The 241293-nt window shown below is 49.8% G+C and overlaps 2 protein-coding genes across 5 annotated transcripts; one reads left to right on the plus strand and one right to left on the minus strand.

Annotated features, from left to right (window-relative positions):
• Positions 1–42514: 42514 nt before the first annotated feature.
• Positions 42515–172561, plus strand: GLS (glutaminase). 3 transcript variants are annotated; one of them, XM_038749414.1, is made up of 18 exons: positions 42515–42800; positions 77513–77609; positions 79978–80099; positions 97233–97362; positions 99131–99210; positions 100230–100393; positions 110326–110384; positions 119805–119837; positions 120754–120812; positions 126154–126220; positions 127325–127375; positions 133652–133828; positions 135247–135378; positions 140062–140154; positions 168670–168731; positions 169801–169877; positions 171315–171378; positions 171588–172561. In XM_038749414.1, exons 1-18 carry the CDS (start codon positions 42532–42534, stop codon positions 171748–171750), a joined length of 1899 nt encoding a protein of 632 aa, XP_038605342.1. In that variant the 5' UTR covers positions 42515–42531; the 3' UTR covers positions 171751–172561. The 3 variants fall into 3 exon arrangements, with proteins under 3 accessions (XP_038605342.1, XP_038605344.1, XP_038605343.1); XM_038749416.1 differs by lacking the exons at positions 168670–168731; positions 169801–169877; positions 171315–171378; positions 171588–172561 and adding an exon at positions 144200–144444; XM_038749415.1 differs by lacking the exons at positions 168670–168731; positions 169801–169877; positions 171315–171378; positions 171588–172561 and adding an exon at positions 141241–141425.
• A 2825-nt stretch (positions 172562–175386) lies between these two features.
• On the minus strand, positions 175387–231041 carry STAT1 (signal transducer and activator of transcription 1). 2 transcript variants are annotated; one of them, XM_038749002.1, is made up of 24 exons: positions 230959–231041; positions 220148–220276; positions 216678–216822; positions 215606–215704; positions 214672–214761; positions 213723–213801; positions 212247–212338; positions 212000–212151; positions 208470–208628; positions 208089–208181; positions 206845–206904; positions 203572–203601; positions 203399–203492; positions 198061–198102; positions 195871–195954; positions 192839–192937; positions 192610–192745; positions 191349–191401; positions 188518–188612; positions 186989–187128; positions 182951–183136; positions 180140–180215; positions 177606–177681; positions 175387–175720 (listed from the first exon to the last, which is right to left on the minus strand). In XM_038749002.1, the coding sequence occupies exons 2-24, from the start codon at positions 220273–220275 to the stop codon at positions 175697–175699; spliced, it is 2232 nt and encodes a 743-aa protein (XP_038604930.1). In that variant the 5' UTR covers position 220276; positions 230959–231041; the 3' UTR covers positions 175387–175696. The 2 variants fall into 2 exon arrangements, with proteins under 2 accessions (XP_038604930.1, XP_038604929.1); XM_038749001.1 differs by having other exon boundaries at positions 177579–177681; positions 220148–220275; positions 230959–231037.
• Positions 231042–241293: the final 10252 nt, after the last annotated feature.

Here is a 241293-nt window from a genome sequence, read left to right on the forward strand (position 1 = left end):
GTTTATTGCTGTACTTTCTCAAGCCTTAGTATAGTGCTCTGCGCACAGTAAATGCTCAATAAATGCTATTGAATGAATGAATGAGCTGAGAAATTGGATGGGGTCAAAAGATCGGAGGTCTCTTTGGGGGAATAGTACAATTTAGGGGGAGAAAGTGTATGGCAGAGGAGGCAAGTGAGGAGGTTGTGGTCAGATAAGTGCTTAGTACAGTGCTCTGCACACAGTAAGCGCTCAGTAAATATGATAGAATGAAAGGACAGAGGGATTTCAGAGTTGGTGAGGGTAGAGATTGTGCAGTGGCTAGAGGTGATGAGATTGAGTGTGTGTCCAAGTTGGTGAGTGGGTGAGGTGGGGTGGAGCAGGAGGTCAGTGGAGTTGAGGGGTGATTGAAAGCGGTCTGCAGAGGGTCATCAGGAACATCTATGTGGATATTGAAGTCCCCGAGGATCAAGGTAGGTGTGAAGAAAGAGAGAAGGAACGTGAGAAAGGAATCAAAATGGTTAAAGAAGTTGGAGGTGGGACTTGGGCGGTGGTAGGTGACAGTTACTAGAATCTGGAGGGGGTGGGAGAGGCGGATAATATGGGCTTTAAAGGAAGGGAAAGAAAGGGATGGGGGAGGTGGAATGGTGCGAAAGTGACATTGGGGAGCGAGATGGAAACCAACACCTCCTCCTTTCCCAGTGAGTCTGGGGGAGTGGGAGAAGATGAGGCCCCCCTCTGCAGAGAGCAGCAGGGGAGATTGTGTCATCTGGGGAGAGCCAGGTTTCAGTAATGGCAAGGAGGAGGAAGAGTGACTAAGATAGGAACAGGTCAAGGATGAAGGGATGCTTCCCCTCCGATGGAGCGATGGAGCGGGAGTTCTAAAGGCCACACTTGGCTGAAGCTGGCGGCGGGAGGTAGTCGGGGAGGGGACAGTGTGAAAGCGTGGGGAGGGTTTGGATGGGAGTGAGTTGACTGGGGCCGGCAGGGAGGGGGGGAAGATGTCGAGGACATGCACAGGAGGACAAGGATGGGGCAGGGAGGACATATAATAATAATAATAATAATAATCGATAGCATTTATTAAGCGCTTACTATGTGCAAACCACTGTTCTAAGCGCTGGGGAGGTTACAAGGGGATCAGGTTGTCCCACGGGGGGCTCACAGTCTTAATCCCCATTTTACAGATGAGGTAACTGAGGCCCAGAGAAGTGAAGTAACTTGCCCAAAGTCACACAGCTGACAGTTGGCGGAGCCGGAATTTGAACCCATGACCTCTGACTCCAAAGCCTGGGCTGTTTTCCACTGAGCCATGCTGCTTCTCCATATGGGGGTGGCGCAAGGGATGGGGAGAAGTTGGGTGGTATTCTCCATCTCCCCCCTTTCCATCTTTTCCCTTCTCCTCTCCCCCTTCTCCATCCCCTCCCTATCCGTCTTCTCCCTTTTCCATCTCACCCCTTCTCCATGTCTCCCTTTCTCCGTCTCCTTCTCGCTCTCCAGCTCTTCATCTCTCTATCTCCTCTCCCAGACTCCCATCAGCGCACATTTCTGGTAATAATGAAAGCTCGTTTGGGATGTAATTACTTGTTTCACCTGCCTCTTGCATGTTTAATCATTACTGTATTGATCCAGCTCTTCCAGAAAAGAGTCAGGAGAATAATAATAATAATGATGGCATTTATTAAGTGCTTACTATGTGCAAAGCACTGTTCTAAGCAGTGGGGAGGTTACAAGGTGATCAGGTTGTCCCACTGGGGGCTCACAGTCTTCATCCTCCTTTTACAGATGAGGGAACTGAGGCCCAGAGAAGTTAAGTGACTTGCCCAAAGTCACACAGCTGACAATTGGCAGAGCCGGGATTTGAACCCATGACCTCTGACTTCAGAGCCCGGGCTCTTTCCACTGAGCCACGCTGCTCTCTTAGGAGAAGTAGCAGGGCCTAGAGGAAAGAGCCTAGGCTCGGGAATCAGAGGACCTGGGATCTAATCCCGACTCTACCACCTGTCTGCTGTGTGACCTGGGGCAAGTCACTTCATTTCCTGTGCCTCAGTTTCCTCATCTGTAAATTGGGGATTAAATACTTGTTCTCTTTCCTTCTTAGGCTGGGAGCTCCATGTGGGTCTGGTCTGATTGTATTGTGTCTACCCCAATGCTTAGTACAATGCTTTTTTTCCTCATTTTTTTAATGGTATTTCTTAAGTGCTCACTCTGCACCAATCACTGTACTAAGCACTGGGATAGATACAACACAATCAGACCAGACCCACATGAAGCTCAGCATCTGAGGGAAAGAAAACAAAGTATTTAATCCCCAATTTACAGATGAAGAAACTGAGGCACAGAAAAGATACAGGCTAATCAGGTTGGACACACAGGAGGTTCATAGTCTTAATACCATTATTGTTAATAATAATAACAATAATAATAATGAACAATAATAGTATTAAGACTGTGATTATTATTATTAGGATTTATTAATTACTATTAGTGGTTTTATCAGGAAACCCACACCACTGGTCTGTGGTGTGACATCAAACAACTTAACTTCTTGGTGCCTCAGTTTCCTTATCTATAAAATGGGGATAAAATGCCTATTCGCTTGCCCTCTTAGACTGTGAAACAGGGACAGGGTCCAATTTGCACATCACATAGTAAGTACTTCATCATCAATCGTATTTATTGAGCACTTACTATGTGCAGAGCACTGTACTAAGCGCTTGGGAAGTACTTAATACACAGTCATTTAATCCAGGACCTGTCAGTGGCCACTGGGACCACAACCCGGGGCCGACTCAGGGCCACAGAGCCCTGACCAGGAGGCATTTGCCTTGGTAGCCCCTGTGGCCTTCAAGGCCTTCATTCATTCATTCATTCATTCATATTTATTGTGTGCTTATTATGTGCAGAGCACTGTACTAAGTGCTTGGAAAGTACAATTCAGCAATAAAGAGAGACAATTCCTGCCCACACCGGGCTTACAGTCTAGAAGGGGGAAGACGGACATCAAAACAAATAAACAGGCATTAATATAAATAAATAGAATTATAGATATAGACATAAGTTATATATCAGAGTTAGCCTAGGAAGGCCTCTTGGAGGAGGTGAGCCTTCAGTAGGGCTTTGAAGTGGGGAGGAGTGATTGTTTGGCTGATTTGAGGAGGGAGGTATTCCAGGCCAGGGGTAGGAGGGGGGCCAGGGGTCCACGGCAAGACAGGCAAGATGGAGTGAAAAGGTTAGCAGCACCAGAGGAGCGGAGCGTGTGGACTGGGATGTAGAAAAAGAGAAGGGGCTTTGGAGTCAGAAGTCATGGGTTCAAATCCCGGCTCCGCCAATTGCCATCTGTGTGACTTTGGGCAAGTCACTTGACTTCTCTGGGCCTCAGTGACCTCATCTGTAAAATGGGGATGAAGACTGTGAGCCCCCCGTGGGACAACCTGACCACCTTGTAACCTCCCCAGCGCTTAGAACAGTTGTTTGCACATAGTAAGCACTTAATAAATGCTATCATTATTATTATAGGTAAGGAGGGGCAAGGTGATGGAGAGCTCTGAAGCCAATAGTGAGGAGTTTTTGCCCCCTGATGTCAGGCAGCTGTTTCCAGGCAACCTGCTGGGCCTGTCCACCAGCCACTGGAAAGCAAGGGGTGAATCTGGCCCAAGGGGATACTTCAGACAGAACCCTTCCCCACTGGTGGCTTCCAGAGGCAGAAACAGGATTGGAACCCAGGTCCCCAGGTCCCAGAGTCACGCTCTGACCACTGGACCTCCACAGGGTGACTCTATTGTACCTTAATCCTACAGACAATGACTCTCCCCCTCTTCAAAGCCTTTCTGAAGGCGCATCACCTCCAAGAGGCCTTCCCAGACTAAGCCCCACTTTTCCTCATCTCCACTCCCTTCTGCATTGCCCTGGCTTGCTCCCTTGGCTCTTCCCATCTCCCAGCCCCACAGCACTTATGTCTATATCTGTAATTTTATTTGATGATGACGATGATGATGATGACGATGGTATTTGTAAAGCGCTTACTATGTGCAAAGCACTGGGGAGGTTACAAGGTGATCAGGTTGTCCCACAGGGGGCTCACAGTGTTCAACCTCATTTTACAGAGGAGGGAACTGAGGCCCAGAGAAGTGAAGTGACTTGCCCAGAGTCACATAGCTGACGAGTGGCGGAGCTGGGATTTGGACCCATGACCTCTGACTCCAAAGCCCGGGCTCTTTCCACTGAACTACGCTGTTTCTCCTGTATAAATAATATATAAATATTTATTTGTATTGATTCCTGTCTCTCTCTTCCCTGCGCCCCAGACTGTGAGCTCGTTGTGGGCAGGGGTTGTCACTGTTTATTGTTGTATTGTTCTTTACCAAGGGCTTAGTACACTGATCTGCACACAGTAAGTGCTTAATAAATATGATTGAATGAATGAATGACCCTCTTCAGGGCAGCTCTATTGTATATTACATATACACGGCCTAGTGGTTAAAACCCGGGTCCTGGGAGTCAGAAGGTCATGGGTTCTAATCTGACTCTGCCACTAGTCTGTTGTGTGACCTTGGACCAGTCACTTAATAATAATAATAATAATGGCATTTATTAAGCACTTACTATGTGCAAAGCACTGTTCTAAGTGCTGGGGAGGTAACCAGGTGATCAGGTTGTCCCACTGGGGGGTTCACAGTCTTAATCCCCATTTTACAGATGAGGTAACTGAGGCCCAAAGCCACACAGCTGACAATTGGCAGAACCGGGATTTGAACCCATGACCTCTGACTCCAAAGCCCGTGCTCTTTCCACTGAGCCACACTTCACTTCTCTGGGCCTCAGTTCCCTCATCTGTAAAATGGGGATTGAGACTGTGATCCCCATGTGGACAGGGACTGTGTTTAACTTGATTTGCTTGCATCTACCCGAGTGCTTAGTACAGTGCCTGGCACATAGTAAGCACTGACCAAATACTATTATTATTATTGTTATTATTATTATTGTTCGGACCTACTGCGGGGTGGCTGTATTGTACATTATATGGGGAACCCACTGAAGGGCTGCCGTGGCTCAGTGGAAAAAGCCCGGGCTTTGGAGTCAGAGGTCGTGGGTTCGAATCCCGGCTCCACCACAAGTCTGCTGTGTGACCTTGGGCAAGTCACTTAACTTCTCTGAGCCTCAGTTACCTCATCTGTAAAAATGGGGATTAAGACTGTGAGCCCGACGTGGGACAACTTGATCACATTGTATCCCCCCCAGCGCTTAGAACAGTGCTTTGCATGTAGTAAGCGCTTAACAAATGCCATTATTATTATTATATTACATATGGACCCTCTGCAGGGCATCTGCACTGTATATTACATATGGACCCTCTACAGAGCAGCTGTATTGTACATTACATACGGACTCGCTTCAGGGTTCTTCCTTTGCACCCCACATGAGGCTAGCGGTGCCCTTTGAGTGGACTTAAATTTCAGTGGGAAAAGCTCAGGCTTTTGTTCATCAGCTTGCAATAACGGAGTGAAAAACACAGTAGGAACTCTGGAGAACAAACCCCTAGGCTAAGAAAAACTCTGGTAAGAGGGAGGGAATAGCGGGGTTGTTTTTTGAGAAGGCCCCTGCCTCCGTTACTACCCGACTGCCATTCAGGGCCACGTCCCGTCAGGAAATCCAAGCCGGCGTTTTCCTGGCGCTTCCTCCCACGGCCCACTGCGGCCCCTTCTGCTCCCTAAGAGCCCCTTCCTGAGTTCCTCCTCTGCCCCCTCCCAGATCGACTCCACGGTGTCCGTGCTGTGTGGCTGTGCCGCAGCAGGCCACGGGATCATCATCATCATCATCAATCGTATTTATTGAGCGCTTACTGTGTGCAGAGCACTGTACTAAGCGCTTGGGAAGTACAAATTGGCAACATATAGAGCCAGTCCCTGCCCAACAGTGGGCTCACAGTCTAAAAGGGGGAGACAGAGAACAAAACCAAACATACTAACAAAATAAAATAAATAGAATAGATAGGTACAAGTAAAATAAATAAATAAATAGAGTAATAAATATGTACAAACATATATACAGGTGCTGTGGGGAAGGGAAGGAGGTAAGATGGGGGGGATGGAGAGGGGGACGAGGGGGAGAGGAGGGAAGGGGATCAGTCTGGGAAGGCCTCCTGGAGGAGGTGAGCTCTCAGTAGGGCCTTGAAGGGAGGAAGAGAGCCAGCTTGGCGGATGGGCAGAGGGAGGATCAAACACACGGGCCAGCTGGGATCTGGAAGGAGACACCCAAGCCAGTGGGCAAACCAGCCTGGCAGCCAGAAATCCGGACAGGGTTTGCTCCCCGGCTTTCCAGGCTTCCCAGGGCTCCGAGTGCAAAGAGGCAGGGGCAAAGACGGAGACGGGTCCAGTATGGGGTGAACCCATTATACAGCAAAGTCGGGGATAAAGAGCCAGGGGTGTTGGGTGGTCCGTGCTGGGTCACTGGGGAGAGTCAGGAATGGAGAGGGGTGTGGGATAGTCCTTTCTAATAATAATAATAATAATAACGGCATTTATTAAGTGCTTACCATGTGCAAAGCACTGTTCTAAGCGCTGGGGGGGCTCACAGTCATAACCCCCATTTTACAGATGAGGGAACTGAGGCGCAGAGAAGTGAAGTGACTTGCCCAAAGTCACCCAGCTGACAAGTGGCAGAGCCGGAATTTGAACCCGTGACCTCTGACTCCAAAGCCCGGGCTCTTTCCACTGAGCCCCGCTGCTTCCCTGTGTGCCAAGCGCTTACCGTGTGCCGAACACTGTTCTAAGAGCTTGGGAAAAGACAAGACAGTGATAAACGGTGACATTCTCTGCCCGCGAAGAGCTTGCAGTCTGATCAATTCACACTATTGAACACAACCTGAGAGTCCAAGGGTATGGGTGGCTGAGTGGAAAAGAGCATGGGCTTTGGAGTCAGAGGTCAGGGGTTCAAATCCCGCCTCTGCCAATTGTCAGCTGTGTGACTTTGGGCAAAGTCACTTCACTTCTCTGGGCCTCAGTTCCCTCATCTGGAAAAGGGAGATGAAGACTGTGACCGCCCCCGTGGGACAACCTGATCGCCTTGTAACCTCTCCAGCGCTTAGAACAGTGCTTTGCACATAGTGAGCGCTTAATAGATGCCATCATTATTATTATTATGGCTCACTGGGGGAGAGTTAGGGATGCGGGATGGTCTGTGTTGTACGTGTGAGCACTTGGTTCCTCTAAGCATCCCAGATCTCATGTGGGATACAGAGTCCCGAGCTGCGGGGACTAGGCCGGTGCCGGGACCTCGGCTCTTGGACAAAATCTGGACTGACTGCGGGACAGGTAATTCAGGAAGAAGTGTGGCTTAGTGGATAGAGCACGGGCCTGAGAATCAGAAGGACCTGGGTTCTAATCCCAGCTCCCCCACTTGTCTGCTGGTTGACTTCAGGCAAGTCACTTCGCTTCTCTGGGCCTCCATTTCCTCATCTGTAAAATGGGGATTAAGACTGTGAGCCCCATGTGGGACAGGGACTGTGTCCAATCCTATTTGCTTGTATCTACCCCAGAGCTTAAGACAACCTGATCACCTTGTAACCTCCCCAGCGCTTAGAACAGTGTTTTGCACATAGTAAGCGCTTAATAAATGCCATCATTGTTGTTATTGATGCCTGGCACATAATAAGCTTTTAACAAATGCTCGGCACATAGTAAGTGCTTAACAAATACCACTATTATTATTAACAAATAGCACCACTGTTATTATTATTATATATTATGATTCTATTATATTATTATGAGAAGCAGCATGGCTCAGTGGAAAGAGCACAGGCTTGGGAGCCAGAGGTCATGGGTTCTAATCCCGGCTCCACCACTTCATTCATTCATTCATTCATTCAATTGTATTTATTGAGCGCTTACTGTGTGCAGAGCACTGTACTAAGCGCTTGGGAAGTACAAGTTGGCAACATATAGAGACGGTCCCTACCCACCAGCGGGCTCACAGTCTAGAAGGGGGAGACAGACAACAAAACAAAACATATTAACAAAATAAAATAAATGGAATAAATATGTACAAGTAAAATAAATAAATAAATAGAGTAATAAATACATACAAACATATATACATATATGCAGGTGCTGTGGGGAGGGGAAGGAGGTAAGGTGGGGGATGGGAAGGGGGAGGGGGAGAGGAAGGAGGGGACTCAGTCTGGGAAGGCCTCCTGGAGGAGGTGAGCTCTCAGTAGGGCTTTGAAGGGAGAAAGAGAGCTAGTTTGGCGGATGTTCGGAAGGAGGGCATTCCAGGCCAGGGGGAGGACGTGGGCCGGGGGTCGACAGCAGGACGGGCGAGAACGAGGTACGGTGAGGAGGTGAGCAGCAGCAGAGGAGCGGAGGGTGCGGGCTGGGCTGGAGAAGGACAGAAGGGAGGTGAGGTAGGAGGGGGCGAGGGGATGGACGGCCTTGAAGCCCAGGGTGAGGAGGTTTTGCCTGATGCATAGGTTGACTGGTAGCCACTGGAGATTTTTGAGGAGGGGAAAAACATGCCCAGAGCGTTTCTGCACAAAGATTATCTGGGCAGCGGCGTGAAGTATGGATTGAAGTGGGGAGAGACAGGAGGATGGGAGATCAGAGAGGAGGCTGATGCAGTAATCCAGTCGGGATAGGATGAGAGCTTGAACCAGCAGGGTAGCGGTTTGGATGGAGAGGAAAGGGCGGATCTTGGCAATGTTCTGGAGGTGAGACCGGCAGGTTTTGGTGACGGCTTGGATGTGAGGGGTGAACGAGAGAGCGGAGTCGAGGATGACACCAAGGTTGCGGGCTTGTGAGACGGGAAGGATGGTAGTGCCGTCAACAGTGATGGGAAAGTCAGGGAGTGGGCAGGGTTTGGGAGGGAAGATAAGGAGTTCGGTTTTGGACATGTTGAGTTTTAGGTGGCAGGCAGACATCCAGATGGAGATGTCCTGAAGGCAGGAGGAGATGCGAGCCTGGAGGGAGGGAGAGAGAGCAGGGGCAAGAAATGTAGATTTGGGTGTCATCAGTGTAGAGATGATAGTTGAAGCCGTGGGATCGAATGAGGTCACCAAGGGAGTGAGTGTAGATAGAGAACAGAAGGGGACCAAGAACTGACCCTTGAGGAACCCCTACAGTAAGGGGATGGGAGGGGGAGGAGGAACCTGCAAAAGAGACTGAGAATGAACGGCCGAGAATGAGCCACTTGTCAGCTGTGTGACTTTGGGCAAGTCACTTAACTTCTCTGGGCCTCAGTGACCTCATCTGTAAAATGGGGATTAAGACTGTGAGCCCCACATGGGTCAACCTCATCACCTTGTATCCCCCCCCAAGCGCTTAGAACAGCGCTTCGCACATAGTAAGCGCTTAACAAATGCTATTATCATTATATATTAATAATAATAGCATATATCATTATATAATAATAATAATAATAATAATAATAATAATAATAATAATAATAATAATAATAATAATAATGGAGCATGGTGACACCTGCTGACAGAATGCTGGAATTGCCTTTCTTTGTCAGAGGGTTAGCCTGGCCTGGAAGTCGGCCAGCCAGTAAATTCCTTTTACTGAGTGCTTACTTTGCGCAGAGCACTGTAGTAAGCGCTCAGTACAACAGAAGAGTACAACAGAATAATATAAAAGACACACTCTCTGCCCACAATGAGCTCCAGGCCAGAGGTGGAGTGCATCGGTGCGCCAGTGCCCAATGATGGGGGTCAGGAATTAATCAGGGAAGGCTTCCTGGAGGAGGCGGGCTGTCAGGAGGGCTTTGAAAGTGAGGAGACAAAGCAATAATCCTGGTATTATTTCTATGAATGTCTGTCTCCGCCTCTAGACTGTAAGCTGTTGCGGGCAGGGAGCGAATCTACCAATTCTGTTATATTTTACTCTCCCAAGCACTTAGTACAGTGCTCTGCACTCAGTAAGCACCCAATAAATACAACTGACTGATGGGTACCTCACTCTCCGTTCCTGGAACACTTTTGACTTCAGAGGGGTCGGCCTCCCTGCTGCCCCTTCTCCCTTTGGGGCCCCTCCTCCAGGCTACATTCATTCATTCATTCATTCAATCGTATTTATTGAGCGCTTACTGTGTGCAGAGCACTGTACTAAGCGCTTGGGAAGTCCAAATTGGCAACATATAGAGACGGTCCCTACCCAACAACGGGCTCACAGTCTAGAAGGTTTGACCAGCTCCGTGGCCTCTGCTGTGGATTCATTCATTCATTCATTAAATCGTATTTATTGAGCTCTTACTTCATTCTTTCATTCATTTAATCATATTTATTGAGCGCTTACTGTGTGCAGAGCACTGTACTAAGCGCTTGGGAAGTACAAGTCGGCAACATATAGAGACGGTTCCTACCTAACAATGGGCTCACAGTCTAGAACATGAGCTCCTCACACTTAAATCCCAAGTGCTTGATACAATCCTCTGTCCTTAGCAGGCATTCACCCAGTGCTACTAACAGGCTGACTTTGTCTCTCCCAAGCGCTTAGTACAGTGCTCTGCTCTCAGCAGATGCTCAATTAATTCTACTGACAGGCTGATTGTCTCCTCCAAGTACTTAGTACAATACCCTGCTCTCACTGGGCACTCAGCGGTATTGAGAGGCTGACTTTGTCTCTCCCAAGCGCTTAGTACAGTGCTCTGCTCTCAGAAGGTGCTCAATTAATTCTACTGACAGGCTGATTGTCTCCTCCAAACACTCAGTACAATACCCTGCACTCACCGGGCACTCAGCAGTATTGACAGGCTGATTCTTGTCTCTCTCAAGCGTTTAGTTCAGTGCCTTACACACGGGCACTCAGTAAATAGCACTGACTGATGGCTTAAATCAAAACCCTTCCATGATGATCACCTACCTGAGACCTAGGCCCAAAGCATGTCATCGTGCAACTAATTGAGCGGACGATTTACACTGTAAGCTTGGATTTTTTATGGTATTTTTTTAAGCAGTTACAATGTGTAAAGCACTGTTAATAATAATAATAATGTTGGTATTTGTTAAGCGCTTACTATGTGCCAAGCACTGTTCTAAGCCCTGGCGTAGAAACAAGGTAATCGGGTTGTCCCACGTGGGGCTCACAGACTTAATCCCCATTTTACAGGTGAGGCAACTGAGGCATAGAGAATAATAATAATAATGATGGTATTTGTTAAGCGCTTACTACGTGCAAAGCACTGTTCTAAGCGCTGGGGAGGTTACAAGGTGATCAGGTTGTCCCACGGGGGGCTCACAGTCTTAATCCCCATTTTACAGATGAGGGAACTGAGGCACAGAGAAGTCAAGTGACTTGTCCAAAGTCACACAGCTGATAAGTGGTGGAGCCGGGATTAGAACCCACAACATCCGACTCCCAAGCCCGGGCTCTTTCCACTAAGCCATGCTGCAGATACAAGTTAATCAGGCAGGATACAGGTCCTGTCCCACATGGGGCTCCCAGTCTAAGGTATTGAATCCCGGTTGGGCAGTTGAGGAAACTGAGGCACAGAAAATTGAAGCGACTTGCCTAAGATTACACAAGAGACAAGTGGCAGAGCTGGGATTAGAACCCAGGTCCTACGTCTCCCAGGCCCCGTCTCTATAATAATAATAATAGCATTTATTAAGCGCTTACTATGTGCAAAGCACTGTTCTAAGCACTGGGGAGGTTACAAGGTGATCACGTTGTCCCACGGGGGGCTCAAAGTCTTAAGCCCCATTTTACAGATGAGGTAACAGGCACAGAGAAGTGAAGCGACTTGCCCAAAGTCACACAGCTGACAAGCGGTGGAGCCGAGATCTGAACCCACGACCTCTGACTCCAAAGCCCGGGCTCTTTCCACTGAGCCACGCTGCTAGTCCACGCTGCTTCCCGTTGTGGGCAGCGAACAAGTCTCCCAATTCTGTAGTCTTGTACTCTCCCAAGCGCTTAGTACAGCGCTCTCCACCCAGGAAGTGCTCAAAAAATTTGATTGATTTTTTTTGATGGCATTTATTCAGCGCTTACCATGTGCAAAGCACTGTTCGAAGCCCTGGGGAATTTACAAGGTGATCAGGTTGTCCCGCGGGGCGGCTCACAGTCTTCATCCCCATTTTCCAGATGAGGGAACCGAGGCCCAGAGAAGTGAAGTAACTAGCCCAAAGTCACACAGCTGACAATTGGCAGAGGCGGGATTTGAACCCGTGACCTCTGACTCCAAAGCCCGGGCTCTTTCCACTGAGCCACGCTGCTTCTCTTTCATTGATTGACTCTTGCGACAGTCTTTCCATTTTCTTTGCTACACTCAGTCATGTTGTACCCTCCTCTCCGGCTCTTTCAGATGTCAGTATATAAACAGTTTCTGAGCCTCTTCACCTCAGGGAAAATCTCTCCCCTAAAAGGTTTCTTTGTCAGGCAGTCATTAAAGAAGATTTCTCATCTAAATGATGATCCCCGATATAGCGGCAACCTCTTACCTGGTTTTCAGTGTCTGCCACCAAGTCGGATACGGAGTCTATTTATAATTTCACCTCTGCAGGATGAAAATATTTTCAGGGAGTCTTTACACCGTTAATTACCCCCCACCTCACGTTTCCTGAAAACGAGATTGCTTCGGGAAGCGGAGCGGGATGGAGTTTTGTGAAATATGACAAGAGGATGGATCCCAGACAGAAAACAGGCAGAGGAATGTGAGTCAGGGGGAGTTTCCAGATTCACGGAATACAATCAATCAACGCCCCCCCCCCATCTTACCTCCTTCCCTTCCCCACAGCACCTGTATATATGTATATATATGTTTGTACATATTTTTTACTCTATTTATTTATTTTATTTGTACATATCTATTCTATTTATTTTATTTTGTTAGTATGTTTGGTTTTGTTCTCTGTCTCCCCCTTTTAGACTGTGAGCCCACTCTGTCTCCCCCTTTTAGACTGTGAGCCCACTGTTGGGTAGGGACTGTCTCTATATGTTGCCAATTTGTACTTCCCAAGCGCTTAGTACAGTGCTCTGCACATAGTAAGCCCTCATTAAATACGATTGATGATGATGATGATGATGGTGATTTATTGAGCGCTTACTGTGTGCAGAGCAGACAGTACATGCGCCCTGTACAGAGCGCTTGTCTCCCCCTTTTAGACTGTGAGCCCACTGTTGGTTAGGGACTGTCTCTATATGTTGCCAATTTGTACTTCCCAAGCACTTAGTACAGTGCTCTGCACATAGTAAGCGCTCAATAAATACAATTGATGATGATGATGATGGACTAGGAGCTTAGAGGAACCAGGTGCCGGTTGCCCCCCACAACCCCGGCGCCCACCTTCATGGCGAAGGAAGGATCATCCCACCCCCCGACTCTCCTCTCTCCATCCTTGACTCTCCCCCATTGATCCAGCACTGACCATCCCACACTCCTCACTCTCCCCTCTCCAATCAATCAATCGTATTTATTGAGCGCTCACTGTGTGCAGAGCACTGGACTAAGCGCTTGGGAAGTCCAAGTTGGCAACATATAGAGACAGTCCCTACCCAACAGTGGGCTCACAGTCTAAAAGTGGGAGACAGAGAACAAAACCAAGCATACTAACAAAATAAAATAAATAGAATAGATATGTATAAGTAAAATAAATAAATAAATAGAGTAATAAATCTGTACAAACATATATACATATATACAGGTGCCGTGGGGAAGGGAAGGAGGTAAGATGAGGGGGATGGAGAGGGGGATGAGGGGGAGAGGAAGGAAGGGGCTCAGTCTGGGAAGGCCTCCTCATCCTATCCATCCACTAAACTGGCAGAGAAGCAGCGTGGTTCATCATCATCATCATCATCAATCGTATTTATTGAGCGCTTACTATGTGCAGAGCACTGTACTAAGCGCTTGGGAAGTACAAATTGGCAACATATAGAGACAGTTCCTACTCAACAGTGGGCTCACAATCTAAAAGGGGGAGACAGAGAACAAAACCAAACATACTAACAAAATAAAATAAATAGGATAGAGATGTACAAGTAAAATAAATAAATAAATAAATAGAGTAATAAATATGCACAACCATATATACATCTATACAGGTGCTGTGGGGAAGGGAAGGAGGTAAGATGGGGGGGATGGAGAGGGGGGCGAGGGGGAGAGGAAGGAAGGGGCTCAGTCTGGGAAGGCCTCCTGGAGGAGGTGCGCTCTCAGCAGGGCCTTGAAGGGAGGAAGAGAGCTAGCTTGGCGGATGGGCAGAGGGAGGGCATTCCAGGCCCGGGGGAAGACGTGGGCCGGGGGTCGATGGCGGGACAGGCGAGAACAGGTTCAGTGGAAAGAGCGCGGGCTTTGGAGTCAGAGGTCATGGGTTCAAATCCCGGCTCTGCCACTTGTCAGCTGGGTGACTCTGGGCAAGTCACTTGACTTCTCTGTGCCTCAGTTCCCTCATCTGGAAAATGGGGATTAAGACTGTGAGCCCCATGTGGGACAACCTGATCACCTTGTATCCCCCCTGCGCTTAGAACAGTGCTTTGCACATAGTAAGTGCTTAATAAATGTTATTATTATTATTATTATTAAACACGGCTTAGTGGCAAGGCTTGGGAGTCAGAGGTCGTGGATTCTAATCCTGGCTCTGCTACTTGTTAGCTGTGTGAATTTGGGCAAGCCGTTTCGTTACCTCTTCTTTAAAATGGGGATTAAAACTGTGAGCCCCACATGGGACAACCTGATTACCTTGTAATCATGAGAAGCAGCATGGCTCGGTGGAAAGGGCATGGGCTTCGGAGTCAATCAATCAATCAATCATATTTATTGAGTGCTTCCTGTGTGCAGAGCACTGTACTAAGCGCTTGGGAAGTACAAGTTGGCAAGTCAGAGGTCTTGGGTTCAAATCCGGCCTCTGCCACTTGTCAGCTGTGTGACTTTGGGCAAGTTACTTCTCTGTGCCTCAGTGACCTCTTCTGTAAAATGGGGATTAAGACTGTGAGCCCCACGTGAGACAACCTGATCACCTTGTATCCTCCCCAGCGCTTAGAACAGTGCTTTGCACATAGTAAGCGCTTAACAAATGCCATTATTATTATTATTACTGCAGTAAACAAGGCGGGATAGGATAAGTGCTTGGACTAATGTGGTAGCTGTTTAAAATAGAGAGGAAAGGGAGGAGTTTATTCATTCATTCATTCAATCATATTTATTGAGCGCTTACTGTGTGCAGAGCACTGTACTAAGCACTTGGGAAGTACAAGCCGGCAACATATAGAGACGGTCCCTACCCAACAGTGGGCTCAGTCTAGAAGAGTTTAGCGATGTGAAGGTTGAACGGACAGGATTTAGTTACAGATTAAACGTGTGTTGAATGAGAGAGAGATGTTGAGGATCATCATCATCATCAATCGTATATATTGAGCGCTTACTATGTGCAGAGCACTGTACTAAGCGCTTGGGAAGTACAAATTGGCAACATATAGGGACAGTCCCTACCCAACAGTGGGCTCACAGTCTAAAAGGGGGACACAGAGAACAAAACCAAACATACTAACAAAATAAAATAAATAGGATAGATATGTACAAGTAAAATAAATAAATAAATAAATAGAGTAATAAATATGTACAACCATATATACATATATACAGGTGAGGGTCCTATGGGCCTTGTGGGGTGGGATCGGAGGCCAACAAGACCTTGTTCACCCTCCGCCCACCCCTTCCTGGTTCTGAAAACTCCAGCCAAATCTATCTCTCCAGACTTCAGAGCCCCCCTCCACCCTGGCCACTTTGTGTAGAATAATAATAATAATAATAATAATAATAATAGCATTTATTAAGTGCGTACTATGTGCAAACCACTGTTCTAAGCGCTGGGGTAGATACAAGGTAATCAGGTTGTCCCACGTGGGGCTCACCGTCTTAATCCCCATTTTACAGATGAGGGAACTGAGGCCAAGAGAAGTGGAGTGACTTGCCCAAAGTCACACAGATGACAAGTGGTAGAGCCAGGATTTGAACCCATGACCTCTGACTCCAAAGCCCGGGCTCTTTCCACTGAGCCTGGCTGCGAAGCAGTATGGCCTAGTGGATAGAACCCAGGCCTGAGAGTCAGAAGGATCTGGGTTCTAATTCTGACTAAGCCACCTGTCTGCTGGGAGATCTTGGGCAAGTCACTTCACTTCTCGCTTAGCACAGTGCCTGGCACATAGTAAGCGCTTAACAAATACCATAATTATTATTCTCTGGACCTTGGTTCCCTCATCTGCAAAATGATGATTCAATATTTGCTCTCCTACTTAGTGAGCCCCATGTAGGACTTGATTATGAGAAGCAGCGTGGCTCAGTGAAAAGAGCGCGGGCTTTGGAGTCAGAGGTCATGGGTTCGAATTCCGACTCCACCACATGACGGCTGTGTGACCTTGGGCAAGTCACTTAACTTCTCTGAGCCTCAGTTACCTCATCTGTAAAATGGGGATTGATTGTGAGCTCCACGTGGGGCAACTTGATCACCTTGTATCCCCCACCAGCGCTTAGAACAGTGCTCTGCACATAGTAATCAATCAGTCATATTTATTGAGCGCTTACTGTGTGCAGAGCACTGTACTAAGTGCTTGGGAAGTACAAGTTGGCAACATATAGAGACAGTCCCTACCCAGCAGTGGGCTCACAGTCTAAAAGGGGGAGACAGAGAACAAAACCAAACATACTAACAAAATAAAATAAATAGAATAGATATGTACAAGTAAAATAAATAGAGTAATAAATATGTACAAACATATATCCATATATACAGGTGCTGTGGGGAAGGGAAGGAGGTAAGATGGGGGGATGGAGGGGGGACGAGGGGGAGAGGAAGGAAGGGGCTCAGTCTGGGAAGGCCTTAACAAATGCCATCATTATTATTATTATCGTGAATTGATCCCTATTACTCTATTTATTTATTTATTTTACTTGTACCTATCTATTCTATTTATTTTATTTTGTTAGTATGTTTGGTTTTGTTGTCTGTCTCCCCCTTCTAGACTGTGAGCCCACTGTTGGGTAGGGACCGTCTCTATATGTTGCCAGCTTGTACTTCCCAAGCGCTTAGTACAGTGCTCTGCACACAGTAAACGCTCAATAAATACGATTGATTGATTGATTGATCCCAGCACTTAGTACAGTGCTTAACAAATATTATTATTATTATGTCCTCTGACTCCCAAGCCCCAGTTCTTTCGACTAGTCCACCTTTCTTCCCTAAAGTGGGAGAAGGATGTGAAATCTTCATCCCTCTCCATAAGAGAAGCAGCGTGGCTCAGTGGAAAAGAGCCCGGGCTTTGGAGTCAGAGGTCAGGGGTTCGAATCCCGCCTCTGCCACATGTCTGCTGTGTGGCCTTGGGCAAGTCACTTCCCTTCTCTGAGCCTCAGTTCCCTCATCTGTAAAATGGGGATTAAGACTGTGAGCCCCATGTGGGACAACTTGATCACCTTGTATCCACCCCCAGCGCTTAGAACAGTGCTCTGCACATAGCAAGTGCTTAACAAATGCCATCATCATCATCATCAATTGATCCCAGCACTTAGTACAGTGCTTAACACGTAGTAAGTGCTTAACAAATATTATTATTAGAGAAGCAGCGTGGCTCAGTGGGAAGAGCACGGGCTTGGGAGTCACAGGTCATGGGTTCAAATCCCGGCTCCACCACTTGTCAGCTGTGTGACTTTGGGCAAGTCACTTAACTTCTCTGTGCCTCAGTTGCCTCATCTGTAAAATGGGGATTAAGATTGTGAGCCCCACATGGGACAACCTGATCACCTTGTATCCTCCCCAGCGCTTAGAACAGTGCTTTGCACATAGTAAGCGCTTAACAAATACCAAAATTATTATTATTATTATTATTATTATGTCCTCTGACTCCCAAGCCCTAGTTCTTCCAACTAGTCCACGTTTCTTCCCTAAAGTGGGAGAAGGATGTGAAATCTTCATCCCTCTCCATCCCAACCGGATCTCCCGATCTGGCCGGCCCCTCCCAGGCTGGGAAACGGCTGTGGGAATGATGGTCCAGGAGAGCGGCTGCCATGGCAACTGAGGAAACCCCCGCTGATTGGTTCGACACTAGCCTTGGGATATGAAGGATGGGGAGAAGCTGGCCCTCCCTCCTGCCTCCAGGAACTGCCTCGGGAAGCAGTTTGGGAAGGGGGCTTCCCCTTGGGAGTCTCCACGGGGGCTTCTCATCAACCAGGATTTGACACTTCTCCCCTCCCACTCCCCCACCAAAGACAGCCCTTGACCGGGATGACGTTAACAGTTGCGTGACCTTCTGGCATCTTCCAGGAATAATAATCAGTCAAACAATCAATCAATCAGTGGTATTTATTAAGTGCTTGCTAGGTGCAGAGCACTGTACTAAGCGCTTGGGAGCGGACAATGCAACAGAATTAGCAGACCTGTTTGCTGCCCATAACCAGCTGAAAGTCTAGACGGGGAGAAAGACCTTATTATAAATAAATAATTTATAATACATAAAACCCATCTCCAGTAGTAAATAGTCCCCTAATCCCACACAGACACCCTCCAAAGGGGGAGAACCAGAATTTCCTCAGAGATCCGACTTTACGGCTCAATCAATCAGAATCAATCAGCTCAAACAGTTAGTCCAAGCACTTAGTACAGTGCTCTGTAAACGCTCAATAAACATGGTTGAATAAATGAATGAATGAATGAAAGGGCCTGGGTTCATTCATTCAATCGTATTCCCTTCAAGGCCCTACTGAGAGCTCACCTCCTCCAGGAGGCCTTCCCAGACCTTCCCAGACTGAGCCCCTCCTTCCTCTCCCCTTCCTCCCCCTCCCCATCCCCCCGCCTTACCTCCTTCCCCTCCCCACAGCACCTGTATATATGTATATGTGTTTGTATATATTTATTACTCTATTTTATTTGTACATATTTATTTTATTTTGGTAATATGTTTTGTTTTGTTCTCTGTCTCCCCCTTCTAGACTGTGAGCCCACTGTTGGGTAGGGACCGTCTCTCTATGTTGCCAACTTGTATTTCCCAAGCGCTTAGTACAGTGCTCTGCACACAGTAAGCGCTCAATAAATACGATTGAATGAATGAATGAATTTATTGAGCGCTTACTGTGTGCAGAGCACTGTGCTGAGCGCTTGGAAAGTACAATTCGGCAGCACATAGAGACAATCCCTATCCAGCAACAGGCTCACAGTCTAGAAGGGGATAACAATGGTATTTGTTAAGCGCTTACTATGTGCCAAGCACTGTTCTAAGCGCTGGGGTAGATACAAGGTAATCAGATTGTCCCACGTGGGGCTCACAGCCTTAATCCCCATTTTACAGATGAGGTGACTGAGGCACAGAGAAGTTAAGCCACTTGCCCTAAGTCACAAAGCTGACAAGGAGCAGAGCTGGGATTAGAACCCACAACCTCTGACTCCCAAACCCGTGTTCTTTCCGCTAAGCCACATTCCAATCACGATTCCACCACTTGTCTGCTGTGTGACCCTGGGCAAGTCACTTCACTTCTCACTTCACTTCTCTCCATTACCTCAACTGTAAAGTGGAGATTAAGACTATGACTCCCATGTGGGACATGGATTGTGTCCAACCTGACTCTCAGTGGAAAGAGCCCGGTCTTTGGAGTCAGAGGTCATGGGTTCAAATCCCGGTTCCGCCAATTGTCAGCTGTGTGACTTTGGGCAAGTCACTTCACTTCTCCTGGCCTCAATTCCCTCATCTGTAAAAAAATGGGGATGAAGACTGTGAGCCCCACGGGGGACAACCTGATCACCTTGTAACCTCCTCAGCACTTAGAGCAGTGCTTTGCACATAGTAAGTGCTTAATAAATGCCACTATCATTATTATTATTCTCTGTGCCTCAGTTCCCTCATCTGTAAAATGGGGATTCAAACTGTGATCCCCCGGGGGACAACCTGATCATCTTATAACCTTCCCAGCGCTTAGAACAGTGCTTTGCACATAGTAAGTGCTTAATAAATGCCATTATCATTATTATTATTCTCTGTGCCTCAGTTCCCTCATCTGTAAAATGGGGATTCAAACTGTGATCCCCCGGGGGACAACCTGATCACCTTATAACCTCCCCAGCGCTTAGAACAGTGCTTTGCACATAGTAAGCGCTTAATAAATGCCATTATCATTATTATTATTCTCTGTGCCTCAGTTCCCTCATCTGTAAAATGGGGATTCAAACTGTGATTCCCCCGGGGGACAACCTGATCACCTTATAACCTCCCCAGAGCTTAGAACAGTGCTTTGCACATAGTAAGCACTTTATAAATACCATCATTATTATTATCTACCCCAGCGCTTAGTGCAGTGCCTGGCACTTGCACTTCCCAAGCGCTTAGTACAGTGCTCTGCACACAGTAAGCGCTCAATACAATTGAATGAATGCGTTGACTACGCGCTTGATGTTTGTACAGATTTATCACTCTATTTATTTTACTTGTACTTTATTTATTTTACTTAGAGAAGCAGCATGGCTCAGTGGAAAAGAGCATAGGCTTTGGAGTCAGAGGTAGTGGGTTCAAATCCCGGCTCCACCAATTGTCAGCTGTGTGACTTCTCTATATGTTGCCAACCTGTACTTCCCAAGCGCTTAGTACAGTGCTCTGCCCACAGTAAGCGCTCAATAAATACGATTGAATGAATGAATGGCCGTTGTAGTTGGTGCATAACAAATACCATTTTTAAAAATCCATCAGTCCAGATAACAGATCACTGTGAAGAATGTGGAATGTCTGTGTGCTAATAATAATAATAATAATAATAATTGTGGTATTTGTTAAGCACTTGGTATGCGACAGGTATTGTACTAAACTGAGGCCCAGAGAAGTGAGATGACTTGCCCAAGGTCACACAGCAGTGGAGCAGAGATAAGAATCCAGGTCCTTGTAACTCCCAAGCCTGGGCTCTACCCACATGTTGCATTTTTTTTGATAGCATTTAATAAGCGCTCACTATGTGCAAAGCACTGTTCTGAGCGCTGGAGAGGTTACATGGTGATCAGGTTGTCCCACGTGGGGCTCACAGTCTCAATCCCCATTTTCCAGATGAGGAAACTGAGGCCCAGCGAAGTGAAGTGACTTGCCCAAAGTCACCCAGCTGACAATTGGCGGAGCCGGGATTTGAACCCATGACTTCTGACTCCAAAGCCCGGGCTCTTTCCACTGAGCCACGCTGCTTCTCCATAAGCAGCGTTTCTTATGGATTTCTTATGCATTTCTTATTTCTTATGCATTTCTTTGCCAACTTTATATATGTTGCCAACTTGAGAACAAGAGGACAAAACCGAACACATTAACAAAATAAAATAAATCGACTAGATATGTACAAGTAAAATAAATAGAGTAATAAAGCTGTACAAACATATATACAGGTGCTGTGGGGAATCAATCAATCAATTGTATTTATTGAGTGCTAACTGTGTGCAGAGCACTGTACTAAGCGCTTGATAATAAGGATGGCATTTGTTAAGCGCTTACTATGGGCAAAGCACTTTTCTAAGCGCTGGGGTCGGGGGGGGGGGTATACAAGGTGATCAATTTGTCCCATGTGGGGCTCACAGTCTTAATCTCCATTTTCCAGATAATAATAATAATAATAATAATGGCATTTATTAAGCGCTTACTATGTGCAAAGCACTGTTCTCAGCGCTGGGGAGGTTACAAGGTGATCAGGTTGTCCCACGGGGGGCTCACAGTCTTCATCCCCATTTTCCAGATGAGGTAACTGAGGCCCAGAGAAGTGAAGTCCCCTCCTCCCCCCTCCACCCCCACACCTTACCTCCTTCCCTTCCCACAGCACCTGTATATATGTATATATGTTTGTACGTATTTATTACTCTATTTATTTATTTATTTTACTTGTACATATCTATTCTATTTATTTTATTTTCTTAATATGTTTTGTTTTGTTCTCTGTCTCCCTCTTCTAGACTGTGAGCCAACTGTTGGGCAGGGACCGTCTCTATATGTTGCCGACTTGTACTTCCCAAGCGCTTAGTCCAGTGCTCTGCACACAGTAAGTGCTCAATAAATACGACTGATTGATTGATTGATTGAAGTGACTTGCCCAAGGTCACACAGCAGACATAATAATGATAATAATAATAATAGCTTTAGACTGAGCCCAGTCTTTTAGACTGTGAGCCCACCGTTGGGTAGGGACCGCCTCTATATGTTGCCAACTTGTACTTCCCAAGCGCTTAGTCCAGTGCTCTGCACACAGTAAGCGCTCAATAAATATGACTGATTGATTGATTGATTGAAGTGACTTGCCCAAGGTCACACAGCAGACATAATAATGATAATAATAATAATAGTTTTAGACTGTGAGCCCACTGTTGGGCAGGGACCGTCTTTATATGTTGCCAACTTGTACTTCCCAAGTGCTTAGTACAGTGCTCCGCACACAGTAAGCGCTCAATAAATACGGTTGATTGATTGATTGATTGAAGTGACTTGCCCAGGGTCACACAGCAGACATAATAATGATAATAATAATAATAGTTTTAGACTGTGAGCCCACTCTTTTAGACTGTGAGCCCACTGTTGGGTAGGGACTGCCTCTATATGCTGCCAACTTGTACTTCCCAAGTGCTTAGTCCAGTGCTCTGCACACAGGAAGCGCTCAATAAGTACGACTGATTGATTGATTGATTGAAGTGACTTGCCCAAGGTCACACAGCAGACATAATAATGATAATAATAATAATAATTTTAGACTGTGAGCCCACTCTTTTAGACTGTGAGCCCACTGTTGGGTAGGGACTGCCTCTATATGTTGCCAACCTGTATTTCCCAAGTGCTTAGTCCAGTGCTCTGCACACAGTAAGCGCTCAATAAATACGATTGATGATGATGATAATAATGATAGCATTTATTAAGCACTTACTATGTGCAATGCACTGTTCTAAGCGCTGGATGTGGCGGAGCCAGGATTCGAACCCCTGACCCCGGACTCCAAAGCCCGGGCTCTTTCCACTGAGTCACGCTGCTTCTCTACCGTGTGCAGAGCACTGTACTGGGTGCTTACTATGTGCAGAGCACTGTACTAGATGCCTACTATGTGCAGATTGCTGTACTGGGCGTCTATGGTGTGCCAAGCACTCTACAGGGGCCCCACTAGGTGTGAAGCACAGCGCTGGCCTAGTGGAATCAGAATCAATCAATCAATCAATCGTATTTATTGAGCGCTTACTGTGTGCAGAGCACTGTACTAAGCGCTTGGGAAGTATAAGTCGGCAACACATAGAGACAGTCCCTGTGACGGAAGGTCACGGGTTCTCATCCTGGCTCCGCCACTTCACTCAATCGTATTTATTGAGCGCTTACTACGCGCAGAGCGCCGTACTAAGCGCTTTGTCCTGTCTTCTCTGTGACCTTGGGCAAGTCGCTTCACTTCTCTGTACCCCAGTTTCCTCATCTGTAAAATGGGGATGAAGACTGTGAGCCCCATGCAGGACAGGGACTTTATATGCCAGCGCTTAGAACGGTGCTTTGCACATAGTAAGCGCTTAATAAATGCCATCATTATTATTATTATTATTATTATTATTATTATTATTATTATTATTATTATTATTATTATCCAGCACGATATGCTTGTGTCCACCTCAGCGCTTAGTACAGTTCCCAGCACATAGCAAGTGCTTAAAAAATGTCACAATTATTATTATCATCACTAATGGTAATAGTACGTTTAGAAGTAGCCACATCTTCTAGACTGTGAGCCCGCTGTTGGGTAGGGACCGTCCCTATATGTTGCCAACTTGGACTTCCCAAGCGCTTAGTACAGTGCTCTGCGCACAGTAAGCGCTCAATAAATATGATTGAACGAATGAATGAATGAATTACTGTGTTCAGAGCACTGTACTGGGCTCCTACTACGTGCCAGGCACTGAACTGGGCCCTTACTGTGTGCAGAACACTGTACTGAGCGCCTACTTTGTTCAGAACACTATACAGGGTGCCTACTGAATCAGGATGGCTTAGTGGAAAGAGCCCGGGCTTGGGAGTCAGAGGTCTTGGGTTCAAATCCCAGCTTCGCCACTTGTCTGCTGTGTGACCTTGGGCAAGCCGCTTAACTTCTCTGTACCTCAGTGACCTCATCTGTAAAATGGGGATTAAGACTGTGAGCCCCACATGGGACGACCTGATCACCTTGTATCTACCCCAGTGATTAGAACAGTGCTTGGCACATAGTAAGCGCCTAACAAATACCATAGTAATAATAATGATAAAAATGATGGCATTTGTTAAGCGCTTACTATGTGCCAAGCACTGTTCTAAGCACTGGGGGGGATACAAGGTGATCAGATTGTCCCACGTGGGGCTCACATCCCCATTTTCCAGATGAGGTAACTGAGGCCCAGAGAAGTTAAGTGACTGGCCCAAAGTCACACAGCGGACAATCCTCCACATGTCTGCTGTGTGACCTTGGGCAAGTCACTTAACTTCTCTGGGCCTCAGTTCCCTCATTTGGAAAATGGGTATGAAGACTGTGAGCCCCACGTGGGACAACTTGATCACCTTGTATCACCCCAGTGCTTAGAACAGTGCTTTGCACATAGTAAGCACTTAACAAATGCCATTATTATTATTATTATTATTATTATTATTATTATTATTAATTGGCGGAGCAGGGATTTGAACCCATGACCTCTGACTCCCAAGCCCGGGCTCTTTCCATTGAGCCACGCTGTTTCTCTAGTAGTAGTTATTATCTATTATTATTATTATTATCTAGTAGTTATTATTATTACTGCATGCAGTAATATCAGCAGCGTGGCTCGGTGGAAAGAGCCCGGGCTTTGGAGTCAGAGGTCGTGGGTTCAAATCCTGGCTCCACCGCTTGTCAAGCTGTGTAACTTTGGGCAAGTCACTTCACTTCTCTGGGCCTCAGTTCCCTCATCTGGAAAATGGGGATGAAGACTGTGAGCCCCCCGTGGGACAACCTGGTCACCTCATATCTACCCCAGCGCTTAGAACAGTGCTTTGCACATAGTAAGCGCTTAACAAATACCAACATTATTATTATTATTATTATGCAGAGCGCTGCACTGGGTTTTGAGGAAACGTAGGACTGGAGTGAACTCCACGGTCACTCCATATTCACTGAGCGCTTAGTGGGTGCAGAGCACTGTACTAAATGCTCGAGAGCGTCCAATAGAACAATAAAACTTTTAGACCGTGAGCCCACTGTTGGGTAGGGACTGTCTCTATATGTTGCCAACTTGTACTTCTCAAGCAATCAATCAATCGTATTTATTGAGCGCTTACTGTGTGCAGAGCACTGTACTAAGCGCTTGGGAAGTACAAATTGGCAACCTATAGAGACGGCCCCTGCCCAACAGTGGGCTCACAGTCTAAAAAGCACTTAGTACAGTGCTCTGCACACAGTAAGCGCTCAATAAATACGATTGATTGATTAAAACGGACACATTCCCTGCCCCCAGTGAGCTTGCGGTCTAGACGGGGTGGTCTACAGGGGCAAGGGGATGGGAAGCATGGAGGATTGGGGGTGGCGGGAGGTACAGCCCGAAGCCCACCCTCACCTTTGAGACCCCGAACCTCTGACACGGGGGTTTGTGACATCTATTCTATTTATTTTATTTTGTTAATATGTTTGGTTTTGTTGTCTGTCTCCCCCTTCTAGACTGTGAAGGTGGAAAGAGCCCAGGCTTTGGAGTCAGAGGCTGTGGGTTCAAATCCCGGCTCCACCGCTTGTCAAGCTGTGTGACTTTGGGCAAGTCACTTCACTTCTCTGGGCCTCAGTTCCCTCATCTGGAAAATGGGGATGAAGACTGTGAGCCCCCCGTGGGACAACCTGATCACCTCATATCTACCCCAGCGCTTAGAACAGTGCTTTGCACATAGTAAGCACTTAACAAATACCAACATTATTATTATTATTATTATGCAGAGCGGTTGGGTAGGGACCGTCTCTATAGGTTGCCAACTTGGACTTCCCAAGCGCTTAGAGAAGCAGCGTGGCTCAGTGGAAAGAGCCCGGGCTTTGGAGTCAGAGGTCATGGGTTCAAATCCCTGCTCCGCCAATTGTCAGCTGTGTGACTTTGGGCAAGTCACTTCATCATCATCATCATCATCATCAATCGTATTTATTGAGCACTTACTATGTGCAGAGCACTGTACTAAGCGCTTGGGAAGTACAAATTGGCAACATATAGAGACAGTCCCTACCCAACAGTGGGCTCACGGTCTAAAAGGGGGAGACAGGGAACAAAACCAAACATACTAACAAAATAAAATAAATAGGATAGATATGCACAAGTAAAATAAATAAATAGATAAATAAATAGAGTAATAAATATGTACAAACATATATACATCTATACAGGTGCTGTGGGGAAGGGAAGGAGGTAAGATGGGGGGATGGAGGGGGGAAGAGGGGGAAAGGAAGGAAGGGGCTCAGTGTGGGAAGGCCTCCTGGAGGAGGTGAGCTCTCAGCAGGGCCTTGAAGGGAGGAAGAGAGCTAGCTTGGCGGATGGGCAGAGGGACTGGGGGCATTCCAGGCCCTCTCTGGGCCTCAGTTCCCTCATCTGGAAAATGGGGATGAAGACTGTGAGCCCCCCGTGGGACAACCTGATCACCTTGTAACCTCTCCAGTGCGTAGAACAGTGCTTTGCACATAGTAAGTGCTTAATAAATGCCATTATTATTATTATTATTAGTATAGTGCTCTGCACACAATGAGCGCTCAATAAATACAATTGATTGATTGATTGATTTTGTGTGTTCTTCTGTTCACCTGTGCATTCCGCATTGCACAATAAACCTGCTTAAAGATAAGCGGGCGGACCCTTCGCCATCCCAACTATAAATACTGTCTGGGCGGAGGTCATTCGGTCAGTCAATCGTATTTTTTGAGCGCTTACGGTGTGCAGAGCGCTGTACTTTGCGCTTGGGAGAGGAAACGTCACCGCTTATTTATTTATTTTTTTAATGGCATTTATTAAGCGCTTACTATGTGCAGAGCACTGTTCTAAGCTCTGGGGAGGATACAAGTCGATCAGGTTGTCCCACGAGGCGCTCACAGTTTTAATCCCCATTTAACAGAGGAGTCAACTGAGGTGCGGAGAAGTGACTTGCCCAGAGTCACACAGCTGACAGGGATTTGAACCCATGACCTCTGACTCCAAAGCCCGGGCTCTTTCCACTGAGCCACGCTGCTGTTCTGCTTATTGTTGCATTGTACTTTCCCAAGCGCTTAGTATAGTGCTTAGTACAGAGCTCTGCACACAGTAAATGCTCAATAAATACGATTGATTGATTGATTGATTGATTGCTTTGCACACAGTAAGTACTCACAGGCTTAGTCCCATTTTACACATGAGGTCACTGAGGCACATTCATTCATTCATTCATTCAATCATATTTATTGAGCGCTTACTGTGCGCAGAACACTGTACTAAGCGCTTGGGAAGTACAAGTTGGCAACATATAGAGATGGTCCCTACCCAACAGTGGGCTCACAGTCTAGAAGGGGGAGACAGACAACAAAACAAAACATATTAACAAAATAAAATTTTGTTGTATATGTATATATGTATATCATCTGTATATATGTATATATGTTTGTACATATTTATTACTCTATTTATTTATTTTACTTGTACATATCTATTCTATTTATTTTATTTTGTTAATATGTTTGGTTTTGTTCTCTGTCTCCCCCTTCTAGACTGTGAGCCCACTGTTGGGTACTGTTGCCAACTTGTACTTCCCAAGCGCTTAGTCCAGTGCTCTGCACACAGTAAGCGCTCAATAAATACGATTGATTGATTGATTGCTACTCTAGACACGATAGTCTAGATATGGTTGTAGTTCATTCAATCGTACTTATTGAGCGCTTACTGTGTGCAGAGCATTGCAGTGGAGAGAACCCAAGCTTGGGAGTCAGAAGGTCATGGGTTCTAATCCCGTCTCCCCCACTTGTCTGCTGTATGGCCTTGGGCAGGTCATTTCATTTCTCTGGGCCTCAGTTCCCTCATCTGTAAAATGGGGATTAAGACTGTGAGCCCTATGTGGGACAGGGACTGTGTCCAACCTGTTTGGCTGTGTCCACCCCAGCACTTAGTACAGTGCCTGGCATATAGTAAGCGATTAACAAATACCATGATCATTATTCTTACTGATTGATTGATTGATCGAGAGCCACGAGAAGCAGCGTGGCTCAGTGGAAGGAGCCCGGGCTTTGGAGTCAGAGGTCATGGGTTCAAATCCTGGCTCCACCACTTATCAGCTGTGTGACTTTGGGCAAGTCACTTCGCTTCTCTGGGCCTCATCTGGAAAATGGGGGTGAAGACTGTGAGCCCCCTGTGGAACTTGTAACCTGTAAGACCTGAAGTGAAGTGATCAGGTTACAGGTGATCACCTTGTAACCTCCCCAGCGCTTAAAACAGTGCTTTGCACATAGTAAGCGCTTAATAATAATAATAGCAATAATAATAATGATGGCATTTATTAAGCACTTACTATGTACAAAGCACTGTTCTAAGTGCTGGGGAATTTACAAGGTGATCAGGTTGTCCCACGTGGGGCTCACAGTCTTAATCCCCATTTTCCAGAGGAGGTAACTGAGGCCCAGAGAAGTGAAGTGACTTGCCCAAAGTCACACAGCTGACAAGTGGCGGAGCTGGGATTTGAACCCATGACCTCTGACTTCAAAACCCGGGCTCTTTCCGCTGAGCCACGCTGCTTCCCTTTAATTATCAAATGATGGCTTGATAAATGCCATCATTATTATTATTATTATTATAAACAGCTGTGTGACTTGGGGCAAGTCACTTCACTTCTCTGGGCCTCAGTTACCTCCTCTGGAAAATGGGGATTAAGACTGTGAGCCTCATGTGGGACACTGTGATTACCTTGTATCTACCCAGCGCTTAGAACAGTGCTTGGCACATAGTAGGTGCTTAACAAATACCAAAATTATTATTATTATTATTAATGAGAAGCATTGTGGCTCAGTGGAAAAAGCCCGGGCTTTGGAGTCAGAGGTCATGGGTTCAAATCCCAGCTCTGCCAATTGTCAGCTGTGTGACTTTGGGCAAGTCCCTTCACTTCTCTGGGCCTCAGTTCCCTCATCTGGAAAATGGGGATTAAGACTGTGAGCCCCCCGTGGGACAACCTGATTACCTTGTAACCCCCAACCCCGGGGCTTAGAACAGTGCTTTGCACATAGTAAGCGCTTAACAAATGCCATTATATATATATATGTATATATACATATATATATACACACACATATATATATACACACACATATATATACACACATATATATATACATATATACATATATATATATATATAATTATTAGCTGGTTGGTGGTGAGGGGCGGGTGCCGGTGCATTCCTCCGGACGGTAGATGGCGCTGTGGGTCCCCCTCCCCGGCCTGCTCCGCCCCGTCTTGCCCGCCAGGGGGCACCCGCGACCCCAGACCGTCTCGCCTTGTCTTCCGCTCCCTTCGGCCGCCCCCTAGCGTTTGCATCGGCACCCTGCATTCAGTCATCCAATTCCTCATTCATTCATTCATTCATTCAATCGTATTTATTGAGCGCTTACTGTGTGCAGAGCACTATACTAAGCGCTTGGGAAGTCCAAGTTGGCAACACAAAGAGACGGTCCCTACCCAACAACGGGCTCACAGTCTAGCAGCGTGGCTCAGTGGACAGAGCCCGGGCTTTGGAGTCACAGGTCGTGGGTTCAAATCCCAGCTCCTCCACTTGTCAGCTGTGTGACTTTGGGCAAGTCACTTCACTTCTCTGGGCCTCAGTTCCCTCATCTGTAAAATGGGGATGAAGACTGTGAGCCCCTCGTGGGACAACCTGATTACCTTGTTTCTACCCCATCGCTTAGAACAGTGCTTTGCACATAGTAAACACTTAACAAATACCAACATTATTATTATTATTATAATGATGAAGTCCAGAATGATGAATTCATCCAATTAATCATTCATTCATTCATTCAATTGTATTTATTGAGCACTTACTGTGTGCAGAGCACTGGACTAAGCACTTGGGAAGTCCAAGTTGGCAACACATAGAGACGGTCCCTGCCCACCAATAGGCTTTCAGTCTAGAAGTCTAGAATGATGAAGTCTAGAATGATGAATTCATCCAATTAGTCATTCATTTATCTCATTCATTCATTCATTCGTATTTATTGAGTGCTTACTGTGTGCAGAGCACTATACTAAGTGCTTGGGAAGTCCAAATTGGCAACACATAGAGACGGTCCCTGCCCAACAATGGGCTCACAGTGTGGAAGTCTAGAATGATGAAGTCCAGAATGATGAATTCCTCCAATTCCTCATTCATTCATTCATTCGTATTTATTGAGCGCTTACTGTGTGCAGAGCACTGTACTAAGCGCTTGGGAAGTCCAAGTTGGCAACACATAGAGACGATCCCTACCCAACAACGGGCTCACAGTCTAGAATTCTAGAATGATGAATTCATCCAATTCATCATTCATTCATTCATATTTATTGAGCGCTTACTGTGTGCAGAGCACTGTACTGAGCGCTTGGGAAGTCCAAGTTGGCAACACATAGAGACGGTCCCTACCCAACAACGGGCTCACAGTCTAGAAGGGGGAAACAGACAACAGAACAAAACATGTGGACAGGTGTCAAGTCATCAGAACAAATAGAATTTAAGCTAAACTCATTCATTCATTCAATCGTATTTATTGAGCGCTTACTGTGTGCAGAGCACTGTACTAAGCGCTTGGAAAGTCCAAGTTGGCAACATATAGACACGGTCCCTACCCAACAGCGGGCTCACAGTCTAGAAGGGGGAGGCCGTCTAGAATGCACATCATTAACAAAATAAATAGAATAGTAAATATGTACAAGTAATAAATGGAGTGATAAATCTGTACAAACATATATACAGGTGCTGTGGGGAGGGAAAGGAGGTAGGGCCGGGGGGATGGGGAGGAGGAGAGGAAAAAGTGGGCTCAGTTTGGGAAGGCCTCTTGGAGGAGGTGAGCAGGCGGGGATACTTACCACTATATATTTTTACATTTTATAGCACATCCATACATATCTATGAATTATATATTATAAATTATTTATTCATATTAATGGCTGTCTCTCCCTCTAGACTGAAAGGTCATTGAGGTCAGGGAACATTTCTGCTAACTCTGTTGAGTGAACCCTCCCAAGCTCTTAACACAGCGTTTGGCACATAGTAAGTGCTCAATAAATACCCTTGATCCTCATCCAATTCATTCATAATAATAATAATAATTCATCCAATCCATTCATAATAATAATAATAATAAGGTATTTGTTAAGCGTTTACTATGTGCCAAGCACTGGTCTAAGCGCTGGGGAGGGGCATACAAGGTAATCAAGGTCGTCCAACGTGGGGCTCACAGTCTTAATCCCCATAATAATCATAATAATAATCATGATAATCATAATAATAATAATAATAATGACATTTATTAAGCACTTACTATGTGCCAAGCACTGTTCTAAGCGCTGGGGAGGTTCCAAGGTGATCATCCCCCCGCCTTACCGCCTTCCCCTCCCCACAGCACCTGTATATATGTATATATGGTTGTACATATTTATTACTCTGTTTATTTATTTATTTATTTATTTTACTTGTACATTTCTATCCTACTTATTTTATTTTGTTGGTATGTTTGGTTCTGTTCTCTGTCTCCCCCTTTTAGACTGTGAGCCCACTATCGGGTAGGGACTGTCTCTATGTGATGCCAATTTGTACTTCCCAAGCGCTTAGTACAGTGCTCTGCACATAGTAAGCGCTCAATAAATACGATTGATTGATTGATTGATTGATTGATCAGGTTGTCCCACGGGGGGCTCACAGTCTTAATCCCCATTTTACAGATGAGGGAACTGAGGGCCAGAGAAGTGAAGTGACTTGCCCAAAGTCACACAGCTGACAAGTGGCGGAGCCGGGATTAGAACCCATGACCTCTGGACTCCCAAGCCGAGGCTCTTGCCACTAAGCCATGCATTCATCCGATTCATCTAATAGAAAGAGCCCTGGCTTAGGAGTCAGAGGTTGTGGGTTCTAATAATAATAAAAATAATGGCATTTATTAAGCACTTACTATGTGTAAAGCACTGTTCTAAGCGCTGGGATTCCAGCTCCGCCACTTGTCAGCTGTGTGACTTTGGGCAAGCCACTTCACTTCTCTGGGCCAAGAAGCAGCGTGGCTCAGTGGAAAGAGCACGGGCTTTGGAGTCAGAGGTCATGGGTTCTATGACCTTGGGCAAGTCGCTTAATAATAATAATGATGGCATTTATTAAGCGCTTACTATGTGCAAAGCACTGTTCTAAGCGCAGGGGAGGTTACAAGGTGATCACGTTGTCCCACGGGGGACTCAGTCTTAATCCCCATTTTACAGAAGAGATAACTGAGGCCCAGAGAAGTTAAGTGACTTGCCCAAAGTCACACAGCTGACAAGTGGCGGAGCCGGGACTTGAACCCATGACCTCTGACTCCAAAGCCCGGGCTTTTTCCACTGAGCCACACTTAACTTCTCCGAGCCTCAGTTACCTCATCTGTAAAATGGGGATGAAGACTGTGAGCCCCCTGTGGGACAACCTGATCACCTTGTATCCCCCCCAGCGCTTAGAACACTGCTTTGCACATAGTAAGCGCTTAACAAATGCCATCATTATTATTATTATTATTATCCCGCTCATCTTACCTCCTTCCCTTCCCCACAGCACCTGTGGATATGTATATATGTTTGTACATATTTATTACTCTATTTATTTGTTTATTTATTTTACTTGTACCTATCTATTCTATTTCATTTTGTTAGTATGTTTGGTTTTGTTCTCTGTCTCCCCCTTTTAGACTGTGAGCCCACTGTTGGGTAGGGACTGTATCTAGATGTTGCCAACTTGGACTTCCCAAGTGCTTAGTACACTGCTCTGCACACAGTAAGCGCTCAATAAATAAATACGATTGATTGATTGATTGATTGGATGACCTGATGACCTTGTATCCCCTCCAGCACTTAGAAAAGCGCTTCCCAGGCCTTCCCAAACTGAGCCCCCTCCTTCCTCTCCCCTTCTTCCCCCTCCCCATCCCCGCCACCTTACCTCCTTCCCCTCCCCACAGCACCTGTATATATCTATATATGTCTGTAAGGATTTATTACTCTATTTATTTATTTATTTCACTTGTCCATATTTATTCTATTTATTTTATTTCATTAATACGTTTTGTTTCGTCATCTGTCTCCCCCTTCTAGACTGTGAGCCCGCTGTTGGGTAGGGACCGGCTCTCTATGTTGCCGACTTGGACTTCCCAAGCGCTTAGTCCAGTGCTCTGCACCCAGTAAGCGCTCAATAAACACGATTGAATGAATGAATTGAATGCTTCGCACATTATTATTTTTATCCAATTGTATTTACTGAGCATGTACTGTGTGCAGGGCACTGGACTAAGCGCTTGGAAAGTACAATTCAGCAACAGATAGAGACAATCCCTACCCAACAATGGGCTCTCGGTCTGGAAGTTTATTTGGCCTTCTCATAGCCCCGCAGCGCTTAGCAATCAACCGGGGGTATTTAATGGAAGTAACGTGGCTTCGTGGCAAGACCCTGGGCTTGGGAGTCAGAGGACGTGGGTTCTAATCCTGCTCTGCCACCTGTCTGCTGTGTGACCTTGGGCCAGTCGCTTCACTTCTCTGGGCCTCAGTTCCCTCATTTGTAAAGTGGGGATGAAGACTGGGAGCCCCATGCGGGACAGGGACTGCGTCCAACCCGATTGGCTTGTATCCACCCCAGAGCTTAGTACAGTGCCTGGCACATAGTAAGCGATTAATGAAGACCATTATTATTATCATTAGTATTATTATTATTATTCCCCCGGGCCTGGAATGCCCTCCCTCTGCCCATCCGCCAAGCTAGCTCTCTTCCTCCCTTCAAGGCCCTGCTGAGAGCTCACCTCCTCCAGGAGGCCTTCCCACACTGAGCCCCTTCCTTCCTCTCCCCTTCGTCCTCCTCTCCATCCCCCCATCTTACCTCCTTCCCTTCCCCACAGCACCTGTATATATGTATATATGTTTGTACATATTTATTACTCTATTTATTTATTTATTTATTCTACTTGTACATATCTATTCTATTTATTTTATTTTGTTAGTATGTTTGGTTTTGTTCTCTGTCTCCCCCTTTTAGACTGTGAGCAATCAGTCTTCATCTCCATTTTTCAGATGAGGTAACTGAGGCCCAGAGAAGTTAAGTAACTTGCCCAAGGTCACACAGCAGACAAGTGGTAGAGCCGGGATTAGAACCCGGTTCTAAACAATGAGCCCACTGTTGGGTAGGGACTGTCTCTATATGTTGCCAGTTTGTACTTCCCAAGCGCTTAGTACAGTGCTCTGCACATAGTAAGCGCTCAATAAATACGATTGATGATGATGATGATGATTCTCTGTACCTCAGTTACCTCAGCTGTAAAATGGGGATTAAGACTGGGAGCCCCACGTGGGGCAACCTCATTACCTTTTATCTACCCCAGCGCTTAGAACAGTGCGTGGCACATAGTAAGCGCTTAACTGAGCCCCCTCCTTCCTCTCCCCCTCCTCCCCCTTCCCATCAATCAATCAATCAATCGTATTAATCGTATTAATACGATTCATATGTATTAATCGTAATCGTATTAATCGTAATCCCATCCCCCCGGCCTTACCTCCTTCCCCTCCCCACAGCACCTGTATATATGTTTGTACGTATTTATTACTCTATTTATTTATTTCTTTTATTTGTACATATTTATTCTATTTATTTTATTTTGTTACTATGTTTTGTCTTGTTGTCTGTCTCCCCCTGCTAGACTGTGAGCCCACTGTTGGGTAGGGACCGTCTCTAGATGTTGCCAACTTGGACTTCCCAAGCGCTTAGTACAGTGCTCTGCACACAGTAAGCGCTCAATAAATGCGATTGAATGAATGAATGAACTATAATAATAATATTGAGCGCTTTCTATGTGCAAAACACTGTATTACGTGCTTAGGTCCAGACCTGTAATTGTTTTTTTTTATATTAATGTCTGTCTCTCCTAGACAGCGAGCAGAGAACATGTCTACTGACTCATTCATCCAGTCATTAAATCAGTGGTATTTATTGAGCGCTTACTGTGTGTACTAAGTGCTTAGAAGACTACAATAAAACAATAAACAGACACGCTCCCTATTCACAGTGAGCTTGCATTCTGGAGGATGAGGTAATTGCCCTCTCACAAGCGCTTAGTACAGTGCTCTGCGCACAGTAAGCATTCAATAAATACGATTGACAGCCTGATTGTCGAGAAGCAGCGTAATAATAATAACGGTATTTGTTAAGCACTTCCTATGTGCCAAGCACTGTTCTAAGCGCTGGGGTAGTTACGAGATAATCAGGTTGTCCCATGGGGGGCTCACAGTCTTAATCCCCATTTTACAGGTGAGGGAACTGAGGCACGGAGAAGTGAAGTGACTTTCCCAAGGTCACGCAGCAGACAAGTGGAGGAGCCGGGATTAGAACCCACGTCCATCATGGCCTAGTGGAGGCGGCAGAACCTGGGTTCTAATCCCGGCTCTACCACTTGTCTGCTGTGTGACCTTGGGCAAGTTACTTAACTTCTCTGGGCCTCAGTTACCTCATCTGAAAAATGGAGATGAAGACTGAGAGCCCTACGCGAAACAGGGACTGTGGACTGTGTCCAAACTGAGTAGCTTGTACCTACCCCAGCGTTTAGTACAATGCCTGGCACGTAGTAAGCTCTTCTTAGTAAATACCACTTAAAAAAGGGGGGGAAGGGGAGGGAGCCCTCGTGTCCTGGTGAAGGGAGGGAGGCTAGGAGTGGAGTGTCAGTCAGTCAGTCACAGTAATAATAATAATAATAATAGCATTTATTAAGCGCTTACTATGTGCAAAGCACTGTTCTAAGCACTGAGGAGGTTACAAGGTGATCAGGATGTCCCACAGTCTTAATCCCCATTTTACAGATGAGGTAACTGAGGCACAGAGAAGTGACGTGACTTGCCCAAAGCCACACAGCTGGCACTCGGCCGAGGTGGGGTTTGAACCCATGACCTGTGACTCCAAAGCCCATGCTCTTTCCACTGAGCCACACTGCTTCTCTCCTTGTAATTGTTGAGCACTTGCTGGCTGAAGAGCACTGTACTAAGCGCTTGGGGGAGTACAATATAACAACAAACAGACACATTCCCTTCCCGCAAGACCCCACCTCTATCCTGTTCCTTGAAAACTCTGACATTTCCTGAACGGAGAGCTAAATGAAGTCCATTTAATCCAAATTTAATACACTTAAAATGCTCTCCAATTTTATTTTCAAGCCGAGGGTGTGGGTTCGTGGGTGGAGCGGGGCGAGCCGTCCTAGCCGAAAGGCTGCACGGGCAACATTTCAACGCTTTGCCGGAAACCGCGTGGGGTCTGGCCCTCGGAAATGAAAGGACAAAAATGTGCTTGTGTTTTGTTTCCCTTTATTTCCCTCCCCCTGCCTGGATTAAATCACATAGTTGGAGGGATTTTACTCAATCTTTCCAAAACATTTCCCAGCTGGCTGCAGGCCACGCGATGGAAAGTTTCTGCCTAGGGATGGGCCCGGAGAGGGGAGGTGGAGAGAGGAGAGGTGAGGACAGAGAGAAGAGGGGAGGAAAGAGGGAGACGAGAGGAAGGGGAGAGGGAGAGGAGAGAAAAGGAGAGGGGAGGAGAGAGAGAGGGAGAGGAGAGAGAAAGAAAGGAGGGAAGAGACGAGAGGAGAGGGAGAGGAGAGAAGAGAGTGAGGGAGGGGAGAGGAGAGAAAGAGAGGAGGGGAGAGGAGAGAGAGCGAGAGGGAGAGGAAGAGGGAGAGGAGAGAAGAGAGTGAGGGAGGGGAGAGGAAAGGAGAGAGAGGTAGAGGAGAGAAAGAAAGGAGGGGAGAGGAGAGAGACAGGGAGAGGAGAGGAGAAGGAGAGGAGAGAGAGGAAGAAGAGAGAAAGAAAAGAGGGGAGAGGAGAGAAAGAAAGGAGGGGAGAGGAGAGAGAGGGAGAGGAGAGGAGAGAGAAAAGGAGAGGCGAGAGAGAGGAAGGAGAGGAGAGAAAGAAAGGAGGGGAGAGGAGAGAAAGAAAGGAGGGGAGAGGAGAGAAAGAAAGGAGGGGAGAGGAGAGAGAGGGAGAGGAGAGAGAAAAGGAGAGGCGAGAGAGAGGAAGGAGAGGAGAGAAAGAAAGGAGGGGAGAGGAGAGGGGGAGGAAGAAGAGGAAGGAGAGGGAAAGGTGAGGAGAGGAGAGAGGGAGAAGAGGAAGGAGAGGGAAAGGTGAGTGAGGAGGGAGAGAGAAAGGTGAGGAGAGGAGAGAGGGAGAGGAAAGAGAGAGGAGAGGGAGAGGAGAGAAGAGAGTGAGGGAGGGGAGAGGAAAGGAGAGGGGTAGAGGAGAGAAAGAAAGGAGGGGAGAGGAGAGAGAGAGGGAGAGGAGAGGAGAGGGAGAGGAGAGAAAGAAGGAGGGGAGAGGAGAGAGGGAGAGGAGAGAAAGGAGGGGAGAGGAGAGAAAGGAGGGGAGAGGAGAGAGGAGGGGAGAGGAGAGAGAGGGACAGGAGAGAAAGGAGGGGAGAGGAGAGGAGAGAGAAAAGGAGAGGAGAGAAAGAAAGGAGGAGAGAGAGGGAGAGGAGAGGAGAGGGAGAGGAGAGAGAAAAGGAGAGGAGAGAGAGAGGAAGGAGAGGAGAGAAAGAAAGGAGGGGAGAGGAGAGGGAGAGGAAGAAGAGGAAGGAGAGGAGAGAAAGAAAGGAGGGGAGAGGAGAGGGAGAGGAAGAAGAGGAAGGAGAGGGAAAGGTGAGGAGAGAGGGAGAGGAAAGAGAGGAGAGGGAGAGGAGAGAAGAGAGTGAGGGAGGGGAGAGGAAAGGAGAGAGAGGTAGAGGAGAGAAAGAAAGGAGGGGAGAGGAGAAGGAGAGGAGAGGGAGAGGAGAGGAGAGGAGAGAAAGAAAGGAGGGGAGAGGAGAGAGAGGGAGAGGAGAGAAGAGGGAGAGGAGAGGAGAGAGAAAAGGAGAGAAGAGAGGGAGGAGAGAAAGAAAGGAGGGGAGAGGAGAGGGAGAAGAAGAAGAGGAGGGAGAGGGAAAGGTGAGGAGAGGAGGTAGAGGGAAAGGTGAGGAGAGGAGAGAGGGAGAGGAAAGAGAGGGGAATGAGAGGGAAAGGGAGAGGAGAGGAACTGCATTGTACTTTCCAAGCGCTTATCACAGTGCTCTGCACACGGTAAGCACTCAAAAAATACGATTGAATTGAATAAATGAAAGAGAGGAGAGGAGAGGAGAGGGAAAGGAGAGGCCCTTCATGTTCCCTGCGGCCCTTCCTCCCTTTACGGGGCATGAGGCTCCCTCCCCTCCCCCTGTGACCCCCAGCAAAGTCACAGGCTGGGCCTGAAAGCCGGAGATTTCACCGGTTTGAGGACCCCCGTCCCCCCACCCAACGCCCAGCCAAGGCCTCCTGTCCCCCACTGCTGACCAGGACCTCAGGAAGGCGAGACCTTTCCCCTCCCCTCCGTGACCCCTCACAGTCATCCGTCCCCCCAGCATCCCCTCCCAAACACCTCCTCCCTCTTCCCCCCGCCCCACCCAGGCCTGCCCCCTCTCCTCCCCCTTGCCCCGACTCGCTCCCTTTGCTCAACCCCTGCTCCCCACCCCACAGCACCTGTGTATAGATGTACAGATCTATAATTCTATTTATTTATATTAAGCAGAGTGGCTCTGTGGAAAGAGCACAGGCTTTGGAGTCAGAGGTCATGGGTTCAAATCCCAGCCCCGTCAGCTGTGTGACTTTGGGCAAGTCACTTAAGTTCTCTTTGCCTCAGTTACCTCATCTGTAAAATGGGGATTAAGACTGTGAGCCCCCCGTGGGACAACCTGATCACCCTGTAACCTCCCCAGCGCTTAGAACAGTGCTTTGCACAGAGTAAGTGCTTAATAAATGCCATTATTATTATTATTAATGCCTGCTTACTGGTTTTGATATGTATCTATCTATAATTCTATTTATATTGATGCCTGTTTACTTGTTTTGATGTCTGTCTCCCCCCTTCTAGACTGTAAGCCCGGTGCGGGCAGGGATTGTCTCTCTGTTGCTGAACTGTACTATAAAAGAGCTTAGTACGGTGCTCTGCACACAGTAAGTGCTCAGTAATCAACGTGTACTTCCCAAGCGCTTAGTACAGTGCTCTGCACACAGTAAGCGCTCAATAAATACGATTGATGAAATACCATTGAATGAATGAATAGTCCCATGGTGATCCAAGCACTTAATCCTATCCCACCTTGACTTCTGCATCAGCCTCCTCGCTGACCTCCCTGCCTCCCGTCTCTCCCCCCATCCAGTCCCTACTTCACTTTGCTGTCCAGATCATTTTTCTACAAAACTACTCAGTCCATGGCTCCCCACTCCTCCAGAACCCACAGTGGTTGGCCATCCACCTCCACAGAAAATAGAAACGCCTTGACGTCGGCTTTGAATCGCTCAACCAGCTCTCTCCCTCCGAATAACCTCCCTAATTTACAACAACCCAACTTCCACCCTCCGCTCCTCTAACACCAACGTACTCGCTGTCCCTCCAGCTCATCTTTCCTGCCAATGACCCCTTGCCCAAGTTCTGCTTCGGGCCTGGAACTCCCTTCCCCCTTCCTATCTAACAGATCTCCACTCCCCCCACCTCAAAGCCTTATAAAAATCACACCTCCTCCAAGAGGCCTTCCCTGACTAAGCCCTCAGGTCCCCTATATTCCCTTCCTTCTGCAACACCTATGTGCCCCTTCAGCACTTGATAGTCACTCCAGCCTCAGTCCCACCAAATTTATGTTCAGAACATTAGCCTTTTCCCCTATCCCAGCTCTGCCACTTGTCAGCTGTTGACTTTGGGCAAGTCATTTAACTTCTCTGTGCCTCAGTTCCCTCATCTGTAAAATGGGGATTAAGGTTGTGAGCCCCACGTGGGACAACCTGATCACCTTGTATCCTCCCCAGCCCTTGGAACAGTGCTTTGCACAATAGTAAGTGCTTAATAAATACCAAAATTATTATTAATTATTATTATTATTATTCATTCATTCAATCGCATTTATTGAGCACTTACTATGTGCAGAATGCTGCCGCTAACCTCCTCTCTGTGCCTCGTTCTCGCCCGTCCCGCCGTCGACCCCTGGCCCACGTCCTCCCCCTGGCCTGGAATGCCCTCCCTCCACATATCCCTCAAGCTTGCTCTCTTCCTCCCTTCAAAGCCCCACTGAGAGCTCACCTCCTCCAGGAGGCCTTCCCACACTGAGCCCCTATTTCCTCTCCTCCCCCCCCCCCCCATCCCCCTGGCCCTACCTCCTTCCCCTCCCCACAGCACCTGTATACATGTTTGTACAGATTTATTACTCTATTTTACTTGTATATATTTACTATTCTATTTATTTTGTTAATGATGTGCATCTAGCTTTACTTCTGTTTATTCTGATGACTTGACACTTGTCCACATGTTTTGTTGTCCGTCTCCCCCTTCTAGACTGTGAGCCCACTGTTGAGTAGGGACCGTCTCTATATGTTGCCAACTTGTACTTCTCAAACACTTAGTACAGTGCTCTGCACACAGTAAGCACTCAATAAATATGAATGAATGAATGAATGAATGTACTAAGCGCTTGGAAAGTACTATTCAGCAATAAAGAGAAACAGTCCCTACCCATACGGGGCTTACAGTCTAGGATGGCAGGGGGGACAGACATCCCTCATCCCTCTCCCTCAACCCTGTCCCTCATCCCCTTCCCTCATCCTTGCCCCTCAAATCCTTCCCTTATCCCTGTCCATCATCATCAATCATCCCTGTCCGTCATCATCCATCATCCCTGTCCCTCATCATCCATCAATTCCTGTCAAACCCTTCCCTTATCCCTGTCCCTGATCATCCATCATCCCTGTCCCTCATCATCGATCATCCCTGTCGTCAAACCCTTCCCTTATCCCTGTCCCTCATTATCCACCATCCCTGTCCCTCATCCCTAATCCCCTCCTCCACCATCCCCTTCCCTCATCCCCTTCCCTTACTCCTGTCCCTAATCCCCCCTCCATCATCCCCCTCCCTCACCCACTTCCGTCACGCCCATCCCTCATCCCCCTCCTTTATCCCTGTCCCTAATCCCCCCTCCACCATCCCCTTCCCTCATCCCTGTCCCTCAAACCCCTCCCTCATCCACTCCCTTTATCCCTGTCCCTCATCCCCCTCAATCATCCCCGTCCCTCATCCCCCTCCCTTATCCCCGTCCCTCACCCCCCTCCACCATCCCCTTCCCTCACCCCGTCCCTCAAACCCTTCCCTCATCCACTTCCCTCATCTCCGTCCCTCATCCCCCTCAATCAATCAATCAATCAATCGTATTTATCGAGCGCTTACTGCGTGCAGAGCGCTGGACTAAGCGCTTGGGAAGTCCAAGTCGGCAACACATAGAGGCAGTCCCTGCCCAACAGCGGGCTCACAGTCTAGAAGACTCCCTTATCCCCGTCCCTAACCCCCCCCCCATCCCCTTCCCTCAAACCCTTCCCTCATCCACTTCCTTGATCTCCGTCCCTCATCCACTTCCGTGGCCCCCGTCCCTCCTCCCCCCTCCACCATCCCCTTCCCTCACCCCCGTCCCTCATCCACTTCCGTCGCCCCCGTCCCTCCTCCCCCCTCCACCATCCCCTTCCCTCACCCCCGTCCCTCATCCACTTCCGTCGCCCCCGTCCCTCCTCCCCCCTCCACCATCCCCTTCCCTCACCCTTGTCCCTCAAACCCTTCCCTCATCCACTCCCTTTATCTCCGTCCCTCACCCCCCTCCACCATCCCCTTCCCTCACACCCTTCCCTCATCCACTCCCTTTATCCCCGTCCCTCACCCCCCTCCACCATCCCCTTCCCTCACCCTTGTCCCTCAAACCCTTCCCTCATCCACTCCCTTTATCCCCGTCCCTCATCCCCCTCAGTCATCAATGTCTCTCATCCCCCTCCCTTATCCCCGTCCCTCATCCCCCCTCCGCCATCCCCTTCCCTCACCCCTGTCCTTCAAACCCTTCCCTCATCCACTTCCTTTATCTCCGTCCCTCATCCACTTCCGTGGCCCCCGTCCCTCACGCCCCCTCCACCATCCCCTTGCCTCACCCCCGTCCCTCATCCCCTTCCCTCACACCCTTCCCTCATCCCCCTCCTCAATCACCCCCGGCCCGCCTTTATCCCCGCCCTCCATCCCCCCAACTCCGCCGCCCTCCCTCCCGTTATGGCGTCCCCCCGCCCCCGGCCCCGCGCGCTTATATAGCCCCGCGCCTCGCGCAGGGTGGGCGCGCCCCCGCCCGCCTGACTGACAGGCTGAGTCTGACAGGGCGGGGCAAGGGCGGCGGCGGCGGCGGCGGCCGGGAGAGTCTGACGGACGGGCGGCGGGGGCCAATCAGAGCGGGCTCGGGGCGGGCGGCGGGCCAATGGGAGGGGGGCGGCCCGGGCGGGCCAATGGGAGGAGGGCGGGTCCCGCCCCCTCCGCCCTCCTCCTCCCGGTGGCCCCCGGGCGGCGCTCTCAGTCCCGCTCCGGCTGCGCCCGAGTCGGCCATGTGGCTGCGGAGCTGCGCGGGGCTGCGGGAGGCGGCGCGGCTGGTCCTGCCCCTGGCCGCCGCCGCCTCCACCGGGGGGCCCTCCGGGGTTGCCCCGCCGCGCCGGTTGCTGTCGGGCTCGCCCTCCGAGATCCTGCAGGAGCTGGGCCGGGCCGCCGCCGCCGCCCAGCACAGCGCCCCGCACAGCGCTCAGCACAGCGCCCCGCCCCCGGACGGGCCCGCGGACGCCCCAGCCCCCGACGGGAAGGACCCGCCGGCACCGGACAGGTGAATAAATACGCGCTCAATAAATACTAATGAATGAACGAATGAATAAATACGCTTGGATGGATGAATGAATGAATAATTCCCCCCCCCCCCCCTTCAAGCCTGTGAGCCCGCTGTTGGGTAGGGACCGTCTCTAGATGTTGCCAATTTGTACTTCCTAAGCGCTTAGTACAGTGCTCTGCACATAGTAAGCGCTCAGTAAATACGATTGATTGATATTGATTCACAAGCGCTTAGGACGGTGCTCCGCACACAGCAAGCGTTCAATAAATACGATTGGATCAATGAATATCTCCCCCTCCTAGACTGTGAGCCCGCTGTTGGGTAGGGACCGTCTCCAGATGTTGCCAATTTGTACTTCCCAAGCGCTTAGTACAGTGCTCCGCACATAGTAAGCGCTCAATAAATACGATTGGTTGATTCCCAAGCGTTTAGGACAGTGCCCCGCACACAGCAAGCGTTCAGTAAATACGATTGAATAAATGAATGTCTCCCCCTCCTAGACTGTGAGCCCGCTGTTGGGTAGGGACTGTCTCTAGATGTTGCCGACTTGGGCTTCCCAAGCGCTTAGTACAGTGCTCCGCACACCGTAGGCGCTCAATAAATAGGATTGACCGGACGCCGGGCCCCCGTCCTCCCCTGCGCCATGTGACTAGGCCCGCCCGGCCGCCGCGCATCCCCACGTTCATAGAATTCATGTATGCATCCCGAGCGCTTAGTACAGTGCCCTGCACGCAGTGAGCGCTCAATAAGTACGATTGGATGGACGAATGAACGAATAACTTTGTTTTCCCCCTTCTAGGCTGTGAGCCCGTTGAGGGTTAGGGACCAACACCAATCTCTAGATGTTGCCAGTTTGGACTTCCCTATCGCTTAGTACAGTGCTCTGCATACAGTAAGCGCTCAATAAATACGATTGATGATTGATTGACCGTCTCTAGATGTTGCCGACTTGGACTTCCCAAGCGCTTAGTACAGTGCGCTGCACACTGTAAGCGCTCAATAAATACGATTGATTGATTGACCGTCTCTAGATGTTGCCGACTAGTACTTCCCAAGCACTTAGTACAGTGCTCTGCACACAGTAAGCGCTCACTAAATACGATTGATTGGTTGATTGACCGTCTCTAGATGTTGCCGACTTGGACTTCCCAAGCGCTTAGTACAGTGCTCTGCACACAGTAAGCGCTCAATAAATACGATTGATTGATTGACCGTCTCTAGGTGTTGCCAACTTGGACTTCCCAAGCGCTTAGTACAATGCCCTGCACACAGTAAGCGCTCAGTAAATACGATTGATGGACCGTCTCTAAATGTTGCCGACTTGGACTTCCCAAGCGCTTAGTACAGTGCTCTGCACATAGTACGTGCTCAATAAATACGATTGAATGAATACGATTGGGTGGATGAATGAATGAATGAATAACTTTCTCCCCCTTCTAGACTGTGAGCCCGTTATTGGGTAGGGACCGTCTCTAGATGTTGCCGACTTGGACTTCCCAAGTGCTTAGTACAGTGCTCTGCACACAGTAAGCGCTCAATAAATATGATTGGATGCATGAATAACCTTATCCCTCTTCTAGACTGTTCTCCCCATTCTAGACCGTGAGCCCGATGTTGGGTAGGGACCGTCTCTAGATGTTGCCGACTTGGACTTCCCAAGCGCTTAGTAAAGTAATAATAATAATAATAATAACAATGATGGCATTTATTAAGCACTTACTATGTGCAAAGCACTGTTCTAAGCGCTGGGGAGGTTACAAGGTGATCAGGTTGTCCCACAGGGGGCTCACAGTCTTCATCCCTATTGTACAGATGAGGGAACCGAGGCACAGAGAAGTGAAGTGACTTGCCCAAAGTCACACAGCTGACAAGTGGCAGAGCCGGGATTCGAACCCATGACCTCCGACTCCAAAGCCCGGGATCTTTCCACTGAGCCACGCTGCTTCTCTGTGCTCTGCACACAGTAAGCGCCCAATAAATGCGATTGGATGAACGAATGAATGAATAACTTTCTCCCCTTTCTAGACTGTTCTCCCCCTTCTAGACTGTGAGCCCATTGTTGGGTAGGGACCATCTCTAGATGATGCCAACTTGGACTCCCTAAGCGCTTAGTCCAATGCTCTGCACACAGTAAGCGCTCAATAAATGCGATTGAATGAATGAGGATGCCCCGGATAATTCATTCAATCTTATTTATTGAGCGCTTACTGTGTGCAGAGCACTGGACTAAGCGGATGCCCGGGCCTCAACCCCACCTGCCCCCTGATGGCACCGGCCCACGCCTCCCCCCGGGCTGATGCCCCACATTCATTCATTCATTCATTCAATCGTATTTATTGAGCACTTACTGTGTGCAGAACACTGGACTAAGCGCTTGGGAAGTACAAGTTGGCAATATATTCATTCATTCATTCAATCGTTTTTACTGAGCGCTTACTGTGTGCAGAGCACTGGACTAAGCGCTTGGGAAGTACAAGTTGGCAACATCAAGAGACGGTCCCTACCCAACAGTGGGCTCACAGTCTAGAAGGGGGAGACAGAGAACAAAACAAAACATATGAACAAAATAAATAGAATAAATATGGACAGTATGCCTCATGCGCCTTCCACATGGCCCCAAGGGTGAGATCTTCCGGGGGGTGCAAAGACCCCAACACCACCATCCCCCTCCCCCCCTCCCCCTCCCCCTCCCCCTCTTCCTCTTCCTCCTCTTCCTCCTCTCACCCCTCTTCCCCCCTCTTCCCCCCTCTTCCCCCCTCTTCCCCCTCTTCCCCCTCTTCCCCCTCTTCCCCCTCTTCCCCCTCTTCCTCTTCCTTCCTTTCTTGGCCCCTCCAGGCCTCCTCTTTTTCCCACCTTTCCTCCCTTTCCCCACCATCCCTTAGTTCCTCTTTCTCTTCCTCCCTCCCCTTCCTTTCTCTCCTCCGTCCCTCCTCGTCCTTGTCCTCCTCCCGGACCTCCTCCCGGTCCTCGTCCTTGTCCTCCTCGCGCTCCTCCTCCTCCCAATCCACATCATCTTCCTCCTCGCACTCCTCCTCCTCCCAATCCTCATCGTCTTCCTCCTCGCGCTCCTCCTCCCGATCTTCTTCCTCCTTCTCCCAATTCTCATCTTCTAGAAGAATCCCCCTTCTAGGCTGTGAGCCCGTTGTTGGGTAGGGACCGTCTCTAAATGTTGCCAACTTGTACTTCCCAAGCGCTTAGTCCAGTGCCCTGCACACAGTAAGCGCTCAATAAATACGATTGAATTACTGAATGAATCTTCTTCCTCCTTCTCCCGATCCTCTTCCTCCTTCTCCCAATCCTCATCCTCCTTCTCCTCCTCTCAGCCTTCTGCCTCCTCCTCCTTCTCCTCGTGGTCCTCGCCCTCGTGGTGGTGGAGGTGGTGGTCTTCCTGCCCCCCTTCCAGTGGTGATGTTGTCCGGGGAAACCACCTTTTTCCCTCCCTTCCCTCTTCCCTTCCTCCTTCCCTGGGATCTGGGGGTCCAGGGGTCCCAGAGCCAGGAATACAGGGCTGGGGGCAGAGCAGCCGGGGACTGAGCCCAAAATCCGCGTGGCCTCCCATCAGTCTGGTGGCTGCAAGTGGGGTCTGCTCTAACTAACGCAGACCCGTTCAATGGGGACCCCAAAAGACCGGATTGGCTGGGCCCGGGTCTGGCCATAATAATCATTCATTCATTAAGTCGTATTTATTGAGCGCTTACTGTGTGCAGAGCACTGTACTAAGCGCTTGGGAAGCACAAGTCGGCAACATATAGAGCCGGTCCCTCCCCAACAACAGGCTCACAGTCTAGAAGGGGGAGACGGACAACCACAAGCTTACAGTCTGGAGGAGGAAAGAAATTGGTTGATGAAAGAAATACGGATCCATCTTAATGTACCTCCTCTTTCATTCATTCATTCAATCGTATTTATTGAGCGCTCACTGTGTGCAGAGCACTGTATGAAGTGCTTGGGAGAGTACAGTATAACAGTAAACTGACACATTCCCTGCACACCATTCATTCAGTCCTATTTGTTGATCGCTTACTGTGTGCAAAGCACTGTACTAAGCGCTTGGGAAGTACAAGTAATCATAATAATGATGGTATTTGTTAAGCGCTTACCATGTGCAAAGCACTGTTCTAAGCGCTGGGGAGGTTACAAGGTGATCAGCTTGTCCCACGGGGGGGCTCACAGTTTTTAACCCCCGTTTTCCAGATGAGGTAACTGAGGCCCAGAGAAGTGAAGTGACTTGCCCAAAGTCACACAGCTGACAGTTTTTTGAACGCACGACCTCTGACTCCTAAGGTCGTGCTCTTTCCACTGAGCCACACTGCTTCTCATGGCCATGCCCCCCCCCCAGGGTGGGTGGGGAGTGGGGGGGGGTGTCAGCCCCGGCCTGCGGCTGTGGCCCCCAGGAAGCGCACCCCGCTGCGCCCGCCCACCTTTCGGTCCCCTCGGACCTCAAGTAGCCAGACGCTGGTCGTCTAGCCAGTAGCCCCTCTACGGTGAGACCCCCTCCCCCCAGCCTGCCACCTTCATCATCATCAATCGTATTTATTGAGCGCTTACTATGTGCAGAGCACTGTACTAAGCGCTTGGGAAGTACAAATTGGCAACATCTAGAGACAGTCCCTACCCAACAGTGGGCTCCCAGTCTAAAAGGGGGAGACAGAGAACAAAACCAAACATACTAACAAAATAAAATAAATAGAATAGCTATGTACAAGTAAAATAAATAGAGTAATAAATATGTACAAACATATATACATATATCCAGGTGCTGTGGGGAAGGGAAGGAGGTAAGATGGGGGGGATGGAGAGGGGGAGAGGAAGGAAGGGGCTGCCAAGGTCAGGGCCCCCCTCCCGCTCCCCGTCACGGAGGGGGTGACCGACCACCGCTGCCCTGACCGTTTCGGGCTCCCAAAACTTCAAGGCCGAGGCCGACGTCCCAAGCCCCGGCTTCCGCGCGGAGGAGACCCTCCGAACGGGGGACGGAGGGTGGGCACCTTCCCCTCCTGCATGGGCCCGTGTGGACAGGTCATCTCAGCCCTTCTCCCCACTCGTGGGCCCCTAGGGACTCTCACAAACCAGAAACGGGGGGAGCGTGTGAGTGTGGAAGGGGGGCAGGGGACGCGTGATCACGCGCCCAGAATTACAACAAAACCCATCCCCTGTGTCTTCGGAGAAGGCCGATCCTTCCCCCTGCCTGCCGCATCGAGACTCAAATAGCCACTGCGCCCTGCAGTTTTACACTGTACGCTTTCTTTTTGAGCAGCCGAGTCAGGTGAGAACAGCTGAAATCATTAATGTGCGTCCCACCAGTTTAAATTTAGAAAAGCAGATTAAAGCGTTCTGTGTTCAATCCTGCTCATTCCCCTTTTTTCCCCCCCTGGGTTGGGGGTGGGTGGGGGATTGGTTAAGTTTTAACCAGCAAAACATTCTGGTTCGGAGCCCTGGTCTGGGCTGGTCTGGTCTTGGGCACAGGGTAAGGCTCTCCTTTGTGCGGGTAGCGGCGGCCTCGAAAGCAGCATGGCCTTGTGGAGAGAACACAGGCCTGAGAGTCGGAGGACCTGAGTTCGAATCCCACCTCCGCCACTCATCCGCTGGGTGACCTTGAGCCAGTCAGTTCACATCTCTGTCCCTCAGTTTACTCACCGGTAAAAGGGGGATGACCACTGCGAACCTCGAGAAGCAGCGTGGCTCAGTGGAAAGAGTCAGAGGTCATGGATTCGAATCCCTGCTCCACCACATCAATCAGTCTGTCATATTTATTGAGCGCTTACTGTGTGCAGAGCACTGTACTAAGCACTTGGGAAGTACAAGTTGGCAACATCTAGAGACGGTCCCTACCCAACAGTGGGCTCACATTCTAGAAGGGGGAGACAGAGAACAAAGCAAAGCATATTAACAAAATAAAATAAATAGAATAGATAGGTACAAGTAAAATAAATAAATAGAGTAATAAATCTGTACAAACATATATACATATATACAGGTGCTGTGGGGAAGGCAAGGAGGCAAGACTGGGGGGATGGAGAGGGGAAGAAGGGGGAGAGCACCACATGTCTGCTGTGTGACCTTGGGCAAGTCACTTCATCATCAGCATCATCAATCGTATTTATTGAGCGCTTACTGTGTGCAGAGCACTGTACTAAGCGCTTGGGAAGTACAAGTTGGCAACATATAGAGACAGTCCCTACCCAACAGTAGGCTCACAGTCTAAAAGGGGGAGACAGAGAACAAAACCAAACATATTAACAAAATAAAATAACTTCACAGTCTGAAAGGGGGAGACAGAGAACAAAACCAAACATACTAACAAAATAAGAAAACTTCACTTTTCTGAGCCTCAGTTGCCTCATCTGGAAAATGGGGATTACGACTGTGAGCCCCATGTGGGACAACCTGATCACCATGTACCATGTATCTCCCCCTCGTCCCGCTCTCCATCCCCCCATCTTACCTCCTTCCCTTCCCCACAGCACCTGTATATATGTTTGTACATATTTATTACTCTATTTTACTTGTACATATCTATTCTATTTATTTTATTTTGTTAGTATGTTTGGTTTTGTTCTCTGTCTCCCCCTTTTAGACTGTGAGCCCACTGTTGGGTAGGGACTGTCTCTGTATGTTGCCAATTTGTACTTCCCAAGCGCTTAGTACAGTGCTCTGCACATAGTAAGCGCTCAATAAATACGATTGATGATGATGATGTATCACCCCCAGCGCTTAGAACAGTGAAGCGCTTAACAAATGCCAACATTATTATTATTATTATAGGGGACATGGACTGTTTCCAATCTGATTACCTTCCATCTTCCCCAGTGCTTAGAACAGAGCTGGACACAGAGCTTAACAAATACAATAATAATAATAATAATAATAATAATAATAATAATTATTATTATTATTATTGTCAGGCTTAGACTTGAAGTTCTGGGACCTTGAGGTGGTCAGCGTAGGGGTCACCGTCTCCGCGGAAGGAGGGCACCTGCCCTTGGCCACCCAAGGTTACAGGCGGAGGGGATTTTCCTTAGACGTGGTATTAGTTAATATGGGTTTACCGGCTTCCAGCCGCCCTGAGTCCTAGATACGGGATCTTGGAATTGGTCGCCGTCTAAGGCGGGAGGGAGGCCAGGCATCTCATTCCCCATGGAACAGCCCGGGCCTGGGAGGGAGAGAAGCAGCATGGCATAGTGGCTAGAGCACAGGCCTGGCACTCAGAAGGTCCTGGGTTCTAATTCTGGCTCCACCGCTTGTCTGCTGTGTGACTTTGGGCATACCACTTTACTTCTCTGGGCCTCAGTTCCCTCATCGGTTAAATGGGGATGAAGACTGAGCTCCATGTAATAATAATAATAATGATGGTATTAAGCACTTACTATGTGCAAAGCACTGTTCTAAGCGCTGGGGGGATACAAGGTGATCAGGTTGTCCCACGGGGGGCTCACAGTCTCAATCCCCATTTTACAGATGAGGGAACTGAGGCACAGAGAAGTTAAGTGACTTGCCCAAAGTCATACAGCTGACAATTGGCAGAGCAGGGATTTGAACCCATGACCTCTGACTCCAAAGCCCGTACTCTTTCTACTGAGCCACGCTGCTTCTCATATAATAATGATGGAATTTGTTAAGCGCTTACTAGGCACCAAGCACTGTTCTAAGCACTGTGGGAGGTACAAGGTCATGAGGTTGTCCCACGTGGGGCTCACACTCTTCATCCCCATTTTTCAGATGAGGTAACTGAGGCACAGAGAAGTGAAGTAACTTGCCCAAAATCACACAGCTAAGTGGCAGAGCCAGGATTAGAACCCATGACCTCTGGTTCCCAAGCCTGGGCTCTTGCCACTAAGCCACACTGCTTCTCATGCTTCTCATGTAGGTTATGGACTGTGTCCAACCTGATTAGCATATATGTACCGCAGTGCTTAATACAGGGCTCTGCGTAAGCAAGTGCTCAGTAAATGCCAGTGATTGATTCAAGGCCCTACTGAGAGCTCACCTCCTCCAGGAGGCCTTCCCAGACTGAGCCCCCTCCTTCCTCTCCCCCTCGTCCCCCTCTCCATCCCCCCATCTTACCTTCTTCCCTTCCCCACAGCACCTGTATATGTGTATATATGTTTGTACATATTTATTACTCCATTTTACTTGTACATATCTATTCTATTTATTTTATTTTGTTAATATTTTTGGTTTTGTTCTCTGTCTCCCCCTTCTAGACTGTGAGCCCACTGTTGGGTAGGGACCATCTCTATATGTTGCCAACTTGTACTTCCCAAGCGCTTAGTACAGTGCTGTGCACACAGTAAGCGCTCAATAAATAACGATTGATTGATGAACAAATACCATAAAAAAAAAACCAGAGGCCCAGAGAGGTTGTGATTTTTTTTTTTTTCTCAGCCCCGCCCAGCAGGCCAGAGGCTGAACTGATGCTAGGCCCCAGCCCTTCCGACTCCCAGCCTGGGGCTCTTCCCTCGGTCTCAGATCATCATCAATCGTATTTATTGAGCGCTTACGGTGTGCAGAGCACTGTACTAAGCGCTTGGGAAGTACAAGTTGGCAACACATAGAGACAGTCCCTACCCAACAGCGGGCTCACAGTCTAAAAGATGCCAGGCGCGGTAGAGAAACCACTAGTCTACATCTCTTGGAGCTTGGGTCAGTCTACAGCCCATTGATACGGTCTGTCAAGTGTGGATGCTTCCACGCTTGCGCTGCTGTGGTCTTCCCGGGGGTCACCTGAAACCGCCGGGCACTTGCCTCGTGATCCTCCTCTCCACCCCATAGGGCCCATCTCCGTTTTGTCGCGTCATAGCCAGCCGGGGGATCATCATCAGTCGTATTTATTGAGCGCTTGCTATGTGCAGAGCATTGTACTAAGCGCTTGGGAAGTACAAGTTGGCAACATATAGAGACAGTCCCTACCCAACAGTGGGCTCACAGTCTAAAAGGGGGAGACAAGCGCTCTGTACAGGGCGCATGTACTGTCTGCTCTGCACACAGTAAGCGCTCAATAAATCATCATCATCATCATCAATCGTATTTATTGAGCGCTTACTATGTGCAGAGCACTGTACTAAGCGCTTGGTAAGTACAAACTGGCAACATATAGAGACAGTCCCTACCCAACAGTGGGCTCACAGTCTAAAAGGGGGAGACAGAGAACAAAACCAAACATACTAACAAAATAAAATAATGTACCCGGATGTACCCGGCGGGTCTGTGTTCAGCTATTTATGTTGGTGCCCTTTGGGAATAGGTTTATGGCCATCTTCCCCGTAGAATGGAAGCTCCTCGTGGGCAGGGAACGTGTCAATTCTTCTTTAATCTGTTCTTCTTAGGCATCTAGCAAAGTGCCCAGCACCCCGCAGCTGTACAGTCAATACTGCCGTTCCTACTGAATACTAATAAATACTATTGAATGAATGAATGAATGAATGTCTCCCCCTTCTAGACGGTGAGCCCGTTGTTGGGTAGGGACCGTCTCTAGATGTTGCTAATTTGTACTTCCCAAGCGCTTAGTACAGTGCTCTGTGCACAGCAAGCGCTCAATAAATATGATTGAAAGAATGAATGTCTCCCCCTACTAGATGGTGAGCCCGTTGTTGGGTAGGGACTGTCTCTAGATGTTGCTAATTTGTACTTCCCAAGCGTTTAGTACAGTGCTCTGTACACAGCAAGCACTCAATAAATATGATTGAATGAATGAATGTCTCCCCCACTAGGCGGTGAGCCCGTTGTTGGGTAGGGACCGTCTCTAGATGTTGCTAATTTGTACTTCCCAAGCACTTAGTACAGTGCTCTGTACACAGCAAGCGCTCAATAAATATGATTGAAAGAATGTCTCCCCCTACTAGACGGTGAGCCCGTTGTTGGGTTGGGACCGTCTCTAGATGTTGCCAACTTGTACTTCCCAAGCGCTTAGTACAGTGCTCTGTACACAGCAAGCGCTCAATAAATATGATTGAAAGAATGAATGTCTCCCCCTACTAGACGGTGAGCCCGTTGTTGGGTAGGGACCGTTTCTATCTGTTGCCGACTTGGACTTCCCAAGCGCTTAGTACAGTGCTCTGCACACAGTAAGCGCTCAATAAATATGATTGAATGAATGAATGTCTCCCCCACTAGACGGTGAGCCCGTTGTTGGGTAGGGACCGTCTCTGTATGTTGCCAACTTGTACTTCCCAAGCGCTTAGTACAGTGCTCCGCACACAGTAAGCGCTCAATAAATACGATTGAATGAATAATCGGAAGCCAGGGCTAAAGCAAAATCAAGCCCAGGGACTTAAGGGGTCGTTATTGGTGTCCTCAACTGCTTCTCACTCAGTGGGAAGAGCCCGGGCTTTGGAGTCAGAGGTTGTGGGTTCAAATCCCGTCTCCGCCAGTTGCCAGCTGTGTGACTTTGGGCAAGTCACTTAACTTCTCTGGGCCTCAGTTACCTCATCTGTAAAATGAGGATGAAGACTGTGAGCCCCACGCGGGACAACCTGATCACCTTGTAACCTCCCCAGTGCTCAGAACAGTGCTTTGCACATAGTAAGCACTTAATAAATGCCATCATTTATTTTATTTTATTTTTTTATGAATCAGTTAAAAGATAGGGGTACCCACCAGAGCTGGGGGCGGGCGGGCAAGTGAGCGGGAGGGGGAACTGTCACTGTTGGGGTCCGACCAATCGACCTGCCGGGGTGGACGGGAGTAGTCCGAGCCCGGGGCGGCCCTGGCTCGGTGTCGACCAGTTTATCTTGCGGTGGGCAGCGGTGATGGGGAGGCCCACCCCAAGCTCCTCGAGGGCAGTGCTCCTGTCAGAATTCCAACTCTGGTCCTCTTCCAAGTGCTCAGTACAGTGCTCTGCACACAGTAGACTTCTTTGAGGGCAAGGGTCGCATCTTGAGCCCCTTCCTTCCTCTCCCCCTCGTCTCCCTTTCCATCCCCCCATCTTACCTCCTTCCCTTCCCCACAGCACCTGTATATATGTGTATATGTTTGTACATATTTGTTACTCTATTTATTTATTTATTTATTTATTTATTTTACTTGTACATATCTATTCTATTTATTTTATTTTGTTAGTATGTTTGGTTTTGTTCTCTGTCTCCCCCTTTTAGACTGTGAGCCCACTGTTGGGTAGGGACTGTCTCTATATGTTGCCAACTTGGACTTCCTTAGCACTTAGTACAGTGCTCTGCACACAGTAAGCGCTCAATAAATGCGATTGATGATGATGATGATCTTTTAGAGAAGTAGCGTGGCTCAATGGCAAGAGCACGGGCTTGGGAGTCGGAGGTCATGGGTTGAAATCCCGGCTCCACCAGTTGTCAGCTGTGTGACTTTGGGCAAGTCACTTCACTTCTCAGTAACCTCATCTGTAAAATGGGGATTAAGACTGTGAGCCCCACGTGGGACAACCTGATCACCTTGTATCCGCCACATAGAACAGCGCTTGGCACATAGTAAGCGCTTAACAAATGCCATTATTATTATTATTATTATTATTATTATTATTATTATTATCTTCCAGCTCTGCGGTGCTCCCCCGAGCGCTCGGTGAGAAGCAGAGTGGCCTAGTGGATCGGGCCCGGGAGTCAGAAGAACCTGGGTTCTGATCCCGGCTCTTCCACTTGTCTACTTTGTGATCTCGGGCAAGTCACTTCACTTCTCCGTGCCTCAGTTCCCTCATCCGTAAAATGGGGATTGAGACCGTGAGCCCTACCTGGAAGAGGGGCTGCGTCCAACCTGATTTACTCAGGCACTTAGTACGTGCCTGGCATGTAGTAAGTACTTGCCAGGTACCTCAGTTATTCTTAGTGCACTTCCCCTCCCTGGGCGGGCATTTGGGAAGCCACCCATAAAAGTAAGTGCCGCCATCCCTGCCCATAAGGAGCTACCAGTTGTGTGGGGCAGAGAGCAGATGGCACTCTGCCCGGACCCAGTGGCTTTCCAGTCCAGCTGATGGATTGGCCCCTGCCCTCTCAGAGCCTAGAGCCAGCTGGGGCCTGGGGTAATAATAATAATAATAATAATAATAATAATAATAATAATAATAATAATAATAATAATGGCATTTATTAAGCGCTTACTATGTGCAAAGCACTGGGGAGATTACAAGATCAGGTTGTCCCATGGGGGTCTCAATCCCCATTTTCCAGATGAGGGAACTGAGGCCCAGAGAAGTGAAGTGACTTGCCCAAAGTCATCATCATCATCATCAATCGTATTTATTGAGCGCTTACTATGTGCAGAGCACTGTGCTAAGCGCTTGGGAAGTACAAATTGGCAACATCTAGAGACAGTCCCTACCCAACAGTGGGCTCACAGTCTAAAAGGGGGAGACAGAGAACAAAACCAAACATACTAACAAAATAAAATAAATAGAATAGATATGTACAAGTAAAATAAATAAATAAATAGAGTAATAAATATGTACAAACATATATACATATATACAGGTGCTGTGGGGAAGGGAAGGAGGTAAGATGGGGGGGATGGAGAGGGGGAGAGGAAGGAAGGGGCTCAGTCTGACAATTGTCACACAGCTGACAATTGGCAGAGCCGGGATTCGAACCCATGACCCCCGACTCCAAAGCCCGGGCTCTTTCCACTGAGCCACGCTGCTTCTCTCTGGGGTCCTTTAGAGGCGGCGGGCCTTAATGCCCGCATTGCCCACCGATAAGGCAGTGCCCACTCGGCTTGCCCCGTGGCCTCCCGGGCTAGTGGGGACGTGGTCAACCAAGTGGCCGCCCCGCGGCCTCTTCAACTCCTCATCCAGCTGGGCTGCAGATTTCAGCTCCCACAGGAGGCCAGCTAAGTCACTTTTCGGGAAAAACCTGCTTTTCAAGTTCTGCCCGTTCCACAGAGACATTTGGGACCTGGTATTTTCGCCAACCGATCAAAGGTATTGTGTGGCGAATATTATCCTGAGCACGTGGAAAGGGTGCTGCAGTAGAGTCAGTAGGCCTGGCCTCTGCCCTCAAGGAGTTTACCACCTAGCAGCAGAGAGGCACTAAAATAGATTACGGAGAGGGGGATGAATGAGGACATAAAGTTGTGTATCGTGTGGGGAGGTGGTGTGTAAATTCCCAATTTCTTTAGAGGTGCTGAATTGGCAGCTAGGGGAAAGGTGGGGCGAGTATAAATTAATTTCAGTGGAACCAGGTTTGGCAAACTCCATAAGAAGGTTTTTAGTGAAAAGTACTCAGCGTTCAATAAATGCCACTGATGATTTGAGTTGGGACTGTCCTTTTTCGACACACACACTGTAGGCTCTGAAAGCTCCTGTAACTTCTTATTCAGATTGGCTTTTTCCAGAAGTACATTCAGTCTCTCTTCTCAAGACTCCCACTTCAACTCCACTCCTGCATTCCACTGTTTTCAATCCACCAACCGGTGGTGTTTGTTGAGTGTTTACTGTGTATACAGAGCACTGTACTAAGTGCTTGGGAGAGCACAGTATAATAGAGTTGATGGATATGTTCCCTGCCCATGAGGAGCTTGCAGTCTCGAGGGGATCTTTGTGGTATTCTTTGGCATTGCTAAATTTACTCTTGTCTTTTTCTCTTTACTGTTTACCCTTGTCTTCTCTGTTTACTTAGAGAAGCAGCGCGGCTCAGTGGAAAGAGCATGGGCTTTGGAGTCAGAGGCCTTGGGTTCAAATCCCGGCTCCGCCACACGGCAGAGAGCCTACGGGCGGCCAGTAGTAGCCACGCTTTCCCAATTGATCGCGACGTTGGGCAGTAAGAGTTAATGAGATCTTGGAGTTGGTCATCCCAGTCTGGGTTTTTGCTCCCGCCAAGGCCTGCTCGCAGCCCTCCCGCCCGCCTGGATACTAGCCAGAGCTGGAGATGAGCCGCAAGCGGAATTCAAGCTTTTTCTGTGCGGCGGCCGAATGCTTGGGAAACAAAATTTATTTATTTTACTTGTGCATATCTATTTTATTTTGTTAGTGTGTTTGGTTTTGTTCTCTGTCTCCCCCTTTTAGACTGTGAGCCCACTGTTGGGTAGGGACCGTCTCTAGATGTTGCCAACTTGTACTTCCCAAGCGCTTAGTACAGTGCTCTGCACACAGTAAGCGCTCAATAAATACAATTGATTGATTGATTGATAAAAAAAAAAAGTCCTGTCAGCTGAGAAGCAGCGTGGCCTAGCGGGTAGAGCCTGGGGCTGGGAGTCAGAAGGACGTGGGTTCTCATCCCAGTCCTGCCACTTGTCTGTTTTGTAACTTTGGGCAGGTCACTTCAGCTGTGTGGCTTTGGGCAAGTCACTTCACTTCTCTGGGCCTCAGTTCCCTCATCTGTAAAATGGGGATGAAGACTGTGAGCCCCCCGTGGGACAACCTCATCACCTTGTAACCTCCCCAGCGCTTAGAACAGTGCTTTGCACATAGTAAGCTCCATCCCCCATCTTACCTCCTTCCCTTCCCCACATCACCTGTATATATGTATATATTTGTACATATTTATTACTCTATTTATTTATTTTACTTGTACAAATCTATTCTGTTTATTTTATTAGTATGTTTGGTTTTGTTCTCCGTCTCCCCCTTTTAGACTGTGAGCCCACTGTTGGGTAGGGACTGTCTCTATATGTTGCCAATTTGTACTTCCCAAGCGCTTAGTACAGTGCTCTGCACATAGTAAGCGCTCAATAAATACGATTGATGATGATGGTGATGATAAATGCTATCATTATTATTATTATTCACTAGGCCTGTTACCTCATCTGTAAAATGGGGTTTAAGACTGTGAGCCCCATATGGGACAAGGGACTGCGTCCGGCTTTGGTTAACTTGTATCTACCCTACTTCATCTGTAAAATGGGATTTAAGACTGTGCGCCCCATATGGGACAAGGGACTGCGTCCGGCTTTGGTTAACTTGCATCTACCCCACCTCATCTGTAAAATGGGATTTAAGACTGTGAGCCCCATATGGGACAAGGGACTGCGTCCGGCTTTGGTTAGCCTGTATCTACCCCAGAGCTTAGTACAGTGCCTGGCACGTGGAAAGCACTTAACAAATACCACAATAATTATTGTGTCAGAGGGCTGGCACCAGAAGCCCCTGCCCGGACCTAGGCCCAGGGAGGCCGGTTTCCTCGGGGCACGGCAGGAATTAACGGAGAACCCCGCCTGCAGAAGCTGGCACTCGCTTTATTTTGCCAGGCGAGCGTGAATTCAAGCGAAGGAAATGACGCATGCCAGAAAGTCGAGTCACGGTCGTGGAATCCGTCGGGCCGGACGGGCCGCGGGGGTAGAGTTGGCAGCCACCGGGCAGCCCCGGAGCCAGCCGGCCCGGGCCAGAAGCAGCGTGGCCTAGAGAATAGATCATGGAGCCGGGAGGCAGAAAGGTCATGGGTTTTAATCCCGGCTTCGCCATTCATTCATTCACTCATTCATTCATTCAATCGTATTTATTGAGTGCTTAATAATAATAATAATAATAATGATGGCATTTGTTAAGCGCTTACTATGTGCAAAGCCCTGTTCTAAGCGCTGGGAGGGATATAAGGTGATCAAGTTGTCCCACGTGGGGCTCACAGTCTTCATTCCCATTTTACAGTTGAGAGAACTGAGGCCCAGAGAAGTCAAGTGACTTGCCCAAGGTCACACAGCAGACACGTGGCGGAGCCGGGATTGAGCGCTTACTGTGTGCAGAGCGCCGAACTAAGCGCTTGGGAAGTCCAGGTTGGCACTTGTCGGCTGTGTGACCCTGGGCAAGGCACTTCACTTCTCTGGGCCTCAGTTCCCTGGTGTAAAATGGGGATTGAAACTGGAGCCCCATGTGGGACAGGGACTGTCTCCAACCCGATTTGCTTGGATTTACCCCAGCGCTTAGTACAGTGGTTGGTGCACACAGTGAGTACTTAACAAATACCACGGTGATTATTATTCACGAGAAGCAGCGTGGCTCAGTGGAAAGAGCCCGGGCTTTGGAGTCAGAGGTCATGGGTTCGGATCCCAGCTCTGCCAATTGTCAGCTGTGTGACTTTGGGCAAGTCACTTCACTTCTCTGGGCCTCAGGTCCCTCATCTGTAAAATGGGGATGAAGACTGTGAGCCCCCCCTCCCCCCGCCACCGTGGGACAACCTGATCACCTTGTAACCTCCCCAGCGCTTAGAACAGTGCTTTGCACATAGTAAGCGCTTAATAAATGCCATTTTTATTATTATTATTATTATTATTATTATTATTCCTAATCATCATCATCATCATCAATCGTATTTATTGAGCGCTTACTATGTGCAGAGCACTGTACTAAGCGCTTGGGAAGTACAAATTGGCAACATACAGAGACAGTCCCTACCCAACAGTGGGCTCACAGTCTAAAAGGGGGAGACAGAGAACAAAACCAAACATACTAACAAAATAAAATAGAATAGATATGTACAAATAAATTAAATAAATAAATAAATTTATTATTTATAAATTTACTAATAATTACTAAATTACTAATATTGGTGCCGAGGTTCTGGGCCTATCGGCGCGGCGTCTCTGCGTCGTAAGGCGGTGACGCCGCCGTCCGGATGGAAGGGAAGCAGGCCTCCGGGGACCCGGCGTTGGCCACCTCCCCACCCTGGCCGGTAGCAAACGCCGGTCCCAGCCCGATGGGGTTTGGGAGCCGGAGCAGATTGGGACCGAGTCATCCCGTGACTCTAAAAGGGTTCTGGAAACGGGCCCACTTGCGCTTTCAGATGGATCAGTCAGTTGTGTTCATTCATTCATTCAATCAATCGTATTTATTGAGCGCTTACTGGGTGCGGAGCTCTGTACTAAGCGCTGGGGAAGTCCAAGTTGGCAACATATAGAGACGGTCCCTACCCAACAGCGCGCTAACAGTCTAGAAGGGGGAGGCAGACAACAAAGCATATTAACAAAATAAAATCAATAGAATAAATATGTACAAATAAAATAAATAGAGTAATAAATGCGTACAAACATCTATACATATATACAGGTGCTGTGGGGAGGGGAAGGAGGTAAGGCGAAGGGGAGAAGGGGGAGAGGCGTTTATTGAACGCTTACCAATCAATCGTATTTATTGAGTGCTTACTGTGTGCAGATACTAAGCGCTTGGGAAGTACAAGTTGGCAACATATAGAGACAGTCCCTACCCAACAGTGGGCTCTGTGCAGAGCACTGTACTTGAACTCTCCAGAGAGTACACAATAACAATAGAACAGGCCCACCCTGCCCGCAACAAGTTTACAGTCTAGAGGGGGAGACAGACATTAATATACATAAATAAAACTACAGATATAAATAAATCAGATAAATAGGTATAAGTAACATAAATTACATATATAAATAAATTACAGATAAAAACAATTTCAGAAATAGCATCGATTAGATATGAATTACTATTACTATACTATTACTACACTATTCTATTTATTTTGTTAATATGTTTTGTTTTGTTGTCTGTCTCCCCCTTCTAGACCGTGAGCCCGCTGTTGGGTAGGGACCGTCTCTAGATGTTGCCAACTTGGACTTCCCAAGCGCTTAGTGCAGTGCTCTGCACACAGTAAGCGCTCAATAAATACGATCGAATGAATGCATGAATGAATGAATGACAGATATAAATAACATAAATTCCAGATATAAAGAAACTACGGATGTTGGACCTGCTGACTAACTCCCCAGGCCCAAGGCAGTCACTTTTCCTCCTCGGCAGCAGTCAGGGGAGGTGGCAATACATGACGGCCAAGATGCTCCCCCGGACGGCGGCTCGATAAATACGATTGATTGATTGAAGTCTGGTGAGAAGCAGGGTAGCCTAGTGGTTAGAGCCTGGGCCCGGGAGTCGGGAGGACTCGGGTTCTAATCCCGGCTCTGCCACTTGTGTGCTCTGGGATCTATGGGCAAATCACACACAAGTCAGAGTTCATGGGTTGAAATCCCGGCTCTGCCACTTGTCAGCTGTGTGACTTTGGGCAAGTCACTTAACTTCTCCGGGCCTCAGTTACCTCATCTGTAAAATGGGGAGTAAGACTGGGAGCCCCCCGTGGGACAACCTGATCACCTTGTAACCTCCCCAGCGCTTAGAACAGTGCTTTGCACATAGTAAGCGCTTAATAAATGCCATTGTTATTATTATTATTATTATCACTTCTCTGGGCCTCAGTTACCTCGAGTGGGATTAAGACTGTGAGCCCTATGTGGGACAAGGGACTGTGTCCAGCCCGATTTGTTTGTACCCACCCCAGTGCTTAGTGTAGTGCCTGGCACATAGTAAGTGCTTAACAAATGCTTAGAGAAGCAGCATGGCTCAGTGGAAAAGAGCCTGGGCTCAGTGGAAAAGAGCCTGGGCTTTGGAGTCACAGGTCATGGGTTCAAATCCGGGCTCCGCCACTTGTCAGCTGTGTGACTTTGGGCAAGTCACTTAACTTCTCTGGGCCTCAGTTCCCTCATCTGTAAAATGGGGAGTAAGACTGTGAGCCCCACGTGGGACAACCTGATCACCTTGAAACCTCCCCAGCGCCTAGAACAGTGCTTTGCACATAGTAAGTGCTTAATAAATGCCATCATTATTATTATTATTATTATCACTTCTCTGGGCCTCAGTTACCTCGAGTGGGATTAAGACTGTGAGCCCTATGTGGAACTGTGTCCAGCCCGATTTGTTTGTACCCACCCCAGTGCTTAGTACAGTGCCTGGCACATAGTAAGTGCTTAATAAATACCATTTAAAAAAAATCAATCAATCGTGTTTATTAAGCACTTACTGTGTGCAGAGCACTGTACTAAACTCTTGGGAAGTACAGGTTGGCAATGTATAGAGACGGTCCCTACCCAACAGCAGGCTCACAGTCTAGAAGTGGGGAGACAAGAGAACAAAACATATTAACAAAATAAAATAAAATATAAAAACCCCAAAATAACCCTGATTAGCTTGTGTCTACTCCAGGGATTAGAACTGCCTGGTGCATAATAAGCGCTTAACAAACACCACCATTATTATTGTTATTGTTATTATTATTATTATTGTCGTCTTCATTCTGAAAATTTTTTTAACTCAGCCAGGTGGTTGTGGAAGAAAAATTCTTGCCCCACCAAATGCTTTCTAGAGCAGACCTCCAAAGCCCTCCTAGAACAATTCCTCTTCCAGGAAGCCTCCCCCTCTTCGTTTCTTCCAATCAATCAATCAATCGGTCAATCAGTTGTATTTATTGAGTATTTAATAGGTGCAGAGCACGACCACACATTTCGGAGAGTGCAATGCAACAGAGTTGGTGGACACGTTCCCTGCCTTCATTGAGCGTAGAGTCAAGTTGGGGGAGACAGTTATTAATATAAATTAATAATTTATAACTTATAGATATGGACTTCCAAGCCATAGCCTCTGAAGAGCCACCTTAAGCACCTGTGGTTTCCCACTCCTCCTTAAGCCTTGGCTATGTCTGTCTATTCAATCTCAGGCAAAAATCAACTCTACACCCCTGATTTGTCAATTTTTTTTAATGTTATTTTTTTCAGCACTTACTTTGTACCGGGCACTGTACTAAGCGCTGGGGTAGAATCAAGATAATCAGGTTGGATTCAGTCCCTGTCCCACATAGTAGTAATAATAATAATTATGGTAATAATAAATAAGGGCATTTATTAAGCGCTTACTGTGTGCAAAGCACAGTTCTAAGCACTGGGGAGGTCACAAGGTGATCAGGTTGTCCCGCGGGGGGCTCACGGTCTTCATCCCCATTTTCCAGATGAGGGAACTGAGGCCCAGAGAAGTGAAGCGACTTGCCCAAAGTCACACAGCTGACAGTTGGCGGAGCCGGGATTATAACCCATGGACCTCCTGACCCCTAGGCCCTTGCTCTAACCACTAGGCCACCACTGCTTCTTGTCAAGATTTTAATCTGTGTCCCCTGCGGGAGGAGAAGGTGGTTTTTTTTCCTGTGGAAGTTTCCCCAGGGCTCAGGACAGCCTGTTCTCAGGAAATCCCTTGCCTGTGCCTCCTGTCCTCCACCCAAGGGGACGTGACGATGGGTCTTGGGAATGTACTCTCCCATACTCCGCATCATTCCAAGGGCTGGCACTTGGCAATCACGGGATTCTTGGATCCCGGTGGGAACTGACCTTTCGGGACCCGTCCCGTCCCAGCCCCGGAGTTGAAAGCGGCTTTCTGGGGCCAAGCCCTAGGAAGGTACCGCCCTGGGGGTTTGGAAGCTCAAAGAACCGGGATGTCGGCTTGATTCCCAGTGGAGTGGAAACTCCTCAAGGGCAGGGAATGTCTCTTGCTTCTTCTGAGCAGCCCAAGAGCTTAGAACAGTGCCTCATCACCTCCAGTGGGTGCCCAGCGACTGTTCACAATGTGCACTTATTTCTAGACTGTGAGCCCACTGTTGGGTAGGGACTGTCTCTATATAATAATAATAGTAATAATGATGGCACTTATTAAGTGCTTACTATGTGCAAAGCACTGTTCTAAGCTCTGGGGAGGTTACAAGGTGATCAGGTTGTCCCACTGAGGGCTCACCATCTTAATCCCCATTCTACAGATGAGGTAACTGAGGCCCAGAGAAGTGAAGTGACTGGCCCGAAGTCACAGAGCTGACAGTTGGGATTTGAACCCATGACCTCTGACTCCAAAGCCCGGGCTCTTTCCACTGAGCCACGCTGCTTCTCATGTGTGTCAGTGTCCACTCTACCAAGGAACAACCATGTTGCCAACTTGTACTTCCCAAGCGCTTAGTACAGTGCTCTGCACACAGTAAGCGCTCAATAAATACGATTGATTGATTTTTATTAATGTCCGTCTCTCCCACTAGACTGTAAGCTCCCTGTGGGCAGGGAATGTGATTGTTACATTGTTCTTAGTATGGTGTCCTGCACACAGTGAGAAGCAGCATGGCATAGTGGATAGAGCATGGGCCCGGGAGTCTGCAGGTCATGGGTTCTAATCCTGGCTCCGCTACTTGTCTGCAGTGTGACCTCGGACAAGGCACTTCACTTCTCTGGGCCTCAGGCGCTTCGTCTGTAAAATGGGGGTGGAAACTGTGAGCCCCACAGGGAACAGGGACAGTCCCTTCTAGACTGTGAGCCCGCTGTTGGGTAGGGACCGTCTCTATATGTTGCCAACTTGGACTTCCCAAGCGCTTAGTACAGTGCTCTGCACACAGTAAGCGCTCAATAAATACAATTGAATGAGTGAATGTCTGACTCAATTTGCTCGTATCCACCCCAGCCTTAGTACAGTGCCTGGCACATAGTAAGCACGTAACAAATACCATCGTCATTATTATTATTATTATTAGTAGTAGTAGTAGTAAGCGCCCAGTAAATATGATTGAATGTATGAGTAGTAATGTGGCTTTGCCCCGCCCCTCCTCTCCCATCCCACTTTGTTCCGCCGAAGGAACCGGGCCCGGAAAGGCAGAGGGAACCCGCTGTTTTTCTCAGATTTCAGTTAGAAGAGTCACAACACCTGCGCATCTTTTCCCTTTCGTCCTCTACAGGAAGAGGGAACAATAGTAATAATTGTGGTATTTGCTAAGCGCCTGCGGTGTGCCGTGCAGCGTACTAACTGCTGAGGTAGCTACAGGCTGTCACTGTGTGCTGAGTGCTGGACTTGCCCTCTCACTGTGCCTCGTTCTCACCTGTCCCGCCCACATCTGACCTGTAATGCCCTCCCTCCTCAGATCCCCCAAACCATCCAACTTCCCCCCTTTAAAGCCCCACGTGTCTGCTGGGTGACCTTGGGCAAGTCACTTAACTTCTCTGAGCCTCAGTTACCTCATCTGTAAAATGGGGATTAAGACTGTGAGCCCCACGTGGGACAAACTGATCACCTTGTATCCCCCCCCAGCGCTTAGAACAGTGCTTTGCACATAGTAAGCGCTTAACAAATGCCATTATTATTATTATTATTATTGTTATTATTAGTATTATTAGTATTATTATTACTGAAGGCTCACCTCCTCCAGGAGGCCTTCCCAGACTAATCCCCCTTTTTCCTCTGCTCCCCCTGCCCAACACCCGACTAAATCCCTTTGCTCTACTGTGCCCCTACAGCAGTTGTGTATATATATGTATTTTTAAGTCTATTTATTTATATTAATGCATATATATCCATAATTCTATTTATATTTGTGCTGTTGTTGCCTGTTTACTTGTTGATTCATTCAGTCGTATTTATTGAGCGCTTACTGTGTGCAGAGCACTGGACTAAGCGCTTGGGAAGTACAAGTTGGCAACGTACAGAGACGGCCCCTACCCAACAACGGGCTCACAGTCTAGAAGGGGGAGACAGACAACAAAACAAAACATGGAGACAGGTGTCAAGTCGTCAGAACAAATAGAATTAAAGCTAAATGCATAATAATCAATCAATCAATCGTATTTATTGAGCACTTACTGTGTGCAGAGCACTGTACTAAGCGCTTGGGAAGTACAAGTTGGCAACATATAATAATAATAATAATAATAATAATAATAATAATAATGATGGCATTTATTAAGCGCTTACTATGTGCAAAGCACTGTTCTAAGAGCTGGGGAGGTTACAAGGTGACCAGGTTGTCCCATGTGAGGCTCACAGTCTTAATCCCCATTTTACAGATGAGGTAACTGAGGCCCAGAGAAGTGAAGTGACTTGCCCAAAGTCACACAGCTGACAATTGGCGGAGGCGGGATTTGAGCCCATGACCTCAATGCCTGTCTTCCCCCTTCTAGACTGCGAGCCTGTTGTGGGCAGGGACTTGTCTCCGTTGCTGGATTGTACTTTCCAAGCGCTTAGTACAGCGCTCTGCACACAGTAAGCGCTTAATAAATACAGTTGAATGAATGAATGAGACCAGTAGTAGACCATCCCAGCCGGCCTTACCATCTGTCTTCTCCTCGTTCTGCAGACGAGGACCTGAAGGCCCCGAGAGGTTGAGTGACTTGCTGAAGTTCACACTGCAGTCAATCAATCAGTCAATCAATCGTATTTATTGAGCACTTACTGTGTGCAGAGCACTGTACTAAGCGCTTGGGAAGTACAAGTTGGCAACATATAGAGACGGTCCCTACCCAACAGTGGGCTCACAGTCTAAAAGGGGGAGGCTGCAGGCTGGGGCCGGACCCCGGGTATCTGGCCTCCCAGCCCTGGGCCCTTTTTCGTTCTTTCAGTTGTATTTATTGAGCGCTTACTGCGTGCAGAGCACTGCACCGAATTCTCCGGGGGAGTCCAGTCCAGTGGAGTTGGCAGACACGATCCCTTCCCACAAGGGGTTTGCAGTCCGGTGGTGGAGCCTTGTAGAAAAATAAATTGGATATATGGGGGGTAAGGATCTGGACATAAAGGGTGTGGGGCTGAGGGAGACGATCGTTTCACGCCCAAGTGCGTCGGGGACGCCGAAGGGTAGGTCACTAGAGGAAGTGAGGGCGTAGTCGAGGAAGGCCTCTTGGAGGAGATCATCATCATCAATCGTATTTATTGAGCGCTTACTGTGTGCAGAGCACTGTACTAAGTGCTTGGGAAGTACATATTGGCAACATATAGAGACAGTCCCTACCCAGCAGTGGGCTTACAGTCTAAAAGGGGGAGACAGAGAACAAAACCAAACGTACTAACAAAATAAAATAAATAGAATAGATATGTACAAGTAAAATAGAGTAATAAATATGTACAAACATATATACAGGTGCCGTGGGGAAGGGAAGGAGGTAAGATGGGGGGGATGGAGAGGGGGACGAGGGGGAGAGGAAGGAAGGGGCTCAGTGTGGGAAGGCCTCCTGGAGGAGGTGAGCTCTCAGTAGGGCCTTGAAGGGAGGAAGAGAGCTAGCTTGGCGGATGGGCAGAGGGATTGGGGGCGTTCCGGGCCCGGGGGATGACATGGGCCGGGAGATGTGATTTTTTAAGAGGATTTTGAAGGTGGGGAGAGCGGCGGGCCGTCGGATGTGAAGGGGAAGGGAGCTTCAGGTCCAGGGAGGAGGAGGACAAGGAGGCAGCGGCAACGTAGACAAGGTGGAGGCACAGAGAGGAGTTCGGTTTGCCCTGATGGCTCAGCAGAACTCCCTCTCAATCAATGTCGTATTTATTGAGTACTCCTGTGTGTACTGCCCTGTAATAATAATAATAATGATGGCGTTTGTTAGGCGCTTACTATGTGCAAAGCACTGTTCTAAGCGCGGTGGGGGGGGATACAAGGGACAGGGACAGCCTGATCACCTTGTAGCCTCCCCAGCGCTTAGAACAGTGCTTTGCACATAGTAAGTGCTTAATAAATGCCATCATTATTATTATTATTATTCATCATCATCATCAATCGTATTTATTGAGCGCTTACTGTGTGCAGAGCACTGTCCTAAGCGCTTGGGAAGTACAAATTGGCCACATAATTGTACATAATTGTACATTATTATACAAGGTGATCAGGTTGTCCCACTTGGGGCTCCCAGTCTTAGTCCCCATTTTGCAGATGAGGGAACTGAGGCTCAGAGAAGTTAAGTGACTTTCCCCACGTCACACAGCAGACACGTGGCGGAGCCGGGATTTGACTGTACTAAGCACTTCGGAGAGTACAGTACAGCCAAGTTGGTAGGCGTGCGCCCTGCCCGCAAGGAGCTTGCAGTCTAGAGGGGAAGACGGACAGTAGAAGTAAATCAATTAGGGATGCGGGCCGAAGTGTTGTGGGGCTGAGGGAGTGGTGAATAACGGGTGCAAATTCAAGTGCTAGGGTAATGCAGAAGGGAATGGGAAAAGAGGAAATAGAGGGGCTAGTTGGGAAAGGCCTCTCGGAAGAGAGGTGATTTTAATAAGATTTCTGTCGGATATGAAGGGGGAGAGAGTTCCCGGCCAGGCTGGACGTGGGCGAGAGACGAGATGGAGGCACAGGGAATAGGTTGGCATTAGAGTGGAGTGTTTGGAGTAGGAGAGCAACAATATGAGGTGGGAAGGGAGGGCTTTAAAGCCCATGGTGAGGAGTTGCCGTTCAGTGCGGAGGAGGATGGGCCACCACGGAAGCCCACCCGCTCACTGATTAGTCTAACCGTCTCCCGAGTCTTCCCCGTTTTTGGGAGGTGGGCACCGAGCCTAGGCACATACGCTGCCACCCCACGCCAGGGGCCCAGGATGGCGATCACCCACCCTAGAAGCCAGGGCTACCTGGCTCAGAAAAGCAGCGTGGCTCAGTGGAAAGAGCCTGGGCTTTGGAGTCAGAGGTCGTGGGTTCAAATCCCGGCTCCGCCAATTGTCAGCTGTGTGACTTTGGGCGAGTCACTTCACTTCTCTGGGCCTCAGTTCCCTCATCTGGAAAATAGGGATGAAGACTGTGAGCCCCCCGTGGGACAACCTGATCATCTTGTAACCTCTCCAGCTCTTAGAACAGTGCTTTGCACATAGTAAGCGCTTAATAAATGCCATCATTATTATTATTATTATTACTATTATTACCTCCCACCGGCCGGGGGAGGTGGGCTTTGTCCTTGGCATCCCCCTTCCATTCGCGTGGCCTGCGTCCTGTGGCGGCAGGTGGCAGGGGCCGCCCAGACCTTCCTGACAACCGACAGCTTCACGGCACATTGCTCCTGGGCAAACACAAGCCGGCTCCCGGGGCGGCGGGCGGAAGGCTGGCGCTGCAGTTTTCCGGGCGACCGGCTTCAGGAGGCGCCGGGAGTCGGGCGGCCCGGGCTCTCAGCCGAACGACACGTGAGCCCCCCGTGGCAACGGCTCGGACGGCTCGTGCCACGACCTCAGTGACCGTGCGGCTCAACTGATCCGTCACCCGGGGCGGGAGGCCGAGGCACGGCGGGGATCCTTTCCCCTTGGCCGCTTGGAAGAGGCCTTCCAAGCCCGTTGGCGGGGTCGCTTGGCAACGAGAGAATTCCTTCCTGTCCGAGGAGCGACCACCTGGTTATCCTCTTAGGCGCCGAACTCAGCAACGCGCTCTTAGTCCGATGCTGGAGCGATGGCTGTACTAATAATAATAATTGCGGTACTAAACAGGACATAGTGGCTTTAGCGCTGGCCTGAGAGTCAGAAGGGCATGGGTTCTTGTCCTGGCTCCTCCACATGTCTGCTGTGTGACCTTGGACAGGTCACTTCTGTCCCTCATTTTCCTCATCTGTAAAATGGCGATTGAAACTGTGAGCCCCATGTCAGACAGGGACTGTGTCCAACCTGATTTGCTTGTATCTGCCCCAGTGCTTAGTACAGTAATAATAATAATAATGATGGCATTTGTTAAGCGCTTACTATGTGCAGAGCACTGTTCTAAGCGCTGGGGGTGGGGGTACAAGGTAATCAAATTGTCCCACGTGGGGCTCACAGTCTTAATCCCCATTTTACAGATGAGGTAACGGAGGCTCAGAGAAGTTGTGACTTGCCCAAGGTCACACAGCAGACATGTGGCGGAGCCGGAATTCGAACCCATGACCTCTGACTCCAAAGCCCGGGCTCTTTCCACTGAGCTGCGCTGCTTCTCATGGTAGACAAGTTCCCTGCCCGAAAGGATCTTACAGAGGGCGAGTCAGACATTAATATAAATAAGTAGATTATGGGTATGGACGTAAGGACTGTGGGGCTGAGAGGGGGGTGAAGAAAGGGAGCGAATCAGGGAGAGGCAGAAAGGGAGAATTAGGACACTGTTACTTTGGCACTTAGTAAGCACTCAACAAGTACTAAAGTAATTATTATTATTATCGGGCGCTCAAGACCTGTTCCCTGCCCGCAATGCACTGCCCCCCCTCCTTCCTCTCCCCCAACAACCGCCCCGCCTTACCTCCTTCCCCTCCCCACAGCACCTGTATATATGTTTGTACAAATTTATTACTCTATTTATTCATTTATTTTCCTTGTACTTATTCTATTTATTTTATGTTAATACGTTTTGTTGTTTGTCTCCCCCTTCTAGACTGTGAGCCCGCTGTTGGGTAGGGACCGTCCCTATATGTTGCCAACTTGTACTTCCCAAGCGCTTAGTACAGTGCTCTGCGCACAGTAAGCGCTCAATAAATACGATTGAATGAATGAATGGGAAAGCCAGGCCAAGACATAAGTGTCCTGTAAACCGTAACTTCATCCTTTACACTGTAAGATTTAATTTTTTTTTTTAAATGGTAGTTAGGCGCTTTCTATGTGCCAGGTACCGTACTGAGCACTGGGATGGGTACAAGCTTTCTCACATTGGAGGTCACAGTCTTCATCCACGTTTTGCAGATGAGGGAACTGAGGCCCAGTGAAGTGACTTGGCCAGGGTGACACAGCAGGCAAGTGGTGGAGCAGGGATTAGAAGGAGGGAGTCCTTCTGACTCCTAAGGCTGGGCTCTTATCCACTAAACCACTTCTGCTTCTTCCCTGTAGACGGGGAATGTGGCTACCAATTGTTCTGTTTCTCCCCCTTCTAGCCTGTGAGCCCACTGTTGGGTAGGGACTGTCTCTATATGTTGCCAGCTTGGACTTCCCAATTGCTTAGTACAGTGCTCTGCACACAGTAAGCGCTCAATAAATACGATTGATGATGATGATACCAATTCTGTTATTTTGTACTCTCCCAAGTGCTTAGTACAGTGCTGTGCACACAGTAATCACTCAGTTGATAAGCAGAATCAGAATAAATAATAATAATTATAATGGTATTTGTTAAGCGCTATGTGCGAAGCAGTGTTCTAAGCGCTGGGGGGATACAAGGTGATCAGGTTGTCCCACATCGGGCTCACAGTTTTAATCTCTATTTTATTAATAATAATAATAATAATAATAATGGTGTTTGTTAAGCACTTACTATGTGCAAAGCACTGTTCTAAGCACTGGGGAGGATACAAGGTGATCAGGTTGTCCAACATCGGGCTCACAGTTTTAATCTCTATTTTATTATTATTATTATTATTAATAATAATAATAATAATAATGCATTTGTTAAGCACTTACTATGTGCAAAGCACTGTTCTAAGCGCTGGGGAGGATACAAGGTGATCAGGTTGTCCCACATCGGGCTCACAGTTTTAATCTCTATTTTATTAATAATAATAATAATAATAATAATGGCATTTGTTAAGCACTTACTATGTGCAAAGCACTGTTCTAAGCCTTGGGGAGGATACAAGGTGATCAGGTTGTCCCACACGGGGCTCACAGTCTTCATCTCCATTTTACAGATGAGGTAACTGAGGCCCAGAGAAGTGAAGTGACTTGGCCGAAGTCACACAGCCGACAATTGGCAGAGCCGGGATTTGAACCCATGACCTCCCAGGCCCGTGCTCTTTCCGTTGAGCCCCTCTGCTTTTGATGGGGCCCGTCGGGGGATGGATGAGGAGGAGGTTTGGAGGGGAAAAGGAGGAGGAGAGGAAAAAAGAGGAGTGGGATTAGAGGGGCAAAGAGGAGCGGGACTGGGGGGGGAGGGGGAGGGAAGAGAGGAGCGGATTGGGAGAAGAGTAGGAGGGGGGAAAAAAATAAATGAGTGCTCAATTGAAGATGCCTAAATATCTCCAAGTGTAGGGCTTAGAGATATCTAGCACATAAGCTTTAGACGATTTTGAATAAATTACAACTTGAACCTTTTAAGGCTTTGACTTGTGACCTAGAAGCGGCTAAAGCTTAGAAATCTGCAAGCGTTGACTTGACTTTCTATCACTGACCAGTTTTAAAAAGGAACAGTTCAGTCATTCAATCGTATTTATTGAGCACTTACTGTGTGCAGAGCACTGTACTAAGCGCTTGGGAAGTACAAGTATAGAGACGGTCCCTACCCAACAGTGGGCTCACAGTCTAGAAGATAATAATAATAATGGCATTTATTAAGCACTTACTATGTGCAAAGCACTGTTCTAAGTGCTGGGGGGATACAAGGTGATCAGGTTGTCCCACGGGGGGCTCACAGGCTTCATCCCCATTTTCCAGATGAGGGAACTGAGGCCCGGAGAAGTGAAGTGCCTTGCCCAAAGTCACACAGCTGACAACTGACGGAGCTGGGATTTGAACCCATGACCTCTGACTCCAAAGCCCAGGCTCTTTCCACCGAGCCCCGCGGCTTCCAGTTTGAAAGGGTCGAGATTTTCCTTAAGTGTCGACGCTTTCCAGTTTTCTGAAGTCTGAATTTACAGTTGAGAAGGCCACCTAGGAGGCTTTTTTAAAAAAAATTTTAACTGAAGCCCATACAATCGGGGAATGTTTCTACTCTGTCCTAATCTCCGCTCCCTCCCGTCATTCCCTGGCGCGGACTGAATTGGAAACAATGCATAACTGTAAGGTCTCGGCATCCCCGAAAATTCCGCGGATGAGCGACACCCTTCCCAGACTTGGAATTCGAGCCTCTGGCACGGAGGTGGGCCGGCGGGGACAGACGGGCTGTGTTCTCTGCCCGCTCCGCTGCCGCCCGGGACTCGAGCCGGTTTGGAGGGCCTCGATTCCGTGGCGGGGGAAAAGCGGTTTTTCTTATTCGTTTCCCATAGAAAGGGAAAGGCTTCATCATCATCATCATCAATCGTATTTATTGAGCGCTTACTATGTGCAGAGCACTGTACTGAGCGCTTGGGAAGTACAAATTGGCAACATCTAGAGACAGTCCCTACCCAACAGTGGGCTCACAGTCTAAAAGGGGGAGACAGAGAACAAAACCAAGCATACTAACAAAATAAAATAAATAGAATAGATAGGTACAAGTAAAATCATCATCATCATCATCAATCGTATTTATTGAGCGCTTACTCTGTTCAGAGCACTGTACTAAGCGCTTGGGAAGTACAAATTGGCAACACATAGAGACAGTCCCTATCCAACAGTGGGCTCACAGTCTAAAAGGGGGAGACAGAGAACAAAACCAAACATACTAACAAAGTAAAATAAATAGAATGGATATGTACAAGTAAAATAAATAAATAAATAGAGTAATAAATATGTACAAACATATATACATATATATACATATATATACATATACATATATGTATACACATATACATATATATATATATATATATATATACATATATACAGGCTTCAAGTCAGAGTTTTCACACGGTGGTGACCTTTCAATATGAAGTGTGTTGAAATAATAATAATAATGATGGCATTTGTTAAGTGACTTTGGGTAAGTCACTTAACTTCTCTGGGCCTCAGTTACCTCATCTTTTAGACTGTGAGCCCACTGTTGGGTAGGGACCGTCTCTGTATGTTGCCAACTTGGACTTCCCAGGCGCTTGGTGCAGTGCTCTGCACACAGTAAGCGCTCAATAAATACGATTGATGGTGATGATGGAAAATGGGGATTAAGATTGTGAGCCCCACATGGGACAACCTGATCACTTTGTATCCTCCCCAGCGCTTAGAACAGTGCTTTGCACCATAGTAAGCGCTTAACAAATACCAAAATTATTATTATTATGATTATTAAGCGCTTACTGTGTGCAAAGCACTGTTCTAAGCTCTGTGGGGGGATGCAAGGTAATCGGGTTGGCCCGCGTGGGGCTCCCAGTCATCACCCCCATTTTCCAGATGAGGGAACTGAGGCTCCGAGAAGTGAAGCGACTCACCCAAGGTCACACAGCAGACATGTGGCGGAGCCGGGATTCGAACCCGTGACCTCTGACTCCAAAGCCCGGGCTCTTTCCACTGAGCCACGCTGCTTCTTTAATAATAAATCAAATAAAATCTAACAAATCAAATAATCCTCAGCGTGGGGAGGTCCCGGGGAGGGGGCACTTTGAGAGGTGGTGGCTAGCAGGGGAGGGAAGAGGGGGCTTGGAGGGAGAAGCAGCGTGGTATAGTGGACAGACCACGGGCTTGAGAGTCAGAAGGTCATGGGTTCTAATCCCGGCTCCTCCGCTTGTCCGCTGTGTGACCTTGGACAAGTAACTTCTCTTTGCCTCAGTTCCCTCATCTGTAAAATGGGGATTAAGACTGTGAGCCCTGTATGGGACAACCTGATCACCTTGTATCCTCCCCAGCGCTTAGAACAGTGCTTTGCACATAGTAAGCGCTTAACAAATACTGTCATTATTATTATCTGTAAAAAGGGGATGGAGACTGTGAGCCCCATGTGGGACAGGGACTGTGTCCAACCTGATTAGGTTGTATCTACCCGTGCTTAGGACAGTGCTTGGCACATAGTAAGCGCTTAACAAGTACCATAAGTACTTGGCTCAATGGAAAGAGCACGGGCTTTGGAGTCAATCAATCGTATTTATTGAGCGCTTACTGTGTGCAGAGCACTATACTAAGCGTTTGGGAAGTCCAAGTTGGCAACATATAGAGACAGTCCCTACCCAACAGTGGGCTCACAGTCTAAAAGGGGGAGGCAGAGAACAAAACCAAACATACTGACAAAGTAAAATAGATAGAATAGATCAGAGGTCATGGGTTCAAATCCCAACTCTGCCAATTGTCAGCTGTGTGACTTTGGGCAAGTCACTTCACTTCTCTGGGCCTAAATTACCTCATCTGTAAAATGGGGATTAAGATTGTGAGCCCCACGTGGGACAACCTGATCACCTGGTATCCCCCCAGCGCTTTGAACAGTGCTTTGCACATAGTAAGTGCTTAACAAATACCATCATTATTATTATTAAAAGTATTATTATTATTAATAATAATGATTATTGTTTGAGACAGGGGGCTCAGAGGATCCCCCCGGTGGAGACTGCAGGGTGGCAGCGAGGTGGACCAGATCAGATTCTCTTGGCTCCCAGATAAATCAATCAGTGGTAATTATTGAGCGCCTAATAATAATAATAATGATGGCATTTACTAAGCGCTTACTATGTGCAAAGCACTGTTCTAAGCACTGGGGAGGTTGCAAGGTGATCAGGTTGTCCCACAGGGGGGCTCACAGCCTTCATCCCCATTTTCCAGATGAGGTCACTGAGGCCCAGAGAAGTGAAGTGACTTGCCCAAAGTCACCCAGCTGACAATTGGCAGAGCTGGGACTTGAACCCATGACCTCTGACTCCAAAGCCCGGGCTCTTTTCCACTGAGCCACACTGCTTCTCCATGCTGCCTAATCATCATCAATCGTATTTATTGAGCGCTTACTGTGTGCAGAGCACTGTACTAAGCGCTTGGGAAGTACAAATTGGCAACATATAGAGACAGTCCCTACCCAACAGTGGGCTTACAGTCTAAAATGGGTGCGGAGCACTGGACTAAGCGCTTGGGAGAGGATGATCCAGCAGAGCCACCGGGTTTCCTACCCGTGTGTCCCCCCGCTCCACCCGGCACCCATCCCTGCCACCTGGGTTGTGAGTTCGAGGCACCAGACTGATTCGGGGTTCACTCGGAGGCAGCTCGGGATCCCCCCGAATCTCACTGGGCTCTCCCAGGGACCTCTCCTGCATCCCAGGGTCGCTCAGTAGGGTTCCGGGTCCTTAAAGGTCCTTTAATGTCTGTCTCCCCCTAGACTAGTATGTTGCCAACTTGTACTTCCCAAGCGCTTAGTACAGTGCTCTGCACACAGTAAGCGCTCAGTAAATACGATTGATTGATTGGAGAAGCAGCGTGGCTCAGTGGAAAGATCACGGGCTTTGGAGTCAGAGGTCATGGGTTCGAATCCTGGCTCCGCCACATGTCTGCTGTGTGACCTTGGGCAAGTCACTTAACTTCTCTGAGCCTCAGTTACCTCATCTGTAAAATGGGGATTAAGACTGTGAGCCCCACATGGGACAACCTGATCACTTTGTACCCCCCCCCCCAGCGCTTAGAACAGTGCTTTGCACATAGTAAGCGCTTAACAAATGCCAACATTATTATTATTGATTAAAGGACAAGGGGGAGGGTGGGCTGGAGTTCTGCTGGAGAAGCAGCATGGTCCGGTGGGTAACAATAATAGTAATGATGGCATTTATTAAGCGCTTACTATGTGCAAAGCACTGTTCTAAGCGCTGGAGAGGTTACAAGGTGATCAGGTTGTCCCGCGGGGGGCTCTCAGTCTTAATCCCCATTTTGCAGATGAGGTCACTGAGGCCCAGAGAAGTGAAGTGACTTGCCCATAGTCTCCCAGCTGACAATTGGCGGAGCCGTGATTTGAACCAGTGACCTCTGACTCCAAAGCCCGGGCTCTTCCCACTGAGCCACGCTGCTTCTCTAGAGTCCGGGCCTGGGAGTCAGAAGGTTATGAGTTCAAATTCCGGCTCCGCCACTTGTCTGCTGTGTAGCCATGGGCAAGTCAGTTCATTTCTCTGTGCCTCAGTTCCCTCATCTGTGAAATGGGGATTGAGACTGAGCCCCACGTGGGGCAGGGGCTGTGTCCAACCCGATTTGCTTGTATCCACCCCAGCGCTTAGTACAGTGCCTGGCACACAGTAAGCGCTTAACAAATACCATTAATGTTATTAGCAGTAGTAGTACGCTCTTGCCTGAGACCCACAGGGAGGAAATGGGTCCAGATGGTAAATGGACCCGTTTTAGACTGTGAGCCCACTGTTGGGTAGGGACTGTCTGTATATGTTGCCAACTTGTGCTTCCCAAGCGCTTAGTCCAGTGCTCTGCACACAGTAAGTGCCCAATAAATACGATTGATTGATTGATTGATTGGGTTGGGGGGTCCAGAACACTACTGCAAGACCTCGGGCCGGCCGTTTGACCTCTTTGAGCCTCGTTTTCCTCCCCTGGAACCCCCTAAAAGCCACTGCTCTCCCCGTCTGCAAAGTCCATTGCGACCACGTTGTTTTTTTGTGTGTGCGTGGAATTTGTTAAGCACTTACTATGTGCCACTCCATTAGGTCCTGGGGCAGAAACACAGTAATCAGGATGGACGGAGTCCCTGACCCACAGGGGACTCACAGTCCAAGTAGGAGGGAGAACAGGGATTAAATCCCCATTTTGCAGCTGAGGAGGCTCAGAGAACTGAAATAACTTCCCCAACGCCACACAGCAGGCAACCCAGCGCTTAGAACAGTGCTTTGCACATAGGCGCTTAATAAATGCCATTATTATTATTATTAAGTGGCAGAGCTGGGATCAGAACCACGCTCTTCTCATTCTCAGGCCTGGGATCTTTCCACTAGACCACCCTGCCTTTTTTGTTTTACTTTTACGGTATTAAGTGCTTAGTATGTGCCAGGCTGTGTACTAAGTGCTGGGGTAGATGTGAGTTAATCAAGGTTGGACACCGTCCCTCTCCCACGTGGGGCTCACGCTCTTAATCCCCATTTTACAGATGAGGGAACTGAGGCCCAGAGGAGTGGTCTTTCTCAAGGTCTCGCAGCAGACAAGCAGGATTAGAACCCAGGTCCTCTTGACTCCCAGGCTTTATCCACTAGGCCACGCTGCTTCCCCCGCAACTTTTATCCCCCGCAATTTCCACCGTGACCCTTCCATTCTTCTTAGGCCCTGAAATGCCTCCACCCCCTGAAGCATTTGCGTACATGTCTTTTATACTCTCCCTATCTATAATTCATGCAAGTATCATACAAGCGCTTAGTACAGTGCTCTGCACACAGTAAGCGCTCAATAAATACGATTGATGATGAAGTATCCTGGCTCCCCGCTAGACTCAGAGCTCCTTGGAGGCCGGGATTGTGTCTGATAACGCTGTAGTACTTTCCCAAGCGCTCAGCACATTGTTCCACACGCAGAAGGCACCCAGTCAGTGCCCTCGATGATGGTTGTGAGCTTGGTAGCCGGAAATGCAGAGATCTGATGTACTTCCCAAGCGCTTAGTACAGTGCTCTGCACACAGTAAGCACTCGATAAATACGATTGATGATGATGATGATGAAAATCTAGCTTTTGGCGTTACAAGCGTGCTTCTATTCAGAACGAAGGTGTAGGAATTCATTTTGTGTCTGTTTCTCTTTCTCTCCTCTTGTTTTTCTAGTAAGATAAAGCAGGGTCTTCTCCCCAGCCTGGAGGATTTGCTGTTTTATACCATTGCAGAAGGGCAAGAGAAAATACCCGTCCACAAATTCATCACCGTGAGTTGTTTGTTCTCTCTCTCTCCCTCTCCTTTTCCCCCTCTCCCCCAGTACGTAATAATAATAATAATAATGATGGAATTTATTAAGCACTCACTATGTGCAAAGCACCGTTCTAAGCGCTGGGGAGGTTACAAGGTGATCAGGTTGTCCCACAGGGGGCTCACCGTCTTCATCCCCATTTTACAGATGGGGTAACTGAGGCCCAGAGAAGCGAAGTGACTTGCCCGAAGTCACACAGCTGACAAGTGGTGGAGCTGGGACTTGAACCCATGACCTCTGACTCCAAAGCCCGGGCTCTCTCCACTGAGCCACGCTGCTTCTCTGCTTCTTCAAGGAGGAGTTTGGGAGTCAAATTTGGGTGGAAAAGTGTGTGTGTGTTTTTCTCCTTTTCTTTAAATGGTATTTCTTAAGTGCTCACTATGTGCCAGGTACTGTACTGAGCTCTGGTGTAGAGAGATAATTAGGTTGGGCAAGGTCCCTGTCCCGTGGCTCAATGGGAAGAGCACGGGCTTTGGAGTCAGAGATCGTGGGTTCGAATCCCGCTCCCCCACGTCTGCTGTGTGACCTTGGGCAAGTCACTTAATTTCTCTGAGCCTCAGTTACCTCATCTGTAAAATGGGGATTAAGACTGTGCGCCCCACGGGGGACAAACTGAATACCTTGTATCCCCCCCAGCGCTTAGAACAGCGCTTTGCACATAGTAAGCGCTTAACAAATGCCATTATTATTATTATTATGGGGCTCCAGTTTTAATCCCCATTTTACAGATGAGGTAACGGAGGTCCAGAGGAGTTAAGTGACTTGCCTAAAGTCACACAGCTGACAGTTGGCGGAGCGGAGATTAGAACCCAGGTCCTTCTGACTCCGAGGCTTGGGCTCCATCCACTAAGCCGTACTATTTCCCCTAAGTTGTGCTTAGGGCTGCCGGCTTCGCCCTCAACTTTGTTTCCTCATTTTATTTCTCATTTTTCTTGTTTCCCTTGACCGTTTGGGGCTTATCAATGCTTTAAGCAAGGATGGTCCCCACTAAGGAGGAATTTGGGTGGAGTAATAAGAGGACTTCAGTTCCTAGCCTGGGCTAGCGAGTGAAAAGCAATCTGCTACAAGTCAAACTCACCTGCCCTGGGTAGCAGCAGCCTGGGAGAGAGTCAAGGACGGAAACTCAAGTTTTTCCTGCATGGAAGAAGGCAGCAATAAACCACTTCCGTATTTTTTAGCAAGAAAACTGTTTAGATCTACTACCAGAATGATGGCAGATGGAGTTGGGACATACTGGGACAGATGTGTCCATGGAGTCACTATGGGTCGGAGACAACTCGACGGCTTAGGGCAAGACAAGGCAATAAAAGGGCGTGCAGTGGTTAGAATATACCCTTAATTAACCTTCTCACTTCTAATTCTAACCTTCTGTCTCGATCCCGTCTGTCTTGCTGCCAGCCTCTCGCCCACGTCCTACCTGTGGCTTGGAACATCCTCCCTCTTCAAATCCGACAGACAGTGACTCTCCCCTCCTTCAAGACCTATTGAAGGCTCACCTCCAAGAGGCCTTCCCATTCATTGTCGTATTTATTGAGCGGCCTTCCCATTCATTCAGCCGTATTTATTGAGCGCTTACTGTGTGCGGAGCACTGGACTAAGCGCTTGGGAAGTACAAGGCGGCCACATAGAGAGACGGTCCCCACCCAACAACGGGCTCGCAGCCTAGAAGCCCCGACAATCAATCAATCGTATTTAATGAGCGCTTACTGTGTGCAGAGCACTGTACTAAGCGCTTGGGAAGTACAAGTTGGCAACATATAGAGACCAGTCCCTACCCAACAGTGGGCTCACAGTCTAGAAGGGGGAGACAGAGAACAAAACCAAACATATTAACAAAATAAAATGAATAGAATAGATATGTACAAGTAAAATAAATAAATAGAAGCCCCGACAAAGTCCCCCTTTCCTCTCCTCCCACTCCCTTCTGCATCACCCTGATTTACTCCCTTTGTTCATCATCAATCATATTTATTGAGCGCTTACTATGTGCAGAGCACTGTACTAAGCGCTTGGGAAGTACAAATTGGCAACATATAGAGACAGTCCCTACCCAACAGTGGGCTCACAGTCTAAAAAAGTTCATCCCCCGCCTCCCAGCCCTGCGGCGCTTATGTCCCTATCAGTCATTTATTTATTGATATTAATGTTTGCCTTCCCTTCTCTAGACTGTAAGCTCATTGCGGGCGGGGAATGTATCTGTTTATTGTTGCACGGTACTCTCCCAAGCGCTTAGTACGGTGCTGTGCACACAGTGAGCACTCAGCAAATTCGACTGAATGAATGAAAGCAGATTTGGTGAGCGAGGGACTGCCTTCTGTCTCCTCAGGCGCTCAAATCTACGGGCTTGCGCACCTCCGATCCCCGGCTGAAGGAGTGCATGGACATGCTACGATTAACTCTCCAGACCACCTCAGACGGCGTCATGCTGGACAAGGATCTTTTTAAAAAGTAAGCTTCCCCTAGGCCCCGGCGCCGCGGCCGGGACGGTAGACTCCCCTTAGGCAAGGTGCTCGTGGAACCACGAGGGTGGTGAAATGCGAGACTCGGTGAAATCGGAGCCTGCTGGGGGTTCTGTGGCCCTCAGCGCGGAGGCGAAGTCCCTCTGAATGTCCCCCTGCGGAAAATGCCGCGTGACCTGGCCCGCCCGGCCCCAGATGAGCTCCTCCGATAGCCGGGGGGACGCGGGTGGTTCCGGCTGAAGAGGTTCTGGCCGGGCCGGTGGCTTTCACTCACTTTCTCCTGTTGTCCAGTGACTCGTGGGTAATTGATTCCCATGGAAAAGCAGCGTGGCTCAATGGAAAGAGCACAGGCTTTGGAGTCCGAGGTCATGGGTTCAAGTCCCGGCTCCGCCAGCTGTCAGCTGTGTGACTTTGGGCAAGTCCCTTCACTTCTCTGGGCCTCAGTTCCCTCGTCTGGAAAATGGGGATGAAGACTGTGAGCCCCCCGTGGGACGAGCTGATCACCTTGTGTCCTCCCCAGCGCTTAGAACAGTGCTTTGCATCATCATCATCATCAATCGTATTTATTGAGCGCTTACTATGTGCAGAGCACTGTACTAAGTGCTTGGGAAGTACAAATTGGCAACAGATAGAGACGGTCCCTACCCGACAGTGGGCTCACAGTCTAAAAGACTTGCACATAGTAAGCGCTTAATAAATGCCATTATTATTATTATTATTATTATTATTATTCCCCTCTGGCTCGGTGGCCCTGAGGCCTGGTGGCCCAGAGGCGTGGAGCAGTGAAGCCCCCCCCGCCATAACCCCTAGTCAAGGCATCTGCCTTAAGGGGATCCGGCCATGGACTCGGTGGGCGGGCGCGGGGGGCTTTCCTCTCCTCCGCCATCTCAGTCCCTGTTTCCTCCGTCTCTTCCAGACCTGCCGGGCAGGGCGGGCGAGGGGGAAAGAGTATGTTTCAGCAGGGCAGGGTAGCAGGAGGAGGGGAAGGATACTGCCCTGCCAAGTCCACTCTTGGAGGGATGGCCAGTGGGCCCAGCCAAGAAAGGCCTTTCAGACCTACAGTTGAAACATCCCCGGGAAAGGACGTCATCTCAGGAGGTCAGCGTGGCAGGAAGGCCCCGGGGGGGAGGCTGTGTCTCAGGGTCAGGGACAGACGATAAGGACGATGTTGACTCGCCGCTTCCTCAGTGCTAGGCCCCAGACCGAGCCCTGGGACTGATCCAGGGTAGCTCAGACATCGTCCCGGTATTGGTTTCACACGGGATTCATAGTCTGAAGGGGAGGGGGAGGGAGGGAGAAGGAGCAGGTGTCTTATCTCCTCCAAACACATGGGGAAGTTGAGAGGCCCAGAGAGGGGAGGGAACTGACCCGCGGTGACCCAGTAGGGAAGTAATGGAGCCAAGTCTACCGACTCCCCACCCTGGGCTCTCCCCGCTAGGCTGTACTGCCTCGCCTCGAGCAGTGGGTGTGAGAGCTGCCGGCTTTCTGGCCACGGGGCACGGCTACCTGCCGCAGAGCTGGGCCTGGGCAACAGGGTTGGGCCAGAGATGTCGGAGTATCCAGCCTCTGTGGCTCCGGACCCGGGAACGTTGGTCGGAGCGCCAAAGCCAGGCCACTGGACAAGGATTCCCCCCACCCCGCCCTCTTTTCCCTCTCCCCACGGCCCCGTTCCGGTCCCTGCTCCAGCCCTCTGGTCCGGCTCTCTCTCCAGGCCCCCCGAGGGATCTGTGGCTCCGGCCGCTCGGCCACGCAGAGGAACAACTGGGGATGGCCTCCGTCCACGGCTGGATTTTCCCGGGCCTGTCCCGGTCCTTCACCGGGATTCATTCATTCGGTCGTATTTATTGAGCGCTTACTGTGTGCAGAGCACTGTACTAAGCGCTTGGGAAGTAGGGAAGCAGTGTGGGTCAGTGGATAGAGCCCGGGCTTTGAAGTCAGAGGTCATCGGTTCAAATCCCGGCTCTGCCGCCACTTGTCAGCTGTGTGACTTTGGGCAAGTCACTTCACTTCTCTGGGCCTCAGTTACCTCCTCTGTAAAATGGGGATTAAGACTGTGAGCCCCACGTGGGACAACCTGATCACCTTGTAAATTCCCCAGCGGTTAGAACAGTGCTTTGCACATAGTAAGCGCTTAATAAATGCCATCATTATTATTATTATTATATGGACAGGTGTCAAGTCATCAGAATAAATAGAAATAAAGCTAGATGCACATCATTAACAAAATAAATAGAATAGTAAACATGGACAAGTAAAATAAATAGAGTGGTAAATCTGTACAAACATATACAGGTGCTGTGGGGAGGGGAAGGAGGTAGGGCAGGGGGGATGGGGAGGAGGAGAGGAAAAAGGGGGCTCAGTCTGGGAAGGCCTCCTGGAGGAGGTGAGCTCTCAGGAGGGGATGACCACAGCGAGTCCCCGGGCCGGCCAGAGGAGCCCGGGGGATGGACTGAGCGCTCCGCGAGCTGTAGGGCCACGAGCCAGCGGGTTGGCACCACGATGCTCATTGGCCTGCTCGGTCGGTGGGTCTCCCCGCTCCCTACCCCCAAGGCTGTGGGGCAGGCCTCTGGCCACTGTAGCCCCAGCTGGTGCTGCCATCTCCTCAGAAATCTCCAGTGGCTACCAATCAATCTGCGCATCAGGCAGAAACTCCTCACCCTGGGCTTCAAGGCTGTCCATCACCTCACCCCCTCCTACCTCACCTCCCTTCTCTCCTTCTCCAGCCCAGCCCGCACCCTCCACTCCTCTGCCGCTAATCTCCTCACCGTACCTCGGTCTCGCCTGTCCCGCCATCGACCCCCAGCCCACGTCATCCCCCGGGCCTGGAATGCCCCCAATCCCTCTGCCCCTCCGCCAAGCTAGCTCTCTTCCTCCCTTCAAGGCCCTACTGAGAGCTCACCTCCTCCAGGAGGCCTTCCCAGACTGAGCCCCTTCCTTCCTCTCCCCCTCGTCCCCCTCTCCATCCCCCCCATCTTACCTCCTTCCCTTCCCCACAGCACCTGTATATATGTATATATGTGTGTACATATTTATTACTCTATTTATTTTACTTGTACATATCTATTCTATTTATTTTACTTCATTAGTATGTTTGGTTTTGTTCTCTGTCTCCCCCTTTTAGACTGTGAGCCCACTGTTGGGTAGGGACTGTCTCTAGATGTTGCCAACTTGTACTTCCCAAGCGCTTAGTACAGCGCTCTGCACACAGTAAGCGCTCAATAAATACGATTGATTGATTGATTGATCCATGGACCACCAGCCGGCATCCAGATGGGCCTGGGACCCTCCCCTCACCCCCTGCCTGGTGAATCATGCTTTTGGGGAGCACTTCCTCAAGTGGACGTTCGTTCTCTCTCCCCGTAGTGTTTCAGATGCCCCACTTCTTCGGACAGGATTTGGGGCGTGCGGACCAGCCTGTCCCCCGTCCTCCTCCCGACACGGTGGGCTGAGCGTTGGGGAGGCCACATCTGGAAGCCACGGTAGACTTCCATATAGATGCTCTATATGGAAGTTCATCAAGAAATGCAGAATTGCCAAGCGAAGACTGTTGTGTGGTTAAACAGAGAAGCAGCATGGCTCAGTGGAAAGAGCCCAGGCTTGGGCGTCTTCTAATCCTGTTTCCGCCACTCGTCAGCTGTGTGAGCCCACTGTTGGGTAGGGACTGTCTCTATATGTTGCCAACTTGTACTTCCCAAGCGCTTAGTACGGTGCTCTGCACACAGTAAGCGCTAAATAAATACGATTGATGATGATGTGACTCTGGGCAAGTCACTGAACTTCTCTGAGCTTGTTACCTCATTTGGAAAATGGGGATTAAGACTGTGAGCACCGTGTGGGACAACCCGATTACCTTGTATTCCCCCCTAGTGCTTAGGACAGTGCTTGGCACAGAGTAAGCGCTTAACAGATGCCATCGTGAATTAGTTTAATGAATTAAACAGATCGGGGAGCTGGGATCCTAGCTCGGTCCCTCCTCCGTTGGTGGGGGGGGATTGAGGGGAACCCAGCCCCCAGAATGGTCCTGGGGGTCGCAGTGGGGTGGTGATCTGGCTGCTGGGGACTCGGGTCTGGCCCCTCCACTAGTGCCAGACGTGATGCCAGCTGATGCTGCTGCCCGGATTATCTTTGTCCAGAAACGCTCTGGGCATATTACTCCCCTCCTCAAAAATCTCCAGTGGCTAACAATCAATCTGCGCATCAGGCAGAAACTCCTCTCCCTGGGCTTCAAGGCTGTCCATCCCCTCGCCCCCTCCTACCTCCCCTCCCTTCTCTCCTTCTCCAGCCCAGCCCGCACCCTCCGCTCCTCCGCCGCTAATCTCCTCCCCGTACCTCATTCTCGCCCGTCCCGCCATCGACCCCCGGCCTACGTCATCCCCCGGGCCTGGAATGCCCCCAGTCCCTCTGCCCATCCGCCAAGCTAGCTCTCTTCCTCCCTTCAAGGCCCTTTTGAGAGCTCACCTCCTCCAGGAGGCCTTCCCAGACTGAGCCCCTTCCTTCCTCTCCCCCTTGTCCCCCTCTCCATCCCCCCCATCTTACCTCCTTCCCTTCCCCACAGCACCTGTATATATGTATATATGTTTGTACATATTTATTACTCTATTTATTTTACTTGTACATATCTATTCTATTTATTTTATTTTGTTAGTATGTTTGGTTTTGTTCTCTGTCTCCCCCTTTTAGACTGTGAGCCCACTGTTGGGTGGGGACTGTCTGTATATGTTGCTAATTTGTACTTCCCAAGCGCTTAGTACAGTGCTCTGCACATAGTAAGCGCTCAATAAATACGATTGATGATGATGATGATGATGATGATGCCAGGGCAGGCGGGCTGGGGGAGTCATTCAAAGATGGGCGTTGCCCCTGGCTACCTCTGCAGGGGAACTAGAGGAACAGAGAGAGAGAGAGAAGGAGGGAGACGAACTCTGCCAGCCTACGGGCACGGGCGGCAGGCTGGCACCCGCGCCCTCTTTCTTTGTATCAGGGGCATCTGTTCACGCTTGCTCACTCTTTGCCAAGCCCCATCCTAAGCCAAGAGAAACAGATCAGACATAATCCCTGTTGTACAGATGAGTCAGTCAGGCGAGTTTATTGAGGGCTTGCCTACTGTGTACAGAGCACTGTACTAAGCACTTAGGAAAGTGCAATATAACAATAAATAGATACATTCCCTACCCACAGTGAGCTTACGGTCTAGAGGATGAGGAAACTGAGGCACCAAGAAATGATGTGACTTTTTTTTATAGTATTTGTTAAGCAGCGTGGCTCAGTGGAAAGAGCCCGGTCTTGGAGTCAGAGGTCACGGGCTTGAATCCCGACTCCGCCACATGTCTGGTGTGTGTGACCTTGGGCAAGTCACTTCTCTGAGCCTCAGTTACCTCATCTGTAAAATGGGGATTAAGACTGTGAGCCCCACATGGGACAACTTGATCACCTTGTATTCCCCCTCAGCGCTTAGAACAGTGCTCTGCACGTAGTAAGCGCTTACCAAATGCCATTATCATCATCATCATCCTCATCCCTTACTATGTGCCAGGCAGTGTTCTAATCGTTGGGGTAGGTACAAATTAATCGTGTTGGACACAGTCCCTGTCCCACATGGGGCTCACGGTCTTAATCCCCATTATACAGACGAGGGAACTGAGGCATAGAGAAGTTAAGTGATCTGCCCAGGAGACAAGTGGCGGAGGTGGGATTAGAACCCAAGTCTTTCTGATTCCCAGGCCTGTGCTCCATCCACTGGGCCAGGGTATACCCAAGTACTGTGGGCAGGAAGAGGGGGATACGCCTTCATGCGTGTCTTGGTGCTACAGCCCACCAGGATCCTATTTAGCCTAAAATAGGCACTACTTTGGGCTGAGAAGCAGCGTGGCTCCGTGGAAAGAGCCTGGGCTTGAGAGTCAGAGGTCATGGGTTCTAATCCTGGCTGCGCCGCTTGTCAGCTGTGTGACTCTGGGCAAGTCACCTAACTTCTCTGTGCCTGAGTGCCCGCATCTGTAAAATGGGGATTAAGACGGTGAGCCCCCCGTGGGACAACCTGATCACCTTGTATCCCCCCCCCCAGCGCTTAGAACAGTGCTTCACACATAGTAAGCGCTTAACAAATGCCATCATTAGTATTATTATTATTACTTTTGAACGTCGTAACCTTACAGGCTCAGGTTCGTCTGCATCGCTCCCGCTGTTCCTGGCTTTTGGGAGATGAGATTAGGTTAGAGCATTTCAGATTATTGGATCAATTTAAAACACACACACACACACGTACTCATGCATGTAATAAGAATAATAATAATAATGATGGCATTTGTTAAGTGCTTACTATGTGCGAAACACTGTTCTAAGCACTGGGGGCAGATACAGATTGATCAGGTTGTCCCACGTGGGGCTCCCAATCTTTATTCCCATTTTACAGATGAGGGAACTGAGGCTCAGAGAAGTGAAGTGACTTGCCCAAGGTCACACAGCAGACATGTGGCGGAGCCGGGATTAGAACCCGCGACCTCTGACTCCCAAGCCTGGGCTCTTTCCACTTAACCACACTGCTTCTGTGTACACACACAGCTGTGCCTTAATGGATGGCGCATGGGAATGGGAGTCAGAAGGACCTGGGTTCTGATCCGGGCTCCACCACCTACTTTGGGGAAGTGCCTTGACTTCTCTGGGCCTCAGTGGCCTCATCTGTAAAATGGGGATGAAGGCTGGGAGCCCCACGTGGGACAGGGACTGTTTTATTTTATTATTTTATTTTATTTTATTTTATTTTATTAATATGTTTGGTTTTGTTGTCTGTCTCCCCCTTCTAGACTGTGAGCCCACTGTTGGGTAGGGACCGTTTCTATATGTTGCCAACTTGTACTTCCCAAGCGCTTAGTACAGTGCTCTGCACACAGTAAGCGCTCAATAAATGCGATTGATTGATAATGTTTCTACCTCAGCTCTTAGAACTGTGCTTGGCACATAATAAGCGTTTTAACAAATACCATCATCATCACAGATACACACCCACCTTGTGTGGCCATTAGAAATTCAAGACTTAAATAATCGACTTGCTAACCTCCACTGTGCCTCGTTCTCGCCTGTCCCACCATCGGCCTCTGGCCCGGAATACCCTCCCTCCACACATCCGCCAAACTAGCTCTCTTCGTCCCTTCAAAGCCCTACTGAGAGCTCACCTCCTCCAGGAGGCCTTCCCGGACTGAGCCCCCCCTTTTTCCTCTCCTCTTCCCCTCCCCATCACCCCCTCCCTCCCCTTCCCCTCCCCACAGCAGTTGTATACATTGGTACATATTTATTACTCTATTTTATTAATGGTGTACTTGTACTTCCCAAGCGCTTAGTACAGTGCTCTGCACACAGTAAGTGCTCAATAAATACGATTGATGATGATGATGTGTATATAGCTTAAATTCTATTTATCCTGACAGTATTGACACCTGTCTGCTCATTTTGTTTTGTTGTCTGTCTCCCCCTTCTAGACTGTGAGCCCATTGTTGGGTAGGGACCGTCTCTACATGTTGCCGATTTGTACTTCCCAAGCGCTTAGTGCTCTGCACACAGTAAGCGCTCAATAAATTAGTACAGTGCTCTGCACACAGTAAGCGCTCAATAAATTAGTACAGTGCTCTGCACACAGTAAGCGCTCAATAAATACGATTGACTGATTGATTGATTGACGTGAGACATCAAGGACGTCGGGGAGGGAGGGTGGCCAAGGGGAAACTGCTCTTGTGTTTTTTCCAGTGCTTAGAGCAGTGCTTTGCACATAGTAAGCGCTTAATAACAAATTCCCCTCCTGCCCCTGCCCCCCTTACTTCCTTCCCCTCCCCACACCACCTGTATATATGTATATATGTTTGTACGTATTTATTACCCTATTTTATTTGTACATATTTATTCTATTTATTTTATTTTGTTAATATGTTTTGCTTTGTTGTCTGTCTCCCCCTTCTATCAATCAATCAATTGTATTTATTGAGCGCTTACTGTGTGCAGAGCACTGTACTAAGCGCTTGGGAAGTACAAGTTGGCAACATATAGAGACAGTCCCTACCCAACAGTGGGCTCACAGTCTAAAAGATAATAATGGCATTTATTAAGCGCTTACTATGTGCAAAGCACTGTTCTAAGCGCTGGGGAGGTTACAAGGTGATCAGGTTGTCCCACGTGAGGCTCACAGTCTTAATCCCCATTTTACAGATGAGGTCATTTAGGCTCAGAGAAGTTAAGTGACTTCCCCAAGGTCAACAGCAGACGTGGTGGAGTCGGAATTCGAACCCATGACCTCTGACTCCAAAGCCCGGGCTCTTTCCACTGAGCCACGCTGCTGCTCTAAGTTCTCTGTTGAGTACTTACTAGACTGTGAGCCCGCTGTTGGGTAGGGACCGTGTCTAGATGTTGCCAAATTGAACTTCCCAAGCGCTTAGTACAGTGCATTGCACACAGTAAGCGCTCAATAAATACGATTGAATGAATGAATGAATAAATGCGATTGAATGAACGAATGACTCAGACGTTAAAGGCAAACGTTGGCAATGGGGGACTCCTACCAAGTAACTCTCCATCTCCATGGAGATGGGGGTGTCTCTCTGCTCTTCATACTTGGCCAGCGGCTTAATGCTGTTAATTATAAACTTCCTTTTTAAGAAAGGCCGATTATTAACGCCCCCCGCCCCGACCAACTGCTCCTTTTAATGAGCTCTGTTGACAACTGGGTCTTTGTTATGAAGAATCACTTCCTTCTTTCTTTGATTTTGGGGTTCAGCAAGCGTAAGCTACTAGAGACCGTAAACTCCTTGTGGGCAGGGAGTGCGTCTACCAACTTTTGTGGTGTGGTCTCCCAAGTGCTTTGCACACAGTAAGCGCTCAAGTAATAATAATTTGTGATAATAATGGTACTTGTTAAAGGCAGGGAATGCATCTACCAACTTCTGTGGTGTGGTCTCCCAAGTGCTTTGCACACAGTAAGCGCTCAAGTAATAATAATTCGTGATCATAATGGTGCTTGTTAAGGGCGGGGAATGCATCTACCAACTTTTGTGGTGCGGTCTCCCAAGTGCTTTGCACACAGTAAGCGCTCAAGTAATAATAATTCGTGATAATAATGGTGCTTGTTAAGGGCGGGGAATGCATCTACCAACTTTTGTGGTGCGGTCTCCCAAGTGCTTTGCACACAGTAAGCACTCAAGTAATAATAATTTGTGATAATAATGGTGCTTGTTAAGGGCAGGGAATGCATCTACCAACTTTTGTGGTGTGGTCTCCCAAGTGCTTTGCACACAGTAAGCGCTCAAGTAATAATAATTTGTGATCATAATGGTGCTTGTTAAGGGCAGGGACTGCATCTACCAACTTTTGTGGTGTGGTCTCCCAAGTGCTTTGCACACAGTAAGCGCTCAAGTAATAATAATTCGTGATAATAATGGTGCTTGTTAAGGGCAGGGAATGCGTCTGCCAACTTTTGTGGTGTGGTCTCCCAAGTGCTTTGCACACAGTAAGCGCTCAAGTAATAATAATTCGTGATAATAATGGTGCTTGTTAAGGGCAGGGAATGCGTCTGCCAACTTTTGTGGTGTGGTCTCCCAAGTGCTTTGCACACAGTAAGCGCTCAAGTAATAATAATTCGTGATAATAATGGTGCTTGTTAAGGGCAGGGAATGCGTCTACCAACTTTTGTGGTGTAGTCTCCCAAGTGCTTTGCACACAGTAAGCGCTCAAGTAATAATAATTTGTGATCATAATGGTGCTTGTTAAGCGCTTACTATGTGTCAAGCAGTGTTCGAAGCACTGGAGTGGATATAAGATGATCAGGTTGGACACGTTCCCTATCCCATGTGGGGCTCACATTAGAAGTAATAATAATAATAATAATGATGGCATTTATTAAGCGCTTACTATGTGCAAAGCACTGTTCTAAGCGCTGGGGAGGTTACGAGGTGATCGGGTTGTCCCAGGGGGGGACTCACAGTTTTAATCCCCATTTTCCAGATGAGGTAACTGAGGCCCAGAGAAGTGAAGTGACTTGCCCAAAGTCACACAGCTGACAACTGGCGGAGCCGGGATTTGAACCCATGACCTCTGACTCCAAAGCCCGGGCTCTTTCCACTGAGCCACGCTGCTTCTCTGGTGCTTGTTAAGCGCTTACTATGTGTCAAGCAGTGTTCGAAGCACTGGAGTGGATATAAGATGATCAGGTTGGACACATTCCCTATCCCATGTGGGGCTCACATTAGAAGTAATAATAATAATAATGATGATGGCATTTATTAAGCCATTTACTATGTGCAAAGACTGTGAGCCCACTGTTGGGTAGGGACTGTCTCTATATGTTGCCAATTTGTACTTCCCAAGCGCTTAGTACAGTGCTCTGCACATAGTAAATGCTCAATAAATACGATTGATGATGATGATGATGTTGTAAGCACTGGGGTGGTTACAAGGTGATCAGGTTGTCCCACGGGGGACTCACAGTCTTAATCCCCATTTTACAGATGAGGTCACTGAGGCCCAGAGAAGTGAAGTGACTTGCCCAAAGTTACACAGCTGACAATCAATCAATCGTATTTATTGAGCGCTTACTGTGTGCAGGGCACTGTACTAAGCGCTTGGGAAGTACAAGATGGCAACATATAGAGACAGTCCCTACCCAACAGTGGGCTCACAGTCTAGAAGGGGGACAATTGGTGGAGCCGGGATTTGAACCCGTGACCTCTGACTCCCAAGCCCGGGCTCTTTCCCCTGAGCCACGCTGCTTCTCCGGAGAGAGTAGGATTTAGTCAAGCCCCATTTTCCTGATGAGGGAGCCGAGGCTCAGTGAAGTGACTTGCCCAAGGTCATAGAGCAGGCCAGCGGCAGAACTGGGATTAGAACCCAGGTCATTCATTCAGTCGTATTTATTGAGCGCTTACTGTGGGCAGAGCACTGTACGAAGCGCTTGGGAAATACAAGTCAGCAACAGAGACGGTCCCTACCCAACAACGGGCTCACAGTCTAGAAGGGGGAGACAGACAACAAAACCAAACATGTTAACAAAATAAAATAGAATAAATATATATAAATAAATATATAAATAAATATATAAATATCTAAATACATATAAATATATATAAATAAACCTGTATATATGTATATACCTGTATATATGTATATATGTTTGTACATATTTATTACTCTATTTTATTTGTACATATCTATTCTATTTATTTTATTTTGTTAGTATGTTTGGTTTTGTTCTCTGTCTCCCCCTTTTAGACTGTGAGCCCACTGTTGGGTAGGGACTGTCTCTATATGTTGCCAATTTGTACTTCCCAAGTGCTTAGTAATAATAATAATAATGATAGCATTTATTAAGCGCTTACTATGTGCAAAGCACTGTGCTAAGCGCTTGGGAGGTTACAAGGTGATCAGGTTGTCCCACGGGGGGCTCACAGTCTTCATCCCCATTTTCCAGATGAGGTCACTGAGGCGCAGAGAAGTGAAGTGACTTGCCCAAAGTCACACAGCTGATAAGTGGCGGAGCTGGGATTTGAACCCATGACCTCTGACTCCAAAGCCCGGGCTCTTTCCACTGAGCCATGCTGCTTCTCTAGTACAGTGCTCTGCACATAGTAAGCGCTCAGTAAATGCGATTGATGATGATGATGATGAAATATGTACAAGTAAAGTAAAAAAATAGAGTAATAAATACATACAAACATATATACAGGTATATATACAGGTCCTTATAGATATATATTCATTCAATTGTATTTCAATCAATCAATCGTATTTATTGAGCGCTTACTGTGTGCAGAGCACTGTATTAAGCGCCTGGGAAGCACAAGCCGGCAACATATAGAGACGGTCCCTACCCAACAGTGGGCTCACAGGCTAGAATAAATATGTAGAAGTAAATAGAGTAATAAGTATATACAAATACATATACAGGTCCTTATACATATATAGATAGATAGATATACATTCATTCATTCAGTCGTATTTATTGAATTCAATCGTATTTATTGATCCTCTGACTCCGGGCCCGGGCTCTTTCCGCTACCGTTAATCGATGGATTTGGAAGCCGAGTCAGTTCCTCCCTGCCTCGGGAGCCCAGACTTACTCCCTCAAACCGAGTTCAGTGCTCTGGAAGGGATTTCTTCTTCGGAAAACCATCGTGTCAGCCCAGCCTGACACGGCCAATGAACCAACCGGGAATCGCTACCCTCTCGGTCCGACAGCCGGCGAGCTGGGCGAGTAATAATAAAAATGATGGCATTTATCAATCAATCAATCAATCAGTCAGTCGTATTTATTGAGCGCTTACTATGTGCAGAGCACTGTACTAAGCGCTTGGGAAGTACAAATTGGCAACACATAGAGACAGTCCCTACCCAACAGCGGGCTCACAGTCTAAAAGGGGGAGACAGAGAACAGAACCAAACATACCAACAAAATAAAATAAATAGGATAGAAATGTACAAGTAAAATAAATAAATAAATAAATAAATAGAGTAATAAATATGTAATAAATAAATATTTATCAAGCGGTTACTATGTGCAAAGCACTATTCTAAGCGCTGGGGAGGTTACAAGGGGATCAGGTTGTCCCACAGGGGGGCTCACAGGGTTGTCAGGGGTTCAAATCCCGACTCCGCCACTTGTCAGCCGTGTGACTTTGGGCAAGTCACTTAGTTTCTCCGTGCCTCAGTTCCCTCATCTGTAAAATGAGGATTAAGACTATGAGCCCCCCCGTGGGACAACCTGATCACCTTGTAACCTCCCCAGCGCTTAGAACAGTGCTTTGCACATAGTAAGCGCTTAATAAATTCCATCATTATTATTATTATGGGTTCAAATCACGACTCCGCCACTTGTCAGCTGTGCGACTTTGGGCAAGTCACTTAACTTCTCTGGGCCTCAGTTACCTCATCTGTAAAATGGGGATGAAGACTGTGACCCCCCGTGGGACAACCTGATCCCCTTGTAACCTCCCCAGCGCTTAGAACAGTGATTTGCACATAGTAAGCGCTTAATAAAATGCCATTATTATTATTATTATTATTATTATTCTCTGTGCCTCAGTTCCCTCATCTGTAAAATGAGGATTAAGACGGTGAGTCTCTCGGGGGACAACCTGATCACCTTGTATCTCCCCCAGTGCTTAGAACAGTGATTTGCACATAGTAAGTGCTTAATAAATGCCATCATTATCATTAGTAATAATAGTATCAATACTAATATTTAGTATCAATTATTATAATTAATTATATATAATATTTATTATACTGTATGGCTCAGTGGAAAGAGCCCGGGCTTTGGAGTCAGAGGTCATGGGTTCAAATCCCGGCTCCGCCATTTGTCAGCTGTGTGGCTTTCGGCAAGTCACTTCACTTCTCTGGGCCTCAGTATCTCATCTGTAAAATGGGGATTAAGACTATGAGCCCCCCGTGGGACAACCTGATCACCTTGTAACCTCCCCAGTGCTTAGAACAGTGCCTTGCACATAGTAAGCGCTTAATAAACTGCCATTATTACTATTATTATTATTCTCTGTGCCTCAGTTCCCTCATCTGTAAAATGAGGATTAAGACTGTGAGTCTCCCGGGGGCAACCTGATCACCTTGTATCTCCCCCAGTGCTTAGAACAGTGACTTGCACGTAGTAAGTGCTTAATAAATGCCATCATTATTATTAGTAGCAATAGTATTAACACTAATATTAATTAGTATCAATTATTATAATTAATTATTTATAATATTTATTATACTGTATGGCTCAGTGGATAGAGCCCGGGCTTTGGAGTCCAAGGTCATGGGTTCAAATGCTGGCTCCGCCAATTGTCAGCTGTGTGGCTTTGGGCAAGTCACTTCACTTCTCTGGGCCTCAGTATCTCTTCTGTAAAATGGGGATTAAGACTGTGAGCCCCCCGTGGGACAACCTGATCACCTTGTAACCTCCCCAGTGCTTAGAACAGTGCTTTGCACATAGTAAACGCTTAAGTGCCATCATTATTATATTATTATTATGTATCATTATATTGATTATATTATAATGATAATTATATTGTTATATATAATAATTATATTATTATAACAATTAATTATTATAATTACTAAGTGTTAACACTAATAATAGTATTATTAGTATAGTGCCTGGCACATCGTAAGCAGTTACTAAAGACCACTATTATTTTTATTATTTTTATTACGAGGGAAGACTTCACCAGGGGCACTTCCCTGTAGACGCCTACAAGATCTGTTTGCCAACCGTGTTGACTGAGTGTGTCCTTTGCTCTGAGCACTGGACTGAGCGCTTGAAGAGTCCAGTAAGTCAGTAGACGTGGTCCCTGTCCTCGAGGAGTGTCCAGTCTAGCAAGCAGAACGACAGCTAGCAGCGTGGCTCGGTGGAAAGAGCACGGGCTTTGGAGTCAGAGGTCATGGGTTCGAATCCCGGCTCCACCACATGTCTGCTGTGTGACCTTGGGCAAGTCACTTCTCTGAGCCTCAGTTACCTCATCTGTAAAATGGGGATTAAGACTGTGAGCCCCACGTGGGGCAACCTGATTACTTTGTATCCCCCCAGCGCTTAGAACAGTGCTTTGCACATAGTAAGCGCTTAACAAATGCCAACATTATTATTATTATTATTATTAACTAGGGTTGGAGGAGGCAATGTGAAGAGCAAGCAAAGCCCAGCACCGTTTTCCACGGTGGCTTTGTTGCTCTTATTGGACCGAGTTTAGGGGAAAGCAGTGTGGCCTAGGCCTGGGAATCGGGACCTGGGTTCATTCATTCGTTCAGTCGTATTTATTGAGTGCTTACTGTGTGCAGAGCACTGTACTAAGCGCTTGGGGAGTACAAGTTGGCAACATATAGAGACGGTCCCTACCCAACAACTCATGCCGGTTCTGCTATTTGCCTCCCGGCCCACCTTGGGCCCGTCACTCTGCTTCTCTGTGCCTCAGTTTCCTCAATTGTGAAAGGAGATTCAGTTCTCCAAAACTCCCTAGACCGGAAGCCCCCCACGTGGGTCAGAGACTGCGTCTGATCTGATTTTCTTGCATTTATTTGTTATTTTATTTTATGGTCTTTGTTAAGTGCTTACTACGTGTCACTGTTCCAAGCGCTGGGATGGAAACAAGCGAATCAGGTTGGATACAGTCCCTGTCCCATATGGGGGTCATAGTCACCATCCCCATTTTCCAGATTAGGTAACTGAGGCAGAGAGAAGCAAAGTGACTTGCCCAAGGTCACACAACAGACAATTGGCAGAGCCAGGATTAGAACCCACGACCCGTCTCCCAGGCCCAGGATCTTTCCATTAGGCCATGCGGCTACAGCAGCTGTTGGTTCTTAGTTTGGGCATCGTTTTGTGAGGGTGGCTATTTTTTGGGTAACTAATCTAGCAATAAGGGAAACAGGAGAAAAGGAGAATTAAAAGTAAAGGAGCCAAAGGAGTGGGGGAAAGCTGAGAAAGGTAGTTCACTTCTTTCTACTGCAGTCTCAAAGGGGTTCCTACCACAAAGCTCAATCAGTCATTCAATCCATGGTATTTACTGAGCGCTTATTGTGTGCAGAGCGCTGTACTAAGCACCTGGGAGAGTATGCTACCACAACAACAAAGATGCATTCTTGTATCTTGTATCAACATTGTATCTTCTCCAATGCTTAGTGCAGAGTAGGTTCTAAACAGATGTGGTGGTTATTTTATTGAATGATTATTGTTGTTATTAAATAGCGGCCTCTGGTCTCATAGCGTTTGAACCGGGTGAGTGGCAGTGCCGGGGGCCAGCACCCCCACAGTAGCTTCTTGGTGTGGAGGCCCAAGCCCTTGTTTTCCTCTTGTCAGCGACAGTCCTGGGCCCCCACTCATCCCCGGTGTGCCGGGGCCGGCCAGACAGCTATTCCGCAGTGTGTGCCAAACCCACCCCCGATCATCTCCTCCTGACGCATTTGCCCTTTGCTGACTGATTGCTGGCTGCTCCCAAGGCACATGCTGCTCCTTTCCTCCCTTCCCTGCCTTTCCTCCTTCACCTCTCTCCATCTCTTCTTTCCTCCCTTTCTCCTTCTCTTTCACCCTCTTCCCCTCCCTCCCCTTTCCCTTCTCTCTCTCCCCCTCCCTCTCTTTCTCTTCCTCCCCCCTTCTTCCCCTTCTCCCTCCCTCCTGCTCTCTTTCTCTTCCTTCCCCCTCACGTCCCTCTCTCTCCCTTCCTCCCCTGCTCCCTTCCTCCTCTTCTCTCCCTCCCTCTCTCCCTCCAACTCTCCCTCCCTCCCTCTTTCCCTCCTTTTCTCTCCCTTCCTCCCTCTCTCTCCCCCTTTTCCCTCTTCCTCTCTCCCTTTCTCTCTCTCCCCATTCCTCCCTCTCTCCTTTCCTCCCTCTCTCTCCTTTCTCTCTCTCCTCCTTTCTCCCTCTCCCTCTCTCCCTTTCTCCTTCTTTCTCCCTTTCTCCCTTCCTCCCTCTCTCTCCCCCTTTTCCCTCTCCCTCTCTCCCTTTCTCCTTCTTTCTCCCTTTCTCCCTCTCTCTCCCCCTTTTCCCTCTTCCTCTCTCCCTTTCTCTCTCCCCCTTCCTCCCTCTCTCCTTTCCTCCCTCTCTCCTCCTTTCTCCCTCTCTCTCTCTCTCCCCCTTTCTCCTTCTTTCTCCCTTTCTCCCTTCCTCCCTTCCTCCCTCTCTCTCCCCCTTTTCCCTCTTCTTCTCTCCCTTTCTCTCTCTCCCCATTCCTCCCTCTCTCCTTTCCTCCCTCTCTCTCCTTTCTCTCTCTCTCCTCCTTTCTCCCTCTCTCTCTCCTCCTTTCTCCCTCTCCCTCTCTCCCTTTCTCCTTCTTTCTCCCTTCCTCCCTCTCTCTCCCCCTTTTCCCTCTTCCTCTCTCCCTTTCTCTCTCTCGCCCCCTTCCTCCCTCTCTCCTTTCCTCCCTCTCTCTCCTTTCTTTCCTCCTTTCTCCCTCTCTTTGTTTTTCCTTCTTTCTCCTGCTCTATCTCTTCCCTTTCCTCCCTCTCTCTCCTTTCCTCCATCTCCCTCTCTTTCTCTTTCCATCCCCCTCCTTTCCCCTCTCCCCCGCCCCTCCCCGAAATGGAAACTGGGCCTCTTTGGCGTTTCTGTACGGTTTCCAGAAGGACCCTTGGCTGTAACGTCTTTTTTCTTCTTGCTGCGCAGGTGTGTACAAAGCAACATTGTGTTGCTGACTCAAGCCTTCAGAAGGAAGTTTGTCATTCCAGACTTTATGTCTTTCACCTCTCACATCGATGAGCTGTACGAAAGTGCGAAGAAGCAGTCGGGAGGAAAGGTACCTTTTCTGCATGAAGATTTCGTTTCCCACCCAGTTGTTTTAGCAAGCGTTGAACCACAGAGAGCCAAATCATCGAATCTGCGGTCACTTGATTTCAGATGGGAATCCTAAGACCAATTGATTTGTTTTGAAAATTTTTTAACTGGCATTCAGGTTAGCATTAGCAGGAGTCTAATTTCTTTCTACATAATAATAATAATAAATGATCCTTATGGTAAGTGTTAAGTGCTAACTATGTGTCAAGCACTGTTCTAAGCCCTGGGGTAGATACAAGTTAATCAGGTTGGACACAGTCCCTGTCCCACATGGGCCTACAGTCTTAATCCCATTTTACAGATGAGGTAACTGAGGGCCAGAGAAGTGAAGTGGGTGGCCCACGGTCACACAGCACCAGACATGTGGTGGAGCCAGGATTAGAACCCACGACCTTCTGACTCCTAGACTGCTTCTGCCAAGTCTCCCCAGGAATATTTCAGTGGAATGGTTGCATTAAGTCGTCTGGCATCATGGGCAGCCCTGAGTCTTTCTGGTTCAGTCCAGTCCTCCCAGTCCAGCCCCCCCCCCCCCCCCCACCCCCCAGTCCTCCCAGTCCCAGATCAGGCCAAGGCCCGGGATTGGGGCGGGTGGTCCCAGGAAGCCGTTCCACTGGGGCCTCGTCCTTTTCCAATGAGTTGGCATTGGAGGAGCCGCAGTATCCCGGGGAGGATGTGGGCGCCGAGTCCTTTCCTCAGCCCGGAGGGCCGTCCCGCTCGCCGTCGTGCGACGGTCCCAGAGTGCGGCGGTGGTAGCGTGGGGACCCAACTAGGGAGGCCCCTCCAGCCCCGGGCCAGGCCATGTGACAGTGGAAGTTCAAGCGCCCGCCGCGGGGCCCGTCCAGTGGACTGAATCAGAGAAGCAGCGTGGCTCAGTGGAAAGAGCCCGGGCTTTGGAGTAAGAGATCACGGGTTCAAATCCTGGCTCCGCCACTTGTCAGCTGTGTGACTTTGGGCAAGTCACTTCACTTCTCTGGGCCTCAGTTTCCTCATCCATACTTCATGCTGCTGCCCGGATTATCTTTGTCCAGAAACGCTCTGGGCATATTACTCCCCTCCTCAAAAATCTCCAGTGGCTACCAATCAATCTGCGCATCAGGCAGAAACTCCTCACCCTGGGCTTCCAGGCTGTCCATCCCCTCGCCCCCTCCTACCTCACCTCCCTTCTGTCCTTCTCCAGCCCAGCCCGCACCCTCCGCTCCTCCGCAGCTAATCTCGTCACCGTACCTCGTTCTCGCCTGTCCCGCCATCGACCCTCGGCCCACGTCATCCCCCGGGCCTGGAATGCCCCCAATCCCTCTGCCCCTCCGCCAAGCTCGCTCTCTTCCTCCCTTCAAGGCCCTTTTGAGAGCTCACCTCCTCCAGGAGGCCTTCCCAGACTGAGCCCCTTCCTTCCTCTCCCCCTCGTCCCCCTCTCCATCCCCCCCATCTTACCTCCTTCCCTTCCCCACAGCACCTGTATATATGTATATATGTTTGTACATATTTATTACTCTATTTATTTATTTTACTTGTACATAGCTATTCTATTTATTTTATTTTGTTAGTAAGTTTGGTTTTGTTCTCTATCTCCCCCTTTTAGACTGTGAGCCCAATGTTGGGTAGGGACTGTCTCTATGTGTTGCCAGTTTGTACTTCCCAAGCGCTTAGTACAGTGCCCTGCACATAGTAAGCGCTCAATAAATATGATTGATTGATTGATTGATTGACTGAAGACCTCTTTTTTTGTCTAGGTGGCCGACTATATCCCTCAACTGGCCAAGTTCAGCCCTGACTTGTGGGGAGTGTCGGTTTGTACGGTGGATGGACAGAGGTAACGGTTTCCTAATTCTCCCTTTCTGCCTCTCCCTGATTCGCTCCCTTTCTTCACCCCCCCTCAGCCCCACAGTCATCATCATCATCATCATCAGTCGTATTTATTGAGCGCTTACTATGTGCAAAGCACTGTACCACAGTCCTTATGTTCATACCCATAATCTACTTATTTATATTAATGTCTGACCCTTTCGGGCAGGGAACTTGTCTACCACGTGAAGCAGCGCGGCTCAGTGGAAAGAGCCCGGGCTTTGGAGTCAGAGGTCATGGGTTCGAATCCCGGCTCCGCCACGTGTCTGCTGTGTGACCTTGGGCAAGTCACTTCACTTCTCTGAGCCTCCGTTACCTCATCTGTAAAGTGGGGATTAAGACTGTGAGCCCCACGTGGGACAATTTGATCACCTTGTCCCCCCACCCCCAGCGCTTAGAACAGTGCTCTGCACATAGTAAGCGCTTAACAAATGCCATCATTATTATTATTGTTGCATTGTCCTCTCCCAAGCTCCTGGTCCGGTGCTCCGCATACAGCGAGCGCCCAGTAAATGCGAATGAGATCCGTAACGACCCTGTCCGCTGCTCATATTTTGACGATTGCAGAATATTGGTGGACGTTTTGGGGTTCACTCACTGGGAGCGTTTCCCCCAGCCCCTTGGGCGCAACCACTGTTCCTGCTCGAAGGCCCGAGGGAAGGTTTCAGGAAGAGGGATAAAACCTTCAGGTTCAGTGACCTGAAGGAGTATCGGCTCGGAAAGCCGAGCTCACGGGCCATGGATCTCGTAGCCCCGTTGGCCTAAGTGTGTCTTGGGGCGCGCACGCTTGGTTGTTCGCGTTGGCCTAGAAATGCAAACGTCGGGCGATTCTAATCGGTCCGAATAAATCGGTTGGTAAATAGTGGCGTGGGATTTTCCGTGTTGGTCCATCCGTGTCGATCCAAGGGGATGATCGGGGCGGATCCGGCGGGGGCGGGAATGCGAGGCCCGCGCTCACGGCCTCCGCCTGTCTGTCTCATCCACAAGGCACTCGATCGGAGACACCAAGGTCCCCTTTTGCCTGCAGTCCTGCGTGAAGCCGCTGAAATACGCCATCTCGGTGAACGACCTGGGAACGGAGTACGTGCACCGTTACGTGGGCAAAGAGCCGAGCGGACTGCGCTTTAACAAGCTGTTCCTGAACGAAGATGGTAAAACACATCGGGGATGGGGGGTTTCAGCTGCTAGAATAATAATAATAATAATGTTCGTATTTGTTAAGCGCTTACTATGTGCCAAGCACTGTTCCAAGCAACGGGGAGGGGATACAAGCTTGTCCACGTGGGGTTCACAGGCTTAATCCCCATTTTACAGATGAGGGAACTGAGGCCCAGAGAAGTTGACTTGCAGCGTGGCTCAGTAGAAAGAGCCCGGGCTTTGGAGTCGGAGGTCATGGGTTCAAATCCCCGCTCCACCAGTTGTCAGCTGTGTGACTTTAGGCAAGTCACTTCACTTCTCTGGGCCTCAGTTCCCTCATCTGTAAAATGGGGATTAAGACTGTGAGCCCCCTGTGGGACAACCTGATCACTTTACCTCCCCAGCGCTTAGAACAGTGTTCTGCACATAGTAAGCGGTTAATAAATGCCATCATTATTATTATTATTATTATTATTGTTGCCCGAAGTCACACAGCTGACAAGTGGTGGAGCCGGGATTAGAACCCATGACTTCCAACTCCCAAGCCCGGACTCTTTCCACTGAGCCACGCTGCTTCTCCGAGGCACCGTTCACCGGTGCGACTCCGTTACCTTTCCCCAGTGATGGGGGTTAGACTGGAACCTCGCTGTGGCTAGGGAATGTGTCTGTTTATTATTATACTGTAATCATTATTAGTAATAATTACCATAGTAATAATGATTTTATAATAATGTATTATATTATAATACTACTATATTACTAATATACTATTTATATATAGTATAATAATATACTAATATATATTACTAATAATACTAATACTAATATATTATAATAATATAATAATAATGTATTTGTTAAGCACTTATTATGTACCAAGTACTGTTCTAAGCGCTGGGGTAGATACAAGGTAATCAGTTTGTCCCACGTAGTGCCCACAGATTTATTATTATGGTGTTTGTTAATCAATCAATCAATCGTATTTATTGAGCGCTTACTGTGTGCAGAGCACTGTACTAAGCGCTTGGGAAGTACAAGCACTTACTATTCGTTAAGTGCTTGAGTAACAGTACGGTGTTAGGAGATAGAGCATGGGCCTGGGAGTTAGAAGGTCATGGGTTCTAATCCTGGCCCCCACCACTTGCCTGCCTTGTGACCTCGGGCAAGTCACTTCACTTCTCTGTGCCTTAGTCACCTCATCTGTAAAATGGGGATTGAGAATGTGAGCCCCACATGGGGCAGGGGCTGTGTCCAACCCTCTTTGTTTGTATCCACCCCAGTGCTTAGTACAGTGCCTGGCACATAGTAAGCACTTAACAAGTACCACAGTTCATTCATTCAATCGTATTTAAGCGCTCAATAAATACGATTGATGATGATGATGATTTATTGAGCGCGTACTGTGTGCAGAGCACTGTACTAAGCGCTTGGGAAGTACAAGTTGGCAACATATAGAGACGGTCCCTACCCAACAGTGGGCTCACAGTTATTATTATGTGCCAGGCACTATGCTAAGCGTTGGGTTGGACACAGTCCCCGTCCCACCTGGGGCTCACAGTCTTAATCCCCATTTTACAGATGAGGATACCGAGGCCCAGAGAAGTGAAGTGACCTGCCCAACCTCACCCATTAGACCCATTAGAGAAGCAGCGTGGCTCAGTGGAAAGAGCCCGGGCTCTGGAGTCAGCGGTCATGGGTTCAAATCCCGGCTCCGCCACTTGTCTCAGTGGAAAGAGCCCGGGCTTTGGAGTCAGAGGTCATGGGTTCAAATTCCTACTCTGCCAATTGCCAGCTGTGTGACTCCGGGCAAGTCACTTCACTTCTCTGGGCCTCCGTTCCCTCATCTGTAAAATGGGGATCATCATCATCATCAATCGTATTTATTGAGCGCTTACTGTGTGCAGAGCACTGTACTAAGCGCTTGGGAAGTCCAAGTTGGCAACATATAGAGACAGTCCCTACCCAGCAGTGGGCTCACATTCTAAAAGGGGGAGACAGAGAACAAAACCAAACATACTAACAAAATAAAATAAATAGAATAGATATGTACAAGCAAAGTAAATAAATAAATAGATGAAGACGGGAAGCCCCCCGTGGGACAACCTGATCACCTTGTAACCTCCCCAGCGCTTAGAACAGTGCTTTGCACATAGTAAGCGCTTAATAAATGCTATCATTGTTGTTGTTATTATTATTATTATTATTATTATTATGTGGCAGAGCCAGGATTAGAACCTTGGTTCTCTGACTCCCAGGGAGGCCTGGGCTCTTTCCACCAGGCCACACTGCTTCGCTTCCTCTTCCAGCCCGAACTGACGTTTCCGTATTGGCCCCCGTGGGAAATGGATTTTGTACAAATGCCAATAATATAATGTGGAAGGACATTATTAAAGATAAACACTACCCTGAAATTGTACCGGCAGAAGCCTGATTAGGTCATGAGAACGAATAAAAACAATTAGCGGGCCCCAGTCATTTCCCCGCCGGGGTGATGGCCTCCAGGAGGAAAAGGAAGCCCAGCTGGGCTCCGATTCCTTAGCCTGCGGCCGTGCTGGCCTGGACCGTGGCTCAGTGGAAAGAGCCCGGGCTTTGGAGTCAGAGGTCATGGGTTCAAATCCCGGCTCCGCCAACTGTCAGCTGTGTGACTGTGGGCAAGTCACTTCACTTCTCTGGGCCTCAGTTCCCTCATCTGTAAAATGGGGATTAAAATTGTGAGCCCCCCAGGGGACAACCTGATCACCTTGTCGATCAAGGTGGTAGAACAGTGCTTTGCACATAGTAAGCGCTTAATAAATGCCATTATTATTATTATTGTTATTATTGTTATTATTATTATTATTCTGCTAAGAAGGGGGCCTGGGAGATTCTGTGAGCTGGAATGCAGGAGACTGAGTGACGTGCCCGTGGAAGTTTGAGTTCAAGCGCTTAGTACAGTGCTCTGCACCCAATAAGCGCTCAATAAATACGATTGATGGAAACCGGTCGGCATTCCCTGGGTTACCTTGCCCGGCGGCAATTTGAGCTGGGTGCCGTCACCGTGGCATTTGCCATTAACATTTAAAGACTAGCAGTCGATCGCTTAAATGGAAATACCTCGTGAGAACGTCGTCTTTCAAATTGCTGCGGACTCAAAGATGACATGAAGGGAGTCAGTCAGTGGTGTTTGAGGGCTTATTATGTGTAGAACACTGAACTGAGCGCTTGGGAGAGAAAGATACAACAGAGTTGGCAGATACATTCGCTGCTCCCCCTCGTCCCCCTCTCCATCCCCCCCATCTTACCTCCTTCCCTTCCCCACAGCAGCTGTATATATGGATATATATTTGTACAGATTTATTACTCTATTTATTTTACTTGTACATATCTATTCTATTTATTTTATTTTGTTAGTATGTTTGGTTTTCCCTGCTCCCCCTCCTCCCCCTCTCCATCCCCCCATCTTACCTCCTTCCCTTCCCCACAGCACCTGTATATATGTATATATGTTTGTACACATTTATTTCTCTATTTATTTATTTATTTATTTTACTTGTACATATCTATTCTATTTATCTTATTTTGTTAGTATGTTTGGTTTTGTTCTCTGTCTCCCCCTTTTAGACTGTGAGCCCACTGTTGGGTAGGGACCGTCTCTATATGTTGCCAACTTGGACTTCCCAAGCGCTTAGTACAGTGCTCTGCACACAGTAAGCGCTCAATAAATGTGATTGATGATGATGATGAGGATTTATTACTCTATTTTACTTGTACAGATCTATTCTATTTATTTTACTTTGTTAGTATGTTTGGTTTTGTTCTCCGTCTCCCCCTTTTAGACTGCGAGCCCACTGTTGGGTAGGGGCTGTCTCTATATGTTGCCAACTTGGACTTCCCAAGCGCTTAGTACAGTGCTCTGCACACAGTAAGCACTCAAATATGATTGATTGATTGATTGATTGCTCAAAATGGGCTTAATAAGAAGAATCATAATGATGATGGTATTTGTTTTTGTAATGATGATGGTATGGTATCATCTGTAAAATGGTGATTAAGACTGTGAGCCCCCCGGGGACATCCTGATCACCTTGTAACCTCCCCAGCGCTTAGAACAGTGCTTTGCACATAGTAAGCGCTTAATAAGTGCCGTCATTATAGGGAAGCAGTGTGGCTCAGTGGAAAAAGCCCAGGCTTTGTAGTTCTGCCAATTGTCAGCTGTGTGACTTTGGACAAGTCACTTCACTTCTCTGAGCCTCAGTTCCCTCATTTGTAAAATGGGGATTAAGACTGTGAGCCCTCCGTGGGACAACCTGATCATCTTGTAACCTCCCCAGCGCTTAGAACAGTGCTTTGCACATAGTAAGTGCTTAATAAATGCCATTATTATTATTATTACCTGTAAAATGGTGATTAAGACTGGGAGCCCCCCGTGGGACCACCTGATCACCTTGTAACCTCCCCAGCGCTTAGAACAGTGCTTTGCACATAGTAAGCGCTTAATAAATGCCATCATTATAGGGAAGCAGTGTGGCTCAGGGGAAAGAGCCCGGGCTTTGGAGTCAGAGGTCATGGGTTCAAATCCCAGTTCTGCCATTTGTCAGCTGTGTGACTTTGGGCAAGTCACTTAACTTCTCTGTGCCTCAGTTACCTCTTCTGTAAAATGTAAAATGGGGATTAAGACTGTGAGCCCCCCGTGGGACAACCTGATCATCTTATAACCTCCCCCCCCGCACCCCCCCCCCCCGCTTAGAACAGTGCTTTGCACAAAGTAAGTGCTTAATAAATGCCATTATTATTATTATTATCTGTAAAATGGTGATTGACTGTGAGCCCCCCCCCAGGGACATCCTGATCACCTGGTAACCTCCCCAGCACTTAGAACAGTGCTTTGCACATAATAAGCGCTTAATAAATGCCATTGTTATAGGGAAGCAGTATGGCTCAGTGGAAAGAGCCCAGGCTTTGGGGTCAGAGGTCATGGGTTCAAATCCCAGCTCCGCCAATTGTTAGCTGTGTGACTTTGGGCAAGTCACTTTTCTCTGTGCCTCAGTTACCTCATCTATAAAATGGGGATGAAGACTGTGAGCTCCCCGTGGGACAACCTGATCATCTTGTAACCTCCCCGGCGCTTAGAACAGTGCTTTTCACATAGTAAGTGCTTAATAAATGCCATTATTATTATTTGTTAAGAGCTTACTGTGTGCCAGGCACTGTTCTCAGCTGTGGGGTAGTTACAAGAAAATCGGGTTGGACACAGGCCCTGGCCTACATAGGGCTCACAGTCTTCATCCCCATTTTACAGATGAGGGAACTGAGGCACAGAGAAGCCAAGTGACTTGCCCAAGGTCACACAGCAGGCAAGTGAAGGAACTGGGGTTAGAACCCGTGACCTTCTGACGCCCAGGCCAGGGCTCTAGCCACTAGGCCATGCTTGAGGGGGGACCATGAAGCAATAATAGTAATAATAATGATGGCATTTGTTAAGCGCTTACTATGTGCAAAGCACTGTTCATTTATTCATTCATTCAATCGTATTTATTGAGCGCTTACTGTGTGCAGAGCACTGTACTAAGCGTTTGGGAAGTCCAAGTTGGCAACATATAGAGACAGTCCCTACCCAACAGTGGGCTCACAGTCTAAAAGGGGGAGACAGAGAACAAAACCAAACATACTAACAAAATAAAATAAATAGAATAGATATGTACAAGTAAAATGAATGAATAAATAGAGTAATAAATATGAACAAACATATATACATATGTACAGGTGCTGTGGGGAAGGGAAGGAGGTATGGCCACGGTCCCTACCCAACAGCAGGCTCACAGTCTTGAAGGGCGAGACAGACAACAAAATGAAACATATTAACAAAATAAAATAAGTAGAATAAATGTGTACAAATAAAATAAATAGAGTAATAAATACGTACAAACATGTATACATATATACAGGTGCTGTGGGGAGGTGAAGGAGGTAAGGTTGGCGGGGGATGGGGAGCGGGAGGAGGGGGAGAGGAAGGAGGGGGCTCAGTCTGGGAAGGCCTCCTGTTTTAAGCACTGGGGGGGATACAAGGTGATCAGGTTGTCCCACGGTGGGCTCACCGTCTTCATCCCCATTTTACAGATGAGGGACAAGTGACTTGTCCCAAGGTCACACAGCTGACAAGTGGCGGAGCTGGGATTAGAACCCATGGAGAAGCAGCGTGGCTCAGTGGAAAGAGCCCGGGCTTTGGAGTCGGAGGTCATGGGTTCGAATCCCGGCTCCGCCAACTGTCTGCTGTGTGACTTTGGGCAAGTCACTTAACTTCTCTGGGCCTCAGTTCTCCCTTCTGTAAAATGGGGATTAAAACTGTGATCCCCCCGTGAGACAACCTGATCACCTTGTATCCCCCCAGCGCTTAGAACAGTGCTTTGCACATAGTAAGCGCTTAACAAATACCGTTATTATTATGACCACCTCCCGCAGAGCTTAGAACAGTGCTTAGCACATAGTAAGCCCCTCATTCATTCATTCAATCATATTTATTGAGCGCTTACTGTGTGCAGAGGACTGTACTGAGCGCTTGGGAAGTACAAGTTGGCGACATATAGAGACGGTCCCTACCCAGCAGCGGACTCACGGTCTAGAGAAGCAGCGTGGCTCAGTGGAAAGAGCCCGGGCTTTGGAGTCAGAGGTCATGGGTTCGAATCCCGACTCCGCCACACGTCTGCTGTGGGATCTTGGGCAAGTCACTTCACTTCTCTGGGCCTCAGTTCCCTCGTCTGTAAAATGGGGATGAAGACTGTGAGCCCCACGTGGGACAACCTGATCACCTTGTAAATTCCCCAGCGCTCAGAACAGTGCTCTGCACGTAGTAAGCGCTTAATAAATGCCATTATCAAGTCACCTAACTTCTCTGGGCCTCAGTGACCTCATCTGTAAAATGGGGATGAAGACTGTGAGCCCCACATGGGCCAACCTGATCACCCGGTATCCTCCCCAGCGCTTAGAACGGTGCTCTGCGCATAGTAAGCGCTTAACCAATGCCAATTATTATTGTGATTAGAGGAAATACCGTAATTATTATGAACAGTAAGCAGGCACATTCCCTGCCCACAGCAAGTTTCCAGTCCGGAGGACGCGGGGTGGGGTGGCCACGGGTGGGAACGCCTGGGTCGACAACCCCGGCGTGGGGGTGGACTTGGGAACCTTTCAGCGGAAGGGGACACGTGGCCGGAGCCCGGATCGTCGGTTTATGAGTGGTAAAGGTCAACTGGCCAAGGATCCCTTATCAGTCAGGGCTATCACAGCGACGTCTCCGCGCGGCCCACCCTCCACCGGGCTCCGTCCGGGCCCCGAGGGTTTGGTACTGTCTGCTGATTGATGATGATGGCATTTATTAAGCTCTTACTATGTGCAAAGCACTGTTCTAAGCGCTGGGGAGGTTACAAGGTGATCAGGTTGTCCCACGGGGGGCTCACAGTCTTCTTCCTCATTTTACAGATGAGGGAACTGAGGCCCAGAGAAGCGGAGGGACTTGCCCAAAGTCACCCAGCTGATAAGTGGCGGAGCCGGGATTCGAACCCATGAACTCTGACTCCAAAGCCCGGGCTCTTCCCACTGAGCCCCGCTGCTTCCCCAAGGTGATTGACCTTGGGCAAGTCACTTTACTTCTCCGGGCCTCAGTTCCCTGATCTGCAAAATGGGGATTCAACTCCTGTTCTCCCTCCTACATAATAATAATAATAATAATGATGGTATTTGTTCATTTTTAATTTTTAGACTGTGAGCCCACTGTTGGGTAGGGACTGTCTCTATATGTTGCCAATTTGTACTTCCCAAGCACTTAGTACAGTGCTCTGCACATAGTAAGCGCTCAATAAATACGATTGATGATGATGATATGTTAGTTTTTAATTTTTAGACTGTGAGCCCACTGTTGGGTAGGGACTGTCTCTATATGTTGCCAATTTGTACTTCCCAAGCGCTTAGTACAGTGCTCTGCACATAGTAAGCGCTCAATAAATACGATTGGTGATGATGATGTTAAGCGCTTGGAACGTGCCAAGCACTGCTCTAAACACTGGGGTAGAAATAAACTAATCAGGTTGGACACAGTCCCCGTCTCACGTGGGGCTCACAGTCTTAATCCCCATTTTACGGATGAGGGAATTGAGGCCCAGAGAAGTGAAGTGACTTCCCAAGGTCCCAGAGCAGATGGCGGAGAGAGGATTAGAACCCAGGTCCTTCTGCATCAACTAGGCCATGCTACTGTGAGCTCCGTGTGGGATATCACAGTCTTTTAGACTGTGAGCCCACTGTTGGGCAGGGACTGTCCCTATATGTTGCCAATTTGTACTTCCCAAGCGCTTAGTACAGTGCTCTGCACACAGTAAGCGCTCAATAAATACGATTGATGATGATGATGATATGATGATCTTGTACCTACCCCAGCGCTTAGTACAGCGCTGGGCATGTAGTAAGCTCTTCGTCCCCATTGCGATGCTGCCGATGCTTCTGGTGGATTGAGGGAAAACTTGACCACATCGCTCAGTACCATGTCCAGTGGTGAAAAAACTGTGTTTTTTGGGTCTAGACTAATAGGATGGGGCCCACCCCACCACCGAGGCGTCGGTCTGTGGCAGCCCACTCCTGGGCATGCTGACCTCCCCATCGAGATCGGGCTTTGGGAAGGCCAGCCCTCCTGTCAGGAATATCCCCCTGGCCTGGAATGCCCTCCCTCCCAACATCCGCCAAGCTCGCTCTCTTCCTCCCTTCAAGGCCCTACTGAGAGCTCACCTCCTCCAGGAGGCCTTCCCACACTGAGCCCCCTCCTTCCTCTCCCCCTCGTCCCCCTCTCCATCCCCCCCATCTTACCTCCTTCCCTTCCCCACAGCACCTGTATATATGTATATATGTTTGTACATATTTATTACTCTATTTATTTTACTTGTACATATCTATTCTATTTATTTTATTTTGTTAATATGTTTGGTTTTGTTCTCTGTCTCCCCCTTCTAGACTGTGAGCCCACTGTTGCGTAGGGACCGTCTCTAGATGTTGCCAACTTGTACTTCCCAAGCGCCTAGTACAGTGCTCTGCACGCAGTAAGCGCTCAATAAATACGATTGATTGATTGATTGAATAGACCCTGCCAGTGGCCTAGGTTGGACTGGACAGGTTTTGGCTCCGCTCCCCCAGCCAGAAATAATCATAATAATAACGGTATTTGTTAAGCACTTACTACGAGAAGCAGTGTTGCTCAGTGGAAAGAGCATGGGCTTTGGAGTCAGAGGTCATGGGTTCAAATTCCGGCACTGCCAGTTGTCAGCTGTGTGACTTTGGGCAAGTCACTTCACTTCTCTGTGCCTCAGTTCCCTCATCTGTAAAATGGGGATTAAGACTGTGAGCCCCCTGTGGGACAACCTCATCACCTTGTAACCTCCCCAGCGCATAAAGCAGTGCTCTGCACATAGTGAGTGCTTAATAAATGCCATTATTATTATTATTATGTGTCAAGCACTGTTCCAAGCGCTGGGGTAGACACAAGACAATCAGGTTGGACACAGTCCCTGGTCCCACATGGGGCTCACAGTCTTCACCCTCATTTTACAGATGAGGGAACTGAGGCCCAGAGAAGTGAAGCGACTTGCTTACGGTCACACAGCAGACAGGTGACGGAGCCGGGATTAGAAGCCAAGTCTTTCTGACACCCAGACTTGGGCTGTAGCCACTGGGCCGTGGTGCTTCTCAAATGTGAAACGTGACAATTCGGGCTTCGGGGGCTTATGTGTAGGGAGGAGAACCCCAGGAGTTCGGGTGGGCTTCAGATGGTGGCCACAGGGCTAATAAAGCAACCCCCACACCTTACTGGCCGCCCACTGTGGTGAGTCGGCTCCAACAGAATTGACTTCAGTCGTATTTATTGAGCGCTTATTGTGTACAAAGCGCTTGGGATTTAGCGATTGCTAAGACGTCTTCTTGTGTCCCGCAGACAGACCGCACAACCCAATGGTGAACGCAGGAGCCATTGTCATCACGTCGCTGATCAAGGTAAAATGCTCCCATTTCCTCTCGGTCACCCTCGCGGCCCGGGCTAGCGGTAGCGAGATGGCTCGGGGCGGGACTGTAAACCGATCAGGTTGGTGTTGGTTAATCTGCCGCGCTGGGTGTAGGAGGGGCAACAGTCCCACGATTGGAAAACTGGCAGCGGGGGAGTGGGGGTGTCAGGATTTTCCAAAGGAAAAATAAGCCCAGTCCAGGGCACGAGCCCGCGTCTAAAGGACCGAGTCTCAAGTTTCCCGCAGGTCCAAGTCGATGGACTGTCGTTCCCCTGTCGGGGACTTCGGAACGACGGGAAAAGTGCCCCGTTGAAACGTTTAATTTCGTCGTGATAGTCGTTTATAATGTCCTTTTAGCTGTGCTTCCCGTTGGCTGAACAGACCCACTGCCAGGGTGAACTTATTTAACAAACTTGTTTTCCAGTCAGTTACTCGGGAGCCTCCTGGGTTCCTTCCCTTAGGTCAACGGGCAAGGAGTCGTAATCCCGTCATCATCCCCTCCCCACCCCACACCGGCCGCGGACCCTCCCCACTCTCCCCTTCTGCGCTCCCCGCCACCGCCAACACACACCAGGAGCTGTGATGGAGTGCAATTCACTATTTTGACTTCCCACCACAACTAAGAACCCCAGAGGGGTCTTGGATAGCATCCCAGAAAGCTTTATGAGCTGTTTAAAATCATCGTACTTCAATCAGTTAATCAGTGGTGTCTATTGAGCACTAAAGAGCACTGTATTAAGTGCTTGGGGGAGTCCAGTATAACAGAGACTTTCTCCGCCCACAAGTATCTTACAGTCTAGAGGACTTCTCGGCGGTTTGATTTCATCTGATAATCGGGACCTGGTTAGGGGTATTTTAGCAGGAATCCTCAAAGTGAATTGATTGACAGCTCTTTATGCTGAAATCCTGTTGTTCTAACGTCTTGGGGTTTTTAATTTAATTTTTAATTTCATTTTGGAAGCCGAATACGTTTTGCTCAGCATCTCTGGGGGTTAGCTAGCAATCAGTCGTGTTTATGGAGCGCTCGCTATGTGCAGAGCACTGTACTGAGCGCTTGGGAGAATACAATAAAATAGCGTTAGCATGCGTACTGCCATTTTAAGAGGCTCGTGTGTCTGTAGCTTCGGATCGAACGAAATCATCTGCGAGGGTGCTGGCCCGGCTTGGCGGTGTGAGGGGTTTTTTTATGTCTGTTACAGGAGAACTTTGAAAGTTACCCAGCCTGTGTTGCAGCGTCCGTTAGGAGAGAGCACTGTTTGTACTTGAATAGTTAATGCACCGTTTCGCCTCTCCCTTCAGTTGATACTTACTAGTTGTCCATGGTCACCTTCCAAAAAAGACTCTGAAAGCGCCGCAGAGCAGGAGACGGTCCTGCTTGCTCGTCCCGGATTTTAGTTAGCTTTCACTTCCCACTTCTCCGTCTCTCAATCGGTCTAAACACCTGAAGTGTTGCGAGGTACGACAGGATGGGCGGTACGGGGCTCTGCACAGAGTGAGCGCTCAATGAATGCCATCGATCGATCGATTATTAAGGGAGGCCACGATAGCCATGCGGCGTTCCAGACATCCTTTGCGAAAGCCAGCCTGGGGGAAAGTTGGGGAGGGGCCCCATGGAGGGAGGTGGGCTGTGAGTGGGAATTACTGGCGTGGGGTGGGGCCGTACTGGCCCCCCTCACCTTCCCTGGCAGCCCCCCGGGCCGGGGCTCTGGACCTTAACTCGAACAAGAGTCCCGGCCCGTGCGGAATCAGAGTTGTTCTCAGCGGGCCATCTTTTGGCGGATGAATTTCTCGAGGGCCACCCCATGAAGCTCCACGTTGAGACAACTCACCCTCCACCCCCTGCAGTCCGCGGTTCCACAAAGGCCCGGAGTCTCCCCGGGAAATGATCTCTGCTCGGACGCCCGGAGCCCCGGCGCCTAAGGGCAGAAGAATCGGCCGAGTCTTCCTTTCCAGAAAAACTGGATCAGCCTCGTTTCACGGAGAGAATTCAGCCAGAAGGAAACGTGAGCGAATGATCCGGAGGACACTTCAGCCTGACTTGGCTCTTCGGGGACTTGGCAAAACTCCACGGGGACATCAGGTTGACCAGCTTTTGTTCTCAAATAGTCACTGCCTAAGGAGCTCAAGGAAAATGGATTTCATTTTTTTTTCTTTTAAACAAACCCTGTGAGATGATTCGTTGAGAAACAAGATTTCTTGGTCTGCATTTGTCCTGGAACTTTTGCCCCAACGCAACGATGATGCTCAGTGAATTGGGCCCGTTTTGTTGCTCGATCAATCAGTCAAGGGTGTAGTTAGTCAATTGCTGTGTGCATAGCACTGGACTAAGCGCTTGGGAGAGGCCAGTACAACAAGAGTTGGCACGCTTGTTCCCTGCCCACAAACGAGCTTGCAGTCTGGAGCGGGACAGACATTAATATAGATAATTTACAGTGTACATAAGTGCTGTAGGGCTGAGGGTGGGGGGAACACCAAATGCCCAAAGGGGACAGAGTGGAATGAGTGGAAATGTCGTTTGTGTTATTAGAACCGGCCCCTGGGGCCCACCTCTTGCTTACTCGAGACTCCAGTCGGTCAGGGTGGCTTTCCACAGACCAGGCAGTCTTCCCTTAGGTCTGCCAGCTGCACACTTGGTGCGTTACTGTCAAATTACCTGTGAGCGGGCCTATCTTTTGACTTTGGCTTCCAGTGATATTAAAAGAGATGCAGTCACCGCCGCCCCCCTACAGCGTTCAGGTCCAGACCCCCGTCCATCCGGGGTCAGTCTTAAAAATGAAGTTTCAGCCCAACTCTTTGTTGGCATTTTTGTAGCATTGCTCTTTTTCCTGGGGTAGGATTGATGGGCATCTCAGGAAGCCGGGAATGAGGCAAAAGAAAAGTGTTTAGAGACGCAGCATGGATAGAGCACGTGTCTGGGAATTAGGTGGTCATGGGTTCTAATGCCACCTCCACCTTTGCCTGCTGTGTGACTTTGGGCAAGTCACGTCACTTCTATGCCTCAGTTCCCTCATCCATATAATGGGGATTGAGACCGTGAACCCCACGTGGGACAGGGACTGTGTCCAGCCAGATTTGCTCATATCCACCCCAGTGCTAAGTACAGTGTCTGGCACATAATAAGCGCTTAACAAACACCACAATTATAATTATTATTATTATTATAGGCTCGCCCATCAGAGGGTTTAGACAGAAGGAGCCGCCACATAAACTCTCGACTCAACTTGAAATCTCCCATTTTTTTTTTTTAACTTTAGAATACCAAGCTCCTCTTGGTCAGCGACTCTCAATGAAACAGCTGCTGGTGGGCCCCTTTACGGGCACGTAATCGAGGTGTCGAAAGGCATTTTGTTGCAGGCACTGTTATCTGTGGTCCGCGCCGGTCAGCGGGCCGGACATCGCCCTCAGTGACCACGGCCCCCTGATTTCGTGAGGCTCCTCGGGAGAGGAGGATGCAGGGGAGTGGAAAGGCCGGAGCGTTCCTAGGCCAAGTATCTGCTGGTTGTTCACCCTCAGGTCCCATCCACAGATTTCCTGGAAGCGTGGAAAGGCCCACGGGGGCATCAGCACCCCAGGGGTTGAATGAGGAGGATGAGCCAGCGGCAGGAGATTCAGGGAGAGGTTGGGGCGTGTGTGTGCGTGTATGTCTGGGGGGTGGTCCTCAGGTGATTTAAATAAGAACAGCCAGGCCTCTTCTTTCCCGGAAGCCTTGGAGAAGCATTATGGCCGAGTGGCTAGAGCACGGGCCAGGAGTCAGAAGGACCTGGGTTCTTATGCTGGCTCCGCCACTTGTCTGCTGTGTGACCTTGGGCCAGTCACTTCACTTCTCTGGGCCTCAGTTCCCTCATCTGGAAAATGGGGATGAAGACGGCGAGCCCCATGTGGGCCCTGATTACCTTGAATCGACCCTACCGCTTAAAACAGGGCCTGGTACGTAGTAAGCGCTTAACAAGTACCATGAAAAGAAAATCCATTCCCCTTGGCATTGCAGTGGGCTGCCACAGTTTGTCGCTTTCTGCCTGAGAGTCAGCCCTGGTCTCAGATCGATTTGAAAAGAGTTAGGACCTTAACTACAGTGCTGTGCACATAGTAAGCGCTCAATAAATACGATTGATGATGACCCCACCCTCCAGTTCTCTGGATTGCGGGGAAAAAACGCTGGAGATTTCCCAAAGGAGCAGAAGCTGATGTTGCTTTTCCTTGGCACGATGGCTTCCTGGCAGGACACAGCTAGTGGCGGGGGGAAAGCCGCACCGCAGCCACTTTCCCAAAAGCCCTGTTCATCAACTAAAGCAGCGATTTCTCCCGGGAGGAGTTGGGAGAAAACGGCCGAGACAGCCAGCTCAGGCTCCTGCCACTGTGTGGTTACGTTGGCTTTTGGTTCAATATTAGCACAGGGCGTACAGTCAACAAACGCACGATGGTTTCCCTAATTAGAAATGCACATTTCAGATGAAGATAAGCCTGCTGGGAGTCTCTGATTTCTAGGCTTTTGCTAGCGGGCTGACGCAAATCCGCAAGATCCAATAGCAGAGGTTTCCAGCAGTGGCTGGCCGGCGGAGCGGGCAGAACAGGCAGCCCTTTCAACCCCATGACAGGTGATGTAAGGAAACGAGATGGAGGAGCGCCGTGGGAGAGCGGCCCTGTGAAATAGGATGAGCCCGGTTCGGTCAGCGCCCACTTTGCTCGTCTCCCACCAACCTGCTCACCGTCCCTCCCTCTCAGCTCACTGGCCGTCGACTCTTTGCCCCTTGCCCTCCTTCCTGCCCGGTACTCCCTCCCCTGACATCATCATCAATCGTATTTATTGAGCGCTTACTGTGTGCAGAGCACTGTACTGAGCGCTTGGGAAGTACAAATTGGCAACATATAGAGACAGTCCCTACCCAACAGTGGGCTCACAGTCTAAAAGGCAGTGGGCTGACAGTCTAAAAGGGCCTGACAGACCAGCACCCCCCCCCACCTCCATCTTCAAAGCCCCACGAAAATCCTGTCTTCTCCGGGAAGCACCTAGGCCACTGATGGATTGGAACTGCCCCTTCCTAGGATGGCCAGTTAGCCGGGCACTTTGGGAATACCATCAACCCTTTCCAACCAGTAGGATACTTTTTTGGGCATGGCACCATGCATGTAGCGATGCCCTAGGGAGGCCCCTGTGGAGTCTCCTGTTGACCGATGCCCCATCCAAAGTACTTGTACTTCCTTCTAGACTATGAGCCCACTGTTGGGTAGGGACCGTCTCTATATGTTGCCAACTTGTACTTCCCAAGTGCTTAGTACAGTGCTCTGCACACAGTAAGCGCTCAATAAATACGATTGATTGATTTCCTGCCTTTCAGGGTATTTATCGAGCACCCACTTCAATCAATCAATAGTATTTATTGAGGATTTGACGCAGTGCCCGGCGGTCGGTGCTTGGGACATCCAGAATAAAGAAGTGACACACCCATCTCCCTAGGTGGTTCATTCATTCAATTGTATTTATCGAGCGCTTACTGTGTGCAGAGCACTGGACTAAGCACTTGGGAAGTATAAGTTGAAAACATATAGAGACAGTCCCTACCCAACAGCGGGCTCACAGTCTAGAAGGGGGAGACAGAGAACAAAACAAAACATATTAACAAAATAAAATAAATAGAATAAATTTGTACAAATAAAATAGAGTAATAAATACATACAAACATAAATACAGGTGCTGTGGGGAGGGGAAGGAGGTAAGGTGGGGGGATGGAGAGGGAGAGGCGTGGTTCCCTGGGGGGGTCTCCGAATGGCTCATGTTCTTCCCAAAGTGCCTAACTGCCTTTCGGAGAGTGAACTGGGGAGGTTTAGGTTTGACGTGACTTTGGCTGGATTGACTTGGTCTTAACCCCCGGGAGCAGTCATTAATGGCATTTTATTAAGCGCTTACCATGTGCCAAGCACTTTTCTAAGCGCTGGGGAGGTTACAAGGTGATCAGGTTGTCCCCCGTGGGGCTCACAGTCTTCATCCTCCTTTGACAGGTGAGGTAACTGAGGCACAGAGAAGTCAAGTGCCTTGCCCAGAGTCACACAGCTGACAGTGGACGGAGCTGGGATTTGAACCCATGACCTCTGACTCCAAAGCCCGTGCTCTTTCCACTGAGTCATGCTGCTTCTCTCTATAACTTCACTTGCAAAAAGTGCACATCCCGATGATTTGCAACTGGCCCGAGTCATTTTTCTGACTCCTTCCCTTCAGCTGCGTGATCCCTCTTGTCTGTCGTGACACCGACGGTGGCGACTAGGAAGGGCTTCATGGGACCGAATGGAGGCATCAGTGTTCGAAGCTTAGGAAAATTCATTTATTCATTCAAACGTATTTATTGAGCGCTTACTGTGTTCAGAGCACTGTACTAAGCGCTTGGAAAGTACAATTCGGCAATGGATAGAGACAGTCCCTATGGGTGGCAGAGCCCACCGCTGAGCCAGAAAATGCCCCGAGAGGGTGGGGAGGTGATGTTTGAGTGTGTTTAAAAGAAAATCACACTCTAGGAAAGGGATCAAAAAGAAATTTAACACAAGGATGGGCCCTTGTATTCTAGAGAAACTTGAATTCCACCAGTTCTTTTGTGCATCTGTGGTCATCCATCTTTTGTGCCCTGGGGGAGATTGTGAAAATGCCTTCCCTTTTTCGCTGGGCCAGAAAACTGAGTCTTAAAAGGAAAAATTCCAAATCAGTCGATCAGTTGTATTTATTGAGCACCTGCTGTGGAAAGAGCATCGTTCTAAGCCCTTGAGAGAGTTGGTAGGCAAGTTCCCCGCCCACAGTGAGCTTGCAGTCTGGAGGATCTAACATGTTAGTTTTTCAAGGCCTAAACAGTCCCAGGCGGAATGGTCAGAGAATCCATGTGTGTGTATGTTGTGAGCCCATGAGTTGGTATCAGAGACAGGAAATTCAAATACAGTCGCTTTTGTATTAAGAAACCTTTTTTCACAGATACGACAGGTGTGCTGACACACACACACACATGCACACTTCTGCTTACCCAGGGGATATCAAACAGAAGGCTTCACTGTTTGGGTTTTCTTATTTAAATGTAGCAGGCAGATACACTGCTTTCACAACTGGAAACTGAGAAAAAAAGCCCAGAATGGCAAACGAAGCCGAAACTTGCAAATGCTCTTGATGGCAGCAGGCCTCCAGAAGAATTTCTGCCGAGAAATGACCCCGTTGCCAAAACCCCTCCAGCAGCGGATGAGTTGGGCACCCAGTTCCCCTGGATCATCTAGGTCTCCAGGGCAACCCCCGCATCCCGACAACCAAACCCGGGGTGTGAGATGCACGACTGACGTCTGCCCCGAAGCCCGAAGCCGTCGGCCCTCCCGGAGTTTCGCGGCGCAGACGGCGGCTTTTTGATAAGCAGCTTTTGGGGCCTGAGAGGGAAGCAGTCAGCAGAAGGTCATAGAAGGGAGGAGACAGTGCCCGGGCTGATGACCCAAAAGCCCTCAGGTTTTTACTGCAGAAAGGAGAGCAGCAGGATGGAAAAGTTTGTCCTGGCAGAGATAAGACCTGGTGCAGTGATTTCCCTCCCCCTGAGGTTTGAAAACGTGCGACGATTCAATTTTTTTTCAAGCACCTTGAAAAGACTCCCGTTTGGGTTCCCTACCCGGTGCCTGGTGTCTGTCACCCAGTCAATCGGTGTCATTTATTGAGCGCTTACAGTGCTGGGCCCGGCACTGCCCTCCCAAACCCCAAGAATTGAGCGGGTTCTCCCTCTCTTCCCGTTGGGTCTAGGAATAGTCCAGCTCCCGGCGCGGCGGCGGCCCCAGAAACGTAACGCTCACCGCCTTTTTCCAGAAAGATTTTGACTGTGCGTTGAACAGGGTTGTGTGGTTTAAATGTTGTTACGTATTTTCCAGCATTAGGAATCTGTGGAATATTTTGACACCTGCAACCGTTCAATGAAGTTGGTAATTTCTTCTTTTAATTGTTTTTCATTGAACAGATCTGGAGGTTACATTTCTGCAGTTTGTACTGTGGTATTCTAGAAGCAGACTGATTGGAAAAGTTCCATGAAGGAAGCTTGTTTGGGGCGGGGGGGCGGGTGGGGGATAGCGGGGCGGGAGGGAGGAACCCTAAACTCGAGATTATTGGCTACAATATGTTTTTTTTTTTCCTTAGCTACCTTGCTTTTGTCATTCAGTTCCATCCGTCTTTAGTTTTGACCCACGACAGTCTGTAGTCCTTTTAGCCAGTGATGGTGCGTATATGAAGACGCATCCTTATTGCTAGCTAGGTTGGACTTTCCAGATCGCTCAAGATCGTTCCCCATTCCGTTTAGTAGAGAGTGGGAACGAACCCGGCCTTACTCATTTCCTCAAGTAAAAATGCTGGTACTCGGTTTTGGGTTTTTTTGTTTTGTTTTTTTGCCATTCTTCCTCCTCCTAACGATTGTGGCTGTTAGACTGTCTGCAATTCTTTTTGTTCCCAGAGATACAATTGAACCCGGTTCCCAGTAAAACGGCCAAATCCTTTGATACTACGTCTATTGAAAGAGAAATTGAGATGTATCGTTTCTGTTAGGGTCCCCGTCGCCGGCGGGGACGTTTATGGTTCCAGGTCTGCAGCTTACCGCTCTGCGGGCCCGTGGAGGTAAAACGGAACCTCTCGGTTCTCTCTCCCGTCGATGCAGTCGGAGCTGGATGCGGGAACGGTACATCGATCGGAGTTGCCAATTGGGTTGGCCGCGTAGTCCCGATCTGATCTTCTAACCACCGGACCCATCCATTGTAACCAAATTGCCGGGTGCCGGATGAGACGAAGGGTCAGCCTTTCTCGACCTCTCGACCCTTCCCCCCTTCTCCCTCGCCCCCATCCCGGCCGAAAGAAACCTCACTCTCTTAGACCGTCTTCGCTTTCTAAAAACGATCCAAATCATCCCGCCTCAGTTCGTTTGGAAAAATAACTCATTTGTCTAACTCTAGATCTTTTAAGTTGAGCTGTAAGTAGACCATTAGAACGTAATTGCAGATGGTCGTCTAAAGGTACTGATTTCTCTGCGAAGGGTAAAACTTTATTTTAAGTCCTCAGATCAATTAAACGGGGTTTCCACAAATCCCAGCCAGTCTCTTGGCGGTTTTGAGGGTAAAGCGCCGGGGCCGGCCGGCCTTGGGCGAGCCAGAGCGGATTTTCTGCCAGCGTTGGGGGAGAAAACACTTAAAATAAAGCGCCCCTTTCTCAGGGTTGAAATCCATTCCCGGCCAGACGGTCTCTCGGTACCTAGGGAATTAGTGGAATGGATTTTCCTTAGCTTCTAAAATCACTAATGTCCCCAGTGTCGTAGTAGAAAGCGGACCCTGCGCGGGGACGGATCAGCCTGGTCTGGCCCGGTCCGGTCCGGCCCGGCCCGGCTGTTCTCTTGGGCCGGGCCTTCATTCCTCTCTCATTTCCCTGCAGCAAGGAGTAAACAACGCGGAGAAATTTGACTATGTAAGTAAATCCTCCTTTTCTCCCCGGGCCCCTTCTACAAATCTTCCTCCGGAGCTCAAGCCTGTTCCAGAGGGAAAATTTTTCCAGTGACTGGACCTCTCCCCGGGGCCCCTTGTCAGACCCAGTTTGGGGTGGTTTTCCCAACTTTGGGGTGCCCTGTTGAGGGATTCATTCAGTCAGTCATATTTATTGAGCACTTAACTGTGTGCAAAGCACTTTATTGAGTGTTTGGGAGAGTACAGTTTAAGAATAAACAGAAACGTTCCCTGCCCACAACGAGCTTACTGTCTAGAGGGGGAGAAGATGTTTAAATAAATAAATGACAGATATAGATTTAAGGTGCTTTGGGGCTGGGAGGGAGATGAATAAAAAGAGCAAGCCAGGGTGATGCAGAAGGGAACGGGAGAAGAGGAAAGGAGGTCTTAGGGAAGCCCTCTTGGAGGAGATGGGTCTTCAATAAGGCTTTGAAGAGGAGAGTAATTATGAGGAAAATAATTATCTGTTGGATTTGAGGAGCATCCCTGGGCATTCCAGGCCAGAGGCAGGAAGTGGGCGAGGGGTCGGCGGTAAGATAGACGAGATTGAGGGCCAGTGAGAAAGGCTGGTATTACAGAAGCTAAGCGTGCGGGCTGGATTGAAGCAGGAGAGCAGTGAGGTGAGGTAGGAAGGGGCCAAGGGATTGAGCACTTTAAAGCCAGTGGTGAGGAGTCTCTGTTAGATGTGGAGGTGGATGGACCACCCCTGGAGGTTCTTGAGAAGTGGGGAAACATGGCAGCTGCCCAGGAGGTAGGATGCTCCCTGTGCAAACGTGCGTGTTCCGTGACGACCCCCTACCCAAAGCACCACTCTTCCCCCCACTCCACGTGCCCCCCAAGGCATCAAAGCCAGCCCTGAAGGCATCCCTGCTGTCTTCCAGGTGATGCAGTTTCTGAACAAGATGGCGGGGAACGAGTACGTTGGATTCAGCAACGCCACGTAAGTCTGGGGGGTTTTTTTCAGGCTGGGAGCGGGCAGGCGAGTGACTTGGTGGGTGAGTGGCCGGGACGGAGGGTCCCGCGGTGACCTTTTCAGCCACTGACCTTCCCCCGGGGAAGCCGTTGGCACCTCAGCAGCGCTGATCTCGCTTCATTCATTCATTCATTCATTCATTCATTCATTCAATCAATCGTATTGAGCGCTTACTGTGTGCAGAGCACTGTACTAAGCGCTTGGGAAGTCCAAGTTGGCAACATCTAGAGACGGTCCCTACCCAACAGTGGGCTCACAGTCTAGAAGGGGGAGATAGAGAACGAAACAAAACATATTAACAAAATAAAATAAATAGAATAAATATGTACAAGTATGTACATATTTATGTGTGTACATATGTATGTATATGTACATATGTACATTATGTATGTGTGTATGTAAGTATGTAAATATGTACAAGTAAAATATCATTTTGGAGGCGGAGGTCACTGCGTGCCTGAGGTAACAATAATAATAATAATTGTGGGATTTGTTAAGTGCTTGCCCTGTGCCAAGCACTATACTAATCACAGGGGTAAAATAATAATAATAATAATAATGGTATTTATTAAGCACTTACTATGTGCAAAGCACTGTTCTAAGCTCTGGGGAGGTTACAAGGTGATCAGGTTGTCCCACGGGGGGCTCACAGTTTTAATCCCCATTTTACAGATGAGGTAACTGAGGCCCAGAGAAGTTAAGTGACTTGCCCAAAGTCACACAACTGACAGTTGGTGGAGGTGGGATTTGAACCTGTGACCTGATTCCAAAGCCCATGCTCTTTCCACTGAGCCATGCTAGGTTGGACACAGTCCCTATCTCACATGGGGCTCACAGATGAGGTAACAGACCCAGAGAAGTGAAATGATGTGCCCAAGGACACACAGCAGACAAGTGGTGGAGCCGGGATTAGAACCCATGACTTTCTGACTCTCATGACTGGGCTCTATCCACTAGGCCAGGCTTGTGTGTGCCTTTTCAAGTAGCGGTGGTCATCATCTTCTTCTTCTTTTTCTCCTTCTTCTCCTCCTCCCCCTTCCCCTTCCCTTCTTCCTTCGTCTTTCTTCTCCTCCCTCCTCCCTCCTGCCCTCTTCTTCTTCTTCTAATTCTTCTTCTAATTCTTCTTCTTCTTCTTCTTCTTCTTCTTCTTCTTCTTCTTCTCCTTCTCCTTCTCCTTCTCCTTCTCCTTCTCCTTCTCCTTCTCCTTCTCCTTCTCCTCCTCCTCCTCCTTCTTCTTCTTCTTCTCCTTCTTCCTTCTTCCTTCTTCTTTCTTCTTCTCCTTCTTCATTTATTGAGCGCTTACTGTGTGCAGAGCACTGTACTAAGCGCTTGGGATGTACAAGTTGGCAACATATAGAGACGGTCCCTATCCAACAGCGGGCTCACAGTCTAGAAGGGGGAGACAGAGAACAAAACAAAACATATTAACAAAATAAAATAAATGGAATATGGACAAGTAAAATAAATAAATAAATAGAGTATTAAATATGTAAAAACATACACATATATACAGGTGCTATGGGGAAGGGAAGGAGGTAAGGCGGGGGGATGGAGAAGAGGAGGGGGGGAGAGGACGGAGGGGGCTCATTGTGGGAAGGCCAAGTTCTCCTCCTCCTCCTCCTCCCTCCTCCCTCCTCCCTCCTCCCTCCTTCTCCTTCCTCCTCCTCCTTCTCCTTCCTCCTCCTCCTCCTCCTCCTCGGCAAGAATGAGTATGCCCTGACACGTTGGAAAACGAGCTGGGGGGAAAACTCCCCAGAAGTGAAGGCAGAGTGGCACAAGTCTCGGGCTGGACACTGGACGCCCAGGCCCCTCCCATTGGGTCAAGCACAGTGAGAGGTGAGCGTGGGAGCTTAGCTGTGAAGGGACTATTGGGTCCATCAGTCAGTCTGCGCTATTTATTAAGCGCTTACTGTGTGCGGAGCACTGTACTGCGTGCCTGTGGGAGGGCACTGCCACAGAATTCCTTGCCCGCAATAAGCCCGCGGTCCAGAGAAGAAACAGCTTTTGTCTTGCTAGCTTGTGAAGGGAAAGCAGGGCTGCGTATGAGGTTTTGTGTGTATGGCACCTTTGTGTGCCTGGATTGCTTATCTGTGGGTGTGTGAGTGTATGTCTGGATTGCCCATCTGAGAGAGAGAGTGTTTGTGTGTCTGTCTGTCTGTCTGGATTGCCTGTCTGTGAGAGTGGGTGTGTCAGGATGCCTGTCTGGGGGCAGTGGCGGGGGCATGTTTGTGTCTGGATTGCCTGTGTGTGAGGGGGGAGTGGGTGTGTTTGTGTGTCTGGATTGCCTGCCTTTTGTGCGGGTGTGTTTTCTGCAGTTCAGTGCTTCTATTCACGGTTAGATTGGGTACAAGCGAGAATGACCTGGCCGAATCTCTGCGAAAAGGTGCCCCCATCCAGAGAGTGCTCTCGAGCCGGCTCTGAAGCCGTTTGGAGCTGATAAGCCATTGGCGAAGCGGGGGACGAAAGAACAGGCTAAAACAGGGCAGATTCCAGGAATCAGACCTCGTGAGCAAAGAGCTCCTCCGCAAGAAAAAAGCTGCGTGGAGACAAGTGGTAGCTTAGAAGCAGCGTGGTTCAGTGGAAGGAGCACAGGCTTTGGAGTCAGAGGTCATGGGTTCAAACCCCGGCTCCACCAATTGTCAGCTGAGTGACTTTGGGCAAGTCACTTAACTGCTCTGTGCCTCAGTTACCTCATCTGTAAAACGGGGGTTAAGACTGTGAGCCCCCCGTAGGACAACCTGATCACCTTGTAACCTCCCCAGCGCTTAGAACAGTGCTTTGCACCATAGTAAGCACTTAATAAATGCTTTCATTATTATTATTATTATTAAAGGAGATGGGGCTGGTTGGAGTCACACAAGGAAAGCAGTCACACAAGGTCCCAAGGCACTGCTTTGCTTCCCTCCCTCCTTCCCCCTATTTATTTATTTATGTATTTATTTTGCTTGTACATTTCTATCCTATTTATTTTATTTTGTTGGTATGTTTGGTTTTGTTCTCTGTCTCCCCCTTTTAGACTGTGAGCCCACTGTTGGGTAGGGACTGTCTCTGTGTGTTGCCAATTTGTACTTCCCAAGCGCTTAGTACAGTGCTCTGCACATAGTAAACGCTCAATAAATACGATTGATTGATTGATTCCCCCAACCCCGGCTCATAACCGCTAGCAGGCGGTGAGAAGGCAGGGTCTTTGGAGGACTTGTTCATCCCTTGAGAGAGCCAGAGAAGCACCTTTGTGAGGAGTGAGGGCTGCAGTGGCCCCCGAATTGGGACCAGGGCAGAGACGGCCCGTCCCGGAGAAATCTGGACCGTCTCCGGGGAACCGGGCCGGGCCGCGGTTACCGACCTCGTGGAGGACAGGCGGCCCCCGAGGGGTGGAGAGGAGCGGGTGGTGGTCCCGCGGCAGTGCTGCCTTGCCGAGATTGTATGACCCTCCGCGGCCGACGGGGTCGGCCGGGGGATCCCCGACGGGAGCGTGGGGTCGCCACGCCAGATTGGACGTGGGGCCCTCGAGTCCGCTCTGACAGGGACACAAGGCGGGGAGTCGGGAAGCCTGGCTTCTAGGCCCGCGGGGCTGCACCGTTTGCCACCTGGGTGACCCTGGGAGAAGTGACTTCATTTCATTTTGCCTCAGTTCCCCCGTCTGAAAAATGGGGCTGAGATGCCTGTTGTCCTTCCCCCTTAGACTGTGTCCCATCTGGCAGTAGAGTTTGTAGGCCAGCTCTTGGCACAGAGTAAGTTCTGAACAGGTAGACCGCAGCGGTTGGTCTCCCTGGTGATGATTTGGGCCGGCATAGTTTAGGTACCGGTTTCACGTGGTTGAATTTTGGGTTCAGATCCACTTGGCAGATGTAGGTGAGGAACCCATCTTTGGCTTCCTATTCATTCATTCATTCAATCATATTGAGCGCTTACTGTGTGCAGAGCACTGTACTAAGCGCTTGGGAAGTACAAGATGGCAACATATAGAGACGGTCCCTATGTATATGGAGAAGCAGCTAGTGGATGGAGCGTGGGCCTGGGAGTTAGAAGGACCTGGATTCTAATCCCGGCTCTGCTGTGTGACCTTGGGCAAGTCACATCACTTCTCTGAGCCTCATTTCCCTCAACTGTAAAATGGGATTAAGTCTAGCAGCCCCATGTGGGAAGGAACTGGGTCCAACCTGATTTGCTTGTAACTATTCTAGCGCTCAGTCCAGTGCCTGGTGCATTATAAGTGTTTAATAAATACCATCATTATTATTACTTATTACGGTTGGAATTCACAAACTCTGGCTGTATTGTGTGTGGAGGGTGGCGGGCAGCTGATGGCCTGGGATTGTCTGTCCAAGGCCACCTCCTCTGGAACAGTAGCTAGTGACCAACCTCTCGTTGTTGATGGTCCTTGTTAAGCGCTTACTATGTGCCAGGCACTGTTCTAGTCACAGGGGTAGATACAAAGTAATCAGGTTGGACACAGTCCCGGGCCCCCGTGGGGCTCACACTCTTAATCTCCATTGTGCAGATGAGGGAAGCGAGGACCAGAGAAGTTAAGTGACTTGCCCAGGATCACAGAGCAGACATGTGGAGGAGCTGGGATGAGAACTGCGTTCCCCCCTTCCCCCCTGTCCAAATCCTACAGAACTTATGTCCATATCTGTAATTTATTTATTTATATTCATTGCCTGTCTCCCCCTCTAGACTTTAAGCTTGTGGCGGGTAGGTAATGCGTCTGTTTATTGTCCAGGTCCTCCTGTCCCCCAGGCCCGGAGTCTAGCCGGTAGGTCACACTGCCTGGCCAGGCTCTCCCATGCTCTCCGGAGGCCTGGTAAAATGGGGTGGGTAGTCTCCCGTCAGGGCAGGAGGACTGCAGTATATATGTATATATGCTTGTACATATTTATTACTCTATTTATTTATTTTACTTGTACATATCTGTTCTATTTATTTTATTTTGTTAGTATGTTTGGTTTTGTTCTCTGTCTCCCCCTTTCAGACTGTGAGCCCACTGTTGGGTAGGGACTGTCTCTAGATGTTGCCAACTTGTACTTCCCAAGCGCTTAGTACAGTGCTCTGCACACAGTAAGTGCTCAATAAATACCATTGATTGATTGATTGATTGCAGTACCTCCCTCTGCAAGGGGGACCCCGGGGACAAACATTAGTCAGAGAACGTTGACACGGAATTGGTTTGTAAGTCGCCTTCATTTTTCAGAACACTTTGGAGAACCCTGTGCCTAGAACAGTGCCTGGCACATAGTAAGCACTTAAAAATATATATATAAAAAAACCCACGACTCTCCAACCTGACTGTATTTTCTCTCCCCACCAGGTTTCAGTCTGAAAGAGAAAGCGGGGACCGAAATTTTGCCATCGGATATTATCTGAAGGAGAAAAAGGTCTTTTTAGCCCTTCTTGGTTTCCAGTCTAGTGGGCCTTTGAGTCAAATGTGTGTGTTCAAATCCCCCTCGAATCCTGCAGACAATTACTCTGACCCCTCCTCGGAGCTTTATTGAAGGCCCATCTCCTCCAAGAGGCCTTCCCTAAGCCTCCCTCTCCTCTTCTCCCACTCCCTTCTGGTGGCCCTGACTTTCTCCCTTTATTCTTTCCCCCTTCCCCCCTGCCCAAACCCTACAGAACTTATGTCCATATCTGTAATTTATGTATTTATATTCATTGTCCGTCTCCCCCTCCAGACTTTAAGCTTGTGGTGGGTAGGGAATGTGTGTGTTTATTGTTCTATCGTACTCTCCCAGTCACTGAGTACAGTGCCCTACACCCAGAAAGTGCTCAGTAATACGATCAAACGAGTGAGTGTCCAGATGAGAGGTAGAATCCCCACCCCCTCGGATTACATTTTTGAAACAAGCGATCGACTCAACTCCTTCCCGGGCCCAAGGCCAAGACCGGCTGCTGCCACTGAACCCCTGGATGATGGCGGGGGATTTTTGCGGTGGGCTCCCGAGCACGCCAGTTCTTCACCCGCCAACGTGGCAGCAGATGGATGCGGGATGAGGCCCGGCCAAAATTTGACTCCCCGGGGGTCTCCATCTGCTTTGAGTCCATTGATTCCCCCCCACTGCAAACCGGCCCGTGGGTTGGCCCTGGTTTGTTTACCCAGAAGAAAATTTTCCTTGCTGCTGAGAAAATTGTGTGAAATGGCCCGCCCTGAGGGAGGAGTGTGTTCTGTCACGTAGCCCGGGGTGGGGATGCAGGGGAGGGGGTGCCGAGCAGGGTAGCTCAGTCTGGTCCCTCGCCCTGGGGTTTCTACCGTTTCCGATGAACGGAAGCCACGGGGATGGGGAGGCAAGCCTTCCTGCCCGGAGACCAATCGATAGATCGATTATGTCAGTTGACTGCTTACTGTGTGCAGAGCACTGTACTAAACACCGGGGCTATATGTATTTTATATAGTGCTCGGGAAGGAGGGGCCTTGCATTTTGGTTATCATTTTAACGCTTCCCCACGGCCCACGTGATTAAATTCCGTGTTTTCTTTTACAGTGTTTCCCCGAAGGCACGGACATGGTCGGCATATTAGACTTCTACTTCCAGGTAATTTTCTCTTGTTGGGCCACGGGGTGGGGATTTGCCCTCGGGCCGGAACGGGAGCCCTGTCGGCCAGGCAGCCCGACGGGGCGGTCCCGCGGCTGAAAGAGGACCGCGGATGGCCACCTCTCACCGCGACTTGCCAAATGCTAGTCGGGGGCGGTCGCAAGGTGAGCTGGCCTGGTGGAGTCAGGGGAGGGGGGAGGTGGAGACCAGCAGGGACTGCGGCCTTGGGGAGCCCAGCTCGGGCCCCCCAACACCATCCCCGGATCTTGGGGGACAGGCCCCAGCCCCAAACTTGGGGAGGTCCGGTCCCCAGCTCCCCCCAGCAGGGCAGGGCAAGTGAATCTGAACCCCCAAAAGTGGGCACACTCATGGCAGCCCCGGAACCCAAGTGATCTGGTCGGGGCCCCCCCCCGAACCGTCGGCTGTATGACCGCAGCACCATCCCCGGACCTTGGGGGACAGGCCCCGGCCCCAAACTTGGGGAGGTCCGGTCCCCAGCCCCAGCAGTGCAGGGCAAGTGAATCTGAACCCCCAAAAGTGGGCGCACTCATGGCAGCCCCGGAACCCAAGTGATCTGGTCGGGGCCCCCCCCGAACCGTCGGCTGTATGACCGCAACACCATCCCCGGACCTTGGGGGACAGGCCCCAGCCCCAAACTTGGGGAGGTCCGGTCCCCAGCCCCAGCAGTGCAGGGCAAGTGAATCTGAACCCCCAAAAGTGGGCACACTCATGGCAGCCCCGGAACCCAAGTGATCTGGTCGGGGCCCCCCCTGCACCCCCCCATCTGCTGTATGACCATAGGCAAGTTATTTCACTTCTCTGTCCTTCAGTTCCTTCATCTATAAAATGGGGATTAATATCCACTCATTCATTCAATTGTATTTATGGAGCGCTTACTAGGTGCAGAGCACTGTACTAAATGCTTGGGAGAGTATAACGCAACAATAAACAGTCGCATTCCCTGTCCACAACAAGTTACCAGGCTAATAATAGTAATTGTGGTATTTGTTAAGCGCTTACTGTTTGCTAGGCACTGTTCTAAGCGCTGGGGTGGATACAAGCAAATCGAGTTGGACTGTGACTGTGAGCCCCCTGTTGGGTAGGGACTGTCTCTATATGTTGCCAATTTGTACTTCCCAAGCGCTTAGTACAGTGCTCTGCACATAGTAAGCGCTCAATAAATACGATTGATGATGATGATGACACAGTCCCTGTTTCACGTGGGGCTCACAGTCTCAAGCCCCATTTTCCAGATGAGGTAACTGAGGCACAGAGAAGTGAAGCAACTTGCCCAAGGTCATACAGCAGATGTGTGGCAGAGCCAGGATTAGAACCCATGGCCCTTCTCCCAGACCTGGGCTCTAATTAAGACTGTGAGCCCCGTGTGGGACAGGGACTGTGTCCAACCTGATTACGTTGTATCTACTCCAGCGCTTAGAACAGTGTATGGCGCATAGCAAGTACTTAACAAATGCCATAATTGTAATTATTATTGTTCATTCAGTGGTATTTATTGAGCACCTGCTGTGTGCAGAGTACTGTACTAAGTGCTTGTGAGAGTCATTCATCGGTTCATTCGTATTTATTGAACGCTTACTGTGTGCAGAGCACTGTACTAAGCGCTTGGGAAGTGCAAATCGGCAACATATAGAGACAGACGGTCCCTACCCAACAACGGGCTCACAGTCTAAAAGGGGAAGACAGACAACAAAACAAAACACGTAGACAGGAGTCAAAATCATAAGTCCAAATGGAATTAAAGCTATATGCACATCATTAACAAATAAATAGAATGGTAAATATGTACAAGTAAAATAGAGTAATTAATCTGTACAGATATATACAAGTGCTGTGGGGAGGGGAAGGAGGAAGGGCTGGGGGGATGAGGAGGAGGAGAGGAAAAAGGGGGCTCGGTATGGGAAGGCCTCCTGGAGGAGGTGAGCTCTCAGCAGGGCCTTGAAGGGAGGAAGAGAGCTAGCTTGGCGGATGGGCAGAGGGAGCAGGGCATTCCAGGCCCGGGGGATGACGTGGGCCGGGGGTCGATGGCGGGACAGGCGAGAACGAGGTCTAACGGTGAGGAGATTAGCGGCGGAGGAGCGGAGGGTGCGGGCTGGGCTGGAGAAGGACAGAAGGGAGGTGAGGTAGGAGGGGGCCAGGGGATGGATGGATGGACAGCCTGGAAGCCGAGAGTTCCCACCACGTGTGCTCCGGTCTGGCTTCCCGCACGGCCTGCTGGACTGGACATCTCGGGAGAGGAGACGTGGCCTCGTGACTCTCCCCTGACCAAAGACTGGGGCCGCCCACCCGCCTGATCTGCCACCCACCTATATCGTCAGTCATTCAGTCATATTTTAGACTGTGAGCCCACTGTTGGGTAGGGACTGTCCCTATATGTTGCCAATTTGTACTTTCCAAGCGCTTAGTACAGTGCTTTGCACCTAGTAAGCGCTCAATAAATACGATTGATGATGATGATGATGATTTACTGAGCACTTACTGGATGCAGAGCACTGTACTGAACGTTTGGGAGAGGATCATATACCAATGTAGGACACATTCCCTCCCCACCATGAGTTTACGATCTAGAGTGCTGCTGCTGCTGCTCTTGCCAAGTATGGGTCGTCGGGCTAGCGTCCCAAACAGGTCCCACGGTTATTCCGGGAACGTCGGGACTCACGAGCAGCCCGGCCCGTGGCAGGCGGGAGCTGGGGGCCAGGAAAAGGCGGAATGGCCCGCTTGGAGACAGGTACCCGAGGGGCTGTTTCGCCCGGTGGGCTCTGAACTAAACGTGGACCCATCTGATACTCTGACTCCGGGTGTGAGCCAAGATTCTTGGTTACTTGATGACCTCCACGGGCTGCCGCAAGACGGCTCACCTTCAAGCACGGCGGGCGGGCGGCTATAAGTAGCATCGGGCCTTCGCTGCCGTTGAAAAAAATCCCCATTTCACCTTGGCCGGCGATGCTGTGGGGATTTTTCCTCTGCCAGCATTTCTGTGGAAATTGCCTGTATAGCCATCGGCAGTGTTCGTCCCCCCACCCAGATGGGCTGTGTCCCTGCTTCTCTTGGTTATTATGATTATTACTATTATTATTTTTATTTTCCCTTACGCCCTAAGGGATTGGAGATGGTCTGTTTCGGGTCCCCTGGAATTGTGACCCCGAATTTTTGTGTGTGACTGAATAAAACTGTGCTCTTCACAGTTTACCTCAGGCACAAAACTGCAATTTAATAATAATAATAATAATAATGATGGCATTTATTAAATGCTTACTATGTGCAAAGCACTGTTTTATGCGCTGGGGAGGTTACAGGGTGATCAGGTTGTCCCACGGGGGGCTCACAGTCTTCATCCCCATTTTACAGATGAGGTAACTGAGGCGCAGAGAAGGGAAGTGACTTGCCCAAAGTCGCACAGCTGGCAATTGGCGGAGCCGGCATTCGAACTCATGACTTCTGACCCCAAACCCCATGCTCTTTCCACTGAGCCACGCTGCTTCTCTTAATTTAAGGCCTTTCAGCTGTAGCAACATGGGTTAGGAAAGCATTGTTATTATTATTGTTATTATGGTATTTTTTAAGCACTTACTATGTGCCAAGCACTGTTCTAAGCTCTGGGGTAGATACAAGGTAATCAGGTTGCCCCCAGTGGGGCTCACAGTCTTAATCCCCATTTTACAGATGAGGGAACTGAGGCACCGAGAAGAGAAGTGACTTGCCCAAGGTCACCCAGTAAACACGTGGCAGAGCCGGGATTAGAACCCATGTCCCAAACCCGCGCTCTTGCCGCTAGGCCCTGCCACAACCCAATCAAATGATACCAGTAAGAGTAAGAATAGTTATGGTATTTAGGTTCTAAGCACTGGTGAGCACTGCTCACTTTTAGACTGTGAGCCCACTGTTGGGTAGGGACTGTCTCTATGTGTTGCCAACTTGTACTTCCCAAGCGCTTAGTACAGTGCTCTGCACACAGCGCTCAATAAATACGATTGATTGATTGATTGATTGGTGGGTAGATACAAGTTAATCAGGTTGGACACAGTCCCGGTCCCACATGGGGCTCACAGTCTAAATAGGAGGGAGAACAGGTATCGGATCCCCATTTTCGGATGAGGAAACTGAGGCCCAGAGAAGTGAAGTGGCTTGCCGTAGGTCACACAGGATTCATTCATTCAATCATATTTATTGAGCACTTACCGTGTGCAGAGTATTGTATTAAGTGCTTGGGAGGGTACAATAGAACGATAAACAGACCTATTTCCTGCCCACAGCGAGGTAATGGTCTAGAGGTCAAGGCAAGTGGCGGAGCCAGGATTAGAACCCACATCCGGGCTCTCTCCGCTAGGCCATGCTGCTTTTGTGTTTCTCTTTACTAAGTTTATCATCACCTGGGAACCGGCCATGAGAAGCAGCGTGGCTCAGTGGAGAGAGCCCGGACTCTGGAGTCAGAGGTCATGGGTTCAGACCCCGGCTCCGCCAATTGTCAGCTGTGTGACTTCGGGCAAGTCACTTAACTTCTCTGTGCCTCAGTTACCTCATCTGGAAAATGGGGCTGAAGATTATGAGCCCCCCATGGGACATCCTGATCACCTTGTAACCTCCCCAGCGCTTAGAACGGTGCTTTGCGCATAGTAAGCGCTTAATAAATGCCATTATTATTATTATTATTATTCAGTCAGGGGTTTTAGTTGGTTTTTGTTGGTGTCCAGCGGCAGCATATAGTTCTCTATAGTTCCTGCTGCCCAAGGGCACTCAGCAGACAAGTGGCAGAGCTGGGAATCCATACTTCATGCTGCTGCCCGGATTATCTTTGTCCAGAAACGCTCTGGGCATGTTACTCCCCTCCTCAAAAATCTCCAGTAGCTACCAATCAATCTGCACATCAGGCAGAAACTCCTCACCCTGGGCTTCCAGGCTGTCCATCCATCCATCCCCTCGCCCCCTCCTACCTCACCTCCCTTCTGTCCTTCTCCAGCCCAGCCCGCACCCTCCGCTCCTCTGCCACCGCTAATCTCCTCACCGTTAGGCCTCGGTCTCGCCTGTCCCGCCATCGACCCCCGGGCCTGGAATGCCCCCAATCCCTCTGCCCATCCGCCAAGCTAGCTCCCTTCCTCCCTTCAAGGCCCTACTGAGAGCTCACCTCCTCCAGGAGGCCTTCCCACACTGAGCCCCTTCTTTCCTCTCCCCCTCGTCCCCCTCTCCATCCCCCCATCTTACCTCCTTCCCTTCCCCACAGCACCTGTATATATGTATATATGTTTGTACATATTTATTACTCTATTTATTTTACTTGTACATAGCTATTCTATTTATTTTATTTTGTTAGTATGTTTGGTTTTGTTCTCTGTCTCCCCCTTTTAGACTGTGAGCCCACTGTTGGGTAGGGACTGTCTCTATATGTTGCCAGTTTGTACTTCCCAAGCGCTTAGTACAGTGCTCTGCACATAGTAAGCGCTCAATAAATACGATTGATGATGGTGATGATGATTAGAACCCAGGACCTTCTGATTCCCAGGCCCGGGCTCTCTCCACTAGGGAAGGGTTGTAGAGCTGGACTTGTGGCCGGGCGTTTGTAGAGGACTTATGAAGCCCTCTGTTCCCCAACTCCATCTCCCTTCTGCCTTTGGGTCTGCACCCTTTGACTACTTGATAGTCATCCCCACAGCACTTACATCCATACCTAGAGTTGACTTTAATGTCCATTTCCCCTTCTAGACTGTGAGCTCCTCGTGGGCAGGGAGTGTGGCATATCAGGCTGTCCCAAATGCTTAGTGCACGCAGTAAACGCTCAATAAATACCATCAGTGGATTGACAGGAGAAGGAGCCCGGAGTTTGTTTGAGAGGCTGGTGCCCTCTGCCAACTCCAGCCCGTCCTCCCTTGCCCTCATCATCATCATCATCAATGGTATTTATTGAGCGCTTACTGTGTGCAGAGCACTGTACTAAGCGCTTGGGAAGTACAAATTGGCAACATATAGAGACAGTCCCTACCCAACAGTGGGCTCACCCGGCTCAGCGCCCTAACCGAGGGGCTGTCCTACTCCCCTCACCCTCTCCCCGGCCCCAACAGGACTCCCCCCGGGTGGGATGGGGGAAGCGACCACCGGCCTCCTTTTACGTGCGGCAGGTCGGCGTTCTGGGCCCCCTGGGGTGGGGGATGCCCCCGTCCCCGGCCTCCGTGCTCGCCACCAGCACGGACGGCGGGTGAGGAGATGGGGCGCCGCCCACGGTGCACCCGCATCATCCGTGCCCCCCTGGGTCTCTTCCCCCTAAAGCTGTGCTCCATCGAGGTGACCTGCGAGTCCGCCAGCGTGATGGCCGCCACCCTGGCCAACGGCGGCTTCTGCCCCATCACCGGCGAGCGGGTGCTGAGCCCCGAAGCCGTCCGCAACACGCTGAGCCTCATGCACTCCTGCGGCATGTACGACTTCTCCGGGCAGTTCGCTTTCCACGTAAGGCCGCCCTGGCACCCCGCCACGCGGGCGCGGTGGGGCGGGTGGGAGGGTTGGCCGGGCAGGGGCCGGGCCCGACCGGCTGAGGTCTAGACAGACCGGGCAGCTGCACTTTGGATCGGGAATGGACTGCGAGTGTGCCAAGGAAGGTTAATTTATTACGGGTCTCATTGGGTTTATTGCCGTCCTCGGGCGGCTGAGTGGGCCAGCCGTTACACCCGGGAGGGAGGGATGGGCGCTGCCGAAGGCGCACCTGTTTCTGGGGTCACCATGGAAACCTGCCGTTAATGTTTAGCCCGGTGGTGATTAACTGCCCCCAGGCCCCCAGACCGCAGAGGAACCTTTTTTCTTCCTCCTCCTCACTTTGACCTCAGTGAGCCCCGATTCCATTTTGGAGACCCAGGTCTCCTCGGATCGGTGAGGGAGAATGGGCTTGGGCCAGAGGCTCCTCCCGGCTGGCCCCCGGCCAGGACGGGAAATCAATCAATCGTATTTATTGAGCGCTTACTATGTGCAGAGCACTGTACTAAGCACTTGGGAAGTACAAATTGGCAACATATAGAGGCAGTCCCTACCCAACAGTGGGCTCACAGTCGGAAATGTCCGGATGGGTCATTGTATTCTCGGAGATCACCTCCTGCCGGGCGCTCTTCGGTACCAAGTTGCCCGCCCTGGTCACTCTTGTTAGAGGCCACACAGTTGTTTGGGGCAAGGCTGGGAAGCCTGTAGCAGTGCCCCACCTTGTTTGACACCCCATGGGCACCCCCGTGGACCACTCGCCACCCAACCCTGAATCTGCCCACGGCAGAACATCCGTGCACGGAGGCCCATCGCTCCATTGCCAGACCGTGGCACGGAAACGCCACGATTGATTGATTGGAGGCCTTCCCAGACTGAGCCCCTTCCTTCCTCTCCCCCTCGTCCCCCTCTCCATCCCCCCATCTTACCTCCTTCCCTTCCCCACAGCACCTGTATATATGTATATATGGTTGTACATATTTATTACTCTATTTATTTATTTATTTTACTTGTACATTTCTATCCTATTTATTTTATTTTGTTGGTATGTTTGGTCCTGTTCTCTGTCTCCCCCTTTTAGACTGTGAGCCCACTGTTGGGTAGGGACTGTCCCTATGTGTTGCCAATTTGTACTTCCCAAGCGCTTAGTACAGTGCTCTGCACATAGTAAGCGCTCAATAAATACGATTGATTGATTGATTGATTGATTGGAGCGCGGTTAGCTTCCGGGTCGGGCCCCTGCGGGCCGGTGCCCGCCCCTCCCCAGGAGAGGATCGAGCCCACGACCGCGGCTTCCCCCTCGGCCTTCCCTGTTTCAGGATGGAGACCCCTCCCGCGCCGGGTGCCCGGGTCGCGGCGGTGAGGGGGCGGGGCTGTCACCGTTCTGGGATTGCTTGCAGGTGGGGCTCCCCGCCAAGTCTGGCGTGGCCGGCGGCATCCTTCTGGTGGTCCCCAACGTCATGGGCATGATGTGCTGGTCTCCTCCCCTGGACAAGATGGGCAACAGCGTCAAGGGAATCCACTTCTGTCACGTAAGCGCGCTCCTAAACCCGCGGAGACCCTCCGCCCCTGACAGACTCGCTTCCTGGCACATCCCAGGGTGGGGAGGGGGTGTCCCGCTCCCCCCACCGCCCCCCATCCCCCCCGCCACGACTGCAGAAGGGGTTGGGGGACTTTGGAGACGACGGGTTCCGGGTCTCGGGGGTTGGATGAGTCCCTGGGAGAGTCAGTCCCCCCCCGGCGGGGGCCGGCTTATCCCTGACTCTTTAGAACGCTCTCCCCGGGCCAGGTGGACCGTGGAGAACTGTGGACACGCAGCCTGCTTCTGCATGGCCCTCCTGGGGTCACCGCTGCCACCGGGGTGGGGATGGGGGGGCAGGCGGGGGGCTCCGAGAGATCCCTCGGCAGAGCTGGGTGCCGTCCCAGCAGTCAGCCTCCGAGCCTTTTAGACTGTGAGCCCACTGTTGGGTAGGGACTGTCTCTATATGTTGCCAATTTGTACTTCCCAAGCGCTTAGTACAGTGCTCTGCACACAGTAAGCGCTCAGTAAATACGATTGATGATGATGATGAGCCGCCGGCACCGGCCCAGCCCGGCTCCAGTGCCTCCTTTCCGATCCTCCCCCTTCCCTTGGGATGAAATATAAGGCCTGGGGTGGATCTCAGAAGCAGAGCGGCCTAACGGATAGAGCCTGAGAGTCCAAAGGACCAGGGTTCATTCATTCATTCATTCAATCGTATTTATTGAGCGCTTACTGTGTGCAGAGCACTGTACTCAGTGCTTGGAAAGTACAGTTCGGCAACAGATAGAGACAATCCCTTCCCAACGACGGGCTCACAGTCTAGAAGGGGGAGACAGACAACAAAACAAAACAAGTAGACAGGCATCAATACCACCAGAATAAATAGAATTATAGAAATATAAACATCATTAATTCATTCATTCAATCGTATTTATTGAGGGCTTACTGTGTGCCGGGCACTGTACTAAGCGCTTGGAAAGTACAATTCGGTAACAGATAGAGACAATCCCTTCCCAACAATGGGCTCACAGTCTAGAAGGGGGAGACAGACAACAAAACAAAACAAGTGGACAAGCATCAATACCACCAGAATAAATAAAATTATAGAAGTATAAACATCATTAATTCATTCATTCAGTCGTATTTATTGAGGGCTTACTGTGTGCAGGGCACTGTACTAAGCGCTTGGGAAGTACAATTCGGCAACAGATAGAGACAATCCCTTCCCAACAGTGGGCTCACAGTCTAGAAGGGGGAGACAGACAACAAAACAAAACAAGTGGACAGGCATCAATACCACCAGAATAAATAGAATTATAGAAATATAAACATCATTAATTCATTCGTTCAATCGTATTTATTGAGCGCTTACTGTGTGCAGAGCACTGTACTCAGCGCTTGGAAAGTACAATTCGGCAACAGATAGAGACAATCCCTTCCCAGCAACGGGCTCACAGTCTAGAAGGGGGAGACAGACAACAAAACAAAACAAGTAGACAGGCATCAATACCACCAGAATAAATAGAATTACAGAAATATAAACATCAATAATTCATTCATTCAATCGTATTTATTGAGTGCTTACTGTGTGCAGGGCACTGTACTAAGCACTTGGAAAGTACAATTCGGCAACAGATAGAGACAATCCCTTCCCAACAACGGGCTCACAGTCTAGAAGGGGGAGACAGACAACAAAACAAAACAAGTAGACAGGCATCAATACCACCAGAATAAATAGAATTATAGAAATATAAACATCATTAATTCATTCGTTCAGTCGTATTTATTGAGCGCTTACTGTGTGCAGGGCACTGTACTAAGCGCTTGGGAAGTACAATTCGGCAACAGATAGAGACAGTCCCTTCCCGACAACGGGCTCACAGTCTAGAAGGGGGAGACAGACAACAAAACAAAACAAGCAGCCGGGCGTCAATACGATCAGAAAAAAATAGATGAACTGTGACCAGCCTTGTTACCTTGTATCTGCTGGGTGACCTTGGCCAAGTCACTTCACTTCTCTGGGCCTCAGTTCCCTCATCTGTGTAATGGAGATTAGAACTGTGGCCCCATGTGGGACAGGGGTTATGTCCAACCTGATCAGCTTGTATTTACCCCAGTGCTTAATACAGTGCCTGGCCCATTCATTCATTCGTTCAATCATTTATAGAGCGCTTACTGTGTGCAGAGCACTGTACTAAGCGCTTGGGAAGTACAAGTTGGCAACATATAGAGACGGTCCCTACCCAACAGTGGGCTCACAGTCTAGAAGATAGTAAGTGCTTAACAAAGACCAGTAAAAAAAAACCGCAATCTAGGCATCCAAGCCTTCTGCCCTCTCCCTGGAGGCCTTTTAATAATAATATAATAATAATAATAATAATAATGGCATTTATTAAGCGCTTACTATGTGCAAAGCACTGTTCTAAGCACTGGGGAGGTTACAAGGTGATCAGGTTGTCCCACGGGGTGTGGGGGGGGGGGCGCTCACAGTCTTCATCCCCATTTTACAGATGAGGTAACTGAGGCCCAGAGAAGGTAAGTGACTTGCCCAAAGTCACACAGCTGACAATTGGCGGAGCCGGGGTTTGAACCCATGACCTCTGACTCCAAAGCCTGGGCTCTTTCCACTGAGCCACGCTGCTTCTCTTACTGTGAGCCCACTGTTGGGTAGGGACTGTCTCTATATGTTCAACTTGTACTTCCCAAGCGCTTAGTACAGTGCTCTGCACATAGTAAGCGCTCAATAAATATGATTGATTGATTGATTGGGCAGCCGTTTCAGCCTTCAGGCTTGTCAATCAGTGGCATGCCCACTGTTGGGTAGGGACTGTCTCTATATGCTACCAATTTGTACTTCCCAAGCGCTTAGTACAGTGCTCTGCACATAGTAAGCGCTCAATAAATACGATTGATGATGATGATGATAATAATAATAATAATGATGATGGTATTTGTTCAGCGCTTACTCTGTACCAAGCATTATTCTAATCCCTAGGGTAGATACAAGGTAATCAGGTTGTCCCACGTGGTGCTCATAGTCTTAACCCCCATTTTACAGATGAGGGAACTGAGGCACAGAGAAGTGAAGTGGCTTGCCCAAGGTCACGGCAGACAAGTGGAGGCGGCGGGATTAGAACCCACGTCCTCTGACTCCCAAGCCCGGGCTCTTTCCACTAAGCCACGCTGCTTCTCCTGCTTTGAGCTCCGGCGGTCAGTGGCACGTACAGAGCACTGGATGTGGGCAGTGCCCAGGCTGAGCCCTTTTCGGGGAGAGAGTTGATTGACTCTCATCATCATCATCAATCGTATTTATTGAGCGCTTACTATGTGCAGAGCACTGTACTAAGCTCTTGGGAAGTACAAATTGGCAACATCTAGAGACAGTCCCTACCCAACAGTGGGCTCACAGTCTAAAAGGGGGAGACAGAGATCAAAACCAGACATACTAACAAAATAAAATAAATAGGATAGCTATGTACAAGTAAAATAAATAAAAACCTGTTGCCCCCCACCTGTATAGTGGGGAGCAGGAACAGTGGGATAGAGATCTCCTGTCCGCCCCGCCAACCACCACCCCGGGAATTCGGGAATGGCCAAATCCTGGAGCTTCAAGGGTTGCCGGGGGAGAGAGAAAGGGAGCGTTGGGGGAGACAGAGACCGAGACGTCCCCGGATCCCCAGGATGTAGGGAGCGGCCCGGAGCTGGAGTTCCCAGATCTCATGCTGGCAGTTTTTCATCATCATCATCAATCGTATTTATTGAGCGCTTACTGTGTGCAGAACACTGTACTAAGCGCTTGGGAAGTACAAATTGGCAACATATAGAGACAGTCCCTACCCAACAGTGGGCTCACAGTCTAAAAGGGGGAGACAGAGAACAAAACCAGACATACTAACAAAATAAAATAAATAGGATAGCTATGTACAAGTAAAATACATAAAAACCTGTTGCCCCCCACCTGTATAGTGGGGAGCAGGAACAGTGGGATAGAGATCTCCTGTCCGCCCCGCCAACCACCACCCCGGGAATTCGGGAATGGCCAAATCCTGGAGCTTCAAGGGTTGCCGGGGGAGAGAGAAAGGGAGCGTTGAGGGAGACAGAGAGAGACCGAGACGTCCCCGGATCCCCAGGATGTAGGGAGTGGCCCGGAGCTGGAGTTCCCAGATCTCATGCTGGCAGTTTTTCATCATCATCATCATCAATCGTATTTATTGAGCGCTTACTGTGTGCAGAGCACTGTACTAAGTGCTTGGGAAGTACAAGTCGGCAACATATAGAGACAGTCCCTCCCCAACAGTGGGCTCACAGTCTAAAAGGGGGAGACAGAGAACAAAACCATAGTAACAAAATAAAATAAATAGAATAAATAGAATTTTTGCTGCGATCCCACATAATATTTTCAGTTTTTCGACCCGGCCTGCTACCTACCTCCATTTTGCCTCTCGCAGCTAAGCAGCCCTGGGACTCTTCGCATTCCCAGCCCTCCGAGCGTCCCCTCTCCGGGCCCCGACGCCTCCCTGGCTGAGGGCTAGCGAATGGTTTTCCCAGCTTCGCGAGCAGTCGGGGGTTTTTTGCATGGTAGTTGTGGAGGCCAGGCTCGGTGAAGAGATGAGCGTAAAGACGGGGCCGTGCCGACGACTGCCGCCGCCCGCCCCGGTCCCCCTTTGACGCGCGATCTCTTTAACTGTTCCAGGATCTGGTGTCCTTGTGCAATTTCCACAACTATGATAATTTGAGACACTTTGCCAAAAAACTCGATCCTCGCAGAGAAGGTGGAGATCAGAGGGTAAGCCGCAAATCCCGTTTGAGTTGATTCTGGGATCTTGGTCCCCCGGGTGGGAATTTCCAGGTGCGCCCTCTCAGCCACGGGGCAGTGGGCCGGGGGTGGGCGAGGGGCGGCGGAGGGCAGCTCCCCCGTCCAGTTTTCTCAGAAAGCTCTTCGGTTCCGGATGTTCACGACACGGAGCGAGTCGGGGGCAGCCGGTGCGGAGGAACCGCTCGAGCGACCTTCCCGCCGCCGCCGCCGCCGCCGGCCTCAGGACGGTGTCAGGGAGGATTGCGGAGGGGATGCGCTCAGCCTGGCGAGCCCTCGTGGCCCTGCCGTTTAATCAATCAATCAGTCGTATTTATTGAGCGCTTACTGTGTGCAGAGCACTGTACTAAGCGCTTGGGAAGTCCAAGTTGGCGAACCGTGTTCCGAAGGGGATCCGGGGGCCTGAATGTGCCCGGGACAAGCCAGAGGCCCTGAGAGGTTTGCCCACCGTGGGTTTCCCCATCGTGGGGCAAACCCTGACCCGGTGGAGATCGGTAGCGGGCCGGTTCCTCCCCAGTCAGGGCATCTCTCTGGTGGTTGCGGTGGCCCCCCGAAGCAGCATGGCCGGCTGGCTCAGCCCAGTGCCGGTCCTTTCGGGGGCCGGGCGGGCCGGCGTCTGCCTCCGGACCCCCCGATTCCCGGCCCCGCCACGGTGGGCAGACGCAGTCGGGCCCTCCGGAGGAGCCGACGGGACTGCCGCGTGTCCACGTTGGCAGGAATCAGAGGTTCTAGCGAAGCCCTTAGCAGCCGATTTAGAAGCCAAATAGGGGTGGGCTAAACATCCCCAATCCGGTGATTCAGTGCTTTGCACATAGTAAGCGCTTAACAAATACCATCATTATTATTATTATTCCTTGGGGGCCTCGGGGAGGGACGGATTTCTGTGCAAGTTGAGGGAGGGGGTCAAGTGGCGGATGGAATCTAATCGGCCTGGTCGGAAAACGGCGTCTTGGAGCGGGGGAACCTTCCTCTCCTCGAGGGCACTAATGCGTTCTGTGTGTGCGTGCGTGCGTGCGTGGATTGCGTGTGTGCGTGCGTGCTTATCGCTTGAACAACCAGCCCGCCTTTGGACCGTTGGACTGTGAGAGCCTCCAGCAGGAACTGGCTCTAAAGGAGACAGTGTGGAAAAAAGTGTCGCCCGAGGCAGCCGAGGACGTCTCCACCACTGTAGTGTACAGGATGGAGAACCTGGGCGAGAAAAGCTAACCCAGAGGGACCGCTGCCTGGGGCTCGGGGAGACAGGGGTGGGGGGGGTGCTTTTCGCTGGCTTTCGCGCTGCCCCGCTTTCCCACGCGCGACCCCGGGCCCCCCGATCGCCCCCGAGCCTTTGGGATTGCCGCGGTGAGGGCGAGGCCGGTGGAGCACCGGAGGGCACGCAGGGCCAGCCTTCTCTTCGGATAGGATACTGTGTCGAAAACCGGATTGGGGAGCCCTTCTAAAAACTGTTAGCGTTTCCCCCGAGCCCGCTTCCCCAGACCCCCGACTCGAGGCGGGCAACTCCAAAAGACCACCCGCTTCGCTCGGACCGTTCCCGGCCCCGAATGGGACAATGACCCGCCAGATCCCCTGGGATGAAAAACGTCCCCGGGGGTATCGGTGGGAGACCGGATTCCCTTTCCCCGTTTCCAGTCCCGACCACCGTGGTCCCTGCGGGGGAAACGCAAGCGATGGCAATGGCGATAGCGAAGCAGGCTGCCCGGCTCACCGATGGCGTGGAGCGCCGTCCCGGGGAGCGGGGAGGGGGCTGGGGGAACATCAGACAAGGCCTGTTGATATGGCGATGGCCGCTCAGCACCTTTTTTCCCCCCCTTTGAGAAGTCAGGTGGGTGTAGTGGATGGAACACCCGCCTGGAAGGCGTACGGTCATGGGTTCTAATCCCACCTCCACTTGTCTGCCGTGTGGCACGTCACTTCACTCCTCTGGGCCTCAGTTCCCTTGTCTGTGAAAGGGGGATGGAGACTGTGAGCCCCTTGTTCATTCATTCATTCAATCATATTTATGGAGCGCTTACTGTGTGCAGAGCACTGTACTAAGCGCTTGGGAAGTACAAGTCGGCAACATAGAGAGACGATTCCTACCCGACAACGGGCGCACAGTCTAGAAGGGGCAGACAGACAACAAAACAAAACGTAGTGGGACAGGGACCATGTCCAACCCAATTTACTCGTATCCACCCCAGCGCTTAGTACGGCGCCTGGCATGTAGTAAGCGCTTAACAGATATCTCAATTATTATTATTATTATGGGGAACCTCTCCCAGCTGTGTCCCAGGACCCACAGTCGGGCTGGGGCAGGGCCGGGGGCTCGGAAAATTCTGGCCAGGAATCCGCAACTGGAAGGCTCCACCCCGCTCGCTCTTAGGTGCCAACCGTTGCTACCCGCTGGGAGCTTGGCTGAGCCGTGCCAGAGCGGTCGAGGTGTCTGGAGCTAAGCGCGGGCGGTAGCCGGGGTCCCCCTTGCCATCCGGACCCCGCCCTGCGTCTCCCAGATCCCGCTCGGGATGGCTCCGACGGTGGCGGGGGGGACGAAGGGGATTCTCCGGGAAGCGTCTCGGGACCCAGGGAGCGAGCGGCGTGAACTGCAGCCTGTGCCCGGGAAGTCACTTGAGTCCCGGGGGGAGAATCGGGCTCCTTTTCCCCAGGGGGTGGTTGGGCACCCACGAAGGGGGTGTTTCGGTAGTCCGGGGGGCCACAGCTTGTCCCGAGCTTAGCCGGGATAGCCAGGCCCTTGGGTGGGCGAGCGACCTGGGGCCGCCCAGGCCCTGGACACCGCTAAGAGGCGGGGCGATGGTGCCCGTGGGAAGCGCGATGCGGGATGGAGACATGGGAGGGGCGGTTTAACCCGGGTGATGCCACGGCGCCCGGTTAGCTGAGTGCCAACCCAGAGGCGGCTCACCCCGGGCCATCCTCGGGACGCGATGGATACCCAGGGAGCCCGTTTCCTCCCCACTTCCAGTTCCCGCTGTGCTCTCCCGTGGTTTATCCCTGGACTCGCGAGCGTAGGAGGGATGGGGCTTGATTCTCCTCCATGCTTCGCTCAAACGCAGCAGAACTAAAAGCGGGCCAGGCGCTTCGGCCCGAGGCCCAAGCCTCCCTCTCGGCCTCGCCGGAGCCGGATCCCGGCACGTGGCGTTGGCGGCGTCCGGGGGCCGCTCGAGCCCCCCGGGCACGGTCGCGCCCCCCCCAGCTCCATCAGGGCAGGAAATGCCCGGGGAGGGGACCGGTGGGCACCGGGCACCGCAGCGAGTCGTGTCCGACGGTTGGGTCGGGCAGAACGGTCATCCGGCGGGGATCCGCTCGGGACTCAGCGGCTCTGGGACGGGAGATGGGGAAGGGCAGGCAGACCGTTTTGGACAATGTGGGGCGTCCCCGGACAGGGATGAGGAAAGGGAGCCGGGGGGAGGCCTGGGAAACAGTCCAGCGTCCACGGCAGAACCGACGGGTCGCCCGCAGAATGGGAAAAGAGGGATTCTTCCCAGAGCACTCTCCTCTCGGGGGGGACCAAGAGACCACGGAGATTCTCTTATTCCCGAGCCCGGGCCCCTGACATCCATCCCCGCCCTCCCCTTACCTCCCCCCCCAACACACACACAAACACACCCCAAGGCCCTGAAACGATCTCAAGTCTTAAGTTCCTAATAACGGTTTCAGAGATCCTTCCTTTCCTCCAAGTTTTCAAAGGCGTTGGTTAATCTGCGTTATGCCGTTTCCGGTTCTTGATATTCAAGCATTTTAGAAGTTAGCCTATGTGTTTCCTCATGCGTCGGCACCATTAACATTTCATTTGAAATGTCGGCTCCTGAAATATTCCATTTTTAGCGTGAATGTTGTGCATTTTGCCTTCGTACTTGGCTTCAAGTCTTGTTCGGCCACTTTTTCTCGTTGTCGTTGTTCCTCTTGCATTGCGCTGTATATTATTTAATGTGTCCTCATTTGCCAGCATGCATGTTTTGGTACTGTGTAATAAATTTATTTTATGCCGAGTTTAATGGGTTTTATTATGTTCCCTTTGATGAAGGCAACTCCAACTTTTTATATAAACCAGCACACTTGGGGTTTTTAATTTACAAAGATTTAACCCATATTCCGAAGACTCTTCACCAAAATGCCCGCTCTTTGTTAATCATGGGACACTGCTCTAACGAAGAACCTGGAAGGACAAGGATTCCTGTTGCTTTTTTTGTGCAGTAGCTCTTTATTTTTATTTTTGTTGTTCTTTATTATTGTACTAGAAATATTTCAATAAAAGTTTTCTCCCCCCCACACGCACTCACTGAATTATTTATTTATTTATTTATTTTGATTGTCCATTTGATAACTGGGCTTTTAGCCATTCTTTTGGGGAAAACGGTTAACGAGAAAATCCGTGCTAGGTCGGAGGAGATCCCGTCCGCTGGGAAATGGGTTCATTGCTCTCAAGGGCGGTCGAGGAAACTCACTGCCGCGTAGAAATCGTGAACTTCGTTGGCGCTTGGGCCCTTGAGTTTTCTCCGGGTGGTCTTTAAGCCGCCCACGTGAGGCACGTGTATCTATTCTATTTATTTTATTTTGTTAGTATGTTTGGTTTTGTTCTCTGTCTCCCCCTTTTAGATTGTGAGCCCACTGTTGGGTAGGGACCGTCTCTATATGTTGCCAACTTGTACTTCCCAAGCGCTTAGTACAGTGCTCTGCACACAGTAAGCGCTCAATAAATACGATTGATGATGATGATGATGATGATGAGCTGGCCGTCATCTCCCAGTAATTCCAATTGATTGATTGATTGACCGATTCGGTGATCCATCTGTGGTTTATAGTGGGTGCTTTCTGCGTGCGGAACGCCATACTGGGCGCTTGGGGAGAGTCCCATGCAGTAGAGCTGGTAGACAGCGATCCCTGCCCGCAAGAGGTTTACAGTCTAGATTCCCAATCTAGATTCTAGATTCCCTGTCTAGATTCTAGATTTCAAGGCCCTGCTGAGAGCTCACCTCCTCCAGGAGGCCTTCCCAGACTGAGCCTTCCTTCCTCTCCCCCTCGTCCCCCTCTCCATCCCTCACATCTTACCTCCTTCCCTTCCCCACAGCACCTGTATATATGTATATATGTGTGTGTACATATTTATTACCCTATTTATTTATTTTACTTGTACATATATAGTCTATTTATTTTACTTTGTTAGTATGTTTGGTTTTGTTCTCTGTCTCCCCCTTTTAGACTGTGAGCCCACTGTCGGGTAGGGACTGTCTCTAGATGTTACCAATTTGTACTTCCCAAGCGCTTAGTACGGTGCTCTGCACATAGTAAGTGTTCAATAAATACGATTGATGATGATGTTGATCTGGCCGTCATCTCCCAGTAATTCCAATTGATTGATTGATTGACCGATTTGATGATCCATCTGTGGTGCATAGTGGGTGCTTTCTGCGTGCGGAGCGCCGTACTGGGCGCTTGGGGAGAGTCCCATGCAGTAGAGCCGGTAGACAGCGATCCCTGCCCGCGAGAGGTTTACAGTCTAGATTCCCGATCCCGATTCCAAGGAGTTCTGGGGTGGAGGGGAGGGCGGGAGAAACCCCCGCCGTGCTCAGTTCCCCCCGACCTGTCGTCCGTCTGTGTAGAGCGCTCCCGGCAGTCCGCGTGGGCACGATTTCCGGCAGGGAATTTCTCTCGTCTTTGCGGTGGGAGGAGGTGAAAGCGGGGCAGAGGCGGGCAGGCGGAGAAGCAGACCGGGCATCACGGGAAGAGCGTGGCCCAGGAACGCAGGCCGAGAAAAAGCCGCTCGGATCTTGGCGTTGAAGGCGGGCAGAGGATGCGGGCGCGGAGGGCCGCGCTCCTCGCTGTCACGGTCCACGTTCGGGGACTAGTTGTTCTGAGCGGGGTTGGCCGGGGACGGTTCTCCATGTTGGTCTCCTCAGATTTCTATGTGCTCTGCACATAGTAAGCGCTCAATAAATACGACTGGTGATTTCCGTTCGCCCCCTCGAAAGTGGCCCCGGAAGGAGGAGATTGGAAGCTTTACGGGGAGGACGGTGAAGTTCACGCTCCGAGTTGACTCTCACATCCAAACCTCCTTCGAGGTGCGGTGTGTATTCCATAGGAGATGTCTATTCGATCTACTCTGCGTATTAAGATAAAAATCGATAGTGAAGCAAATAAGACCCGAAGTCCCCCTAGCTAGTAGCTACGATTAATCGCTGTATTCTAATCCCGGCTCCGCCACTTGCTTGCTCTGTGCCTCAGTTTCCTCATGGGCAAAATGGGGATGCAATACCTGTGCTCTCTCCTACTTAGACTCAGCTACCCCATGTGGGACAGGGACACTGGATCCAACTTGATTATCTTGTATCTACCCTTAACGCTTAGTACAGTGCTTGGCACATAGTACGTACTTAACAGGTACCAAATTTAAAATTAATTACGATTGGGGTTTGGGCATCTCTGTCATCAGTGAGGTAGCCTCTTGTTTCTGTTCATGTTTCAAATGACTTCGGTGTCTGCATGCTTACAAACACACACCCCCACCCCTCTCCAGGAGAGCTGGGTTGTGCATTTGTCTGATTCAGAAAGAAAAGCGATCTGTCGGTTCATTGTTGATGATGGTATTTTTTAAGCGCTTACTATGTGCCAAGCACCGTTCTAAGCACTGGGGGAGATACAAGGTAATCAGGTTGTCCCACGTGGGGCTCACAATCTTCATCCCCATGTTTCCACCGTGGACAATGATAAACTGAACGGCGATTGTAAAGTCCACAACAGTTCAAGTAATTTGGTATTGAAATGGCAATCCTGTCTCTTGCTGTCCCTCGCTAGACTGTCAGTTTCTCGAGGGCCGGAATCGTGTCTGTGAATTTAATCGTATTGGACTCTCTCCAGCTCTGGTCCAGTATTCTGCACACAGTAGACTGGAGTTCCTTGAGGGCAGGGGTTACGTCTGCTGAGTATATTCACCGCGTTCTCAGCCCCACAGTACTTCCTCCCTTCAAAGCCCTACTGAGAGCTCACCTCCTCCAGGAGGCCTTCCGAGACTGAGCCCCCTTTTTCCTTTCCTCCTCCCCACCCCCTGCCCTACCTCCTTCCCTTCCCCTGTATATATGTTTGTACAGATTTATTACTCTATTTTACTTGTACGTGCTTACTATTCTATTTACTTTGTTAATGATGTGCATCTAGCGCTTAGAACAGTGCTTTGCAAATAGTAAGCGCTTAATAAATGCTAACATTATTATTATTATTATCTAGCTTTATTTCTATTTATTGTGATGACTTGACACCTGTCCACGTGTTTTTGTTTTATTGTCTGTCTCCCCCTTCTAGACTGTGAGCCCGTTGTTGGGTAGGGCCCGTCTCTGTATGTTGCCAACTTGTACTTCCCAAGCGCTTAGTACAGTGCTCCGCACACAGTAAGCACTCAGTAAATACGATTGATGAATGAATGAATGAATGTACAAAACCATATTTTATTTTAGTATCTAATCTCCTCTAGTCTGTAAGTTCCCTGTGGGCAGGGCATGTGGCTCCCAACTCTGTTATACTGTACTCATTGTAGTATAATGTGTATTGAATTATTGTACTATATTGTATTAAGATTGTGAGCCCCTTATGGGCTCACAGAGAAGCAGCGTGGCTCAATGGAAAGAGCCCAGGCTTTGGAGTTAGAGGTCATGGGTTCAAATCCCGCTCTGCCAATTGTGAGCTGTGAGACTTTGGGCAAGTCACTAAACTTCTCCGGGCCTCAGTTACCTTATCTGTAAAATGGGGATGAAGACTGTGAGCCCCCCTTGGGGCAACCTGATCACCTTGTAACCTCCCCAGCGCTTAGAACAGTGCTTTGCACATAGTAAGCACTTTATAAATGCCATCATTATTATTATGGGATAGGGACTGTGTCCAACCAGATTATCTTGTATTTACTCCAGCACTTAGTACAGTGCATGGCACATTGTAAGTGCTTAAAAAATACCATTTATTATTGTTATCAATAATAATCATAATTATAATAATCACCCAAGGGCTTAGTACAGCGCTCTGCAAACAGTAAGAGCTCAGTAAATACAACGGAGTGATTGCTTTCTGACTGTAAGCTCATCGTGGGCAGGTAATGGCTATCATCTGTTACTGTTACAGTATACTCTCCCAAGTGCCCAGTACAGACAGTAAGCGCTCAATAAATACCACTGATTGTCTAGGCAGCTGGCCACCCTGTGTGATCAGTCTGAAATCATGCCAATATTCCCGTTTTATCCTGGAGAAAGTTAGGCATTTAGAGTCCAGGGTCCAGACTGAATCCAATTCATCTTTCCAAGAGAAAGAAGGGGTTTGGCGAATCCCTCCACGCTCACTTATCATCATCATAATCATCAATCGTATTTATTGAGTGCTTACTGTGTGCAGAACACTGTACTAAGTGCTTGGGAAGTACTAGTTGGCAACATATAGAGACAGTCCCTACCCAACGGTGGGCTCACAGTCTAAAAGTGGGAGACAGAGAACAAAACCAAGCATATTAACAAAATAAAATAAGTAGAATAGATATATACAAGTAAAATAAATACAGTAATAAATATGTACAAACATATATACATATATACAGGTGCTGTGGGGAAGGGAAGGAGGTAAGATGGGGGATGGAGGGGGGCACTTATAATAATGATGGCATTTATTAAGCACTTACTATGTGCAAAGCACTGTTCTAAGCGCTGGGGAGGTTACAAGGTGATCAGGTTGTCCCACGGTGGGGGGGCTCACAGTCTTCATCCCCATTTTACAGATGAGGGAACTGCGGCCCAGAGAAGTGAAGTGACTTGCCCAAGGTCACCCAGCAAACACGTGGCAGAGCCGGGATTAGAACCCATGTCTCTTTTCCACTGAGCCACGCTGCTTCTCTGGAAGCTTGCGTTGGGCAGGGAACGTATGGCTAATTCTGTTGTATTGTCCTCTCCCAAGCGCTTGATACATTGTTCTGCACATTGTTCTTGATACATTGTTCCCCCTTTTACTTGTACATATCTATTCTATTTATTTTATTTTGTTACTATGCTTGGTTTTGTTCTCTGTCTCCCCCTTTTAGACTGTGAGCCCACTGTTGGGTAGGGACTGTCTCTCTCTGTTGCCAACTTGTACTTCCCAAGCGCTTAGTACAGTGCTCTGCGCACAGTAAGCGCTCAATAAATACGACTGATTGATTGATTGCACGTAGTAAGCGCTCAATGAATCCCACAGATGATTGAATAAAAGGCCGTTGCCATTCAACCTGGCGTTTCGAGCAATGCTGAGTGACATGGGTAGGGCCCGCCGGCTCCTTCTGCTGCCGTTGCGATGATTACGGAGGGGTTCATGAAGCGCCTGCTACGGGCCCAGTACTGCGCTAAGCACTGTGGTAGATGCACGGTCCTCAGGTCAGTCAGACGCCCGCGCCGAGGCTGTCAGAGAAGAGCGTGCTTCCCCATCACACCCCAGCTCGTACTCTCCGAACCTCGCCGGGCCTCGTCCTCCCCTCCGCCAGACCCTGTTGCCCCCTCCCAAGCTTCAAAACCCACTCCAGTGAGGAGGAGATGGCCCAGTGGAAAAAGGCCGGGCCCGGGAGTCTATATGTTGCCAACTTGTACTTCCCAAGCGCTTAGTACAGTGCTCTGCACACAGTAAGCGCTCAATAAATACGATTGAATGAATGAATGAGTCAGGAGACCTGGGTTCTAATCCCGGCTCCACCGCCCGCCTGCTGGGTGCCCTTGGGCAGGTCACCTCTCAGTGCCGCAGTTTCCTGAGCTAAAAAATGATACAATACCTGTCCCCCCCTTCAATCAATCAGTCGTATTTATGGAGCGCTTACTGTGTGCAGAGCACTGTACTAAGCGCTTGGGAAGTCCAAGTTGGCAACATATAGAGACAGTCCCTACCCAACAGTGGGCTCACAGTCGAGAAGGGGGAGACAGAGAACAAAACCAAACAAATTAACAAAATAAAATCGACTAGATATGTACAAGTAAAATAAATAAATAAATAAATTGAGTAATAAATATGTACAAACATATATACATATATACAGGCGCTGTGGGGAAGGGATCACGAGCCCTATGTGGACAGGGACTGGCTCTGACCTTGTAGCTACCCCAGCACTTAGTACTGTGCTTAGCATGCAGTCAATCAATCAATCAATCGTATTTATTGAGCGCTTACTGTGTGCAGAGCACTTTACTAGGCGCTTGGGAAGTACAAGTTGGCAACATATAGAGACAGTCCCTACCCAACAGTGGGCTCACAGTCTAGAAGGGGGAGACAGAGAACAAAACCAATCATATTAACAAAATAAAATTGAATAGATATATACAAGTAAAATAAATAAATTAATAGAGTAATAAATATGTACACACATATATACATATATACAGGTGCTGTGGGGAAGGGATCACGAGCCCTATGTGGACAGGGACTGGCTCTGACCTTGCAGCTACCCCAGCACTTAGCGCGGTGCTTAGCACGCAGTCAATCAATCAATCGTATTTATTGAGCACTTACTGTGTGCAGAGCACTGTACTAAGTGCTTGGGAAGTCCAAGTTGGCAACATCTAGAGACAGTCCCTACCCAACAGTGGGCTCACAGTCTAGAAGGGGGAGACAGAGAACAAAACCAAGCATACTAACAAAATAAAATCGAATAGATATGTACAAGTAAAATAAATAAATAAATAAATTGAGTAATAAATATGTACACACATATATACATATATACAGGCGCTGTGGGGAAGGAATCACGAGCCCTATGTGGACAGGGACTGGCTCTGACCTTGTAGCTACCCCAGCACTTAGTACGGTGCTTAGCATGCAGCCAATCAATCAATCAATCAATCAATCAGTCGTATTTATTGAGCACTTACTGTGTGCTGAGCACTTTACTAAGTGCTTGGGAAGTACAAGTTGGCAACATACAGAGACAATCCCTACCCAACAGTGGGCTCACAGTCTAGAAGGGGGAGACAGAGAACAAAACCAAGCATATTAACAAAATAAAATAGAATAGATATGCACAAGTAAAATAAACAAATAAATAGAGTAATAAATATGTACAAATATATGTACATATATTGTACATATAAATATGTACAAATATATGTACAAATATGTATATATATATATATATATATATATATATATATATATATATATATATATATATATACAGGTGCTGTGGGGAAGGGATCACGAGCCCTATGTGGACAGGGACTGGCTCTGACCTTGCAGCTACCCCAGCACTTAGTACCGTGCTTAGCACGCAGTCAGCGCTTAACCAATTGCCCAGTCGCTATTAATCCATCAATCAATCGTATTTATTGAGTGCTTACTGTGTGCAGAGCACTGTACTAAGCGCTTGGGAAGTACAAGTTGGCAACATATAGAGACAGTCCCTACCCAATTAATGATTGTTATACTTACGAAGACCCCTCAGCGCCCACCCTTAGCAGTCGGGCCCTGTTTTCCTGCCCTTAAAACTCCAGCCCGTGTTCACGTATATTTACTTGTTTCCTTTCTCAGTGTCAGAAAGCGTCTTCAGAACCGTTCAAGACCCCCGTCCCCCAAGAGGCCTTTCTCCACTCATTCTTCCCGGGGTCCCACCGTCCCGGCCCGCCCCCACCCACCGTCGCAACCCCCCTTTTTTTTTTGATGGCATTTATTAAGCGCTTACTATGTGCCAAGCACTGTTCTAAGCGCTGGGGAGGTTACAAGGTGATCAGGTTGTCCCACAGTCTTCATCCCCATTTTACAGGTAATAATAATAATGATGATGGCATTTATTAAGCGCTTACTATGTGCAAAGCACTGTTCTAAGCGCTGGGGAGGTTACAAGGTGATCAGGTTGTCCCACAGTCTTCATCCCCAATTTGCAGATGAGGTAACTGAGGCACAGAGAAGTGAAGTGACTTGCCCAAAGTCACTCAGCTGGCAGTTGGCAGAGTCGGGATTTGAACCCATGACCTCTGACTCCAAAGCCCGGGCTCTTTCCACTGAGCCACGCTGCTTCTCTGCCCCTCCGTACGCTCGCCTTGGGCGCTCTACCGTCTGAGCCCGTCTTCCTCCTGTTCCTCAATGATTTTCCGTCCGGCTCCCCGGCTAGACTGTAAGCTCACGGTGGGCAGGGAGCGAGACTCCTGCTTTCCTCTTCTGTGGTTCCTTCCCAGGGGCTTAGACCGGTGCTCCGCCCTCCGCCGCTCAATAAATATACTCTTGATTGATTGATCGATTAATAAATTGGCTCATTCAGTTATTCCACACTGATCTGTTTATATGTTGCCAGCTTGTACTTCCCAAGCGCTTAGTACAGTGCTCTGCACACAGTAAGCGCTCAATAAATACAATTGATTGATTGATTGATTTACTACTACTACTAATAATGATGGCACTTATTAAGCGCTTACTATGTGCAAAGCACTGTTCTAAGTGCTGGGGAGGTTACAAGGTGATCAGGTTATCCCACGGGGGGCTCACAGTCTTAATCCTCATCCCCTCCTCCCCCTCCCCATCCCCCCCACCTTACCTCCTTCCCCTCCCCACAGCATCTGTATATATGTATATATGTTTGTACGCATTTATTACTCTATTTCACTTGTACATATTTATTCTATTTATTTTATTTTGTTAATATGTTTTGTTTTGTCGTCTGTCTCCCCCTTCTAGACTGTGAGCCCGCTGTTAGGTAGGGACGGTCTCTAGATGTTGCCAACTTGTACTTCCCAAGCGCTTAGTCCAGTGCTCTGCACACAGTAAGCGCTCAATAAATACGATTGAATGAATGAGTGAATTTTAATAATAATAATGATGGCATTTATTAAGCGCTTACCATGTGCAAAGCACTGTTCTAAGCGCTGGGGAGGTTACAAGGTAATCAGGTTGTCCCACGTGGGGCTCACAGTCTCCATCCCCATTTTACAGATGAGGGAACTGAGGCCCAGAGAAGTGAAGTGACTTGCCCAAAGTCACACAGCTGACAATTGGCAGAGCTGGGATTTGAACCCATGACCTCTGACTCCATAGCCCGGGCTATTTCCACTGAGCCACGCTGCTTGTACACCCGTAGTCTTCCCTTTGCATTCATTATTTGTAAATCAGTTTTACCTGTCCCCCCCCCCCACTCAAACAGACACTCTCATTCATTCATTCAATCGTATTTGATTGAGCAGTGCTTTGCACATAGTAAGCACTTAAATACCATCATTATTATTATTATTATTATTATTATACATCCCAGCTCTGCCACTTGTCTGCTGTGTGACTTTGGGTAAGTCACTTGACTTCTCTGGACCTCAGTTACCTCATCTGTCAAATGGGGATTAAGATTGTGAGCCCCACATGGGACAACCTGATCACTTTGTATCCTCCCCAGCGCTTAGAACAGCGCTTTGCACATAGTAAGTGCTTAACAAATGCCAAAATTATTATTATTATTATTATTTATTGGGCACTTACTGTGTGCAGAACACTGTACTAAGCTCTTGGGAGCGTACAGTACCGACAATAGGACAGGACCCCCTTCTAGACTGTGAGCCCGTTGTTGGGTAGGGACCGTCTCTAGATGTTGCCGACTTGTAGTTCCAAAGTGCTTAGTACAGTGCTCTGCACACAGTAAGTGCTCAATAAATACGAATGAATGAATGAATGAATCTTTGTGCTTTGCTATTAATGTCCTACCTAGTGCTTTAGGCACAGGCCGAATAAATAATGATGATGGTATTTGTTAAGCACTAACTATGTGCGAAGCACTGTTCTAAGTGCTGAGTTCAGTGATTGAAATGTCACCTCCGCCAGGCGGCTTTCCCTCATTCAGCTCCCTACTAAGTGTCCTCCACACTCCTCCCGGCTCCCTCCCCCTTAATAATGGCATTTTACTAAGCGCTTACTATGTTCAAAGCACTGCTCTAGGCGCTGGGGAGGTTACAAGGCGATCAGGTTGTCCCTCGTGGGGCTCACAGCCTTAATCCCCATTTTCCAGATGAGGTAACTGAGGCCCAGAGAAGTGAAGTGACTTGCCCAAAGTCACACAGCTGACAAATGGCGGAGCCGGGATTCGAACCCATGACCTCTGACTCCAAAGCCCGGGCTCTTTCCACTGAGCCACGCTGCTTCTCAGATCGTCACTGTCCCCATCTTTAAAGCAAATAGCCGGTGGTATTTGTTGAGCGCTTATTGTGTGCGGAGCATTGTACTAAGCGCTTGAGAGAGTCCAGTACAGCAAAGTCGGTGGACATGGTCCTGCCCACTAGGAGCTTACAGTCTGGAGGGGGAGAGAGCCATTAAAATAAATTATAAGTGTGGACGTAAGTGCTGTGGAGCTGAGTATCGGTTCTTAAATAATAATAATAATAATGGTATTTGTTAAGCGCTTACTATGTGCAAAACACTGTTCTAAGTGCTGACAGATAATAGTAATAATAATGATGGTATTTGTTAAGCTCTCCCCCTTTTAGACTGTGAGCCCACTGTTGGGTAGGGACTGTCTCTATATGTTGCCAACTTGTACTTCCCAAGCGCTTAGTACAGTGCTCTGCACACAGTAAGCGCTCAATAAATACGATTGATTGATTGGTTGATTAGAACAGTGCTTTGAACATAGTAAGTGCTTAATAAATGCCATTATTATTATTATCGTTACATCCCCCGAGCCGTCAGCTGGGGCGGACGTGACAGGGCCGTGCCGGGAATTGATTGATTGATTGATTAAGCGCTTATTATGTGCAAAGCACTGTTCTAAGCGCTGGGGGGATACAAGGTGATCAGGTGGGGCTCACAGTCTTAATCCCCATTTTCCAGATGAGGTAACTGAGGCCCAGAGAAGTGAAGTGATTCGCCCAAAGTCACCCAGCTGACAGTTGGCCCAGCCGGGATTTGAACCCATGACCTCTGACTCCAAAGCCCGGGCTCTTTTCCACTGAGCCACGCTGCTTCTCTGCAAATGCCCAAATGCCCGGGAGACCAGGGAAGGGAGAGGGATTGGAGAAAGGAGGGCTTAGTCACGGAAGGCCTCTTGGAGGAGGTGGGATTTTAATAGTGCTTTGAAGGTGGAGAGAGCGGTGGTCTGGAGCTTAGCTGGTAGAGCGGAGGATTGTAGTAGACGTACTTAGACATTTATTCTATTTATTTATTTATTTATTTATTTTACTTGTACATATCTATTCTATTTACTTTATTTTGTTAGTATGTTTGGTTTTGTTCTCTGTCTCCCCCTTTTAGACTGTGAGCCCACTGTTGGGTAGGGACTGTCTCTAGATGTTGCCAACTTGGACATCCCAAGCGCTTAGTACAGTGCTCTGCACACAGTAAGCGCTCAATAAATATGATTGATTGATCAGGTCGCTGGTTCGATTCTGGCTCGAAGGACTTTTCTTCTAGACTGTGAGCCCACTGTTGGGTAGGGACCATCTCTGTAAATTGCCAACTTGTACTTCCCAAGCGCTTAGTACAGTGCACAGTAAGCGCCCAATAAATACGATTGAATGAATGGAGGATGTGGAGGGGGAGGGAGGTCCAGGCTAGGGGGAGGATGTGGGAAAGGGGTAGGTGGCCAGATAGTAATAATAATAATAATAATGGCATTTATTAAGCACTTACTATGTGCAACACACTGTTCTAAGCGCTGGGGAGGTTACAAGGTGATCAGGTTGTCCCACAGGGGGCTCACAGTCTTCATCCCCATTTTACAGATGAGGGAACTGAGGCCCAGAGAAGTGAAGTGACTTGCCCAAAGTCACACAGCCGACAGTTGGCAGAGCTGGAATTTGAACCCATGACCTCTGACTCCAAAGCCTGGGCTCTTTCCACCGAGCCACGCTGCTTCTCTAGATAATAACAATAATAGTAATAATAATGATGGCATTTGTTAAGCGCTTACTATGTGCAAAGCACTGTTCTAAGCGCTGGGGGGGATACAATGTGATCAACTTGTCCCACGTGGGGCTCACAGTCTTAAACCCCAGTTTTACAGATGAGGTAACTGAGGCTCAGAGAAGTTAAGTGACTTGCCCAAGGTCACACAGCAGACTTGTGGTGGAGCTGGGATTCGAACCCATGACCTCTGACTCCAAAGCCCGGGCTCTTTCCACCGAGCCATGCTGCTTCTCTAGATAGATGAGACGGAGGTGCGGTGAGGAGGTGGGCGTTAAAGGAGCCGAGTGCGAGGGCTGGATTGGAGTAAGAAATCAGGGAGTTGAGGTAGGAGATGAAGAGGCGGTTGGGCAACCGCTGGAGGTTCTGGAATGGAGAGATTCATTCATTCATTCAGTCGTATTTATTGAGCGCTTACTGTGTGCAGAGCACTGTACTAAGCGCTTGGGAAGTACAAGTCGGCAACATATACGTGGCTCAGTGGAAAGAGCCTGGGTTTTGGAGTCAGAGGTCATGGGTTCAAATGCCGGCTCTGCCAATTGTCAGCTGTGTGACTTAGGGCAAGTCCCTTAACTTCTCTGGGCCTCAGCTACCTCATCTGTAAAATGGGGATGAAGACTGTAAGCCCCCCGTGGGACAACCTGATCACCTTGTAACCTCCCCAGCGCTTAGAACAGTGCTTTGCACATAGTAAGCGCTTAATAAATGCCATTATAAATAAATATAGAGACGGTCCCTACCCAACAGCGGGCTCACAGTCTCGAAGGGGGAGACAGAGAACAAAACAAAACATATTAACAGAATAAAATAAATAGAAGAAATATGGACAAATAAAATAAATAAATAGAGTAATTAATACATACAAACATATATACAGGCATGGGAAAGAGTCAAAATATTGATCCCAGACAATGGCAGAGACTCAAGCTTTTACTGCGCAGCAGAAGGCAATGGTAAGCCATTTCTGTATTTTTACCAAGAAAACTTGTGGCCTGAACATCTGTGTAGAGAAGCAGCGTGGCTCAGTGGAAAGAGCCCGGGCTTTGGAGTCAGAGGTCATGGGTTCAAATCCCGGCTCCGCCACTCGTCAGCTGTGTGACTTTGGGCAAGTCACTTCACTTCTCTGGGCCTCAGTGACCTCATCTTTAAAATGGGGATTAAGACTGTGAGCCCCACATGGGACAGCCTGATCACCTCGTAAATTCCCCAGCGCTTCGAACAGTGCTCTGCACATAGTAAGCGCTTAATAAATGCCATTATTATTATTATTATTATAGAAAAATGATCTGGGCAGCAGAGTGCAATAGGGACTGGAGCGGGGTGACACAGGAGGCAGAGAGGCGGCTAGTGCAGTAATCGAGGCAGGATTCATTCATTCATTCAGTTGTATTTATTGAGCGCTTACTGTGTGCAGGGCACTGTACTAAGCGCTTGGGAAGTCCAAGTCGGCAACATATAGAGACGGTCCCTACCCAACAACGGGCTCACAGTCTAGAAGGGGGAGACGGACAACAAAACAAAACACGTGGACGGGTGTCCAGTCGTCAGAATAAATAGAAGTAAAGCTAGGGGCACATCATTGACAAAATAAATACAACAGTAAATATGTACAAGTAAAATAAATAGAGTAATAAATCTGTACAAACATATATACAGGTGATAGGGTAAGAGCTTGGCTTAAGAAGCAGCGTGGCTCAGTGGAAAGAGCCTGGGCTTTGGAGTCAGAGGTCACGGGTTCAAATCCCGGTTCCGCCAACTGTCAGCTGGGTGACTTTGGGCAAGTCACTTCACTGGGCCTCAGTTACCTCATCTGGAAAATGGGGGTTAAAACCGTGAGCCCCGCCGTGGGACAACCTGATCACCTTGTAACCTCCCCAGCGCTTAGAACAGTGCTTAGCACATAGCGCTTAACAAATACCATCATCATCGTCAATCGTATTTATTGAGCGCTTACTGTGTGCAGAGCACTGTACTAAGCGCTTGGGAAGTCCAAGTTGGCAACATATAGAGACGGTCCCTACCCAACAGTGGGCTCACGGTCTAAAAGGGGGAGTCCATCACTATTATTATTATTAACATAGCAGTTTGGATGGAGAGGAAAGGCTGGATTTCAGCAATGTGGTGGAGGTGGAAGCGACAGGATTTGGTGACAGATTGAATCTGTGGGTTGAGTGGGAGGGAGGAGCCGAGGATAACTCCAAGGTTACGGGCTTGTGAGACAAGTGGGATGGCAGTGACGGGAAAGATCAGTCGGGGAACAGGGATTGGGTGGGAAGATGAGGAGTTTTGTTATGGATGTGTTAAATTGGAGGCGGAGGGTGGGACATCCAAGGAGAGATGCCCTGAAAGCAGGAAGAGACTGCAAGACTGCAAAGGATTTATTGAGCGCTTCCCTACGGATCAGGGCTGGAGGCGGAGGTTTGGGAATCATCCGCAAAGAGGTGGGAGTTGAAACCCTGGGAGCAGATAATAATAATAATAATAATGGCATTTATTAAGCGCTTACTATGTGCAAAGCACTGTTCTAAGCGCTGGGGAGGTTACAAGGTGATCAGGTTGTCCCTGGTGGGGCTCACAGTCTTAATCCCCATTTTCCAGATGAGGTCGCTGAGGCCCAGAGAAGTGAAGTGACTTGCCCAAAGGGCTGGAGGCGGAGATTTGGGAATCATCCGCAAAGAGGTGGGAGTTGAAACCCTGGGAGCAGATAATAATAATAATAATAATGGCATTTATTAAGTGCTTACTATGTGCAAAGCACTGTTCTAAGCGCTGGGGAGGTTACAAGGTGATCAGGTTGTCCCTGGTGGGGCTCACAGTCTTAATCCCCATTTTCCAGGTGAGGTCGCTGAGGCCCAGAGAAGTGAAGTGACTTGCCCAAAGGGCTGGAGGCGGAGATTTGGGAATCATCCGCAGAGAGGTGGGAGTTGAAACCCTGGGAGCAGGTAATAATAATAATAATGGCATTTATTAAGTGCTTACTATGTGCAAAGCACTGTTCTAAGGGCTGGGGAGGTTACAAGGTGATCAGGTTGTCCCTGGTGGGGCTCACAGTCTTAATCCCCATTTTCCAGATGAGGTCACTGAGGCCCAGAGAAGTGAAGTGACTCGCCCAAAGTCACACATCTGACAGTTGGCAGAGTGGGGATTTGAACCCATGACCTCTGACTCCAAAGCCCAGGCTCTTTGCTACTGAGCCACGCTGCTTCTCCAAGGGAGTGGGTGTAGAACTCTGCACATAGTAAGCGCTCAATACGATTGATGATGATGATGATGATGACTAGAAGGGGACCCAGAACTGAGCCTTGAGGGACCCCCACAGTCAGCGGGCAAGTCACTTAACTTCTCTGTGCCTCGGCTATCTCATCTGTAAAATGGGGATTAGGATTGTGAGCCCCCCCAGTGGGAACACCTGATCACCTTGTTACCTCCCCAGTGCTTAGAACAGTGGTTTGCACATAGTAAGCGCCTAATAAAATGCCATCATCATTATTATTATTAGTGGGTGGGAGGCAAAGGAGACTGAGGATGAACAGCCAGAGAGATAGGAGGAGAACCAGAAGAGGACAGTGTCAGGGAAACTGAGGTAGGATAAATCCTCCCTGACTAGGGTCTCTCCTCTCCACCCTTCCCCTGGCTCCCGCATCACCTAAGCGCTTGGTTCTGAACCCCCTGAGCACTTTATATTAGACTGTGAGCCCACTGTTGGGCAGGGACTGTCTCTATATGTTGCCAACTTGTACTTCCCAAGCGCTTAGTACAGTGCTCTGCACACAGTAAGCGCTCAATAAATACGATGGATTGATTTATGTTTGGTTTTGTTGTCCGTCTCCCCCTTCTAGACTGTGAGCCCACTGTTGGGTAGGGACCGTCTCTATATGTTGCCAACTTGGACTTCCCAAGTGCGTAGTACAGTGCTCTGCACACAGTAAGCACTCAATAAATACGATTGATTGACTGATTGATTGATTATGTACCGATCCCACCCCCACAGCCCTTCTGTACGGATCTTGATTTTTGGTTGAGTCTCTTACCTGGAATTTAATTTAGTATCCAGTCTCTTACCTGGAATTTAGTTTAGTATCCGTCTCCCTGCTTGATTGAAATCCCCTTGAGGGCAGCAGTTATATCTAATCAGTTAATTGTATTTATTGAGTGCTTACTGTGTGCAAAACACCACACACTACTTCTTTTTGTTCTGAGGCCTTGGCACCTGTCCACATGTTTTGCTTTGTTGTCCGTCTCCCCCTTCTAGACTGTGAGCCCGTTGTTGGATAAGGACCATCTCTATGTGTTGCCAATTTGTACTTCCCAAGCGCTTAGTACAGTGCTCTGCACACAGTAAGCACTCAATAAATATGAATGAATGAATACTAAGTGAGAAGCAGCGTGGCTCAGTGGAAAAGAGCACGGACTTTGGAGTCCAGAAGTCCTGGGTTCAAACCCCGGCTCTGCCAACTGTCAGCTGTGTGACTTTGGGCAAGTCACTTCACATCTCTGTGCCTCAGTTCCCTCATCTGTAAAATGGGAATTAAGACTGTGAGCCCCCCATGAGACAACCTGATCACCTTGTAACCCCCCCAGCGCTTAGAACAGTGCTTTGCACATAGTAAGTGCTTAATAAATGCCATCATTATTATTATTATTATTATTATAAGTGCTGGGGAGAGAACAATTTAACAGACACATCCCCTGCCCACAGTTAGCTTACAGTCTAGAGGGGGGGACAGGAAGTAATAAAAATAAATAAGTGACGGATATGGACATAAGGGCTGTGGGGCAGGATGGGGTGGGAGATGAATAAAGAGCCCGGGCTTTGGGGTCAGAGGTCATGGGTTCAAATTCCGGCTCCACCACTTGTCAGCTGTGTGACTTTGGGCAAGTCTCTTAACTTCTCTGTGCCTCAGTTCCCTCATCTGTAAAATGGGAATTAAGACTGTGAGCCCCACGTGGGACAACCTGATCACCTTGTAACCTCCCCAGCGCTTAGAACAGTGATTTGCACATAGTAAGTGCTTAATAAATGCCATCATTATTATCATTATTATTATTATAAGTGCTGGGGAGAGAACAATTTAACAGACACATCCACTGCCCACAATTAGCTTACAGTCTAGAGGGGGAGACAGGCAGTAATAAAAACAAGTGACGGATATGGACGTAAGGGCTGTGGGACAGGATGGGGTGGGAGATGAATAAAGAGCCCGGGCTTTGGAGTCAGAGGTCATGGGTTCACATCCCGGCTCCGCCGCTTGTCAGCTGTGTGACCTTGGGCAAGTCACTTCACTTCTCTGGGCCTCAGTTCCCTCATCTGTAAAATGGGGATGAAGACTGTGAGCCCCCAGTGGGACAACCTGATCACCTTGTAACCTCCCCAGCGCATAGAACAGTGCTTTGCACATAGTAGAGAAGCAGCGTGGCTCAGTGGAAAGAGCCCGGGCTTTGGAGTCAGAGGTCATGGGTTCGAATCGTAGCTCCACCACATGTCTGCTGTGTGACCTTGGGCAAGTCACTTAACTTCTCTGGGCCTCAGTTCCCTCATCTGTAAAATGGGGATTAAGGCTGTGAGCCCCACGTGGGACAACCTGATCACTTTGTATCCCCCCAGCGCTTAGAATAGTGCTTTGCACATAGCAAGCGCTTAACAAATGCCAACATTATTATTGTTATTATTAAGCACTTAATAAATGCCATTATTAATTAATTAAAGGGGCAAGTCTGGGTGACGCAGAAGGGAGGGGGAGGCGAGGAAAAGGGGTCTCAGTGTGGCAGGCCCCCAAGCTCCCAGCGCGGGAGGCCTTAGTAAACACCTCCCAGGCCAGACCACCCAAACTACCTCCTCCGCATTTACGCAGGCAGCAGCCACCCGCAGCTCGCTGGAGCACCTCGATTGCCAAAGGCCTTTGAGTTCTCCCCCACGGGCTCCTCTTCCAGTTCTTAAATAATAATAATGATGGCATCTGTTAATAATAATAGTAATAATAGCATTTATTAAGCGCTTACTATGTGCAAAGCACTGTTCTAAGCGCTGGGGAGGTTACAAGGTTGTCCCACGTGGGGCTCACAGTCTTAATCCCCATTTTACGGATGAGGTCACTGAGGCACAGAGAAGTGAAGTGACTTGCCCAAAGTCACACAGCTGACAAGCGGGGGAGCGGGGATTTGAACCCATGACCTCCGACTCCAAAGCCCGGGCTCTTTCCACTGAGCCACGCTGCTTCTCCAGGCAGGGCTTACTGTATGCAAAGCACTGTTCTAAGCGCTGCGGGGGGGATCCAAGGTGATCAGGTGGTCCCACGTGGGGCTCACAGTCTTAATCCCCATTTTACAGATGAGGTCACTGAGGCTCAGAGAAGTGAAGTGACTTGTCCAAAGTCTAACAGCTGACAAGTGGCGGTCAGGATTAGAACCCATGACCTCTGGCTCCCAAGCCCGGGCTCTTTCCAAAGAGCCACGCTGCTTCTCTGTCCTTGTCTACTTGTCCAGTTTTTTTTTTTAATGGCATTTCATTCATTCATTCATTCAATCAATCGTATTTATTGAGCGCTTACTGTGTGCAGAGCACAGTACTAAGCGCTTGGGAAGTACAAGTTGGCAACGTATAGAGACGGTCCCTACCCAATAGTGGGCTCAGTCTAGAAGTTATTAAACGCTTAGTATGTGCAAAGCACTGTTGCTAAGCGCTGGGGAGGTTACAAGGTGATCAGGTTGTCCCACGGGGGGCTCACAGTCTTAATCCCCATCGTACAGATGAGGGAACTGAGGCAAAGAGAAGTTAAGTCAATCAATCAATCAATCAATCGTATTTATTGAGCGCTTACTGTGTGCAGAGCACTGTACTATGCGCTTGGGAAGTACAATTTGGCAACAAATAGAGACAGTCTCTACCCAACAGCGGGCTCACAGTCTAGAAGGGGGAGACAGAGAACAAAACCAAGCATACTAACAAAATAAAATAAATAGAATAGATATGTACAAGTAAAATAAATAAATAAATAATTAGAGTAATAAATATGTACAAACATATATACATACATACAGGTGCTGTGGGGAAGGGAAGGAGGTAAGATGGGGGGATGGAGAGGGAGACGAGGGGGAGAGGAAGGAAGGGGCTCAGTCTGGGAAGGCCTCCTAAGTTAAGTGACTTGCCCAAAGTTGCACAGTTGATAAGTGGCAGAGCCAGGATTCGAACTTGTGACCTCTGCCTCCAAATCCTGTGCTCTTTCCACTGAGCCATGCTGCTTCTCTAGTTGTCCAGTCGTATTTATTGAGCACTTACTGTGTGCAGAGCACTGTCCTAAGCGCTTGGGAAGTGCAAGTTGACAACATCTAGAGACGGTCCCTACCCAACAGCGGGCTCACAATCTAGAAGGGGGAGACGGACAATAAAACCAAACATGTTAACAAAATAAAATAAATAGAATAGTAAATATGTATAAGTAAAATAGAGTAATAAATATGTATAAACATATATACAAGTGCTGTGGGGAGGGGAAGGGGAAGGAAGGAAGGAGAAAGGGAAGGAAGGAAGGAGAAGGGGAAGGAAGTTGTCCATTTCTTATTCACATCATCATCAATCGTATTTATTGAGCGCTTACTGTGTGCAGAGCGCTTGGGAAGTACAAGTTGGCAACATATAGAGACGGTCCCTACCCAACAGTTCGCATCTACTTCCCCAGTTATGGCGTCAGCTCCTTGAGGTCAGGAATTGTGTCTTCTACTTCTGTTGGAGTCTCTCCGGTGACGAGGGCAGTTTTCTGCATAAACAGTGGCAGCACCGTGTTCGAGCCCGAGAATCTGAAGGATCTGAGTTCTATTCCCGGCTCTGCCATTTGGCTGCTGTGTGACCCCGGTCACCTCATCCGTAAAATGGGGATGAAAATCAATCAATCAGTCGTATTTTTGAGCGCTGACTGTGTGCAGAGCACTGGACTAAGCGCTTGGGAAGTCCAAGTTGGCAACATATAGAGACGGTCCCTACCCAACGGTGGGCTCACAATCTAAAAGAAAAATAAACACGTGGCTCAGTGGAAAGAGCCCGGGCTTTGGAGTCAGAGGTCATGGGTTGAAATCCCGGCTCCGCCACTTGTCAGCTGGGTGACTTTGGGCAAGTCACTTCACTTCTCTGGACCTCAGTTCCCTCATCTGTAAAATACGGGTTCGTTCGTTCATTCATTCGGTCGTATTTATTGAGCGCTTACTGTGTGCGGAGCACTGGACTAAGCGCTTGGGAAGTACAAGTTGGCAACATAAAGAGACGGTCCCTACCCAACAGCGGGCTCATGGTCTAGAAGGGGGAGACGGACAACAAAACAAAACATATTAACAAAATAAAATAAATAGAATAGATATGTGCAAGTAAAATAAATAAATAGAGTAATAAATCAGTACAAACATATATACAGGTGCTGTGGGGAAGGGAAGGAGGTAAGGCGGGGGAGATGGAGAGGGGGAGGAAGAAGCAGTCTGGCTCAGTGGAAAGAGCCTGGGCTTTGGAGTCAGAGGTCATGGGTTCGAATTCCGGCTCCACCACATGTCTGCTGTGTGACCTTGGGCAAGTCACTTAACTTCTCGGAGCCTCGGTTACCTAATCTGTAAAAAATGGGGATGATGACTGTGAGCCCCACGCGGGACAACCTGATCACCTTGTATCCCCCCTCCCAGCGCTTAGAACAGTGCTTTGCACCTAGTAAGCGCTTAACAAATGCCATTATTATTATTATTATTATTATTATTCTCTGAGCCTCAGTTACCTTATCTGCAGAATGGGGATTAAGACTGTGAGCCCCACGTGGGACAACCTGATCGCCTTGTATCCCCGCAGTGCTTAGAACAGTGCTCTGCACATAGTAAGCGCTTAATAAATGCCATCGTTATCAGCAACTGACAGAAACAACACAAAAACTCGATCAAATCGATTGTTCGACTCTCACGTTCCAGCCCGCGACCTTGATGGGTCACGGTAGAGTGAGCTCTTTTTGCATTTTCTTAAGAGCCAAGTTGCTTTACAGCCCAATTCCTAGAGGCCTCTGCTCCCAGAAATCCAGCAAATAATAATAATAATAATGATAATAATAATAATAATAATGTTGGTATTTGTTAAGTGCTTACTATGTGCCAAGCACTGTTCTAAGCGCTGGGGTAGGTACAAGGTGATCAGGTTATCCCACGTGGGGCTCACAGTCTTCATTCCCATTTTACAGATGAGGGGACTGAGGCCCAGAGAAGTGAAGTGACTGGCCCAAAGTCACACAGCTGACAAGCGGTGGAGCCGGGATTTGAACCCAGGACCTCTGACTCCTAAGCCCGGGCTCTTTCCACTGAGCCACACTGCTTCGTTTCAATAAACCGAAACGTCCCTCTGGCAGCTGCGGGGGCCGGGCCAGCGTGCAGGCGACCTCCCAAAACCAACACGGGCCCCGGCACTGCCCTGAGCGAGACGCCGCCGGGGCCAGACGGCGGCCCGCAGTCAGAGGTCATGGGTTCAAATCCCGGCCCTGCCAATTGTCAGCTGGGTGACTTCGGGCAAGGCACTGCTCTGGGCCTCAGTTCCCTCATCTGTAAAATGGGGATTAAGACTGTGAGCCCCCCGTGGGACAACCTGATCACCTTGGAACCTCCCCAGCGCTTAAAACAGTGCTTTGCACGTAGTAAGCGCTTGGGGAGGTTACAAGGTGATCAGGTTGTCCCACGGGGGGCTCACAGGCTGTTGCTGCAAAGGATCAAAATCAATCAATCAATCGTATTTATTGAGCGCTTACTATGTGCAGAGCACTGTACTAAGCGCTTGGGAAGTACAAATTGGCAACACATAGAGACAGTCCCTACCCAACAGTGGGCCTGTTGCTCCCAGCACAAGGCGCAGGGCTTTTCTCCGTCCTTCGGTTGGAAAGCCATGATCAGAGCTTCCCTTCTGATGATGATGATGGTATTTGTTAAGCGCTTACTACGAGCAGAGCACTGTTCTAAGCGCTGGGGGGGATACAGGGTGATCAAGTTGCCCCACGTGGGGCTCACAGTCTTTATCCCCATTTTACAGATGAGGGAAGTGAGGCTCAGAGAAGTGAAGTGACTTGCCCGAGGTCACACAGCAGTCAGGTGGCGGAGTCGGGATTCGAACCCCTGACCTCTGACTCCAAAGCCGGGCTCTTCCCACTGAGCCACGCTGCTTCCCTCTGCCCAGCCGAGAGGCTGTGAATGCCAAAGGAGGTGCTTTGTGCGTGCGGAGCGCCGTACTGGGCGCTTGGGGAGAGTCCCATGCAGTAGAGCCGGTAGACAGCAATCCCTGCCCGTGAGAGGTTTACAGTCTAGATTCCCGATCTAGATTCTAGATTCCCAGTCTAGATTCTAGATTTCAAGGCCCTGCTGAGAGCTCACCTCCTCCAGGAGGCCTTCCCAGACTGAGCCCCTTCCTTCCTCTCCCCCTTGTCCCCCTCTCCATCCCCCCCCATCTTACCTCCTTCCCTTCCCCACAGCACCTGTATATATGGATAGATGTGTGTACATATTTATTACCCTATTTATCCTGTATATATGTATATATGTTTGTACATATTTATTACTCTATTTATTTTACTTGTACATAGCTTTTCTATTTATTTTATTTTGTTGGTATGTTTGGTTTTGTTCTCTGTCTCCCCCTTTTAGACTGTGAGCCCACTGTTGGGTAGGGACCGTCTCTGTATGTTGCCAACTTGTACTTCCCAAGCGCTTAGTCCAGTGCTCTGCACACAGTAAGCGCTCAATAAGTACGATTGATGATGTTGATGATGATGATATCCCTGGCCCGGGAATCCCCCACTGTTGGGTAGGGACTGTCTCTATGTGTTGCCAATTTGTACTTCCCAAGCGCTTAGTACAGTGCTGTGCACATAGTAAGCGCTCAATAAATACGATTGATGATGTTGATGATGATGATATCCCTGGCCCGGGAATCCCCCACTGTTGGGTAGGGACCGTCTCTATATGTTGCCAACTTGTACTTCCCAAGCGCTTAGTACAGTGCGCTGCACACAGTAAGCGCTCAATAAATGCGGATGAATGAATGAATGAATAAATGCCATTATTATTATTATTATTATTATTATCATCATCCAAAGCCCGCTCCGAAGGAGAAGCGGCAGGGCCTAGTGGACAGAGCAAAGCCTGGAGGCAGAGGATCTGGGTTCTAATCCCGGCTCTGCCCCTGGTCTGCTGTGTGATCTTGGACAGGCCACTTCGCTTCTCTGGGCCTCCGTTTCTTCACTCAATCAATCAATGGTATTTATGGGGTCCTTACTACACGCAGAGCACTGTACTAAGCGCTTGGGGTGTGAGCCCGTTGTTGGGTAGGGACCGCCTCTATATGTTGCCAACTTGTAGTTCCCAAGCGCTTAGTACAGTGCTCTGCACACAGTAAGCGCTCAATAAATACGATTGAATGCAATACAACAGAATTAGAGGATACGCTCCCTGCCTGGAGCGAGTGTACAATCTAGGGACTGTAACATGGGGATTAAAATTTGTACTTCCCAAGCGCTTAGTACAGTGCTCTGCACACAGTAAGCGCTCAATAAATACGATTTTATGCAATACAACAGAATTAGAGGACACGCTCCCTGCCCGGAGCGAGTGTACAATCTAGGGACTGTAACATGGGGATTAAAATTTGTACTTCCCAAGCGCTTAGTACAGTGCTCTGCACATAGTAAGCGCTGAATAAATACGATTGATGATGATGATGATGATGATTAAAAGCCTGTTCTCCCTCCTGCTTAGACCGTGAGCCCCGTATGGGACGGCGACTGTGCCCAACCTGATTAAATTGTACCTACCCCAGTGCTTAGAGCAGTGTTGGACACGTAGTAAGCGCTTGACAAGTACCATTACAAAACCAAACAAATCAGATAAAGTTCCCGTGTTTCCTGGCCTTAATTAATTAATGACGGCATTTATTGAGCGCTTACTATGTTCAAAGCACCGAGCTGGGGAGGTTACAAGGTAATCAGGTTGTCCCGCCGGGGGCTCACAGCCTTAATCCCCATTATCCAGGTGAGGGAACTGAGGCCCAGGGAAGTGAAGTGACTGGCCCGAAGTCACCCAGCTGACGTTGGCGGAGCCGAGATTCGAACCCACGACCTCCGACTCCAAAGCCCGGGCTCTTTCCACTGAGCCCTGCTGCTTCTCTGCCATCCAACTGACCATCCAAATCAATCAATCAATCAATCAATCGTATTTATTGAGCGCTTACTATGTGCAGAGCACTGTACTAAGCGCTTGGGAAGTACAAATTGGCAACAATTTGGCAACAAACCCTGCCTCGGTCCTCCTGGCACCCCACGCCATTGGCGGCTCCCGACCGGACCGCGTGTCCGCGGCCGGAACGTCGGAGGGAATCCGGACTTGAATTTCCGGTCCGTTTCCGTGAGCCGAGGCCTCTCCCGCCGGACTCGTGTGTCGGCGTTGGCCGGTCGGCAGCGGGTCCCGCGTCGGCCCACGGAGGCCTCTGAGGAACGCGGAGTCCTCCCGGTGGCATCGTCATCGTCGATCGTATTTATTGAGCGCTTACTACGTGCGGAGCACTGGACTAAGCGCTTGGGGGTCGGCCCGCGGGGCCCCGCCGAGGCCCCTTGGGAGTCGGTGCCAGGAATGCCGTTTCCTTCGCAGGTGAAGTCCGTCATCAACCTCCTGTTTGCCGCCTACACGGGAGACGTGTCCGCCCTGCGCAGGTGAGCCGCGCACACGTGTGAGCACGCGCGCACCAGCTCCCTCTCGGGCCATAGCCGTGTTCCGGGACGTGGCGTGTTGGCGTGGCGGCCGGGGGGTGGGCAGGACCCCCCGCTGACCCCTAACCTCTCCCCCATTCTGGGGCCCTGGTGGGCATTCATTCATTCATTCAATCGTGCGTGCAGAGCACTGGACTAAGCACTTGGGAAGTCCAAGTTGGGAACATGTAATAATAATAATAATAAGTGGCATTTGTTAAGCGCTTACTATGTGCAAAGCACTGTTCTAAGCGCTGGGGGGGATACAGGGTGATCAGGTTGTCCCACGTGGGGCTCACCGTCTTAATCCCCATTTTCCAGATGAGGGAACTGAGGCCCAGAGAAGTGAAGTGACTTGCCCAAGGTCACACAGCAGACGTGTGGTGGAGTCGGGATTCGAACCCGTGACTTCTGACTCCAAAGCCCGGGCTCCTTCCACTGAGCCACGCTGCTTCTCTGTAGAGACGGTCCCGACCCAACAGTGGGCTCACAGTCCATTCATTCAGTCGTATTTATTGAGCGCTTTACTGTGTGCAGAGCGCTGTACTAAGCGCTTGGGAAGTACACGTTGGCAGCATCTAGAGCCAGTCCCTACCCAACAGCGGGCTCACAGTCTAGAAGGGGGAGACAGACAACAAAACATATTAACAAAATAAAATAAGTAGAGTGCGGCTCAGTCTTCCGTCCGAGCCCGTAAGCCGTAAGAGAGCCGGGCCGGGGGGAAATGAAAGCATTTGGGAGACAACAATAATGATAATAATATTGAAAATTATAATATTTCTCAAGTGCCCACTCTGTGCCAGGCGCTGTACTAAGCGCTGGGGTGGATACAAGCAAACTGGATTGGACCCAGCCCCTGACCCCCGTGGGGCTCACGGTCTCGATCCCCAATTTTAGTGATTAGGTAACTGGAGCCCGGAGAAGGGAAATGACTTGTCCAAGGTCCCACAGCAGACACAGGGCGATGTTGGGGGGCGGAGGTGGCCCGAGTAGGGCGCGGTTGTGGAAGGGGGACCCCGCTTCTGCTCCCCAGGTTCGCCCTGTCGGCCATGGACATGGAACAGCGCGACTACGATTCCCGCACGGCCCTCCACGTCGCCGCCGCCGAAGGTACCGCCCGCCCCCGGGCCCGTGTGTGTCCGCTGAGCCCATGTGTGCCCGCTGAGCCCACGTGTGTCCACGTGCTCATTGAGATGCGCCCGCCGAGCCCACACGTGTCCACGTACTCATTGAGATGGGCCTGCTGAGCCCATGTGTGTCCATGTGCTCATTGAGATGGGCCTGCTGAGCCCATGTGTGTCCATGTGCTCATTGAGATGGGTCTGCAGAGCCCACGTGTGTCCATGTGCTCATTGAGATGCATCCGCCGAGCCCACGTGTGTCCACGTGCTGATTGAGATGCACCCGCTGAGCCACGTGTGTCCATGTGCTCATTGAGATGTGCCCGCCGAGCCCATGTGTCCACGTGCTCATTGAGATGCGCCCGCTGAGCCACGTGTGTTCATGTGCTCATTAAGATGGGCCCGCCGAGCCCATGTGTGTTCACGTGCTCATTGAGATGTGCCCGCCAAGCCCACGTGTGTCCACATGCTCCTTGAGATGTGCCTGCCGAGCCCATGTGTGTCCATGTGCTCGTTGAGATGTGCCTGCCGAGCCCACTTGTGTCCACGTGCTCATTGAGATGTGCCCGCCGAGCCCATGTGTGTCCATGTGCTCATTGAGATGGGCCTGCTGAACCCATGTGTGTCCATGTGCTCATTGAGATGGGCCTGCTGAGCCCATGTGTGTCCATGTGCTCGTTGAGATGGGCCTGCTGAGCCCATGTGTCCATGTACTCATTGAGATGTGCCCGCTGAGCCCATGTGTGTCCATGTGCTCATTGAGATGGGCCTGCTAAGCCCACGTGTGTCCATGTGCTCATTGAGATGTGCCCGCCGAGCCCATGTGTGTCCATGTGCTCGTTGAGATGGGCCTGCTGAGCCCATGTGTGTCCACGTGCTCGTTGAGATGGGCCTGCTGAGCCCATGTGTGTCCATGTGCTCGTTGAGATGCGCCTGCTGAGCCCATGTGTCCATGTACTCATTGAGATGTGCCTGCTGAGCCCATGTGTGTCCATGTGCTCATTGAGATGGGCCTGCTGAGCCCACGTGTGTCCACGTGTTCATTGAGATGTGCCCGCCAAGCCCACATGTGTCCATGTGCTCATTGAGATGGGCCTGTTGAGCCCATGTGTGTCCACATGCTCATTGAGATGTGCCCGCCAAGCCCATGTGTGTCCATGTGCTCATTGAGATGTGCCCGCCGAGCCCACGTGTGTCCATGTGCTCATTGAGCTGTGCCCGCCGAGCCCACGTGTGTCCACGTGCTCATTGAGATGTGCCCTCCGAGCCCATGTGTGTCCATGCGCTCATTAAGATGGGCCTGTTGAGCCCACGTGTGTCCATGTGCTCGAGATGTGCCCGCCGAGCCCATGTGTGTCCACGTGCTCGTTGAGATGGGCCCGCCGAGCCCACGTGTGTCAGCTCAGCGGTCTCTGTGTGTTTCTAGGGCACGTGGAAGTCGTCAAGTTCTTGCTGGAGGCCTGCAAGGTCAACCCTTTCCCCAAGGACAGGTGAGCCCAGCCCCGCCGGGCCCCCCCGGACCCCCCCGGGTGGGTGAGGCCCCGTCGGGAAGTGAGGCGGGGAGGCCCGGGGGGTGGGGAGGGGGTCTGAGACCCCTGCAGCCGCAGGAGGGAGGCGGAAGTCCGAGCGGGACCCCCCCCCCCCCCGCCCCCGGCCCGGGACACCCGCCCGCGCGGACGCCACGCTGCCTCTGCGGCAGGTGGAACAACACGCCGATGGACGAGGCGCTGCACTTTGGCCACCACGACGTGTTCAAGATCCTGCAGGAATACCAGGTCCAGTACACGCCGCCCGGAGACCCCGGCCACGACGGCGCCCAGGGCAGCCAGACGGTGCACAAGAACCTGGACGGGCTGTTGTAGCCGCCCCCGGCCCGCCCCCGCCCGCTCCCCCACCCCCCCCCCGCGCCAGCCAGCACCGTCGCTTCCCCGGCCTCGCCGTCGTCTTCCTAATTTATTCGTCAGTCCGTCCTTGGTGCCACCTCGGGGCACTGGAGCTGGGGCCCGGGCGGCGGGTGGGCGTGAAGGGTTGCGGGGCGGCCCCGGCTGACCAAAAGGCACCAAACTTTCACATTCCTGGGGGGTGGGAATGGGGGCGGCCCCTGACCCCCGCCGGATCCCGGCCTCCCTGCCCTGCCCACATTCGGCCCTCTCCCTGGGCGGCAGCCCACCCGTCACCCGCCCCGTCCGGGATGATGCCCGCCCTCCAGCCGCCCGAGGGAGGCCACGAGGGGCCTTCTCGGGGAGGTGGATCAGCTTGGCTTTGATGGACGCCCAACCTGGGCCTCCTCGGCTTCTCCCGGTAGTGAAATAGCCGGGGGTCGTCCCCGCTGAGCCCCGCCGCCCTTCCCCAACTCCCGCATCCTCCCGGGCACCCGCGGCCCACCCCCTCACACCATCACACCCGCTCCGGCCCGGCCCGGGCCACCGCGCCCGGCCTCCGCCGATAGGATGGTGGTCGCCGGGGTCCCCGAAGCCCCCCTTCCCTGCTCCCGGCAACCCATCTCCCCCGCCCCCCCGGCTTCAGCTGTGGGTGAGGTGCCCGGCGGGCATCCTCTGACGGCGGCCGCCGTCGCTCAGACCCGTCGGGCGCACGTCCGTTAGCGGGGCCGTTTCTGTCGTCCGTGAAATCAGAGCTCGCTGCGCTCTCGGGCCAAATAAAGGAGTGTCCGACCGGCTGGGCCCCCGTCCTTGTGTCCGTCCCGGCCCCCCGGCCCGCCGCCCCGTCCGGGGTGGGAGGCGGCATCGACCGACCGCACATCAATCAATCGATCGTATTTATCGGGCGCTTACTGTGTGCAGAGCACTGTACTGAGCGCTTGGGAAGTCCAAGTCGGCAACATCTAGAGACGGTCCCTACCCAACGGTGGGCTCACAGTCGAGAAGCACCCCCAAGCAGGTTGGTGCCCACGCTGGGGGTCCCCACAGTGGGTGGCGGGAGAGGGAGGGACGCGCCCCCGTTTTCCTGGGCCACCCCGGTTGACCGGACCGGTCACTGGCCCGAAGCGGGGGTGAGGGTGGGAGGCCCCAGACAGAAGAAGTGGAGATGGCCGAGTGGGTGGCTGAGTAAGGGGGTGCTCTGTATGTCTCTGTGGGGGGGTGTTGGCTGGCTAGGCTCTATAATAGTAATAATAATAATAATAATAATAATAATAATAATGATGGCATTTGTTAAGCGCTTACCGTGTGCAAAGCACTGTTCTTAGCGTTGGGGGGCTACAGGGTGATCAGGTTGTCCCACGGGGGGCTCACAATCCTAATCTCAGAAGCAGCGTGGCTCCGTGGAAAGAGCTGTGGCGTCAGAGATCGTGGGTTCAACTCCTATCTCCGCCAACTGTCAGCTGGGTGACTCTGGGCAAGTCACTTCGCTTCTCTGGGCCTCAGTTCCCTCATCTGGAAGATGGGGATGAAGACTGGGAGCCCCCTGTGGGGTAACCTGATCAACCTTGTAACCTCCCCAGCGCTTAGAACAGTGCTTTGCACATAGTAAGTGCTTAATAAACCATTATTATTATTATTATTAATCCCCATTTTCCAGATGAGGTAACTAGGGCTCAGTGAAGTGACTTGCCCAAAGTCACACAGCCGATAATAATAATAATAATAGCATCTATTAAGCGCTTACTATGTGCAAAGCACTGTTCTAATAATAATAACAATAATGGCATTTATTAAGTGCTTACTATGTGCAAAGCACTGTTCTAATAATAACAATAATAATGGCATTTATTAAGCGCTTACTATGTGCAAAGCACTGTTCTAAGCGCTGGGGAGCTTACAAGGTGATCAGGTTGTCCCACGGGGCGGGGGGGGGGTGGGGGGGGGGCTCACAGTCTTCATCCCCATTTTCCAGATGAGGGAACTGAGGCCCAGAGAAGTGAAGCGACTCACCCAAAGTCACCCAGCTGACAGTTGGTGGAGCCGGGATTTGAACCCATGACCTCCGACTCCAAAGCCCGGGCTCTTTCCACTGAGCCACGCTGCTTCTCTTCGCTGGGGAGGTTACAAGGTGATCAGGTGGGCTCACAGCCTTCATCCCCATTTTCCAGCTGAGGGAACTGAGGAACGGAGAAGTGAAGCGACTTGCCCGAAGTCACCCAGCTGACAGTTGGCGGGGCCGGGATCTGAACCCATGACCTCTGACTCCAAAGCCCGGGCTCTTTCCACTGAGCCACGCTGCTTCACCCAGGCTCGGCGGTGGCGGGGGCACAGAGGTTGGGGGGCTTTAGGGGGTCCCACCGGGGCCGCGGGAGGGCCCGGGGCTTTGTCCGGTAGCCTCGCGGGCCCTGCGGCCCCGAGGTGCTTCGGGTCCTCGGGCCCGGGCCCCCCTCCCCACGGGGACCCCCGGCGCGGCCCCACGGGGACCCCCGGCACGGGGCGAGGGTGGGAGGGGAGCAGACGCCGCAGCCAAACTGGGGAGGCATTTTAATAAAATGACGATAAATAGGCAGGGGGGCCACACGGCCTTCCGTCCGTCCGTCCGTCCGCTGTAAAGCAAGGTTGCCATGGCAACAGAAGCTGGCACCCCACCTCAGGAGGGTTAAAGGGCGAACCGCGAGGCACAAAGAGACCCCCCCATAGGCATGGGCACGTGTAGGGCGTGTGTGCTTCATCCCGTGTTGTCCGTTGGGCCGCGTGTGGCAGTGGCTGGCACGGATTCTCCCCTGGCCTGGTCTCGTCCGGGCAACCGTTTTGCGTTTTTGCGGTGTGGTGGAAGCGTCTTCTCACCCTGGCTCCGCGTCCGGCGGGCGCCGCGGACACCGTGGGGGCCCGGGACTCCATCGTGACCTTGTGCCACGTTTTCCCGAGGTTGGGGAATCCGCTCTCGGGGCCGCGGTGCCTGTGCCCGCCGGCCCGCTGGGGTGGGGGGTGAGGGGGCGCGGGCTCAAGCTGGCAGAGCTCGTTGCCACCCTGGGGTGGGGGCGGGAGGGGGCAACTTGGACTTCCCAAGCGCTTAGTCCAGTGCTCTGCACACAGGAAGCGCTCAATAAATACGATTGATTGAAGTGGAGGCTCCCGCTCGGTCCCCCCGCCTCCCCCAGATGGGCATCTCTCTCCCACGTGCAGACACACGCGTGCACGCCCGTGTTGGTACCACCCTGTACCTTGAGGGCGAGGGGATCAAACCCAGTACTGACCAATGATGATGGCATTTGTTAAGCGCTTACTATGTGCACAGCACTGTTCTAAGCGCTGGGGGGGATACAAGGTGATCGAGTTGTCCCATGGGGGGCTTACAGTCAATCCCCATTTTACAGATGAGGGAACTGAGGCGCAGAGAAGTTAAGTGACTTGCCCAAGGTCACACAGCAGACATGTGGCGGAGCCAAGATTCGAAGCCCCGGCCTCTGACTCCAAAGCCCGTGCTCTTTCCACCGCGCCACGCTGCTTCTCTATCGTATTTATCAATCAATCGTGTTTATTGAGCGCTTACTGTGTGCAGAGCACCGGACTAAGCGCTTGGGAAGTCCAAGATGGCAATATAGAGAGGCGGTCCCGACCCCACAGCGGGCTTACAGTCTAAAAAACGGTTCCCAGTCCATGTGGGAGGCGGGGTGGGGAGCGAAGGGCAGCGGGCGGGCGGCGTGCCCGTCTCTTCCCACCCCAGTGGAGTCTTACCGTGGCCGTGGGGGCCTGGGGGGCGTCGCGTCAGGAAGCGGGGGGGGCCCGGGATGCCCCGAGGCCCGGGAGGGACGCGGGGGTGGCATGGGACGCGGCGGAGGTGCCTTGGGCGAGCGGGAGTCTGCGGCCTCCGCGGATGGCGTGAGCGGCGCTGGGGTCCCGTGGGTCGCCGTGGCGACGGGCTGGCTCAAGTCTGGTAGGCCGCGTTCATCTGGGAGGGCGAGGCCCGTCAGCCCACCCCAAGTGGGACCCCAACCCCAACGCGGACCCCCGCCGGACCACCCCCTGACTCCCCCTCCGGGACTGCCTGTGGCCAGGGAATCAATCAATCAATCAATCGTACTGATTGAGCGCTTACTGTGTGCAGAGCACTGGACTGAGCGCTTGGGAAGTCCAAGTTGGCAACATATAGAGACAGTGGGCTCACAGTCTAATATTAGTTTCCCCCTTTTAGACTGTGAGCCCACTGTTGGGTAGGGACTGTCTCTAGATGTTGCCAACTTGGACTTCCCAAGCGCTTACTACAGTGCTCTGCACACAGTAAGCGCTCAATAAATACGATTGATGATAATGATGATGATGACTGTATATGTTGCCAACTTGAACTTCCCAAGTGCTTAGTCCAGTGCTCTGCACACAGTAAGCGCTCAATAAATACGATTGATGATGATGATGATGACTGTCTCTATGTTGCCAACTTGTACTTCCCAAGTGCTTAGTACAGTGCTCCGCACACAGTAAGCGCTCAATAAATACGATTGATGATGATGATGATGCCTGTCTCTATATGTTGCCAACTTGTACTTCCCAAGCGCTTAGTCCAGTGCTCCGCACACAGTAAGCGCTCAATAAATACGATTGATGATGATGATGACGACTGTCTCTATATGTTGCCAACTTGTACTTCCCAAGCGCTTAGTCCAGTGCTCCGCACACAGTAAGCGCTCAATAAATACGATTGATGATGATGATGACTGTCTCTATATGTTGCCAACTTGGACTTCCCAAGCACTTAGTCTAGTGCTCCGCACACAGTAAGCGCTCAATAAATACGACTGATGATGATGATGATGCCTGTCTCTATACGTTGCCACCTTGTACTTCCCAAGCGCTTAGTACAGTGCTCCGCACACAGTAAGCGCTCAATAAATACGATTGATGATGATGATGACGACCGTCTCTAGATGTTGCCAACTTGTACTTCCCAAGCGCTTAGTCCAGTGCTCCGCACACAGTAAGCGCTCAATAAATACGATTGATGATGATGACTGTCTCTATATGTTGCCAACTTGTACTTCCCAAGCGCTTAGTCTAGTGCTCCGCACACAGTAAGCGCTCAATAAATACGACTGATGATGATGATGATGCCTGTCTCTATACGTTGCCACCTTGTACTTCCCAAGCGCTTAGTACAGTGCTCCGCACACAGTAAGCGCTCAATAAATACGATTGATGATGATGATGACGACCGTCTCTATATGTTGCCAACTTGTACTTCCCAAGCGCTTAGTCCAGTGCTCCTTACACAGTAAGCGCTCAATAAATACGACTGATGATGATGATGACGACCGTCTCTAGATGTTGCCAACTTGTACTTCCCAAGCGCTTAGTCCAGTGCTCCGCACACAGTAAGCGCTCAATAAATACGACTGATGATGAAGTCACTTAACTTCTCTGAGCCTCAGTGACCTCATCTGTAAAATGGGGATGAAGACTGTGAGCCCCCCGTGGGGCAACCTGATCACCTTGTATCCCCCCCCGCCAGCGCTTAGAACAGCGCTTGGCACGTAGTAAGCGCTTACTTAACAAAACAGCGCTTAACAGTCTTTTAGACCGTGAGCCCACTGTTGGGTAGGGACTGTCTCTATGTGTTGCCACTTTGTGCTTCCCAAGCGCTTAGTACAGTGCTCTGCACATAGTAAGCGCTCACTAAATACGATTGATTGATTGATCGGTTAACAAATGCCACCGTTGTTGTTATCCAGCACGCCACGCGGCTCGGTCTCCGCGGCCCCCTCCCCCGGGAAGCCCTCCCTGCTTGGTTTCGGGGTCCGGCGGGCCCCCCTCACCACGGTGTCGATCTCGTCGGGCCCTACCAGGCGGGACACCTCGAAGAAGTCGTCGTCGGACATGGGCAGGAGGATGTCGGGCGTCTGGAGCCGGGACGGGTGGCTGCGCGACAGACCCCGCTGCCGTCCGTCACCGCCACCCCCGCCACCGCCCCCCTCGTCTCCGGGACCCCTCGGCCCTCCGGGCCCTTTGCTAAGCGCTCGCTACACCGAGGAGAAGCAGCGTGGCCCGGGCTTGGGAGTCGGGGGTCACGGGTTCAAATCCTGCCTCCGCCAAGCGTCAGCTGTGTGACTCTGGGCAAGTCTGGGCCTCGGTGACCTCATCTGGAAAATGGGGATGAAGACTGTGAGCCCCCCCGGGGGCAACCTGATCACCTTGTCACCTCCCCGGCGCTTAGAACGGTGCTTGGCACATACTAAGCGCTTAGTAAATGACATTATTATGCCGAAGCAGCGTGGCTCGGTGGGAAAGAGCCCGGGCTTTGGAGTCGGAGGTCATGGGTTCAAATCCCGGCTCCGCCGAGGGTCAGCTGCGTGACCTTGGGCAAGTCACTTCTCTGGGCCTCAGTTATCTTATCTGTAAAACGGGGATGCAGACCGTGAGGCCCCTGGTGGGACAACCTGATCACCTTGTAACCTCCCCAGCGCTTAGAACAGTGCTTTGCCCACCCTAAGCGCTTGGTAAATGCCATTATTATGCAGAAGCAGCGTGGCTCGGTGGCTTTGGAGTCAGAGGTCACGGGTTCGAATCCCGCCTCCGCCGCCGTCTGCCGCCGTGACCTTGGTTAAGTCACTTAACTTCTCTGAGCCTCAGTTCCCTCATCTGTAAAGTGGGGATGAAGACTGTGAGCCCCACGGGGGACAACCTGATCACCTTGGATCCCCCCCCCCCGCCCCCAGCGCTTAGAACAGCGCTTGGCACATAGTAAGCGCTTAGAGAAGCAGCGTGGCTCGGTGGGAAAGAGCCCGGGCTTTGGAGTCGGAGGTCACGGGTTCAAATCCCGGCTCCGCCACGTGTCAGCTGCGTGACCTTGGGCAAGTCTCTTCACTTCTCTGGGCCTCAGTTACCTTATCTGTAAAACGGGGATGCAGACCGTGAGGCCCCTGGTGGGACAACCTGATCACCTTGTCACCTCCCCAGCGCTTAGAACAGTGCTTTGCCCATCCTAAGCGCTTGGTAAATGCCATTATTATGCAGAAGCAGCGTGGCTCGGTGGCTTTGGAGTCAGAGGTCACGGGTTCGAATCCCGCCTCCGCCGCCTGTCTGTCTGGTTAAGTCACTTAACTTCTCTGAGCCTCAGTTCCCTCATCTGTAAAGTGGGGATGAAGACTGGGAGCCCCACGGGGGACAACCTGATCACCTTGGATCCCCCCCCAGCCCCCAGCGCTTAGAACAGCGCTTGGCACATAGTAAGCGCTTAGAGAAGCAGCGTGGCTCGGTGGGAAAGAGCCCGGGCTTTAGAATCGGAGGTCATGGGTTCAAACCCCGGCTCTGCCAATTAGCTGTGTGACCTTGGTTAAGTCACTTAACTTCTCTGGGCCTCACTTTCCTCATCTGTAAAGTGGGGATGAAGACTGTGAGCCCCACGGGGGACAACCTGATCACCTTGGATCCCCCCCCCCCCCACCCCAGTGCTTAGAACAGTGCTTGGCACATAGTAAGCGCTTAGAGAAGCAGCGTGGCTCGGTGGGAAAGAGCCCGGGCTTCGGAGTCGGAGGTCATGGGTTCAAATCCCGGCTCCGCCAAGTGTCAGCTGCGTGACCTTGGGCAAGTCTCTTCACTTCTCTGGGCCTCAGTTACCTTATCTGTAAAATGGGGATGCAGACCGTGAGCCCCCTGGTGGGACAACCTGATCACCCTGTAACCTCCCCAGCGCTTAGAACAGTGCTTTGCCCATCCTAAGCGCTTCATAAATGCCATTATTATGCAGAAGCAGCGTGGCTCAGTGGCTTTGGAGTCAGAGGTCACGGGTTCGAATCCCGCCTCCGCCGCCTGTCTGCCGCGTGACCTTGGTTAAGTCACTTAACTTCTCTGGGCCTCAGTTCCCTCATCTGTAAAGTGGGGATGAAGACTGGGAGCCCCACGGGGGACAACCTGATCACCTTGGATCCCCCCCCCACCCCCAGCGCTTAGAACAGTGCTTGGCACATAGTAAGCGCTTAGAGAAGCAGCGTGGCTCGGTGGGAAAGAGCCCGGGCTTCGGAGTCGGAGGTCATGGGTTCAAATCCCGCCTCTGTCACTTGTCAGCTGGGTGACTTTGGGCAAGTCACTTAACTTCTCTGTGCCTCAGTCACCTCATCTGTAAAATGGGGATGAAGACTGTGAGCCCCACATGGGACAACCTGATTACCTTGTATCCCCCCCAGCGCTTAGGACAGTGCTCTGCACATAGCGATTAACAAATGCCATCAGTATTATTATTATGATGATTTCTCAGCCGCTCCCCTGGGCGCGCCCCGTCCGTCCCCACCCCGCGGGGCGCTTCCACCGGGACGGGGTCGGTGTCCGCACGCCCCGGCCGGGCCACCCGGTCCCCGGCCCCCGGCCCGGCCCGACTCACACTTCGGACACGGAGATGAGCTCGGTCTTGATGTAGCCCGTCCCCCGGGGCCCGTCCAGGTCCATGGCCTCCGCGGCTGCAGGGCAGACAGACCCCCGGGCCCGGTGGTCACCCCGGCGGTCCCTCGCGCCCCCCGCCCGCTCCCCGGGGCGCCCCGCTCAACCTCTGCCCTCGGGGTGGGTGCGACAGCAATCGTAATTATGGCATCGGTTAAGCGTTTACTACAGAAGCGGCGTGGCTCGGTGGAAAGTGTGTTGCCAATGCCGTGTGTTGCCAATTTGTACTTCCCAAGCGCTTAGTACAGTGCTCTGCACATAGTAAGCGCTCAATAAATACGATTGATTGATTGAAAGTCGGGGGTCACAGGTTCGAATCCCGGCTCTGCCACATGTCTGCGGTGGGATCTTGGAAGTCAGTTACCTTCTCTGAGCCTCAGTTCCCTCATCTGTAAAATGGGGGTTAAGACTGTGAGCCCCACGGGGGACAACCTGATCACCTTGTATCCCCCCCCAGCGCTTAAAACAGTGCTTTGCACATAGTAAGCGCTTAACAAATGCCAATATTGTTATTATTATTATGTGCCAAGCACTGGTCTCATTTTCTAGACAGCCCAATCGATCCATCGGATTTATTGAGCGCTTACTGTGTGCAGAGCACTGGACTAAGCGCTTGGGAAGTACAAGTCGGCAACATATCATCAATCGTATTTATTGAGCGCTTACTGTGTGCACAGCACTGTACTAAGTGCTTGGGAAGTCCAAGTCGGCAACATATAGAGACAGTCCCTACCCAACAGTGGGCTCGCAGTCTAAAAGCGCTCAGAACAGTGCTTGGCACACAGTAAGTGCTCGATAAATGCCATCATTATTATTATTACTATTCTATTTATTTTGTTAATGATCATCATCAATCGTATTCATTGAGCGCTTACTGTGTGCAGAGCACTGGACTAAGCGCTTGGGAAGTACAAGTCGGCAACGTATAGAGACAGTCCCTACCCAACAGTGGGCTCACAGTCTAAAAACGCTTAGAACAGTGCTTGGCACGCATTAAGCACTCGATAAATGCCATCATTATTATTATTATTACTATTCTATTTATTTTGTTAATGATGTGCATCTAGCTTTATTTCTGTTTGTTCTGATGACTTGACACCTGTCCACGGGTTTGGTTTTGTTGTCTGTCTGCCCCTTCTAGACTGTGAGCCCGTTGTCGGGTAGGGACCGTCTCTAAATGTAGCCGACTTGGACTTCCCAAGTGCTTAGTACAGTGCTCTGCACACAGTAAGCGCTCGATAAATGCCATCATCATTATTATTACTATTCTATTTATTTTGTTAATGATGTGCATCTAGCTTTATTTCTATTTGTTCTAACGACTTGACACCTGTCCACGTGTTTGGTTTTGTTCCCTGTCTCCCCCTTCTAGACTGTGAGCCCACTGTTGGGTAGGGACTGTCTCTAGATGTTGCCAACTTGGACTTCCCAAGCGCTTAGTACAGTGCTCTGCACACAGTAAGCACTCAATAAATACAATTGATGATGATGATGATGTTGGGTAGGGACCGTCTCTATATGTTGCCGACTTGTACTTCCCAAGCGCTTAGTACAGTGTTCTGCACACTGTAAGCGCTCGATAAATGCCATCATTATTATTATTATTATTACTATTCTATTTATTTTGTTAATGATGTGCATCTAGCTTTATTTCTGTTTGTTCTGACGACTTGACACCTGTCCACGTGTTTGGTTTTGTTGTCTGTCTCCCCCTTCTAGACTGTGAGCCCATCGTCGGGTAGGGACCGTCTCTATATGTTGCCGACTTGGACTTCCCAAGCGCTTAATACAGTGCTGTGCACACAGTAAGCGCTCAATAAATACGATCGAACGAATGAATGAATGCCAGGGGAACAGGCGTATCAGCTCTATAGTTCATTCACTTGATCGTATTTATTCATTCAATTGTATTTATTAAGCACTTACCACGTGCAGAGCTTGGGAAAGTACAACGCAATCTTCTAGACTGTGAGCCCGCTTTTGGGTAGGGACCGTCTCTATATGTTGCCAACTCGGACTTCCCAAGCGCTTAGTACAGTGCTCTGCACATAGTAAGCGCTCAATAAATACGATTGATGATGATGATGATGATGTTGCCAACTCGGACTTCCCAAGCGCTTAGTGCAGTGCTCTGCACACAGTAAGCGCTCAGTCAATCAATCAATCGTATTTATTGAGCGCTTACTGTGTGCAGAGCACTGTACTAAGCGCTTGGGAAGTACAAGATGGCAACATATAGAGACAGTCCCTACCCAACAGTGGGCTCACAGTCTAAAAGAATGAATGAATGAACGATAAAGCCCGGGCTCTGGAGTCAGAGGTCATGGGTTCAAATCCCGGCTCTGCCAATTGTCAGCTGTGTAACTTAACTTCTCTGCGCCTCAGGTACCTCATCTGGAACATGGGGATTAAGACTGTGAGCCTGATTACCTTGTTGCCTCCCCGGCGCTTAGAACAGTGCTTTGCACATAGTAAGCGCTTAATAAATGCCATTATTATTATTATTATTATTATTATTCCCTGCCTGCAGGGAGCTCACAGCCTAGTTCACTCATTCATTCAGTCGTGTTTATTGAGCGCTTGTTGTGTGCGGAGCGCTGTACTAAGCACTTGGGAGATGCAGTTCAGCAATAAAGAGGGGCAATCCCTGCCCGCACTGGGCTTACGGTTTAGTTGCCACCGAGGAAGGGGTGCGAGCCCTACGGCTGGTGGGTGGGTGGGTGGCGGGGGGGACCCGGGGGGTCGGGACACTCACCTTCCTTGGGCCGGGAGTAGTACTTGCCGAAGGCGTGGTCTTTGTCGATGTTGGGGTACAGGTACTTGAGGGGGTTCTCGGGGATGTTCTCGGCCGCCATGACCTTGTAGTTGCGGATGATGTCCGGGAAGGTGACGGCGGACAGCTCCCGCTTCGTGTACGGCTCCACCGCGTGGAACTGGGCCTCTGCCGGCCGGAGCCCGGACGGACACGCGTGCACACGCGTGCACACACACACACAGAGAGCAACAGGTGAGCCCCAGGAGCCCACGCCAAGCTGACTGGGCAGGGGATGGACGTATATTATGTATATATCATCATCAATCGTATTTATGGAGCGCTTACTATGAAGCGCTTGGGGAGTCCAAGTTGGCAACATATAGAGACGGTCCCTACCCAACAGTGGGCTCACAGTCTAAAAGAATAATGGCGTTTGTTCAGCGCTTACTATGTGCAAAGCACTGTTCTAAGCGCTGGGGGGGATACAGTGTGATCCAGTTGTCCCACGGGGGGCTCACAGTCTTCATCCCCATTTTTACAGATGAGGGAACTGAGGCTCAGAGAAGTTGAGTGACTTGCCCAAGGTCACACGGCAGACTTGTGGTGGAGCTGGGATTCGAACCCATGACCTCTGACTCCAAAGCCCGGGCTCTTTCCACCGAGCCACGCTGCTTCTCATATATACGTATATGTATATATGTTTGTACATATTTATTACTCTATTTATTTTACTTGTACATATCAATTAATCAATCAATCGCATTTATTGAGCGCTTACTGTGTGCAGAGCACTGTACTAAGCGCTTGGGAAGTACAAGTTGGCAACATATAGAGACAGTCCCTACCCAACAGTGGGCTCACAGTCTAAAAGAATAATGGCATTTGTTCAGCGCTTACTATGTGCAAAGCACTGTTCTAAGCGCTGGGGGGGATACAGTGTGATCCAGTTGTCCCACGTGGGGCTCACAGTCTTCATCCCCATTTTTACAGATGAGGGAACTGAGGCTCAGAGAAGCTAAGTGACTTGCCCAAGGTCACACGGCAGACTTGTGGTGGAGCTGGGATTTGAACCCTTGACCTCTGACTCCAAAGCCCGGGCTCTTTCCACCGAGCCACGCTGCTTCTCATATATACGTATATGTATATATGTTTGTACATATTTATTACTCTATTTTACTTGTACATATCAATTAATCAATCAATCGCATTTATTGAGCGCTTACTGTGTGCAGAGCACTGTACTAAGCGCTTGGGAAGTACAAGTTGGCAACATATAGAGACAGTCCCTACCCAACAGTGGGCTCACAGTCTAAAAGAATAATGGCATTTGTTCAGCGCTTACTATGTGCAAAGCACTGTTCTAAGCGCTGCGGGGGTACAATGTGATCCAGTTGTCCCACGGGGGGCTCACAGTCTTCATCCCCATTTTTACAGATGAGGGAACTGAGGCTCAGAGAAGCTAAGTGACTTGCCCAAGGTCACACGGCACACTTGTGGTGGAGCTGGGATTCGAACCCATGACCTCTGACGCCAAAGCCCGGGCTCTTTCCACCGAGCCATGCTGCTTCTCATATATACGTATATGTATATATGTTTGTACATATTTATTACTCTATTTATTTATTTTACTTGTACATATCAATCAATCAGTCAATCGTATTTATTGAGCGCTTACTGTGTGCAGAGCACCGTACTAAGCGCTTGGGAAGTCCAAGTTGGCAACATATAGAGACGGTCCCTACCCAACAGTGGGCTCACAGTCTAGAAGGGGGAGACGGACAACAAAACCAAACATATTAAGAAAATAAAGTAAATAGACTAGATATGTACAAGTAAAATAGAGTAATAAATACGTACAAACATACATACAGTCTAGAAGGGGGAGACAGAGAACGAAACATAGTAACAAAATAAGTAGAATAAATATGCACAAGTAAAATAAATACGATTGAATAAATATGTACAAACATATATAGTCTAGAAGGGGGAGACAAAGAACGAAACATATTAACAAAATAAGTAGAATAAATATGTACATATCTATTCCATTTATTTTATTTTGTTAGTATGTTTGGTTTTGTTCTCCATCTGCCCCTTTTAGACTGTGAGCCCACTGTTGGGTAGGGACCGTATATATGTATACCTGTATATATGTTTGTACATATTTATTACTCTATTTATTTATTTATTTTACTTGTACATGTCTATTCTATTTATTTTATTTTGTTAGTATGTTTGGTTTTGTTCTCCGTCTCCACCTTTTAGACTGTGAGCCCACTGTTGGGTAGGGACCATATATATGTATACCTGTATATATGTTTGTACATATTTATTACTCTATTTATTTATTTATTTATTCATTTTACTTGTACATGTCTATTCTATTTATTTTATTTTGTTAGTACGTTTGGTTTTGTTCTCTGTCTCCCCCTTTTAGACTGTGAGCCCACTGTTGGGTAGGGACCGTATAGATGTATACCTGTATATATGTATATATGTTTGTACATATTTATTACTCTATTTATTTATTTATTTATTTATTTAACTTGTACATGTCTATTCTATTTATTTTATTTTGTTAGTATGTTTGGTTTTGTTCTCCGTCTCCCCCTTCTAGACTGTGAGCCCACTGTTGGGTAGGGACTGTCTCTATATGTTGCCAACTTGTACTTCCCAAGCGCTTAGTACAGTGCTCTGCACACAGCAAGCGCTCAATAAATAAGATTGATTGATTGATTGATTGTTGGGTAGGGACTGTCTCTATATGTTGCCAACTTGTACTTCCCAAGCGCTTAGTCCAGTGCTCTGCACACAGTAAGCACTCAATAAATATGATTGATTGATTGATTGATTGTTGGGTAGGGACCATCTCTATATGTTGCCAACTTGGACTTCCCAAGCGCTTAGTCCAGTGCTCTGCACACAGTAAGCGCTCAATAAATACGACTGATTGATTGATTGATCGATCGCTGCCGCTGCCAGCACTGCGCCGCGCTCCCGAGCGGGCGGACAGCGCTCGGCCCAAGGTAGGGTGCTCGGCTCCCAGTGGCCAGCAAGCACAGGCAGGCAGGCAGGCGCTCAGTACATCTATTTATTTTCTTTTGTTAGTATGTTTGGTTTTGTTCTCTGTCTCCCCCTTTTAGACTGTGAGCCCACTGTTGGGTAGGGACTGTCTCTAGATGTTGCCAGTTTGTACTTCCCAAGCGCTTAGTCCAGTGCTCTGCACATAGTAAGCGCTCAATAAATACGATTGATGATGATGATGATGATCCCACAGCGGGCGAGGAGTAAAGCGGAGCAGCCCGAGACGGACAACGAGCCCCTACCCTGGCCCCGCGGCCTCCTCCGGCTCACTCCCCTGCCCCAAACCCGCCCGCCCCCGTGCCCGGCCCGACCGTCTCGTCCGCCCGGGATGTCTTAGGCCATAATAAGAATAATAAGACTGTGAACCCACTGTCTTTTAGACCATGAACCCACTGTTGGGTAGGGACCGTCTCTATATGTTGCCAACTTGGACTTCCCAAGCGCTTAGTCCAGTGCTCTGCACACAGTAAGCGCTCAATGAATACGACTGATTGACTGATTGAATAATAATAATGATGGCATTTGTTAAGCGCTTACTATGTGCAAAGCCCTGTTCTAAGCGCTGGGGAGGCTACAAGGTCTTAATCCCCATTTTCCAGAGGAGGTGACTGAGGCCCGGAGAAGTGAAGTGACTGGCCCAAAGTCACACAGCTGACAAGTGGCGGGGCCGGGATTTGAACCCACAGCCTCTGACTCCAAAGCCCGGGCTCTTTTCCACTGAGCCACGCTGCTGTGCCATCCAACTGACCATCCAGACCCCGCCCCGGTCATCATCATCATCAGTCATATTTATTGAGCGCTTACTGTGTGCAGAGCACTGTACTAAGCGCTTGGGAAGTACAAATTGGCAACATCTAGAGACGGTCCCTACCCAACAGTGGGCACCCCACCCGGACGGCCACCCAACTGAGCGTCCGAGCCCCCCGCCAGGCCCCCCGCAGCCGCCCCACTGACCGTTCTGGGCCCTCTCGACCCAGGTGAATGTGATGGCCCCCTCACGGCTGCTCTCGCTGAAGCGCAGCAGGAAGGTTCCCGGCTGCTGGTCCTTCAGCAGGGCTCGCTCGCGCTCCTTGCTGATGAAGCCCATGATGCACCTGGGGCGGGCAGAGCGGTGCCCGTTAGCGCCCGGTTAATCAATCAATCAATCAATCGTATTTATTGAGCGCTCACTGTGTGCAGATCACTGGACCAGGCGCTTGGGAAGTCCAAGTTGGCAACATATAGACGCGGTACCTACCCAACAATCAATCAATCGTATTTATTGAGCGCTTCCTGTGTGCAGAGCACTGTACTAAGCGCTTGGGAAGTCCAAGTTGGCAACATCTAGAGACGGTCCCTACCCGACAAGGGGCTTACAGTCTAGAAGGTCCTGGGCGGCCCTGCCCAGCCCCACCCCGGACGCCCCGTGTTGCCTTCCAGGAACGCCTGTGGGTCCCTCAATCAATCAATCAATCGATTGAGAAGCAGCGTGGCTCAGTGGGAAGAGCCTGGGTTTTGGAGTCAGAGGTCGTGGGTTCAAGTCCCGGCTCCGCCCCTTGTCAGCTGGGTGACTCGGGGCAAGTCACTTCACTTCTCTGGGCCTCAGATCCCTCATCTGTCAAATGGGGATGAAGACTGTGAGCCCCCCGTGGGACAACCTGATCACCTTGGAACCTCCCCAGTGCTTAGAACAGTGCTTTGCACATAGTAAGCGCTTAATAAATGCCATCATTATTATTATTATTAATCAATCAATCGTATTTATTGAGCGCTTGCTGTGTGCAGAGCATTGTACTAAACGCTTGGGAAGTACAAGTTGGCAACATCGAGAGACAGTCCCTACCCAACGGCGGGCTCACAGTCTAGGAGGGGGAGACAGAGAACAGAACAAAACATATTAACAAAATAAAATAAATAGAATAGATATGTACGAGTAAAATCTCGAAGTCTCGAAAACTTGGATTTCAAATGACCGAATCTCAAATGTCGGTCTTTCCCCCACCTCCCGCCCCCGCTCTCTCTGTCTCTCTAAAGGTGGGAAAGGGGGCACGGCCATGTTTTCCTCCTCTGGAACCCCCTGACATCATCATAATAATAATGGCATTTATTAAGCGCTTACTATGTGCAAGGCACTGTTCTAAGCACTGGGGAGGTTACAAGGTGATCCGGTTGCCCCACGGGGGGCCCCCAGTCTTCATCCCCATTTTACAGATGAGGGAATTGAGGCCCGGAGAAGTGAAGTGACTTGCCCACGGCTGACAAGTGGCGGAGCCGGGATTCGAACCCATGACCTCTGACTCCAAAGCCCAGGCTCTTTCCACTGAGCCACGCTGCTTCTTGCATTCACGCTTGCGTTCGCACACTCACCCACACCCCACAACAGCTGCTCTGCACATAGTAAGCGCTCAATAAATACGATTGATTGATTGATTGCTCCCCTACAGAGAGGGCAAGCTCTCGCCCCCCATCCCGCCACTTCATTTTGGGGCACTGTGGGTAATTACCCATCATTCCAAAGGCACAGCAGGTGCTTCTTAATGAGCTCCAGGATGCTCTCAATCCAGAGCCAGAAGGGGAAATTTTTGTCGTTTATGTTTTCCTGAAAAAGAAAAAAACACAAAAGCACCGATGTGGGGAAGCTGTCTGAGGCAGCACGGTCAGCACACGCACTCCGCCGGTTTGTGTGTTGCGCGGGCCCGCCGAATTGTGTCCAGTGGACCGTCCCCTGCCCCCGGGGAGCGCTAGGACCGGAGGGGCAATCAATCAATCAATAAATCGTATTTATTGAGCGCCTACTGTGTGCAGAGCACTGGACTAAGCGCTTGGGAAGTACAAATTGGCAACATATAGAGACGGTCCCTACCCAACAGTGGGCTCACAGTCTAAAAGGGGGAGACGGAGAACAAAACCAAACATACTAACAAAATAAAATAAATAGAATAGCTATGTACAAGTAAAATAAATAAATAAATAATAAATAAATAAATAATAAATAAATAGAGTAATAAATATGTACAAACATCTATCCATATATACAGGTGCTGTGGGGAAGGGAAGGAGGTAAGATGGGGGGATGGAGAGGGGGACGAGGGGGAGAGGAAGGAATATGTACCAACATATATACAGATATACAGGTGCTGTGGGGAAGGGAAGGAGGTAAGATGTGGGGGATGGAGAGGGGGAGAGGAAGGAAGGGGCTCAGTCTGGGAAGGCCTCCTGGAGGAATCAATTGATCCTTGATCAATTGATCAATCAATCAATTGTATTTATTGAGCGCTTATTGTGTGCAGAGCACTGGACTAAGCGCTTGGGAAGTACAAGTCGGCAACATGTAGAGACGGTCCCTACCCAACAGCGGGCTCACAGTCTGGAAGGGGGAGACGGAGAACAAAACCAAACATAGTAACAAAATAAAATAAATAGAATAGATATGTACAAGTAAGATAAATAAATAGAGTAATAAATACGTACAAACATATATACATATATACAGGTGCTGTGGGGAAGGGAAGGAGGTAAGATGGGGGAGATGGAGAGGGGCAGAGAAGCAGCGTGGCTCAGTGGACAGAGCATGGGCTTTGGAGTCAGAGGTCATGGGTTCGAATCCCAGCTCCGCCACATGTCTGCTGTGTGACCTTGGGCAAGTCACTTAACTTCTCTGAGCCTCAGTTATCTCATCTGTAAAATGGGGATTCAGACTGTGAGCCCCACGTGGGACAACTTGATCACCTTGTATTCCCTCCAGCGCTTAGAACAGTGCTCTGCACATAGTAAGCGCTTAACAAATGCCATTATTATTATTTCTTTTAGACTGTGAGCCCACTGTTGGGTAGGGACCGTCTCTATATGTTGCCAACTTGGACTTCCCAAGCGCTTAGTACAGTGCTCTGCACACAGTAAGCGCTCAATAAATACGATTGATGATGATGATGATGAGGGGGACGAGGGGGAGAGGAAGGAAGGGGCTCAGTGTGGGAAGGCCTCCTGGAGGAGGTGAGCTCTCAGTAGGGCCTTGAAGGGAGGAAGAGAGACCCGGAGCCTGGTAGCTGGACCGAAGCGCGAGCCCCCCGGCTTCACGGCCGATGGAGAAGGAAAGCCCGGCCTTCCCGGCGCATATGGGGTGAGGGTCCAGCGCAGAGCGATGCCGAGCAAGTGATTCGCCCGGTGTTGGAACGGCCGAGACCCCGGCCGGGGGAGCAGTGGAGACCCCAGTTCGGGGAGTATGTGTGTTTTTGGGATCGGGTGGGGGAGAGTAGTAGGGGAGCCCCCCGTGCCCCAGAATTCCGGCTCCAAGCCCAGCCCTGGAAACGGAGGAGAGGAAGGAGACGGAACCGGGGCCCCGGGGCAGAGCTGAATCCGGAAAGAAGATGGTGAGGCCGTGGGGAACTGTATATATGTATACGGTCTAAAAGGGGGAGACAGAGAACAAAACCAAACATACTAACAAAATAAAATAAATAGAATAGCTATGTAGAAGTAAAATAAATAAATAGAGTATATATAATAGAGTATATATTTTTGTACATATTTATTACTCTTTATTTTACTTGTACATATCTATTCTATTTATTTTATTTTGTTAGTATGTTTGGTTTTGTTTTTTTTTTCTCTATCTCCCCCTTTTAGACTGTGAGCCCACTGCTGGGTCGGGACTGTCTCTATATGTTGCCGACTTGTACTTCCCAAGCGCTTAGTACAGTGCTCTGCACACAGTAAGCGCTCAATAAATACGATTGATGATGATGATGAAAAGGATGAAGGCCCGTTCCCGGGGGCAGAGCGGAGCGGGGAAGCTCCCTGTGGGCAGGGAATGTGTCTGTTTATGCTTACGCTGTACTCTCCCAAGATCTTAGTACAGTGCTCTGCCCACGGTAAGCGTTCAATAAGTACCACTGAAAGAACCGAACGAAGAGGAGGGGGCCGCAGGTCTGGGAGCAAAGCGGAGCAGGGAAGAGGATCATCATCATCAATCGTATTTATTGAGCGCTTACTATGTGCAGAGCACTGTACTAAGCGCTTGGGAAGTACAAATTGGCAACATATAGAGATGGTCCCTACCCAACAGTGGGCTCACAGTCTAAAAGGGGGAGACAGAGAACAAAACCAAACATACTAACAAAATAAAATAGGATAGATATGTACAAGTAAAATAAATAAATAGAGTAATAAATAAGTACAAACATATATACATATATACAGGTGCTGTGGGGAAGGGAAGGAGGTAAGATGGGGGGGATGGAGGGGGACGAGGGGGAGAGGAAGGAAGGGGCTCCGTCTGGGAAGGCCTCCTGGAGGAGGTGAGATCTCAGGAGCCAAGGCCCCGGGGGCAGCTCACCTTGCAGAACCTCTGCCAGGGAATGAGGCCTTCAGGGGTGGCAGAATTGGGCCCTAAATCAAACAGAAACAACGTCACGACAGCGGTACAACTCGGGAGCCCGAGGCAGAGGGCATGAGGAGCCACTCCCCCGGGTCCTCATCATCAATCATATTTATTGAGCGCTTACTGTCCTCGTCTAAAGGACCTTGGGGAAGCAGCACAGCTCGGTGGAAAGAGCCCGGGCTTTGGAGTCAGAGGTCAGGGGTTCAAATCCCGGCTCCGCCAGCTGTCAGCTGGGTGACTTGGGGCAAGTCACTTCACTTCTCTGGGCCTCTGTTACCTCATCTGGAAAATGGGGATTAAGACTGGGAGCCCCCCGTGGGACAACCTGATCATCTTGTAACCTCCCCAGCGCTTAGAACAGTGCTTTGCACGTAGTAAGCGCTTAATAATGGCCATTATTATTATTAAAAGGCCACCCAAGGGGTGGCGGGGGCTGGCTCCGAAGAAGCTTCAATCCATACTTCATGCTGCTGCCCGGATTATCTTTGTCCAGAAACGCTCTGGGCATATTACTCCCCTCCTCAAAAATCTCCAGTGGCTACCAGTCAATCTGCGCATCAGGCAGAAACTCCTCACCCTGGGCTTCCAGGCTGTCCATCCATCCCCTCGCCCCCTCCTACCTCCCCTCCCTTCTGTCCTTCTCCAGCCCAGCCCGCACCCTCCGCTCCTCCGCCGCTAATCTCCTCACCGTACCTCGTTCTCGCCTGTCCCGCCATCGACCCCCGGCCCACGTCCTCCCCCGGGCCTGGAATGCCCCCAATCCCTCTGCCCACCCGCCAAGCTAGCTCTCTTCCTCCCTTCAAGGCCCTGCTGAGAGCTCACCTCCTCCAGGAGGCCTTCCCAGACTGAGCCCCTTCCTTCCTCTCCCCCTCGTCCCCCCTCCATCCCCCCCGTCTTACCTCCTTCCCTTCCCCACAGCACCTGTATATATGTATATATGTTTATACATATTTATTACTCTATTTATTTATTTCACTTGTACATATCTATTCTATTTATTTTGTTAGTATGTTTGGTTTTGTTCTCTGTCTCCCCCTTTTAGACTGTGAGCCCACTGTTGGGTAGGGACTGTCTCTAGATGTTGCCAATTTGTACTTCCCAAGCGCTTAGTACAGTGCTCTGCACATAGTAAGCGCTCAATAAATACGATTGATGATGAAGAGGTGGGCAGGCAGGAGGGCCGTTCCCATCGGCCAGCCCGGGCTCGGCTCCTTACCCAGGAGTTTCTCCCCCAGCATGCTCAGCTGGTCGGCGTGGAGGCCTCGCTTGGTGATCGAAGAAAACTGCCAGCTCAGCACCTCGGAGAGCTGGCCCCAGCGGGCGTACGGCGGGTTCAGGAAGAAGGATAAGTTCTGGGGGAAACACGAGGAGCCGGGCAGGCCTCAGGATGGGCCGCGAGCCCCGCGCCCCACCCCCCGAGCGGGCCCCGTGGCCCGGGCCCGTACCCTGGGATCCCGGGTCAGCATGTTGTACCACAGGATGGAGGCCCACCCGCTGGGCAGCTGGCTGACGTTGGAGATCACGACCACCGGCAGGGATGTCGTCTGAAACACGAAAAAGAGGGGGGGAGAGGTCAGCGCCAGGGGATCCCCCTCCCCGGGGTCGATCCGTCCGTGCCCTGGGCCGTGGGGTGGCAGAGGGATGGAGCGCAGGGGGACCGAGGGGGTGAGCCCCCTGAGCTGTGAGTACCAGGCTCTCCCCCGCGTGGTCGGCCGGCCCGACTTTGCGGGGGCTCACGCCTGCAGCGGAGAAGCGTTCAATAAATACGATTGATTGATTGATTGACAGTGGTCAGGGCAGGGCGGGGCATTGGGCAAGGACGAGGGCGTTCAGGAGGGGAAGCAGACCTGTGGGGCGCCGGGAGCCGGGGGGCTGGACGGCTTCCCAGCTAAGGATTGGGAACTCAAATCAGCCGTGTTTGAGCAGTGTTCCCTGTGTTCAGAGCACTGGACTGGACACCTACTGTGGGCAGAGCGCTGTATTGATGCCTGGTGCGGTCAGAGGGTTGTGCCAGATAATCATAATAATGATGGCATTTATTAATCAATCAACCAATCGTATTGAGTGCTTACTGTGTGCAGAGCACTGTACTAAGCGCTTGGGAAATACAAGTTGGCAACACATAGAGACAGACCCTACCCAACAGCGGGCTCACAGTCTAGAAGGGGGAGACAGAGAACAAAACCAAACATACTAACAAAATAAAATAAAGAGAATAGATATGTACAAGATAAATAAATAGAGTAATAAATATGTACAAATATATATATATATACAGGTGCTGTGGGGAAGGGAAGGAGGTAAGATGGGGGGATGGAGAGGGGGACGAGGGGGAGAGGAAGGACGGGGCTCAGTGTGGGAAGGCCTCCTGGAGGAGGTGAGCTCTCAGTAGGGCCTTGAAGGGAGGAAGAGAGCTAGCTTGGCGGGTGGGCAGAGGGAGGGCATTCCAGGCCCGGGGGATGACGTGGGCCGGGGGTTGATATTAAGCACTTACTATGTGCAAAGCACTGTTCTAAGCGCTGGGGAGGTTACCAGATGATCAGGTTGTCCCACGGGGGGCTCACAGTCTTAATCCCCATTTTCCAGATGAGGGAACTGAGGCTCAGAGAAGTGAAGTGACTCGCCCACAGTCACCCAGCTGACAATGGGCGGAGCCGGGATTCGCCCCCATGACCTCTGGCTCCAAAGCCCAGGCTCTTTCCACTGAGCCACGCTGCTTCTCTGGTGATAGCTGGTGTGGGCGGAGTGCCCTGATGCCGGGCACTCGGACACATGCAAGAGGAGGGAAATAGCAGATTGTGTTTGCGGTCGAAAGATGGAAGCGAGTGGGGCCGCCTAACCGTGATGGTTCCGCCGTTGCCCTCTGTGCCTGGCACCTGGGCCGACTGCTTTGGGTGGCAAAGCCTCCGGTAGGGCAGCCCGGGACGAGGAAAGTGGGGTGGGGGGCCGGTGACCCAGACGTGGCCACGGTGAGCCCACGGCAGGTCGCACGGGCTCAGCGGCGGCACAGACGCAGCCTGGTTCCGGCTGCCCCGTGGGCACACAGGGCAGGTGTGTCTCACAAGCCAGCTGTCCCGTCTCGCAAGCCCGCAACCTTGGTGTCATCCTCGACTCCGCTGTCTCGTTCACCCCTCACATCCGAGCCGTCACCAAAACCTGCCGGTCTCAGCTCCGCAACATTGCCAAGATCCTCCCTTTCCTCTCCATCCCAACCGCTACCCTGCTCGTTCAAGCTCTCATCCTATCCCGTCTGGACTACTGCATCAGCCTTCTCTCCGATCTCCCATCCTTGTGTCTCTCCCAACTTCAATCCATACTTCATGCTGCTGCCCAGATTGTCTTTGTCCAGAAACGCTCTGGGCATGTTACTCCCCTCCTCAAAAATCTCCGGTGGCTACCAATCAATCTGCGCATCAGGCAGAAACTCCTCACCCTGGGCTTCAAGTCTGTCCATCCATCCATCCCCTCGCCCCCTCCTACCTCACCTCCCTTCTCTCCTTCTCCAGCCCAGCCCGCAACCTCCGCTCCTCCGCCGCTAATCTCCTCACCGTACCTCGTTCTCGCCCGTCCCGCCATCGACCCCCGGCCCACGTCATCCCCCGGGCCTGGAATGCCCCCAATCCCTCTGCCCACCCGCCAAGCTCGCTCTCTTCCTCCCTTCAAGGCCCTACTGAGAGCTCACCTCCTCCGGGAGGCCTTCCCAGACTGAGCCCCTTCCTTCCTCTCCCCCTCGTCCCCCTCTCCATCCCCCCCATCTTACCTCCTTCCCTTCCCCACAGCACCTGTATATATGTTTGTACATATTTGTTACTCTATTTATTTTACTTGTACATATCTATTCTATCTATTTTATTTTGTTAGTATGTTTGGTTTTGTTCTCTGTCTCCCCCTTTTAGACTGTGAGCCCACTGATGGGTAGGGTAGGGTAGGGATCTTACCTCCCTCCCTTCCCCACAGCACCTGTATATATGTATATATGTTTGTACATATTTTTTTTTACTCTATTTTTTTTACTCTATTTATTTATTTAATTTATTTGTAAATATCTATTCTATTTTATTTTGTTAGTATGTTTGGTTTTGTTCTCTGTCTCCCCCTTCTAGACTGTGAGCCCACTGTCTCTAGATGTTGCCAATTTGTACTTCCCAAGCGCTTAGTACAGTGCTCTGCACATAGTAAGCGCTCAATAAATACGATTGATGACGACGATGATGATGTCTCTATATGTTGCCAACTTGTACTTCCCAAGCGCTTAGTCCAGTGCTCTGCACACAGTAAGCGCTCAATAAATACGATTGATGATGATGATGATGATGAGGTAGGGCCCGCGGGGGGCTCTCCGGGCAGATGGCCCTCAATAAGAGCAGCCAACGGGAAACCCCAGGAGAAGCAGCTGGGGTTCCTCCACCCGCCCCGACCGAGCCTTGGGCCCTGGGCCGGCCACCCGCCCGCCCGCCCGCCCGCCGCTCGCTCTTACCTCAATATCTATGACCAGGGAGGGCTGGCACAGCTGGGTCTCAAAGCTGAGCGAGTGGAGCTCTTCCGTGACGATTAATGGACCCTGTCAACACAAGCCGACCGCTTAATTTCCGTCCACGCACAAGGCAGCCAGTAAATACGAGAACCTACGTACACAGGCCGACCAATGAGGGTGAAAACCTGCGTATACGAGCCAACCCGTAAATACTAGATAGTAATAATAATAATAATAATGGCATTTATTAAGCGCTTACTATGTGCAAAGCACTGTTCTAAGCGCTGGGGAGGTTACAAGGTGACCAGGTTGTCCCACGGGGGCGGGGGACAGTCTTCATCCCCATTTTACAGATGAGGGAACTGAGGCCCAGAGAAGTGAAGTGACTTGCCCACAGTCACACGGCTGACAATTTGATTTGAACCCATGACCTCTGATCCCAAAGCCCGTGCTCTTTCCACTCCTTCATTCAATCGTATTTATTGAGCACTTACTGTGTGCAGAGCACTGTACTAAGTGCTTGGGAAGTACAAGTCGGCAACAGCTAGGGATGGTCCCTACCCAACAACGGGCTCACAGTCTAGAGCCACTGAGCCACGCTGCTTCTCTAAAGCCCTGCCAAGGTTTGTGGCCCTGTGTGGGCCTGAACTGGCCCATTCCCCAGCAGCAGCAGCAGCAGCAAGAGAAGGTGATGGTCATCCGCCCGCCCCAGCCCACCTCCAATCAATCAATTGTATTTATTGAGCGCTTACTGTGTGCAGAGCACTGTACTAAGCACTTGGGAAGTACAAGTCGGCAACATCTAGAGACAGTCCCTACCCAACAGCGGGCTCACAGTCTAGAAGGGGGAGACAGAGAACAAAACCAAACATATTAACAACATAAAATAAATGGATATGTACAAGGAAGATAGATAGAGTAATAAATATGTACAAACATATATACATATATACAGGAGTAATCCAGTAATTACTCCATCCTGGCACCGGGCGAGAGGTGACCACGGGCCCGTCTGAGGTGGCCCGGCTCTCAGCAGAGCCCAGGCCGCTTCACTGGATAAGCAACTCCTTGTCTTCCCTCCCAAACCCTGCCCTCTCCCTGACTTTCCCATCACTGTTGATGGCACTACCATCCTTCCCGTCTCACAAGCCCGCAACCTCGGTGTCATCCTCGACTCCGCTCTCTCATTCACCCCTCACATCCAAGCCGTCACCAAAACCTGCCGGTCTCAGCTCTGCAACATCGCCAAGCTCCACCCTTTCCTCTCCATCCAAAACGCTACTCTGCTCGTTCAATCTCTCATCCTATCCTGTCTGAACTACTGCATCGGCCTCCTCTCCGATCTCCCATCCTCGTGTCTCTCTCCACTTCAATCCATACTTCATGCTGCTGCCCGGATTGTCTTTGTCCAGAAACGCTCTGGGCATGTTACTCCCCTCCTCAAAAATCTCCAGTGGCTCCCAATCAATCTGCGCATCAGGCAGAAACTCCTCACCCTGGGCTTCCAGGCTGTCCATCCATCCCCTCGCCCCCTCCTACCTCACCTCCCTTCTCTCCTTCTACTGCCCAGCCCGCACCCTCCGCTCCTCCACCGCTAATCTCCTCACCGTACCTCGTTCTCGCCCGTCCCGCCATCGACCCCCGGCCCACGTCATCCCCCTGGCCTGGAATGCCCCCAATCCCTCTGCCCCTCCGCCCAGCTCGCTCTCTTCCTCCCTTCAAGGCCCTACTGAGAGCTCACCTCCTCCGGGAGGCCTTCCCACACTGAGCCCCTTCCTTCCTCTCCCCCTCGTCCCCCTCTCCATCCCCCGTCTTACCTCCTTCCCTTCCCCACAGCACCTGTATATATGTATATATGTCTGTACGTATTTATTACTCTATTTATTTATTTATTTATTTTACTTGTACATATCTATTCTACTTATTTTATTTTGTTAATATGTTTGGTTTTGTTCTCTGTCTCCCCCTTCTAGACTGTGAGCCCACTGCTGGGTAGGGGCCGTCTCTAGATGTTGCCAACTTGTACTTCCCAAGCGCTTTAGTACAGTGCTCTGCACACAGTAAGCGCTCAATAAATACGATTGATTGATTGATTCACGGGGTCGAGGACCCAATGCGAGCACGGACGCCCAGCCGGACCATCACCCGGGACGCAGGTTCCGGCCGGCCGGGCGGGCCCAAGGTTTCTCTCACCTCGTTCGTCCTGTTGCCTGCGTTTTTCTGCTCCTTCAGTTGCTGTAAAAGAAAGGCGCCTCTGAGATTCGGACAAAACCGCCGCTTTCCCGAGGAAAAACAAGCTCGGCCTGGGGGCTGGGGCCGACCCCCCTCCAACGGAGACTCAAATCGCTCATCAAACGGCATCTCTCGCCGCACGCTAGGAGAAGCAGCGTGGCTCAGTGGAAAAGAGCCCGGGCTTTGGAGTCAGAGGTCATGGGTTCGAACCCCGGCTCCGCCAACTGTCAGCTGGGTGACTTTGGGCAAGTCACTTCGCTTCTCTGGGCCTCAGTTCCCTCGTCTGTAAAATGGGGATGAAGACTGTGAGCCCCCCGTGGGACAACCTTGTCACCTTGTAACCTCCTCAGCGCTTAGAACAGTGCTTTGCACATAGTAAGCGCTTAATAAATGCCATCATTATTACACACACACACACACAGTGACTTTCTCGGGAATTTGGGATCACGTAGATCAATCGGCCCATCGATCAACACATCAATCAGTAATAATAACGACGGTATTTGTTAAGCGCTTAATAATAATAATAATGACGGCATTTATTAAGCGCTTAGTATGTGCAAAACACTGTTCTAAGCACTGGGGAGGTTACAAGGTGACCAGGTGGTCCCACGTGGGGCTCACAGTCTCAATCCCCATTTTACAGATGAGGTAACTGAGGCCCAGAGAAGTGAAGTGACTTGCCCAAAGTCACACAGCTGACAATTGGCAGAGCCAGGGTTTGAACCCATGACCTCTGACTCCAAAGCCCGGGCACCGGGGTGGATGAGAGGTGATCGGGTTGGTCCCACGTGGGGCTCATCGTCTTCACCCCCATTTTCCAGAGGAGGGAACTGAGGCCCAGAGAAGTGAAGTGACTAGCCCAAGGTCACACAGCTGACAAGTGGCAGAGCTAGGATTTGAACCCGTGACCTCTGACTCCAAAGCCCGGGCTCTTTCCGCTGGGCCACGCTGCCTCTCTACCATACGTATCGAGCCCAGGGCCAAGCGCCGGGGAGAGGACAGTAGAGTTGGTAAACCTGCCCCCTGCCCTCAAGGAGCTTCCTGGCTACTTGTGGGCAGGGCACTGTAATAATAATAATAATAATAATAATAATAATAATAATGGCATTTATTAAGCGCTTACTACGTGCAAAGCACTGTTCTAAGCTCTGGGGAGGTTACAAGGTGATGAGGTTGTCCCTCGGGGGGCTCACAGTCTTAATCCCCATTTTACAGATGAGGTCACTGAGGCACAGAGAAGTGAGGTGACTTGCCCAAAGTCACACGGCTGACAACTGTCAGAGCTGGGATTCGAACCCACGACCTCTGACTCCAAAGCCCGGGCTCTTTCCATTGGGCCACGCTGCTTCTCGTACTGTACTGAGCATTTGGGAGATGACAACAGAGTTAGTACAATGTAGTAGAGTTAGAGAAGTAGCCGGGTCTAGTGGAAAGAGCAAAGGATCGGGAGACAAAGGACCTGGGTTCTAATTCCGGCTCTGCAACTTTCATTCATTCAATTGTATTTATTGAGTGAGCCCCACGTGGGACAATAATAATAATAATAATGGCATTTACTAAGCGCTTACTATGTGCCAAGCACTGCTCTAAGCGCTGGGGAGGTTAGAAGGTGATCAGGTTGTCCCATGGGGGGCTCACAGTCTTCACCCCCATTTTCCAGATGAGGGAACTGAGGCCCAGAGAAGTGAAGTGACTTGCCCAAAGTCACCCAGCTGACAATCGGCGGAGCCGGGATTTGAACCCATGACCTCTGACTCCAAAGCCCACGCTCTTTCCACTGGGCCACCCTGTACCTACCCTAGCACTTAGAACAGTGGTTGGTACATAGTAAGTGCTTAACAAATACTATTATTATTATTATTATTATTATTACTGTGTGTAAAGCACTGTATTAAGTGCTTGGGAGAGTACAATATTCAATCATATTTACTGAGCGCTTACTGAGTGCAGAGCACTGTACTAAGCGCTTGACGTAACATAACATCATATAACATCAGACATATTCTTTGCCCACAGTGAGCTCACATTTGCCTGCTGCGTGACCTCGGGCAAGTCACTTCACTTCTCTGTGCCTCAATTTCCTCATCTATAAAATGGGATTCAAGACCTGTCCTCCCTCCCACTTGGGCTGTGAGCTCCTTGTGACACGGGGAATGCGTCCGACTCCATATTCCATATCTACCCCAGGATTTAGAATAGTTCTTAGCACAAAAGTAAGCAATAAATACCACAATTATTATTATTGTGTTAGTTGCTCACTGACCTTACATTCATTTGTTTGTTCAGTCATATTTATTGAGCACCTACTTATCGAGCAATTATTGAGTACACTGTACTAAGCACTTGGGAGAGTACAACAGAGAAGCAGTATGGCTTAGTACCACGAACACCAGCTCGGGAGTCAGAGACTGTGGGTTCTAATCTTGGCTCCGCCGCTTATCAGCTGTGTGACTTTGGGCACGTCATTTAATAATAATAATAATAATAATAATATGGTATTTATTAAGCGCTTACTATGTGCCAAGCACTGTTCTAAGCGCTGGGGAGGTTACAAGGTGATCAGGTTGTCCCACATGGGGCTCGCAGTCTTCATCCCCATTTTCCAGATGAGGGAACTGAGGCCCAGAGAAGTGAAGTGACTTGCCCAAAGGCACACAGCTGACAAGCGGCGGAGCCGGGATTAGAACTCATAACCTCTGACTCCCAAGTCCGGGCTCTTTCCACTATGCTTCTCACACACTCTACTCTCCCACAGTCTGCTAATAATGATGGCATTTGTTAAGCGCTTACTATGTGCGAAGCGCTGTTCTAATAATAATAATAATGATGGTATTTGTTAAGCGCTTACTATGTGCAAAGTACTTTTCTAAGCGCTTGAGGGATACAAGGTGATCAGGTTGTCCCACGTGGGGCTCACAGTCTTAATCCCCATTTTACAGATGAGGTAACTGAGGCTCAGAGAAGTTAAGTGACTTGCCCAAGGTCACACAGCAGACATGTGGCGGAGCCGGGATTCGAACCCATGACCTCCGAACTCCCAAGCCCATAATGGCATTTGTTAAGCGCTTACTATGTGCAAAGCACTGTTCTAAGCGCTGGGAGGATACAGTGTGATCAAGTTGTCCCACACGGGGCTAACAGTCTTAATCTCCATTTTTACAGATGAGGGAACTGAGGCTCAGAGAAGTTAAGTGACTTGCCCAAGGTCACACAGCAGATATGTGGTGGAGCTGGGATTAGAACCCATGACCTCCGACTCCCAAGCCCATAATGGCATTTGTTAAGCACTTACTATGTGCAAAGCACTGTTCTAAGCGCTGGGAGGATACAATCAATCAATCGTATTTATTGAGCGCTTACTGTGTGCAGAGCACTGTACTAAGCGCTTGGGAAGTACAAGTTGTTTTTTGTTGTTTTTCAGTGGCATTTATTAAGCGCTTACTATGTGCAAAGCACTGTTCTAAGCGCTGGGGGGGATACAAAGTGATCAGGTTGTCCCACGTGGGGCTCACAGTCTTAATCCCCATTTTACAGATGAGGGAACTGAGGCTCAGAGAAGTGAAGTGACTTGCCCAAGGTCACACAGCAGACGTGGCGGAGGCAGGATTCGAACCCATGACCTCAAACTCCAAAGCCCAGGCTCTTTCCACTGAGCCACGCTGCTTCTCTACTACTACGCTCGTCTGGGACACGGTCCTCTCCCAAGCACTTAGCCCAGTGTTCCGCATAGTGCAAGCGCTCAATAAATAGCATCGACTGATACCACTGAAGGTCAATAATAATAATAATTGGCATTTGTTAAGCGCTTACTATGTGCAAAGCACTGTTCTAAGCGCTGGGGAGGATACAGGCTGATCAGGTTGTCCCACGGGGGGCTCACAGTCTTAATCCCCATTTTACAGAGGAGGTCACTGAGGCCCAGAGAAGTGAAGAGACTTGCCCAAGGTCACACAGCAGACATGTGGCGGTTGGAATTCGAACCCATGACCTCCGACTCCCAAGCCCATAATGGCATTTGTTAAGCACTTACTATGTGCAAAGCACTGTTCTAAGTGCTGGGAGGATACAATCAATCGTATTTTTTCAATCAATCGTATTTACTGAGCGCTTACTGTGTGCAGAGCACTGTACTAAGCGCTTAGGAAGTACAAGGTGGCATTTATTGAGCGCTTACTGTGTGCAGAGCACTGCACTAAGCCCAACAGTGGGCTCACAGTCTAGAAGTGTGATCAAGTTGTCCCACACGGGGCTCACGGTCTTAATCCCCATTTTTACAGATGAGGTGACAGAGGCTCAGAGAAGTGAGGTGACTTGCCCAAGGTCACACAGCAGACATGTGGTGGAGGCAGGATTCAAACCCATGACCTCTAACTCTTCCCACTGAGCCACGCTGCTTCTCTACTACAAGTCACTTCACTTTTCTGTGCCTGTTACCTCATCTGTAAAATGGGCATTAAGACTGTGAGCCCCCAGTGGGACAACCTGATCACCTTGTAACCTCCCCAGCGCTTAGAACAGTGCTTTGCACATAGTAAGCGCTTAATAAATGCCATTATTATTATTATTGTTATTATTACTACGCTCTTCTGGGACACGGTCCTCTCCCAAGCGCTTAGCCCAGTGTTCCGCATAGTGCAAGCGCTCAATAAATAGCATCGACTGATACCACTGAAGGTCAATAATAATAATAATTGGCATTTGTTAAGCGCTTACTATGTGCAAAGCACTGTTCTAAGCGCTGGGGAGGATACAGGCTGATCAGGTTGTCCCAAGGGCTCACAGTCTTAATCCCCATTTTTACAGATGAGGCAACAGAGGCTCAGAGAAGTGAAGTGACTTGCCCAAGGTCACACAGCGGACATGTGGCTGAGGCAGGATTCGAACCCACGCCCTCTGACTCCAAAGCCCAGGCTCTTTCCACTGAGCCACGCTGCTTCTTTACTACTATGCTCTTCTGGGACACGGTCCTCTCCCAAGCGCTTAGCCCAGTGTTCCGCATAGTGCAAGCGCTCAATAAATACCATCGACTGATACCACTGAAGGTCAATAATAATAATAATAATTGGCATTTGTTAAGCGCTTACTATGTGCAAAGCACTGTTCTAAGCGCTGGGGAGGATACAGGCTGATCAGGTTGTCCCACGGGGGGCTCACAGTCTTCATCCCCATTTCACAGAGGAGGTCACTGAGGCCCAGGGAAGTGAAGTGACTTGCCCAAGGTCACACAGCGGACATGTGGCGGAGTCGGGATTCGAACCCGTGACCTCTAAGGGTCCGTCCGTCCCCCCCCGCGTACCAGGTGGCGGAACTCGGCGGCCAGGCTGCCGTTGGTGGACTCCTCCATGTTCATCACCTTCGTGTGCGTCCCCAGGATGTTGAACTTCCGAAACCTGCGGCGGGAAGGGAGGGGGCCGTGAGGGGGGAAGAACGCGCCCCCCAAAAACCGTGGGAATCCCGGTCTCGGCCTACCCTTTCACGGTATTCCTCTCGTTCACGTCTCTGCAAAAGAAAAGAAAAAAAAGACGGTAATATCGACTGCGGCATCGGTTAAGCAGCGAGGCAGCGGCAAAGAGCTCTGGGTCATGGGTTCAAATCCCGACCCCGCCGATTGGCAGCTGGGCGACTTTGTGCAAGTCGCTTCACTTCTCTGGGCCTCAGTTCCCTCATCTGGAAAATGGGGATGGGGACTGTCGGCCCCCCGTGGGACAACCTGATCACCTTGTAACCTCCCCAGCGCCTAGAATAGTGCTTTGCACATAGTAAGTGCTTAATAAATGCCATTATTATTATTATTATTATTCTCTGTGCTTCTGTTACCTCATCTGTAAAATGGGGAGCCCCCCGTGGGGCAACCTGATCACCTTGTAACCTCCCCAGCGCCTAGAAAAGTGCTTTGCACATAGTAAGTGCTTAATAAATGCCATCATTATTATTATTATTCTCTGTGCTTCTGTTACCTCATCTGTAAAATGGGGATGAAGACTGTCGGCCCCCCGTGGGACAACCTGATCACCTTGTAACCTCCCCAGCGCCTAGAACAGTGCTTTGCACATAGTAAGTGCTTAATAAATGCCATTATTATTATTCTCTGTGCCTCTGTTACCTCATCTGTAAAATGGGGATGAAGACTGCGAGCCCCCCGTGGGGCCACCTGATCACCTTGTAACCTCCCCAGCGCTTAGAATAGTGCTTTGCACATAGTAAGTGCTTAATAAATGCCATTATTATTATTATTATTATTATTCTCTGTGCCTCTGTTACCTCATCTGTAAAATGGGGATGAAGACTGTCAGCCCCCTGTGGGACAACCTGATCACCTTGTAACCTCCCCAGCGCCTAGAACGGTGCTTTGCACATAGTAAGTGCTTAATAAATGCCATCATTATTATTATTATTATTCTCTGTGCCTCTGTTACCTCATCTGTAAAATGGGGATGAAGACTGTCAGCCCCCCGTGGGACAATCTGATCACCTTGTAACCTCCCCAGCGCTTAGAATAGTGCTTTGCACATAGTAAGTGCTTAATAAATGCCATTATTATTATTATTATTATTCTCTGTGCCTCTGTTACCTCATCTGTAAAATGGGGATGAAGACTGCGAGCCCCCCGTGGGGCCACCTGATCACCTTGTAACCTCCCCAGCGCTTAGAATAGTGCTTTGCACATAGTAAGTGCTTAATAAATGCCATTATTATTATTATTATTATTATTCTCTGTGCCTCTGTTACCTCATCTGTAAAATGGGGATGAAGACTGCGAGCCCCCTGTGGGACAACCTGATCACCTTGTAACCTCCCCAGCGCCTAGAATAGTGCTTTGCACACAGTAAGTGCTTAATAAATGCCATCATTATTATTATTATTATTATTCTCTGTGCCTCTGTTACCTCATCTGTAAAATGGGGATGAAGACTGCGAGCCCCCCGTGGGGCCACCTGATCACCTTGTAACCTCCCCAGTGCTTAGAATAGTGCTTTGCACATAGTAAGTGCTTAATAAATGCCATTATTATTATTATTATTATTATTATTCTCTGTGCCTCTGTTACCTCATCTGTAAAATGGGGATGAAGACTGTCAGCCCCCCATGGGACAATCTGATCACCTTGTAACCTCCCCAGCGCTTAAAACAGTGCTTTGCACATAGTAAGTGCTTAATAAACGCCATCATTATTATATTATTCTCTGTGCTTGTTACCTCATCTGTAAAACAGGGATGAAGACTGTGAGCCCCCGGTGGGACAACCTGATCACTTTGTAACCTCCCCAGCGCTTTAAACAGTGCTTTGCATATAGTAAGTGCTTAATAAATGCCATTATTATTAAGTGCTTACTAGGTACCAAGCACTGTACTAAGCGCTGGAATAGATACAAGATAAATCAAGTCCCACATAGGGTTCACAGTCTTAGTAGGAGGGACCGCGGGTAATGAATGCTTATTTTGCAGGTGAGGGAACAGGTCCAGAGAAGTGAAACGACTTGCCTGAGGTAATAATAATAATAATAATAATAATAATAATAATGATAATGGTGATGGTATTTGTTAAGCACTTACTATGTGCCAAGCACTGTTCTAAGTGCTGGGCACTGTTTTCTAAGTGCTGGAATGATAACAAGCACTGTTCTAAGCGCTGGGGGGGATACAAGGCAATCAGCTGGCGCCACATGGGGCTCACAGTCTTCATCCCCATTTTCCAGATGAGGGAACTGAGGCCCAGAGAAGTGAAGTGACTTGCCCAAAGTCACCCACCTGACAAATGGCGGAGCTGGGATTAGAACCTGGGCTCTGCACTTCATATGTTACCAACCTGTACTTCCCAAGCGCTTAGTCCAGTGCTCTGCACACAGTCAGCGCTCAATAAATATGATTGATTGATTGATTGTTATTCCCTTCTCTGGGCCTGTGACCCCATCTAGAAATGGGGATTGAGACGGGAAGATTTATTTGTACAGATTTATCACTCTATTTTACTTGTACATATTTACTATTCTATATATTTTATTTTGTTAATGTGTGCCGTTTTGTTGTCTGTCTCCCCCTTCTAGACCGTTAGCCCGCTATTGGGTAGGGACCGTCTCTATATGTCACCAACTTGTACTTCCCAAGCGCTTAGTCCAGTGCTCTGCACACAGTAAGCGCTCAATAAATACGAATGAATGAATGAATGAATGTTTGAATGAATGATCCCATAACCTCTGACCCCCAAGCCTGGGATTTTTCTAGTAAGCCACGCTGTCACACGGCAGGTTAAGTGGCAGAGCGGTGATCAATCCATCAATCAATCAATCGTATTTATTGAGCGCTTACTGTGTGCAGAGCACTGGACTAAGCGCTTGGGAAGTACAAGTTGGCAACATATAGAGACATTCCCTACCTAACAGTGGGCTCACGGTCTGATGAGAAGACAGGGCCTTTGGTTCCCAGGCCCAGGCTGCATCCACCAGGGCAGGTGGAGAGGTAGATCTGCGTGGAGGAGGGGAGGGGAGCTGGGCAGAGACACGGGCTGAGGGGAAACCGAGGCAGGGCCCGGGGTGGGGGAGAAGGTGGCAGATTTTGGCAAGGCCCCTCCCCGACCCAGCGCCCCAGGACGCAGAAGGCTCAGAGGCGGGGGATGGCCGCCGCGGACTAGGCCGGGCACCGAGGGCAGGGAAGCCCGCCTTTCCCCGAGCGGATGGCCGGCGCCCGCCGCGGCCCGAGACCCGCGCCTCGAACTCCGGCTCTGGGGCGGGAGGGGCTGCTTACTTGTCGAACTGGACTTTGACTTTCAGATTGTAATTCAGCTCCTGTAGTTTCACCAGCAGCCTGGAAAGGGGAGACACAAGGGCAGGGAATGACACCCGAGCGGACCGGGAGCTCGTCGGCACTGCCAATCGGTCAACCGGTGCTGTTTCTACAGCGCTTACCTTGCGCAGAGCACTGTACTAAGCGCTTGGGAGAGGACCGTGCAACCGTGTTAGCGGACAGGTTCCCTGCCCACAGCAAGCTTAAAGTCAAATACGAAGTTTGTGCGTGTACAGGCTCGCACAAACACACGCCCATGGACAGACATGGACACAGGTGTAAGAAGGCACCCACCCACCTACACACATATTCATTCATTCATTCAATCATTTATTGAGCGCTTACCACACAGTAAAGTACAAGTTGGCAACGTATAGAGACGGTCCCTACCCAACAGCGGGCTCACAGTCTAGAAGGGGGAGACGGACAACAAAACAAAACATGTGGACAGGTGTCAAGTCGTCAGAACAAACAGAAGTAAAGCTAAATGCACATCCTTAACAAAATAAATAGAATAGTAAATATGTACAAGTAAAATAAATAGAGTAATAAATGTGTACAAACATCTATACAGGTGCTGTGGGGAGGGGGCTCAATCAATCAATCAATCGTATTTATTGAGCGCTTACTGTGTGCAGAGCACTGTACTAAGCGCTTGGGAAGTACAAGTTGGCAACATATAGAGACGGTCCCTACCCAACAGTGGGCTCACAGTCTAAAAGGGGGAGACAGAGAACAAAACCAAACATACTAACAAAATAAATAGAATAGATATGTACAAGCAAAATAAATAAATAAATAAATAGAGTAATAAATATGTACAAATATATATACATATATACAGGTGCTGTGGGGAAGGGAAGGAGGTAAGATGGGGGGGATGCAGAGGGGGACGAGGGGGAGAGGAAGGAAGGGGCTCAGTGTGGGAAGGCCTCCTGGAGGAGGTGAGCTCTCAGTAGGGCCTTGAAAGGAGGAAGAGAGCGAGCTTGGTGGAGGGGCAGAGGGACTGGGGGCATTCCAGGCCCGGGGGAGGACGTGGGCCGGGGGTCGATGACGGGACATATACGTACACACATGGACACACATGGATAGACACCCACCTCCACACACACACGGACAGACACGGATACCCCCACGCCCACACTCCCTCCCTCCCACGTGTGGCCCCCCATAAGTGGGGACCTCAGGGGTCCGGCTGTGGTCACCTGAGCTTGACGGTGAACTGCACGCCGGTCTTCAGGACGAGGGGCCTCTGCGGGTGCGTGGGCATGCACGGCTGCCTCTCCACGACGAAGGAGCTGCAGGGCCAAGATGCCACGCTCGCCCGAGGACTCGGAGGGGACGGGGCAGCGCCAGGGTGGACTTTGGGACGGGGTGGGGAGGGGGAGGGAACACCGCCTTGGGGATGCACAAAAAGAAGCAAATCCCCAGGAAGGCCCCCGGCCCGCCAAGTGTTTGGAGGGCGCGACCCTTAGTCCAGTGCTCTGCACACAGTAAGCGCTCAATAAATACGATTGATGATGATGACCCCGAGCGGGACCCCCCCTCCGGGGGTAGGGGGCTGCTGGAAGGGAGGGTGCCCCCACCTCTGGATGAGCTGCTGGAAGAGGCCGTGGGTGCGGTCCCAGAGGCTCTGCTTGCTCTTGGTGATGGGGTCCTGCTCGTAGGTGTATTTCTGCTCCAGTTCCTCCAGCTTCTTCAGCTGCTGGCGCACCTGCTGCAGGCTCTCCGCCACTCCCGTGAACCTGCGGGGAGGGCCGGCCCGCACTGCACCGCACTGCACCGCACTGCACCGCACTGCACTGCACCCCAGGGTGGGGGACGGGGGGCCGCGGACCCCCGGGGAGCCGCCGACAAGCGCCAGGGATAGAGCGCACCCAGCCTTTATTGGTTTACTTACCTCTTTATTTATTTCTATTAACATCTATCTCCCCCTCTAGACTGGGAGCTCACTGTGGACAGGGATCATCATCATCATCATCATCAATCATATTTATTGAGCGCTTACTGTGCGCAGAGCACTGTACTAAGCGCTTGGGAAGTACAAGTTGGCAACATCTAGAGACAGTCCCTACCCAACAGTGGGCTCACAGTCTAAAAGGGGCTTAGTACAGCCCTCTCTCCATCCCCCCCATCTTACCTCCTTCCCTTCCCCACAGCACCTGTATATATGTATATATGTTTGTACGTATTTATTACTCTATTTATTTATTTTGTACATATCTATTCTATTTATTTTATTTTGTTAGTATGTTTGGTTTTGTTCTCTGTCTCCCCCTTTTAGACTGTGAGCCCACTGTTGGGTAGGGACTGTCTCTATGTGTTGCCAATTTGTACTTCCCAAGCGCTTAGTACAGTGCTCTGCACATAGTAAGCGCTCAATAAATACGATTGATGATGATGATGATGATGATGATACAGCGTTTTGCACACAGTAAGTGGTCAAGAAACACGATGGAACTAACCCTAAGCCATAGTAACCCTAACCCTAACCCTTACGGTGTACTAAGCGCTTAGTACAGTGCTCTGCACATAGTAAGCACTCAATAAATACGATTGATGATGATGATGGAATGGATTCTAGACTGCGAGCCTGTTTCTAGACTGAGCCCGTTGTTGGGTAGGGACTGTCTCTATCTGTTGCCGAATCGCACTTTCCAAGTGCTTACTACAATGTTCTGCACACAGTAAGCGCTCAATAAATAATAATAATAACGATGGCATTCATTAAGCGCTTACGGTGTGCAAAACACTGTTCTAAGCGCTGGGGAGGTTACAAGGTGATCAGGTTGTCTCACGGAGGGCTCACATCTGTAATCCCTATTTTCCAGATGAGGTCACTGAGGCCCAGAGAAGCGAAGTGACTTGCCCGAAGTCACACAGCTGACAAGTGGCGGAGCCGGGACTCGAACCCATGACCTCTAACTCCAAAGCCCGGGCTCTTTCCACTGAGCCACGCTGCTTCTATTGATCGGCTGATTGGAATGTCTGTCTAGCTTCACAAGGGCTGAGGAGAAGTGGAAAGAAATAGCCCAAACGTTACAGAGGGCTGGGGTGGGGGTTAGGATCAATCAATCGTATTTATTGAGCGCTTACTGTGTGCAGAACACTGTACTAAGCACTTGGGAAGGACAAGTTGGCAACATATAGAGACAGTCAATCAATCAATCATATTTATTGAGCGCTTACTGTGTGCAAAGCACTGGACTAAGCACTTGGGAAGTCCAAGTTGGCAACATCTAGAGACAGTCCCTACCCAACAGTGGGCTCACAGTCTAAAAGCGGGAGACAGAGAACAAAACCAAACATACTAACAAAATAAAATAAATAGAATAGATATGTACAAGTAAAATAAATAAATAAATAGAGTAAAAAATCTGTACAACCATATATACAGGTGCTGTGGGGAAGGGAAGGAGGTAGGACGGGAGGATGAAGAGGGGGATGAGGGGGAGAGGAAGGAAGGGGCTGAGTGTGGGAAGGCCTCCTGGAGGAGGTGAACTCTCAGTAGGGCCTTGAAGGGAGGAAGAGAGCAAGCTTGGCAGTCCTTATCCAACAGTGGGCTCACAGTCTAAAAGGGGGAGACAGAGAACAAAACCAAACGTACTAACAAAATAAAATAAATAGAAAAGATATGTACAAGTAAAATAAATAAATAAATAGAGTAATAAATCTGTACAAACATATATACATATATACAGGTGCTGTGGGGAAGGGAAGGAGGTAAGATGGGGGGGATGGAGAGGGGGATGAGGCGGAGAGGAAGGAAGGGGCTGAGTGTGGGAAGGCCTCCTGGAGGAGGTGAGCTCTCAGTAGGGCCTTGAAGGGAGGAAGAGAGCGAGCTTGGCAGTCCTTACCCAACAGTGGGCTCACAGTCTAAAAGGGGGGAGACAGAGAACAAAACCAAACATACTAACAAAATAAAATAGAATAGATATGTACAAGTAAAATAAATAAATAAATAAATAAATAAATAGAATAATAAATATGTACAAACATATATACATATATACGGGATGTGTACAGAGCACTGGACTGGGTGCCTTCCTGTGTGCAGTCTGCTCTACTGGGCATTAACTGTGGGCAGAGCGCTGACCTGGGCATTTTACTGCACGCGGACCACTGTACCGGGCAACTCTGGCAAGGTGCTGGGCTGTGAGTTGGCGTGCTGAGCGCCGGATTTGGCGTCTTATTGAGTTCAGAGCACTTAACGGGGCATTTCACTGCACGTGGAGCACTTCACTGGGCACCGACCGTGGGCGGAGCGCTGGACTGGGCATGTTATTTTGTTAGTATGTTTGGTTTTGTTCTCTGTCTCCCCCTTTTAGACTGTGAGCCCACTGTTGGGCAGGGACTGTCTCTATACATTGCCAATTTGTGCTTCCCAAGCGCTTAGTACAGTGCTCTGCACACAGTAAGCGCTCAATAAATACAATTGATGATGATGATGACGCACTGTATTTGGGCACACGCTGGGCACAGGGTTGCGTGTCTTACTGCATGCGAACTGCTATGCTGGGCACCGACTGTGGGGAGAGCCTGGACTGGGCCGCTGTAGGGCTGCCCCGGGCACCGGCTAGGTAGGGGCAGGGTGCTGGGGCGCGCGTGGGCATGTAAATAATAATAATAATGACATTTATTAAGCGCTTCCTATGTGCAAAGCACCGTTCTAAGCGCTGGGGAGGTTACAAGGTGATCGGGTTGTCCCATGGGGGGGCTCACAGTCTTCATCCCCATTTTGCAGATGAGGGAACAGAGAAGTGAAGTGACTTGCCCAAAGTCACCCAGCTAAGTGGTGGAGCTGGGATTTTTTAGACTGTGAGCCCACTGTTGGGTAGGGACTGTCTCTGTATGTTGCCAATTTGTACTTCCCAAGCGCTTAGTACAGTGCTCTGCACATAGTGAGCGCTCAATAAATACGATTGATTGATTGATTTGAACCCATGACCTCTGACTCCAAAGCCCGGGCTCTTTCCCACTGAGCCCCGCTGCTTCTAAATAGGGTCAGTGCCCCCATCCCAGCCCTCCCGGGGGCCTGAGACCCCGGAGGGCGGCGGGGAGGGAGGCGGAGGGCGTTGGCGGGGGGCGGCCCCGTGGGCCGGGTGCGAGCGCTCACCAGTTCTGCAGCTGGTCGAGGCAGGCGTTGGGGGGGCCGCCGATGCAGGCGCTCTGCTGCCTGTGCTTCCACTCCACCAGCTCCTCATTGATCAGAGCGCCTTGGGTCAGCTCCGTCTCATTCAGCATTTCGATCATCTTGTGGAGCACTTCCTGGGGTGGGACGGGGGGCGGACGCTGGGAGGGACGCCCCCCGGCCCCTCCGCCCGGCCCCCGCCCGGGACCCCGGGGGTGGTCGGCCCCGTTACCTTCCTCTTGAGGTCCAGCGCGAGGTACATCTTCTGGATGAGCAGCTGTTCCTGCCTGTGGTCGCTGTGAGCCACGCCGTTGGGCTCGTGCTCTGAGGGACACACGGGCGTCCGGTCATCATCATCATCAATCGTATTTATTGAGCGCTTACTGTGTGCAGAGCACTGTACTGAGCGCTTGGGAAGTACAAGTTGGCAACATAGAGAGACGGTCCCTACCCAACAGCGGGCTCACAGTCTAGAAGGGGGAGACAGAGAACAAAAGCAAACATACTAACAAAATAAATAGAATAGATATGTACAAGTAAAATAGAGTAATAAATATGTACAAACGTATAGCCATATATACAGGTGCTGTGGGGAAGGGAAGGAGGTAAGATGGGGGGGATGGAGAGGGGGACGAGGGGGAGAGGAAGGAAGGGGCTCAGTCTGGGAAGGCCTCCTGGAGGAGGTGAGCTCTCAGCAGGGCCTTGAAGGGAGGAAGAGAGGGCGTCCCGGGCGGGCCCTCCACCGAGGACCCCGCCACCCCCTTAAGGACCCCCCGGGGGCAGATGGCGTCCAACACAGCCCAGCCCGAGTCACGGCCCTGTGGGACTCCGGCCGGGCATCCCGGACTGAGGACCGAGCCCTGTGGTGGGCACCTAAAGCACACCAAACGCCGTACGAGGCACTACTACTAATAATAACCGTGGGATTTGTTAAGCGCTTACTATGTCCAGGCACTGTACTGAGTGCTGAGGGGGAATCAATCAATCAATCGTATTTATTGAGCGCTTACTGTGTGCAGAGCACTGGACTAAGCGCTTGGGAAGTACAAGTTGGCATCATATAGAGACGGTCCCTACCCGACGGTGGGCTCACAGTCTAGAAGGGGGAGAAGCGAGTTGAACACAGTCCCTGTCCCACACTGGGCTCATAGTCTTAATCCCTATATTACAGATGAGGTAACTGAGGCCCACAGAAGCGAAGTGACTCGCCCAAGGTCACACGGCAGACAAGTGGCAGAGCTGGGATTAGAACCTATGACCTCCTGATTCCCAGGCCTGGGTTCTATCTATTAGGCCGTGCCGCTTCTCAGGTGCCTTCTGGGGGGCAGAGCGCTGTACTGAGCGCTCTCCATCGGCTCCGCTTCCTGTCCCTTCCAACTATGGCGCTCATCGTCCCACCCCTGGGGTCCTCCTGGCCCCTTGGGATGGGCTCTCTCCCTTAATAATAATAATAATGGTATTTGTTAAGCGCTTACTATGTGCAAAGCACTGTTCTAAGCGCTGGGGAGGTTCCAAGGTGATCAGGTGGACCCACGGGGGGCTCACAGTTTTAACCCCTATTTTACAGATGAGGGAACTGAGGCCCAGAGAAGTGAGGTGACTTGCCCAAAGTCACGCAGCTGACAGTTGGCGGAGCCGGGATTTGAACCCATGACCTCCGACTCCAAAGGCCGGGCTCTTTCCACGGAGCCACGCTGCTTCTCCTTACCTCGGTTCTGCAAGGTTTTGCACTTAAAGTCGTATTCATCCTGTAGATCTTCCAGGATCTTGATATCTTGCTCTATGTCCTGAAAACAGAAGCGCAGGGGAGCACGCGCCGGCCCGTGACCGACACACGACGCCCGGTCCGGCAGGGCCCGGCGAGACGCTGCGCCCCCGGCCTCCCTGCCACCCCGGAAAAAAAGAGTTGAAAACGCACCCAGTGCCACGGGGCACACGGTGCCACTCGGCTGTCCGAGGTGGGTGGGAGGGCAGCCTGACAAGTGGAGGATCTAGGGACCGCCTGTCTTGGCCCGGCGAGCCGTGGCGTCGGAAGAGACGGTCGTGTGTATCTGTGCACGCGTGTGGCGTGTCCCCCACGCGGCTCTGGGACAGCCGGGGATCGGGGACTCGCTCCCGACTCGACCGTTCCCGGTGGCTTTCCCAAAGAGCCGCCCCTCGTCCACGCCGCTGCCCGGGGATGTCGCCGGCTCTGTCCACTGAGCCGGGCCCTCATATGGGTCACGGGGACCGGGTCCAGCGGGAAACGGCCGGACAAATCAATCAATCAATCGTATTTATTGAGCGCTTACTGTGTGCAGAGCACTGTACTAAGCGCTTGGGAAGTACAGGTTGGCAACATATAGAGACAAAATCAAATCCTACCGCTGGCCCTGGCCACTCAGGGAGACGCTCCTCCCCTTCCCTCTGACGTGGTGGCGACCAAGGGTGGACCAGGGCAAGAGGGAGATGCACTGAGCGTTGTGGGCCGGGGCATGTGCCCTTCCGTCGGGATGCGGTTCTCCCCAGCCCCACCCCCATCTCCGGGAATGCCCGGCTACAGGCTCCTCCATCGGCCCCTGGATGGCGATCCTAGGCTCCCGGGAGCTGAGCCCATTCTGGACCAGGAAACACCAGGAAAAGGAGGCTCCCGCGGTCCCCGCCCCTGGCAAACTCACCATCACTTTGTCCTTCAGGGATTTGACCTTTAAATCCAGCCCCTTCTGTTTGTCCAACATGACGGTGTTCTGAACGTTCCCCACCTCGGCCTGGAGATCAAAGGGCTGACGTGAGCGTCCGGCCCACCCGCTCTGTCCTCCCGTCCAGTCCAGAGTGTCCAGACCTCCCCGAGATCTCCCCGAGGCAGCCCTTCGGGCCATCGGGGAACCAGCTGGCTACGAGACGCCTGGCGGGAGCCAGCCGACCGTGGCACGGGCCACCCTGGATGCGGCTCTTGACCGAACCCCGCGGCGAGCGAGAGTGGCTTCGGCCTTTAGAAAAGGCTAACGGAGCCAAGACAACGCCCCTGTTGGCCACCAGTCTCTCCGCCATCGCCTGGGTATCTGCCTGAGCTTTCCCAATCTACAGGTGCCCCGGGTCAGTAGATCAGTAGAATCTTTTAGACTGTGAGCCCACTGTTGGGTAGGGACCGTCTCTATATGTTGCCAATTTGTACTTCCCAAGCGCTTAGTACAGTGCTCTGCACGCAGTAAGCGCTCAATAAATACGATCGATGATGATTACGCGGGACCTCCCCCTCCAGCCCCCAACTCAAGCCGCCGTGAGTAGCGGGTCAGCTCCCGGTGGGCGAGAACCGTGTGTCTACCGACTCGGCCGCACGGCCCTCTCCCAGGCGTTCGGTCCAGTGCTCCGCACAAGGTAAGCGCTCGACGCACCCCTCTCGTCAGTCCATTGACTGGTTGAGAGCTTGCCAAACGGGACAGCCGGCGCTGCGGTGCCACCCGGTTGTTCTTGGGCAGGGATGGCACGGTGGGGCAGAGAGTTTCCGCTCCAGGACCCCCAGCTGCCCCCTTTGTCCCCACCGTCATCTGGGTCGGGTTAGGGGAAAGAGACGCCCCCGGCCCAAAACACCCCCCGACGACGCAAACACACCTGATGGAACATCTGGGCGCAAGCCAGGATCTTCCGCTCTTCCTTGAGGCAGTTGCAGATGATCATGGCCATCTGAATCGGGTCTTCCTGGAAGTTGTCCTACAGCCCCGGCCCGGAGAGAGCGGTGCGGCCGTCACTCACCGCTCTGAGCCGGCCGCGGGGGCTACCACGCTTTCATCATCATCATCAATCGTATTTATTGAGCGCTTACTGTGTGCAGAGCACTGGACTAAGCGCTTGGGAAGGACAAATTGGCAACATATAGAGACGGTCCCTGCCCAACAGTGGGCTCACAGTCTAAAAGGGGGAGACAGAGAACAAAACCAAACATACTAACAAAATAAAATAAATAGAATAGATATGTACAAGTAAAATAAATAGAGTAATAAATATGTACAAACATATATACATATATACAGGTGCTGTGGGGAAGGGAAGGAGGTAAGATGGGGGGGATGGAGAGGGGGACGAGGGGGAGAGGAGGGAAGGGGCTCAGTGTGGGAAGGCCTCCTGGAGGAGGTGAGCTCTCAGTAGGGCCTTGAAGGGAGGAAGAGAGCGAGCTTGGCGGATGGGCAGAGGGATTGGGGGCATTCCAGGCCCGGGGGATGACATGGGCCGGGGGTCGATGGCGGGACAGGCGAGAACGAGGTACGGTGAGGAGATTAGCAGCAGAGGAGCGGAGGGTGCGGGCTGGGCTGGAGAAGGACAGAAGGGAGGTGAGGTAGGAGGGGGCGAGGGGATGGACAGCCTGGAAGCCCAGGGTGAGGAGTTTCTGCCTGATGCGCAGATTGATTGGTAGCCACTGGAGATTCCGCTTTCCTTGGCGGAATCAGAGTGGGCTGGCCGCCCTCCACCCCTGGGTCCGCCCGGGGTGGGCGGTCACCTCTGATTTCCCGAGCCCTGGTTCTGGAAGCTTTGCCCTCCCAGAGCGGTGCCCGGGTCACCCGGCGTCCGGCCTCGGCCCAAGGGGAGGACCCGGTGCCGGTCCGGGTGCCCGGAGCTTTCCTCTCCCCCGCCCGGTGGAGGGGCGATCGGGGGCCGCAGGACCAGGAGTCCCGGAGGCGGGACCTACCTGGAGATTTCGCTTGCTTTTCCGGATATTGTGCTGCAGCAAGAAATTGTTCTCCAGGGCGAAGCGGCTGTACTGATCGTCCAGCTGGGACAGGAGATCGTGGAAGCAGACGGTGGCGAAGGACACATCGTTGGCCGCGTGCTCCCTGAAAGGGTCGGGGACTCAGGGTGGCCCAAAGGCGCCTCCCGCGCGGACTCCGGCCCCAGGCCGGTACCCACTGGGAGAAGCCTCGGACCTTCCGGGGCCGCAGCCCTCCCTGCCTTCTGCTCTTCCCTGAACAACTTCCAGGTGCTTACGGGTGGGTCTGGGAAATAATAATGACCATCGCCTTTATTAAGCGCTTACTATGTGCCAAGCACCGTTCTAAGCGCTGGGGAGGTTGCAAGGTGATCAGGTTGTCCCACGGGGGGCTCACAGCCTTAATCCCCATTTTCCAGATCGTCATCATCATCAATCGTATTTATTGAGCGCTTACTATGTGCAGAGCACTGTACTAAGCGCTTGGGAAGTACAAATTGGCAACATATAGAGACAGTCCCTACCCAACAGTGGGCTCACAGTCTAAAAGGGGGAGACAGAGAACAAGACCAAACATACTAACAAAATAAAATAGAATAGATATGTACAAATAAAATAGAGTAATAAATATGTACAAACATAATCAATCAATCAATCGTATTTATTGAGCGCTTACTATGTGCAGAGCACTCTACTAAGCACTTGGGAAGTACAAATTGGCAACACATAGAGACAGTCCCTATACATATATATATACATATGTATATACATATATACATATATACAGGTGCTGTGGGGAAGGGAAGGAGGTAGGATGGGGGGGATGGAGAGGGGGTTCCAGATGAGGGAACTGAGGCCCAGAGAAGTGAAGTGACTGGCCCAAAGTCACACAGCTGAGTACACTGCTCTGCACACAGTAAGTGCTCAATAAATGTGATTGAATGAATGAATGAATGGTACTATCTCCTGGGATTGTGGTATCGGCCCCTGGGATTGGGGTAGCGGGCCCCGTTTTGTCATGCTGGGGCCCTGGGATTGTGGTACCAGCCCCCGGGAATGTGGTATCGGCCCCTGGGATTGGGTGCCGGGCACCAGGATTGAAGCGCTTAGTACAGTGCTCTGCACACAGTAAGCACTCAATAAATACGACTGATGATGATGATGACTGCGGTGGTGGGCCGTTTTGCAGTACTGGGCTTCTGGGATTGCGGTAGTGTGCCCGTGATTACACACCCAACAATCTGAAAGGCTTTACCTGCCCTCTGCCATGTGCGGCATTCTTGCCCGCCTCCTCATTCGTTTTGTCTTCTTTTCATGATATTTTTCAAGCACTTACAAGGCGACAGACACTGTATTAAGCGCTGGGGTAGATACAAGGTAAGCGGGTTGGACAGAGTCCACATCCCACATGGGGCTCCCAGTCTTCTTCCCCATTTTACAGATAATAATAATAATGATGGTATTTGTTAAGCGCTTACTATGTGCAAAGCATTGTTCTAAGCGCTGGGGAGGTTACAAGGTGATCAGGTCGTCCCACGGGGGGCTCACAGTCTTCATCCCCGTTTTACAGATGCGGGAACTGAGGCCCAGAGAAGTGAAGTGACGGGCCCAAAGTCACACAGCTGACAGTTGCCGGAGCTGGGATTTGAACCCATGACCTCTGACTCCAAAGCCCGGGCTCTTTCCACTGAGCCACGCTGCTTCTACAGATAATAATAATAATAATAATGGTATTTATTAAGTGCTTACTATGTGCAAAGCATTGTTCTAAGCGCTGGGGAGGTTACAATGTGACCAGGTTGTCAATCAATCAATCAATCGTATTTATTGAGCACTTACTGTGTGCAGAGCACTGTACTAAGCGCTTGGGAAGTACAAGTTGGCAACATAGAGAGACAGTCCCTACCCAACAGTGGGCTCACAGTCTAGAAGGGGGAGACAGAGAACAAAATACTAACAAAATAAAATAAATAGAATAGATATGTACAAGTAAAATAAATAGAGTAATAAATATGTACAGACATATATACATATATACAGGTGCTGTGGGGAAGGGAAGCAGGTAAGATGTGGGGGATGGAGAGGGGGGTGAGGGTCCCATGGGGGCCTCACAGTCTTAACCCCCATTTTACAGATGAGGGAACTGAGGCCCAGAGAAGTTGACTGGCCCAAAGTCACGCAGCTGACAGTTGGCGGAGCTGGGATTTGAACCCATGACCTCCGACTCCAAAGCCCGGGCTCTTCCCACTGAGCCACGCTGCTTCTACAGATAATAATAATAATAATAATGGCATTTATTAAGTGCTTACTATGTGCAAAGCACTGTTCTAAGCGCTGGGGAGGTTACAATGTGATCAGGTTGTCCCATGGGGGGCTCACCGTCTTAACCCCCATTTTACAGATGAGGTCACTGAGGCCCAGAGAAGTGAAGTGACTGGCCCAAAGTCACACAGCTGACAGTTGGTGGGGCTGGAATTTGAACCCATGACCTCCGACTCCAAAGCCCGGGCTCTTCCCACTGAGCCACGCTGCTTCTACAGATGAGGAAATGGGTCCAGAGAAGGGACTTTCCCACGGTCACCCAGCAGGCGAGTGGCGGAGCCGGGACTTCAAGGCCCTGCTGAGAGCTCACCTCCTCCAGGAGGCCTTCCCAGACTGAGCCCCTTCCTTCCTCTCCCCCTCATCCCCCTCTCCATCCCCCCAACTTACCTCCTTCCCTTCCCCACAGCACCTGTATATATATATATACACAGGTATATATACATACATATACATATATATGTACGTATATATGTTTACATATATACATGTATACATATATGTATGTATATATGTTTGTACATATTTGTTACTCTATTTATTTATTTATTTATTTTACTTGTACATATCTATTCTATTTATTTTATTTTGTTAGTATGTTTGGTTTTGTTCTCTGTCTCCCCCTTTTAGACTGTGAGCCCACTGTTGGGTAAGGACTGTCTCTATACGTTGCCAACTTGTACTTCCCAAGCGCTTAGTCCAGTGCTCTGCACATAGTAGGCGCTTAATAAATACGATTGATGATGATGATGACTAGAACCCCAATCTCGCGACCGCGCGGCTGGTGGCCGCGCTCCGGGCCCTGACGGTCCGAGGGGGCACTGGTAGCCCCGGGCCGGTCCATGGCACTGGAATAGACTCCCACATTCAATCAATCAATCAATCGTATTTATTGAGCGCTTACTACGTGCAGAGCACTGGACTAAGCGCTTGGGAAGTACAAATTGGCAACACATAGAGACAGTCCCTGCCCAACCGAGGCCCACGCGTCCGTCCGTCCGTCGAGGGGGCCCCGCAGGCTTCCCCTCTCCGCCCGTCCGGGCCCTGTCGTTGGGGTCTCCACGCCCCCCTGCCCCCCTCCCAGGGGGGGATGGACCCCCACCCCCTTCCTCCCTCCCCGGGGCGTCTCTCACCAGTCCTGCTTCTCCAGCCACTGCGCCAGGTACTGGCGGATCTCCATGGGGAAGCTGTCATCGTACAGCTGATGCACCTGCTCCAGGAACTTGGAGTCCAGCTGCTGCAGCTCGCTCCACTGAGACATCTTGGGTGGGCGGAGGGGCGAGGGGACGGAGGACACGGGAGGGTGGGGGTCAGCGCGCAGCCACGGGGCTTGCTCCCTTTCTTCACCCCCCCCCCCCCGCAGAGCCCCACGCGTGTACATATCATCAATCGTCATCAATCGTATTTATTGAGCGCTGACTGTGTGCAGAGCACTGGACTCAGCGCTTGAGAAGTCCAAGTTGGCAACACATACCGTCATCATCATCAATCGTCATCAATCGTATTTATTGAGCGCTGACTGTGTGCAGTGCACTGGACTAAGCGCTTGGGAAGTACAAGTTGGCAACACATACAGTCATCATCATCAATCATCATCAATCGTATTTATTGAGCGCTGACTGTGTGCAGAGCACTGGACTAAGCGCTTGGGAAGTACAAGTTGGCAACACATAGAGACAGACATCATCATCATCATCATCAATCGTATTTATTGAGCGCTGACTGTGTGCAGAGCACTGGACTAAGCGCTTGGGAAGTACAAATTGGCAACATATAGAGACAGTCCCTACCCAACAGTGGGCTCACAGTCTAAAATCTTACTTGTCCATATTTACTATTCCATTTCAGTGCTTAGGGCAGTGCTTTGCACATTGTAAGCGCTTAATAAATGCCATTATTATTATTATTTATTTTGTTCAGGTTGCGCGTCTAGCTTTATTTCTATTTGTTCTGACGACTTGACACCTGTCCACGTTTTGTTTTGTTGTCTGTCTCCCCCTTCTAGACTGTGAGCCCGCTGTTGGGTAGGGACCGTCTCTAGATGTTGCCAACTCGTACTTCCCAAGCACTTAGTCCAGTGCTCTGCACACAGTAAGTGCTCAATAAATACGATTGAATGAATGAATGAATGAATGAATGACCACCTTTGGGGAGCCTCCACTCCCTCCATCCCTGTGTTCGGCCTGGATGTGACTCCCTTTTAGACTGTGAGCCCACTGTTGGGTAGGGACTGTCTCTATGTGATGCCAATTTGTACTTCCCAAGCGCTTAGTACAGTGCTCTGCACATAGTAAGCGCTCAATAAATACGATTGATTGATTGATTGTGACTGATTCCCCCCACCCCGCTCCCCGTGACAAGGCCCTTGTTCTCACCGTGTTACTTTTAACAACTACCTGCATTCACACTTATTCAGCCCACCCATGTTATTTGGTCGTTAACTCCTCTCCCCAAGTGTTTCCTCTCCCATGCCCCCCAAAACAGTTTCACCCTTCTCCAGAACTGCCATCCGCAGGACTCCCTCCTCCACCGCCTCAGAGACAATTCAGCCAAGAACCACTGGACTCTCTTTGCCATTAACCTTTCTGATTTGATTCACCCATGGACAATTCAACCTTCTGTTCCGGGCATCAGCCACCTATTTTATAATAATAATAATAATAATGGCATTTATTAAGCACTTACTACGTAAAGCATTGTTCTAAGGGCTGGAGAGGTTACAAGGTGATCAGATTGTCCCATGGGGGGCTCACAGTCCCCATTTTACAAATGAGGGAACTGAGGCCCAGAGAAGTTAAGTGACTTGCCCAAAGTCACACAGCTGACAATTGGCAGAGCCGGGATTTGAACCCACGACCTCTGACTCCAAAGCCCGTGCTCTTTTCCACTGAGCCACGCTGCTTCTCATATAATAATGGCATTTGTTAAGCGCTTACTATGTGCAAAGCACCGTTCTAAGCGCTTGGGGGGGAATACAAGGTGATCAGGTTGTCCCACGTGGGGCTCACAGTCTTAATCCCCACTTTACAGATGAGGGAACTGAGGCTCAGAGAAGTTAAGTGACTTGCCCAAGGTCACACAGCAGACATGTGGCAGAGCCGGAATTAGAACCCATGACCTCTGACTCCCAAGCCCGGGCTCTTGCCACTGAGCCACGCTGCTTCTCATTTTATTGTTGCTATTGCATGTTGTTAACTGCTCTCTGTGCTGAAGCAGCGTGGCTCAGTGGAAAAGAGCCCGGGCTTTGGAGTCAGAGGTCATGGGTTCAAATCCAGCCTAAGCCAATTGTCAGCTGTGTGACTTTGGGCAAGTCACTTCACTTCTCTGGGCCTCAGTTCCCTCATCTGTAAAATGGGGATGAAGACTGTGAGCCCCCCGTGGGACAACCTGATCACCTTGTAGCCTCCCCAGCGCTTGGAACAGTGCTTTGCACATAGTAAGTGCTTAATAAATGCAATCATCATTATTATCATTATTTACCTCGCTGACTTCACCATGACCTATCAATTTCCCTGCTCCTATCTGCCCTTCCCCTCTCCCACCCACCTCTTTCCCTCTCTTTGTTCCGCCCCCACCCCTCCTCCGGGCCCCCTCCCTCGAATCCCTCTCTGTACCAGCGCCCAACCCTCATCCCCCTCCCCTTGTGCAGTTCCCCGGCAAACCCATCCCTTCCAACCCCTTCCCTCCCCTCCTTCCCACCCCTGTCCCATCCCAGTCTCCTGCCTCATTGCCACCTCTCAATCAATCAATCAATCGTATTTATTGAGCGCTTACTGTGTGCAGAGCACTGTACTAAGCGCTTGGGAAGTACAAGTTGGCAACATATAGAGACAGTCCCTACCCAACAGTGGGCTCACAGTCTAAAAGGGGGAGACAGAGAACAAAACGAAGCATACTAACAAAATAAAATAAATAGAATAGAGATGTACAAGTAAAATAAATAAATAAATAAATAGAGTAATAAATATGTACAAACATATATAAATGTTTCTCCTCCGCTCTCCGCTCTCTCCTTCTCCTCGCCCTCACCGAGACTTGGCTCACCCCAGATGACATGGTCTCTTCTGCTGCTCTCTCCAGCTCTTCTTCTCCCACTCCCCCAGACTCACCGGGAAAGGAGGTGGTGTCAGCTTCCTTTTCACACCCCAATGTTGCTTTTGCACTATCCCTTCTCCCCTTTCCCTTTCCTTCCCCTCTTTTGAAGCCCACATTATTCGCCTCTTCCACCCCCTCCAGATTCTTGTAGCCGTCATCTACCGCCCCCCCAGTCCCACCTCCAACTTTAACGATTTTGATCCCTTTCTCACCTTCCTTCTCTCCTTTTCCATGCCCACTCTGATCCTCGGAGATTTCAACATCCACATGGATGTTCCCGGTGACTCCTCTGCCGCCCGCCTTCTATCTCTCCTTGACTCCGCCAACCCCCTGCTCCTTGCCCACTCACCAACTTGGTCACACCCTCGATCTCATCATGTCTTACCACTGCACTATCTCCACCCTCACCAACTCTGACCATGACCTTCTCACCTGCCCCCTCTCTCACACTTCTCCCCCCATAAATCTATATTACTCCCCCTCAGAGACCACTGCTTTCTCGACCCCATTCATCTTCCTCAGCGCATCACACCCCACCTCACCTCCCTATCCTCTCCACCCATCCTTGATGACCAGATTACTGCTCTGGACTCCACCTTCTCTCCTCAACTGGCTCGCTCTCCTTTCCCTTCGCCACTCTCACACCACTAACCCACAGCCCTGGATCACTGCCACCGTCCGCCTCCTTCGCTCTTATGCTCGAGCTGCTGGCGAAAGTCTAAACACCGAGCCAATCTCGTTCACTTTAAATTTATCCTTTCCGGCCTTAAATCTGCCCTCTTCTCTGCCAGGCAAAACTATTTTTCTTCCCTTCTTGACACCCATGCCCATCACCCCCATCAACTGTTCTGGACATTTAACTTCCTTCTCAGGCCACCTGTTCCTCCCCCTCCTCCATTCCTCACCCCCAACGATCTGGCCACCTACTTCATTAGGAAAATTAACACCATCAGGTCTGAGCTCCCCAGTCACCCCTCCCCATTCTCCGTCCCCCAGCCCCGCTCTCAACCCTCTCCCTCTACTCTCCCATCCTTCCCAGCAGTATCTTCAGATGAGATCTCCTCCCTCCTCCCTCCTCTCAAGTGCCACCCCCTCCAGCTGTGCTTCGGACCCCATTCCCTCTCATCTTATAAAAACTCTCTCCCCTTCCCTCCTCCCCTCCTCAACTTCCATCTTCAACCGCTGACTCTCCACTGGTTCCTTCCCCTCTGCCTTCAAACCCACTACTCCCCCATCCTAAAAGCCCCCTCTCTTGACCCCACTGCCCCTTCCAGTTATTGCCCTATCTCCCTCCCACCCTTCCTTTCCAAACTCTTAGAGCGAGTCGTCTACACTCGCTGCCTCGAATTCCTCAACTCCAACTCTCTCCTAGACCCCTTCCAATCTGGCTTCCGTCCCCTCCACTCCACCGAAACTGCCCTCTCAAAGGTCACCGATGACCTCCTTCTTGCCAAATCCAACGGCTCCTACTCTATCCTAATCCTCTTCGACCTCTCTGTGGACCACCCCCTTCTCCTCAACACGCTATCCAACCTTGGCTTCACAGACTCCATCCTCTCCTGGTTCTCCTATCTTTCCGGCTGTTCATTCTCAGTCTCTTTTGCGAGCTCCTCCTCCCATCCCCTTACTGTAGGGGTTCCTCAAGGGTCAGTTCTTGGTCCCCTTCTGTTCTCGATCTACACTCCCTCCCTTGGTGAACTCATTCGTTCCCACGGCTTCAACTCTCATCTACACGCTGATGACACCCAAATCTACATCTCCTCCCCTGTTCTCTCTCCCTCCCTCCAGGCTCGTATCTCCTCCTGCCTTCAGGACATCTCCATCTGGATTTTTAGGAGTTTTTGGTGGCGGGAGGACATCCGGGTTGGGAGGGCTTGGTTGGGAATGAATTGGTGGGGGCCTGGGCGGGGAGAGGGGGATGAGGGATGGCTACGAGGCAGGAGAACTGGGGTGGGATGGGGATGGGAAGGGGTTGGAAGGGAGGGGCTTGGCGGGGAACTGCGCAAGGGAAGGGGGATTGAGGGTTGGCGCTGATACATATCTATTCTATTTATTTTATTTTGTTAGTATGTTTGGTTTTGTCTCCCCCTTTTAGACTGTGAGCCCACTGTTGGGTAGGGACTGTCTCTATATGTTGCCAATTTGTACTTCCCAAGCGCTTCGTACAGTGCTCTGCACACAGTAAGCGCTCAGTAAATATGATTGATGATGATGATGATACAGAGGGGAGGAGGGGTGCAGGTGGAACAAAGGGTGGGAAAGAGCTGGGTGGGAAGGTGAGGAGTGGGAAGGGCAGATGGGAGCAGGTCAGCGAGATAAATGACAGCCCGGGAGCAGTTAACAATTAACGCGCAATGGCAACGATAAAATAAAATAGTAAAATGGCAATAAAATAAAATGGCGACAATAAAATAAGCGGGTGATGCCCGGAACGGAAGATTGAATTGTCCGTGGGTGAATCAAATCAAAAAGGCTAATGGCAAGGACAGTCCGGGACACTTGGCTGAATCGTCTCTGAGGCGGTGGAGGAGGGAGTCCTGCGGATGGCAGTTCTGGAGAAGGGTGAAGCTGTTATTTGGGGGCACGGGAGAGGAAATGCCTGGGGAGAGGAGTAAGCAACCAAATAACATGGGTGGGCAGAGTAGGGGCGAATGCAGGTAGTTGCTAAAAGTAACACAATGAGAACCAGGTGTATATATCTATACTTCCACTTATCATCATCAATCGTATTTATTGAGCGCTGACTGTGTGCAGAGCACTGTACTAAGTGCTTGGGAAGTACAAGTTGGCAACATCTAGAGACAGTCTCTACCCAACAGTGGGCTCACAGTCTAAAAGGGGGAGACAGAGAACAAAACCAAACATACTAACAAAATAAAATAAATAGAATAGATATGTACAAGTAAAATAAATAAATAAATAGAGTAACAAATATGTACAAACGTATATACATATATACAGGTGCAGTGGGGAAGGGAAGGAGGTAAGATGGGGGGGATGGAGAGGGGGACGAGGGGGAGAGGAAGGATGGGGCTCAGTCTGGGAAGGCCTCCTGGAGGAGGCCTTTACATGCTTTGATGTGTATATATCTATAATTCTATTTATTTCTATTGATGCCTGTTTTGTTTTGATGTCTGTCTCCCCCTCTCTAAGACTGTAAGCCGGTTGTGGGCAGGGACTGCATCTCTCTATTGCTGTATTGTGCTTTCCAAGCGCTTAGTACAGTACTCTGCACACAGTAAGCGCTCAATAAATACGATTGATGATGATACTCTGCTCACAGTAAGCACTTAATAAATACAACTGAATGAATGAATGAATGCTTAGTACAGTGCCCGGCACACAGTAAGAGCTTAACAAATACCATCATTATTATTATTATTATTATTATCATTATTACTGTGTACTTGGGAGAGCAAAATACAACATAATTGGCAGATGTGATCCCTGCCCTCGAGGAGCTTATGGTCTACTGTGGACAGAGCCCACTCTTCTAGACTGTGAGCCCACTGTTGGGTAGGGACCGTCTCTATATGTTGCCAACTTGGACTTCCCAAGCACTTAATACAGTGCTCTGCACACAGTAAGCGCTCAATAAATACGATTGATTGATTGAGCACTGTACTGAGCCCTTGGGGAGCAAAATACAATAGAACGGGTAGACACAATCCCTGTCTTCAGGGAGTTTCCAATCCAGTGGGGAAGGCAGACACTAAGGTAAACTGCAGATTGGAAGAAGGAAGATAAGTGGGTATATTAAGAGATGGTGTGAAATAAACAACAGGATGTGCAAAATAAGGAGAGAATTCTTCCCCTCCTACCTCCTCCTTTCTGCTCCTCTCTCCCACCCTCCTTCCCATCCATTCCCCTTCCCCTGCCTCCTTACTCCCTCCTCTTCCCATCTGCCTCCCCCCACTCCAGTCTGCCTCTCTTATTCCCACCTCCCCTTCTTTGGTTTGTAATGGTATATATTAAGTACTTACTACGTGCCGGGCACTGTACTAAGCGCCGGAGTGGGGTGGGGATGAGGGGGAATACAGGAAAATTGGGTTGGACACGGCCCCTGTCTCACATGGGGCTCACGGTCTTAATCTCCATTTTACAAGAGAGGGAACTGAGGTCCAGAGAAGTGAAGTGACTTCCCCAAAGTCACACAGCAGACAAGTGGCAGAGCCAGGATCTATAGTAATGATAATAATGGTATTTGTGAAGCGCTTATTAAGTGCCAGGTGCTGTACTAAGCGCTGGGGTGGATACAAGGAAATAGGGGTAGACACCGTCCTTGTCCCAGATGGGGTTCACGGTCTAAATCCACATTTTACAGATAAGGGAACTGAGGCGAAGAGAAGTGACTTGTCCATCACACGACAAGATCACACGTGCTTAATACAGTGCTCCACACACAGTAAGCGCTCAATAAACACGACTGAATGAATGACAAGCGGTAGAGCTGGAATTAGAACCCATGACCTTCTGACTCTCAGGACCCAAGCTCTAGCCACTAGGCCTCACTGCTTCTCTTCCTCCTCCCACGTTTGCCTCACTCATTCATTCATTCATATTTATTGAGCGCTTACTGTGTGCAGAGCACTGTACTACGCGCTTGGGAAGTCCAAGTTGGCAACAGAGATGGTCCCTATCCAATCAATCAATCAATCATATTTATTGGGCGCTTACTGTGTGCAGAGCACTGTACTAAGCGCTTGGGAAGTCCAAGTTGGCAACATCTGGAGACGGTCCCTACCCAACAGCCGGGCTCACAGTCTAGAAGGGGGAGACAGACGACAAAATAAAACATATTAACAAAATAATATAAATAGAATAGCAAATATGTACAAGTAAAATAAATAGAGTAATAAATCCGTACAAACAGATATACAGGTGCTGTGGGGAGGGGGCTGAGTGTGGGAAGGCCTCCTGGAGGAGGTGAGCTCTCAGTAGGGCTTTGAAGGGAGGAAGAGAAGTAGCTTCGGGGATGTGCGGAGGGAGGGCATTCAACTCCTGCCTCTCCCCTCCCCCCTTTAATCAATCAATCAATCAATCGATTGATTTATTGGGCGCTTACTATGTGCAGAGAAGCAGCGTGGCCCAGTGGGTACAGCCCGGGCCCGGCAGTCAGAAGGACCCGGATTCTCCCCCCTGCCCCGCTACCTGTCTGCTGCGGGACCTTATCAATCAATCAATCGTATTGATTGAGCGCTTACTGTGTGCCGAGCACTGTACTAAGCGCTTGGGAAGTACAAGTCGGCAACATAAGGCAAGGCATTTCACTTCTCTGGGCCTCAGTTCCCTCATCTGTCAAACGGCGATGGAGACTGTGAGCCCCACGTGGGTCGGGGCCTGTGTCCAACTTTCCACCCCAGCGCTTAGTACAGTGCTTGGCACATAGTCAGCGCTTGACCAATACCAGAATTATTATCATTTATTCATTCATTCAATAGTATTTATTGAGCGCTTACTGTGTGTGGAGCACTGCACTAAGCGCTTGATATTATTTATTTATTTATTTATTTTACTTGTACATATCTAGTCTATTTATTTTATTTTGTTAGTATGTTTGGTTTTGTTCTCTGTCTCCCCCTTTTAGACTGTGAGCCCACTGTTGGGTAGGGACTGTCTCTATATGTTGCCAATTTGTACTTCCCAAGCGCTTAGTACAGTGCTCTGCACATAGTAAGTGCTCAATAAATACGATTGATGATGATATTATTATCACAGAGCACTGGACGGGAAAGCACAATATAAGAGACACTTTCCAGTTTAGAGGGGCGAAAGACACGGAGAGAAGCAGCGTGGCTCAGTGACAAGAGCCCGGGCTTGGGAGTCAGAGGTCCTGGGTTCTAATCCCGGCTCTGCCACGTGTCAGCTGTGTGACTTTGGGCAAGTCACTTCATTTCTCTGAGCCTCAGTTACCGCATCTGTAAAATGGGGATGAAGACTGTGAGCCCCCCGTGGGACAACCTGATCACCTTGTAACCTCAATGCTTAGCACAGTGCTTTGCACATAGTAAGCGCTTAATAAATGCCATCATCATCATTATTATTCTCTGGGCCTCAGTGACCTCATCTGTAAAATGGGGAGGAAGACTGTGAGCCCCATGGGGGACAACCTGATGACTTTGTACCCACCCCAGTGCTTAGAACAGTGTTTGGCACATAGAGAAGCAGCGTGGCTCAGTGGAAAGAGCCTGGGCTTTGGAGTCAGAGGTCATGGGTTCGAATCCCAGCTCTGCCAATTGTCAGCTGTGTGACTTTGGGCAAGTCACTTCACTTCTCCGGGCCTCAGTTACCTCATCTGTAAAATGGGGATGAAGACTGTGAGCCCCATGGGGGACAACCTGATCACCTTGTAACCTCCCCAGCGCTTAGAACAGTGCTTTGCACATAGTAAGTGCTTAATAAATGCCATCATTATTATTATTATTATTCTCTGGGCCTCAGTTCCCTCATCTGTAAAATGGGGATGAAGACTGTGAGCCCCACGTGGGACAACCTGATCATCTTGTAACCCCCCCAGCGCTTAGCACAGTGCTTTGCACATAGTAAGTGCTTAATAAATGCCATCATTATTATTATTATTATTATTCTCTGGGCCTCAGTTCCCTCATCTGTAAAATGGGGATGAAGACTGTGAGCCCCACGTGGGACAACCTGATCACCGTGTAACCACCCCAGCGCTTCGAACAGTGCTTTGCGCATAGTAAGTGCTTAATAAATGCCATCGTCATTATTATTATTATTCTCTGGGCCTCAGTGACCTCATCTGTAAAATGGGGTTGAAGACTGTGAGCCCCACAGGGGACAACCTGATCACCTTGTAACCTCCCCAGCGCTTAGAACAGTGCTTTGCACATAGTAAGTGCTTAATAAATGCCATCGTCATTATTATTATTATTCTCTAGGCCTCAGTGACCTCATCTGTAAAATGGGGATGAAGACTGTGAGCCCCACAGGGGACAACCTGATCACCTTGTGACCTCCACAGCGCTTTGCACATAGTAAGCGCTTAATAAATGCCATCATCATTATTATTATTATTCTCTGGGCCTCAGTTCCCTCATCTGTAAAACGGGGATGAAGACTGTGAGCCCCACGGGGGACAACCTGATCACCTTGTAACCACCCCAGCGCTTAGAACAGTGCTTTGCACATAGTAAGCGCTTAATAAATGCCATCATCATTATTATTATTATTCTCTGGGCCTCAGTGACCTCATCTGTAAAATGGGGATGAAGACTGTGAGCCCCACGGGGGACAACCTGATCACCTTGTGACCTCCACAGCGCTTTGCACATAGTAAGCGCTTAATAAATGCCATCATCATTATTATTATTATTCTCTGGGCCTCAGTGACCTCATCTGTAAAATGGGGATGAAGACTGTGAGCCCCACATGGGACAACCTGATCACCTTGTAACCTCCCCAGCGCTTAGAACAGTGCTTTGCACATAATAAGCGCTTAATAAATGCCATCATTATTATCATTATTATTCTCTGGGCCTCAGTTCCCTCATCTGGAAAATGGGGATGAAGACTGGGAGCCCCACGTGGGACAACCTGATCACCTTGTAACCTCCCCAGCGCTTAGCACAGTGCTTTGCACATAGTAAGCGCTTAATAAATGCCATTATTATTATTGATAAAATGGGGATGGAGACTGTAAGCCCCCTGTGGGACAACCTGATCCCCTTGTAACCTCCCCAGCGCTTAATACAGTGCTTTGCACATAGTAAGCGCTTACTAAAAGCCATTATTATGACTGACACGAATAAATCGTCGGTGATCTAAACTGTACTAGACGCCTCCTGCCCCTCCCCCGTGAGGAGGGCAACCGTCCGCACAAACACACCTCGCTCGGTCGGCCGGATTCTCCCACAGCGCTCGTTACCTCAGGGCTCGCTCCCACAACGCCGACCGCCACAGCGCTCCCGGGCCCCTCGGTGAGTGACGGGAAAACGAAAGCGGCCGCGGAGGTAAAGAGCGCGCCGGGGGGCGGGGCCCGCGCGCCGGGCCAGCCAATCGACGGCCGCCGCTCTCCGCTCGGCCAATCGGCAGCCGGCGCGCCTCCGCGGACGGACCAATGGGGAGCGGCTGTTCCATCCGGCGCCTGTCCGCCCCCCGACGCCCATCTTCCCTCCCCCCTCCCCTCCTTCTCTCCTCTCCCTCCTCCCTTTCTTATAATGATAATGATGGTATTTGTTAAGCGCTCACTAGGTGCGAAGCACTGTTCTAAGCGCTGGGGTAGATACAAGGCTATCAGGTTGTCCCTCCTCCCTTTCTTATAATAATAATGATAATGCTGGTATTTGTTTTTAGACTGTGAGCCCACTGTTGGTTAAGGACTGTCTCTAGATGTTGCCAATTTGTACTTCCCAAGCGCTTAGTACAGTGCTCTGCACATAGTAAGCGCTCAATAAATACGATTGATGATGATGATGATGATGTTAAGCGCTCACTATGTGCCGAGCACTGTTCTAAGCGCTGGGGTAGATACAATCAATCAATCAATCGTATTTATTGAGCGCTTACTATGTGCAGAGCACTGTACTAAGCGCTTGGGAAGTCCAAGTTGGCAACATATAGAGACAGTCCCTACCCAACAGTGGGCTCACAGTCTAAAAGGGGGAGACAGAGAACAAAACCAAACATACTAACAAAATAAAATAAATAGAATAGATAGGTACAAGTAAAATAAATAAATGGAGTAATAAATATGTACAACCATATATACATATATACAGGTGCTGTGGGGAAGAGAAGGAGGTAAGAAGGAGGAAGGAAGGCTATCAGGTTGTTCCTCCTCCCTTTCTTATAATAATAATAATTATTATGGCATTTGTTAAGCGCTTACTATGTGTCAAGCACTGTTCTAATCACTGAGGTAGATACAAGGTTATCAGCTCGTCCCCCCTCCCTTTCTTATAATAATAATGATAATGGTGGTATTTGTTAAGCACTCACTATGTGCCAAGCACTGTTCTAAGCGCTGGGGTAGATACAAGGCCATCAGGTTGTCCCTCCTCCCTTTCTTATAATAATAATGATAATGGTGGGATTTGTTAAGCGCTCACTATGTGCCAAGCACTGTTCTAAGTGCTGGGGTAGATACAAGGCCATCAGGTTAACCCTCCTCCCTTTCTTATAATAATAATAATAATGATGGTATTTGTTAAGCGCTCACTATGTGCCAAGCACTGTTCTAAGCGCTGGGGTAGATACAGGGCCATCAGGTTGTCCCTCCTCCCTTTCTTATAATAATAATGATAATAGTGGTATTTGTTAAGTGCTCACTATGTGCCAAGCACTGTTCTAAGCGCTGAGGTAGATACAAGGCTATCAGGTTGTCCCTCCTCCCTTTCTTATAATAATAATGATAATAGTGGTATTTGTTAAGCGCTCACTATGTGCCAAGCACTGTTCTAAGCGCTGAGGTAGATACAAGGCTATCAGGTTGTCCCTCCTCCCTTTCTTATAATAATAATGATAATAGTGGTATTTGTTAAGCGCTCACTATGTGCCAAGCACTGTTCTAAGCGCTGAGGAGATACAAGTTTATCAGGTTGTCCTTCCTCTTCCTCCTCCCTTTCTTATAATAATAATAATTATTATGGCATTTGTTAAGCGCTTACTATGTGCCAAGCACTGTTGTAATCACTGAGGTAGATACAAGGCCATCAGGTTGTCCCTCCTCCCTTTCTTATAATAATAATGATAATGGTGGTATTTGTTAAGCGCTCACTATGTGCCAAGCACTGTTCTAATCACTGAGGTAGATACAAGGTTATCAGCTTGTCCCTCCTCCCTTTCTTATAATAATAATGATAATGATGGTATTTGTTAAGCGCTTACTATGTGCCAAGCACTGTCCTAATCGCTGGAGTAGATACAGGGTTATCAGCTTGTCCGTCCTCCCTTTCTTATAATAATAATGATAATGATGGTATTTGTTAAGCGCTTACTATGTGCCAAGCACTGTTCTAAGCGCTGGGGTAGATACAAGGTTATCAGGTTGTCCCTCCTCCCTTTCTTATAATAATAATAATGATAATGATGGTATTTGTTAAGTGCTTACTATGTGCCAAGCACTGTTTTAAGTGCTGGGGTAGATACAACATTATCAGGTTGTCCCTCCTCCCTTTCTTATAATAATAATGATAATAGTGGTATTTGTTAAGCGCTCACTATGTGCCAAGCACTGTTCTAAGCGCTGAGGAGATACAAGTTTATCAGGTTGTCCTTCCTCTTCCTCCTCCCTTTCTTATAATAATAATAATTATTATGGCATTTGTTAAGCGCTTACTATGTGCCAAGCACTGTTGTAATCACTGAGGTAGATACAAGGCCATCAGGTTGTCCCTCCTCCCTTTCTTATAATAATAATGATAATGGTGGTATTTGTTAAGCGCTCACTATGTGCCAAGCACTGTTCTAATCACTGAGGTAGATACGAGGTTATCAGCTTGTCCCTCCTCCCTTTCTTATAATAATAATGATAATGATGGTATTTGTTAAGCGCTTACTATGTTCCAAGCACTGTCCTAATCGCTGGAGTAGATACAGGGTTATCAGCTTGTCCGTCCTCCCTTTCTTATAATAATAATGATAATGATGGTATTTGTTAAGTGCTTACTATGTGCCAAGCACTGTTCTAAGCGCTGGGGTAGATACAAGGTTATCAGGTTGTCCCTCCTCCCTTTCTTATAATAATAATAATGATAATGATGGTATTTGTTAAGTGCTTACTATGTGCCAAGCACTGTTTTAAGTGCTGGGATAGATACAACATTATCAGGTTGTCCTTCCTCCCTTTCTTATAATAATAATTATTATTATGGCATTTGTTAAGCACTTACTATGTGCCAAGCACTGTTCTAAGCACCGAGGTAGGTACCAGGTTATCAGCTTGTCCCTCCTCTCCCTCCTCCCTTATAATAATAATAATAACAATGGTATTTGTTAAGCGCTTACTATGTGCCAAGCACTCCCCCTTCTAGACTGTGGCCCGTTGTTGGGTAGGGACCGTCTCTATATGTTGCCGACTTGTACTTCCCAAGCGCTTAGTACAGTGCTCTGCACACAGTAAGCGCTCAATAAATACGATTGAATGAATGAATGAATGAATACAAGGTTATCAGGTTGTTCCTCCTCTCCCTCCTCCCTTTCTTATAATAATAATGATAATGATGGCTTTTGTTAAGCTCTTACTATGTGCCGAGCACTGTTCTAAGCGCTGGGGTAGATACAAGGTTATCAGCTTGTCCCTCCTCTCTTTCTTATAATAATAATGATGATGGTATTTGTTAAGCGCTTGCTGTGTGCCAAGCACTGTTCTAAGCGCTGGGGTAGTTACAAGGTTATCAGGTTGTCCCCCCTCTCCCTCCTCCCTTTCTTATAATAATAATTATTATTATGGTATTTGTTAAGCGCTTACTATATGCCAAGCACTGTTCTAAACGCTGGGGTAGGTACAGGGTTATCAGGTTGTCCCATGCGGGGCTCACAGTCTTAGTCCCCATTTTACAGATGAGGTAACTGGGGCACAGAGAAGGGAAGTGACTTCCCTAAAGTCACACAGCTAAGTGGCAGAGCTAGAATTCGAACCCATGACCTCTGACTCCCAAGACCATGCTCTTTCCACTAAGCCATGCTGCTTTCTTCCCTCCTCCTTCTCTTCTTTCCCTACCTCCTCCCTTTCCTCCTCCTCTACCTCTTCCCTCCTCCTCCCTCTCTTCCCCTTCCCGTCCCCTACCTTCTCTCCCTCCTCCTTTTCCTCCTCCCCCTCCTCCCTTTCTTCCCCCATCTCTTCCCTATCTCTTCCCTTTAATCAATCAATCAATCAATCAATCGAATTTATTGAGCGCTTACTGTGTGCAGAGCACTGTACTAAGCGCTTGGGAAGTACAAGCTGGCAACATAGAGAGACGGTCCCTACCCAACAGCGGGCTCACAGTCTAAAAGGGGGAGACAGAGAACAAAACCAAACATGCTAACAAAATAAAATAAATAGAATAGATATGTACGAGTAAAATAAATAGAGTAATAAATATGTACAAACATATATACATCTATACAGGTGCTGTGGGGAAGGGAAGGAGGTAAGATGGGGGGATGGAGAGGGGGATGAGGGGGAAAGGAAGGAAGGGGCTCAGTCTGGGAAGGCCTCCAATAATAATTAATAATAATAATAATGACATTAAGCGCTTACTATGTGCAAAGCACTGTTCGCAGCGCTGGGGAGGTTACAAGGTGATCAGGTTGTCCCACGGGGAGCTCACGGTCTTAATCCCCATTTTCCAGATGAGGGGACTGAGGCTCAGAGATGTTTGTACATATTTATTACTCTATTTATTTATTTATTTATTTGACTTGTACATATCTATTCTATTTATTTTATTTTGTTAGTATGTTTGGTTTTGTTCTCTGTCTCCCCCTTTTAGACTGTGAGCCCACTGTTGGGTAGGGACCGTCTCTATATGTTGCCAATTTGTACTTCCCAAGCATTTAGTACAGTGCTCTGCACATAGTAAGCGCTCAATAAATACGATTGATGATGATGATGATGATGAAGCGACTTGCCCAAAGTCACACAGCTGACAGTTGGCGGCGCCGGGATTTGAACCCATGACCCCTGGCTCCAAAGCCCGGGCTCTTTCCACTGAGCCACACTGCTTCTCCAACTTGTACTTCCCAAGCGCTTAGTCCAGTGCTCTGCATACAGTAAGCGCTCAATAAATACGATTGATTGATTGATTGATTTACTGAACACTTTACTATGTGCCTTCCCCACAGCACCCGTATATATGTATATATGTTTGTACATATTTTTTTACTCTATTTATTTATTTAATTTATTTCTACATATCTGTTCTATTTTATTTTGTTAGTATGTTTGGTTTTGTTCTCTGTCTCCCCTTTTAGACTGTGAGCCCACTGTTGGGTAGGGACTGTCTCTATATGTTGCCAATTTGTACTTCCCAAGCGCTTAGTACAGTGCTCTGCACATAGTAAGCGCTCAATAAATACGATTGATGATGATGATGATGATGATGTGCCAAACCCTGAATCACCGCTCCGTCCCCACTCCCGCAGAGGTCAGCCCGACACCAAAAGCCCCCAGATGGCAGGAAGAGCTGCCCAACTCCGCCCTGAAAAAGTCCCCAAATCCCTCAGAACAGGGGAAACCTGCATTTTCCCAGGCTATTGTTTGGAGTTCTTTTTTTTTTTTTTAAAGAAAAATGGTATTTTTTGAGCGGCAACTGTGTGCTGCTGACCACTGGACTGGCTTAGTGAGAAACAGCGTGCCTTAGTGGATAGAGTCAGAGCCTGGGAATCTCTCCCCACTCCAGTCCATACTCCACTGCCCGGAGAAGCAGCGTGGCTCAGTGGAAAGAGCCCGGGCTTTGGAGTCAGAAGTCATGGGTTCAAATCCCGGCTCTGCCACCTGTCAGCTATGTGACTTTGGGCAAGTCCCAACTTCTCTGGGCCTCAGTTCCCTCATCTGTAAAATGGGGATTAAGACGGTGAGCCCCCCGTGGGACAACCTGATCACCTTGTAACCTCCCCAGTGCTTAGAACAGTGCTTCTCACATAGTAAGTGCTTAATCAATACCATTATTATTATTACAAAAACATTCGGGACATGCCATCCCCCTCCTCAAAAATCTCCGGGAGTTGCCTGTCCATCCCTGTATCAAACAAATATTCCTCTCCATTGGCTTTATGCACTTCACTGTCTCTATATGTTGCCAACCTGTACTTCCCAAGCGCTTAGTACAGTGCTCTGCACACAGTAAGCACTCAATAAATACGATTCAAGGCCCTACTGAGAGCTCGCCTCCTCCAGGAGGCCTTCCCAGACTGAGCCCCTTCCTTCCTCTCCCCCTCGTCCCCCTCTCCATCTCCCCCATCTTTCCTCCTTCCCTTCCCCACAGCACCTGTATACATGTTTGTACATATTTATTACTCTATTTATTTATATTACTTGTACATATCTATTCTATTTATTTTATTTTGTTAGTATGTTTGGTTTTGTTCTCTGTCTCCCCCTTCTAGACTGTGAGCCCACTGTTGGGTAGGGACTGTCTCTATATGTTGCCAACTTGTACTTCCCAAGCACTTAGTCCAGTGCTCTGCACACAGTAAGCGCTCAATAAATACGATTGATTGATTGATTGATTGATTGATTACCCCACCTCACCTCCCTTCCCTCCTTCTTCATCTCCTCTGGTGTCGCTAACCTTCTCCCTGGGCCTCCACCTCTCCTGTCTCCCTGCCGACCCCCGGCCCCCATCCTGCCTCTGGCCCGGAATGCCCTCCCTCCTCAAATCATCATCATCATCAATCGTATTTATTGAGCGCTTACTATGTGCAGAGCGCTGTACTAAGCGCTTGGGAAGTACAGGTTGGCAACATATAGAGACAGTCCCTACCCAATAGTGGGCTCACAGTCTAAAAGACTCAAATCCCACAGACAATTGCTCTCCCCTCTTTCAAAGCCTTACGGAAGGCCCGGGTCTTCCAAAATAATTATAAAAATAGCATTTATTAAGCGCTTACTATGTGCAAGGCACTGTTCGAAGCGCTGGGGAGGTTACAAGGTGATCAGGTTGTCCCACGGGGGGCTCACACTCTTAATCCCCATTTTCCAGATGAGGCCCAGAGAAGTGAAGCGGCTTGCCCAGAGTCACACAGCAGACAAGTGGCGGAGCCGGGATTTGAACCCATGACCTCTGACTCCAAAGCCCGGGCTCTTTCCACTGAGTCACGCTGCTTCCCAGACTAAGCCCCACTTTTTCTCATCTCCCACTTCCTTTTGCGCCACCCTGACTTGTTCCCTTGGCTCTTCCCCCTTCTCCCCAGCCTCAAACCACTTATGTAGTAATTTTATTTATTTGAATTACTGTCTGTCTCCCCCCCCATCTAATGATGGCATTTATTAAGCTCTTACCATGTGCAAAGCACTGTTCTAAGCGCTGGGGAGGTTACAAGGTGATCAGGTTGTCCCACGGTGGGCTCACAGTCTTCATCCCCATTTTCCAGATGAGGTAACTGAGACCCAGAGAAGTTAACAGACTTGCCTAAAGTCATGCAGCTGCTAAGTGGCGGAGCCGGGATTTGAACCCATGACCTCTGACTCCAAAGCCCGGGATCTTTCCACTGAGCCACGCTGCTTCTCATCTAGACTGTAAGCTCATTGTGGGCAGGGATTGTCAATCAATCAATCAATCAATCAATCAATCGTATTTATTGAGCGCTTACCGTGTGCAGAGCACTGTACTAAGCGCTTGGGAAGTACAAGTTGGCAACATATAGAGACGGTCCCTACCCAACAGTGGGCTCACAGTCACGTCCTGCTTCGCCTGGAATGCCCTCCCCCCTCCTATCAGCGTGGCTCAGTGGAAAGAGCCCGGGCTTTGGAGTCAGAGGTCGTGGGTTCAAATCCCGGCTCCGCTAGTTGTCAGCTTTGTGACTTTGGGCCAGTCACTTCACTTCTCTGGGCCTCAGTTACCTCATCTGGAAAATGGGGATGAAGACTGTGAGCCCCCCCGATCACCTTGTAACCTCCCCAGCGCTTAGAACAGTGCTTTGCACATAGTAAGCACTTAATAAATGCCGTCATCGTCATCATCATCATATCATGTATATATGTTTGTACGTATTTATTACTCTATTTATTCATTTTATTTGTACATATTTATTCTATTTATTTTATTTTGTTAGTATGTTTGGTTTTGTTCTCTGTCTCCCCCTTCTAGACTGTGAGCCCGCTGTTGGGTAGGGACCGTCTCTAGATGTTGCCAACTTGGACTTCCCAAGCGCCTAGTCCAGTGCTCTGCACACAGTAAGCGCTCAATAAATACGATTGAATGAATGAATGAATGAATATCCGAAAGACAATGACTCTCTCCCCCTTCAAAGCCTTATTGAAGGCACACCTCCTCCAAGAGGGCTTCCCTGACTAAGCCCTCCTTTCCTCTTCTCCCACTCCCTTCAGCGTCACCCTGACTTGCTCCCTTTATTCGTTCAATCATATTTATTGAGCACTTACTGTGTGCAGAGCACTATACTAAGCGCTTGATCCCCCCATCCCAGCCCTACTGGGACATCGTAAATGCTTAATAAATACCACTATTATTAGTCTACACACAGTAACTGCTCAATAAATACGATTGAATGAACGATGACAGCAGCGTGGCTCAGTGTCTCTATATAATAATAATAATAATGGCATATGTTAAGCGCTTACTATGTGCAGAGCACTGTTCTAAGCGCTGGGGGTGGATACAAGGTGATCAAGTTGTCCCACATGGGGCTCACAGTCTTAATCCCCATTTTACAGATGAGGTAACTGAGGCTCAGAGAAGTTAAGTGACTTGCCCAAGGTCACACAGCAGACATGTGGCGGAGCCGGGATTCGAACCCATGACCTCTGACTCCAAAGCCCGGGCTCTTCTCCACTGAGCCACGCTGCTCCTCAGCGCTTGTACCTCCCAAGCGCTTAGTACAGTGCTCTGCACACAGTAAGCGCTCAATAAATACGATTGATGATGATGATGGAAAGAGCCCGGGCTTGGGAGTCAGAGGTCATGGGTTCGAATCCCGACTCCGCCACTTGTCAGCTGGGTGACCTTGGGCAAGCCACTTCACTTCTCTGTGCCTCAGTTCCCTCATCTGGAAAATGGGGGTGAAGACTGTGAGCCCCACGGGGGACAAACTGATCACCTTGTATCCCCCGCAGCGCTTTTAGACCGTGAGCCCACTGTTGGGTAGGGACTGTCTCTATATGTTGCCAACTTGGACTTCCCAAGCGCTTAGTACAGTGGCCTGCACACAGTAAGTGCTCAATAAATACGATTGATTGATTGATTGATTAGAACAGTGCTTTGCACATAGTAAGTGCTTAACAAATACCATCATCATTATTATTATTATCTCTATAAGGACGTCATTCATTCATTCATTCAGCTTTACTTATTGAGCGCTTACTGTGTGCAGAGCACTGTACCAAGTGCTTGGGAGAGGACAATACAGCAGTAAACCTTCAAGGCCCTGCTGAGAGCTCACCTCCTCCAGGAGGCCTTCCCAGACTGAGCCCCTTCCTTCCTCTCCCCCTTGTCCCCCCTCAATCCCCCCCATCTTACCTCCTTCCCTTCCCCACAGCACCTGTATATATGTATATATGGTTGTACAGATTTATTACTCTATTTATTTATTTATTTTACTTGTACATATCTATTCTTTTTATTTTATTTTGTTAGTATGTTTGGTTTTGTTCTCTGTCTCCCCCTTTTAGACTGTGAGCCCACTGTTGGGTAGGGAGTGTCTCTAGATGTTGCCAATTTGTACTTCCCAAGCGCTTAGTACAGTGCTCTGCACATAGTAAGCGCTCAATAAATACGATTGATGATGATGATGATGAGTAAAAAGATACATTACTTGCTCACAACAAGCTTACAGTCTAGAGGACAAGCTTGTCAGTATAGTGTGGCGTAGTGGACGGAGCCCGGGCCCGGAGTCAGAAAGATCTCGGTTCTAACCCCGGCTCTGCCACTTGTCCGCTGTGTGACCTTGGGCAAGTCACTTCACTTCTCTGTGCCTCAGTTCCCTCACCTGTAAAATGAGTATTGAGACTGCGAGACTGGGTTCAACCCGATTTGCTTCTATCCACCCCGGCGCTTAGTTCAGTGTCTGGCACACAGTACGTGTCTAACAAATTCCACAATTGTTATTATCCAAAATTACTTATTATCAGTGTGTGACGAGACCCGTGCCTGACTTGATTATCTCGTATGTCCGCCGGCGTTTAGTACAGTGCTCAGCCAATCATAAGAAGCCAATTATGTTGCCAATTTGTACTTCCCAAGCGCTTAGTACAGTGTTCTGCACATAGGAAGCACTCAATAAATACGATTGATGATGATGATGAAGAAGCAGCATGGCTCAGTGGAAAGAGCCCGGGTTTTGGAGTCAGGGGTCAGGGGTTCGAATCCCGGCTCCGCCAGTTGTCAGCTGTGTGACTTTGGGCGAGTCGCTTCACTTCTCTGGGCCTCAGTGACCTCATCTGGAAAATGGGGATGAAGACTGTGAGCCCCACGTGGGACAACCTGATCACCTTGTATCCTCCCCAGCACTTAGAACAGTGCTTTGCACATAGTAAGCGCTTAACAAATGCTATCATTATTAT

The sequence above is a fragment of the Tachyglossus aculeatus genome, chromosome 7 (assembly GCF_015852505.1).
Source record: "Tachyglossus aculeatus isolate mTacAcu1 chromosome 7, mTacAcu1.pri, whole genome shotgun sequence".
NCBI classification, from domain to species: Eukaryota; Metazoa; Chordata; class Mammalia; order Monotremata; family Tachyglossidae; genus Tachyglossus; species Tachyglossus aculeatus.

Bases quoted from the DNA above. Each gene is read 5' to 3' on its own strand.
- GLS (XM_038749414.1), top strand. From the start codon at position 42,532: ATGTGGCTGCGGAGCTGCGCGGGGCTGCGGGAGGCGGCGCGGCTGGTC. The intron at 126,221-127,324 runs GTCTTTTTAGCC...TTTCTTTTACAG, and splicing joins ATTATCTGAAGGAGAAAAAG to TGTTTCCCCGAAGGCACGGA. The intron at 135,379-140,061 runs GTAAGCGCGCTC...TAACTGTTCCAG, and splicing joins AGGGAATCCACTTCTGTCAC to GATCTGGTGTCCTTGTGCAA.
- STAT1 (XM_038749001.1), bottom strand. From the start codon at position 220,275: ATGTCTCAGTGGAGCGAGCTGCAGCAGCTGGACTCCAAGTTCCTGGAG. The intron at 213,802-214,671 runs GTGAGTTTGCCA...TTCTGTTTTCAG, and splicing joins CCCTGAAGGACAAAGTGATG to GACATAGAGCAAGATATCAA. The intron at 192,938-195,870 runs GTAAGAGCGAGC...TTCGTGTTTCAG, and splicing joins CCCTGGTCATAGATATTGAG to ACGACATCCCTGCCGGTGGT.